Source organism: Rhinolophus sinicus, linkage group LG10, assembly GCF_036562045.2.
Source record: "Rhinolophus sinicus isolate RSC01 linkage group LG10, ASM3656204v1, whole genome shotgun sequence".
Taxonomy (NCBI): Eukaryota; Metazoa; Chordata; class Mammalia; order Chiroptera; family Rhinolophidae; genus Rhinolophus; species Rhinolophus sinicus.
In genome coordinates this window covers 17379258-17650724 of record NC_133759.1, presented here as the reverse complement: position 1 = coordinate 17650724, position 271467 = coordinate 17379258, and the positions used below count along the sequence as shown (strand labels likewise).

Here is a 271467-nt window from a genome sequence, read left to right as displayed (position 1 = left end):
CTGTGACTATTTTGTAACTACCAATTTATACTTCCTAATCCCTTCTCCTTTCTCACCCATCCTCCAAGCCCCCTCCCATCTGTCGACCAGTTTGTTCTCTGTATCTATGAGTCTAGTTCTGTTTTGTTTGCTCATTTATTCTGGTGTTTAGATTCCACATGTGATATTATATGGTATTTGTCTTTCTCAGTGACTTATTTCATTTAGCATAATATTCTCTAGGTCCATCCATGTTGTTGTAAAAGGTAATATTTCATTCTTTTTTATGGCAGAGTAATACTCCATTGTATACATGTACCACAATTTCTTTATCCAGTCGTCTACTGATGATCATTTTGGTTGTTTCCATATCTTAGCTATTGTGAATAGCACTGCAATAAACATAGGAGTGCATATATTTTTTTGAATTAGTGTTTTGGATTTCTTTGGATAAATACCCAGGAGTGGAATTGCTGGGTCATAAGGTAGTTCTATTTTTAATTTTTTGAGGAGCCTCCATACTGTTTTCCGTAGTGACTGCACTAATTTGCAATCCCACCAACAATGTATGAGGGTTCCCTCTTCTCCACATCCTCGCCAACACGTGTTGTTTGTTGATTGATGATAGCCATTCTGACAGGAGTCAGGTGGTATCTCATTGTGGTTATTTGCATTTCTTTGGTGATTAGTGACGTTAAGCATCTTTTCATATGTCTATTGGCCATCTGTATGTCCTCTTTGGAGAAATGTCTCTTCATGTTCTCTGCCTATTGGATTGTTTAATTGGATTGTTTATTTCTTTAGTGTTGAGTTGTATGAGGTTTTTTTTTTATAAATTTTGGACATCAACCGATTATCAGATGTATCACTGGCAAATAATTTAGTTGTAATTCTAATGTGTTCATGGAAGGAAGCAGGAGTGTTTCTCTACTTCACCATCTTGGATCTCCCTGTCTTCATCTATTTACACATTGCACAAGGTGATAATCTCGTCTGCTTACCTGAGCTCCTGAGCACTCAAAGGCTTTTGCACCTGCTCTGGTAGTTCATTTTGTTCAGGTCAGTGTAGGCAGACAAACTTGGACACTCTGTCCCAGGTAGTCTATGGCCACCTCCTCTGCCTACTGTCTACTTATGATAACAAAGTGGCAGAAAGGACAATCTAGCTCATCCCTAAGTGGAGATGACAGATCTCAACTGGTTAGGTGTGAACATATCTGACCCCAGGAAATACATGAAGGTCAAGGGGAGGGAACTCTCTTTTTCCATTAAAAATATGGACAAACAGTCCCAGATGTCCTTCCACTACTCTTCTAATTCTCATGATATTGAACATATCACTACCACCTAACCCAGCTGCAAGGCCCCAAGGGCCAGGGGTGGATTTAGATAAATTTGGAGGGCCTTGAGGCTCATTTCCTCCCTCACTTTAGTAACTTATTGGAGAGATGACTCAAAAGTTTGAGTTAGCACGATGGAAAATTCTAGATTACAGTCCCGGCGCTCTTGAGGGTTCTCTATACTAATAAGGCCACTTCTCTACAGACAGCTTCCAATCTTCTATAGTAGCAAAATTGCTCAGTTGTCCCCTCCACCTTCCCTACATGCATGTGGATCACTATGAGGCAGGGTCCCTGTCTGCATGTAGACTATTTACGTCCAGCGTAAATTATAGGATAATGAAAGCTTAAGGAACTGGGCACACTCAACTTCTCATCTGCTTGTCCCCCCACCCCCTGTAAGTCTTATATCAACACCAAGAGGTACAATGTCATACTAAATTGGACAGCTTTCCTATCAGTAGAAAACTTCTGGATTCCATTGGGTGACTTGAGTAAAATAATCAGAGAACGCCCATCAATGGCAGGAGGTACCACCTTCATTATGAAGGCATGTGCTCAAGGAAGTAGATACTTGGATGGGATGTTACAAAGAGTGCATTAATGGCCCCAATTCTTCACTCCTCCCTTTATCATGCCCTTTGCCCAGTAACTTTGTAGTACCTTCTCACTGACTCTGGGTTTGAAAACGCTCGCAAATATGATAAAACAGACCTGAAACACACTTATACTTTGGGGCTTGTCCCTCTTTACCACTGCCATGAGAACACGCACAGGCTAGCCTGCTGGCAGGATATGACAGACTGTGGAGGAGCTGACCCAAAAGCACGCGCTTCCAGCCAACAGGCTTGCTGGTAAGCCCTGCCAAGAGCAGAAATGCCACACAACCTAAGTCATGATCCATAGACTCATGAGCTAAACAGTTTTGTGTTAAGCCATTGAGTTTTGGGGTTACTTAGTATGCATCATCTGTGGTGATACATACATGGGGCTCTGAGGGTGGTTTAAAACCTCAGGGTCTCCATCTATATGACCCACTCCATACAGGCTGGTTTTATTAAGTTCTGGTTTCTCCCTTGTGGCCCATGAAGGTTTTAGGTTAAACCTGACTTGAGAGGATTCCAAGGGCAGGAGCAGTGGGCTGATATTAGTTTGTCAAGTGCCAACAGCAGGTCCCAATTGGCTTCTGGTGGAAAATCTTTCTGTAGGTGTTAAATGCTCTGAATACAGATGAGAGAAGGAGCATAACCGATAGCTGGGTAAGGTACCCAGAAGTTAGGCCAAGTGCACAGGTGACTGAGTCAGAACCTGAGGATCAAATAAAAAGGGCTGGTCCATGGGAAATCTATAGTTCACGCTCCCAAGTGATAAAATGGAAACAACATGAGGAAGACTCAGTAAGTCCAACAAATAGGAGAATTAGCACCAAAAGAACTTAAAATCTTAATAGAATAATCTGAAAGAAAATGTAGGAAGTTAAGAACTCAATGGACCTGTTAAACAGCACATTAGAGTTAAAATTCAATGAGTAGATTAAATACAGCTTAAGGAAAAAATGAGTGTTTGAGGCTAACATCCAGAATGTAGCAGAGAAAGATAAAGAAGTAGAAAATATTAGAGAGAGGTTTTAATGTTAGATGCATGGTCTCACATACATCTAACGGGAACTAGATCCAGAGGGAGAATAAGGAAAGCCACTTTCAAAGTGAAAAGCAAAGGAGAATTTTCCAGAAATGAAGAACAGCAATCCTCAGACTAAAGAAGCATACCACATCCCCAGTACATTCAGACCCAGGGAAAGACCTGGGACTGAAAATTTGCCTCCATAAGTAGAGGGCAGGGAAAGACCGAAGAGAGAAGTTGGCCATATCAGTCTTGTAATTAATGGATGTATTAAGGGAAACTTACATACAAGGTATGTCTTGGGCAGCTGCAGGACAAAACGGATCCCGGTGCCACTCGGCAGACACCAACTATATTGGGTAAAGATGAGGAATAGTCATGGGTACTAGTGTGTGAATGCTACCAGGTATGGGAAATTACTTTGCATGCTTGACCTGGTCAGGACCACAACCTGTTCCAGAAATCAGCACGTAGCAGCAGCAGGCAAGGGAGGGGTGCTCATTTATGTCAGAATGAACATCAATTATCATCAGATAGTGTCTAAGGGGGGGGGGGGCATTGCAGAAAGCAACTTCCGTTCTGGCCCAGGTCCAGCTTGCAGGACAGACAGCGGTCACATCATGGGACAGTACTCCACAGCAATTTAAAAAAAAAAAAATCCACCTAGACATTTTCCAGTAAAACTCAATGCCAAACACAAAGATAAAATCTTAAAAGAACCAAAGATTATGTACTATGAATATAGGCCGACAGCAGATTTTCTGCAATGTTAGATGCCAGATGACAATAGAATAACATCTTTGAATTGATAAAAATAACTGTCAATCTAGAACTCTACATCTAGCTTAGCTGTGTGTACAGGTAAGGGCAATATAAACACATTTTTAGACTCTTGCTGAAAGAACAACTAACATTTGAGTCAGAAGAAAACACAATCCAAAAATAAGTAGAATGCAAGGAAGCAATGGTGAGCAAAAAATAAAATATACTGGCAAATCTAATAAAAGCAATGATGGCATAAAACAATAGCTTACTTGGGGGAGGTGTTAAAACAAGATAAACTACTAGACAATAACACAGTAGATGGGTAGGAGTACTGATTAACTTTATTGGTTTTTATAAAGTCAAATATGCATGGCTAAAAATGTAAAGTATCACTGTAGAACTTTAGCTAATAAAAGTGGCAGGAATTACAGAACTGTAAATTCGCCATTTTGCAACCTCTGATAAAATAAGAGATTTAGACAAATACAATGCATGGAAGCTTGTAATTAAAAAGATGATGGGAAACTTTACAGTGGGAGGGATTAGGCAGTCAGCACCTGAGCCCACTGATGAAGTGTCCATTCAGTGTGGTACTTCCCGAGTGTATGCTCTGCCTGATGATATGCAGAGCACCACCTACAGGAAAACATTGAAAACAGAAAAAGACTAAGCTGAATTTAAGCAAGCCTTGGGCACTATCTTTCAGTTTAGAGGAAATAACAGGAATAGAGAAACAAGTTAACACGAGGACGCAACAGATAAATTCAGTACGTGAGATGTCCTACAGGAATCCATACACACACTATTAGAGGTAGTAACAAAAGATGCCAGCAACAGTGCTGAACACGAGAGCAACGAGAACCAATCACACTCCTATTCCACTATTCTAATCAGAATATGTGATTTTTAAAAAGGATCCCATTCTGGATAGTTATACAAATAAAAGTATCTGGGATAAATCTGACAAAAGATGTGTAAGAGTGTAAGACTTATAAAGAAAGCCATAAAACTTTACTGAAAAGCAATAAAAGACCTAAATTAGTGGGGATCCTATTTCATGACTGCGAAGTTCAAATCATAAGTCATTTCCCCCAAAATTAATCTGTAAATTCAATGCAACTCAAAAGAAAAAAATCAATAAGGGTATTTTATGGAACTCGCCAACCCCGTCTTAAAAATTTATAGTCAAAAGTAAAACGCCTGTTCCTTCCTCCCAGTTTTACTGTAAACCTAAAACTGCTCTAAAAAGTCTTTAAAGTAACACAATAATAATAATGGTAACAATATGCCCCGAATAGAACAGATTGATTGTGAACCTAGCCTACGATATTAAGATTTTATCAAAATTGTGGTATTAGCAAAGGTATAGAAAAATACCCAAGAAAGCCAGCCCCAGACCACACATATATATAAACCTGTAAATGACAGAGGCAACATTGTCTATCAGAGGAGCAAAGGAGCACTTGCTGAAACAATAAATCAAGAGGTATGAGGTACTCACAAAAATCAGGGCAGAATCAAGTACTAAATATAAAATGCAAATCTTTACACATTTAGAAAGCAGGGAAGATCTCTGACCTTGAGGTCACCACAGAAGCCAAACTGAAATATAAATGGTAGATTGCTAGAAGATATTTCCAAGGCATATTACCAACAAAGGATAATACCCATAATATGTTGAGAACTCTCAAATGAGGGAAAAAAAATCTCAGTATGAAAAAAGGTAAAGGATATAAAGAAACATCTCACAGATGTACGGAAGCCTAAAGAATCAACCAAAAAGTGAAAAGATGACCAGGCCCAGCGGTAACATGGGGAATGTAAAACAAAATGAAAGACCACTTCAGTCCCAGATTGACAAAACTGTTAAGTTGAACTAATATTAAGACAGGAGTGGGGAAACAAGCACTCTCTTACACTGCTGAGAATAGGAACTCGTTCTGCCGCTCTGGAGACCCATTTGAAAATAACTAGCCATGCTGAAATTGCACATACCCTCTGACCCAATCATTTTATTTCTAAGTACACACTCAACAAATAAACTCTCGCACATGTGCATGAGATTTTCAAGTATGCTTTTTCACTGTAACATTCGTTGAAATGGCCAAAAAAAAAATCATATTAAAGCTTTTCCATCAGCAGGGGCATGAGAAGTCCATTGTGGTGTATTCAGACTATGGAACACCAAATAGCACTTAAAGGGAATGAACTAGAATAACACGTACAAGGAACATTTCAAAATACTGACTGAAAAAGCGATGAAAGGATACATATAGCACAGACACCATGCAATTGTTTAGATACACCTGTATATGTAACAGGGACAATAAAAACAGACAGGAAAGATACCTACCAAATTCAAAATAGTGTTTACCTCTAGAAAAGGAAAGCAAATAAGATTAGAGGTGGGAGTACTTTAAAAGTTTAACTTCATTTTCTTTTTTAAACAAGGATCCTTAAAGCAAATATGTTAAAATGTTATGATCTACTAAAGCTGGGTGGGGTCTACAACAGGTGTTGTCATCCTCTGTATTTCCAGCGCTTGACATGTTATAAAAATTAAAAGTAACCAAATGCAAAGATATCAAGGCAAGAACAATACTTCCCACCTTTATTAAACCGATTTTCTATGATATACAGTACTTATAGAATTTAGTCTAAAAAATAAAACTGTTAGTTTTTCTATTTTTAATTGTTTTGGAGTAGTCAGGCCTACAGAAGAAAAAAAAATCTGGAACTGGGAATTTTATTTCTCCTAGCTGGGGTACAATCTTTAACACGCTATGACAGACCCTTTTAATCCTCAACCCAATGGCCCTTTTTCTTGCTAACAAAATCAGTGTTGTTCAGGTATCAGAAGACTGTCTGCTTCAAAGGGTATTCACAACCTAAGGGGAGGAATCTGAATTAGTTTCAGCCAATTACAGTACTTCCATTCTCTATGTCAATAAGTGATTTAGAAATAGGCATTTAATGTCTTCTCGTAAGCAAGGAGGTGAAGTCCACCAAGGGACTTCTGTAAAAAAGGACCACTTTAGAGACATAGAAGAATAAACAAATCTCCTCTCTAGCCTATGGATGTTGTTGTGTAAGCAGAAGATGCCTGGAGATGCCGCCACCACTTTGCTACACAGGAAGGGTCAAGCCTGAGGGCCAACACTCAGAGCAGAAGACGGGCGGGCAGAAAAAGATGGAAAAGAACTGGGTCTCTGAGGATACCACGAAGCCACTGAATTTACCAATCACTGAATTGCTCTACCAAGACTTCTTGTGCAATGAATTTTCCTTAATGTTTAAGACCCACTTAATTAGGTTTTCTGCTCCTTGCAGTCAACTGCATATTGATACAATGCTCTTTATCACAACAAAACACAAAACTCTGAAGAATGTACAAATTCCAGTGAGTTCTTGATGACTATAAAGACCTTGTTATTCTCATACAGGCTGGAGGCAGGAATTTTGCAAACTACACAAATAGTCATAGCTTTACCAGAACCACCCTAGGTTTGCTTCACACTTTCCCAATTATTGAACAGTCCTAAGGAGAATGTGCCTATTTTGTTATTAGCATTGTTAGCCTCATTAAGAAAGGTGATGGACAGTCTAAATGTGCTTCTTTGAAAGTATGTAAAGGCGTTTAGTCCATAAACATTCCTTTATAACTCTTCATCCATGGCTCCCTAAAATTGTTTGAATGTGTATTCCAACTTTCCAACAAGAGGGGCAGCCCATGGGTAGGAACTGAATTTATTTATTTGCTACCCATGCCCCACACCTGGGCAGAACCAGAGTCCAGCATTCCAAATAGGTATTCACCGTGGTTGTAAATCCAATTCCTGGAACTCTGGAGAAAGCTTTCCTCTAAATATCATGCTTCTGTAATAATTAAACAACTACACAGGTATGAGTAATAAGAGATTTATTTAAAAAGATGACTACAAAATTTGACATTGAGAGAGATAAAAAAAGACCCACAGGATTTAAATTTATAAATACAAAAGTGATTGGCTATAAACAATGTAAAAATACATTTCCCAGTCTCCAAACAGACTATAATTTAAGTATAGTAATTGTAAAATTTCTGTATTATAAGTGCATTTCTCTTATTGTTAAGAACCACCTAAACAGTTCATTTGTATAAAATATAACATTAAACTTTCCACAGATGTTAAAATTATTTTAAATTTGAGTTTATTGAGTTTGCCTCTTTCTGTATGTAACAGTGGTTTTGGTCCCAAGTTCTCCTTGAACTTTTTATTTACCACAATGGTCGTTTTACTCCTAATTCCTTCTACAATAGAAGAGGGAGGCTAATCAGTCATGGGTCCCCTGAAAAAACAATGTAAGAAAGGTTCCAGAATGACCAAAAATGCCAGGGAATATATTATCTTTCTGAAAAGGAAAGGATTAAGAGGCCAGCTAAGAGGCCCACTTCTACACCAATGAAGCAAATGGAAGTGAAACCTCACAACCACGAGAGCTTACGATAAGTGCAAACACGCTGTGCGTGGGAGGCCAGCTGAGGACGTGGCCATCAAACTCAACTACACCCAATGCATGGGTGGGGACCGAGTTACCCTAGGCGGTTTGCTGCGAATCCCAGCGAAGTCTAGATGATATTCAAAATGGCAATGGTACAGTTTGATGTGAAATTCCAGAACGTGCCTACCATAACTTGGTTACCTTTGAACCAGTCTTTATTCTTGAACTCAAGACCCAGGCTATTCCCTCCATCTTAGATGGTACGCCCAGTAAAAACAGCATCCATGATCAGTTTCATTATCTCCCAAACAGGCAGTGGTAGCATCACCACTAGCATCCAAACTCTGATACAAAAAGATGGGGTCACTAAACTACCTCACTGGAAACATGATTCCACTCTTTCAGATAGAAAACCTAGCATGCCTAGCCCAGGAGACCTCCACCGAAGTCCTGAAGGACCTGACACATGGGCTCATTGCTGAACACCAGAATCTTGAGTCAAAAATCTAGGGGGAGGACAAGAAATTATCAGAACTGGTTATGAAGTGTCTCTTGAGAATGGTTTGACTACTCCCTTACACCATCAACAGTATTAATCTGGGCAAGATTCTCTAGATATTCACTTTCTTAAGAAGGTCTCCTCCAAAGGAAAACTAGAGCAGTGCCTCTGGAAACAAAAACCCTAAAGATTCTGCTAACACTCTATGCAAGAAAAAAGGCCCAAGATTCTGGACCATCGAAAGACAACCGCCAACAAGAAAGAGAGGCAGAGGTCCCAACTTTGCCAGATAATGACGTAGCGAGTGTGTGGACCATTCTGATAAGGAGATAGAAAAGGGAGTATCTCAAATACATGGAAAATCAAAGGCTGGGGTTTTGAAAAGATGACTGACTCCAAAGAAAACACTTGAAAAGGACCTGCAGAGCTGTATTAATTTCAGTAGAAAAGACCATATGCCAATAGGAGAATGGACCATGTCCTAACTCACAGTATGAACTCAGGCATTTGTTAAGTGGTTGAAGCCTGCTTTTATAATTTCACTATATTGCACAAAAAGGGTATCTTTCTTATCTTTGGTCCTTAGGCGTGTATCAGTTTCTTCCACTTTTCTGTTATCTAAAAGTCTTTTTATTTTTTTTTACTCGATCAACAATCAAAGTGCAGCATAAAAATGGGGTTGATGATTGTTGCTGCTTTTATATACATAAAATAGCAAAATCTCCCATACATTTTCTGTTAGGTTATAAAAGAATTAATAATAGTTATCCCAAATTGTTACAATATAATTTTAAGGCTTAGTGAGATATAGTGAAACCTGGGTATTATTATATTTTATGGAAAAAACCTAGACGAACATTTTAAATATTGACTTTAAAAATTTAAATACACATTAAATTTTATCTGATCATCAAAAAATCTCATCGTTAAGCAAATTACAGTAAAAATGAAACAATTTCTAAATGGATAAACTTATTAATCATGCAGTGTATAAAGCACAGTTTGAAAGCTAAGTCTAGTAATAGTGACAGACAAATTTATCATTGTTTGAGCTGTGATTTAAAGAAACAATTGCCCTCACCTCAAAAAACAAAAATTAAATTAAAAAAAAGAAAAGAAACCACTTCATTTGACACAAGTTTTAACCGTTATAAAAAAAAATTAAAAAACAAAAACCCTCCAACTTAATCTGTGGTGACTGACACACAGTCCTGCCCCTCCCCTTGCTCTTCAAAAGAAGTGGTTTAACAGTTACACACATTGTACAAGAGCTTCTTCCAGGGCTCAGGTACCACGTAGTCACTAACTTATGTAACACCTGCTCCCTAGAGTCTTTAAGCATTAAGTGGTTCAAGGGCCCCTGTCCCAACGGCAGTCTCAGGTTTTGTCAGCTGCGACTCCTGTCGTTTTTCATAGAGCATAATGAAAAAGTCACCCAGGAACATAAAACTTGCTAGAAATCCGAACACCTGAGGAGGAAAAAGGGGGAAAAGTTATATGAGGAATTCTGGAATAGAATTTCACATTTTCTACTTGGCTTTGAGAGTGTTTCATACAAACAAGACGATTCATCAGTTTTATCTTATACACATTATTCTTAACTTCAGTGGTAAAATAATTTTTCTATCAAAAAATGGAAGGAAGTTACAAAAAAAAAAGTTCCAGAATAATGGTTATTAGTCTCACAAAATACAAATATCCTGTCTTACATGTACATGTGTATGTTTGAGGTGCCAATCCATGAAACTAAGGTTAATAGATGAAAAATGAAAATCCTACAAAATGATACAATACACAGGATTATTAGCAATGGTTAGAATGATCTACAGATGAGATAACAGACCTATGTGAGTAGGCAGCGGAGCCTCGGTAAAACTGGAAAAAGTTATTACTATCAAAACAGAAATTCTATGTTAAAGATACTTTTAGGTCAAATTACCTAAACAAATATTTTCCAGTTAATTGTCACACTCTAATGACACAGCAACATGACGTCACCACCTACTTCCTCTTCCTTAAATCACTTCCTCATTGTACTCTTCTAACATCAAATATTCTGAGAGTTTTGTTAAAAAACAGAAGACCATGGTTCAAATTTAACTTCCTCACTAGCAAAACCCTTAAAGAAATGGGACCAAAGAAGCATTCTGTAAAAAGTAAAAATTGATGTACCGGTAGATAATGGTTAAACTCCCTTCCAACGCTAACACTGCATCTCCATAATTTTTAAGCCTTTGTTGTAGTCTGCTATAATCTCTTGACCCTTCACACTCAACCCCTCCACCCTAAAGAATGTGCATTCTGCTTCATTTCACTGTAAAGCAAACTGAGCTCCAAATTCATTAATTTACCTTGTTGTCCCCAACACATTCAACCTAAATTTGTTAATCCTACCCCCAAAACCCAACTCTCTTCTCCCCTGACGGCATCTTCCCCCTTATTGGTCTGGCAAACTGATTCAATACTTTAAAGGTAGACCAGACGTCACCTTGTCTGTGAAGCCATTTCTGATCACCTCAGAGAGTTCCAGTCCATGTAGGTAGGGCCCTCTGTGCCAAATAATCCAGATGGATGATCTTCCAGATCTTTGGCTCACATATTTCACAAAATTTTCTTGAAAATGGACTCCCTTACTCATTTGATTCTACAGAATTTTTCATAATTTAAAGAGTTGCAAAAGGTAATTTCCAGCATATTATAAATGAGTTTTTAAACTATTAATACCAGTCACTCTTAAATATAGCCAATGAAATCTAAATACTAACATAACGTTATGTTAATAACATAACAATCTAACATATCATCTAATTAAAATACATAAATAAGCTCTTTTTTAACACTTGGGATTTTCATGCCATGCTTTTTTTCCCCCTGTACTCAACTGTTCTCAACTTCCATTTCACTTCCTCCGCAGCATTTTATAGTAATATATATATGTACACTTGAAAATATTTTCCTGATCACCCTATCATACTCCTCTGCGACAAAAATATGTATATAAACTGAAATTAACCATAGACTCTATTAAAACTTTGGTTTTCTCTTCTTTCAATTGGTTTGGTTCATGTATCCATGGATAAAGATTGCTAGAATGAGTCATGGTTCAGCATTAATTTTATTTCTGTTTTGTTTTTACACATATTAAGTGCTAAGAAACTGTGATAGGTAGATAGATTATAGCTATGCAACTCAAACTTCTTTTAAGTTGTTCTATCATAAAAAGTAGTTTTAATGATCTATGAGCTCACAACTCAATTAATTACAACTTAATTTTGTCATGAACAAAGGATCAACTGGAAACCCGCTGACCTGCAAGAGGATTTGCTCCCCTGTTGTTAGTCACACCTTCACAACACTGCTACCAACTCAGGTCTATGAGCCTTCATTTACAATTCTGAAACCCCAAAAAGCTCCAAAAATTCAAAGTTTTCATAATTTATTTGGCTCAAAATCGACACAAAGTAGAAACATCCCTTTTACTGTGAATATTCATATGCTTCATAAATATTAATATGCGGGATAACAAAACGCTACCCAGCCCCTTTGAAAGTACGGTGTAATAAAGTATATATATAGTATGACCTTTCTAAAATCCAAAATAGTTAGAATTCTAAAAAAATCTGCCCCCTGCCCAGGATTTCAGATAAAAACATTTACTTATCCTTCTCTTTTATTAGGCTCAATTTTGGGATCATTTCTCCTGTTATTCTCTACATCTAGAACAGCATATGTAAGATAATAAAATCAATTCTACCACTTTCACTAGCAATAACACGTTCATATGTAGAGTAAGTGGGTTTTTGTTAACAAAACTCAAATTCTAAAGACAGGTCCTAGATTTTTAAAGCTACCATATTTAAAGCTATCATTATTTGCTTTTAGGTCTTCTACTCAAAATTATGCTAAAAAATAAGTTAAAAGACAAACTATTCTCCCATATTGTATAACTTGTTAAGTCCTTTCCAGATTTCATATTTCTAATGAAGGAAAAATAAGCAAAGATAAAAATACAAAGCACTTACAATTGCAGCCACTTCAGCTGAAGTCTTGTCATGTGTAGAAACGAAAATGATGGACGCCAACAAAAACACACATGCTATCGCCACAGTAATATAAAAGTCCTATACACGTGTATATAAAACACATAAGGAATACAGACAGTATGGTTAGGTTGATGGAAACAAATGTTTTAGTTTTTAAAAAACTTCAGTGACTTAAACTTTTTTTTCCTTCACACAAACCAAATTTACATACTTTGACTTCTAACTTTTCAATAACCCTGGCATTCGATAAATACCCTATAAAGGAACCCTATCCACCCTTTGCACAGGGCATTACAGAGAGTACATCACAAAATAATCTTTTCATAAAAACAATTCCCCAAAAGGTGGTGTGTGTGTGTGTGTGTGTGTGTGTGTGTGTGTTTCTCTCTAGAACATATTACAATTATCAAGCTAAAGCATTTATTAAATCCTATCTTACTTTCAGCAAAAAAAAAGCATTTTTCTTCCCTTTCCAAGCATTCTGTTAGGATGGCTTCTCTGAGAGTACTTTGGTGCTTTGAAAGCACTTTGGAAAAGAGAGACTCAAAAGAACCACCCAATCATTATGTTGTTTTATACACCTGAAAAAAAAGAACTACAAAAAAATAGTAACCATAAAAAAAAAATAAAGAATATAAAATAAAGGAAAAAAAGAGAACCACCTATCATTAACTAAATAAAATTATGCCAACAGTATGTTTTTTCAGACATTTAAACTTTCTGGAGTAACATATTACTTCCAAATGTTCCAAGTGGGTAACCCACAATGAGCTTGTATGACAAGCTAGCTACTACCTTAAAAGCTTCCATATCTCATCATAATGCAGCTTACAAAGCTGAAGCTCTTCATGGGTTCCCAAGTGCTCTCTAAGGCATTACCTCATAATGCTCTCTCTCATATGCCAACTGAAAACAGGGCTTGCCATGCTTGATTCAGAGGAGAAAATTGTAAGCGCGAGCCACTCCAAAGTGTTTTAGGTCTGGTGCTGTCTGAACTTGCTGAAATGCAGTCTCTACTAAACCTAATATCGATAAAACTATCCAACACATAATTCCTATACCACTGTTAATCATTCACTTAACATTTATAAATAATTTAAGAGGTTTTCTAAAAGAGGTGTTTTTCTGCCATACTTTGTTTTTTCTATTCCTTTGAATATTATTTCAAATCTGCTACATATATATACATATATACATATATACACATACACATACACACACACACACACACACACACACACACATATACGTATATATGTATATATGTAAAAAACTATTTACTAATATTTGGAGTACCTTTAAGGAGGTGTTTAAACAAGGCAATCACTTTGAGACAGAATAATGTAGGGTTCTAGAGCCAAATGACCTGAGTTCAAATCCCAGTTATACTACTTCTTAGCTCTATAGCTGAATTAGTTACTTAACATCTGTGCACCTTTGTCTCTTCATCTGCAAAATGGGGGTAATAAGAGTACCTTCTTCATAAGGTGATTCTAAAGATTAGTGTCAACTCATGGAATAAGTGCTTAGATCAGTGCCAGGCACTTAGTAAATCTCCCATAAATAGTGGCTATTGTTATTCTTGATAGAATCTCACCCACAACAGCAAAAAACAGAAAAGATTCTTTCTTGTAAAAGATTATCATTCCACCCTAGACGCTATCACACCACACACACTCAAAACATTTTCTCTAGAACAGAGAAACCACTTTTACATAAAAGTATATTTAAAATTTAAGTACATTAATATGCACACAGTGAAAGTGAGTTTTAAACCATTAAACATGAAATCCTTACGATGTTAGGTGAAAAGCACAATATACACCGGGGGTGCCAAAAAACAGACAGTCCTGCCTGTCGTGTGGTGACGCGAGCATTCATTTGATTAACACCATCTTTTCAGCAAACATCATACTGCATGTCGCTACCATAATTCAATTCAACTTCGAAAAGTAATACATAACATCTCTGAAAATGTGTATATTTTTTGGTACCTCCGTGTGTGTGTGTGTGTGTGTGTGTGTGTGTGTATCTGCTTTATATATATATATATATATATATATATATATATATATATGTATATATATATATATATATATATATATATATATATATATATATATATATATATATATATATATATCTGATTACAACTATTTAAAATTTTAATTACCTAGTAACAGAAATAAAAAACGCTAAAGAAATATAGTAAAATATTTACAAAAGCTGTTTTAAGATACAATGACTTATTTCTTTTGTTCTTAGTATTTTTAAATCAGTATTTACTCAAAACTAACTTTTCAAATGCTCTAGTTTGATGTAATAAATGTTTTACATTTTGTTTAACCATTACACTAAACTGGAAAATATTATAATATTGTTTGTCAAAAAGATCAATGTTCTTAAACACTGATGTAGCACTAAAGCAAAAACCAAACATTTCTTGAAACATTCTTATGGCTACTGATACTGTTTTGCTATTGAGAGATAGGAAACAAACAAATGATTTTAATCTTTAATGTTTCAAATACAATTTTACACATTCAAACTACAAATCAATTAACTCAGACACTAGTGAATGTTTTCTTTGTCCAAATCTTACCATGTACTTATCTGTAAAAAAGAAGACTTTTCAAAGATTATAAATATAATGAACAAAAATTCTAAGGTATTCTCTCTGCATCCTCTTTTTAGAAGTATTTCATAAAATGAATGAGTCCTATTGTTGCCGTTGTTACATAGCGATGCCTGTGGTGATGCTATTTGCCATGACAGCATCCAGAGTTGCTTGGGCACTGGTGCTCGTAAGAGTCTGGTTAGGCCACGCGATAGAACGCAGAGTGTGAGGGCTTCCCTGGGGTCAGATCTCAGTTTCTTTTTACCCTATCTGCGTAACTTTGGACAAGTTATTTAACTACCCTGAACCTAAGAGTCCTCAACAGAAAAATGGAGCATAAAGGTGTGAGGCTTCTAATCACAGCACATCAAGGAGCTGACACACAGTGAGCACTGACAGCAGCTATTGTCAGTACGGTGACAAAATGGTCACACTCTGGCCAGAGCCAGAACTGCATGTATGAGCTCATCACAGACTTGATGGAGCTGATTCAGACTCTACCTGGTTTTCAAAGTTATTTCTTAATTGTTATCAACTTTTTAAAAAGAACATTTAAACCTAAAATAATTATTTTGAAAGAAGGTAATAGATTCCTACGGCACAAAACGTAAGAGGCACAAGGATGTGGATAGAAAACAGTAAACAAATATCTTAGGTGTATAATCAATATATGAGGCAATGCTGGCTTCTCATTAATTAAAAATCCTAATCTTACTGCTTTATATTTATCCTATTGTCTCTTGTTCTTAATAGTTAAGAGCTTATCCTCCTTAAATACAGTACCTATGTGAGTAAGCTCATCTGTCATCTCACAAATCTATGCTGTACTCAAATAAAAACACAGGGTCAGCAGACTAAGCCTTTAGAAAGTTACGCATCGCTAATAAATGCCCTCTCAATTCACTTACAGACAACTTTTTTCATAATAAAATCAAAACAAAATAGGAAGAATTACATGCTGTTTACATTACGCTCCAGAAATACAGCATGTTAGTTCATTACTCCATCTGTAGTGTCTAGAAGACGCCTAGCATAGAACAGGTACACAGTGAATAACTGTAGGACCAATGAGTGACATTCTGAAATGTGAGAAATCAAAAGTAACAAAAATCCTAGGTTTTAAAAAAATATCTAATGTGCATCAGATTAAACCACCAGTAACTATAAACTATGGGTAGTGTTTGTCACTTTCATTCTAATTTCACTTTCCCCTTATCCTCCCATTTGGCAGGGAAAACTGAGTTGCTTACAGGCAGAATCTTCTCATGTTACTGAATCTGGAAAGTGTTACTACTTTGAGTAATAAAACTCTACAAGATTCCTAAATAGTGAGGTTCTTAACACAGGGATTATGTTTTTTCCATGCTTACCGATAACTTGACTTTCACGGCATCAACTCTGTCATAAACTGGAGTGAAGTACACGACCAGCATCAGGAGGCTCAGAAGAAAGGCACTGCAACTTACAAACTCAAAGAAGTAAAGTCCTCCACACAAAGTGCACTGTGATACAACTTCTTCACAGACAAAGGCCAGCAGAGACAGCAACTACAAAAGAAACAAAACATTTTACTAAGTGTTTTTCAGTGAAACCTACAGTATTCCGAAAACATCATCTGTTCACTCAAATATTTATAAAGTGGAGACTACGGCCAACAAGATGATTGAATGGCTGGTCTACACAGAACTTACAGTCTGGTTGCCTGGAAGGGAATATAGGTACACAATTAACTACCATGTTCTATAGAATAGGGGAAATACAGGGTGTTGTTACAAAGGAACACAGAAGAGGCATTCAACTTGGGGGTCAGGAAAGGCTCCCTAAAAGAAAGCTGAGACCCAAAGGACAGAAGAGTCAGTTTGGGGGGTTAAACTCAGTGAAAGACGTTCCAGGCAGAGAAGTGGTGCATACAAAGACGTAGAGGTGAGAGCATGGCACCCTCCTACCCCAATGCACACACATACATCCCAAACCCACAACTGAACGGTGAAAGCAAGTGGTTGAGTCACTGTGGCTAAAGGGTCCAGTTTGAGGGCAGGGGGTGGCAGTACAAAAATGATTAGAGACTAGAGAGGTAAGCAGAGGCCAGATGTAACTGTCCTCTTTAAGTGGTTTAAGGAATCTGGATTTTAAGGGTTTTAAAGCAAAGGGTGACATGATCAGGTTTGTGCTTTTGGTAGTTCTCACTAGCTATAATATGGAGAAGGGGCTGGAGGAAGGGCAAAACTTGGGACAGACATCCAGTTGGGAAGCTGATATAGGAAATCAGGGAAAAGAGAGTGCCCAGGTGACAGTCACAGAGAAGGAGAAAGGCTAATCAGGGAAAGATGAAGTAGGTGCCCTTATGAGACAGGATGAATACAAATAGAGTGGGAAACAGGATAATACATATACACTTAAACATTTTAACTTAACACAGAAAAGCACGTTTATTCAGTCATTTGAAGTGGGTCATTTCTTTGAGTATGAGCCTACCGGTTGGAATTCCACATCGTGTTTTCTGCATTAATCACTTTTATCATGTATGACTACCACTTCCAGAATTATGTTATCTGAAGTGGAGCAAGATCTTGGACACAGAGTACAGAACCTTTCTAGAGTTGGACTAATTTTACTAGCCTTTCACAGTTGCCTTGCTCTTACTTACAGCACATAGTAACTTATTTCTTTATCTTTCCAAAGCATCCAATTTAGTTTTCATAGAAACAGTTCCTTTTCAGACTCAATTTGAGTCTGCGTAATATTTAACTAAATGTTCCACCATAAAAAGTATAATTAGTATAAACCATTATGGGAATAACACAAGTTAACTGATGGTAGAGGGAAGAGTGATAAGTGCCCCAGAGGGGCCTCCTTGGCCGTGGCTGCAGGTGACAGGCGGGCATGGGTCGGACAGAATGCTTGTTTGCACGGTATGGAGAATGATTAACTCCGGTTGATTCAGCAGTTCAATTACATGCAAATGGGTTTTAACAGTGCCCCCACTGTTGTATATGTGGTGTTAACATAGTGGTGCTTCACTACAGAAAGAAGAGGTTTTGTTGTGTGTTTGTTTGTTTTTTCTTTTTAAGAGGCAAGCGTGTCAGGGAGAGACTAAATTCAGTTTTACATATGCTGTGTGTGAGGGGTCTGGAGTTAGGTGGAGATGTCTAAGAGGCAAATGGGTTTATGGGTCGGGAGCTCAGGGGAGAGGTCTATGGTGCAGATAAAGCTGTGGGAGTCAGCCAAAAAGATCACCCAGGATGAGGAAAGTTGGCCTTGTGCAGAACTCTGACGGACCCCAAGATTTAAGGGATATGCAGAAGAGGAAACACCAGCAAAGGACAATTAAGAGCAGCAGTCCAAGGTGAAGGAGACCAAGAAAACAGTACTTCTATGAAGAGCAAGTAATCAAGAGTGCAGAATGCTAATTAGGTTCTTAGGGGTCAGGTAAGAAGGGCACTGAAATACTTACTTTAGACTGAGCTGCAAGGTTGCTGGTGATATCAGCAAGACAAATTCAGTGTAGTCAGGTAGGGAAGCTTAGATTACAGTACAGCATATCGGGAAGTGAGAGGAAAAAGAGGCAGTGGAATAGAGACAGCATAGGTCAGAGGTGTGGTGTCAAAAGAGGGGCCAGATAGAGTAGTAATGGATGAGGTCAAACGGAAGGGAATTTCAAGACGGGAAAGAACTGCGCACGTGTGTTTAAATGCTTAGGCAGAAACCAGTAAGATGAGTGGGTCTAAAGAAAGGAAGAAAAGAGGTTCCCTGAAGGTAGGATTCAGAGCTCAGGTTTGGGGCTAACTCTTCTCTAGAAGTAGGAGGGAAGAGAGTGAAGAGAGTTTCACTTGGGCAGTTTGTGTGGGTTTTGTGGAAGCAGAGGGAGTTTCCTTCTGAGAGTTAAAACCACCAAAATAACTGATGACCCAAGTCAAAGCCTGCTGAGAAATGCCTTCTCACCCAAGTCAGTAGAAACAACCAGATATATTAAGGGCAGCAAGATTACTACAAAATCAACAGATACATTTCATACTATTAAGTTAGTGCAAAAGTAATTGGGGTTTAAAAGGCTAAAAATTGCAAAAACTGCAATTTTTGCACCGACCTAATATATAATAAAAATTTTATTCTACAAAACATTTTCATACAAAAGAGGTCAATGGTACAGCCTCTCTAGAAAAGAGCTTAGCAGTTTCTTAAAAAACTGGGCATGTAACTGCCACACAACCCAGCAATTGCATTCCTGCAATGTTCATAGCTATGGATTGCTCCTTAGTAATAAAAAGGGACAAACCTGATACATGCAACAACCTAGATGAATCTCCAGAGTATTATGCAATGAAAAAAATCCAATTTGAAAAGCTTATATACTGCATGTTTCCATTTACATAGCATTCCTCAAATAAAAATTAGAGATGGAGAACAAATTAATGGTGATGATAAAATTATGACACACGTGATAAAACTGCATAGAAATAAACACACACATGCGCACATGCATGCACAGGACCTCCCTGTACATTTTTTTTTTTGCAAGTTCCTGTGAATCTATAATTATTTCAAAATAAAAGTTTTTTTTAAAAAAGGTGAAATCTAAATTGGCATCTAAGCCTAAGGAATTTTGACCCCCAAAATTCATATATCCCCACTAACGAAAAGAATCTATATAAAGATGAAAACGGATCCTACTGGTATGATTTCCTATTAGTGAAGCATCAAATATTCCAGTATATACCAAACTTCCTTCAGACAGCCGCTAGGTGAGGCATTCCCAATCATGAAACCACAGGATATAAAGTGACACACCAAGACAAATGCCGGAAGGTCACTGTGTAAGGGAATTTCCTTAGTCTCCTATAATTATAATTACAGGATAAGTTTTTACATGACTAGAGTATAATAAAATATTAAATGTCTCATATTCCATTTGCCTTTTTCTTGCCTCTTTGTTAAATCTTGTCCAAGTTTTACGAGTTTCTCTATGAGAAGTGTGCAAAATATACCTCAGTATACAAGTCAATTAACTGTGAGAAGGTATCAGCCTAAAACTCCAATTGGGGTTTGAGGATAGTTGATCCTGAACCATTCTTGTTATAATAATTAGATTACCCTGAACACTCATCTGTGTAGGCTATATGAACCAAAACAAAAATCTTATCTGTAGTATTAATACAGACTGCTTATCTATTCTCACTAAGAAAGGGGCAGGATCCAGTTGAGCCAGAAGCAATCAATGTCAAGTAAGTACAAATCCTGCTCCAAACTTGTTTAATAGGAATCACTCTTACTAACCTTAAAAGGCAGGTTCTGCATGAGCATCCTAAGAGACTGAGGGGGTACAATATCAAGTTTGGACATTTACCAGTTCCTACTCTCAGATAAAGGCAAGAAATCTGCACTACAAGCTATATGCAGAACAAAATTTTCTCCTGACTCCCTATTTCTAATGCTACTAAGCTTCCTTTATAATCTCCCACAGCACTCTACAGTCTGTAGTGCAAAATGAAGTGATCATTTCACAATATATACAAACACTGAATCATTATGTTGTATACCTGAAACTAATATAGTGTTATATGTCAATTATACTTCAATTAAAAAATGAAGTGTATTTGAGTATCATGTATGCAGCGCTATCATATGCATAGGAACATGTAATGTTAGAGCAACAAAATCAATGTACGAGAAACAACAAGAACACAATATATTTTGTACTTCATAGTTGAGCGTTCATTATATCTAAGTTCAGGAACTCGCAGGAAAATGTTCAGATCCACCTGGACTAAAAATAGCTGGAGAAGGATGAGTGGAAAAGCAAGACTCCAATCAGAGCCAAGAGACACCCAGGATCTGGACAGGCAGAGGGCATTCCGGGAGAGCGACAAGAAAAGAACAGGTTCATGAAAGCAGTAATTCCCACAGTAAGCCCAAAAGGGATAAGACAAGCGACCTAACTGGATGGGGAGTGACGAGAAAGATGGTTAAGGTGCTGGGTGTGGTTATGTGATGCTCATGAAAGGGAGTAGGGACTTCTCAACAAAGACAAGAGGAAGTGCCCGCCTGGTGTAGTTGGTTAGAAGACAGAGGAGCAGAGGACTGGGTGGGGCCTGAAGGAATGGAATACCACAGTTCAGGAGTAGGAGGAAGACAGCAGCTAGCCACAGGGAGGGAAAGCCGTGCCAGTGACGGGAAGGGAAAACTCCTTTGAAAAGCAAGTAAACCTCCTTCAAACTGTTAAACAGTGAGCTGGGGAGTGTGAGGGCTATAGTGGGGCTTATTTTAATCGTGTGTGTGTGTGTGTGTGTGTTTTGGTAAGCAGACAATTGTAGTCATAAGTAAGGATTAAGTAAACAAATCTGTCAGGCTGAAAGGCAGGCTAGGCTTCCCTTGCCTTAGGCAAACATTTACTCTCCAAAAAGGTTCAATGATAAAGTTTGCGGACAGGGATCTTCCTCAAGGTAAAACTGGAGCATTTCAGTTTAGTACCTATCAATTTTCACATTTAAATAATGAAAAGAGCACCAATATAAGATAAACTGCTTCTACAGGATTTGCTTCTTAGCACTTACAGAATAACATTATTTATAATTTAATAAGTTTAAATCACTAGTGAATTCTAAATCAAACTGCTTGCTGGAAGAGTCACTATAATCACAGTACCCTGTGCCATCAGGATATTTAGCTGGTACCATAAACACAATGTCAGCTTGTTGCAGAGAGAATATTACACATATTTAGATCATTGCACCAGCTTACTAGCAAGGAATTAGATTGCTAAATGCATAGGAACATATAACGACAGCAAACATGTAATTCTCCCCTTAAAACAAAAACAGACTCCCTCAAAAGTAGCAATAACAACCCTCACAACATAAAATACATGGGCATAAGGACCAATCTAAGGATAGAATAAACTGGTAATAAACTGACTGCATAAATTTAGGACTGCAGTGACTCCTTACACTGAATTCCTAGATGAACCTTTATTTCCTCTTCAGCTCTGGAAGGGTAGATAGAAGTGAAGGTGCTTATGTTTTGGACAAACCTTTGACAAAATTAAGGTTGAACCTGAATGGTAAACGCAGCTATACAACTCCAAGAGGCTGTAACTCAGTTACCTACATTTAACTGGAGCTAGTAAATGCTCTTCAATCTCTCACCTCCCCTTCTGTGTTTGCAGGCTCCCCTCTTTATTCCTTTGGTGTTCAGCTCTGTACCAGCACACCCCATAGAGCCTCAGAGATTTGTAAATATCTTAAGAGTGGAAAGAACCTCAGAGGAAATCCAATTCAACATCTTAGGATTCTAATCTAAGAATTTCCTAAGTACACAATGTCTGGTTTTTAAGTTTAGAGTAAGGTTCTTTTCTCTTTTGGGGTCTTTGAGAATCTGATAAGATGTATGGGTCCAAAATAACCTACCCAAAGACAGAAATGCACATTTTGAATAAAACGTCATAGGGCTTGCAGGTCCCCTGTTCAAGTACCTCCTGTTCTAATTATGAGTTTTTCCAATACAGTTGTTTCCTTACTGGAGCTCTGAGATTCGATTAAATTTTTTTTTTTTAAAGATTTTTTAGTGGGGAAGGGGAACAGGACTTTATTGGGGAACAGTGTGTACACTTCCAGGTCTTTTTTTTCCAAGTCGAGTTGTTGTCCTTTCAATCTTTGTGCAGGGTGCCGTTCAGCTTCAAGTTGTTGTCCTTTCAGTCTTAGTTGTAGAGGGTGCAGCTCAGCTCCAGGTCCAGTTGCCGTTGCCGCTGCTAGTTGCAGGGGGCGCAGCCCACCATCCTTTGCGGGAGTTGAACCAGCAACCTTGTAGTTGAGAGCCCATGCTCCAACCAACTGAGCCATCCAGGAGGCAACTCAGCTCAATGTGCTGTGTTCAGCTCAATGTGCTGTGTTCAAGTTGCAGGGGACGGAGCCCACCATCCCTTGCAGTACTCAAGGAGTTGAACCGGCAACCTTGTGGTTGAGAGCCCACTGGCCCATGTGGGAATTGAACCGGCAGCCTTTGGAGTTAGGAGCATGGAGCTCTAACCGCCTGAGCCACTGGGCCGGCCCCAGTTTAATTTTTTAAAATAAGTCATCTAAAGTAAGACAACCTAAAGGCAGAATTTGAGTGAGTCAAAGAAGACTTGCCTGTTGCCCCAGGCTGCATGCCAGTTTTAATTTATTTCATATATAAGTTCGTTGGGACTTTCTGGGTAACTCCTATAATATACTGTTGTGAAAGTTAAGACATTATTAAAACAGACAAAGCAGGAACAAAAAGACAACCACCAAAATGAAAGGCAATAATGAAAAATGTTTTTCAAAACTATATTGAAGAAAGCATTCCTATAACATCACAAGTTCCTCATAAACAAATAAACAGATTTCAAGAAGAGACATTAGTTTTTATTCTTTCCCTCTTTATCCTCATGGATGATGGAGAACAAGCCTAACAACCTGGCAAGGCAAATTCATCTGCCCCTCTTCTCTGAGTCCAAGTAAAGTCTACCACCAAATTTCTGGTTGTATTCAATTCTGAAGAGAAGGAACTATATAGTTTACTAAGCTATAAATAAGGTAATGAGACATTTTACTTTAGCTCTGCCATTTCTGATTAGGAAGGAAAGATAAAAGCAACTGAAAATAGGAGATGTAATGGGCAACAGCAGAGAAACTGCTGAAATCTAAGCCTTGTGAGAGCTGACAAGAGGAAGGGCAGAAGGAACAATGGCAAGAGGGAGTCCCTGATGTTTGATAAGAGCCTACAGACTGCCAGTGTGGAACTACCTAAAAGGAGGCTGGAGAGACAGCCAGACCCTCTTGGGTTCCACCGGCTACATTGCCACTTGCCTCCAAGTGATTTCCCAGTTATTCCCAGATGTGCATTTGGTGGCTTAAAAGTAGTGCCAGTTTCCTGACTGCTGTTTTTCTATTCAATAAAAGTAGGTCATCTGAGTTCTAAGAATATTAGTTCCGGTTATCTAAGTTCTAAGAAATTAAGTTCTTCCCTAAGGAAACCAACTGGCTATTTTTACTGGGGATGGTTTAAAAAAAAAAAAAAAAAAAAAAACCAACCCATAAACATTCCAAGCAGTCTCATTTTTCATCTTGCAGCATCTGTTGCTCATTGCTGGTTTAAAACAGAATATAGGAGCTTAATATGTGTGTGTGAATTGAGTTAAAATTTAAATCTCAAAGATGTTTTGATATTTTCACTAATGGGTTAAGGTACCTTCACTGCCCAAAAAGTAAACTGAAACTCAACGAAATTGAAAATACCATGCCCTAGTTTTGCTGCCTGCACACAAACACACAGCGCTGTCCTTTTGACTTCGTTACTTCCCACACACATGCCCATTCAGAAATAGTTCTTTTCCAATCAACATATAACTTTTGGGAGGCAATGTACTGGACAACACATCTTAACGCCGCAAAAGGTATCGGAAGACTCAGTCCACCAAATTAAACTGTCCCCATGGGCTCGCACCAGGAAAGCCGCAAGCACCAGAAAAAGATAAACAAAAAGCACTTCGTCGTCTAAATACAGGCACTCGGGAGATAACAACGCAGAGTACGTGACAGCCTTGAGAAGAGACGCAAAGGGCTACAGAAGAGTGAATGAAATAAGTCTAGGTGTCTCCCTTAGGTCTCCTCCGACGCATTTCCTGGACCTGCCTAACATGCTCGGTGGCCCTAGGTCGCCTTCGGGGACTCAGCCAGGCAGGGACTTGGGGATGAGTGGCCGCCCGGCGGCAGAGGTGGGAGGCGGAGGGTAACGCCCCCCGCCCCAGGCGGAGAGGGAAGGAACCGGGGGTGTGGAAACCACCGCTTCCTGAACAACCAGGTTGAGGAGAGGCGGCGCGGCAGCCTCCCAAATCCACGGGCTGATGGCCCAGGAGCCAGACTCCCATCCCTGGCCCGGACTCACCAACTGCAAGATTTTGAGCGTTCGCCGGGGCCACTTGAGCCGGCCCAGGAAGCAGCAGGCTGCGAGGCGGCTCCGGGGGTCCCTGGCAGTGCCTGGGTGTACCTCCGTGGTGGGCCTGTAGACCGCTCCGTTCTCCATCGCCCAGGACCCAGGAACACAGCGATCAGAGAGCTGGCGATGGGGATTTCACCGACCGCACAAGTCCACACGGGTGGGGCTGGCACTTCCTGGGCCTCTGCCCCGACTTCCGGCCAACTCCGCCCTGCCCCGCCTCCGCTATAGCCCCGCCTCTTCCTTTGCCCCGCCCCCTGCCTCCCATAGGACAGTCTCACCTCATCTCACGCCATATGAAGATTTGGGGAGAGACTTTCACGCAAAGGAACAGAAAGTACAAATGTGCTAAGGACCAGAGGAGCTTGGCTGATTCTGAAACCAAAGGCTGGTGTGGCTTGGGCTAAGCAAGGGACAAGGAAAGGACGTGAAACTGGACATGCGGGCAGAGGCCAGATAACGTAGGGGACTTGCAGAGCAGGGGAAGAAACTGGATGGCATTTTAAGTGCAGAGGGTTGTCTGGAAGAACTTTGAGACTTGCTACCTTCTGCATCTCTCTTAATTCCTTTCAGGTTTACTTGTCAGCATCATTTAGTTGACTGGCCCCTTGTTCAGCTGCTAGTCACATAATGTTAATTTTGTGTGAACTTAAGGAAACTCATCAAGGAATGTAATTATATTTTAGCAACTGAAGTTGATTGAGTTACATGTCAGGCACACACATTTTCTCCACAATATAATGTAGGTACTATCATTACTTTCATTCCACAGATGAAAAAAACGAGGCCAAGAGGCTGAGGATCATATCCCAGTTCAAAGAGCCAGGGTCAGCTAGAATGCAGACCTAGGCAGTCTGACTTGAAATCTTGCTACTAACCACTAAACAAGCAAACCTCAGCCTCTAACCCATCTCTCCATTAGGGACTCAAAACCCATGGAAGAGGGGAGGGGTTACTGCTGCCATCTGCTTCTGCCTTTATCTCTTCTCCAAACCTCCCTTTCTTCTTCATAACAAAACAAAGCTCCCATTCAAATGAATAGAGACAAGTAGATACTACTTTGCGGGAGCTGTCTACAGCCAGCCCACACTATCCTTCTTTGATTAATTGCATTCTAAATAAATGTCCTGCCAAGGCCAAGCAGCCACCCATCCTGTCCAATAAAATGAGGCCACTGTGTTTTCAGCAGGGCTACAAAGATTCACTGTCCTGTTATTCTTCAAATCACCACCCAGATTAGACACTACTGCTGTCTGAAATTTACTTTGAAATTCATCCAAAAAAATAAGATGGGTTGATGAATAGAGAGATGGATAAAAGAATAGACTTGTGATAAAGCAACTGTAGTAACCTGTTTAAGGTATAGTGTATGGGTGTCCACTGTATAATTATTTCATCTTTTCTGTGTGAACTTTTCAAAATAAAAAAATAAATAAATGAATAAAATAAAAAAAACTTTTCAAAATAAAAATCGAGGGAAAGTTATAAAGAGAAAGGACACTTTGAGACAGGAGAGAAGATGGACAAACTCTCTTAACCGGCTTGATTTGTTTAAGGTACAGTTGGGCAGTTCTGTTTGAATTTAGAAATGGATAAGAATTTAGTCTATGATTCACAAACTTCAGGGTGCATAAGAACCATCTGGGAATTTAATTAAAAAATGAAAATTCTTAGAAATCCAACCCCAAAGGGTCTGAATTTGGGAATATACTTTTGTAACAAGCTCTCCAGGTGATATTTGTGAGAAATTCATCCATATGGAGGAACATTTTTATAATGTGATGGGAATAAAACCATTAGGTGGGAGACAGCAGAGGTGCCATCCCTTCCTTTGCCCTGATTGATTTGGGAATACCCAGGATTTAGACACTAATATTCCTCCCAGTTCAAAGTGTGTCACTTATGTTTTCTTAATAAAAAAACAAATAAAGATTTTAGGGCTACATGAACAAACACTTATATCAGGGAGCACTTTTGATGGATGTGTCCATACAGTAAAGTGTCATCTTCATAAATGAATAAACAACACTACATAGTTAAATGCTGGGACTTGCCACACTGAAATGAGAAATCTTATTTATGAAGAAAAAATATACCAAATAGAAGAAAGGCAGATCTATTTAACTTTTGAAGAATATTCATTTTTCTCCTTTCATATTAAATAATTTTTTAAATGAGGGAAAAAATATTCACAGAAAGATAGTTTAGGAAAATATACTTTGATTAGATTTTATATATTCAAAAAATAATTTTGGTGCTACTTTTTCCATTCAGATTTTAATTTTTCAGCTCCTACTCAACAAATTTCACCGGCTGTCTTATCAATATTAGCACAGTTAGGCAATAATGTAGATACAAAGTTGGATCCTAGAGGCAGTCCTACAATGAGACCACAGAAACATCCATAAAGGACCTTGTCACAAAATAGAAAGTGACATGTGCCATAAAACAGATATAAATTAAATGTGTTGGGAATTCACAGCACAGAGAAATGACTTTTGGCTAAAAGGATCAACATGGGGGAGCTTCAGTCTGGGGGTTAACGAATACTTAGGTTTGGACATGCAGAAATAAGACAGAGGGCGAGGAGCAGAGGAGCAATATGGGCAAAGGAGCAATATGAAGAAAAGCAACAAGAGTGCATATAGGCACAGATTATGGAGAGCAAGAAGGACAAACAGGGAATATAAATTTGGGGTCAAATTTTGAGGGGCCTGAGAAATCAGGCTAAGGAACTGGCGCTTTCCTTTGTTGTTGAACAATGAAGAACCAAAGGGCTTTTTGGGAAGTGAAATGGCTGGAGATCTTCCTTAGGGATATTTTTCCAGGAGACTTGGGTAGACAGGATTGATCACAAAGAGCCAGGCAGGGGCTGTTGTAAAACTTCAGGAAAGAGGGAATAGGGGCCTCAACTCTGGCATTAGTCATAGAAATAGAAGGGATGGCTCCAAGAGAAGCTGTGGGAGGTAAAACCAGTAAAATTTGCAGACTGATTTGTTTGAAGGGAGGAATTGGAACAGGTTCAAGGTTTCAAGCCCATGTAACCAGGAGATGGAAGGAGAATGACAGAGATGGAATATAGGAGGGATTAACTTCTGTCAGTGTCGAAGTATAAATTTCAGTAAGTTAAAAAGATGAGTCTCATACAAGTATATAGTGAGCATGCTTCAAAGATGTGTTTCACTTGGTAGTAACCAGAAAAATGCAAAACTGGTTCGGAGGAGGATGTGATGAAACCATGGTGCATGCGTGTGTGCGATTGTGTATGTGTGTGTGTGGGGGGGTCATAACAAAAGGAAAAAACTCAAAAGGTATATGATTGCTAGGTTAGATCCAAAACTGGCTACCGTTCTACAAGTCAATAACATGGTTACTTTCGTGATTAACTCTAGCAGAGAAAAATAATTTTCATCTTTATCGGACTAAACTAATTTGCAACTTATCAGTCTTCTATAACTGACACCTAACTTATAGACTCTGGGCCCAACTCAATAATAAATAGTAAGTCACTAAACCATCAAAGCCCCTTAGGAAGGTTTGGCAGATGATGCTCTAGTCCAGAGGCTGGCAAACTTTTTCTATAAAGGACCAGGGAGTAAATATTTTAGGCTATGAGGGCCATACTGTCCTTGTCACGACTACTCAGCTCCCTTTTGTTGTTGTAGAGTGAAAGCAGCCATGAATGATGCATAAATAAATGCCATGATGCAGCCATGGCCCAACACCACTTTATAAACAGGCACTGGGCTGGATTTGGCCCGCAGGCCCCCGTTGGCGGATCCCTGCTCCAGTTCAGTAGTTCTGACTTGAGTGATCATCAGAATCACGTGGAGGGCTGGTGAAACCACAAACATCTGGGCCTCACCCCTCAAGTTTCTGCCTCAGTAGATCTTGGGTAGAGCCTCAGAACTTGCATTTCTAAGACGTTCCCAAGGGATGGTGGTGGTGCTGCTGGTCCAGGACGGCACGTTGAGAACCACGGATCTGGTATGACACGTGGCACTGTGAGGGCATCAGTCATCCTTTCACCTTCCTTCCAGGCTTTGGATCACTAGCGTTAACAAAGGGAGTATGAAGAGCTCAGCTGAGGACACCCTGAGGGTGCAGTGCCAGCGGGCTTCAAGTGGAGTCCTGGGTAAACATTTCAAATACTGATCTGGAGAATGGGAGATGAAGCGTGGGGGAGATATGCACAGAATTGACAGACCCGTACAAATGTGAAAGGGATGAACTTACAGAAAGAAGAGGATTTTGACTAGAACTTTGGAGGTATTGGGAAAGAAGGTGAAGAGGGGCCAGGGAAATAAAGGAGTGTTTAGAGAGCTGGAAGAGAACATAGGAGTGTGGTGGAGGGCAAAGAAAAAGTCTACAGTTTTCCTGGTCAGCTTTTCCAAACAGCTCAGAATGGACAGGGGTGCCAGAGAAACAAAGAGAAGTTTAGATCAGAGATTTTCCAGGGATTATAGTAGTTTATCAAAGCTCCTCTCCCAACAAGACTAGACTTGAGGATAAGCAAATAAAATCATCAGTCTCCACATTTCATTTATACCAGCAGAGGGCCACAACGGCAAAGGAATGTGAATAATGCCTTTTGTTCTAGAGTTTCTGCACTCGGTGTGGGGAGTCAATCAAGTCCTAGTCCTGGGGGAGGCAGCGGGGAGACCGTGGATCATTTAGCCTCTTTGCTCCCATTATCACTTAGTAGTTGTCCTTTAGTTGAGAACACTGATTACTTGGGTGAGAGATGCCGTGAAAAAGGCGGAAGCTTCTGATTACCTGCAGAACAAAGGTGGGGCCCAATTTGGGATTTAGGTTACATGGAATCCTGTCATCACGGGACAGCCCTAAACACAAAGCCTTGCTTCGTACTGAGTGTCATTAAACATTATAGAAAACAGTCTTGGATTTTTGTCCTCCTTGTTGATGAAATATTATTTTTTTGAAAATGTGAAACATTAACAAAGTTTCCAGAAGTGAAAACATACAAAGAGGTGCACTTAGAGAAATGTAGCTGAGTCTCCATCGCATTTCCACCCAACCTCCCTCTGCAGGTTAACAGATTTCATTTCTGGTTATCTTTCCTGTGTTCCTTTCGTGGAAAGAGACGGATACTATCCTGGAAGTAGCTTCGTATCAGTCCATAGAAATCAGGTTTTTTCTTTTTTTTTACTTAATTGCATAGTACACTGTGTGGCTGTAACCAGTTTATTCAACCAATCGCCTATGTACAGGCATTTAGGTTTTCCAATATTTTGCAATTACAAATAATGTCACAGTGAATAAGTGTGTGATATGATTTTTGTGTCGTCAGAGATGTATCTTCAGCATAAGTTCTGAGGCATGTGATTACTGAGTTTGCATGGATAGTTCTGTTAAACACTGCAAATTTCTCTTGATGCAGGTTGTCCCATTTTGCACAGCAGTTAATGAATGCACCCATTTTTCCATCACCACTCCAACAACGTGTGTTGTCAAACTTTTGAAATTCTTTTATTTGGATAGAGAGAAATAATATTTCAGTGTAGTTTTAATTTATACTTCCCCTGTGAGGAAAGTTGAACATAGTTTCACATGTTCAAGGGCATTTTTGTATTATTTTTGACTTGTCTGCGCGGGTCTTCTGCCTATTTATATTCTAGGCAGTTCCCCCACCTCTAGTGTTAAGAGTTCTTCATATATTAAGAATATTAGCCCTTTATCTGTGATATTATAGTCTCAACTTTTTGCCTTTGCTTATGGTGCTTTTTGGCATCCTATTGTTTCATTATTTATTATGTTATTTCTATGTCGTTGAATTTTTTTATTGCATGTGGATTGAATTAAAATTAGAAAGCCTTTCCCCACTCAAATATAAAGAAATTTACCCACATTTTCTTTCTTACCCTACCTTGTAGGGTTTAATATTTTGCATTTAGGTTTGATACGTTTGCAGTTTAGTCTTGTGACTGATGTCAGGTATGGAGCCAATATTATCTTTACAAATAGCTAGCTGTTGCTCTAGTACGAGTGTGTGTGTGTATGTGTGTGTGTGTGTAAACTTTTTTTGGTGGAAACAAGCACACAAGGCTGTAGTCTTTTCAGAAGTGGTCTAATTACATTAATCATTTAGAGTAGATAGCTAAATATGTTTGCTTGAATAATCCACTCATGGGACTAGTATTTAAGACAATTATGTAAGTCAAAATTCCTTACCTGGTGGCTATTAAAACTTCCCATTTTTGTAACACTTTACAGGTTAGAAAGCACCCCCACATCCTCGATCTCATTTATCCTTACTTATGATACAACTCTACCCGAGCAGGTTGTCCTCGCCACTATACAGATGCTGAAATTAAGGCCACAGAACAATAAACGACTCTTCCACAGTCATGGGATTAGCAAGTGGAGTAGCCTAGCTCTTCTGGCTCTTTCCACTGTCTTCCACAGTATCTTGGCACTACAAATCTTGCACATTAAGATTCTCATGGCTTTACAAAGCCCAGGTAAGGGAGTAGGACGTGGCTAAAATGCACGACATTTTGCAAGGCAGGGCTGGACTGCGATTCTCTGTCACTTGTGCTCCTAATATTGAGCACCTACTGCAGCTTATACTAGGCGTTGGAAGCAGAGCAAACGATGAGGTCATCGCCTACCCTTTACATGTTATCTCCCATCTGAGCGCAACTTGGAGACACCAGAATCCACACACACAAAACGCAGAACAATACGAGACTAATTCAGTTAACTGTGGCAAAGTTGTAACATTAGACAGAAACCAAACAGAAAATGCTGGGAGGAGTCACATTCTACAGTACGTACATCAACCACAATTTCTGAATCAAAAGCCTTGTTTTAAATTTGCCAATATGAGGCAAAATCAAATGACTAATTTGGCTATTGGATTATCACAGTTCTCAAAGTGCCATCAGAGGACCACTAGGGATTCTCGAAACCTTTGTAGAGGTTCTGTGAGGTAAGAACTATTCTCATGTGACTACTAAAAGGTCATTTGCCTTTTTCACTGGGTGGACATTTGTTTGCACTGCCGGTAGAGTAAAATTGCTGGCACTTCAGCACAAAGCAAGGCAGTGGGACCCAACTGAATCTGTAGTCATTGTATTTTTCACCACTACTTAAGAATTCCCTTGATGAAGAAGTAAAAATTATTAAGTTGCAATCATTTAGTACCCGTCCTCTTAAAACTCTATGTGAGGAAATGGGAAGTATACATACACTTCTGCTGCACGCTGACGTAGTATAATGGTGTCAAGAAAAAGCATTTGTGCTATTGAGTTACAAGCTGAAATACCCCCCTTTTCTTCACCATGTTTGCTTGCAAGAACTACTTATAGACCAATTGGTTTTTCAGACTTACTTGGCAGATATTTTTTCCAAAATGAATGATGTGAGCCTGTCAGTACAAGGAAAGCAACTGATAGTATTTGTTGCATTGGTAATATTTGAACTTGCCAGGAAAAAAAGAATTTGGAAAACTATCAGCAGGATTCCCCTGCCATTCTTGTTTACAATCCTATTTGCACATGGGGAACAACTATTTGGTAAGGATATTAGTAAGTGTTACATGAAAGAGGAGCACCCCGTATTCTGCCATTTTACAGTTTAAAAAAAAAAGGTATTTCTCTAAAAAAACAAACAAACATCTCCAAATAAGAAAATGGTAATGGATATTACCATTGGAGCCATTGTTAAGTTCCACAAAAGGACTTATAAACTGATATGATAGTTTTAAAGAAACAAAATTTACAAGCATTACAGCAGTCTCACACAAACTCTTCACAAAGAAAATAAAGAGGGACTACTTCCCAACTTGTTTTGTGAGGTCTACATAATCTTGATAACAACTACTGGGGAAAAAAAAAAGAGAAACGAAAAGTACAGGCCAATCTTTCTCGGGAGCATAATGCAAAGTCCTAAGAAAATGTTAGCAAACCAAATTCAGCAATATAATAAAACTAATACATCAAGATCAAGTTAGATTTATTTCAGGAATACAAAGTTGGCTTAATATTTTTAAAAGGTAATGTAACTGATACCATTAACAGAAAATAGAAAGAATATTATCTCAGTAGATGAAGGAAAAGCATTTTCTAAAATTCAACACCCATTCATGATAAAACTCGTGATGCAAAGTAGTAAAGAGAACTTTCTCTGAGAGAGTATCTACAAAAAAGCATGCAGTAAATATACTCAATAGTAAAACACTGAAATCTTTCCCTCTGAGATGAGGAACAAGATGCTTTCTCATTGGTTCTGTAGTATTCTATACTGGTGTACAGGTGTCATAAAGCAAGACATTAAAAAGTAAGAAATAAAACTCGTATCATTTGTAGATGACAATAGTTGTATGTCGAAAAAATAAACTACAGGTGAAATATTACATTAATAAATTGATTTGAGTAAGGTTGTAGGGTAAGATCAATATGAAAAAATGTATTTCATTTTCAGTTTTTGTAACAGCACAATTCACAAGAGCAGTTGAAAAACTGAAAACCACCCAAACATTCTGTGGTAGGCTGAGGAATGGTCCCCCAAAGATGCCCATGTCCTAATCCTTGGAACCTGTGAATGGTACTTCACATGGCAAAGGGACTTTGTAGATGTGATTAGGAGTTGAGAGGGGGAGATTAGACTTCCAGTTTCCACTCCAGCAAGAAAGGAGTTTGGAAGTCAGCCTTCCACCCTAATAAGCAACAAGCTAAACAAGCTTAAAAAATTCTAAACCTCTTCTTTGATCTGCCATAGAAGTTCACAGGGCCAACGGCTGTTCCAAAATTTGGAGACAGGCAGGTGGGCAGAGAAAAGCACAACTTAACTGAAGCAGAAACCTCCCAGACAGTGCTGGGTAGAAAACACTGAACTGTAACTGACCAAAGTCTGTTAGTTAAAAAAAGAAAAGAAAAAGTCTTAGGAGGATCCCCATACTTTTGTTTTACCTCCAGGAGCTCTACCAACTTCTCAAAGGGAAAATCAGAGAAAAATCCCCTCGTGTTTCTGGCAGAGGGTAGAATAACCATTTTGAAACATGCAAATATGCCAGAGTATTGTTCTTAACAAGGTCTGCCCTCAAGAGAAACTATTTTACCAAAGCCAGACCTACTAGGGTTTTATCAGAGCCTAAGCAGCCAGGTGGAAAGGAAATACCCAACTTCAGCCCCCTCCAGCCATCTTGTCCTACCTAAGGGGCGGGAGGGAGGGTGGGTGACTGAGAACTTAACTTCACAGCCCAGGGCCACAGGCTCACTGGGACCTAATCATAGGCCTAGAGAATGCTTCCCTCCCTGCACATTACTAAAAGCCTATTCACTGGAGCTCCTTTTACTCCCTATATCATATCCAGCTATCAACAGAAAATTACAAAGCATAGTGAAAGGGCAAAAACACAGCAGAGCAAGCATAGGAATCGGATTCAGAAATGGCAGAGAAGTTGGAATTACCAGACCATGAATTTAAAATAACTGATTAATATGCTAATGGCTCTAACAGAAAAAGTAGGCAACATGTAACAACAGCAGGATAATGTAAGCAGAGATGGAAATTCTAAGAAAGAATAAAAAAAATACTAAAGATTAAAAAAAATGTAATTGTAACAGAAATGAATGCTTTCCATGGGCTCATTATCTGACTGGACATAGCTGAGGAAAGAATCTCTGAGCTGGAGGGATATAGCATTAGAAACTTCCTAAACTAAAGAGAAAAAAGACTGGGGAAAAAAAGGAACAGAATGTCCAAAACTGTGGGACAAAAGATGTAACATATACATAAGGGAAATACCAGAAGAGAAAAAATATTTGAAGCAATAATGACTGAGAATTTCCCCCAAATTAATGTCAAACACTAAACACAAATCCAGGAGTCCTAAAAACACTAAGAAGGATAAATCTCCAAAAAACTATACCTAGGCATATCATATTCAAACTTCATAAAATTAAAGATAAAATCTTGAAAGCCAAAGAGGAGGAGAAAAAACAACTATGGAGGATCAAAGATAAGATTTATATCCAATTTCTCTTCAGAAACCATGCAAGACAAGAGTGAAGGGAGTGTATCTGCGTTCCTCAGGTTAGCCCAATTTAATCACATGGGTCTTGATACGTGGGGGTCAGTAGGGTTAGAGTGAGAAGCAATGTGATGGAAGCTGAGTTGCAGATACAATGCTGTTTGTTCGCTTTAAAGATGGAGAAGGGACCACAAACAAAGGAATGCAGGCAGCCTCCAGAAGCTGGAAAGGAAGGAAACATGGTCCTTGGAGCCTCCAAAAGAAACCAGCCCTGGTGACACCGTAAGCCCAGTAAGACTGATTTTGGACTTCAGATCTAAATATGTATTGTTTAAGTCACTATATTTTGGTAATTTGATACAGCAACAAGAGGAAACTAATATACACCCCTCAATAACACAATGGAACATAATGGTGCAAGGAGAATGGGTAACTATTGCTACATGCAACAAAATGGATGAACCACAGAACTAATATTGAAAGAAGCCCGGCACAGAAAGAATATAAACACTAAGATTCCATTTATATAAAGATTAAAAATAAAACTTATCTATGTCTTTGGGAATTATTAGGACAGTAGTTACTTGGTGGTTAGGGGTACGGACGAGGAGGCAACGGGAAGCATCTGGGGTGCTAATAACGTCTTTCTTGATCTTGGTGCTGGTTATATGTGGTCACTTTGTGGTACTTCGAACCATACACTTGTAACTTGTACACTTCTGTGTACTGCAACCTTCAATAAAAAGTGCTTTAAAAATAATATTCCTTGCAAAAATTGAGGAAAAGAATAGATTTAAGTAAGGTTTAAACATGGTGTATATACATAAGGTTTTAGATTAGTTAAAACTGAATCTCATATAAAATGAACAATTAGTTATTTCATGTAACAACCCAATTAATTGCAAGGATTTTCCAGTACATTTCCAGTGTCACACAGAAAAAACTGAGTTTAAACATGAAAACAGAGCAGACATATCAAAGTACTGCATGTTGCTGTCTGCAATTTTCTTTCTTTCATTACTTTCACTTATTTCATCAAGTACTAGTTTAGAAAAATTGGTCTTTACACCATGATTGTAGAACACTTTCTGGACTAACGATTTTACCAATGGCATTTTTCATCTCATATTTTATCAACAAAATGTTTTTTACAAACTAATTTTTCCATGCCCAAGAACATCCTAAGTTTTCCCCACATTGAAACAAATTATTTATAAATGCTAAAAAATATTTATATTTTTAAATGTATTTTTAAAAATGTATTTTTTAGCATTTATATTCAACTATTAGGAGCCAAATACTATTATAAAACTAAACAGATTTTAAGGTTCTAATGAAAGGATTATGTGAGATAGTAGGTGTATTATCCTCATTTTGTTGAAAAACAGTATCTTTGCAATACGTATTTTAAAGTAGTAACAAAGACCAATTTAACGTATAGTAACCACACTTTTCCAGTTATCTAAAATGACTCAACTGGTCAAATGTACATGTGTTCTGTAGTTGAACTTCAGTAAGATGAAACTGTTCTCATGCATGTTCTAAAACAAGCATTGAAAACTGAGTATTGAAAAGGTGGAACTCCTAACAGGTATTCTCACCTGTAAAGAGAGTAGCTACATATCAGTGCATTTGCCAAGCTTTTAAAAACAGCTTCTGCCCATTAAATAATGTTAAAAGACTCTATTTTTATCTACTAGGAATACTGACATAGGATTCTTCAGTTCCAGACACGTGGGGAAGATGTGCTGATCAATGTAAACTCCCAATTTAAGGAAACTTACAGGACAGTGAATCTCATATACTCACTGTCTCTTAGATCAGAATGTTCAATAATCCTATTAAGCTGAACACTTCAAAATCCTCACAAATCTTATCTGATAAATACAAATTTAAATATAAGAGAATGCGACAAGTTATTTGAACCTGAATGCAGAGAATAAATACTTTATTAACTGATTACAGTTGAAAGTCACAAACAAAAAAGGCGTATATTAAGGCAGAGCCATATATATATATACATATATATATATATGACATACATATATATGACATATATATATATATATAGACAAATCCAAAGACTGTTACCTCTTTACATTTTAAGAACCTCTGCATTTTTCTTTTACACATTTAGGCAGTGTGCTTTCATTTCTTCTCACAGAACAAATCTTGGTCAATATTTTGAAATCATATTTTGATGACAACTTACAGAATCATGGATTGAGACAATGACTAGTGTATCAAATGCTATCCAATAGTTTTCTCAGCATATTCCATGTGTGGTGGTATATTTATGATGGTGTGAAAAATCTGACAATCATTTTCTCTTTTCCAGGAAAACTAACACATAATTTTAAAAAATGATTTTGATAGCCTTAACTAAAATAAGCTTGGACTCCCAAATCAGTCAAATGCCCAAAGCATATTATTTTCTGCCATTCCCTAAACCCTCTGATGTGTTTTAAATAGCCTTTGGAGTATGATCAGATGGCTGTATTTCAGATCTATAACTTTTGAGTGTTTTGAAATCCAAAATTACTTCCTTATGCGAAGTGGCGATGCAAACAGCAGTGCTACATAGCGAAGAATAATTTCCTTCTGTATCACTCCCTTTTATAAAAATGGGCAACCACAAAAAAAAAAAAAAAAAAGACAGATTTAGTCCATCAGGAAAAGCACTCCAGCTCCCTAATTCCACTTCTGAAGGAAAAGGCAGAGGCAAGTTTACATTATCCCATAACTGAATAAATGGCTTTATTTGGTATCTTCACGAAGCTTCTCCTTCCGTAGGAGACGTAGGTGTTGTAGGAGAAACTGTAACTGGTTTTCGTGTAATTCTGTCCAGTTCCGCATGAACATCTGATAGGACAGGCTTCTGGCCTACTTTGAAGGAAAAGAAACAAGATTTAGATATAAGTCAATGTATCTTTTACACCAATGTCTTTTCATTTAAAAATTGCCAATGGTTTCAATAACTTTATCTAGCATACTAATGTAAAAAAATAATATAAACGGAACTACTTTAAAATGGAGTAGAAGCTGCCATCTCAGAGGATGCTTCAAACCTTTGGAATGTTAAAACAGAGCAAAATAACTTTGGACTGGGCCTAAAACAGCATTGTATCCCAAACAACTGTTTGCAAAGACAACAAGAAATCAGATTATTATGACTACAGGACTGAAAATTAAAAACACTCTTTAGAATTAGTATCACTATGTTAGGTTTTCTGCACCTATAGAAATGCCTTCCTTCTATTGATGTAATTGTTCCCCTTCCCTTTCTCATAAATATTCCTTGCCTTTACCTCCTAACATTGTTTGGGTTTCTGCCTGAATCAGTGCTTCATGAATAGCTCTTCATCTGGATCTCAAATAAATGCTTGTTGCCTCTCACTTTGGCCTTTTACTTTTAGTTTACCACTAATTTATATAAACATCCTAATTTAAAAATAAATCCCCTCATTTTAAATTGTAGGGTCCGTTACTAAATGATAATAAAATTAGCACCTATCATTTAATCTCATAAAAATATTTTCAAAAAAGGCATAGGACAGTAAGAACAGTAAAATAGAAAATAGCAACAAAATTTTGGAATCGGGAAAGAAAATGAATGCATGAGTGCTAACTAAATTGGCAGTCCTGATAAACTTAATCTTTTACACTGTCCATGGAAAAGCCAACAAGTAATTAATTCAATTTATACCCAGAAATCTGTAAAAGGTTCAAAAAAATGGTAGCTTTGGGTATTTGTTACAAGGGTGGCAAGAAGGTGGGAATAAAAAAACAGAATGAGTTAAGTCTTTTTAAAGAACAAAAGAAAAATAAACTAAACTTCACGAAAATCCAAAACTTTTGCGCTACAAAGGACAGTATCAAGAAAGTGAAAGAACAACCAACACAATGGAGTAAAACATTTGCAAATCCTTCATCTGATAAGGATCTAATAAACAGGTATTTAAAGGGCACTTAAAACTCAACAGTAAAAAGACAAATAACCCAATTTTAAAATGGGCAAAGGATTTGAATAGACATTTCTCCTAAGAAGTCATACAAATGGTCAATAAGCATATGAAAAGATTCTTGGTATCATTAGCCACCAGTGACATACAAATCAAAACCACCAAGAGATATGACTTCACAGACACTAGGATGGCTCTAATCATCAAGATGACAATAACAAAGGTTAGAGAGGATGTGAAGAAATTGGGACCTTCGTATCTTGCTGTTAGGAATGTAAAATGGTAGTGTTTTGGAAAACACTTTGGCAGTTCTTCAAAAACTTAAACATTGTGTTACCACATGACCCAGTAATTTCGCTCTTAGATATATACCCAAAAGACATAAAAATTCATGTCCACACAAAAACAAGTCAGTATTATTCATAATAGCCAAAATGCGGCAACAATTTAAATGTACAACTGATGAATAGATAAATAAAATGTGGCATATTCATACAATGGAAATTTATCCAGCAATAAAAAGAAATATTGAAATACTGAAACATGGCTGAACCTCAAAAACATTATGTTAGAGAAGGTATATACTATATGATTCTATTTATATGAAATCTCCAGATAGGCAAATGCACGGAGACAGAAAGCAGATTAGTGGCTGCCTAGGACTAGAGAGTACAGGGGAAGGGAAGGAGTAACTGCTAGTATCTAATAGGCTGGCGGTTTCTTCTGGTGGAGATGAGAATAGTCTAAACTTAGATTATGGTGATGGTTTGCATAACTGTAAATATATTAAAACTATTGAGTTGTACACTTTAAATGAGTGAACTCCATGGTATGTGAATTATATCTCAATAAAGCTGTTAAAAAAAAAAAGCCCCAGGTAACTATACCTGACTTTTTGGCAGATGGTGGTAAACCACTGCTTCCACCTCCAGCCCCCGCTCCAGGGCTACTACCACCAACACCAGGGCCTCCTGGAGAACCAGTCTTTTTACTCAGCAAACTATTGAAGAAATTTGCCAGGACACCTTCACTTGTAGCTCCAGCTATAAAACAAAAAACAAAAACTTTCAATCAAAACATTCAATTTGTGTACAAATTATCATAGTAACCACATACAGAAAATGAATAATAGACTTCAAATTTAAAAGCTATATACTCCAAATTCAAGTTTAGTTTGATCTTTTGAGGCTGGGTAACTTCTCTAATCTACTCATATATAAAACAAAATATGAGTAACATTTAAAACTGTAAGATAATTATTTAAAAATTAGAATGTTATTTTAAAAAGGCCAAATGTATTTTAAACAAACATGTTAAATGCCAGTATAAATATATCTCTTTTGAAAGAGGTTCTTCAAAAATAAAACTTAAGAAATATCTGCCTCAAGTATTACAAAAAGTTACCTAATCCTGTATGAATACCTTGGAACAGTAGAAGTTCCAAGAGATAAATGAGGAAAGGACAGCAATAAACAAGCCACAGAAGTGAAATACAAATAGGAAGGAAATACTGGGGGGAAAGCTCTTATTAGTTAGCATTTTAAAAATGCAGATTAGGTTGTGGCAAAATTACAACACTCGATATTGATGACATGTAAATTGAACAATCTAACTTGAAAAACATTATTAAAAGGCATAAAAATGTAATAACTCTGACCTACTTATCCCACTCATGGCAAATATCCCTATAGAAATAATTACTATGCATATTGTTTTTCTTCATGTTGATTGCAGGTAACCTATTATTGTAAAAATATGAATTTCTTCAAAGACCTACCATAGGAGAATGAGTAAATATAACACTAAGCTTTCATAAAGCTTACAAAGAGATGACATTTTAAGACTATACTAAAAAATGGTTCTCAGTCTGATTAACTATGAGATTATATCTACAGAGACAAACATTAGAAGCTATTGCACAAAAATGAAAATAGTTGTGGTAAAAGGCAATTCTACATAGATTTCTTTCTATTATATATGTATAGTGTTGTTTTCTCCAAGAAAAAGAGAAATGTACCTTTCATGTTTGGATCAATTTTTTTTGACCCAGCAGGGATGGGTGACACACTGGCAACATTGGATGACACAGATCTGTTTGGTGTTCGAGGGGAACCTCCTGGGACTCTTGGTGAGGCATCCTATGTAAGAATAGGAAAGCCATAATTATTAAAACCAAAAACTTTCAACTTCACAAGGTTATTATAAAAACAAATTACTTTGCAACTGTTCCCCATCTGTTATACTGGTTCTTTTACACTGCAAACCATTGACAAAAACATTTAGCAGTCATGTCCTCATAATTAGAAAATATTATACCAGAGACCCACCACATTTGAAAATACTAATTTTCCCTTGATGGAAAAAGGAGAACATATTGAATGCAAAATGGTGCTAACACTAGTACCTACCTCATAAGGGCTGTTGTGAGGATTTATTAAATAACACATATAAATGGTTCAGTATAGTAACTAATATACAACAAACACTGCAAAATCGATCTTTACAATTTAAGTCATCTATGTAAAAGGGAGTAAAGTTCATCTTTTAAAATCTCAGGAATTCTAGAATTCTTAATTCAAGTTCATATCGAAGTACACCCATATGAGACATGTATATGATTAAGGAAAAAAGAACTAACGCAATATGCACTGCATTTTAATAATTTTGTCAAAATCTGTAATACTGACCACAGGCCTTCCAGCTGCAGTTGGTGGTTGCTTTGCTAAAAGGGACTGAAAAACACAAAAGAATTTTAGATTAGATATTCATAGCATGTACTGGTATATTTTTAAAGAAAATATATGCAAGAACAGTTTAACCAGACTAAGTCTGCTTCTGATGTAATTTCGTACCTGTAGTTTCATAAGAAATACTTGGTCATCTTCTGCCACAATTTCCTTTTCATGCACAAACTGAAATGAGCAGTAAGAAATACATAAATAAGCAAGTCTAGAAATAATAGAAGCAGGGGACATTTACAACTCATTTTTCCTAATCATTCAGCAGATAGAAGAGCCATTACATTTTTATTTCAGGGAAACAAGACCAAGTGGCTTTTCACCCACGCCAGTGTATTTTCCACCCAGGAGCCAGAGTGATTCCTTTAAAAGGTTAGGTCAGATTACATCACTCCTCTGCTCAAACTCCCTCTCAAAGCACTTTCTATCCCACTCAGAATGAAATCCAAAGTCCCGATGCAGCACAAGTGAGGCCTCACAAGATCTTAACTCTGCCTTTCATCTCCTACCACCCACTCCGGCCCCCCTCGTGGCTCTTGTTCAGCCTCTGGGGGGGGGGGGGGCGGGCATGCATGTATCTGCCTCAGGGCACGTGCACCTTCAGTTCCCACCGCCGCCCACACTCGGGCTTCTGCACAGAGACATTCCTACAGCCAACAACCAACAGCCAACAGCACACCTGCCCGCCTCGCACGCGCACTCACTCTCCCCGACTTTATTTCCATAGCACTTCTGACCACTAGAGAGATGGCGTATGTACGGATTTACTATAGCATTCCCCTCCTGGTTAGCACCTGGTGCCTCAACAATGGTTCCAAAAATACTTGTGGAATAAATAAAAGTCAACTAAAACAAAGCACAATTTGTTGGTAAAATAAGAGCCTGGGGAATACTGTCGCATTTTTTTTTTTGATGTGTGCATTTCTTTTAAGAGACATACCAAATACCACACCAATTGCTATTTCATTTTACATTACTTTTCTTATTTCTAGTTACCCATAAACAGAAGACAGATGCTCAATAATGTAAATGCTTGGATTCTAAAGCAAGAATCTTATATGAAAAATCAAAATTACTTTTTCTTGAAACATGTCCAAATTAAAAGTCAGTGAGAAGTACAATGTACAAAAACTCATTTTTATACAACTTCTCAGAAACATCTATAATATCTAACTATAGAACATCATATACTGCTTAACATGAAATAAAGATATATGAAAGAACAGTACCTTCTGGGACCCGATTTAATAGTCATAAGAATGACGTGTAACAGTCGAGACTAAAATTGAATATAAGAAACTGGAAGCTCCTAGATAGCTGTGGGCTAGCATGGCTAACTAATGACTATTAAAGAAGATCCAAGACCTGTCTCAGTAGCTAGAGACTAATAAAATTATTCTAGCCATGCTTCCTTGGCTTTTGGCTGAGCTCTAGGTTGGAAAGTTCTATCTATTTAAACTATTCAAGATCCATACACACTCACTCACACCAATTCATGATTCCATTAGAATGTGGAATCTGCACTAATATTTTCTGATATAAATACTATCTGATATAAATATGCCAAAGGCTTAGTCATGATTCAGTAACTGAATTAGGTAATATATATTTTGAGAAAACAGATCTTTAATTTGAATGGTACATTACAAACACCCAAATTATACTTGGAAACCCCTCTGAAATGAAAGGACCCCTTCACCTTTCTATCTTACAATCTTAAAATTATGGGCCTTCCCTTCAGTTTAAAAGCCTAAATATTAAGACTATATACTAAAACTGTTACCTTTCGGACAGGTGGCTTAGTTATAATGTCTTCAAAATTATCTTCTGCTTTTAATGTTTGAAAATTTTCATGTAATATTCCTATTTTCTTATCATTATCCCACCCTGCTGGACTGGAAAGAAACACACATGAGAAATTCTCAAGCATTTATATAGTGATTCTGTCATTCAAGCCATGATAACCTTAAAGGAAACATTTTTATGAAGTTAAATTTGACCAATTACAGAAAACTAATCAGCTTTTTTATTATAATGCTCAAATTATAGTTTACTAATTTCTACTTAAAATGTCTAGATTATATACTGGGTGCTTTATGTATCATAACCAATTAAAGAGTAATAAACACCCAATAGCTATAGATACACACCCTATGTTTAGCTATACTAGCAAGACCTTTCGAAAAGGCTCAGGTCAGCAGTAAATCAACAAGGTGATGATAAATAGATCACGACAGGTTATAAATAAAACAATCTAGAACAGACTCCCACCTCCTCATGGAAGGGTCTATTGGTCTTACCTCAAAACTGAAAATTATTTACCATCAAGTTGTAGCAACAATACATGATAAAATAGATTTAAGTGTATACTTACATAAATACTGCATCTTTTTCCACAACAACAGCAGGAATCTTATATGGAAATCCATATAGTTTCTGAACGATGTATTTATATACTAAATCTATATTTTTGTTTTCTTTTACTGAAGTGTAAATAAGTGCTGCACCATCTGAATAATACTGTTAAAGAAATTTTTGGACAAATTCCACAAATAGGTACCACAAAATTCTGTATTCTCAGCTTAACATTTACATCTCCATACATATTAGTTTATAAAATAATTTCTAAAGGTATTTTATGTGGTAGTTAAAAATTTCAAGGCATAAAATACATACAGGCTAAAATGCAAATGAAACATCTTGTAATAAGCTACAAGACAATAAAACCAAAAGTCTTATTAAGCCAAGAAAGGAAAGGTCAATTCAGTAATACTGACACTTCTATATTTAAAGCACATGAAGAGGCAATTTGTTTTTGTTTTTAAGCTTCCTAAACTTCATGAAGGAGGGGTATTATTTATCAACAACTATTTTGTTTGCCTTTTCAACAAAAAAGTTTTGCACTAATGTCTCTGATGGTTTTCACTATGTATTTCCAGGAATTAGGAATTTGGGGACAAAGATCAGGAGGCCCACAAAAGAGAAGATGAACCAATAGGTCTTATCAGGAAGCTTCTCAGAAGGATCCAAGGCAAAAGTAGATTTCATGACCAAAACTTGAGATAACATAACCTCACGTGATTTATTAATTAAAGCAGATCCTAACTTTACCTTTTATCTAAACAACATAATGGTGGATCAAAAGCCTATGGAAAAAGGGGCAATGGGACTACTGACAAATAATGGGATCAGAGTAGCTATCAGAAATTCTATGACCATTGCTAAGGACCACGCTCTAGAACTGGCCAGTGTATCCTGAGATGGTGACTTAGGCCAAAAGAAAATGCTGGGAATGGTCTAACTTCTGAACTGGGATATTCTTATTTTCTAGGACATGAACTGAGACTTATAAACCTGAAAGTGGTGTTGCTAAATAATACTTACGTTACCATAAAACTTAAAAGAAACAAACATCATAATCTTAAGTAAAAGCTTAATTGTGTAACTTTTCATTAATGATCTTTCTCATAATGAAAATCAATTTTTGATAAATTAGAATTCTACAGCTGAAAAATTTGCATTACAATTAAAAAATTTTTAATTTAAAAATAAAAATGAGTTTGAACTGTTGCCCTCACTGACACACAGACTTCACTACCTTGAAGTAAGTGACTTCTCACATTTTCTATTCTCCTAAAATCAACTGGCTTTACTAAAGGTGTATAATTACTTTAGTGGACAGTCTCCTTACTGATTACATTTCTATATGTACATTTTCAAGTACACCATTAAATAAGTGTGTAAAAACACTGCTCTCAAATTTTCTAATCTTCAAAGATAGAAAAGCTTTGTATACCTATTTCGATTACTCCCACTCTGTTTTCTTCTTAAAGACTCTAAGCATACAAAGCCCTTTAGTTCAACTTAACTCACCCATGATGTGACATGAGAAAGGGTTATGGACAGGACAAAGTAATGAAGGAAAAGGGGGAAAGGGAAACTACCAGTATCAAGTAATCTTACTCATTTTTCAGCTAAGCTTTCTATAAGTGGTCCTTAAATCAAATGTCCATTGATGAAAATTAAAAACTACAGATACTATAAACATGTACACATTACTTCTTATTCCCATCTACTCCTAAGATCATTTCTTCTCTCGTCAGGCTCAAAAGCTCTGGTTGGGGAATGCAGAGTGTCTGATCCAAGAGGGGTGGCTGAGAACGGCTCTCAGTGCACGCCGGCTGTGAAGTGTTCGGTAGGAAATTCTCTTACAGCACTCACTCACCACCATCACTTGATCCTTCTGTTACTAGTTGTAACTGTTACTCATTGGCTCCTCTAATCCCTGCAACCTGGACTAGACAGGATTGCTTCTGACAGGTTTTCTAACCTTGTGATCATCAAAATCACTCAGAAAGTTTTTGAAAAGTACAGGTTCTCCAGCCTCCCCTTGGAATGTTCCAATTCAGTCAGTCTTAGATGGGCACGCCCAGATTTTGAAGCCATTCCACTAGACTATATGTGGAAACAACATACTAAACACATTAAAACACACAAATATACATATTGATCTTGCCCTACCACCCTCCCAATAAATAACGCATTTTGGGGGGGTGGAAAGATCTGGTTTCACTTATTCAGACTCTAAAATAGAATGTCGACAGTAAAATGGCCAGTTAGATTATTAATTATACTGAGTATTGAGTTATTCTGTATATAATTTAGAACTGGGCTTTTTTTTTTTTTTAAAGATAACAATACAAACTGGTTTAATAACAATTTCACCTTAGCATTTTAGGATACAAACATTATATTGGTGATATATATACCACTTTTTAATCAGAATGCCAACTCATTAGAATTTTCCACATAAGACTGATAAATTATTTTTCTTAAGCATAGTACTTTAAACACAGGAAACCAAAGTTATATACTTCAATATTTGCTTTTATATCTCAAAACACCCCGATATAAATGGTTTAGGAACTAAAATGGAATTTCCAGCCAGAGGCAGGAGGAAAAAAGTTTACTGAATTTCTAAAGTTCGTGAACTTAATTCCTTTTCTTAAAAAAAGAAAAAATACAAGCAGGTAAGGTTCACTGTACCAATGTACCAATCCATGTATTAAAAGGATACACTGTAAACAAAACTTCCGGATATGGGACTGAATAAAATCAAAATGTTCATCTCTGTAGTCATGTTCTTTCTCCAATACACTAATGGCATCACACTGTTAAAATAATTTTTAAAAAACCAATACAACATTAAATAATCAAAATTAAATATGATTTAAACAGTTCGGTTTGGGGTGGGGGAATATCACAAAACTGCCACTCGGATACGGTCACTAAACAGTAGGACCTAGAAGATCCCTCACTCCTATTTGTCTAGAGACATTTAGTTGGAGTCTCAAGACTAACGAATAATTTTATTTCTTTAAAAAGCATTGACTTCTGTTATACTGAATGTGGTGAGAAGACCAAAGAGAAAGTGTTAGCACATAAAGGAAAGAAGGATAACAGGACAAGCTTATAATACTTGCTAACTCAACCACTTATGCCCTAGAACAAAGTTTTTAAGAGCTAAAATCTATTCTAATTCTATAAAACACTATATATCCAGGGAGTCTGCACCTTTCATTATTTTCTCTATGTTCCTCTGTTTATTTGATAACTCTTAGTTGACATTCATTTCTTTTCTGGTGCTTTTATTCACTCTCACTACAATTTCACCAATAGCAAAAAAGGGGAATTACAAGCTATTTTTGAAATGTCACTTGTACAATCAATAAAACAAATTTTGAATTCTGCTCGCTACAGAAAAAAAAAAGCATGTTCAAGCATCAGGATATCCAAATAACTCCACTAAAACACTTCTGATTTGAAGTATAAAATCTAAAAGTATACATTTAATAATGTTCATTATCCCAAATATTAGTTTGGGGTCAAATCTAATATATAATTTTTGTTATGCATAAAAATTCATAGAACAGTCTCCTTGTATAATAATGATGTAGCATGCTGCCAATAAACAGCTCTTTGCCAAAAAAACAAACCAAATCACACACAAAAGGATTCTAGTATGACAGTTTAAGAACGGTTTTAAAGAAAAGGTATAAGTAACAATTAACTAAACTGGAATCATCATTTGAAAAGCAGATAACAGACTTGACTTGATTGTTTTAAAGCTACCCCCATTCCTTCATTGATAATTTTTGTAGTGTTTAAAGTAAAACTTACGCTAGATTAAAAATTTTTTTTTATCATTTTGTCATCCCAAAGAATTAATTCCATACCCTCCTTCAATTATATGTACACATTTTGCATGTTATAAAAAATACCAGTAATTTTAGATTTCCAAAGAGTTTATATATTGTCATTTTCTTAGCTATTCCATGACTTACAAACAGTAAACACATACTACTTAGGACTACATAGGGAGAAGATGAACTTGAACTATAAATTGTTTTTAAAGGAAATTTGATTTTATTATAAAGTATATACAGTGACAGAACTAGATTAGTAGAATTTTGATTTTAGCAATCCCATCGGGACCTCTTTAATAAATTAAGAGCCCCAGATAACTGCGTATCAACTTTACATGAGAGCTGGTAGGGGTTTAAAAGTCTATTTTATTGTAAGTACATAATCTGCTGATATTAGGATATTAGTATATCAAAATTTAATGTGGAAAAATACTTTATTTGGTAAAAATTAATAATTCAATCATCACCTTACCTGTGATTATTTCTACTAGACTGTGCAATGAAGGCTAACTGGAATTAGGAAGATGAAATTCAATCACAAATATCTGAAATAATATTTTCTTCCAATGAAGTTATTATTAAGATCATGAAACCAACATGTGGATATCATTCAATATTTCAAATTATTTCTATTTGTTAAGAAAAACTGTCTAGAAAAAATAATGTGTCGATTCCAAGAGGGGGCTGGGAAACAAAACAGTTGTTCATACTTGGTTAATATCAGTAACAGAATCTCTAGGAAGCAAACTAACCTTTGTGCAAACTACTAGTACTGGAATGCCCAAGTTATGTGTAAGTGTATCTGCGCCCAGAGGCAAAACCACGCTGTCGTCTTTGTCTTCCTGTGACATGGTACTTCTTCTCTGAGGAGAAGCTGGGAAATCTTCTCCTGGCTCTACGTATTCTTGGAAGTCTCTAATCACTGAAAATCAAAGTAAATTAATACATAGTTTAAAACTTGCTTTATTTCAGTAGGTAGCTTTTCCTGCCATAATCTATGTATATATTTTACTAGCGTTTATTCTTCATCTTGTGTAAGAGAAAAAACAAAAAGGGTTTAAGCAATCTATTTCAAAGACAGCATGGAAACATCGGACCCACATTAATCAGGAGGCAGAATACAACACTGAATGGCTCCAAAGAGTGGGGTTCAATACAGGCCTGGTTTAGTTCGTGCAACTTACTTTGGACAAGTCACAATCTAGCTTTGTCTCACTCCCTTCTCTAATTCACAAAGGGTACTGAAAAAAGATAAAAGAAAAATATGTGTAGTGGGGAGAATTCCACAATTTAAAAGACTGTCCTAGATGAGTTTCTAATACTAACTTCCTTTTCCTAAACCCTTTTATTGGGGTCTTCTCCATTTCACCTATGTGTAATCTTAGGCCACATTCACTCTGTAACCCTAATGAGAATTAATGAGATATTACCAATGCTGATAAAATTTTAGAACTCATTTGCAAGATTGTCAAAACCTTCACTTAAAAAAAGAGGAAGTGAATGTATCAAGAGCCTAATGTATACTTTGACTCAGGAATTACTCTTCGAGGAATTCTCAAGGAAATAATCAGTGATGCACACAGGGATTTCCATTTAAGACTGTTTTTCATGTTTAAAAGCAAAACAAATATGCACAGATTAAAAACAGTACACGAGGCAACATTATACAGAGACTTAAAGGAGGAAGAGTGTCTTAAACTTCCTGGGGTCAAGGAAGAGGGAATCCTGAACACATGAGCGCAGTTCCTCCAAGAACACGGGCACATATATACCCTTAGCAGCTCTGGTACGGGGCTACTACCCTTCAAATTCAAGTCAGAGGCTGAAATCTAACAGTGATTCTCAAGTTGTAGCATGTACCAGAGTTTCTGATTCAGTAGCCTGGGGTGGGGGTGGGGGGTGCAGGCTGAGAATGTGTACTTCTGACAAGCTCGGGGCTGTCTTGATACGATGCTGCTAGCCCTGGGACCACACATCAGAACCACCTCTATTGTATAAATTTGGGGTGGGGGGGAACCCAAAGGTCATGGCCAACAGGGAAAGATAGGTATAGGTTAAAGCAGTTAGACATCTTTTTCAATGATTTAGGACATACATCTTCTTGTTTTTGCTGATTCTGTGCACATAAATTCCTGTAAGCTGTCAATTTCCTCATCAAAGTTATCGTCAACTAACAATAACAAAGAAAAGCAGCATCCCAGCTCCGTATTTTCTTCAGCAAAGTGCAACACTGGCACTCTCAGTGAAATTAAGAACTGTGACAACTGGCTTACAACTGTTAGAAATGACCCGTATCATTTTCATAATTTCCATGAAAACTTCCAATTTACATGGGCATGTACAAAATATATTACGTACTTTGTAAATCATAAAATCGGCTTAACATCTTTGTATTTATGTTGTTAACATCTTTTTGGACGTATTTCATTTTGACAAGGTTGATAAACTTGTTCCGCTTATCAAGAAATGAAACTGCTGAAAATGAGCAGCTGAAGAAAGGTTCAATTTTTTATTTTGTCTTGAAAAAGTACTTTCCGAAATGAACACATATTTCCTTTTGGCAAAGGAGAAAAGGCACCTTTACTAAAGAGTCTGCCATTATGCATATGTTTCCAATTTAAAACTATATTAAAACCTAGCACATCATTTAAACTGAATTTCAAAAATAGCACTCACAGTATGTTTCCTTCCTTAAACCTATTCAAAGTAAAAAATTCCTAACAATTATGACAGCTAGAAAATTTGTATTTGAAATCTGTATTATTATTTCTAGATTACTCACACTTTTGTTCCATTTCTTTCATTTCTTCAGGAGGAATTTTCAATTTGTCAATATGTTCTCTAACAACACTTGCCCATTTCTGTAAAGAATCCAAAGCAGTCCAAGGCTTTGACATATCAACAACCAGCGTAACTAGAGTGTCCTTCAGAGAAAGGGCATCCAGTGAAAACTTAAGGAGGCCTTTGTGATACAGATCTCCATCTAAGATCCATACATTACATCTTGTTTGATCTACAACAGACAAAGGAAAGTTACCAAGACAAAAGCACTAAGTTATCTCATCATTCAGCTAACAATACTACTTGGTAGTTTAGGGCATCTCCACGGGAGATGTCTCCTTTTACAGGGTTCAATTTGGGTAACAGCTACCAATTAAGAGCCTAACGAATATTCAGGAAAATGATTTAACTGCCAACATAGAACACCAGCATCCTCTACTTCGTTTTTTTCAATCCCACATCACAGACTGAATAACATGTTGCTATTCTTACCATCAGCAGATAGATCCATGAATACTCAAGATATTATACATAGAAATGAGAAGGCAAGTGATCTATAGAAGGAAAAAATGGCTGAACAGATGAAAAAAGCTGGGGATATGACATTTTTATGTCAAAAAAATGAAAAGACTATGAAAGGGAGTCATCAATCATAGGATATTATTATTTCACTATCTGAGAGAAAGTGAATGAAAAATTAAGATTCTTCAAGGATAGCAAGAAAGCTAACATCTGCACACCTCAGTACCATAAAATGTTTAAAAATATTACTAGAGGAATCCCTATCCCAAACCAATAAAAGTATGCCTAAAAATAAGTTTTTACTGATTGGCATGATGAAGTAGGACTCTTAGTAAAAAATGACACACTAAGAAAAGTCAAAGACGAATATGAGCAGCAGTGCACCTCAGAAAGACTTCAGGAAACTAACGTTACAAATAAATGGCATGTACCATCCCTGTCTTCATCGTGAACATTTAAGTACAAATATTCCAGTCCTCTTCCTTTCTTGTACTCCTCTATTCCCTGAAGTTTTCTTATTAAGGTTGTTTTCCCAGCTCCATCTTCACCTGTAAAAAAGAACAAATCTTTTTAATTTAATATGTAATACACACACAAATATAAATAAGGATGCGTTCTCGTGCCAAGTGAAAAACCTAACTGAACTAGCTTCAACCAGAAGGTTCATTTGATAGAAGATAACCAGGTAACTATAGAGTTGAAGATGCAGACTTCACCTCCAGGATTCTCTCTCCTGGTGTTTCTGTTCCTCTTATTAAGTCTCTTGTTCTTTCCTATTACAAATGGCTTCCTCTGTGGGTATTTTTCAGGAAGCTCAACTCTTATGTCATCACAGTTTAATCTACAAGGAACAAAAGACTCTCTCTTGGCTTTCAGTCTGAAATTGGCCCAGCGTGGGCCACGTGCCTACACAAGGGCCACTCATGAGGATAGACGATACATCAAAATTAACCAGGACAGGGAACTGTGACTGTAGCCTCACCCGAACCATGAAGCCGTAAGGAATATGTAGCAAAGAAGAGGGGTGGTGGTTGTGGGTAGTAAGCTGGGCAAGAACAAGGGCAGAGGAGACAGAACAGACAAAAATAAAATGCAGACATTAAAAATATTAATAGCAAAAAATCAGGTGATTTAAACGTGGCACAAGTTTAAGAGTTCTAAAACTAGGCTAGCTATTCAATATTTTGGTGAGGATTTTTTTATATTGTGAATTTAAATACTACATGTTACTGTTTCATAAACTTATTTAGTTATTAACAATATCATGGTAATAGTAGTTTCTTGGATCTAAAGACTTATTCCTGGAGATTCATGAATTCTCTGAGAATTTAAAAAATTGTTTCATTTTCATGTAAAGCTTTAAAAAAAAAAAAGGTCTGTCTTAGAGCTTCTGAATGACCATGTTTATATGTAAATGCTGCCATAAAACTGCAGTACCCACCTCTGCATTGGTGTTTATAATCCTACTGGTGCCAATCTGAGGCCAAGTGATGCAGACAAAACAAGCATGCCAAACAAAAAAAAGTGTCACAGAGCAGTCAGTTCTATATTCAACTGTACTGGCCAGACTGGTTCTTTTTATGAAACACTTTCCAACACTTCATAGCAATAAGTGTAGCCTTAAATAAGCAATAAAGAGCTTGTCATTAAATGAGTACTTATTTTTCAATATTATTTTTGCAGTGTACTATTAAAATGGCCCATCAAAGTAACAGATTGGGTTGAAAACAGTAATACTGATGATAATGACAGTGATTTCCATAATGACCCATCATGCTTAAAATAGAAATAATACAGTTAACCAGTGAAAAATAAACACATTAAGTACTTATAGCTACTGTTAAACCCAACACTGGCATTTAATTTCAGTAAAACATCATGTGTTATATTGATTGCTAATAGGAATTTTATCAGTTCTATAGTTTTTATCGCATTTAATTTATAATTTGTTTTGGTTTTGTAATTGTTCAATAACTATAAACAAAAAACAGTTTAAAGAATGTATATCTAGTCATCTCAATAGGCATGAACATTAGACATAAAAATAATTTAAATCACCATGTAAGAAGATGCATGAAAACCTTCTTTTAAAGAGTCTGAATAGGCCGAGCAGAAGACTTTTAGGGCAGTGAAACCATTCTGTATGACACAGTAATGCTAGATACCTGTTGTTACACATTTGTGAAAACTGAGGTAAGTACAACACCAAGAATGAGCCCTCACTTAAACTATGGACTTGAGGTGATAACGTGTTAGTATCAGTTCATTAATTATAACTGTAATAAATGTGCCATGGGGTGGGATGTCGATAGTGGGGGATGTGGTGCCTATGTGGGCACATGGGATATTTGGAAACTCGACTTCCCACTCAATTTTGCTGTGAATCTAAACCTGCTCTAAAAAATAGTTTATTAACGTAAAAAAAAAAAGATATCTGAGCCTGTTGCTGTCCTGTAGGAGCTCATAAATTGGAGAAGGAAAATAAACGGGAGCCGATTTCAAGATATTGTAATTAGGACTACACTAGAAATAGGCAACCACCTAGGAAGTCACCCTTAATTGCAAGCTTTGCTTGGATTCAGAAAGGGCTTTGTAGAGAAGGAAATACTTTAGCTAAATACTGTAATGTTAATGACCCATGGACAGTTAGTTAGTCATTCCAGGAAGTAAGGGAAGCACAGATAGAGGCCTGGAGGCAAAGAAGTGTCCTTCTAGAAAGGACAAATAATTTGAATGCATGAAATTTAGAAAGTGAGGGGGAAAGGAGCCAGAAGGTAAGAACAAATAAGGGACGCACGATTATGAAAGGCATCTTACGCCAGGCTGAGATGGTTAGACCTTATCCTCAAGATAATGGGGAGCCACTGGAAGTGTTTAGAAAGTGTTTAGAAAGACTGATATTTTAGAAAGATTGCTATGGCAAAAGGGTGGAAGACTCCCATATAAAATCACAACCTCCCAACATTCCTATTCCTTGTTTTATTTTTTTCCATTGAACTTACTAACATAATGTATTTTACTTAGACACTCCCTGCCCCTAAAAGCCCCGGTGCAGAGGTGTCCAAACTTTTTTCAACGTTTTTTACCAAGGGCCATATTCGGTAAAATACACCAACAGCCGGGCCACTCACTCGAGGTGAAGTACGTATTGCCTCACCTGGTTTATTTAAGTAAACTAAATATATTTTTGGAATTTGCTGCGGGCAATTAAAAATGGATTGCAGGCTGAAGTTGGCCCGCGGGCCGCAGTTTGGACACCCCTGCCCCAGAGCAACAGGCATTTTTGTGTTTTACTTCCTGTTGCATCCCCAGTGCATAGAGAATGCCTATTAACTCTGCTCCTTTCATAATAAAGTGTATACTCCTAAGAGCAACCACTAATAAATCTTGCCTCAAACGACACAAAAAAAAAAAGTGCCAAAATATTAATATGAGATTCACAAATGCCTGAATGAAGGATACAAATTTTGACCCCTTACCAACTTTGGGAATATTTTAAAACTTTGTGTATTAATGGCTTTGAAATGCAAAAGCCTAAGAAGTGAGGACAGAAAAAGGATGAAATTTCAAATCCGTTAACATGCTTCTAAAACCAGAGGCCAACCGAGTCCGGGGCTTGTGGGTGCCTGCGCCGCTCAGCCAACAGACCGACACAGGAGTTGAGTCATAGACTAAGCGTTTATTATCACAGCAGTCTGGTCTGAGAAGGCAGTGCTTAACACCTCCAAAAACTGCCTTCACATTCTCAGATTTGCTTGGGGTACTTAAGGGAAAATCTGGGAGTTCCTCCAAAGGCTACGTGAGGGTTAGAGGGTCTGCATGGAGCCTTCTTTCTGGCAATGTGATTCTCTGGTGGAGTCAGCAAGCCAGGAACAATGATGGGAGTAGCCTGGAAAGAATGCTAGACCATAGAGACTGTGATCAATAAGCCTAAATTTCAGGGTAATTTTCTAAAACAGGGTGGGACAGGGGACATTCCAAGCTCAAGCTGAGCTCAGGCTGCAGGGGGATTATCTATTACTAATCTTTAGGTCAAGGAAAGACGAGGCCTCTACTATGGGGGTCCCAACTGGGCCCTGCTTCACATCCATAAACAAAAATTAAAGGACTGTAACTTGCCTCCCTTTAAAACAACACTTCATTATTTTTGTATTATGATTCACAAAAGAAAAAGGGTTTTCTGCTTTCAGGGGTCACTGATACTTTCAGAAGAAAAATGATTTAATGCATTCTTCTCTGTGGGCTGCCTCTGAATGGCAGGTGGTTATGTTCCTATCCTCCTGATTCTACCTCTAAGGACTGAGAAAGAAGTTTGTTTCACTCTGATATATTGGCAATTTCTTTCCTGGAATTTTAGATGAAAACAGTGTGCCCCTTAACATTCAGTACCTTGGGATCCACTGTAAGATAAACATTACAACACTAAATTTGAAAAAGAGCATAGTGTCAAATATAATTTGGTAAAATATGGTAGATTTTTTTCCCACCCTGTGATTTCAAAATTTCTCACTTACTGTAACAAGTCAGAAGTGTTCACAATGAGAATAAAGAATTTCATAAACACATACAGATTAAAGAACTCTAACGAACTCTTCTGCTTACAGAGGAGGAAACCGAGGCCAGGCCACAATCACAAAGGTGTGGGAGCATGGCAATAATGCAAACCTCCCAAGAGCATACAAACCAACCTTCTCAAGAGGGCAACTCTCCTTTTTCTCAGAAGAAAATGGGATGAGGGAATAAAATAGAAGAATATCTCATTCTTCAGAATATTCTAATACCTAACAGTCCTTGGCATAGAAAAGATTCTCAAGATGTTTAAAGAAACACTTTGCTTACTGAAACAAAATCTGGGAACAAAATTTCTATCAACTACTCTTTGCCCCTCTTCAACTTTGATATTTGGAATTGAACATTCCTATTTTACACATATTAAGCATGTTTCTTCTTTTCATAAGTCTTAAGCCTCAATTACAATGACCACTTTCTGCAGCTGTCACTTTTGCTACACCTAAATGAACTCTGACATGATTTGTAATAGTGGCAAATGGGGACATCTGAAAATAGGTCTATTTTATAAAAGGCCTAAAAGGGTCAATGAAGTCATATTCTGTAAACAAAATCTCATCTGTTACCTACTATCTCCCAGAATCCTCTCTGAGGTTTTCACAGAGATAAGAGTCTTGCTCCAGGGTGATGCACATCCTCCAATGAGATTATTTGTTAGGCTGGTTTTTTTCTCTTTTAAGTCTTTAGGCATTTAACCCGTGGCCTCCTCACACCACTCAAAAGTGAACATGCACTAGGTTCTTACAACACTCCAGTCCACTCCCCCAGCAGCCGAGTGATCTTCCTGAAACAATCTCATCAGGTCCCCCCCACCACAAGACCCTTCAGGGGATTCTAGTTAATGATATGTACGCTGAAGTATTTATAGAGGGAAGTACCTATACTGATATATGCGATTTTCTTTGAAGTGTATTAACACGTTGCTTCCAGCGGGGTTTAAATCCCTCGTGAAGATTCTCGTGATCCGTACACAACGTGTTAAAAAGAAAGGATCCCATAGTGGGACACATGTGATCAAGCAAATATATTTAAATGTTAATGGTAGAGTCTAGGTTTGGGTATAAGTATTAACTGTAAAATTCCTTCAACTTTTCTGTATGTTTGGAATTTTCATTAGATGTCAGAAAAACCCTTCAGGGTCTTCCTGCTGCTCTTGCAGTAAAGGGCAAAGTGTAAAGTCCAGTGTTCCCGACAAAGGCCCCTTTACCTTTCCTGCCCATCTCCCCATGTCCCACCAACCCCATGCTACACTCCAGCCACTCACTTCTTCCAGTGCAGCAGAGGGGCCTGGCTCCCTCCCACCTCTAAATCTTCATACATGCTGTCATGTTTTTCTGGAATATTCTTCCCTTCCCCTCACACCTGGGAAAACCCTCGCTTATCCTTTCAGTCTCAATTTAATTTCTTCTAGGAAACTTGGACTCCACAAGTCTGGCTAAGCGCCCTTCTTTGTACTCTCAACAACACACCACACAGAGACACTTCGGTGTTGTGTGTCAGCTTATTTATGTGTTTCCTTCAGCACATTGTAAGTGTATAAAGTCTGTCCCCTTCATTCAACTAACATCCTTTGGGCAAGTTCTCTTAACAGTCAGCAGGATAGAAGGCCCTTGTTTTTAAGGTGCTCCCAGTAAGAGATGATCCTATTCTTAGTAGATACTGTCCCTGCTTGCTCACCAGAAACAGAAACCACGTTCTTAGTCTTTTCGGGCTGCTACAACAAAAAACACATACCACAGGCTGGGTGGCTTTTAAACAATAGATATTTATTTCTCACAGTTCTGGAGTCTGGGAAGCCCAAGATCAAGGCGCTGGCAGATTTGGTGTCTAGAGAAGGCTCCCTTCCTGGTTCACAGCCATCTTATCACGGTGTGCTCACATGGCAGAAGGGGTGAGAGAGCTAGCTCTGTGGTGTCTCTTGTATAAGGGTCCTAAACCCATTCATGAGGGCTCAACCGTCATGACCTAATCACCTACCAAAGACCCACCTCCTAATGCCATCAGATTGAGGATTAGGATTGTAACATGAGTTTGGGGGGTACACATTCACTCTACAGCACCCACCCGATACACAGAAGGTCATTTATCAAAATTCGTATCTTTAATCACAACCCCCGTTTCTATTTTCATAACTATACCTCATCTGTAATTACTTGTCTTGGGCCTTTACTACAGTCTATTAAAATAATTCATCACTTATATTTATAAAACTGAAGTGGCTATCTCTCATCAATAACAGATTAATAGTGTAAGTTCATAATACATACCTCCTTCACTAAACTTAGGAAAACTTTCTAGTCATTGAACTGAACTGAACTGACGGTACTCAGCTGCCTTGCCACAGCCAAGCTGAACGATGCCTGAAGATATTAAAAAGTCCATCATGAATGAACCCTCTCTCTTTAATCTATTATGTAATTTGAAGGATTTAAAAAATGTTAAAATTCAGGATGGCAGTATTTGGCATTGACATTTAAAAATCATCTTGGCCAAACAATGCAAAAAGCAGAAGTCAGTAAATTCCAAGTTATATTTGGAAAACAACACACAAAGCCTATAGTTTGAGGAATAAAATAAAACAATAAAAATACTACATATGTGTTTCATTCTATGTAATTAATATACCTTTAAAGTGGCAAGTAGGGAAACGGAGCCTGTGTGGCTTCGAACAATGATGAAGGAATTCATCTATCTATTGTCTATAAACTGTAAGAAAGCTTTATCTTCATTCAGTTCCTTGGCCTTCAGCTGGCAGTGAAACAGACACACCAGCTTTACGTGTGCCAGCCAAGTAGTTAATGATCTGTAAACAAACACTTATACAAGTAGAAATTTCCTGTTTAAACAGACTAAGATGAAAGTCCTTCTGTAATGTAAAGAACCCTGTAGTGGTGGTGGTAAAATTATTCTCCATATTTTATCTAAATTTGCACTTTTATATTAAATTTTCCTAAAGATGGCATATCTTAAAATAAATTAAAATATTTCCTCACATCAAATTCTATTATAGCAAAGCTATTTTCATATCCTCATCCAGGTGCTGGGAAACTTTTTCTGTAAAGGACTAGGTGGTAAATATTTTTGGCTTTGCAGGTCACATTAAGGTCTGTCACATATTCATCTTTGATTTTTCCCCAACTCTTAGAAAATATAAACAAACAAACCCCATTCTTAGCTTGCTGGCTATACAGAAACAGTCTCTAGGCTAAACCCTGTCCCAGTGGATGGACCAAAGGAAGGAAGATTTGTTGATCAAATTACAGTGAAATTTTCCACAGCACATAAGCCTGTATTCCAAATTATTTGTCTGAACCCTGTCCAAGTAAGTCACTCTCTGTGAGCCTAGTGTAAGATCCAAGCACTAAAAAGAACTCGTTTTACCATAAAGCAGTAACAGCCATCAATTCTCACCTCTTCTCAGCTCAAATTTGAAAACCAAATTGTAAGAAAATCTCCTTAAATACACTGTCACCAAAACAGTGTAGGAATAAAGGTGCTCACCATACTGTTTTACCTCCCCAACAGATCTCTAATCCAACGTAATGTCCATAAACTTTACAATGACAATTTGATTAACAGATTAAAAATGAAAGATTTAGAAGGTATAATTTCTAACTGCAACATGATCACCATTATTTGTGTGAACCTGGACAAGTCAATTATTTCTGTTTGCTCCCTGGCTTCTAAAATAGAGGAAGTAAAACCAGACAATCTCTATGGTGATGGATCTAAAGCTCTATGACTATTATCATTCGTTACTTTTTTTTTTAACTTTTATTTATTTAAGTGTGTTCTTCCAGGACCCATCAGCTCCAAGTCAAGTAATTGTTTCAATCTAGTTGTGGAGGGCGCAGCTCACAGTGGCCCATGTGGGGATCGAACCGGCAGCCTTGTTGTTAAGAGCACCGCGCCCTAACCAACTGAGCTAACCGGCAGCCCCCATTCATTACTTCTTGATCAGTGACACACTAGAAATAAAATTCCTTTATAAGAAATCAACAGTGTTTTAAAAAGATGACATAAAAACATGAATCATGTGAAAATGAGCAGCTAAAGCAAAACACTTAACTACACATAATACATTCATGACAGCTATCTTGAACATTTCCAATGTATGCCACTGTTTGAAGTGTTTTACAAACATTACCTCATACAATCCTCACGATAATCCTACAAGGTAAACATTATAATCTGAAAGATTAAGCAATTTGTGAAAGGGTCATGATTTGAATCCAGAAATGCTCTTAAACACCACTGACTGCCAGTTCCTGGAGCAGCTTTCAGTCTTCACCAGCTTAAGATAAATAGAAAAGATGTAAGGTAAAATTAAGCAGTACTCTGCCTCCCTTTTCTCCCAGTTTCCTCTCCTGTTGTCATGGAAGACAAGTACTGTGCTTTCCTTGCTTTGCCCAAGTTAGTGTGCCCGATAACTGCATTCTACTCAGAGCTTTGATTTCCCATTTCCACACCTCTGTTGGGTACATTATGGTTGACAGCATCATAACTGGAATGGAGAGAATTCTAGCCTGCCATATTACTTCTTTACCCAAGTGAGATAACAACATTATGAAGCTGACATTTTTTATTTGCCCGTGCATGATGCAAAATATGTAAATCATCCTATTTTATCTGAAAGATCTGGTGACAAGAGCCATTTGGGGTCTTCACTGGAACTACTTTTCGGCTCAGACCTGCAATGGCCTCCCACAGGTTATCTGGATGACCCAGGCAGGGTGGGGGCTTTTGGTCTGCTCCCCATCTCACAGAGAACATCTCCTCCCTTGCCTCAGCCGACCGACCAGGCAGGGAGAGGCTGTTATCCAGAGGCCGCATCTGCACCCATTGGTTGTACATAAACATTTAGGCACAGCTGTTCAGAACTACATCCCTCCTATGTGTGAAGGAGTGCCCGTATAGCGGAAAGTTACACAAACACAATTTTGAATCCTGGCTCAGCTGTGTAACCTGGGGCTCAAAATTCTCTTCTGTAAAACCGTGAACATGCTACATAATAAAGCACCTACCAGAACACCCAAGTAACAGGCATAATACGTATGTTCCTATCTCCCACTGGTTGGCCAAAGCCCTACCTTTGAATATCATCAATCAGTAATCCACATTACATGAAAAAATAAGAACTTATCCTTTATCATTTCCCTCACTCTTGCAGACTGACTAGACATGAACTGAAATGTTTAATTCAATAAACATTTATGAAGGGCAATAAATGCTAATCCCAATGGTTATTAACAGTTCCTATGCTCCAGAAGGTCAAAGTCACACTAAAGCAATAGTTCTCAATCAATAAATATGATGTATTAAACTGCCTTTAAATTAAGATGCCAAATTTTAACCTACCTACCAGACAGGCAAAGATTAAAATGAATAATCATTAGTACTAGCAATGGTGCTAGCAAACAAGTACTCTCACATACTGATGGTAGGAATGTAAGACGGTACAACTTCCCTAAAAGAATGTTTGGTAATATATAGAAAGGCTTAAAAGATACTATACTTTTGACCCAGCAATTCAACTTCTGGGAATTTATCCCAAACATAACACTGAGCAAGTGGAAAATGAGGTATAACAAAAATAATCTATTTACCAATCAATATTATGGTATAGCCACATATATTATTCAGTCAATGAAACGGAGAAAACCATACTTATTGCCATGAAAAAAAACACCCTCTGATACAGACAGTAAAAAATAAGTATCTGACTTCAAAATAATATATAAGGTATTAGTTTATTTTAAAAAATATACACATAGAAAAAATGAACACTGATTATCTCTAAGTGGAGGGATCATGCTTATTTTCATTTTCTCTGTCAATTTTTTTTTTCTCTCTCTGGCAAGAAACATGTAATACTTCTATAATTTAAAATAGTGATTTCCAATTTCGAGATGAAAGTGTTTTAGACATAATTTCTTTTAGTTCTTTTAATCCTATGAAATATGAAAGAATCTCAATTAACAGGTCAGGAGGCTGTAATGTGCCAACAATCCCCCAGCTCCAAATGGTAGAAAGGTGCCTCTAGGTAAAGACTCCAGCAAACCTAAGCTGCCTTGGTCCTTTTCACCAGGTTTTAACTACTGCAACATGTTCCCTTGGTCCACAGCCCACACTGTTCTCCTCCCCACACTACTTAGCAAAATTTTACTCACATACCACCTTTTCCACAATATCTTATGTGATCTTTTAACCAATTATTTCATACTGATATATTCGATTTTTACTACAGGAGTTTATAAGCTCCCAGCAGGCAGGGACCGAATCTTAGTCCTGTTTTCCCCAGATGACTCGGCAAGGCATTTTAAGCACAGCACATTCTAATAAATGTTTAATGAACAAATGAATAAAGAGGTCTTTCTAACAGCCACTGGCCTGACTTTACAAATAATGTCCAAAAGGTTAGCTCATGGTCACTCACTTATTAATAACAGAGTCCCATGCTAAACTTGGGTCCTTTCTTTTTCCTAACTCAAGGTTCTCCTCAGTTTTGCATTTTCAAAGTGCTTTTGCTGACATTTTCTCTCACGTTGATGTCACACCAGCTGAATTACCAGTCTACCAGCCTGTATCTGTGTTTTTTCCAGCTCTGCTTCTGTTTTTGACAGTAGCACTGGGGGAAATACATGAATTCCTCTTAACACTTGTTGAACCTATGTTCAGACTATACCTCTAGCGGGAATAACAATGATACTTTAAGTAAAAGCCGGTCATCATTCATCCAACATTTACTGAACACATATTATGTGCCAAACATCATATACCATTAACCAAAAACCTCTTATTAACTAGTCTCTATGCTTATTAATAAAATTGATGCCCATAATAACCTAAATCAGGGGTCCACAAACATTAGCCCACAGGCCAAATCTAGTCTGCTTTTGTAAATAAAGCTTTCATAATAAAGTTTCATTAACACTGCCACACCCATTCATTTACATTTTGTGTATTGTCTATGGCTGTTTTGGAGCTACAAGGGCAGAGCTGAGTAGTTACAACAGAGACCAGGTGGTTCACAAAGCCTAAATTATTTAGTATCTGGCCCTTTACATAAAAGGCCAATGACCCTGACCATTATAAAATACCAATATGCCATTGGACTCTCAAAACATTTTATATTTGGTATATTTTTAGTAGTAGTAATATGTAAAATCCAACAAATAATTTTGTTAATCCTTTGAAAATTACCAATCCAGCATCATATATGTAGTAACACACTAATCCTGGCATCACATTCCCACAACCAATCATGCCATAAAACTGTATTAACATATTTTTCCTGATAAAAATCTGTTTCCAACAAGTCATGGAATCTTGATGGTCTTTAATCCGTTTCTCACAAGATTAATAGTTTCAAACTGAACAATCTCATTATTTTCAGTGTCAGCTCTCACATAGAAAACCATCCATTTCCTTGACTAGTCACTTCTCTGAACAGATTTCTAGTTCCACTGTGTACATCTTGAGGTTTCCGACTTGCATATTCATTTTTACATTCAAGCATAATAGTAGCTAGTTTTGTTCCTGAATAAGAAAGAAGACTGTTTCAAACATACTTTCTGATGATGCTCAGCATTATGTGGGATTTTTTTGTTGTTGTTTTTTTTTTGGCTGCATAGCATCCTGGACTAGTGCCTTCAGAGAGAAATAGAGACTCTAGATTTCTTCCCTGGGTGGAATCAAACAGCTCACATCTACAAGGAAATACTTTATTAATTTAAACCCAATTACAATATGTCTTCAAAACATTTCTTTAAAAATATTTAATATCTCAGAAGCTTTAGAATTAAAAAAAATACATAGATTGTCACATAGGACTTTAGCAACCACTAAATCCTAATATCTTAATTTGCAGATGAGAAAGATGAGGCTTACATGACTCACCAAAGTGCCAACCAGTTTTCATTAATTCACGCTGGTCTCAAATCAGAAAGTCATAACAATGTCCTATCTATAAACCAGGCACTATACTGGGGGCCAAGTCTATTTAAGTATCTTAGTAGACAATGAATTCAATTAATCTAAATCAGAGATTTTTTGTAATGAAACAGATACATTAGGAGAATCAGATAACATTCTTTAATAACCGCTAAATACCTTCTTACTTTTCCTACAAAGAAAGCTCTCTTTTCCTCTAGGGAGACAGTCCAGTGGATAGGTTAAGAATGATGACTCTGGGGCCAGGCTACACAATTTAGAATTCTTATGTTGCTTCTTTTGGGCTGTGTAACCCTTTGGAAATTTACTTAACAGCTCTGTGTGCATTTCCTGATGTTTAAGAGGATAAAAAGAGTACGTAAACAATTTTACATGACCAGTACAAGTAAGTGTTCTATAAATATTATTATTTTCCTTAGGGAGTTTTCTTATCAAAACATGGGAAAGAAACCGAGATATGGAGAAAGTGTCCTTAAAAGCACCCATTAAAATATAATTGCAATTATTGTAGTAAAATTGATTAAATATAAATAGTAAAGAAGAAAAAATAGTTCCTAAAAGGACAATTTATGAGTTAAATCCTATTTAAAATACATGCACACCTACAAACACACACGTTTTGCCTTTAAAATTAAAAATAAGCTTTAGTAAAGCTCATGCCCAAAATCTTTCAAGAAAGAGAACAGTTAAACACTAATGTCCTAGTGTTTTTGGGTTTCGCTAGAGGTCAGGCCTAGTAGTTAAATGAGTGCTTAAACTCAAGTGCCATGGTCACAGTGGTGTCCCTCGATAAGCTACATCCTAGAATTCCAACAAATATTTGGATTTTACTTTAAAATAATTATTAGTACTTTCAGTCAAAGATGGCCTTTTAAAAAAATTGTGCAGTAGGAAGAGAGTACATAGAACTCTCTCCCTTGCAGGAACTTCTATCAAGTTGAAAAGCCATGCCAAAGTCACAGAACATAGGATCTTTATAGCAGTGTAACCTTCGAAACTCACTTAAAAGGTCTCTGAAATTCATTACCTCATCCAACAGTTGGTGCTAACATCTATCTCCCAGATTTGGGGAGGGGGAAACAGAAGTAAACTAAGATTTATATGAAAAGGCTTTGAGAATGGCTGACCGACTGCTGGTCCTAACCTTTTTCTTCCACAAGCAATGGGAAAAGAGGCCACGTAGCAAGCTAAGGTTAAACTGCAATCTGTGTCTACGGTACATTAAGCTTTGCTCATCACTCCTATTCTAGGTTATTTCTGGAAATATAAAACCTTGTTCAAGTCTCGTATTTGTTTTTTTTAAATATGGAACTCCAGAGATCACCATAATTCATGAAAGGCATATTAAGGTAAGCATCCTCCTGCCTCACAGCTTCAAACTCCTAACAAAGAAAACCACAATCACTATTTATATATTTATTCCCTCAATCAGCATAAACTGAATGCTGCCACATGATGGTTAAATGTCTTTAAGAAATCTATAGAGCTTTTTTAGAAAATTAATCCTATTTATGTAATCAGTATAAAAATCTGTTATTGCTTCTTAGAAAGCTGAAAAGGACTTTGATGAAAATCCCCAATAGTACTCACATAAAAATTTTTAATTTCAAGCTCATATAACTTGACACTAGATGGAGCTTTATGAATTATAAAGCTCATAAAAAAAGGAAATTTAATCGATTCTAAGTATGGAGGGATGGAAGACTCTGGGGCTTCTAAGTACTCTCAGTCACATGAACTGACCCAGTGTCAAAAGCAGATTTTAAAAAAAGCATGGTGCAACGTCAGTGCAAATTAGAATCAGCAAGAAATGGACAAAACTGTCGCTTTTGTTTCACTACACACCGAACCATCTAAGTAGCATAATAACTAATGATAGGAATAATTGGGAGGAACTTATAAAATGAAAACAAAATTCAGGAATCTTATCTTTACAATGGCAATGTTTGAAAAGAAGCTTTATTTAACTTAAAGTAATTAAAATATTCACTTCAATGAGATCATATTGTCTTAGGTTCATTTTAGTTTAGTAATTAACACTCATTTGTTTAAATTAGTAAATTTCAAACATTTTCTGGAATTGTTTTGCTTTTGGATCCTAATCTATCTTTGCCCTGTAAGTATCAGTTATGTAGGCACTAATTCACTTTTGAAAAAGAAAGTTCTGATCAAATGTTTTCTCATCTAGTTAAGACAAATCCATCATAAAAATTCACTGTGCTATCACTTTATAAACATTATGTAATTCAGTCCTCCCCATAAACCTAAAAGGTAGGCATTATACTTCTATAACATCCATCTTAAAGATGAAGAAACTATAGGTGTCAAGGAACTTGCTTCAGATCACTGGGTTAGTATGTGATAGGGCCATGGCTGAACCCAGGTTAATTTGCAGTAGGTATTTTCAATCACATTAAAAAAAAAAAAGGTAAAAACCAATTTTTCAACTAGCTCCATGTGATTTTAACGAACATCAAGAATTATATTCTAGATTGGCAGCAGTCCATGAAAAATAAGTAATTTGTTTCTATCTAAACATGCCTATTAAAAGCAGACCCTGTCAAGTAAATGACTTATTTCCTTTCCTGTATTTACATGTACATAACAAAAAGTCGAGACACCAATACCAAAGTTTTAAAATTAAACCATCATCTTATAAGCCAAACTGCAATATCTCATATTTAAAGAATATGGAAGAAATGTCTCCTGTAAATGACTCAGGGGCTAAACCAAGCCTGCAAAAATACGAACCTGTGAATTGTTCTCCCTTACTGTCCTCTATCCTCACTCCGTTTCAGTAAAGAAACAATATGCATAACTTCCAGAGAGCAGAGGGGATATAGAACAATCAGGAGAATTGAGATGTTAGACTATTTCTCCTTGTTATATCCATTTGGCCTAAGGGACTGCACTAGAAAGGTGTTCTGTTGCCCTTTACAAATTTCAGAATTATAAGTGATAGTTAAAAAGGCAGCTGCTACACAAGCCCATTATACGCGAAAAAGCTCAATCAAATATAAGAACATTTACCACGACTATCAGGTCTAACTTCTAGCTTCTATGTCAATTATACAAAGAGTCGGCTATTAAATATTAATGGCATACCATTTGCACTGGTGCTCTCGCAAAGAGCCTCCTGCTACCAATTTTTGCTATGAAAGAAAAACCCTCCTTATTTTCTAGGTAAACCTCAAGCCACTAGAATCACTCCGATGGGCTATCGCATTCTGTCCTTGCCAGAGGAGATTATCAGGGCCTCCCTACATCCAGGGGAGGAAAAAGGGCTCTGGGGAGGACGCGTCCCTGCAGGTCCGGGGGCAGCAAGGGGTCCCAGTTCCCCTTCTCCCCCAGCTGTCAGAGACTATGCGGGCGGCGGGGCGGGGTCAGGCCCGGCAGTCCGCACAAAGCGGGCGGGCGAGCCGGCGGGCGGACCCGGACCCCGGCCGGGGTGGGGCCGGGCAGGGCGGAGCGAGGCGGGGGCCACTTACCCAGCAGCAGTACGTTCTTCCCCGCCGGGAGCTTGGAGCGCGAGCGGGTGGAGACCTCGCTGAGGATGCAGGACCTAACGGGGAGCAAAGCGCACGCTGAGGCCGGGGCCAGAGGCCGGAGCCGCCGCGCGGGAGGGATGGACACGGCCTCCGCGCAACTGGGCGGGGGCTGCCGAGAACGCAGTGCACTGGGGCAGACGCCGAGCTCCGGCGGGCACGGGATCCCGAGGCGTCCGCAGGGCCGGGAGCGCCAGCGGGGACCCAGGGAGGGGTGGGGTCATTACCAAAGGTTCTGCCCGTCCTCGTCGTCGCCTGCTGCAGCACCGCCGTTGCCCGACGTTAGTTCGTTGGCCAAGGGGCCCCCTGCGTAAGTCGAAGCTAATCCCGGCGGAGAAGAGCCGAAGGAGCTGACTCGCCCCACAGCCGCCATTTTGGTCGGGAATCACACCACTCCCGGCAAAGCTGAATGAGCTAGGCGGCAGCGGTGGCGTTGGCGGCGGTGGGGACCCGGATATGGAGCGTTCGGCGCACGGGAGCGGGGCGGGGTTTGCGGGGGCGTAGCCCTGGGCGCTGCAGGGACTGACGGAGCCGGAGAGGACAGACTGCGCGTGCGCTGCAGGCTGCCCGGCGCGGAGGGGATGCGCGTGCGCGGGTTCCTGGGTAGGTCGATCTGCTGCAACCCCAGTTGGGTTGAGCTCAGCGTGTTGAAGCGCTTCCCACCACGCCACCCGCAACCCTGGCCTGCAGCAGGGCGAGCAGGGTGTGTCAGGTGAACAGTTCTCCCTCCTGCTTTCAGTCGGGTCCACAAGCACTGTAGCTGGCGTGGAATTCTTGCACTGTCATTGCCGTCCCACCGTTCAGGCTAAGCGCGGTCTCCCGCCTACACTGGCGTTTCACTGGCGCCTAGATGGAAATAGGGAGCTCCGCTGCAAAATAGGCCGTGTACAGCCTGGGTCTGGAGTGTTACTGTGGTCCCCGATTTCTGGGCTTCCTTTTTTTCATTATCAGGTGGCGACATGTTTCTCAAACTTTTGTCCCACATCAGGTGCATGTTCCCCGAGCCCCTAAGCAGCTGCGTGACGGGGCTTGCTTTAATGTTTTGTTTGAGATGCTTTGTGTGAGATTTGAGAAGACCCTCCAGGTGAATCATCTGTCCATCCAGTCAGCAGATGTTTTTATTCAACAATGGCAGGCACAGTTGGTACTGAGAATAAACAGGTGGAAAATAACCTGAAATAACCCGACAATAACTCCCTTTCTATCAGAACCGTACTGGTTATATTTTGAATGTCTGAGACCCATGTCCAGAAAGACTTGACGGGTTTTAAGGCTCTATCCTATTATACCTTGAAAAGCAGTTGCTTAAAATAGTCTGGCCTTTGTACGTTATACTAGCTATCATCTTGTATTTGAAGGTCACTTGCTTATATATGACCTCATCAATGTCGTTAGGCTAGTAAAAAAATCCACAGCTAAAGACTGTATTTGCTATACATTAACAATGCAGTTAGAAGCCTAAAAGGCTTTGGAGGCTGGCAAATCTGAGTTTAGAATTAGTTCTATCAGTTTACTGGCTATGTAACCTAAGACAATTTCCTTAACCTCTGAGTCTCAGTTAACTTATCTGTAAAATGGGGATAAAAGGACCCAGCATTATGAAGATTAAATGGGACGACTGATGTAAAATGGCTTAGAACAGTGACTGACAAATCTTTAGTGCTTGATGTGTTTATTATGTGTCTATATGTTTTTTCCTTTACCTTTCAAACCATTAATAACTGACCACCCCCGGAAATTGATGGGCCTATTGAACTCATGCAGCTAAAACTCTTCATTTGTTTGTTTGTTTGTATGATTAGCAAAGGAAACCAGAACCCTGTCTTGGGATCCCAGGCTTTCTATGGTGACAAGCAGGACAGGGACTCCCAAGAGAATCTGGCACTTTAAATCACTGCTGTAAAGGAGACCTGTAGACTGCACTTGTACCTTTGAGTTGATTCACTCTCTATACTTTATTTCCTCAGTCATCTTTTTACCTCAGAGCGTTTTTGCCTCCATTTTGTTTATATACAGAGTTGTCAGTTCTGTGTCATATATACTTAGTCTTGGAAGTATTCGTTTTATAATAGTGTCAAGCCTCTAATACTGCATTACTTCTAGATGCCCAACTATCCACTTATATTGCGGTCAAAGTTGTATTCCACGTGGTTTTATAATATCCCTGTCCAGCATTATTCCACTAAGATAGCTGACAAGAGGGGTCATTTATGAGTGCCTACGATGTGCCAGGCACTCTACATGGTATGAGTTACAATCTTTATATTTTGTAAGGGATCAGAAATTAAGTAATTTGTCCCAGGTCACAGCGGTCAGAGGTAGGTAAACTTAGATTTTTAACTTTCCACTGTGTCAGATGGCCTAGGTCAAATCATGTTAGAATAAATGTCCTGGCAACTTTCAGTACTGTTATGGTGAATACCTTCTATGGAAATCTCCGTGTAACAAAAATAGAGAACGTACGTATTATAAGGAAATCTATAAAAGGAAAACTCATCAGTCCCTTGGAATTTTTGTTACATAAATGCTATTTACAATTGAGCTATTTCCTACATTATGATTACTTTTCTTACTTGCCCAACTTTTTGTTACAACTAAAATGAACAACTTTCTTGGTTTTTATTTGTTTAGATTTCTATGTCCTTAACTCGAATTCAGTATCAAATTTTTATCCCAGTTGTGTAAAACTCCTCTTTCGGTATTCTAACAATTTTAAGATATTCTAACAACTTGAAGACATCGTGAAGAACTTTCTAGCCTGCGCCAATTTGAATTGGTTGTTCTGTATACCAAATACCCAGGTGTCATCCTGGGATCTCCTTTCACTATTGTTCTGGAGATTCCCTTTGCTGCATTCCTGTGTCGTTTTCTTTCTTATTTCTTATTTTAGTGGAGAACATCCTCCGGTAGTTTAATAAGAAAAGGTGTATGGATACATTTTTGGAGACCTGTGTATCCAGTCAAGGTCAAGCCAGGAAAAAAATGGCATTCTTAAGGGAATGCTAGATGAAAACGTAATGAAGCAACTATTTACAATGGTGTGAACAATATTAAGCAACAGCCAGAAGATTTAAGCCTGAAAGGGAAATAAGGAGTGTTTACTAGAATCCAGAGAGAGCTTCAACTATAGGAAAGGGTTGCCCAACAAGATCTGTGGCTTTCAGTGAAAGAACACAGGACTGACCTCTCTTTTTCTGCCCCTTGGTATCTTCCCAGTGTCTTACATTGGCCAAACCCAACCAAAAGCCAGAGGGCAAGAGAACTCTAGTGAAGGAGGCCATGCAGGTCTACCTCCCTGAGCTCAAAGGATAGAGAAGTGGGGAGAGTGGATCTGGAGGGGCAAACAGAAGATATCCAACACACCTTGTACCTTTGAAAATGCATTTAGTCTATATTCATGTAGTGATAGTGTGGCTGGGTATAGAATTCTTAGGTTTCAAATTATCTTCCCTTAGATTTTTAAAGGCCCTAGAATCTGCTAGATTCTAGTGTTGCCATTGAGAAATCCAAAGCCATTCTGATTCCTAATCCTTTGTTGTTTGTTCTTTTTTTTCCTTTTCCTCCTTGTAGGCCTTAGAACTAACACAGATTTCCACTAACACAATTACTCCCATTCCAGCATCTAAACTTTCATACCAGTTATCCTGCCAATTATCATAGAAGAATAATCCATAGTCTTATACTAAAGCAATCTTTCCATTTATGCACAAGATTGCATCTCCTCAATTCGAGGACATTGCTCCAACAATTCTTCCCCCTCTTTCTCTATATAATCATTTATTGATCTCCACTGGATCATTTCCATTAGCATAAAACATGCCATTTATTAATTCTCCTATCTTAAAAAAAAGTTTCTCTTTACCCTACTGCTTCACCAGCTACTGTTATATTTGTTTCCTCCCTTTAACAGCAAAACTCTTTAAAATAGCTGTTATTATGGCTATCTTCAATTCCTTTTTCCCCTTACCCTTATAACCCACTTCAATCAGACTTTTATCCCTATGACTCCACAGAAACTGCTTTTATCCTTGTTGTCAATGACGTGCTTGTTGCTAAAGCCAATGGCAAATTCTCAATGCTTGTCTTTCTTGACCTATTAGCAGCACATGATACAGTTGATCACTTCTTCTGGAGAGCCTTTTTTACGTGGCTTCCCTGTCACCATGTTGTCTTTTTTTCTGCCTCACTAGCTGCTGCTCCTCAGTCTCCTTTACCATTTCCTCATTTTCCTGACCAATTAAAGTTAGAGGACTCCATGGTTCCGTCTTTGTTCCTCTTCTCTATCTACACTTACTCCCTTGGTGATTTCATCCAGTGCCATTGAATTCCATCTGTAGGATAAAAACTCCCAAATGTATCTCTCCAGCCCAGAGCTCCATCTGGAACTCCAGATTAATACATCCAACTGCTTATTCCACATCTCCACTTGGATATCTAAATAGCACATCTCAAACTCAACATGCTCCAAACTGAACTTCTGACCTTTCCCTGTAAAAGCTCCTCTACCCACGGCCTTTCCCACGAGGAAGCAACTCTTTGTTGCCTGAGTCTTTCTTGACTTCTCTGTTTCTCTCTCACCCCACATTGAATCCATTTGGAATCCTGTAGTCTCTGCCTTCAAAATATATCCACAATCCAATTTCTTATTCATCCACTGATACCACCTTGGTCTGAGCTGTCATCTCTTGCCTAAAAAAGGCTCTTCAACATGGCAGCTAGAGGAATCTTTTAAAAATTTAAGCCAGATTATGTCACTCCTCTATCCAAAACCTACAGTGGCTCTCCATTTTAATCAGATTAAAAGCCAAAGTTTTTACAATGACTGTATAGGATCTGATCCCATTGCCTCTTTGAATTTTTCTTCTCCACTCCCTCCCTAGTTTCTCACATCCAGCCACATTGCCCCACTGCTGTTCCTTAAACATACTGTGTATCCCTTTGTGTTAGCTCTTCCCTGTGCCTTGAAGGAGGTAATGAGCTGCCCAAGCCAATATCTTTTCCCAAATAGCCACTTTGCTAACTCCCTCTCCTTCTGCAATGTCTGCTTAGTTCTCAGCTTCTCGATAAGGTCTGCCCTGGCCACCGAACTTAACACTGCAGCTTGAACCTTCATCCCTGGAATTCCACATTCTTCTTACTTGACTTGCCTTTTGGTTTCCATAAATGTATTACCTTCTAACATAGTATAAAATTTACTTATTATTACTGTCTAATGTAATATAGAATTTACTTATTTATTAGAACTTAAGCTCTGTGAGGGCTTCACTAATGTACCCCAAGCACTTTGTGCCTGGGACACAGCAGACACTCACTAATGTTTTGTTAAAAAGTGTGAATGAATAAACAGATTTACTCCTTGTCACTGGGTTCTAAATTTCAGAATGATGTTTATGATGATGATGTGTTTGTTTTAAGAGGTAAAGTGGGTACAAAAAATGTCTTCACTCCAACACCTGAAATTAGGAGCTCTTGTTTAGGCTATTGTAACCATTTTTAAAATATAAATCCTTCTAAAATATATTACATATTCTCTTGCTACTTTAACAGGTTATATGAATACAGATTTACCTTTAATTGGAGGCCCTGGGCTTCCTTAGGGTCATCAGCTATAGTACCCTGCTGTTCTATGGGGAAGTGCTTAGACCCTCCTGGGATGCCCCCGGGTGTCCCCCAGAGTCTCTTTCAGTTTTGTTTCTGTTTCAGCTGAGCCTCAAGGCCTGGAAGTGAGAAATGAGATATTAGCCAGAAGAGAGACAGCTCCTCCTCTCTCCAGCTTTCTGTCTCTCAGGAACTACACATCTCTTTTCTCTTTCGGTCAACCATCATCCCCTGCTTACTCAGCTTCCTGACGGCCACAGTGGGTACTTATTTATTTGAAGAAAGTGATCATTGGGCAGGTGCAAAAATGCTGCAGAAAACTGGTGTGGGAGGGGAAACTTCTGCAGGGCTGAGGTGGGAGATACAGACCGCTTCCTCTTTCTTTTGGGGGTACCTCCCTCTGTGTTTGAGAACTGGGACAAGGCAGCCACCCCTTGAGCTGATTCCTATTGTACCGCCTTCCCCAGGCTGCCTCTGACAGATTTTAAAATAAGACTTACTTCACCCACTGTGTGAAATGCTGGCAATCACAGTTGATATAAATGCCCGCTGAAAAGCCAAAACCAAAGAAACAGGCAATAAGTAAGGAGATGAGAGGACCTTTAAAGTTTGACTCCTGTAAGCAACTCAGGTAATAAAATAGTGTAGGGAAGAACTTCAGAAATTAAATAGTTCTCTCCCCTACACAATACATGACTTTTTTTTGTTTTGGTTTGGGTTTTTTTTGGTAACATCTTTGACATTTGAGACAAAAATTCTTATGTTAGAATTGGCAGAGTCCTTCCTTATAATTTCTCCCAGTAGGAGATCAAGGGATCCAATTAGAGGGAAAATAGACTCCCAGTGTTACATATGCATATTTTTGCTTTCCTTTTAGTCCTGTTTATCTTATTCTAAGTACCTCCTTAGAATGAATGGAATGATGGGTATCTAACTGATTTCTAGTCACCAGTCCCTCTAATTATAGACCTAACTTCTCTCCTACTCCTCACCTAAGATTTTTATCAGATGAGCCCTTACAGAACTTCATAATCTTAGACAAGAAAAAAGAAAAAAAGATGGGGAAATACCTGACAGAAGAAGAAAGCAATAGACCTTCTTGGTGGGTGTTTTTTGTTTGTTTGTTTGTTTGTTTGTTTTTCTAAATAGAAAACACTAGAAAGAGAATCTTCTCTATTTGGAAGTCTAAAATGAAATCCACCCCTCCTCCTTCTTAAAAAAATCAATGCCTGTGTATGCATGTGTGTTTTCGTGTGCTAGCATACTTTAGGATTTAATTTTACTAAGAAAATTATTTGCTTAAAAATGTATCATTGAAAAATAATCCCCTGTGAATATTTTTAAAGTCCTAGCTAAAGTAATAATTAGACTTGTCTTTTCATTTTAGACTGAGCTGCTCACCACACTATAAATAATTCATTTCTGAAAATAGGTGATGAATGTAAGGGTAGCAACCTATAAGTCAATTCACATTCACAATAGCTTGAATAGACAACGAATGAAATGCACAGGGAAAACAAGAGACTATCTTTTAGGCTAGAAGGATATTTATTCTTCATCTAAGTGTTTTGATTATCTACTTACACATTTTTAAATACAGAATAGATAGAATTTTTAGAATGGTTAGTGTCATCATTATTTTAATCTGTTCTTTACTACTGAAAAGAAGAAAAAGATTCAAATAGTGTTAACTGGATATTTATTGCATATATTTTGGAGGATGTCATTTCCTTGTAATCAAATACTCTGAAGTTCAAGTCCATTACCTTTTTTAAAAATAGTGATATTAATGCAGCTTCTTAGATTTCCAGTTACACTCTGCCACCTACTCACTTCCTAAAGGAGATGATATCTAATAACTGACTTTATAGATTGAAATCTGACAACACTCGGTCATAAAAGTCATTAACTTTTTCTGCTTTTGGGGCTTTGTGTAAGGCAAAATGGAAAAAATATGAAATTCTCTGGTATTTTTAGAAATGTGCTGCTCTTTGTAGCTGCAGGATACTTCATATTTATAACAATTCAGTCTACTTTAGTCTAGAGTTAATTATGGTTTCATATTGCTTTTACTAGAAGTAAGTTGAGAATTATAACTATTATATTGCTATAATATACCAACAAAAACATTAGGTATGTTTCTTTTTTACCCCCAGATAGGAAAGAGGACAAAAGAGTTGCCCAGCGGGAAATTTCTTATAAGCAAAATGATTCAGTTATTTTACACCATGTAAAATAAAAGAGTTGTTTGTTTGAAGGGGTTTAAGGAGATTCTAATCATCCTAGACGTTTTACTACTAGGAAACTTAAAGTCATAGTTGCCTAGTAATGTAAAAATGAAACTGAGAAGCAGAATGTCCTTTCCGATCCTTCCTCAGAAAATCTCGGGATTGTTTTGAGGAGTCAAGCTCATCTTATATTTCAGTTCACCCTTTTGTAAATGAGGAATAGCTAGAAAACCTACTACAATTTTCACCCTAATATATTTTTATTTGGATACACTGGCTCTAGTCTAAGTATATTGGCTATATGATTTCATGGCTTAAAATTTTGTTTTAAATAGCAATATTATATTGAGTCTGACATTTGAGACTCTGTCCACACTATCAAACCTAAATATTGGATTAAACAATGTTAGTGATAAATTGAGTGATACAGACAACTAACTTGCATCATTTAGATGAAATAAAATGGATTCAATGTTTGGAGTGAGGTACATCGGGTAATGGGTCCAAAATCAGACCAATCTGAGTTCAAATCTAGACTCTGCCACGTACTTTGTGACCTTGACATTAAATTCTGGAGCCTGAATTTCTTCAACTCTAATAATTAGATTTAGGAGTATACAAAATCTGACATCAGTAAGGACTCAATGAATGTTGTTAGCAAAATGTTTATCGTTATTTGAGATAAATTTATAAGGTGTTTCGTAGAGTAGTATTTCTCAGTGTTTAAATGGTTTAAATGTACACATGAATTCCAGGGGAACCTTGTTAAAATGCTGATTCTAATTTAGTAGGACTGGGGGTGGGGCCTGAGAGCTTGCATCTCTGAAAGCTTCCAGGTGGGTTTTCATACTGCTGGACCACAAACCAAGATTATACAGTACAAAGAACACAGGTTTTTGGATTTATCCACCTATGAACTAAAAAAATCCTGGTTCCAAACTTGTTAGCAACATGACCTTGACAGGGTCAAGCTACCTCACCTCTAAGATGAAGAATAATAAAATGTATTTCTAATTGAATCAATTTTTGTGAAACAAAAAATAGTGTATTCAAACAGTAGCTGACATATTATAGGTGCTTCACAAATCTAAGTTCAGTTTTTCTAAAAGAAATGATTTACTGGTTCATCCAGTATGGAGACTGTAACAGTTTCCCTTCCTGAAAAAGACAAAAATTCCAATTTTCTTTGAAAACTTCTTAGAATTCTATCATTATGAAATCAATTTCAACATTGATTTAAAAGTTTATCATTGCATGGCAAGCAAATCAATTCATACCAGATGTTGTGGGAATAGATTGGGAAATGCCCAAGGCAAGTTGTGGGGCCTAAGTCAGAGGGGGTAGAATTTCAGCAAGTGTAAATAACTGAGAAGAGAAACTAGCTCATAAAGCATTTTATTTTACTAGTATTATTTTTGCCTATTTTAGTATGGGAAATTTCAAACAGACATCATAGTCGAGAGAAGGTATAACGACCCGCACATACCCATCACTCCACTTCAGCAGTTAACAGCACATGGCCAATCTTATTTTAGTTTGATTCCCATCCTCTCCCTCCATCTCTGAATCATTTTAAAGCAAATCCAAGACATGGTATTATCCATAAGTATTGCAATACGTATCTTTAAAAAAATAAGGACTGTTTTTCTTAAAAAAACATAACTACAATACCATCATACTAATCATTTCAAAGAAAAATGCAACTACTGGATTTATAGTATATATTTAAATTACCATCAATTTTTACTACAAGTAACGAGATATATATGTAAAGCCCAATACTTAAAAACAAAGTAAATACACTTGTGTGAAACATTGCTGTTGTCCAAGAGGGCAGAACAATCATTGTCCTACCTACAGGACTGACATGCTCAGCATCCCTGCTCCAGCTGGTTCCTAACTGGTCTGCCAAGTCAGGGTGTCGATTTCCTCTCCACATTGTCCTCTGTATTCTGAGCCTTCCCTGCTTGATTCTCTCCAGATGACAGAAGGAGACTGCTTTTTAACTTTTGCCAGGAGAGAGCAACTCCTGGCAAATTGATCTGAGTTCTAAGCTCTCACAAAGAGCTTAGAGTTCTAGAATCTCAGAAAACCTTCGAGCTGGAAGGGATTTCAGAGTTCAGCCACTAGAAATGAAAACTGAGGGGTAGGAGTGTTAAGTGACTTGCCCGGTCTCATGATTACCTAAAAACCTCTCACAGTAAGGGTAAACTATTGCACATCTAATCTGACCTTTCTATCATCATAAAATTCCAAGCAAGGAATTTTATGTCTTATTTTACTACATTTTGTTAGTTTCTCTAACTTCCTGCTAAGGGATAAAAAAATTTTTTTTTTGTCTTGGATATATCAAAATAGACAGGTTTAGAGCAAAAAAGTTATTAAAAAATATGAAAAGCTTTTCAATGTTATTGAAATCCTTTTTGAACCCATATAAAAATCTCCATTTTGATTACTAATTATAAAATATTTCAAATATATAAATACAAAAATGTAATAATACCAATACTTATTGATACATTAATATACATTAACAATATAATATAAACATTATATAAAAGTAATGTATTATCACCATAGAAAGTCTTTCCCTTTGAGAATTTTTTAAAGAAAGCCCACTCTGCATCCTTTTCTAATCCTTTTTCCCTTAGAGGTAGTCTTTATCTTAAAAACAGGTGAATTTCATTCTATGCAAATATATATTCATACATTCAATTGTTTTGTATGTTTATATAAATTGTACATTATGTGTACATTTTCAAATTGCTATTTTTACTCAATATTATATTTTAAGATTGAGACATATAGCATTATAAATGGATCTTGGATCATTCATATTAATTGCTATGTAGAATTCTATTGTATGAAAAAACCACAGTTTATTTCATCTACTCTTCTTCAGAGGAACAGTTAGATTTTTCTATTGGATATCATCTGTTAGACATCACTAGGTATCCTGTAGTTTTTGCAAATAAGCTAAATGGAAACTTTGTAAATATATATTGATTCATTTATTATTTATTATTATTCCTTAATATAATAATAAGGTTATGTAACTGTTGGTGTACTGGCATGCGATTAATGTTTGTATATCAATCCTATATCCACCAATATTGCTGAACTATTTTATTAATTTCAACAACTTACCTATAAGTAGATTTTCTTGTGAGGGAATGGTAATCAGGTTATCTTCACTCACCATTTTCCTTAATATTTCTTACTATAACAACATAGAGAAATTTGAATTTATCAGAGTTCTAGGAGGACAGGTGGCTGAAAGCTAGAGAAACAAATGGCTTGATAGGACTGTTCCTCTTGAAAGCAGCAGCCAGAGCTGGGGGGTTACCCACCAAAACCTCTGTGTATAGAAAGTAAGGATTTTTGAAAGAGATGTGACCTGAAGAACTGTTTGGGGCGTTATGAGATGGCAGATGGCTACATAATCGGTGATGTGATCCCCTCCTCTGTGTCTTAACGTGTGTTTAGTAAACATGGAAAATAGTCACATGCATGGTCTCATTAATATTTTGGCAGGAACCACTAGGGAGGTGGAGCTTTGTATCAGGACACGATGCAGGGACAATACAACTGAAGCTGCCATGTAACCACTGGGACCAGGATCCAAACAGCATGAGGAAGCAGAGTCTGCAGTCCCGGTGAGGCACTGGAGCTGCCCAGCCTCAGGAAGGAGAAGGTAAGCCAGGTATTTTAAATCTGTAAGGGTAAGAGAGCCCCTAAGTGATATTTGGGTTTTCATTGACAGCCATCTGAATAGCTTGTTCCCCACGTGGAGAACACACTGTCAAGACAGGATTGACTTACTTTCTTCCCAAAATTTCTCTTTTCAAGTTTTGAGTTAGCTAATTCTTTGGCTTTCCTTGAAATTAGAGTGTTTGTGATCTGAGGGGCATAAAAAAATATATCACCTTCAAATGATCTCCTCAGTGGCTTGTCATAAGGGCAAAATTCCATCGTTAGCTTCATTTCCTCAGGGCCCTCTCTACAGATAACAAATTATGGCCTTATGTTACCTGAGGAAATAATCAACTAATATGGGATAACAAATTAATGTTAATATAGATTAGTTTATCCATGAAACCCATTGCTATCAAAAAGAACGCAATAGGGGAAGAGCTTGGACTCTAGGTTCAAACTACCTGGCTTGAATTCTCACTCTACCTACTAACTCTGTGGGATTTGGGACCACCACTTAACTTCTGTGTGCCTCAATTTCTTCATCTACAAGATGGAGGTATGAATAATAGTACCTACCCCATAGGGTGGCTTTGAAGGTTAAATGAGTTAACCTTTGTCAGGCACTTGGAACAATGCCCGCCACATAGAAAGTGCTATTTATTATCAGCCATAATTATTATCATTAAAGGGAAAGCAACACACTGAAGAAATGGCCCCAAGGACCGCTCATTTTGAGGGAATAATGGGATGAGGAAAATCTACCCATAAGTATATGAATGAAATCAAACAATTAGGGCAACGGAGGGAAGGGACATTTAGAGTAAGAACATGGGCTTTAAAGAAGAGGTGCCAAATAGAAATATTTTATCTTTTGAAGTTTTACGTAGAACAGTGTCTAGATGCTTGGTGCTGGTGCTTGGGGAATTAGAAAAGTTCTTCATCATACATGCTTCCACAGTGGTCAGCTTTTGCTACAAGAATGCTGCATAAAAAGGTACTCCAAAACTCAGTGGCATATAACAGTAAGCATATATTAATTGCTGTGAGTTTGTAGGTCACCTGAAATTGGTTCCAGACTGTGGGTCTGTTCCATAGGCCTCATTCTGTGGTCTAGGCTGAGGACTAGTGGCTACCTGGGCCAAGTTCTTCTCCTGGTGGAAATCAGAAGCTTCCAGAGGCCTGAGTATAGAACTGACATGCTGCCAGCTCTGCCCATATCCCATTGGCTAAAACAAGCCACATGGCCAAGCACAACATCCTGGGATGGGGAAGTACTATTTTCCCACAGAGGTAGACCAGGGAAGGGGGTTAATATATACTGGACATAAATCTTGCTTTTCACACTTTCTGTCCAAGATTTTATAATTTTGATTATGTCTCTTCTCAGCCTTTATACTGAATAATTCCAATCTCTTTCTTCTCTCCTGATAAAGAAGCCACTCCCATCCTGCTCTGCTTTCCCCTCCTCTCTGTTCACTTTGTTAGTTGTGACCCATTTTGTTGGCTTTCTTGATTATATGTACATATTGAACTGTTGGATTTCAGAGTAAACTTGGAAATAGATTCCAATAGCCTTTTCTGGAATTCAGATGAATAAACTAAGTGGAAGGAAACTAGCATTTTTGGAATCAACTACCTGCTAGTCACCAAGCTAGATATTCTTCATATCATGGTAGGTATTCTTTATACACTGTCCCTTTCAATCTTCACAGATCAAATGGCTCTAGGGACTAGGCAAGCAAATGAATAAAGTGAGTGGGCTATAATTTTATTACTTCAGATATAACAACATTTCACAGCAGAACTGTTTATTTTATTCACAATCAGAATGAACCACTGTTGAAATGTAAGCCCCATTTTTCAGTTAATAAGTTTTTCAGCAGGCATTTTTGTTCTGTACCCATCATAATTCTTCCTATGGGCCACTTTAGAATAGCATGTTACATTCTCTTCTTTTTACACAGACACATTGTGCACATAAAACATTTAGAAATATTCTCTTCCACAAAGAACACTGCTCTCATCATTTTCTTTAAATACATACCCCTCGTGATCTATATTTAATGTTCTCATTTTTGTTAGAGATATGCATGCAGAGATCATTCACTTTCCTCTTGATTATAAAAAAAACTACTACATGAGAGTGACACCATGTGGTAACTGACATTTAGCTGTATTGACAGGGTGTACTAGAGGAAATGGTGCGGACTGTGATAAAATAGAGTTAATCCAAGATGGGGAACCAAATGGGAAAGCTCTAGACAAACTTTGCCATTTAGGAATTTAAGCCCAGCATTGCTAGATCTTCCTTTCCTTAAGACAAGTAAGAAATCCAGATTTTCATGTAAAATTTCCCAATTTTTAATGTCACCAACTATATTAGTCTGGATAGACTAGGCTATGCTGTAGTAACAAATAAATCCCAAAATATCATTGGTTTAGCACATCGTACAAAGTCATATGCAGGTCAGCAGGGTTCTCCTCCATGTGGGGACTCAGGGAACCAGGATCCTTTTATTTTGTGATACTGTCACCACACATAGGGTTTCCACAGTCACCAATGCAGGGTAAAAATTCATCAAGCTGTATATTTAAGATTAATATACATTATACACTTTAATATATGCCTATTAATCTCAATAAAAAGGTCAAGAATATGCTTGTCAAAAATAAAATTCAAATGTTTCTACACTAATTCTAATTTTTATTTTTAGTAAGATACAGCTAACATAATATCTTTTATTCCCTTGCATAAATAATATCCACCAACAAAGTGATGGAAAATAAAGTTTTAGCATCCACACACCACACATTTGTGCAGGTTGGGGGTATTAAAATTGCCACCAGCGTAAATGTGGCTCCTCATTCTGTTCATCTGGAGAGACCAAGGCAGTAAGGAATCTGGAAGTTTTTCAGAGGCTGAGGTGGAGATGGGAGGACACCTGACCATCACAATGAAACTTTTATTTCCAAGTGACCTGGGTGAATATCATCCAAGTGATCCACCTCATTTGAGCATGAAAATGTAAGGAATTTTGCCTTTTCCCAACTAATAGAAAAATCTACATTGATTCAAATGAATGCATTTGATTAAAAAATGAAAGAACAAAAATATTAAATAGGGCAACCAATTGTGTCTGATGTTCTGTACATGGAGCATAATATCTGGAGTGACAGAGATATGAATCTACTGACCTCTAAGTCATTCTTGGTCCTTGCCTCTCGGTAGAGAGCTCGAGCCAATGTGTGCATCTCTTCCCAGCTGCATGTTCAGTGACATCGTATAGGTAGCTTGAAATTGGCGATGGTGGGAGTATTGCCAAAAATCGGTGTGTTGTATTTAGAAAGCCAGCTTAGCAGCGTATCACTGTCTACCTGCCTCTCATGGTGGGGACATCTTGCCATACTGAATATGCTTCTAGTGTATAAAAGTATGCATTTTTTTCATACAACATGAAGCCTAATTTCAAGTCAACTACTTGATCTTGTGTTCAGTTGAAGAAACAGCTGGCTGTTCCTACACTGCAAGGGAAGCTGGCTTAGAAAACTGGTTTTGTGTCTATAGCTCCGTAGAGTAACATGTATGTCTAAAGCTACCTAGTCATTGATTTCAGGCTTTTTCCAAAGGTTAATTCAAGATAGTTCAATGGTAACTATGATTTAAGACCATAGCTGCTGTGCAAGCTGCGGCTTCTCACTGCACTAATTGCTGTACTAATATGCAGGTCCCAGAACAGCCAATGATTCATTTTGATGTTAATCAGTGGAAGTCTAGGCCAGATTTAACTAGCAACCAGCATTGCATCTTGATTCACTAATCCAAGAATATTTCTTTGCTTTGGTCAAAGCATTGTTGTGATAATATGATCTGCTCAGAATTTACTGAGAATCTTGGTGATATTTTAGGAGGAATAATTGCTTTCCTGGAGGTAAGGGTTTTGGGGTGCAGTCTAGAACTTGTATCTAACTAACTCTAAAATCTTGGATAAATTGTTTCACTTCTCTGGGTTTTAAAGTCTTCATCTGAGGGATGAGAGGGAGTAATAGTGGATAATCTCATGTCCCTTCCAACTCTGGAAGGAATATTTATTGAGCCCATATTAAATGGGAAATGGTTAAGAAATGCCTTTCCCCTGTCAGTATACAATGCCCTCCACTCTGCACTTTCTCCTCAGCTAGGTGCATCCCATGTTCTCACTAGTTTTCTGCAATTATGCAGTCTCCTGTACTGTAATGGTAGGCTTGTTCAGAAGCTCAAAATCTTCTTAGAAAGGGGTGGGCTGCAGATAGTTACAGCTAATGGAGAATCTGCTTCATTTTAAACAAGCATTGAGAAGGTCTGGTGCTTCCTGTGGAGGTGCTGGCCTGGTTTGGTACTCTAGTGACATCTGCATAATCTTCACTCAAAAAACTCTGTGTGACTTGAATTATAATCAACTGTGGCATCAGTGGCTTCTTCCACAAAGCTGGGGTTTCTTGACTGCATATTAATAGATAATTCAAAAGCCTGTGTGTTTTCCAAACACTTGTCAGTGGTCAACTCTAGGTCAGTGGTTGACACTGGTAGGTCATTGGTTAACTCTAGATCAGCGGTGGACACTAGTAAGTCGGTGGTAGACTCTAGATCAGTGATCAAGTCTAGATCAGTGATCAGTTCCAGGGTAAGTTTGGGAAAATCACAGACAGGAAGAACACGGCAGAGAGGCTCCAGGCTTTCCTGAGCCTGGTGCCAGTGGAAAGAGGAGGCTGCAGGAAGGTAAGCAGGAAGATAGACAGGCCCTGACTCTAATCCAGACTTCTACTCCTCTCTTCATCTTTTCCACCCTGCACCCCTTTCTTTCCCTCCCTGTATACATCCTCAAATGTCCTGTTACGTTACCTTGAAAGCCCATCGCAGAACAATGATTTACTTTGCCAAGTCGAAGAGAGAACCAAGTCATTGCATAATCTCCTCCAGCATTCAGAGTTCCTGAGCAGCTGCTCTGGAGGTGGATGAAAATAACCCACTTCAGTTTCTATAGCCCTTCAGGGATGAGAATGTTATTTTTAGGGCACAATAATTTAAAAGCTCATGCCTGCCTAGGGGGAAATGCCTTCATAGCTTTAGGGAAATTAAGTGTGTTCTCTCTTTTGTTTTGCTGCCAGTGTCCAAAATGAGTTCTTTCTTTGTAGTAACAGGAAACAATTCACTCCTTACTGATATGAAGGGTTTTTAACTGGTGTTAAACATATCCAACTTAGAGAGTTTCAAACCCAACCAAAAAGTCCTAACCACTGGACTTTTAGGGCATCTTCATGCTTTTTGGCCTGGGCAGATGAACTTAATATCCCTAATACCACCTAGGTTTAGGGGGGATAAAGGTGATGCTTTTGTTCTAAATGGCCCTAGAACATTGTCAGATACACAAGGAGCGAGGTTCTATTAGTTTGGATTCCCCCCAAAACAGACCTAAGGCAAGGATTTTGGTGCAAGTAGTTTATTCAGGACCACAGTGAGGGAATGGCTAGGGGAGAAGGAAGGGTGGAGAGCCAGGAAAGCAGATGTTAATTAGCAGTTGGGCCTTAATCCTGCTGAGGACTCTGCTGTAACATGCCTCAAAACTGTCCCACTGAGGGACGAGAGGGTTGAGGTATTCATATACCAGTTCCCATCCCTCAGTGATTGAAGGTTGCTCCTGGGACATTAACTATCTGACACTTCTGGCCTGACCTCGAGGGGCCTGAACAACCCTAGATCAGAGAAAGTCCTCAAACAGAGAGACATAGGAAGGTTCCAGGCAGGCAAAAGACATATGGGTGGGGCCTGACAGCAGCTGCTACAAGAGTCAAACTCAGATTCAGAAACAAGCCATGTGTTCCTCATGTAAAATATAGAGGATGTGTTTTGGAAAGGCTATTTTTGCCTTGCAAGATCTGTTTGCCTGTAAGTAAGGTAGCAAAAAAAATCCAGCTGTAGCCATGGCTTTGGAGCAAAAGCAAATTGGAATTGAAGCCTTCACCATCCGCAATTCCCATCCCCCTTCTCCAACTATACTCAGAGTAAATGAGGTCACCCTCTCCCTGTAGAGTCAGCACAAGTCTGGGCAGAAGATGACGCCACTGACACTCAGCAGAAAACGGAGGCAGCAGTACTTGGCAAGAAACAGGAAAGAACAGGGCTCAGACTGCATCATCTCCATGTAGCTCATGCAGGACAATGCTGATTACCGGTGATGGCCATGACAGATAAATCCAATGAGGATAAGATGTCCAGCCTAGTGCCTGGTACCCACATTAGAGCTCTCGCAGATAAGGACAGAGGCCCAACTATGTACTGTACCAATCCTTCTCTTGAAGAGAGAGAACACTTTCGTTTTCTTTTTTTGTTTATAAAGATAATGCATACTTCTAGTAACTGTAGAAAGCTTAGAAAATACACAAATAAAAGGTAGAGAAGGAAAAATCAACTATAGTTCCATTTTCTGATCTTTTGTAAATATATAAACAAAATAGACAAATTTACAAGTATATATTAGAAATAAAATTCAGATCTTTTATAATACAGAGGGTGCTAAAAAAATGTATTCACATTTTAAGAAAGGAAAAAACTATTAAAATTGTAATAGTAATCGCTTCTCGGCTTTTTGGCTAAGATCAAGTGTAAAATTGTAATAGTATATACCAATAACAAAAGACGAATACAGTCATGTGTACATATTTTTTTGGTACCCCCGGTATTCTGTAGGTCATTGACAGTTCTCCAAAATGTCCCTGTCGTCTGAATCGTGTTCCATCACCTGGATGTACCATAAACCATTTGGCCATTCTTCTATGAATTTGTGGTGAACACTTTTGTGCGTACCAGTTGACATCTGAGAATTTTGTCAAGATGTACTCTCAGGTGTGGGATGACAGAAGCCAAACGTCTGGGGACAGTCAAGGGGCTGCCTCCTACCAGCGCTCCCTGGTAGAAATCTGTGACACACAGAGGGAACTCTCCTTGGCTGTGAAGTTGCAGCCAGGCCTGCCAACATAAAGGATCAGAGTCCTTAGGCTTGCTGGAACCCGAGATGATTTCCTCCCACACCCTCTTGGTTGTTTTTCAGATAAGCAAACTGAGTCTCAAAGAGGTTAAGTCACTTGCAATTTTTGGCAGCTATTTACCACTCCTCTTGGCACACACATAAACAAGCCCTTGACAAGCCTCTCTAAGAGCAGCACAGACGGGCCAGACTTGGTCAGGCCATCAGACTCCAGACTTAGATTGTTTTTAGAAATTAAATTACATCATGACACAGAAGATGGAATGACCAGATGATGGTTCCCCAGCCAGAAGGGAGGCGAGAGATAAAATACCTCCCTTCCTACATGTGGAAGAGTCACAGGTTTGGTGGAGTGCCTAGGAGCAAAAAGAAACCAGAAGGAACATAGCCCATTGGGTCAGACTGAGTCAATGAAGACCACACTGGGAAAGGCAAAATGCTTTTGTGACGGCAGCTAGTTCTTTCCTTGTTTGTTGAATGGAGACTTGGACTCCAGGTATGATGGGTATTGGACATTGTCACTTCCACGATGAGGCCCCTCCCCAAGGACTGTTTGAGGCTCCCTTGAACTGAAGAGATTTGTGAGTAAGTGACCTTTAACCCAATGAGTATCCTCCTCCTACAATCTCTGCTAATCTTTTTAGGTGTTAATATTTAGCATTACTTTGTACTACCCAGGTGCCAGTAAATGCAACTGGCCAGACTAATCAGCAAAACCTTTTTAAATACCGTTTCCCCAAAAATAAGACCTAACCAGAAAATAAGCCCTACCATAATTTTTCAGGGTGACATCTGCACATAAGCACAAATGCATCTTTTGGAGCAAAAATTAATATAAGACCCAGTCTTATTTTTGGGAAACATGGTACTTCCCTTGCTTCTTCCCCCTGCTGGTTTGGTGGAAATTTCAGTTCTGGCAAGGAGTCAGAAGTGGCACCCTCTTTTCAGTAAAAGGAACCTTTTAAAGTTAAATATTTGACACAGGGCACAGAAACAGTTTCTCAGAGTTGCACTCTGCCACAGGATAATTTGCACTTTATTAAAGGCCTATAATAGATGTACCAGTGAGGAAGGTGGTCAGTCTTCTCACACTTCAGAGGACAGATTCTAGCTCAGTAGGTCTGGGGTGGGGCCTGGGTGTCTGCGTGTTTAAGATGCTTCCAGGAGATGCTGCTGATTTGGAGACCACACTTAGCAAGGAAATGCTAAGTAGCAAGGAAGGTGGGGACAGGCTGCAGACATCTCTCTTCCTGCAGCTCTAAGGGGCAGCAAACGACTCTCAGTTGTTCTAGGCTTTTCCTTGCAGCCGAGAGTCAGCTTTGGCGTCAGTTGGAGCCGTGTCCTAATCTTTGCTCTCCACCCACTGGGTGGTCTTGGGCATGTCATTTAACCTCTCTGAGGCTGTTTCCTTTGTAAAAAAGTGAGTGGGGATAATACCTGCCTCACTGAATTGACCAGGAGATGTCGTGACACAGCGTGTGTAATGGCCCAGCAGAGTGCCTGACACATTTAGGTCCTCAGTCAATGGTGCCATGTCTTGCTATTGCAAGGATAGAATCGACAGACCTAAAGAAGCGCCTGCTGTCTTCTGCTTTTCCATATTCAAAGTGAGGACGTGGCTTTGTTTTCACAGATCAAAAGTTAATAAACGCCGTGTTAGTGGGTGTGCACCCTGTGTTCAGACAGTTTCTCTGCTTTCGTGGGTACATTTGAGGCACCCTAGGGCAACATGAGGTAATGCTTTGGCATCGTGGAGAGGCCTTTTGCTCATTCGCTGTCACACCCTCGGATGTTAAGGTGTCTTTCATAGGCCATTTTTCTATTATTTAATTCATGTGACGCCTTTCTCACAGATCCTTCTTAAATGATAGAAAATGAAAACATTTCCGTTTTTATGGGTTCACATCCATTTTCCTTCTCATACACACACAGAAGTATTTTCTTTGTGTCCACGTGCCCCATTGCTAAGCCTCTGGCTTTCCCAGACTTCCTAATATAGTGGCAATACCTGCAAATCCTTTAAAGGGCTTATTCTGTTTGCTGGACCTTTCACCATTACTTCAAAATAATTATAGGCTGCTCTGCTGACAAGCAGGAGATAGAACCCCCCAACCTTTTTTCTCTGGGTTTCTGCCTGTTTTAACGGCTACATTTTATACTCACATGTTGCCTAACTGATGACTCAACAGAAGCCACCACCAGCAAAACGAGTTGTTTTGTGCCTGAGAACACCCTTCTGCTGGCCTGGTTTTCTATGGTGATGGCAACAGCCTGATTTCTGGAGGTGAAATGTCTGGCTTTCTCTCTCAAGATGCTTGGAAAGGATTGTAGCAACAGCGTGTATAGTTTAATTCATTAACTTAATATCCCCAAATTGATTTCTCCTTACTTATAGGACTGTTTCATTTAAACAGTGTAAAAAAAGACTATATCTTGAGTGCAGTTTTCTCTTCATTTAGGCAAAATTCTTAAATTGCAATTGTCACAATTTCTAATTTAGATCAAAATTGGGCAGTGGGAGGTGTAGAGGACAGTTGTTCAGAAAGAAAGCAAATAAATGGAGTAAGGCTGAATAATGATTTGGGGAAATCAGAGATGGCGCCCAAATGGTTCACTTCACTAGCTGTGAATATGTGGTCACCAACCTGATAGGTGTTTTAGAGACCTCCTAAATTCAAGTTGAATTAAGGTTTTTACCTTAAAGCTATTTAACACTAATTAGTATATTAAATATTTTATATTTAGGAAACATGGACTAATTAGTTGGGAGGAAGCTTTGATGAAGAAAAAGTATAAACAAAAGCAAGAGGTGTTTAAATTTGTTTTTCTTCCAGAGATCACACATACCGTGTTTCCCCAAAAATAAGACCTAGCTGGACAATCAGCTCTAATGCGTCTTTTGGAGCAAAAATTAATATAATATAATATAATATAATATAATATAATATAATATAATATAATATAATATAATATAATATAATATAATATCGGGTCTTATATAATATAAGACCGGGTCTTATGTTAAGTTTTGCTCCAAAAGACGCGTTAGAGCTGACTGTCCGGCTAGGTCTCATTTTCAGGAAAACACGGTACTCAGTTGATATTGAAGAAATTCAGCACAACAGGAAAAGAAAGGGAAGATATAATTTTATTGGATTCTTGGAGTCCCTTTCTCTCATTTGAGTGTTCCCAGGTGGTCCTCCACCTTCTAATTTTTTATGACTCCCCAGTATTAACTTGTTAGAGAGTTTACATGTTCATTGTTAATGCATAATTGTTTGATTTGTTTTCTTTAAGCTGTAAGTGTTTACAATGTATTAGATGAGTATCTGACTGGGATGTGATGGAAGAAGTTTCTGAGTTGATTGAGAGAGAGGTTCCCTCCAACTTTAAGATTCAACAAAACCCTTGGTCCTACAACAGTCTTGGACTTTTTATCCCATAGCTCTTTGCATTCCAGTTCAGAGTGCAGCCCTGAGTATGCTGGGGTGTTCTCAGTTCCTTTCATTTTGCTGTCTCAAACCAAAGCTACTGGTGTTAGGCCAGAGGGCTGCTTTGACATTAGTAATTCCTTTTCATGAAAGGAAGTGGCCAAATTTCTACCCTATGACTGAGTGCAAATTCTAAGTCCTTCCCTATTGTTCCCTGGAATTGTGATTTAATATGGCTGGCAATACCAGAACTCAGTGAAACACATACTTCTACTTGTAAGATTAAGTAAATTATGCAGTTTCACTATCTTCCTGACCCATCCGTCATTTGCTAGTACCTAAGTGTATTGCTTTTCAAAGGACTCAATAGAGAAAAATGTTAGAATAGGTGTTACTAACTCTCTCTTTACTTTAACTTTTGTTATTTTAGTGCATGTTTATGATAAAGTAATTAGAAAATATAGTAAAGTGAAAAATAACATTAGCACTTAAGGTGGAAGGTTATTTTAGTTGTACTAGGAGGATTGTGAGTGTCATGGGAAGTGGGCTGGCAGCATCCTTCAATATTTTTCTAACTGGGATTCTACCTTTTCAAAGTATCTTGCCCCCAGAGAAGTTTCTGTTTCACTAAGAACGTTTCCTATGAAAATTATACCTGTTGTAGGCTCCTCTTAGGCAATTCCAGAAAATAAATTACTACAAATTAATAAATTTCTGAAATTCAACTTCTTATGGTTTCAAAAGTATCTAATTCTGGTTCTGAAACCAAATCACTCCAGGAAAATAACCCCTCTTCCCCCCACCCACGCCCAAATTCTATGACACATTTTAAGATTAAAATAAAAATATGTGTACATGGTAAAAAAGGTAAAACAGTTCAAAAAGGTATAAAATGAAACACAAAAGGCTTTATCTCCCTCTTCACCTCTAGTCCTTCTCCCCAAAGAGAGTTGAGTTTCTACTCTAAATTTCCAAAGTATAGGGAGCAAAATCACACAAGGTCCCTGACCTCAAGGAGCCTACCCCCTCGTGGAGGAGCCAATTATTTATGCAATGATCAGACAAACAATGGTAACATTGCAATTGTGGAAGTGCCTACCAAGGAAAGCTACAAGGTGTGATGAGATCCTGTAGCAGGAGGTGGGGAGGCTGGAAAGGTTTCCAGAATGAAGTGACACTTGGGCTGAAAGCCAAAGGAGAGCTAGGAATGGACTAGGTCAAGAGGCACAGGTGGGAGTGGAGAGTATTTCAGGAAGGAAAACAGCATGCACAAAGGCCCTGTGGTAGAAGAAGGGCCCCTAAAAGAGACCTAAAGGCAGAATGAGGAGAGCAAGGGGAGTCTGGGGAGGGCTAAGGCCAAGAGGTAGATAGGGGCCAGACCATGAAAAGCCTTACAAACTACGTCAGGTAGTTGTGTGTCTCACCTAAGAGCAGTAGTGTGACGGATTGGTGCTCAGTAGCCATTATACCTTTCAGTGTACCTTTCTGAGCTGCTGAAGCTGGAAAGCTAAACACTGCATCTCCCAGATATCCTGGCAACCACAGCAATAGATGTAATCTAGGTTCAGCCAATCAGATTCACTCATGTGAGATTTGAAAGGTAGAGAAAGGCGAGGCTGCCCTTCATCCATTTCTGCAGTTTCTGGTATTAACCATGGTCATGAGCATGGTCTAGGAGAAGCTCTGGTGTCCAGAGGTTCAATGTCCCAAGAGGGTGTGGAGCTTTTTTGTTTTTTGTCTTTGTCATTGCAATTCTAGTGTGTGCAGCATTACTCTTGAGTCAGCAAGTGAAGCAATAGTGACGTCCTCATCCCTGCATTGTATCTAAGGTAGGGTGTTATGGGTCCCACAGTGCCAGCAGCAGCTCCCTGCTTCCCCACTTTGTGGTGGACATGACAACGTTCTTGGTGGGCCAGTTTTATCATGTTCTGAGAGTCATTCCAGGGGGCTCAGCCTAGCACACACTCCCCATAGCCCTTCCTAGAGTATGTAAGCACCTGCAGCCCTATATTATAGCCCTTTTTGCTTGAAAGAACCTTAAGTCAGTTTTCTGCAAGTGAGCCCTTGCAGATAAAAATGCAAAGATAGTACATTTTTGAGGCAGAAGGGTGCTAAGATCAGCTGACTGCAGTACAGAAGATGAGTTGGAGGGCGTCAGAGTGGATGTGGGTAGGCCACTGAGGAAGCTGTTGGTCAAGCACAGGATTGAAGGCCAGCAGTAGGGACACACGTTTCCATGGATGTGTCTGAGAAGGGTCAAGGCTGAGGACTGCTTTGAGAAGATCCAGCTATGGGTCTGCCCACCAAAGTTCAGAGATCATTTTAGCGTCCAGTAGGACAGGTGACAGGAGGGCCAGTCAGTGAGACTAATCCTAGTGAGAAGCTCCAGACTTCATGGCGGGTGGAAGGAAGAGAGAAGAAGGCAATCTATTTTTAAAAAAAATAACTTTATTGAGGTATAATTTACATATAATAAATTTCACCCACTTTGAGTATACAATTCAGTGATTTTTAATAAATTGATTGAGTTGTGCAACCATCACGACAATCCAGGTTTGGACCATTTCTATGACCCCAATGAGAGCCCTCTTATTTTTTCATTTTAACTTTTATTTTGAAATGATTTCACTTACAGAAAAATTGAAATAATAGAGAACTGCTATACTCTTTTTATCTATGTTCTCCCAACTATTAACAAAATATACATTGATTATTATTACTATTATTACTAGAAATAGTTGTAGTTTTGATAAACCGTTTGAGTGTAAATTGCCGACCTCATGCAGCTTTACCCCTAAATACTTCAGTGTGTAGTTCTCAAGAACAAGAACATTCTCTTAAATAACCACAATATAATAACCAAATTCTAGAAGTATAACACTGAAGTAATATTGTCTATTATATAACACATATTCAGATTTTTCAAATTGCTCCATCATGCCCTTTATAGTGATCTCCCCTCCCCACATTCATGATCCAATTCATGACCACACACTCCTTTAATCTGCAACAATTCCTCAGTTTTTCTTTGAAAATCTTTCACAACCATAACACTTTCAAAAAACACAAACTAATTTTTTTGTCATCAAAATGAAGTCAATCTTAATTTAATCAGTCTATTGCCTTAATTTCCCCATTTTCAAACCTGCTTATGTACCCAAATCATATATACTGGGTGTGCCAAAAAATGTATACAAGTAGACACTTTGGTTAACGTTGCTCAAGCAGTAGTTCGCTGTAATCAGAAGTGCCTGGACACAGGTAATAACCACTTTGAGTACCTCTTGCAATTGCAGAAGTCAAATGTGACTTGTATTCATCTTTTTTTATTGGTATATATTGAGTATTACAATTTTAATACAGTTTTCGTTTCTTAAAATGTGTATACATCATACCGTGTTTCCCCAAAAATAAAACTTAACCGGAAAATAAGCCCTAGCATGATTTTCCAGGATGATATCCCCTGAACAAAAGCCCTAATGCATCTTTTGGAGCAAACCTTAATATAAGACCTGGTGTTATTTTCAGGGAAACATGATATATACCTGATCCCATAGAAGAGCTCTGGAATGTAAGTTATGCTGCAGTTTTTTCCCATCCAGAGGCAAGGGAGCTGGGCTCTCAGGTCCTAGCACTTCTTAGTCACTGTTTAAAAGCTTCAGTGGGCAAGGATATAAATAAGTCCTCCAGCACATCTGGCTTTTTGTGCCGGTGGCTGAGCAGCTGTGGAAAAGCTACAGGTTCTGGCTACTGGAGGTGAAACCCCCCAGAAAGTGTGTGTGTGTGTGGGGGGGGAGATGGAACACTGACATCGTCTGCACCAGAGGATCTGGGGCCGTGGTTCAGAAATATTTCAACATTTTAATAACCAATACAGCCAAACCAGTGTGTGCCAGCCCTAAATATAATGCAGCGAAGAGTATGGCAACCAGAGAGGAGACTGTCTGAACAGTATTCCATTTCCTTCAACCAACTAGCTGGATGTCAGTAGAAAGCCACAGTTATCTAAGTAAGGCATTAGTTTCCATAACTATAAAAGATTAGAGCTAGATGATTTCACCTCCAATCTTCTATGGTTTCTCCCCTAATAGCTTAAAACTTCTTTATCGTGTCTAGATTGTGCCTAGATTTTCAGATTCAAAGGTAAATAATACATGTATTGGACAATTGGCTTTTTCCTTTGTTTCAAGACTCTAACCTCACCCTCCTATTTGTTGATCTCTATTTGGGGGAATGCCCCACATGTGTGGTGTTGATGGAAAGTAGTGGCAGCTTCCTAAAGAGATCTTCCCTGATCACCCAACGCAGACAGGAGGCCTGAACATTCTGAATCAATGAGGTGTTCTTTCCTAGAGTTTGGAATTTGGAGTGAGTGACATCTGGAGGTGGAGATGGTTTGGAGGTCATCCCCTGCAGGTACCATGTTTCCCTGAAAATAAGACCTAGCCAGACAATCAGCTCTAATGCATCTTTTGGAGCAAACATTAATATAAGACCCGGTCTTATTTTACTATAATATAAGACCGGGTCTTATATAATATAATATAATAATATAATATAATATAATATAATATAATATAATATAATACCAGGTCTTATATTAATTTTGGCTTCAAAAGACACATTAGAGCTGATTGTCTGGCTAGGTCTTATTTTCGGGGAAACGGCAGCAGTAGCTGATACACTCTTCTGGAGTATGGCTGCCAGTGGGGTTCCTGATGCCCAGCCCCCGGAGGCTCTTGGGCTGTCCCTTTACCACGCCTGGCCATACAGGCTTGATCCCCTGACATCCCTCTCCTACAGTACCCTTCTGTTTAGTTTCTACTGTTGTTTGCAGCCAAGAACACTGACTAATAAAATACAACATGTCCACACTATAAATAATATGTTTAACAACTTCAGAAAGCCTTAGGTAGTGGGCCACTCGTAATGGCACAGACAGTAAATCCTACTATTTTTACTCCAGTATCAGTAGTCAACAGTAGTCAACAACAAGAGTCTTTTTCCATCTCTAGAGGTTAAATGCCTTGAAGGCTGGGACCGTGGACTCTTCCAGGGGAGTAGACTCGTGTCTAGCAGAGACCCTTGCACAAATGAGGCTTTTTGCTAATGAGCAAATGAATAAAAAGTAACATGTGATGGTACAGACAAAAGGAAAATGGAGAATTAGCATGCAATTTTTTCTAAAACTCTACTGTGAAATTTGATACACAAGTACCTGAACCAACAACTGTGTTACCGCAAGGATTTTTTTTCAAATATTGATGAAAAAACTCTTTTATGTACCCTGTTTCTTTGCCCAGCTTTTAATCCAATAATAACTTGTCTGCTTATGTGCAGTGACCTTGCTTCCAGGCATAAGGGTGAATTTCTCATGTCTATTATTTTAGGTGATGTTTATGTGCAATTTTTTTCTTTAGCTCCTTGTGGATAAAATGTCTTAACAACCGTAAGATCATATTCTAAAACAGCTAAAAATCAGTACATTCACGGGTCTTTCATCCATCCCCACTTTCAGCAAGATCCAGCAAAAATATCCCAAACAGATGAAAACCTACTTGCTTTGAAGACACACAACAAAGAAACTGAAAGAGAAAGAAAAAACAGCAAAACGTGTGCCAAGTAAGAGAAAGGTAGGTTTCTGCTTATATATTTTTTAAATCATAAAAGATTAATTCGTTATTATCCCATGATCTCTTGAGTCAGAAACTCAGGCATCTGATTATTCTATAAAATCAAATTGATGGCATTCTTGGGGAGATAGTTGCCTGGTAACTCAGACTAAATTGTTGTCTTTAGATTCCTCTGGAATCGTGTGCCTATTTTGGTTTTTCTGTTGAGCTCATTTATTTCACTACAATAAAAAAATTGAACAATTTTGGGGTAAAAATTCCACTGATAAGAAAGACTTTTCATCCAGAAGATATTTTTATTGAGATGTATATAATTTTGAGGCTGAAAAACACTGTCTTTCTAAGAAGAGAAACTAACCAGCATCTCATATAAGATTGAAGTATAAATTACCCAGTTAAGAGATGCTTTGTAAACTCCTACCTCTTCCCTGAAGAGAAAAGTGGTGCCGGTAGGTTCTTACCCCCCAAGCTCAGAAGCCCTGAATTCTCCTGAATTAGTGATCCAGTCACAGATTTTTTTTTTTTTACTCTGCACTAGACAAACAAAAGTAAGATAATGGTACTATTTATGATTCTTTAGGTTATAAGTAAAAGAACCTGAGTGAGAGACCTTACACAAAAGGGAAATTACAGGAGCACTGACAAAAGGCTAACCAAATAGCTTGGAATTGGGTAGGAACCAAGGTGTTGGAGGCTAAGAGGCAGGGGCCACAGAAAGGTCGAGAAGGAGAAACAGACTAGCAGGAGCCTGTGATGTGATAAATGAACTGCAATGAGCCATTCTCTCTCTGTATTATTCGCTCAACATTCCTAATCCCTGGAGAGAGTATCAAATTGGCTGAGTTTAGGTCACACGCCTGGGTCTGTTGTACCAAGGCAGTGAGAGGAAGGGTCTACTGGAAGGAGCCTCCACAAACCCCTTTCAGCTTCCATGATGGAAGGGCAGGTACCTAGATTTACAGTCATATCAAGACTGTCCACAACAGAGTGGCGGGGAGGTTATTTCCAAAGAGAAACTCTGGTGCTATTAGGAAGGGAGAAGGAATGCTAGGAAGCCAAAAAATGTCTAATGTTCACCATTGTCTGAAATTGGGTTCCCAGAAGCAGAGACTGAGGCAAGCATTCTTAAGAGTGAGACACACTGAAGTTGTGCATTCAGGAGAAACGTCTAAGAAGGTGAGGGAAGCAGGATAGAGGAGGGGAAGAGGCTAAACAAAGATGAGGTTTCAGTTCAAGTCTTATTTCAGCCTGATCCCATAGGGAGTTCTGGAATGTGACTGATACCACAGAGCTGTTCCCTTTTGAAGCAAGGGAGCTCAGGTTTTGCATCCTTCTGTCAGGCAGTCACTGGCTGCATTATGCCCTGAGGGGAAATATAGCCTCCCAGATATTTCCCAGTAAGGTGGCTCCATTGACCAAGGATAATTCTCCAGAGAAAGGTACAAGTTGGAGCCATGAACAGCAACACTTGCAATAGCTGGGGATGAAGGCACCAGTATAATACAGAGGATCAGGGCAGAGCACCAACAGTGGCTACACCAGCACAAAAATACAGGCAACGTACTTGGATTTGACTACTAAGCCCAGGGCTTCCCATCTGGAGACACGTATAAGAATCCTGGGCCCACCGTTAATTCTACAACAGATCCAATGAAAGGCATTGATTATTTATTGTGTGACTATGTCACTGGAAAAATAATGTAATTAACAGAAAGATACCAACAGACAAGCTAAGAAGAGGTAAAATTTTCTTTAAAAGAAAAAGATGTGGAAACATGGATATATTTGAAGGACAGAGGCTAAAAAGAGAGGGGATTACAGGAAGGAGATAACTGGGGGGAAAAGAAACTAATGGACAATGCATTTGAAGAAATGTATCAAAAAAGATTAAAGAAGCCTTATAGACCTAAAGGGGAATTTATGGATAAAATAATTAGTGATTTATACATAGAAAACTAAGCAAACAAAAAAAAGAGGCTATTGTTAACACCAAGAAAAACAAAAGGTTGTAAAAGAAAGGAAACACAACTATGATCAACATTTACAACATGAGTAAATTAAACAGCATTACAAATTAAACAGTAAAAAAACAGCATTACTCATTGCATTATAATTAAAAACATTAATATGAGTAAACATTCTACATTTTCAGTGATCTAAATATAATATGAACAAATGAAATTTGTAACAGCTATCTATTTCTATCAATTTATCTATATTTATATCATCTATATCTATATATCTATCTATAGAGAGAGACAGAGACAGGGAGAGACAGAGAGAGAGGTATTAAGGGAAGTGGCCATTAAATAGAAGTTGATTCTCATCTTTCATCAAGGGGAGGTATGCTGGGTATTTGCTTGTTTGCTCTCTAATTCACTCCCTGCCTCTCCCCTCTTGGACTCCGGGCTACTTCTGTAAACTACCCAGACCTTGATGACTGGTTTCTGGCTGAGTTCAGCTCATGGAAATGCCAGGAAATTGGAGGGTGGGAGTGAAGGAGATGCCAGGATATGTCTTCTTTTAACTCTGTCTGCCTTGGGCAACATCTCTGGTGGTGGCTATTTCTCTATGGCTTCAGCTTCCTCTGAACATTCTCTTCCCTCTCCTGCCAAGCTATCCTACCTGGGTTGTTGCTTCCTCTGATGGCCTCTGTGAGCACTGCCTTCTCCCACTGACCTGCTGGCTCTGGAGGTGATAGTGGTTTCCTACAGTTGCCAAACTTAGGGTTGCCTCCCCGTCCCCTGGTTATCCTTCCAGATCTTCTGATCCAAGGTTTCTCAACCTCAACACGATTGACATTTCAGGCTGGATGATGCTTTGTTGTGGGGGTTGTCCTGTGTATTATAAGATGATTAGCAATATTCATGGACAGACTCTACCCACTAGATACTAGTAGCCTCCACTCAGTTGTGATAGCAAAATGTCTCCAGACATTGTCAGAGCATTGGGAAACGTTCCCTGAGGAGCGAAATCACCCCCAATTGAGAACTACAGTTCCAACACCTTTACAGCTATATTACATTTTCTCTATTAAGTAATCTGATGAGGGTTTTATTTCTCTGACTTGAAACTGATTCAGACAGCTATAAATGATGTCTAAATTTGACAAATCAAATAGTAACATAATAAGCATATTATTTAGAAATATGCAACCAATAAAAGAATAAACAAATAAAAGTATTGAATGCAGTTGTTTCTAGAGAATAGGATCATAGGTCAAGGAGGGATGATTTTGAAATTTTTACTATTATTTTGCTATATAAATATGTGTATATATGTATATATATATATACATATATACACATATTTATATAGCAAAATATATATATATGGCTGATAAAAACAATATATAGCTGATAAAAACAAAATACTAGGAAAAGAGAACATGAAAGATTTGGCCATTCTATTACCAGGTAGAAAGTTCCAGAGAGAGGCTCAAAATTCTTATTCTCAGAAGAAATTAAAGAAATGCTCATTCTGATCATTTGTTTCTAATCTCATCTAAACCATATTCCCTTATAATTTACCCAGAGGCAAGTGTGGCAGTCATCTAGCTTGAATCATATGTTTATTTCTTTTTCAAGATTATTCCAGGCTGCCTCCTCCCTAATGATTCTGGGTGGAGAACTGGCTTGCCTGGTTGTAATTATGTAGTAGTCAGAGAAGATAGGAATAAAACATTATAATAAAGATTATATGAACACTGAAATAACGTTAGAGTACCTGGATCTGCATGGGTTCTCTCCCTTCATAAAAGAAGGGGTGGAGGGAGTTCAGGTCTTGCTTTGCTGGTATGTGTCAATGCTCCTTGTTTTACTAGCATGTCTTTCTCCAATTTCCATCCACCCCTATCTCCCACATATTATAATCTCTAGCTCCAACCCATCTTTGCCTCCCCCATCCATTGCAATTTAAACAACGTCTTGGGACTGAATCCTTGATTTACTTGACTGACTAATTGTGATTATGTTCCAATTGTTTTGGAAATGCATCCATCTGACATATGACCAAATAATAGAAGCCAGTTTTCAACTCTCCAAAACATAAAAAGATGAAAATGTATGAACATATGAATAAATATATATACAAATATATATTTTTGTATCTATATGTTTATATATTAAATACATATATGTATGTTTCAGTATACATTAGTATCACCATATATATTTCCATGTAAATAGCTTTTTTCTGACTAAAAAAGTAATGAAAAATCAGACAATACAAAAATATTTTTTAAAGGTAAAAACCGTTAATACTTTTACAATCCAATGATGACTACTCTATGAGTCAGTATTAATTTCAGCTATAATTACCAGGGGATAAAATATTTTTAAATAGTAAATAAGGAAGATGTTTCTCTAATATAAGATGTCCAGAGACAGACTGTTTATAGCTTGTATGGTGGCTCCAAAGTCATCACAACCCATCTATTTCTAGCTCTCCACTCCGCCATATTTAGGGTGTGGCCCTCATTCTCATGGTCCAAAGTAGCTGCCAGAGCTCCAGCGCTTACATTCACATTCCAGGTAGCAGATTGAGGAAGGAAACAAAAAGGGAAGAAAGGGCACATACCAGATATTTTTTAAGGTATTTTCCCCACACCTGTCACGCAATACTTTTTATAACTCATTGGCCAAAACCGACTCACACAGCTACACATAGCTTCCAGGGAATGTGGGGAATATAGAACTTTTAGCTAGGTAAGGGAGCGACATCAGTGGAAATGACAGAATAAGGACCTCTGAAAATCCACTCCTCTGTAAAAGTAAGTAATGAGAACACATGCAAAAATTATCAAAATCTTTTTCAGAATGCTGGCTATAAATCGAAGTCTTACAATAATCCGAGAAGCATTTATTCAAGAAAAGTGGCTGAATCCTGGTAAGAACAGTGAGCTTTGTGGCATGTTAATTTACCCTATTCACATCTCCCTCTCCCCACATGGAATAAAAGGGAAAACATTACTACAGACCTAATATAAATAAAAAGAATTGGAAATACTATGAACAGTTGTATGCCAACAAATTATATAACCTAAAAGAAATGGACAAATTCCTAGAAAGACACAAACTAATGTAACTGGCTCCAGAAGCAATGGACCATCTGAATAGAACTATAAGTAATGAGATTGAATTAGTAATCTGGGCACCAAGGAACCAAGTTAAAGATCAGGGTTCTTATTACTAAGGAAGAAGAGAAAGATTACAGGGGGCTCCTGTCAGTCTCTGCCACTGCCACTATTAACACTTGGGTGCCTTTCTCAGAATAGCACACATATGTAACTTATCACGTGGACCATTTGGTAGTCTAAGCAGTTAGGTTTATTGGAAATCAAAAACATAAGAACGTTTCAAAGAAAATCTAAGTCATTCACCAAGTTTACTACCTTGACAAATTGGTGATTTGTCCATAAAGAGACAATTTTGTGTGTGTGTTGTTGTTTTTTTTACTTTGTTTCCACCAAGGTCATGTGAAGGTTCTCTCTGAGAGAGCTCATCTAATCCCATAGCTCCATTTACCAAATCGGTGCTGATTTCTCTAGGATTTCATCTCCAGCCCAAATCTTTCTCTTAAGCTCTAGAGTCTTACACCTATTGGCCTTCTGAACATCTGCAGTTGGATAGTCTGCAGGTTTTTCCAATCCAACATGTCTAAAACTGAATTGAACGTGGTCTTCTGATTAAATTATTAAATCCCTTTCTAGGGTACTCGTACGACTAAAGCTACTGACTCTGTGCATGTGCTGTAGGTGGAAGCTAACATACAATTGTTAGGTCAAACCATATGAAATTGCCAGATGTGTAGGGCAAACACTTGAATATCTGCAGTTTTTCATGGTTCAACCTAATTCATCACACCCTAGGTCAAAGCATTTTAAAGTAATTTATAGACATCCTGACAGATTGTCTTAGGTAATATAGAATGCCATTATACTTAAGTAAAAAGTCATTATATTTATAAAAGATGTCATGTTTATGAAGTCACTTTACTTAGAAAGCTTCGTTCAGGGGTTCAGTTTGTCACTACACTTATATAATCAGAGAGATTTTACTGGTAATGTAGCCCCCAGTCAGTGATCACCCCACCAGGAGTTCTTCTTCTTCTAGTTTCCCCTGATTCTGCCCACAGTGATTCTAATCTCTCACAGAGAACTGGAAAGAACTGAAAATGGCATGAGGAGAAAAGACAATCAAGTTGATGAAATCAGTGAGTTTAGTTTTTGACACAATTCAGGTCAATAGGTTTTAGTCAGATATTGGCTATAATCTCTCAGGATAAAATATGCAAAATGTGATTTGTAATACATATTTCCCTTGTTAAAAATAACATTGAGGTGACATTTACATTATATGAAATTATTTTAAAGTGAAAATACAGTGGCATTTAGTACATTCATAATATTGTACAATCACTACCTCTATCAGGTTCCAAAAAATTTCCTTCGTTCTAAAGAAAACCCTTTGTTTATAAGCAGTTTCTCCTTGCTCTCCTCAGCTCCTGAAAACCACCAGCCTTCCTTCTGTCTCTGTGAATTTGTCTATTTTAGATATTTCCTATAAATAGAATCAAACAATATGTGACCTTTTGTGTCTGGCTTTTTTCACTTAGTAAAAGGTTTTTGAGGCCATTCATATTGTAGCATGTATAAGTACTTCATATTATGTTATGGCTGAATAAAATTTCATTGTATGTATATACCATAATTTATCTCTTGATCTGTTGGTGGACATTTGGGCTGTTTCCATTTTTTGGCTATAATGAACAGTGCTACAATGAAAGCGTATATGTATTTGTTTGAGTGCCTATTTTCAATTCTTTTTGGTATACAGCTGGAAGTGAAATTGTAAGGTCTATGTTTAACTTTTTGAGGAGCTGACAGTTTTCCACTATGACTGAACCATTTTGCATTCCCCCACCGTGTATGAGGGTTCCAATTTCTCTATATCCTTGTCAACAACTTGTTATTTTCTGATTCTGTTTTTGGGGTTTGTTTTTTGTTTTTTTAGATTTTATTGGGGAAGGGGAACAGGACTTTATTGGGGAACAGTGTGTACTTCCAGTCAAGTTGTTGTCCTTTCAGTCTTAGTTGTGAAGGGCGCAGCTCAGCTCCAGGTCCAGTTGCCGTTGCTAGTTGCAGGGGGCACAGCCCACCATCCCTTGTGGGACTCGAGGAATCGAACTGGCAACCTTGTGGTTGAGAGCCCACTGGCCCATGTGGGAATCGAACCGGCAGCCTTCGGAGTTAGGCGCATGGAGCTCTAACCACCTGAGCCACCAGGCCGGCCCCGGGTTGTTTTTTTTAATATAGCCATCCTAGTAGGTGTAAAGTGATACCTCATTGTGGTTTTGATTTGCATTTTCCTAATGACTAATGATGCTGAGCATCATTTCATGTGCTTGTTGCCATATGTACATCTTCTTTGAAGAAATGTCTATCCAAGTCCTTTGCCCATTTTAAAATTGAGTTGTTTGTCTTTTTATTGTTGAATTGCAAGGGTTTTTTATTATATGTATATTCTGGATACTAGCTCTTTATCAAGTAATTTCTCCCATTGTCTAGGTCGTCTTTTGATTTTTCTGATAATGTCCTTTGATACACAGAAATGTTTTTTATTTTTTTATTTTTTATTTTTTTTAAACTTTTATTTATTTTAAGTGTGTTTTTTCCAGGACCCATCAGCTCCAAGTCAAGTAGTTGTTTCAATCCAGTTGTGGAGGGCACAGCTCACAGTGGCCCATGTGGGAATCGAACCAGCAACCTTGTTAAGAGCACCGTGCTCTAACCAACTGAGCTAATTGGCCACCCAGAAGTGGTTTTATTTTGCTGAAGTCCAATTTATCTAATTTGTTGTTATTTGTGCTTTTGGTGTTATATTTAAGAATCCATTGCCAAATCCAAGGTCATAAATATTAATCCCATGTTTTCTCTTAAGGGTTTTATGATTTTAGCTCTTACATTTAGGTTTTGGATCCATTGTGAGTTAATTTTTGTATGTGGTGTGAGATAGGGATCCAGATTCATTTTTTTGCATATGGATATTCAGTGTCTCAGCTCAGTTTGTTGAAGAGAATATTCTTTGCCCCACTGAATGGTCTTTACACCTTTGTTGAAAATCAGTTGGCCATAAATATGTAGGTTTATTTACAGACTCTCTATGCCATTGATTTATTATCTATCCTTATGTCAATATCACACTATTTTTGATTACTGTAACTTTGTAGTAAGTTTTGAAATCAGGAATTTGAATTCTCCAACTTTGTTCTTTTTCAGAATTGTTTTAGTTATTCAGGGCAGGTAATTTCCCTTTTGCTCCAAAGCCAATTTCTGCTTTCATCCAAGTGTGTGACTGTTTCTGGACCATTATGGGTGCCTCTAGCCATTGCAGTATTATTCGGAATAATGCCAGACCTCCAAACAAGATCTTATTCCTCTAAATAGAAGGAGACATATCTGGGTCTTTGTGAAACCACATTTATTTTATGAGGGGGAAAAATTAAGTCAAATGAGATTTATGTTTCAGTTTTTTGGTTGGTATCACATAGGTGAAAACAATTCATGTATGAGCTAAAATAATTGTCTAAATAGAAGACACAGAAGTCCATTTTCTCTAGTCTAGAAACCATGCTAAGTCTAACATGGTGGATACAAAGTCAAGATTTGAACAATATCCGTGCTGTGCAAGGGTTGTAAAGGCATACGCATCTGAACAAAAATCTTATGGGTATACTTTTTGTTACTTTTGCCTCTCCCTTTCTATAGCCCATCTTGCCTTTTCTTCCTAACTGCTTTCCTGATCCTATTCTCACACCTCCCTCTCTGAACATCTTTCCATCCTCCTTCTCGTTCCTGGCCTCCTCTTGCCCTGCCTTGTCCTCCTTGCCCTTCAAAACTCCCATCCCCTCACTGACCTCTGTTTTAGGAAAACAAGTTCATTAAATTCATCCTCAGAAAGTGGTGTCACCAACTCACTCACTCTTACCACCAAAATACTCTTAGCCCAGAGTGTTTATTTGTTAGCCCAACAAGTAGCCAGCAGGTGAAGTCATTACAGGCTGTCTAGGAAAGAAAGCGATTTGAGTCCCTCTGGGTTTGCTGTAAAATTGCTCCAAGGAGCTATGGTGCATATATTTTGAGACGACCTAGGGCTCTGTTTCAGTTTGCTCATTTTCTTTAGGGCAGAACCTGGTCCATCACGTCTGACAGGGGATGTTTTAGAGGAGGATCTAGGTTGGTTCCTTCTGGTCCCACCTTAGTCAAGTGCTGAGGCTTTCCTTTTACCTCCTCAGTGGATCCCTCTGGACACCCAAGTTTTCACTTTCTGCATAAGCTATTGTGCCAGGTGTTGTCCACACGGGGTCGTTTTCTCTGAATGATCAGCGTGTTTGTGTTATCTGCTGCCCATGATTGGCTCCTCACCGACTCCCATAAGAGGACTCTGACATTGATGTAGATTCCCCTGTCTTGTGGCTCCCCAGGGGTGAGGAGGGCTGCCTGCAGTTGGGGATTCAATTGTTGCAATTTCCTACCCAAAGCACTGGTGGTTCTCAACCAGCTGCCTGGGCTGGTTTAGACCACTACTCCTTTTCATTTCTCAGCGACAGTAACTCTTACCCACGCTTATTAGGTTCCGTTTCTATGTTTTTAAATCAGTCCCTGTATATTTCTAGTAGGTATATTAAATCGTGGCCCAGTAAACACAATTCGCCTCGATTTTAAAACAGTTAAGAAAATTACCTGACCTCACCTACCAAACATCACTTAACTATAATAAGAAAGAAAAGCCTGCAGCTTTTTCTTCCCCAGAGAAGGGAAAAAAAACAAAACCCATGATTGTAATACATATTATAATAGCACAGCAGCAGCATTTAGGATTTTAAAAATTATATTCAAGTTTTTTCATGTCTGACTTATTTCACTTAGGATAATGTCCTCAAGGTCCATCCATGTAGTAGCATGTAGTAGCATTCCCTTTCATTTTAAGGCTGAATAATATTTCGTGGTATGTATATATTGTATTTTGTTGATGGACATTTGGGTCGTTTCACCTTTTGGCTATTGTGAATAATGCTGCTATGAACATGGGTGTACAAATATTTGTTTAAGTCCCTGTTTTCAATTCTTTTGGATATATCTAGAAGTGAAATTATTTGTTCATGTGCCAATTCTATGCTTAACTTTTTTTTTTTTTGAGGAACCACCATACTGTTTTCCACAACAACTGTGCCATTTTACATTCTCACCAGCAATGTACAAGAGTTCCAATTTCTCCACATCTTCTCCCTTGTTATTTTTGATCTTTTGATAACCATTATAATGGGTGTGAAGTGGTGTGTCGCTGTAGTTTTGATTTGCCTTTTGCTAATGATTAGTGATACTGAGCATCTTGTTGGCCATTTGTGTATCTACTTTACAGAAATGTCTATTCGAGTCCTTTGACCATTTTTAAATCAGTTCGTTTGTTTTTATGTTGTTGAGTTGTAGGGTTTCTTTATATATTCTAGACACTAATCCCTTACAGATATGATTTTCAAATATTTTCTCCCATTCCATGTGTTGCCTTTTAACTCTGACAGTGTCCTTTGATGCATGAAAGTTTACATTTTAATGAACCAATTTATCTACTTTTTTTTTCCTTTTGCTGCCTGTGCTTTTGGTATCATATCCAAGAAGTCACTGCCAATTCCATTGTCATGAAGCCTTTCCACTATGTTTTCTTCTAAGAGTTTTATAGTTTTAGCTCTTACATTTAGGTTTTTGATCCATTTTTAGTAAGTTTTGTATGTGGTGTAATGTAAGGATCTGATTCCATTCTTTTGCATGTGGATATGTAGTTTTCTTCTTCTACCTTTTTAACTTTTTATATTTAATTCTGGCTTATTTGAAAATGACTTCAAAGTTTAATATTAAGGGTTTAAACTGATTTTGTTTTCAAGTGGCTAATCCATTTTCCAAAGCAACAGCTCCCCTTTCCCCAATTATTTTGTAACATCTTTATTGAAATACATTTCATATACCATACAATTCACACACTGAAAGTATACAGTTCAGTGGTTTTTAGTATAGTCACAGAGTTACGCAACCATTACCACAATTTTAGAACATTTTCATTACCCCCAAAAGAAACCCTGTATCCTTTAGCAATTACCCCCAGCCCAGGTTTCCCCAATCACCCTCGCCTCAGGCAACCACTAATCTTTCTGTCTCTGTAGATTTGCCAGTTCTGGACATGTCATACAATAAGAATCATACAACATGTGGGTTTTTGGTAACTGGCTTCTTTCACTTAGCATAATGTTTTTAAAGTTCATCCATGTTGTAGCATGTGTCAATGCTTCATTCCTTTTTATAGCCAAACAATACTCCATTGTATAGATATACCGCATTTTATTTAGCCATTCAGCAGTTGATGGATATTTGGGCTGTTTCCACTTTGAGGTTATTATGAAAAATGCTGCTATGAACATTTATGTTTAAGTTTTTATGTGGACATATGTTTTCAGTTCTTTCAAGTATATACTCGAGAGTGGAACTGCTGGGTCAAATGGTAATTCTATGTTTAATCTTTTAAAGAACTGCTAGACTGTTTTCTAAAGAGGCGGTCCATTTTACATTCCCAGTAACAGTGTTAGGATTTCTGCACACCCTTGCCAACACTCATTATTATCCTTTTTATTATAGACCTTCTACTGCGTGTGAAGTGGTAGCTCATCATGGTTTTGATTTCCCTGGTGGCCAATGATGTTGAGCATCTTTTCTGTGGTTCCTGGTCATTTGTACATCTTCTTTTACCCAATTATTTTTTATGTCTCCTTTATCATACCTATCTGTTCCATTCCATTTGGCTGTCTACTCTTTCATCAGTCCACACATTTCTTCTTTTATTTTGTATGTTTTAACATCTGATAGGACTACTCTTTGAACTCCACCCCCCTTCGTTTCCTCTACTTTTTCTGAATTGTCTCGAATGTTCTCTCTTATTAACTTATTGGGAAGAACTTTAGCAATTGACACATAATCATGTTAACAAGATAAAGACGACTTTGTTTACATCGGTGTCCTGATGCACTTCCTGTGTGTTCTAAACCTCCAGTGGTGATTTTTTCTAGAAATGGTGTGTATGTAGTTTATGATTTTAATGAAATATTGTAGTGGCTTTCCCTTTAGAATAGCAGTTGACACACATGAAAGTGTTAACTTGAGTCAGCTGATGCTAGGAGATAATGCTTGATTTACGGTAAGAGGTTTCATCTAAATATTTCTCCTACTTGTCCCTTAGCGTGGGTAATTGCTTACTAAACTATTTTCTTTGCATACATTCCAATTTTCCAGTATCTGATTAATCTTGACAAATGGGATTCTCCATGGAAACAGTGGAGCAAGATGCTACACCTTCCAAAAAACATAAAAATAATGCTCTCTTATTTGTTGCCTAGCAGCAGTACTCCTTTTTATTCACAGAAATTTATTTTTGCTGATTAGTGTGACTTTGGCAGGGGAAGAATAATACTGTTCTCTCAACATTCAAAAATTGATAGGTCAGTTTAATCTTATTTTTTAAGACCCAAGTGAGGTTTTCATAACCCTAAAGAGCACAAAAAACATATACACAAGAGCGTAACGCATATTAAATATAAAGGCAGAGTGAGTACTATCAGAAAGGAAGCTTCACTAAGGATCTTTGATGACAAAGGGTTTTTGATTAAGGGACACGCTAGATGAAGCTGCTGCAGCTCTCAGGTGGTGTGGATTCACATGGCATTTATAAGGCTCAACAGGAGGTCTCAGTCCACATTTCATTTTATCTTCCATTCTGGTTGGTCCCTGTGGTAGACAGTATTTTTTGTTCATGATTCTTCCGTCCCCACCCTTGACATGGTTTACTATGGATGGAGTACACTTCCCTACCTCATTCACTTTGGGCTGGGTCTATAGCATGTGGGTAGATATAACGTATGCCATGTCTTACCACAGGGTTTATATGAATTTCTGAAATTTGGCTTGACCTCCTGCCTTTCTGCCATTTGCCATGAAGAGAGAATGCCCCAGGTAGCCATTTCCCACCTAACCTGGCTCCAGGAAGGAGAAACAAGTGGAGCAGACCAAATTATAAGGCCAAGACAAGCCTGGCCAAGCCACATGCAGGACACAGACCAATGAGAGAAAAATAAATGTCTGTTGTTATAAATCACTGACCTGTGGGGGTTGCTTGCTATGTAATATTATTGCAGAAAAACCTGAGTAATATAATCATTGAGAAACTAACTGTTTTTGTGAATGCTTACCGTGAGCAATGATACAGACTTTGGATTGTGCACTCTGGGTTCCAATTAGCTGGTCTCCATCTTTCCAGCCATCAGTCAGATAGAGCAAAGTCTATTTGAGAAACCTACTAGCTTATCTTGAAGATGCTAAGTGTGTTCTTGAAGTTGAGTTTTTTGGGGTGTTTTTTTAAGTCTGTATTTATAAAGTAGGGACAGATATTCTAGGAATACTATTACTGGAAAAATCAGTTTATAGAACAGCTTGTAAGTTCTCAGGAAAATTTCAAAAGTGCACACTGGCAGCCCCAGAATTTCTGTACAGGTCGGCTGAATAACAATCTGGAAGGGAGCTGGGGTGAGCAAAATGCTTGACATTGCATTTGCATAAGCACTTTAATATAATTGAGAAAATTCCCAATTGGCCATATTAAAGAACCGGTTGGAGGAAAGCTGATTAAGATTATGTGGGAATCCTAAAGCCCCAGACTCCTAGGTATTCCTTGGCTCAGACTAATGTGTCTAGGGATTATATTAGTATATCTATAAATACACAGAGAGGATGGGAAGGATAGACACCAAAATGTTCATGGAAATGGTAAATGACAGTAGCTTAGTAGCTGTGTCTGCATGGGACTGATAACCAATTACCATCTTTGGAGGAAGTCCTAACCTTTCCTTGTATACCCTCCCTATATGTGTAACAGCTTCTCTGTTTTTACACTCAGTAGTCCATATTGAAGAATCTTTACCCTCTTCTTTGTATTTTCCATATTGTCTGAATCTTTTGCACTGAACCTGTATCATAGTTCCCACTCCCCCAAAGGAAGTTCTTTTCCACGAAGTAAAGAAAAAGAATCCTACTGACCTCTCCTTCTTCCTGCATCTCATTGTAGTCATCTGCATGGTACTCCTCAAATCCCCGCATTTCAAAGAATTGCCGTACACATCATCCCCAGAATCCATAAATGTGTTCCTGGCCCACTCTGGAATAGCTTAGTAGAATTACCATTACAAGCACATTTTACTCGTCCACAATATTAAAAAAGAACCTGCATTCTATACCTTACAGGAAAAGAATTCTGTTTATGTTCCATTGTATGCAGGAGCATATTTTGCTGGTTTGAAAGAGTATAATGCATACAGTTTTCTAGCAATTTTCTTTGTTTCTTTTTACAGCATGGTCTTTGCTGTACTCTTGCTGATGGCTGCTAGATTTTAATTTGTTTCCCTACTTGATAACATTAGTGATTCTGATTTCAGTTTTTCATTTGTTTTGCTTTTGTTTTTTTCCTCATGTAACATTGGTGAAGGATCAAGGAATATGACACAAAGGTGGAATAAACATTAATTTTGTGCAATAAATAAATAACAATTGAAAAGTTGTACTGCCCCTTTGAATTCATAGTAACCTTCCAAGTCAACAAAATAAGTATCATTGATACCAACACATTTTCGTTACTTGATTCCTGGTAGACTTATGAACAATGCTGATGGCTGCTTTGGAAAAGTGGTCTTAGTGTAGAAATTAAATAAGAGAAAACCTCAAGTCATGACCATGACTTATAAAAAAAAATCTATTTGTCAAAGTGTAACATGCATAGGAGGGAATATAAGTGTACAGTGCAATGAATTTTCAGAAACTAAACTCACCCAAGTAACCAGCACCCAGATCAAGAAACAAGATTTCTAGCACCCCAGAAAGCCTCTTATATTTCCTTCCAGTCACTTATCCTTCTGAGTATAACCACTCTCCTGACTTCTAATTGAATAGTTTTGCCAGTTTTTATATTTTATTTAAATAGAATCATACACTATATGCTGTTTAGTTTTTTATTTTGCTCAGCGTTATGTTTGTGAGATTCATGCATTCTGTTGTCAGTAGTTGTAAATTGTTAATTTTCATTGCTTTATGGTATCACACTGCGTAAATATATCATGATTTATTTATCTGTTTGACTGTTGATGAGTAGTTGAGTAGTTTTCAGTTCTCCACTATTACAGATAGTGATTTTATGAATACTGTAGCTCATGTATATTATGGATTGAATTATGTCCTCCAAAAAGATATCTGAAGTACTAACCCCTGGTACCTGTGAATGTGAGCCTATTATGGAAATAAAGTCTTTGCAGATGTAATCTGCAAAGATGACGTCCTACTTGATCAGGGTGGGCTTTAAGCCACATGGCTGGTGTCCTTATAAGGAGAGGAGAGACACAGAGACAGGGCACACAGGGAGAAGATGGCCATGTGAAGATAAAGGCAGAGATTGGAGCAATGCATCTACCAGCCAAGGAAAGCTAAGGATTGCTGGCCATCACTAGAAGCCAGGAGAAAGTCATGGAACAGATTCTCCCTCATGGCCCTCAGAAGATACCAACCCTGCCTACACTTTGATTTTGGACTGCTAGCCTCCAGAACTGTGAGAAAAGAAAATTCTGTTCTTCTGTTCTACCACTTAGTTTGTGGTACTTTTTTACAAACCCCTAGGAAACTAATACAATGTCTTTTGGAGAATTTACGTTAAACAGTTACCAGTGAGTGATTTTACACTTACACCAGTGTGTGTGAGAGTTCCAGTTGCTCCACATCTTCACCAGCACTTGGTATTATCAATCTTTTCTATTTTAGCCCTTCTAATGAATGTGTAATAGTACCACATTGTGGTTTTAATTTCCCTAATGACTCATGATTTTAAGCATCTTTTCAAATGTGTGTATTTACCAACCATATATCTTTTTTAGTGAAGTGTCTGTTCAAATCTTTTGCCCATTTTTTGTGGGATAGATTGTTTCTTTATTTCTTTTTTCTTTTTTTTTCCTAAAAATGCTATCTCTGTGGTAGTAGCTTCCAAGCTAGTCCCCAATGATACTATCTGGTATTTATGTCTCTGTGTAATTCCCTCCCTTTGAGTGTGGGCTCTATTCTAATGAATAGTAGATGGCAGAAGTGCTACTGAGATGAGGTTATAAAAAAACTGTGGCTTCTGTCTTGTTTGGGTACTCCTTAGCTCTTTCTTGTGTGTGCTCTCTCTTGCTTGGTAGCTGTGTCTCTCAGTGCTTAGGCCCAATACAAAGTTCTGGCTATCTTTCTGGGAAGCCTACTTGGGGAGAGAGGTCCTGGAAGAGAAGGGGCCATGTGAAGAAGAACTGAGGCAGCTCTGGGGATGAGTCATCTTGTAAGCATCACTTCTGAAGCCAACCAATGTTGGGTCCTCCTCCAGTTGAGTCTTGAGGTGACCCAGCCAATAGGTTGGTTGCATCCTGTGAGAAATTCTGAGTGAGAATCTCCTAGATAAGCTGCTCCCTGATTTCTAATTCACAGAAACTGTGAGATAATAAATGTTTGTTGTTTTCAGTTGCAGCATTTTGGCATAACTTGTTTACAGTAAAATTAACTAATATACTCTCCAATTTCACTCCCCAGAGGTAATCAATATTAACAACCAGATGCGTATCATTCTACCCTTTTGCCTATTTATATGCCACAATGAAATATATGTCTGTGTGTACATACACACACAATTTTTTTCTCTTAAAAGTAGATTCACATAGTCCATATTTTTGAGTAAGTTATAGTCATGTGAAATACCATGGTCATCTCTCCATGTCAATACATATATATCTAACTCGTTGTTTCTGAATTGCTATATAATGTTCTATTCATTTTGGTGAACATTTAGGTTGATTCCAATTTTTACATATTTGTCTCCTGTGTTACTTCTGTTTGTTCTTTCTTCCTGAATAGGATGTTTCTTATTATTGAGTTTGGAGAGTTCTTTATATATCCTGGATACAAGTCCTTTATCAGATAAGTGTTTTGCAAATATTTTCTCCCCAGCCTATTACTTGTGTTGTCTTTCTCTTAACAGTAGCTTTCAAAGAGAAAAAAGATTTAAATTTTGATGAATTCTAATTTATCAGGTTTTTGTTGTGGATTATGCTTTTGGTTTTATAGCTAAGAAATCTTTGCCTAACCCAAGGTCAAAAGATTTTTCTCCTATGTCTTTCCTGTGATCTCTTCAACTGTCAATTTCTCAAATCTTTTCCAATTATCTCAGAATGAAATCACATTTTTCAACTGCATAATGTTCTTCTGCCTTAGCCTGAGAGAAAACAAAGGAATCCAACCAAACATATAAATTCCACTGCTTAGTACAAGTAAGAACATATTATGTTGACTAGAATTATCATTATAATTTGAGTCTCAGCAGGATATGAAATTAGGTCTTCTAAATAGAAGCTAAATTACGGCATCATGGTTGTAATAATCATTTCAGTTGCAAATGACAAAAACCCAAGCAAAAATAAAGGTGGAGAGAGATTTCTGGCTTTAGAAACATCTGGAGCTCAAACAACAGCATGTCTCCTTCTCTCTCCACCACTCAATTCTACTTTCTTCTGGCTTATATATACTCTCAAGAGGGCTCTGCCAACTCACGACAAACATGGCACCTTCTGGCACCACAGAGCAATGGGGGAAAAGTAGTTGTTTAGTAAAAGATCTTGGAAAAACTGGCTCACATTTTGGAGAAAAAGAAAACTGGATCACTACCTAATACCACATACAAAGATGAGCTCCAGATGGATTAAAGACCTAAATATGAAAATTATATAAACTTAAAATGAGAAAATGTGGGCGACTGTCTATGTAGAGAAGAACTTCAATGAAACTCAAAAGCACAAAACCATAGGAGAAAATTTGACAAAACCAATTACCTGTTTATGTTCAATGAAGAACACTATGGAAAAAGTTAGTGGACAAATAAAATAGGACATCATTGTAATGTTAAAATTGATAGGTGACTAAGATCTAAAATGTACAAAAGATTCTTGCAAATGAACAAGAAAAAGAGGAAGCCCAACAGGAAAATGAGCAATTTAAGAGACAACACCAAACAAGCTAACAGGTGTGCATATGTGATGGGATGCTCCAACGCAATAGTGATTAGAGAAATACAAAATAAAACAGCATTGAGATTTCACTCTACACCTTTTAAACTGGCAAAATTAGAAAGATAGATAATGCCAAGTGTTGGCTGGGACTGGGGGTGTAGGATTGTGCAGGCCGTGCTGGCAGGAGTGGTGCAGACATCCTGGAGAGCAATCGCTCATTCCTTAGAGACATTAAGAATATACATACCCTATGCCACAGCATATATCCCTGTGTATCTGTCCCAAAGGCATTTTCATACTGGCCCACGTGGGAACAAGCATAAGAGTGTTTATCATAGTGTAGTTTGCATTGACAGGTAATTGGACACAATCTGAGTGTTCACACTGTGTGAGTGGATAGGCAAAATATGGTGGAGCAGCCTGCAGCTGCCCCAGGGGAAGAAAGCAAGAGAGACCCAGGGCAGCTAAGGCAAGGTGGTGTCAGATTACTCTTGCTCACAGCAGCTACTGGAAGAAAAAAATGGGTCAAGAGGAGGAAGAGCTGAACAGCCGCTGCCCAGAGGGGACAGATTTAGTAACTTCAGGTGAGCTTGTTTTCATCTGTGAGAATGTACTCAGAGCTGTGGATTTTTAAAGCTTCTATTTTTAAAAGAAGCACCAGGAGCTTTTTTCCCCCAGCTCATACAAGCCTTCACAGAGAGAGCAATGATGTTATATCTGTACAGAGGCTCCAGCTTAGACCAGCTCCGCAAAGCAGGCAGTGAGTCCCAGGATACCAAACCCCTGTAGTGAGTTCTTGTCTCCATAAACCAAAACACAAGTACCTGGTGACCATCTAGGATGATCTCATTCTTTAGGGATATTGGGTTCTACCCTCCCCTCCATGTATTTCTGGATATATTCAGAGGCAGCCTGTTGATGAAAAGCATGAACTTGCCTGAGTTTGAATCGACTCCATTCCTTACCAGCTGGGACCTCTCTGTACCTGAGATGTCTCACATGTGAAACAGAGATCATAACCCAACCTATATCATAAGCTTTTGACGAAGAGCCACGGGTTCATGCTGTGAAGTATTTAACCAGTGCCTAGCACTAAGTAAGGGCTATAAAAACGTATATATTGGCCATTATCATGGGATTTCTCCTTGGTGTAGATTAACCCAGATCTATTCTATATCTACCAACATCCCCTGATGTTTGGTAAGAATCCGGTTCCATTGTGCATATGCAATCAAGTTCAGCTGCCTTCCTTGGATGGGAGGAAAATCTAGTGTGCATTTAGCTCTTGAGGATGTAACAAAACCAGAACGATCACCTTTTTAAAATTCTCCACAGGGCGACAAAATAATAAATACCATATTAATATTACTCATTTTTTAAAAATGGGGAAATGGAATCACCTAAGAGTGGTATAAATAATGAAACTCACACCGCTGGTTCCTGGGAGGTAAGATTTAAACCCGGGCATTTTGCTGCTACAGCCACTCCTTCAACCATCTTCTAGAGCTGGGGTTCCACTGCCTGCGCCCCTGTCCCTCCCGGGGCTCTGCTCCCTGAAGCAAAGCTGGAGGGGGACTGTGTTCTCAGGCCTTTGCTTTGAAATTGGCCACACCTGGATCTACAAAGGCCCTCAAGCCCAAAAAGGATGAATTTAGTAGGCAGTGGTATTAAGATTTTAGGCTCGAGCACCCAGGCTGGCAGCTTCTTGTACTTTCTCCTAAAAACACTGTCACTGCAACAGCCCCAGCCCAATTAAGACTGCTCAATAATAGTGATGATAATGACAAACATTACAGAGTACGTGCTAGGTGCCAACCCCCTACCAAGTGCTTCACACGTATCATCTCATTTAATCTGCTAAACAATTAGTTGGATATTATCTTCCCATTTTTCAGATGAGGAAAGAGGAAGTTAAATAGCCAGGAAGTGGTGCTGCTGAGCCCCAGTCAGTGGAGCCCCAATCGCTTGCCCCTGTAGCATTTTATTTCCAGAATATCTCCTGAGCCTCTAGTTTCACCGTAAGTCTGCACCGCCCATCAGCAGGACTACAATAAAAGGAAATCAAATGATGGGCGTAATGAAGGCATTGAAAACACTGTTTTATGTTTCCAGAGCTGTGCTTGTTCCAATCTGCGCCCGAATGGGAAGGAAGAAATAGTGTTAACCTCTTCATTAGTCTATCCTCCCCAACCAGACTGATTCAACCCCATAAACAATAGATATAATTACACTGAGCAATTGTGTGTTTACATCTATGTCTAGACACAGAGCCTACATTTGAAAACAAAAGAGAATTTACCCTGCTATTTTCTCATTCTTTGTGTCAAACTTTTTCTCAGCCTGAATATCTCTCTTGTGACCAGATGTATAGTCAGAGTATCAGGACTTTTCTAAAAAACCTTTTTGTAGGGGAATCAGTATTAATTTAGGAGTAAGACAATACTATGTTTAAACAGTCTGTAGTCTGATTAGAAACAAGGCATTTTAAACCACAGAGGATTTAGAAAATCATGAAAGGACCCTAAAGCCAGTGAGTGAAAGTTTAATGAGGAATATGTTATTTACATAGTACCAGAGTCTCTCCCCACAAATTACGTATTAATTGTAAAGGGGAAGATAGTAAGTTGACAGTGACAAGACTGGCAGACACCACTTTATCAAATGATCCAGGTGAACACCACCAATATTGGGACAAACTGACATCAGGAAAACTGACAGCAGGTGCCTCCTGAAATGATGCATTGAGAAAAATACAACATCATTTCAACCAACACCCCAAGTGTTTCATCTGAATCTAATCATGAAGAAACTTCAAATAACTCAAATTGAGGAACATTTTGCAGAATAACTGACCTGTATTCTCCAGAGGGGTCAATGCCATGAACACAAAGACGGACTAAAGAACTGTTTCCAGATGGAAGAAAAGTACAATTGAATAGTTTTCAGTATGTTTGCAGAGTTGTGCAACCATCACCACACTCAGATTCCAGGATATTTCATTACCCACCACTAGCAGTCAGTTCCCGTTCCCTTCCCTCCCAGCCCCTGGCAGCCACTGGTCTACTTTCTGTGCCTGTAGATTTGCCTATTCTGGACATTTCATATGAACGGAATCATACAATACATGGTCTTTTCTGACTGACTGCTTTCACTTCGTATGTTTTCAAGGCTCATCCATGTTGTCATGAGTACCAGTACTTCCTTCCTTTTTGTGGCTGAGTGGTATTACACTGTATGGATAGATTACATTTGTTTATCCATTCATCAGTTGAAGCACATTTAGGTTGCTTCCATTTGGGGGCTATTATGAATAATGCTGCTATGAACATTTATGAATAAGAATTTGGGGAACATATGTTTTCAATTCTCTTGTGTATATACTGGGGGTGCCAAAAAATGTATACATATGACTTGTATTCATCTTTTCTTATCAGTATATATTTATTATTACAATTTTAATACAGTTTTATTCCTTTCTTAAAATGTGTCTACATTTTTTTGGCACCCTATATATCTCGGAGTGGAACTGCTGGGTCATCTGGTAAACTCTATGTTTAAGTTTTTCAGGAACTGCAAAAAGCTTTTGAAAGTGGCTACACCACTTTACATTTCCACTGGCAATGTATGTTTTAATTTCTCTACATCCTCACCAACATTTGCTATTGTCCATCCTTTTTTTTATTATAGCTATCCTAGTGAGTATGAAGTGGTATCTCATTATGGTTTTGATTTGCATTTCTCTAATGACTAATGATGTTATCTTTTCATGTGCTTATTGACCATTTGGATATCTTTGGAAATTTTTCTGTTCAGATCCTTTGTCCATTTTTAATTTGGGTTGTCTTTTGTTGCTGAGTTGTAAGATTTCTTTATATATTCTGGATACTAGACCTTGACCAGATATATGATTGCAAATATTTTCTCCCATTCTGTGAGTGGTCTTTTCATTTTCTTGATACTATCTGTGGATGCACAAATATTCTTAGTTTTGATGAAGTCCAATTTATCTGTTTTTTTCTTTGTTTGGTATGCTTTAAGTGTCACATCTAAGAAATCATTACTTAATTCAAGGTGACAAAGATGTACACCTATGTTTTCTTCTAAGTTTGATAGTTTTAGCTTCTTTGGATTTTGAAGGCAAAACTATATCATGTTTGTGTGTGTTGCTCCAACCCACTTGCAATAAAGAAACCAGTTTTGAGTGGGATCCCAGAGCAATCAAATACTATGCAGCATAATATTGTAATAGCTATGTATGGTGTCAGATAGGCACTAGACTTATTAAGGTGATCACTTCATAAGTTACCTAAATGTCTGATCACCATGTTGTATACCTGAAACTTACATAATATTGCATGTCAATGGTAATTGAAAAAAATGTTTTAATTTAAAAAAAATGCTATGCAGCAAACCCAGGCTGTGATACATGCCACCCTGCCTCTTGGGCCTTTTGACACAGCATAGCATTTGAGTTTTCTTTGGTAAATAAAAGTACCAAAGACTCTGGTGAGCCCCAATAGGAAAATCATAGCATAGTAGATATGGTTTGGGAGCAAAGCCATAGCCTCTTCTTGTACTAACAATTCTCCTTTCAAGAAAGTTTCTGGCTTGCCACTAAGCCCCGATGGAGACTGAATGCTCTGGGAAGTCAAGTGGCACTATGAACTGGGTGCTCTCTGATCTGCCAACCCTTAGGGTCAGGCATGTGCAGCAGCAAACCATCATCCAATGTAGTGGTATGTATGAGGTCAGATTGGAGCAGGTCTGAAAGGCGTAAGCAAGGTGCGTGAGCAGGTGGCTCAGACTCGTTTAGCACCTACTTTTCCTTTGACCCCCGTCTGCATTGCTGTCCATCCATCAACCCACACCCATGGAGAGGTTCTTATGACCAGCTTTGGAGGAAGAAGTTCGTACCTGGATTACAGATAGGTCTGCACAATATGTTGACTAATGGCTGGACAGTGGAAATATAGTATATTTCCCTAATGATAGTACATTTCCCTTGTTACAGGAAGTTCTGTTGGCTAGTGCTGGCTAGATTTTGCTGATTGCATTCCTTGTGGTATATTTAACACGTTCCTCTGCCCTCTATATGTCCTGTAATTGGATCTAAAGGTTCAATCTGCTTTGGGTTTGTCTTTTTGGCAAGACTACCTTATGAGTCATATTGTGTTCTCCAATTAGTAGGCACATAATGATTGGTTATCTCTCTTATGATCAGCTGTTGATGATCAATGAATACTCTAGAAAAAATATGAAAAGGCGTGTGCATAAAACTGCTCATAGTGGCACAAAGGATTAGAAACCACAACATGTTTATGAGAGAACACATGAGACATCCACACAATGGGGTACTGTGCAGCTATGAAAAGGAAGGTTTCTCTAAGGGCTATGAAATGATATCTTACATATTGTTACACACAAAAAAGAAAAATGGAGAAAAGTGTGTAGAGTATGCAATATTACATCTATGTGGAAAGAGGGCCTCAAATACACATGGACAAATTATACATATGTGTGACATAATTTAAAAAATAAATATGTGGTCTCTGCCCTCAGTTCCTGACACAGAGCTCCTAAAACCCTTGTAATTTCTTGAGTGATGGAAAAGTCTTTTGTTCTAAGAAGCAACTCTTGGAAGGCTCCTGGATAGCTTCAGGCTGGGGGGCTGGTCCCCAGAAAGAATTAGCCATGATTAGAAGCTTGGAACTTTGAGTTCCACCAACTCCCATGCTCTGGGAGGGGAGAGGGGCTGGAGATTGAGTTAATAATCAATTATGCCTACTGGATGAAGTCTCCATAAAAATCTCTTTAGATTTGGGTTTGGAGAGCTTCCAGGTTGGTGAATGAATGAATCCACATGCCAGAAGGGTGGTGCATCCCAGACTCCATGGAGACCAGAACCCCTGTACTCAGGACCTTCCAGCTCTCGCTCTGTGTACATCTTCATCTGGCTGTTCACTTACATCTTTTATAATATACTTTATAATAACCCAGTAAACATATTATCATAACCTCTTTCCTTGAATTTTGTGAACCCTCCCGGCAAAGTATCAAACCTGGAGGCGGAAGGGCAGGTGGTGGAAACTCCTGACTTCATAGCCACGCTGGCCAGAGTGTGGATCACCCGGGGACCCGTTACTTGTGACTGATGTCTGGAGTGTCTAACTCTGAGTCGTTAGTGTCAGAACTAAATTAAATTATTGGACACCCCGTTGGTGTCTGGAGAGTTGGAAAATTTGTTGGTGTGCGGAAAAGTGACTCACACATTTGGTGTCAGAGGTATTGTGAGGAGAGAAGTGATATGTCATCAGTCTATAGTCTAGAAAAACCCTAGGCTCCCTGCTTTCTCACTCCTAGAACTGCTGAGAAAGAGCACCTCTCTGCTGGGGATGCCTTGCTGATAGTATGACAATTTAAAAGTTAATGGTGTCCACTTTGCTACTATGGGGGAAGGGACTGCCTGGGAAGGAAGCCCGTCGGAAGAAGACAGAGGTAAAGGATGAGAAGAGATCTTCACCTATATTTTTTGAGCCACTAAATCTGGTCAGCTCCACGTCTGCATCTTTTAATCATGAAAACCAACACAGTTCCTCTTTGCTTAAAATGCTCCAAAATCCTAAGCTAATTTGCTTTGCAGCCATGGGAATGCTGCATAATAAGGTATTGGGCAAGTCTTGGGCACTACTTCAAATCCTTTTCCAGAGGTGTTCTGGAGCTGGCCCCTACCGGCTCATAAGGGCCCACTGTGTACATCTCTTCCCAACTCTGTCTTCCGTGACATCATGTCGGTAGCTTGAAGTTGGCCAGCGTGGCAGTATTATTCACCATGGATATTAGCAAACGTTGCAAATCAGGATGTCTTCCCTGTCTTTGAAAGCTGGTTGCTAAGCATTTATTCACGCACTGTCTTAGACTCCCTTTCTGTTTAAGCCTTGCTGTAGTGACCACCTACACTCACCCAGGTACCTCACCGAGCTTTTCATTTCCTGCCCTGGCCTCTCTAAACCAGTTCAGCACCTATGTGTGGGGGAAGCTAAGGCCCCAAGGAGCAACCTTTGATTAATAGTGAACAGGACCTGGTGGATAAATGTTCTTCTCTTTGATCCCCAAGTTGGACACTGTGTTTGTTTGTTTGTTTGTTTGTTTTTGAGAGTTTTTGTAAGAGTTTATTTGAGCCAAACTGACAACATGTGCAGGGAAACAAGATCTCAAATGCTCCCCCAAGCTGGAGAGTTTGGATATGAATTTCATAAGGCTTCTCAGAGGATTGATCAACCAGACACCCTTAGGGATAGTCAACTTGATAAAGCATCTTTGATTGGCTTTTCCTCCATCTCTGTTTTCACTCATGTCTTCTGGGATCACTTTCCCAAATAAATGACTTGCGCATAAGCTTTAATGGTAAACTCTCATTTCCGGGGACCCAGGCTAAGATACTCAGCCTATATAAATATTTTTTTTCTCCAGGTTATAGCATTAGCTCATCAAAGACACACAGTTGTGGAAAAGGGTATCAATAGAGCCATTTCATAATGGAGCTGGAGCCACCATCCCAAAGGAAATTGCCTTGCACATCTTACTTCTCAAACTTCAAACCTTTGGAATGTTTGAACTAGGCAAAGAACCTCTGGACTGGGCCAAACCCACATTATATTCTAAACAACTGCTTGTAAAGCTAACAGGAAAGCAGACATCCTGAGTATGAGGACTGAAAATATAGGACATTCTTTAGAATTACCATGTTTCCCCAAAAATAAGAAAAGCAGACATCCTGAGTATGAGGACTGAAAATTAATAGGAGATCCAATATATTATATTATTATATTATATTATATTATATTATATTATATTATATTATATTATACCGGGTCTTATAGTAAAATTAAAACCGGGTGTTATATTAATCTTTGCTCCAAAAGATGCATTAGAGCTGATTATCCAGCTAGGTCTTATTTTGGGGGAAACACGATAGCGCCACTATCTGTAGCTAAAGAACATCTTAGCTCATTTGCACCTGTAGAAATCCCTTCCTTGGCTTATTGGCACTAATAGAAATTCCTTTCTTCTATTCACGTAATTATTTCCCTTCCCTTTCTCATAAATACCTCTTGCCTTTACCTCATAATCAGAACACTGCTTGGGTTTCTGCCTGAATCAGTGCTTCCTGGATAGCTATCCTTTGATCTCAAATAAATGCCCTTTGCTTCCCACTTTGGTTTTTCCTTGTTAAAGTTATCACAGTAAAGAAAAGGAATAAGATTCATTCCAGATTTGTGAAGATCTCCTACAGAATTCCTTCTTTCATATGTACATTTTTCTCTCCAGGCTGCCCACTCCAAATCTCACTCCACCATCATTTCTTGCAATGTGGTCTTAGAGGAGACCACCCCAGTATACTAAGCCATAGCTAATTATGTCAACAGAGAACCCCAAGTGGACACAGATAGCACATGACAAAATTGGAAGATCACAGGGAGAGAGGGAATTCAGTTGCATTTCCACATATCAAAATGTATTTGCATGTTTCTGGACAAGAATCATTTTCATTGCTATCAGTTATCTACAGTTTATAGACTGAAAAAAGAGCTCGAAGACCGTGAAAGGCAGACACGCCACAGAATTAGATAACCCAGAAGGGTATGTTTAGATAACATCTGCCTATTTTTCCATCGGAGATACCCAGTAACCATTTTTGCTTCATTTCCGTGTCTTTCATATTTTTCCCTACATTGTCTAGTTGAACCTTTTTATTTCACAGATAAAGAGAAGGAGGCCTAGATGAAAATAGCAGTCATTATAATGTATTTGCCACAAAGAAAGGCAATCATGTGTGAAGCTCAAGACACTTGCTTTTCCAGGACAGGGCTGGACCTTTGCTTCCGATCTTTACTACTCACGGCCTCCTTTCATCACTATGTTCCTTTATTTCCGCATGGACTGTGACTTCTCCCACTGACCTGTTGCTTTTCATTTCCTAACAGCATCAATTGGCCAGCCTCCTTCTTACCCTGGGTCCAGGTGACAGTCTAGTTTGCCTGGTGACGTCCCATAGCTAACCTCAGTCACTGCCATTTTATTTGCCAAACTATGAATAAAGGTAGAACTTTATGTTGTTTCTGCACTGTGTGTACAAATTACCAAATACAGGTTAACCTGAGGTTTGTGATCAGAAAGCAAGAATTGTTTTGCATTCCACACATCTAAAGTAGGTTGGTTTAACATTAAATATCTTTTCACACCTTGCTGGTTTCTCACTTTCTGCTTTTTCTCAAAAGAGTTAAACAGCATGCAAAACAGTGGGGGATTCCCACATTAGTTAGCAGGGCTGCTATGTCTCACTCACTAACCCGTCAATCCTCCCTCCACTTTCCCTACTTGAGCATTCTCTGCATCTTATAATCTGCCAGGGGCAGCAGTCCTTCACAGAGTGGCCAGTGTGCAGTACAAACAGAGGCTTTGACACGCACCGCAGGCTGAAAATGCTTTGAATCAAGAATGGCAAGGACGTGAAATAAAGCAAATGCCATGACAGGAAATCAGATAGCAAGCCTCGTCAGTTTGCACTGGGACAAGATACAGGGAGAGTGGCATTGGATTTCCCAGCATTTGCTGCAGTCAGGCAAGGTCCAGCGGCATGCGGGGTTTATGAAATATGGCTACAATCACCACAGGAAGTTAAACGATATCTTGATTTATTTCCATTTGCATGACTTGCTATAAATAGTGTGGCCTTGGCCTCCTTGTACCATCTAAAGAAAAGGATTTATGGTCCTATTGTTCTTTCTTCCTTCTGTCTTATTGGTAAGCGAAAGGGCAAGGTGGAAGGCATACTCCCAGTTGGCTCCCAGTTGGCAAAGTTCTGAGATTAGACCAGCTGGACTGAGGAGGAGACACATGAGACTGGCATTTTCCTGGTGAGATAAGACATGCTCAAACAAAGGAAGCTGTCTTAGCATGCCTACCCTAAAATACAGTATAATTTGTGATAGGGTGCCACCTAGTGGTCAGTGGTAAATTTATGTTTTCAAGTTCAGGTTATAATAATACAGGTGAAGTCACAACGATCTAAACTGGTACTCTCCAATATATCTGTAATGCGAACCACATATGTGAGAAGTGCGTGGAGAACTGGGGACCATGAAGGGCATTTCCAAGGCCAATTCTGAGGCTTAGTATGACAAGGTCTTGGGGCAGGTGGTAGCAGTGGCTATGGAAATGGGCAAAAGCCATCAGAGGCATTTCCCGAGTGTGGATAATGAAAGATGATTCTAGGCTTTGACCCTATAGCTAGGCTATTCATCTGGTCCAAGGCTCTGTTGGATCATCCAGAGACTCTGGAGCACTGAGCCTTGTTCTAGGACCCCAACTCTGACTTCAGGCTGGATTTTCCTGAGGTCGGGGAGGGTGTTGAATGAAGACTATTCATGCTGAGGGTACTGAATGGTGCCCCATAGGACTGCTGTATATTGTTTCACCCAGGTTTTATGAGGGTCACTGGCCCAGCACAAATGCTGCTCTAGGCTGACATATACACATGGAAGGCTGGGCCTACGAGGGACAATTCAGCTTCCTGAAGGCCCAAGGTGACCCAGGCTGACCCAAATGTTTCCATCTGCAACTCACCACCACCACCAACACACACACATCTGTGGGGAGGTTTTTTGTTTTTAGGTTCTGAAGCTAGCACTTCACTTTATCCCAAAGAATGTTGCAGATTGATGAGCTGTTTTCTGACTGCTTATTTCCTTCGGGATCCCCTAGGTATGTAAAATCTATTTGCTTTACCCAATGGGGTAACTGGGCGTGGCTCTCTCAGTTGGAGCCAACTGTTGACATTCACAGGGGACCAGTAGAGGGTGAGACAATGAGGTTCCCGGAGATTCCTACGTACCTCGGGCAGAACCGCCTCCTCTTCTTTATGCTAGATTCAGAGAACGTCTTAACTAGAATGGATAGTGCAGGGACATTTAAACAGTTGCTTAACCTCTTAATTTATAATGGCCCAGCAGTCCTAAACACAAAAAGAACTTGAAACAATTCACAATTTGCTTTACAGGTACAGACCTGCCTAATAAATTGGAGTTCCCAAAGGAGGCTGAACCAGAGTGAGAAACAGCAGGTCCTGAAAAGAAAAATGACTGTAAGAGTGAAACCCTATTTAATTTACATAAAGAGTATCTGCCTTTGGTTTTTCTTCCATCAGCACCTTCTATTGATGTATGTCTGCACACCTGTCATGCAATGGAAGAGAAGTTACATGGATAATGATGTTGGCTGTAACACTGTTTATAATAGCAAAAAATTGGAAACTATCTCAATGATCATTGTGGAGGATTGGTAATATACACCAAAACACGTCCATACCATGAACTCCTAGGTAATTATTAAGAAAAAGGTAGAGAAAACAACAAAAGGACAAAAATACTTGAAAAATTATAGTTTTCAAAACATTGGGCATTAGGTGATAAAGGACAGTGATCCTAAGGGGACTTTTTAATATGGCCTCTCCGCCTCATGGACCTCGCCTTGTCCCTTGTTCTCTCTGCTCAAGCCACACTGAATGTGTGTTCACCCCTCACACTCACCATGATCCCTCTCACCACAGGTCCTTTGCACCTGCTCTTCCCTTTACTTGTTAACTTCTACCCATCCTTCAGATCTCAGCTTCCTCAGGCTTTCCCTAAGGAAAGTGCATATCCTCCAAATATGTACTCTCAGAACAGCTTTTTTCTGATCCTTCTACATCTCATTTGTCATAATATATATTCAAATATATACATACACATACGTATGACTCTTTTGACAATGTCTGTAGCCTCATTGGTCTATAAGTAGACAGGGTCTATGTTCCTTTTCATTCCCTTTTGAATCAACACCCAGCAGAATACGTTTCATAACTATTTGTTAAATGTGTAAATCAGTGAATGCAATTCTTATTTGGGATGATTTTCAAAATATGTAACAACTAATACGGCCTGGGCTCTCTCATTTAGCACTAGAGTCAGCTGTAAACAACCAGTACGTTGATGTTCATACATGTGAACATCAACTACATATTAGCCCTGCTATTACAATACCGAAGGTTCTAATATAAACTTAATGCTTTCATTCTGATCTATTACAGGATTTACATGGGACTTAAATAATACATTTAAATGACATATGCAAAAAATCAAATCATATCTATTTGCTTAGTCTGATTTAGACACCGAATCAGTTAGGATTCATTTCAGCTGCATGTGATAGAAAATCCACATTAACAATGAACAAGCCGGGGCCGGCCCAGTGGCTCAGGCGGTTAGAGCTCCATGCTCCTAACTCCAAAGGCTGCCAGTTCGATTCCCACATGGGCCAGTGGGCTCTCAACCACAAGGTTGCCAGTTCGATTCCTTAAGTCCCGCAAGGGATGGTTGGCTGTGCCCCCTGCAACTAGAAAACGGCAACTGGACCTGGAGCTGAGCTGCGCCCTCCACAACTAAGACTGAAAAGACAACAACTTGAAGCTGAACAGCACACTCCACAACTAAGATTGAAAGGACAACAACTTGACTTGGAAAAAAAGTCCTGGAAGTACACACTGTTCCCCAATAAAGTCCTGTTCCCCTTCCCCAGTAAAATCTTAAAAAAAAAAAAATACAATGAACAAGCCTTGCATGTGACAAGGTTTTACTGTCACACAAACACACAAGTGCAGGCTGGAAGTGGTATGGAGAATCTAAGGTGTCATCAGGAACCCAGGCTCTTTAAGCTTTCCAGTCCTCCATCCCTCTTACTCCTGTCTTCATGGTCTTGAGGGCGTTGGAGTTCCAGCCATCACATTTACATTCCAGGCAGTAGAATGGAGGATTGGGTGAAAAGAGAGATGAGGAAGTATGATTTATACCCTGGGGGAAGAAAGAGGCAGCAGTTACTACACGTGAGCAGCCAGATGTCAGGTTTAACAAACAAGGCATTCAAAGCAGCCATTTGTTTTGTGTCTCAGCCTGTAGACAGTGATGCTCTTGGCTAGAAATGTCTGGGAGCACTCACCGCTTTCCTCAGTTTTGAGGCTGGCCCAGCCCAGTGGTGGTTATGCTGTCAACAGGTCTCTCAGCAGCAACCATCAGGGAATTTTGAAATAAACAAGGTTTATAACTCAGTCCTGGAGAGTACACAGCACACCTAGGGCCACACACAGGTCGCAGTAGAGACAGAGAGCGTGGACTAGGGGTTCTGCCTTTATGGGGGTTGGGGATAGGGTGCCTAGAGTTTTGTGGGTTCATTCTTTATTGGTGAATTTAAAACATAAGAATGGAATTAAAGTGTGAAGAGAAAAACAGGGTCACTCCAATACTAGCAAACTGAATTCAGCAACATATAAAAATTATGCACCATGACCAAATGAGATTTACCCTAGGAATGCAAGGTGGGTTTAACATCTGAAAGGCAATTCTTGTAATATTATAGTATATCATATCAATAAAATGAAGAAACAAGAACCACATAATCATCTCAACAGACACAGAAAAGCATTTGGCAAAATCCAACACCTTGTCATGAAAAATACACTCAACAAACTAGAAATAGAAGGGAATTCCTTACCCTAATAAAGCACCTACAAAAAACCCCAAAACTAACAAAATATTTAAATGTAAAAGACTGGATGCTTTCCCCCTAAGATTTTTATTAGTTTCAGGTGCACAAAACAATGTAATAGAGATTTCACCCCTTCCCCAATCTATTGCCCCACTGAAGGATGTCCACTCTTGCTATTTCTATTCAAAAATGTACTAAAAGTCCTAGCAGGGAAATTAGGCAAGAAAAAAAAAGGCATCCAGACTGGAAAGGAAGAAGTAAAACTCTCTCTATTTGCAGATGCTATCATCTAGTATATAGAAAGTCCTAAGGAATTAACTGAAAAACTGTAAGAACTAATACACAGGTTCATCAAGGTTCAGGATACACGATCAGTATACAAAAATCACTTACGTTGCTATCTAGTTATAATGAACAATCTGAAATGACATCTGCTGACACATGCTACAACATGGATGAATCTTGAAAATATGCTAAGTGGAAAAAGCCAGTCACAAAAGGTACACAGTGTATAGTAATTCTCTTTATATGAGATATACAGAATATGCAAATTCTCAAATGGTCAATTTGAAACAGAAAGCAGATTATTGATTGCCAGGGGCTGGCAGTTAGGAAGAATGGTAAATGACTAGTAATGGATACAGGGTTTCTTTTGAGTGTGATGCAAATATTCTGGAATTAGTGGTGATGGTTGCACAACTTTGTGAATCTACTAAAACCCCCCAAATTATACTCTTCAAATAGGTGAATTGTATGGTATGTGTGAATTATATGTCAATATAGCTATTTTTTTTAAAAGGATGAGCAAGGATGAGCAAAGAAGCTGGTGAGCATGAGAATATGTCTAAAACACATATACAACAACAACAGCTAAATTAGGGGGTGAAAAGCATCATAGAATTAATATAATGGACAATTATTGGGGTTGTGTGCTCACACACATGGAATAATTTTAATTTCAAAAAGATGAAGAACTGCAGTTGATGAAAACATATTGAATATATAAAAAGTCATAAGTTCAGAATAATTTTTTGAAAAGGAAATAGTTCTGGAGATTGCTGGAACATCAAACTTATTCCTCTGAAACCTGATAATTATAGGGAAAGGACTAAACATTCATCCTGCCTTTCTGTAAACTAAATTTCAGTGTAACCAAATATCCCTGTGGATAAGGAAAAGTTTTTCAGTACAGAAGAATTCTAGCTAGGGCTGGGAGTAGGGTAAATTGAGTGGGTGCCTAGAGAATGAAGTTTAAGAAGGCACGCACATAGCCCTGATTCTAGTTAACAAATGCATGAATGTCCAAATGAAAAAATTATTTCAACCATTAGTGAAAAATAACTGGTTCAGACAGTGGCCATTATTAATGCTTCTAAAACCACTAGCAGAAAGGCTGATAGGAAATGGGTAAAAATCAGGCTGTCACTATCTGAATCCAAGGATCAATCTTAATGTCACAAAAAGTGAGACAACCAACCTTCTGTGCCTTCTGATGGGGTTGCAGAACGTACACCTAGGAAGAAAGCACCACCTAGGAAGAATTCTCAGGAAAAATTTTTTTGACTCATAACATAATCAAGCCTTTAGAAGTAACCTGTAGTCCACAGGACATATTGAGGATGCAGTCACAAGGAAGCAATATGCCAGGGATCTTATACTGGATTCTAATTTCATCAGTAAGTCAAGGTAGGGAATAATAAAAGGGGAGGGAACTGTTCTAGATTAAGAGAAACACAAGTAAAATGATCTTGCTTGATCCTGATTCTAAACAGAAATTACCCCCAAAAAAACATTTACCCTATAGAGGTAATTTCAGTATGGTTTGGTGATTGAATGATATTAAGGAAATATTTTGAATTTTGTTAGATGTGATAATGGTATTGTGGTTCTGCAAGAAAATACTTGGATATTGCTTTTTGAGTTGCATGTCGAAGTGTTTAGATGTGAATGATATGCTCTCTGGGATTTGCTTTAAAACACTCCAGCAACAAAACATAATAAGGAGGACGGGTTAGATGAAACATGTGTATGGTTAAATGAAGCTAGGGAATGAACTCATGGGATTTGTTATACTTCCTACTTTTGAGTATGTTTGGAAGGTTTTGCAATAATATTTTCCCCAAAAGATATGGGTACACCTTTATTCCAGAGAAACTCTTTTAACTGTGCACAGGTTTAAGAGTGAGCTCAGCAGCTGTGTTTGTAAAATGAAAATTGGAATTGACTTCAATATTTGTCAATAAAAGAAGAGATAAATAGAGGTAATGTGATGAGGTTGTCTGTCAACAGCCTTTCCCAGTTCCTCCTGTTTAATAAAATTCTGATTATATTTATCCCTCACGGGAATGTTTTGTGGATGCATCATGATAGAGCCAAAGCATGCATTGGAATCTCCTTTTGCCAGTAATTGCCTAGCGGTGGGCAGGCAACCAATTTCACGGAGGAGATCTTAGGGGACATTTTGGTGAGAGGCTTCTAGGAAAGATTCACCATACTTCTTTGATTCTAAGACACAATATTTCTGTCATCTCTAAAATTGGCAGGCTTCTCACAACTGATAGCATCTCACAATCACTGTCTGACAGTTGGCTGTTGTGTGTTGTGTTTGTCATTCCCTGTGTATGCACGAACTTGATCTGAAAACCTACCATTTGTGACATCTTCTGGTAAGATCTAGAAAGTGCCAGAATTAAAACCTGCAGAATGGGCCTTCTTGACACAACACTATGTGAGGAGATGCTGTAGTGCCAGTGGTCGTGAAGTCTCAAATGATATAGGCATTAATTATCTCACTGATGAGAAATCTGCAGGTAAGCTCTTCCATTGCTGAATCAGTGACTCAACAATGCCAGGATGCAGTTTGACATTCCTGGGATTCTTTCTGTCTTCTGCAATGGGCCCAAGATAATTGCCACAGCTCTGAGCATCATGCTCTCGCCTCCCCATTTTCAGAGCAGGAAGGGGGAGAAGAGGGCAAAGATGATGGCTGTGTGACAATGTGGACAGGCCTTGAGAGTATTATGTTAAGTGAAATACTCATATGTCAGACAGAGAAAGACAAACACTGTATGATCTCTTCTATGTGGAATCTTAGGGGAAGAAAAGAGCTTATAGATACAGGGAACATATTGGTGGTTGCCAGAAGCAGGGGCGGGGGTGAGGAGCACAATGGGAGCAGGTCAAAAAGTACAAACTTCCAGTTATAAAATAAGTAAGACATGGGGATGTAATACAGAGCATGGTGACTAGTAATACTCTACTGCATATTTGAAAGTTGCTGACAAAGTAAATAAAAAAAGTTCTCATCACAAGAAAAAAATTATTTGCAACTACGTATGGTGATAGACATTGTGGTGATCATTTTGCAATAAAGACAAGTATTGAATCATTATGTTGTACACCTGAAACTGATATGTTGTATGTCAATTGTACCTCAATAAAAAAAAATTAGACAAATTAAAAGAAAAAAAGAATAGCCTAAGAAGACATGACGCATTCAATATAATGTGGTATCCCATTCCCGGAACAGAAAAGGAACATTGTTCAGAGAATGGAGAAGTCCCCCCGTAATAGTAAAAGTACGGATCAAGCTGGTTTCTTGGATGTGACGGATGTACCATAGTAATTTAATAACTAAGATGTTCACAACAGGGCAGACTAGGTGGGGAGTATACAGGAATTATGCATCATCTTTGCAACTCTGTAAATCTTAAACTCTTCTAAAATAAAACGTTTTGTTTTTAAGCGGGAACCCCAACAGTGCTTTCTCACAGAGTTGTGAGAAATCAATGAGAGATTAAAGCCAAGTGCAAGGTTCAATGCTTAGCACATAAACGTCAGGTGTGGTTACTGTGATTTTACGTAAAATGAGAGACAATTGCTTGGACGCTTAAGTATTTTAGTCCGGATTAGCAGAAGGCAATGGCACGCAGGCCCCGCCCACCCTACCCAGCACATACCCAGAGGCGCAAGCGCGCGCGCACGCGCACATGCGGCAGTGGGTGGGGTCGGGAGGACGCCAGCGTGGGGCGGAGCCAGCCACAGTTCCCACGCCGGCCGCGGCCCCCGGAAGTAGTGTGTACCGTGACTCGGCGGGGCGGAGACTGTAGAAGGCGGGATGCAGGGGCGAAACCTTGGTGGAGACGGTGCTGCAGTTGCTAGACGACGTGAACCAGCCTTCGTCACTTCCTCAGCCCTCGGTCTGCCCACTGCGCTGGCCGGAACCTAGGGGCCTGGAGCAGGGGTGGGCAGAGTCGTCCTCAGAGGTCCAGGATAGCAGCCAGCCCGGCAGCTGGAGTCGAGGCCACGCCACCTGCGGGGGAGACCTCAAGCCGAGGCGGGAAGATGGCTGCAGACAAGCCTTCAGGTAAGGCGCCCGCGCTCCTCTCGCTGGGACGGCGGGACCCGCGGGTGTGGGCCAGCGCTGCGCGCGGAGGCGGCGGGGCCCGGAGTGAGGACTAGGGGTTGAGGACTCGAGGGCGACTTTAGTTTGGCCGTGCATTTCTCTCCCCTCTCCGGTCTCAAGGCCGTCGGTAGGGTCCGATAGTTTTTTTACCCAAGTGCAGCTTGAAGCCGCTACTGACCGCCTTTGCCCAGTTTTCCAGAATATCGCTGGCTGGAAAAGCTTGCATTTATGTGGCCGATTCACAGACTTTTTCGAGTTCCCAATGGGGACGGCAAAGCAAGGAAAGTTCACCCTGGAGCAAGCACACAGCTGCTCAGGCTAAGACTCACCTGGGCTGTTTTGGCCTCATCAACCTGCCCCTGGTCAGGTACATGCTATGTAATGAGCTTTGTGTAAACCACTTATTTAAATAGACATGAAATCATAGTGTGTTGCTCTGGTCTGTGCTTTCTAACATCTTGCGTTTAGAACCTGTTTTCCCTAGTTTCTCATGACTGGCTAATTTAGTCTCATTGATTTTGTTTATGGATTACTGCCCTATTCCTAGAATCTTTTTCATTAAGAAATATAAAATTATTTCCAGCCTACCTCTGGGACGGTGTGTTGTATGTTTCCTAAAAAAAATTAATGTTCTCTGTGGCATCCACAGAGTTGGAAGTGGTCAGCACTTAGACTTTACAGTGAAATTACTGGGGGGAAAAAAAGAAGAAGGGAAAAAAAACTCAGTGTGCTGTAGGTTGTCGTAGGTCCGGATCTTAGTAACTGACAGATAAACTTGATTTGATATTTTAGTGAGTCCATCCTAATACAAGTACAGATGAATACAATTGCTAGAGGACCTCTTCAGTAATCAGCTGAAAAGAAAAAAACAACAGAAAAAAGGTTTAGAAAGTTGAGGCTAATGGCGTGTGTTATAGAAGTTTAGATAGGCCGTCAGGGAAAGCCTCTGGTGAAATGAGGAGTAAACCATAGGGAATGGGTGGGTCGGGAAAACGTTTCAGGGAATAAGCATGACCTGCCCAAGGCTGGACCAGGGGCACCCACATCTTCATTCTTAATTTAGGACAGTGTCTCTCTTCACCAGGTTTGCCACCCATACCTACTTGCCTATACCATTGCACTTGCCAGGAATGACCTTTTTAGGCCTACAGCCCATCTAATTTTCAAGTCCTGCCTCAGTCATAAAGCACTGTTCTACTTGTTCATTCATTCATTCGCAAAGATCGAGTGCCACGTGTTGCCTTAGATGTTGAAGAAATGAATATGACGTACTCCCTGCCTTTGAGGACCTACTGTTCAGTCTGCCAGGGACACACCTCTAATGACACTCCCATTCAGTACAAGCTATGTAATAATATATATAGCAGAAGAATAAAGTCCACAGTGACTTGCGGGCTGTTTCTTTGGTTGGTTTAAGTTTATAGGCCGTATTGTAGGAAACTTCCTATCTTGATAATAAGGTTGAATCTGTGTTAAGTGGGTGAGTGTTTAGTGTGGCTCTTGAATCTCTCGGCTCCTCTCCATCCGCATTTCACTTGTACTAGGTCTGGCCTGTATCTCTCATTGTGATCAGTTTCACAGGAAGCAGCCTCTTGAGTGATGCTTGTCTCTTCCTAGCCAATCCATTCTTCTCACTGCTGCCTTTTCGTTTTCTTTCTAAAACTAATTGGATCATACCATTACCCGGCCTATAAACTTTCTAAGACCTTACCATCTTTTGTGCATCAAAACCTCACTCCTTCATGTCATTTGTGAGGCTCTTCACAGTCTGTTTCCAGCTGAAGTTTTTATATCAACACATCTAGCTCTTCACACCACAAATGACTCTCGTGGAAAGCATGGTGTTCTTTTGAGCTTCTGGGTAGTAATGCCCTTTTTCCTCTTCTCTGGTGAACACTCTCCTCATTCAAAATCTAGTTTATATGCTCCTTCATCTCTGAGCTCCTGAGCCCAGGGCCCTTTTCATAGAGGATCTTATGTGCTTGTTTTTCATTAGGTAAAAAAAAGAAGCCCATGAAAGAGTTTAGGACGGTAAGTGACCTACCTGATCACGCTGGCAATGGTAGAGGGTGAGTTTAAGTGAAACAAGACTGGAAACCCAGACACTAGCTAAGACCAGCTAATGTTGTCATATTTATATATTCAGTAAATATTCACCAGTGGCCTGCTCTGCCAGGCACTACAAAGTCTCTGTTGTAAAGGAGCTTATAATGTGGTATGAAGGACAGGTATACATGTACACAAAATAAGAAATAATTATGATTTCAAGTTGTGATGAATACTGTGAAGAAAAGAAAAATGAGTAAGAGGATGGAGGATAACAGAGCAAGGACTCTATTTTGAATAGATTGGTTAGAGAAGGAAGAGCTGTCTTAGAGGGGACATTTGAACAGAGACCCTAAAGATAAAGAGCCAGCCATGTGGGGGAAGAATGTTCCAGATAGGAGGAGCAACAAATGGGGAATGTTTGAAAACAGCGAGAAAACCCCTTGAGGAAAAGGGATTTTTGTGTTAGTTATGCTCTCTCTCCAGCGCCTAGAACAATGGCTGGCTTATAGGAGGCACTCACTACGTGTTTATAGCATAAGTGAGCAAAGGAAGCATGGCGAGAGATGAAGTCAGAGATGTGGCAGGGACAGTTTATGTCAGGCCTTGTAGGCCATGGAAGAAGTTCAAATTCATTCTAACTAATGAGAAGCCATTGGGAGGTTTCAGCAAGGGCATGATGTGATCCGATTTAGATTTTAACTGAGCCAGGTGACAATTGATAAGTTAGGAGATGGAGTTTGAAATCAGGCAGTCTAGGTTCATTCTAGCTTGGTATTTGTGAGACCTTGGGCACATTTTAGGAAACTTTAAAGTCTCGGCTTGCTGATGTGTAGAAAGAGAATGATAATATCTACCTCACAGGATTGGTAAAGGGTTAGATGAGATCATCTCAGGCCCTGGTTTTTAAAAATGATGACTAATATTACTGTAGGGTAGTTAGTGGTAGGATGGAGAGGAAAGGCAGACGTGAGAAAAGTTTAGGGAGTAAATAGAATCTGTCATTGATTGGATGCAGTAGGTGCGCAGAACCTTTCCTTGGAAAAGGTTCTTAGTTGAGCCTCAGTTTCTTCATTTGCAATTTGGGGTCCTAATAGTTTTCTAATTCCCAATAGCCTTCTAATTGATTTACTTCACAGGGTTGTAGCCTGTGGGGATCAGCTGAGGTAGGTAGGGGGTGTGTTTCAGCCCTCATCTGGGAAGCAGAGCCCAGTTAAGGTGCTAACTTTTTACTTGGAAGGAGCAAGCCCAGGGTAGCGAAGGGAGAGAGAGAAGGAAGTAGGCGGAGGGAGTGCAGTACATTCCATCCCTGGCTACTGCTTCCCCTTGAGCTAGGAAGACACACAGCGGGTCACTTACATGTGGGATTTTTCTAGAAGGTTTTCAAAGAGAAACTACACTTTAGAGTAGTCCATATAAGAGAGACAGAAGGGATGATTTGTCCAGCTTCCTCCTGTTTTCTGTTTCCAGGTGGTCAAGACTCCAGGTGGGAACTAAGTTACTTGTGCATCTAGGTTGTATGGCTTCTCAGTGACTGTCAGCCAGCGGTTTTCACATCCTGAATTGTATTTCTACCAAGTCGTAAAGCGAGGGGTGTCCCAGGGTGGATGGGGTGCCGACCAGAGACAAAAATTGAAGGGGCAGTGGAAGGTTCACAAGGTTTGTGTCCCTATATACTAATAACATATAAAAGTGGTATGAGGCCAATATCATTTTTGACTAAGGAAATACCAGCAATGTTTTAGAATGATTTATTTGACTTTACTTTTGGTAGTTATTTGAAAGGAGAAAGTGGCTGGAGTTAGAAAACAAAATCTTATATTTGAATTTGTCTGAGAATTTGCACTATGAAGATGGCAGTAATAGGCTTAAGAGGAAAAGGATGCTGTGCATGAGGGAAAGACAGGACCAGCTGAATAAGACATTCAGGCGAAGAGTACTTAAAAAGGGCTTTGAAACTTTGAGCCAGACTGACTGTAAAAATGGTAGGAGGAACAAACAAATGGAAAAACTTGAAGCCAAGGCTATTTTTTATTTTATTTAAAGCACTAAAAAACTTTTTTTTTTATTAAGCATGTATGGTAAAAAGTATGAAGTCCTCTATGTCCCCACTTTCCATGTAACCCATACTGAGTTTGTGTGTTCTTCCAGACTTTTTCTATGCCTACCCAAGCTCACATTGACTTAAGTATATATATATATATACACACACACATACACACACACACACACACATATATATATATATATATATATATATGCAGATGAGGAAATAAACTATACAGTACTGTCCTACCATTTTTTTCAATGTCCAAGAAGGAATCTGTGCATTTTTTTGTTAGTGTCAATTTTGTTTTTTAAAAAACATCCTTGATAGAATCAAACAACTTCATAATTAGATATTATCTTTTCCAGGTCCTTGAAAAATGTTGTAAAGATTCAGTAGTATAGGTTGGTGTTTCCTGTTTTTTAAATTGAGGTATGATTGACATTGTATTAGTTTCAGATGTACAACATAATATTTGATATTTGTATAATATATATTGCAAAATGATCACCACAGTAAGTCTAGTTTAGTTACACCATCAATCACCATACATATACATAGTTACAAAAATCTGTGCTCATTTGATATTTTTTCAATTTTTTACCACCAATGATTTCAAACATCCAAAGAATTGAAGCAATAAAATGAATATCCATATAACCACCACCTAGTTCAACAATTGTTACATTTTGCTGTTTATTACCTCTATCTCTAGCTACAGAACCATTTCTAAATAAGGTGTAGACATCATGACACTTCATCTTTAAATATTTCATCATATATTTCTTAAAAATAAGGACAGTCACCTGCATAACCATAATACCATTATCATACTTCAGAAAATTAATATTTGAATATATTAGATTTCCCCAGTTGAACCAAAAAATGATACTTAAAGCTTTAAAGAAACCGTGCCTTTCAAATTAAGATCCAATTAAGGTTCATCTATTTTATTTTGGTATGGTTCTTAATTCTTTTTTTTTCCCCTTCCTTTTTTTAAATGAACGACAGTGGTTTTTTTTGAAGAGACTTAAGTCACTTGCCTTGTAGAACATCCCACGTTCTGGATTTGTCTATTTCTTCCTGGTATCCTTGACTTGTTTATCTCCTGTATTTTTTTGTAAACTGAAAGTTATTTCTACAGGCTTTGTTAGATTTAGGTTTAAAATATTTGCAAGATACTTTGTAGGTAATTCTGTATACTTTTTATAAAGTACATATTGTCAGTTCATTATTAGTGATGCTAAATTTGATCACTTAAGACTGTGACAGGAACTTCTTTTTCCATTTGCAATTAGAAGTAATTATGTGATATAGATAAATATCAAATTGTTATGTTATATCCCTGAAACTAATATAATGTTATATGTCAATTATATCTCAGTTTTTTTATAAAACAAGTAATCTATGGTTTAATAATTTGGTTATTATGTAAACATTTACTATTAATGATCTTTAACTTAATCATTTATAACATTGAGTGTTGCAAAAATGTGTTTTTCCTCATTCTGTTACTGTGTCTACATTTATTAGCTGGTATTCTGTAAAGAATAGCTCTCTCGTGTCTACTGGGGTGAATTGTATTTCCTCCCAGAAAGGCATGTTAAATGCTGAAAATTTAATTCATCCTTTCCATTTTACCTACCAGTTTTCAGGTTAAGGAGTTGATGTAGTGATATTTGATATTTTAAGTGTTTTTAATGTTAAAAATTTAGATTAATATTTTGGTCTTATGATTCCAATTTAAAATGTGTAATTTATAATAGAAGTTGACACCTTAATATATTTATATTATCGGGCACTGACATTACAGAGTACCTGAGTTACTATTTTCATAAGTTTAATTTTTTTAGATTTATAAGTTTTCAGAAAAATTTGTCTTTTTAAGTCAAACAATTATACTTCATATTGAATGTATTAAAATTATTTGAAGTAGTTAAAATTTCTGTTTGAAAGTGTTTCACTTTGTAAATGAGATCAAACATTCATCACAGCCCTTTAAAATGAAAACTCCAAATAGAATAAGATGTCTAAATTGAATGGAAAAGTTGGAGGAAAATCTAGGGTTTTTGAGTTTGTAACGTTAATCAAGTGTTTGAAAACCAAAGTTAATCTTTTTACTGTACATAAAATCTACCCTCAGATGTGAAAATAAAAGTACTCATTGGTAGCGATCTGCTTGGCCTGTCTTCCCCAAAGCATGCGGATATTCTTGATGCTTGATATGTTGGTCCTTTATTTCTGCCCTGCTCTACAGGGCGGTCAAGTCTGTAGCACTGCTGGTCACATGTTATTTCTCTGAGTTGTGTAGAAATCAGCCATTATATGTAGCGTTTTGATAAGTCAGGTATACTTGTTCAAGTGATAGAAAACCACAAGTGAGGTGTGTTAGCCTTAGCTCTGTGGTGACTGGTGAACCTGAAGTATTTTTCTTTGAAATAGCGTCCTTATTTAAAGTTTTCCTTCACGAAGGCGTCAACACGATTTTGTGAGTGTAGCAGTAAATTTCCTTAGGCCTTAGCAGTCCTTTTTTTCGTTGGAAAAAAATTTCTTGAACATCATTGGAGTTGTATTTTGAAAAGGGCAGCTTATATGGAAGCCCCCCTCCTCCAATCAGGTTTGAATTATTAATATTCTATAATGGAATGTGTCTGTGCTTTCAGTTAACTGACTTTTTTCAGTTTGGGGAAAGCAGTATGTTTCTTCTCTCCTTCGTTCAAACCTAAAGGCAATTGTTTGGTTAGACATGAAGACTGTTGCCTTAAAGAGCATTAAGGTTTGTGCGCCAAAGAGCTCTGTACGCCTAGAAAGTCAGCCATGTCCAATCGGCCAGGGTAGAAGGAAAGGCAAGCTTATGGATGAACGGTCATACACTCTTTCCATTGGCAATGGAGAATACTTTTGGACAAATAAAGACACATTGTGGAATTACGTGCAGACTCTCTCTGGTAAGAAGTAAGCAGTTACGAAAAAAATGAATGTTTTAAAAACATTTTAAAAACGGATTATAGAAAGAATACCCATTCCTTGAAGAAACTTGAAAAGTGGAAAAAGATAAGGAAAATAAAAATAGTAATCCCATTGAAGTTTGGGGTTTTTTTGGTTTTATCTTGATGTAAAAGAGTGTAGGTACAATAAGGGTTGGTTACTATGTAAAGGCTATTATTATTGGACTCAGTTCTCTGAAATGTCTGTAGAAATGGGATTTTCAGAGTGTCCTGTCAACCTTAGAGCCTAGCTTCTATATTTATTTTTTATCTTAAAGCCAGTTTCCCTCCTTTTCTGCAATTTTAGGAGACTTTTACAGTTCGTAGAGGATAGTATAGCAGTGACCATTTGAGCCAGTCTGCTTTGGGTGGAAAGTAGATACAAGCTTAAACTCTTCAACGCTAAATTGTTGCGTTTCCCTCTGCCCTATATTTATGCTTCACTCTTTGACAGTTGGGCCCAGAAGTCCCATTAAAGAATGTCAGGGTGTATTTTAGAAGATGCGATGGGGATAGCTTGATGGCAAACGAAGAATTTTTGTCATTTGGTTTAAATCTATCTTTCTTTTAAGGGAAGATAGATTTTTAAAATACTTCATGTTTCCTAAAAAAAAGTTGAAGTACTTATGTTTATTATTTAAATGTTATGATGCATATACATGGAGCTGAGAGTTCTGCTTCACTCTAAACTCATACTTTGCATTCAGGGGTCCTGAAATCCTCTGTCCCATTTTTACACATTTTAGAGTAATTGGTCGCTAGCTGCTGTTATTGTGCAGCTGAAAGTTCTGCAAAACAGATGTACTATAGTCAAGGTCATTGTTATTTTATTGGCTTTCTAAAGAAAAAGCTGTTTGAATACTGTCCTTTTAAACTGGTAACCTTTCTCCATTAAACTACGTATTAGTTCTTCCTCCTCCCTACCAGGACTCAGTTCTTATTTATATGTATGCTAACGTGGGAATGAAATACTAATTTATCTGCTAACTTCTAAGTATCAGAAGTAGCCCTTCTAATAAACCCAAGTACCAAAATACTTTTTTGTGGGGCCGATCTAAGTCTTAGATCAGTTCACGTAAACACAAGTTACGTTCTTAGTGTGAGTGGTGATACGCAGGAGTGTATGATCTAGGGGTTTCACAGTGATCTAAGGAGCTGTCCCATGATCAGTTACCCTAAATCTAATTTCGTTAATTTGTATGTTCAAAGTGCAGAAATAAGTATATTGAAAAAATGATAACAACTGCAAGAATCCTCCGTTGTTTTGGCAAAAGGAAATGGGGAAGGGAGCTAATATTTAGCATCTCCAAGCAAATAGTTAGGTCGCCAAGGGCAGACCAGACTGAAGATGTGGCTGATTCTAAGACTTGCGCTGTTTTCACTATGGCATGTTGCCTTCTTCAGAGAGGGCGGACTTGGGCGTCTTTGCTTACTGCTGACACGTGCCAGGCCAGGGCTTCTCTGCTGAGGACTGGTTCCTTGAAGGCTCCTGGAATGTAGATTTCTAGGCAGTTACCAAAATGCCTACGTCGTTAAGTATATATACAGTTAAAGGAATTCTCACACACCCAGAGCACCCCCTTATGCATCTTACTAGGCTCCTGAAGGTAACCATTCATCGGACTTCTAAAACCTTCTATTAGTTTTAGGTAGGCATTTAAAAATAAAACTTCAAAAAAGTAATGTATGCTCAGTATAAAAATGTAAACATTAAGAGGAATATGAAGGAAAGTAAAATCTCTCCCTCCGTCCTACTCCCTAGAGATTACCACTAAGAATTTGATGCCTGTCCTTCCAAACTTTATTCTGTATGTATTCAGAAATACATATCTATGTATCTATTTTTTAAAACATGGAGTTCAGTTGTGTAAAGCTGTTTGCAATCTGTTTCTTTTTTATGACAAGATATAGATATTTTTTTCATATCTAAGCTTGTTTACTCAACTAAAACAATTCAGTGTATCATTGTATTCCTATACTATGATTCAGTTAACAGTTTTCTTAACTGAAGGACATTTAAGTTACTTCTAGACATTCACCATTACAAATAGTGCTTCAGTGAGCATCTCTGTGTACTTGTACACGTGTATTTGTAGGATGAATGCCTAGAAGTGGAATTGGTTGGTCAGAGGCTCTGTATGTAGCCAGTTACTTCCTAGGAGGTTGTACCAGTTTACACATACCCAACAGGTGTCATAATGGAGTAGTTTTAGACTCGTTCAGCTCAGATGTTTACATTTTTATTGGGGTCTGTTTTTAAATTTAAAAAAAAAAGAATCTAGTTCTTAAGCTAGTAAATTGTGGGGCAGGAATCATTAATCTTAGAATGTATATGGACACTTACTCATGTTAAGGAGGCTTTTGTGTTAATCTGGGCTTTTGGATTTCTAAGTTTATGAACACATTCTTTGCTTGGAAATTATCTCTGAGTTCTTATCAATATCGTTTTCTCATTGGTAAATGTTACTATGTTCCAACTGGGTTATAAACTTCTAGAAGGCATTGTACATGTACATATAATCTTGTGTCTCCAGGCCCTGCTTTTGGTATATTGCTGGGTGCACAGATCTAATAGTTTTAAAAGAGTACAACATTCTCAACCTCAACTGTGGAACTTGTATATTTGCAGATCAGGGAGCAGAGAAACAGGAAGGGACAGGTCAGTCCTCTGGGATCACTGATCAAGAGAAGGAATTGTCCACCAATGCTTTCCAGGCTTTCACGGTAAGAGATGGGGCCTCTTAATTAATCTGTTCCATTTTTAGGATCTGTCAAGTATGAATCATTTCACAGTGCATTTTTAAATTTATAATTCAAGAGTGCAATTCAGAGAATAGGTTTAGTTTTAAAATAAAAACATTTTAGAGTTTAAATACGGTGAAAGGAATGGGAGTGATTTGAGCCATTCCCAAGTTTTTATGTTTTCATAAATATATTTTAACTCTCGGTGTTGTTTTTAAGTCATTCAAATTCAGATTTGTAAGTATGAGAGTCAATATTTTCATTTCACTACTCTCTTCAGTTCTTTTTCTTGACTGCTTTAAAATAGAACGCCCAGAGTTTGTCAAAACTTTAACTTTTCTGATATTAAACGATACGGAAAAAACCTTATTTGATTATCAGGTTACATACACGTAAGCAAAGAACTTGATACTTGGGTATTCGGAGTATATTTACTAGAAATTAAAATTTGGAGTAATTAGTCACATTACCTGTCTTTGCTAGCCTTGGCTATTATACCCTTCTAGCCATATTTACCAATATATACTGATGTACATATATGATTACAACATACATAGATAAAGTTTATATTTATGTATATGTCTTATAGTTATGATGCCCATGTATCTGTTAGAGTTTGATTCTTAGGAGATAAATATCCACAATTTCTTTTTCTAGTTTTATTAAGATATGATTGACATATTACAGTTTCTTAATTGATATAAATATTGCTTCATCTAGTGACTTTAGTGTCTTTGGGGGAATTATATTTGTCTTTTTTTTTGAGGAATGTTGGGGAACAGTGTTTTTCCAGGGCCCAACAACTCCAAGTCAAGTCGTTGTCCTTCAATGTAGTTGTGGAGGGCGCAGCTCAGCTCCAAGTCCAGTTGCCGTTTTCAATCTTTAGTTGCAGGGGGCACCGCCCACCATCCCATGCGGGAATTGAACCGGCAACCTTGTTGTTGAGAGCTCGTGCTCTGACCAACTGAGCCATCCGGCCGCCCTATATTTGTCTTTTTTAAGAGTTTTAAAATAAAGACAGGTGAGAAGAAAAAATTTGAGATCTTGCTTTCCCAGCAACTGTCATTAGTTTTGGTTCAAATAAACTCATAAAAAAATGTTTTAAATAAGTAAAGATGAGTGAAGTGTATGTGGATTGTATAGTTCTTAAAGCTGGTGTGTAGTTTTATGTATGTGTGTTTTTATTTTTATTTTAGGCTGGAAATTATGATGCCTGTCTACAACACCTTGCTTGCCTACAAGATATAAACAAAGATGATTATAAAATAATTTTGAATACAGCAGTAGCTGAGTTTTTTAAAAGTAACCAAACAACAACAGATAGTTTGAGACAAACACTCAACCAGCTGAAGAATCAGGTAATACACAAATGAATTTAGCAATAATTGTGGTGCTCTCTATAAATTGTTAGGCAAAAATAGTTAAGGAAAATTAACGTGACTTCTTGTCTAATAGCATAATTTCTAATATATCTGAAACATCTGTTGGTATTTTATTTATATAAAAATTTTTCCAGGAAATGAAAGTTATATTGTATGATTTTATTTTCTATTGGGTTTTTAACTTGAACAGAATAGATTAATATACCAAACTTGAATAAGCTTTGGAGTTTTAAGAAAGAATTAAAGTACAAATATATGAAGAAGCGTAGCTCCTGACATTGATTTATAACTGCAAAGACCTGGTTATTAATAATGTCAGATAGCTTTAGCGTCTCGGATCAGGAGATGAGTAATTAAATAGAAGGTATTCTGACTTATATTTGGTTTAGGACTTGCCTTTTTCATTGGTCTGATCATAATGGCAACATTTCTCGAATCACAGGGCAGACCATTGATACTCAAGAGGGCTAATGACGACGACAAAGACGATGATGATGATAGGCTCAGCTGGCAGACATTTAGAGCTTACTATGTGACACGGCCCTGCTAAGAACCTTGTATATAACATCTCACTTACTCTTCCCAGGAACACCATGAAGTACCTACTATCATTTTTCTCATTTTACAGATGGGAAAGCAGAGGTACAGATAGTTTGTATAATTTTTCCAAAGACAAAGATTTTGCATCATCAGAGCTATGTGAACCCAGTTCTGTTTGACTAGGCCTTGTGCTTTTAATTACGGTTTTGTGCTGTAGAATGTCTTGAGACCTTTTTGAGCCCCTTTCCGGTATTCATGAGTACCACTCTACTGTAAATAACATATCTAAACTATGGTGTAGTTAGAAATAACTGACCCCGTCAGGCTCTTCATAAGTCTTTGCAGGAATAAAGTAACTTTTCAACCCTATTAAAATTCTTCAATGAAAATGAGAATAATAGCCAACATTTATTCAATGCTTACTTGATTACAAATTCCACATTAAGTGATTTTTGTGCCTTACCTCATGTAAGCCTCACATTCAACCATTGAGATAAGTACTTGTTATCTCAGTTTTGAAACGGGGGTTTAGGGAACCTAATAGTTTTAATTTATACAGCCAAGAATGGGGGGGGGGGAGGACTTGAAACAGACCTTCTGACTCTTGAGCCTGTTTTTGTAACTACTTCAGTCTTAGTAAACTTATACGTCGTCGTATTTCATCATTACACTAGTATTATTAGCCATGACTTTATCTGGAGCTCCAGAATCAAAGGAAAGATGATGATGTACCTCGTATACATGCCCTGTGACCTCCTAGAGAGTTTTTTCCAGGGACCATTCATTTGATTTTTGAGCACAAATTCATTCTTAAAACTCTCTTCTTTTTTTTTTAAGAATAAGAAGCTCCTACAAACTTAAGCCAAGAAAACTGCCTTTTGAAATCCTTTCACCAGCCTTTATTCTTAATAAGGTTGGTTTACTAACGCTCACCCCCAGTGCCTTCCAGCTCTCGAGTTTCCTAGAAGTGTTTGTGCTTGCGTCTACTGGCTTTCTCTAAATCATGCTTCCATTCAGTCACATGCCCTGGGCATAGTGACACATCTTTTCAACCTATTCCACTTTCATTGATGTTTTATCTCATTTACTGAGTCGGTTTTATTCTGGCTGGAGGAATTACTAGATTGTTTTGGTGACTCATAGAAAATGTGGTAAAGTTACTCATGTCATAAGTTCAACCATTGCTGAATCCAAAACTCCTTAATTTATCCAAAACCCTTCTTGCTGGCGAAGAATTAACCCTTCTTTAGCTCATTTTTCTCTTTATTACATAACTACTAAAAAGTCATTCTTTGAAAATTGAGTTTTCTCTACTTAAAGAGACTATTTTTAATCACTTGAAGATAGTGACTTGGTAAGTGAAGGAACCCCCAAACTCATTGAGATGCACATGCTGTTGGTTAGCGAGGACCAATTGTTAACATTGAACCCCACTGTCAAGCTCTCCACATGGATGATTGAAATCTTCAGAAGTCAGAATACAAATCACTATGTTTCGGGAACCTTCCGGTTCCTTGCCATTAGCCAAACCAAGGTTGTTAAGTCAATCCCTGTGTATCAAGGTTCTGCTTAATTTAGGGAAATGTCAGTCTTAGAATTAATTACTTAACATTGCTCAGCAATATATTGCTATCTTCATAATGGCAAAGAAAGATTAGTTTTAATACAGGTAGAATTCCAGCTTCATGTGTTACATGGAACCACAGAATGGTTGCCAAACTTGATTAAAATTTGAATGCCAATTGCTGCCACTCACTCATTAGCCTGAAAGCGCACAGTGGGGTAATTTTTTTCTTTTGGTATCATATGTGCATGTTAGAGTTCTAGTAAAGCCATTAAAAGCCAGTTTTCATCACTGCGTGTGACGTGTATTTTTGGTGTTTATTCAAAAAACCCTATTCTTTTTATTATGGGAACAAAACCTGAACATAACAGGAAAATCAGAAAATATGCTTCCTACCCATATGGCTTTGGGCAAGATAATTAGCTATTCATGGTGGTTTCCTTATTTATAAAATAAGAATGATAATATTATCTATGTTCTCAAGGTGAGGATTAAATGTGGTGTTTTCTGTGAAAAAGCTTAATGTACCAGGCCTGGCACATAGTTAAGTAGTTAGCTATTGTCTGGTAATGTTTAAATTGTACTTTAGTTTTTACAAAATGCAATAAGATTTATGTGTACATACTGCATAACATTCTCACAGGGAAGGTCATTTTGAGTTTTGACGACTCCCCATGTAGCCTCTTGCAGCTTATAAGGCTACAAAGTGGGAATCCAACTCAGAAACCATGTTGACAGTTAAACATTGAAGATATCTTCACAGTGGCAAGGGAGCAAATCACCTTGCTAGATACTTAATAAAGTCCCATTAAATTGTTTTACTAAACAGAACTTTATTATAAATAGAATAATTTTTAGTGTGTGAGAGTAATTAAAATCTAGAGGTCCTGTTGAAAATGTGTGAAAATTCTTAGTAAGAAATGTTGGCCAATGGAGGGGGGGGAAGGCGGAACAAAGGAAGGGAAAGAAATATTGGCCAGTGTTCCAGTTTATTGATACAGATTTCTTTCACTTTTGCTTTTTATTTTCTTAGTGCTGTTAGAGCATGATCCCTCTTTATTGTTTTATAGGTCCACTCAGCTGTTGAAGAAATGGATGGATTAGATGATGTTGAAAACAGCATGTTGTATTACAATCAGGCAGTCATTCTTTATCATCTCCGGCAGTATACAGAAGCCATATCAGTTGGCGAAAAGCTTTATCAGTTTATAGAACCTTTTGGTATGTTATCTGTCAAGTCAAAAATTTCCCTATCTTCTCATATTTACAGAGGCCTTTGGTGTTTTACCTAGATAACCTAAATCGGAGAATTACATGTCAGTAAGAAAGAAAAAGAACTGTGTCAGATTTTCTTAATGGTTAGAAAGATAAAAATTATATCACTTTTAGATGAATCCAGGTTTTCTCTTAGCACACCCCACCCCAATTTTTGGTAACTGTTAGAAATGCCATTACTAATGAGAAAGACTTGCTGATTTTTTTCTTGTTGCTGTTTAAATACCTGATCCTTTCTTTCTTAAGTAATATATTAATAAAGGAGTGTTTTGAAATGTTAGGGGACAGCGTAGTATTTTGTCTACTGCCTAACTGAAATAGAGTAGATAGTACAGCAGTGTGTTAGCTTTTTTGTTATCTTAACTAGCTTACAATTATCATCTACTAGTGTAGGAAGAAAGGTAAGGGCAAAAGGAAAAAATGGGAGCAAATAAAGCAGCAAAGCTGGACCCAAGAAATGGTTGTTAGAAAGGGCTATTGGTTTCCACCCAGCAGGCAGATTTCAGTTGTGAGTCACATTTTTGTCTTTTTATCCATGGTTATTTTAAATTCAAAACACTAATGCAGGTTCCTGATTTATAAACACCTGATTGCTGATGTGGTAGAGTGTTATGGCTCCTCTGTGATGCTTTGGGAAGAGTTACAGGGTCCCCTTTTGCTAACAGCTGGTTGGACAGTTGCTCACTGCGGCTCCAGGGAGGCATTTTAAGGTGCTTCTCTTCTCTTCCCAACCATGAAGGCATGGTGGCTGGGCAGACTGGGCAGACTGGGCGGGAGAGACGGCTGTGGTGAAGGACTATGTAACGAGTGGCCGGTTCCTTTCTTCTGAAAAGCTAGAAGTCAGAATTATACTTCTAGGATGGCACCAGATGTGTTTTCCTGTAAAGCTGGTTTTTAGAATTTCCGGAACAGTTCGTGAAATCCTGTTAATCCGTACTATGGTATAACAGCATCTAGCAGCCAACTAGTATTCAAACACATTTTTCTTCTTTGAAATTATTATTGTTAGTGTTTGTCTAACTTTACTACTTGAGTTCTTTATATAACATGTATTTATTAAGTATATAGTTAGTATGGGCCAGACACTGTTCGGGAATCTGCAGATAATGCTGTGAATAAAATAGAAAAGGTCTTTACCCTTATTAAGTTTACATTCTACTAGGAGAGAGTGACACAATAAATATATTGTGAGGTAGTTAAGTGCGCTGAAGAAAATCTAAAATTGAGTAGGAGGACAAAGCCTTGCTGGGGGTGTTATTTTTAGATAAGGTGATCAAGGAATGCGCGAGATAAGACAGTATTTGAAAAGAGATGGATGGAAAGATGAGGTGAGGCTTGCCACTCTTTAGAGGAAAAGCCTTCCAGCCAGAGGTAATAGTATGTGCAGAGGACCTGAGGTGATACTGAGTTTGGTGTGTTAAAGGAATAGCAGGAGGGCCATTGTGACTGGCGCTGGCTGGGGAGAATGGTACGGAAGGCACTGAGAAGTAGCCAGGGGCCGAACAAGGAAAGCATTGTAACCTGGGTAGGGACTTTCAGTGGGTGGGAAGCCCGTGGAGATATGACCTTTGCTCATTTAACTGCATTGATTTTAGTTTTAAATAGACTCCACTCTGGCTACTGTGTAAGAGCAAGAATGGAACCAGGAGGACTTGTGAGGAGGCTCTTACGGGCTTTTGAAAGTTTCTGTTCTTGATTATAGCAGCCTTCTTTTAGACCTTATTTTTCCTTTTATCCTCTCTTTTGAAAAGAAAAGAATTAGTGTTATGTCACACCAGATTACCCTTCCTCTCTTGGTTGGCTCTTCTTCCTTTGAAGTCCTCATCTTTATAGTTTCCTCTTGGCTATTGCAATTTTCTGATATACTCCAATCCACACCTTCTTCTGTCTCTGTAATCAATTTGTTTCTTTTTCCCATTTCTGTGCCTAGAAAGGAAATCTATTTCCTAGAGTCATAGACCTTTTTAGAGTTAAAAGGAACCTGAAGAGATCACCTGGTCCAACCCCCTGCCTTCAGGCAGGTAAAGTATTCTCATTCTACAGGTCAGCCAGCTGAGGTCTAAAAATTAGTTCGATGATGTTCGGAGAAGGCCACACACATCTAGTAAGTAGCTGAACAGTTACTGGATTTGAGGTTTCCTTCCAACTAAAGTGATACTCCTCATTTCTTGTGCCGGCGTTTGGTAGTTATTTTGCCGCAGGAAGTTCGGTCACTAGAATCCCTGAAATGAAACTGAGAAAGATGCCTGATAGAATGGCATTGTTGACTTTGCAAGTTGCTTCCTTTCATTGCTGTAGGTGATAAACATTCATTTTAGTCAAGACTTAGCTTTGCTCTTTAGAGTTTAGGCGGGTGGGGAGATGGTCTGAGCTGTTTGCTTCACTTTAAATTGTGACTTTTCCTGTTTTCTTTTTTCCCCCAGAAGAAAAATTCGCCCAAGCGGTGTGTTTTTTGCTTGTAGACTTGTATATATTAACCTACCAAGCTGAGAAAGCTTTGCATCTTCTTGCAGTCCTAGAAAAAATGATTTCACAGGGTAACAATAACAAAAATGGAAAGAATGAGGTGAGTGTTGTGCGGTGATCAGATTAAAATTTAAATAATGATTAACATTTGTAATTACTAAATATTTTAACGGATTTCTTGAAATATAATTCACTATACAACATGGTGACTATAGTAATAATAATACTGTATTGCATATTTGAAAGTTGGCTTAGAGAGTAGATCTTCAAAGTCTTCATCATACACAAAAGATTTTGTAATCTCAATTTTTTTTCTTCCCCATCTTCCGCGTCCCCCTTCCCCCCCCACTCTGGTTCAACCCGTTGTTTCTTAGTCTAGCTGTCCAGGACAGGCTCCCTGGCCCATGCTGGTATTATGAGCCTTTTGCTGCCCCCTGCTGAGGCAGTATCCAGTAACACCCCCACAACCTCCCCCCCACTCCCCCTCCACCCCCGTCAGCAGCTAACGGGCAGCTCTCACTGGCTGCCATCCACTCATGCTGGCCATCGGCCGCTCATGGCAGCACACGGCAGCTCACGCTGGCTGCTGGCCACTCATGGCAGCACACAGTAGCCCACGGCAGCACACAGCAGCTCACGCGACCTCCGGCTTGTCACAGCAGCCCAGCTCCAGGGAGAGCCGTTGTTCACAATCTTAGCTGTAGAGGGTGCAGCTCACTGGCCCATGTGGGAATCGAACCGGTGACCTCAGCGTTAGGAGCACGGCACTCCAACCACCAGGGCCACCAGGCCGGCCCTATAACCTCAATTTTTAAGAAATTGTTTTAATAAATAAAAATCAAAAGAATTATGCCTACTCTCAGGAGGTTCCACAAGCTAGGTAGAGAAAAACAGATGGATTAAAGTTTTGATTAAGGACAAGAAAGAAAGAAGAGAGGGAGGAAGGGAAGAAGGAAGGAAGGAAGATGGGAAAGAGCGGTTTTTAATTCAGATACACAAAATTTACTGTTGTACCATTTACCTAGTGTACAGTTCAGTGGTTTTTAGTATGCTCACTGAGTTGTACAACCATCACCATGATCTATATTCCAGAACATTTTTATCACCCCACAAAATCCTATATTCCTTAGTAGTCATTCTCTTTTCTGCCTTCCTTCAGCCTCTGACAACCACTAATCTACTTTTTATCTCTGTGGATTTGCCTACTGTGGACATTTCATATGTTATGGAATCATACATTATGTGGCCTTTTGTGATTAGCCTCTTTCACTTAGCATAATATTTTCGGAGTTTACTATGTTGTAGCATATGTACTTCATTCCTTTTTATGGCTGAATAATATTCCATTATACAGATGTGCCACATTTTTTTATTCATTCATCAGTAGATGGGCATTGGGGTTGTTTTGTAGTTTGGGCTTTTATAAATAATGCTGCTATGAATATTTATGTACAAATTTTTGTGGGGGCATATATTTTCAATTCTCTTGGGTATATATTTAAGAGTAGAATTGCTGGATCATATGGTAACTACATTTAACTTTAGGAGAAGCTACTAGATTATTTTCCAAAGTACCTGCACTGTTTTGCTTTTCTACCAGCAACTTGACGAGGGTTCCAGTGTCTCCACATTCTTGCCAACCCTTGTTGTTAATATTTTTTATTGTAACCATCCTGATGGGTGTGAAGTGAGATCTCGTAATAGTTTTGATTTTCCTAATGACTGAAGAGGTTTGTTAGCATCTTTTCATATGTGAGGTACCAGTTTTACAGAATGTAAAGATTAGAATTAAGACAATAAAATTTCGTAATCTGGATAAACAGGGTGGCTTTCACTAGGGAAAATTTTATCCTTAAAGTTCTTTAAAAAGAGCGCATGTTTATGACGCCTGAGCTTCACCATGCTCTGATAAGAGACCTGGTGCACACTGAGAATAGATTTTAGTTACGTTTTCATTTTGCTTGCGCTTCTGGTTCTCGTGGGATGGTCCTTCTTTCTTCCTGTTCCTGCCCTTTTGTTAAAAAAGGAGTATTTGTGGAAAATAGATGCTCAATACCTTTCTATCTGTGTAAGTTCTTGAGATTTAAAAATAAACATCTAGCATTGCTTTTTTCAATTTAACAAGTATGTATATATAAGAGTTCAATTAAATAATCTTAGCATTATTTGTAAACAGTGTAGTAAAATATTTCATTTTTATATTCAGTACTTGTAGTACTTGGTGAAATACAATTCAGTCAATAGGTGAGGTGCTTGTGTGCTCTACTAGGTACTAAGGTGACCAAAAATGTAAACATTGCAGTTCTTGCTTTCCAAGGAGCTCAGGTCTGTGGAAGAAGGAGTAAGCAAATCTGTTCAGGGACTAGGAGGAAGGAGGTTAGGGATTGTCAGAGAAGTTTGGATGTTTGCTTTTGGCCTTCAAAGATGTAATAGTTCAACAAATCAGAAAAGAAAGGATGGAGCAGGGTAACCGTCCTGGCAGAGGAAACAGCACAGAAGGCGTGTGGGTGGTGTGCTGCAGGAATTCTGGTCATCGGAACTGAGCGATGCAGTGGACACCGGCAGGAGAGGAAATTGGCGACCCAATCTTTGATTAAGATGATAATGAAATATCAATGGCATATTGTGAAGGGTTTTGAACACTTTGCTTGGAATTTAGAGTATGATGTTGGCAGTGTTTATACCAGAGAAAGTTTTTAAGAAGAGAATGGCATGACCTCTTCCGGATTTTAGAAAAAGAATGTGAGTTTTGTCCAAGTAATAATATCCATGCTTTTTATATCTAGTCTATCATTATGCTCAACGGCAAGCTTCTCGTCAGTAGTTTCCTGTCACCCACTCCACATTATTAAACCAGAGTCTCTGGGAGGGGGACCTGTGATTCTGAATTTCGAAAATGCTCTCTAGGAGATTCAGATTAGCTCACTTGGAGACCAGTGATTTAAATTATGGTCACAAAGACTTAATTTTGGTTAACTTTGTTTCACCACACTACAGACTGGTAATAACACCAACAAAGACGGATCTAATCATAAAGCTGAGAGTGGAGCTCTAATAGAAGCTGCGAAATCAAAGATACATCAGGTAGTGTAAATTTTAAGGTTATACATCACATGTGTTTACTTATAGTTTGAATGCTGAAGAATGTGACAGATCATTGAAAGCAGTAAACCATTTAAGGCACGTATATTTATTTGGCTTGAAGTGTTGTAGTTTAAAGTACATTTAATCATAAATATATCTTGATTAAGATGATAATGCAATATCACTTATTTACTGTATAGAAGATTGAGAGAAATGGCCTGGGGTTGTATTTGGGTAATAAAATCAGTTTGTTGGATTTTAAAATTCATTGTTATCAGGTTGGTGCAGTTTTCGCAATTATTTTTAATGCTTTAAACCGCAATTACTTTTACACCAACCTAATAATTTGCTACATGCAAATAAGAATTGATTGAATTTTTGCTTGGAACTTAAGTATAAATTTTATCGTACCATGTTTTTAGTTTTTTAGAGTGTATTCCATCCAAGAGTACAGTAAAAGTAGACTGAAGTAATTTTAAACTTGTTTTTGCAAATAACCGATATAACTATGTTGTAAATAGATTGGGTTTAATTTCCTTAACTAAAAAGTAAAACTACTTCAGTATGTGTAAATCCACCATAGTTCTTACATACTAGCATTTTTTTCCTCCAACAGTATAAAGTAAGAGCTTATATCCAAATGAAGTCTCTGAAAGCATGCAAAAGGGAGATCAAGTCAGTCATGAACACAGCTGGAAATGTAAGTTTCTTAACTTTTTTTTTCCAATTCATGGCTTTAATGTCCTAAAACTTTATTTGGACAATACGTATTTGAATTGTAAATAATTTCTCTTAGTCTGCTATAGTGTACATATACTACCAGGCATAAACCTTGATAGTTGTGAAGTCATGTTCACATTGTGTCCTACAATTTAATGTAATATGTTTCTCACTTAAAATTATAGCAAGCATTTCCCCTTGGCATGTAGACTTCAAAACCACCATTTTAAATAGCTACTTAGTATTCTGTGAGTAGTTTATCACAATTCTCTTAAAACATTCACTGTTACTAGATACTTTAGGATTTTTTTTGGATTATACTCAAAACATTTATTAAAGATTAACAATCAAGTGTAGCCCAAACCTGCCCTTCCAAATGATCTTTGGCTTGACAATACCTTCAGTTTGTTTCATGCTAGAGTATTTGAGGTATAATTACTACTTCCTTCCACTGCCTTCACCCAACCCTCCACTGAGAGATAATTTTTAAGATGGTAGTGGGAAGAGAGAATTGTGAACAGTCTTGATGCTTTTAGGAAAACTGTTAATTAAAAGTGTGGAATCATGAGGAGATATGGTTTGTAGTAGGAACAATTCAGGAAAATTGACCTTACTAATCTCAGGCAGGTTCCAGTTCAGCCACTGGGTCAGTATTCAATGATTTTTTAGAACAATTGCAGCCTGGACCTGAGGAGGAAACTTGAGGCTAAGAGGGAAAGAAAGGCTTAATTAGCCAGACAGCCATCATCAAACTTCTTTGAGATTAAAAAAAAAACAAAAAAACATGGTCACTGCTTTAGAGCATCCCATAGTCAAGGGAAGAGACAAAAAGGAAAATAAATCATTGTAATGAAAAGTAATAATCGTACCTGAATCAGAAAGTACTGCCACCTGGAGTAAGCTTTGAAAAGCCCTTATTTCCTCAGTGACCAGGAAGCAGAGTAAAGTAGAAACAAGGATGTAGAAGGAAAGCCTGTAACTAAGCTAAAAATAAATGAGACAAGGATTCTAGATGTCCTCTTGGATGATGTTTAGTCCCCAGATCTCTGCATGATCTGCCACCGTGAAGATTCTTAGGACAAACGAAAGGTGGTCTGCAATCCAAAAGATGATCTTTGTAACAACAAGCTTAGCTCTCAAAAATAAGACACTCTTAAAAAATTTTGCGTTCATAGAATGACTTTTTTTTCTGACTTGGAAAAGTATTTGATTAATTGTATTTCTTTGTGTTCTAATGAAGGTGCATTTGTATCCTAAAAATAAGAATCTCTCTAATACCCATTAAAATGAATGCCCTAGTTTGTGTTGTTAATACAGTTTCCAGTTAGTAGTAACAGATATAGTTGATAAAACGCTTCTAACATACATGTTGAATGTGTTTTTTGAGGTAGACCCTTAATTTAATTTATAAGGTGCAGTCTGACAGGTTCCATTGTTTTAGGTTGTGAGAGCAATGAAAAATTCAGAGACTAATTTTTGTGACCATGACTTAACTGTTTCCTTTGTGCTCTTGAACTCAGACCAGCACGGCAGTATGATTATGATCTCATTAGACATCTAGGAACAAATTAAAAGTAACTTATATTTTCTTTACAGTCTGCACCCTCTCTGTTTCTTAAAAGCAATTTTGAGTACTTAAGAGGCAATTATCGAAAAGCTGTGAAGCTACTTAATAGTTCAAACATTGCTGAACATCCAGGATTCATGAAAACAGGTAAAAGAAAATTGTGACATTTTAGTGTTTTCTTCCTGGCTCTTCTACCCTTTGTGGTTTGGTTTTATACGCATACTGCTCTTCAAAACGATCTTTGCTAATTTTTTAAATGAAAATGTTTTATTCTGCTGCAGAAAATTCCTGGAATTTTACTACTTGTTTCCACTTTAAAAGAAGCTATACTTCTTTTACTTTTCTTTGACCTCACTTGCTCTTACTTTCATTTTGTTTTTTAATATCAGCTTAGAAATTATGTCTGTGGCATAAGGTCCTTGGACTTTTGCTTTATAAAATGAGCCCTTTTAAGGAAATGAGATGGTAATGTTTTTACTTTTCCCTTTTCTCCCATAAAAGCAGTGGAAAAATATGATGGTTTTTTTAGACCATTAACTATAACAAAAATATTTCTGTGAAGGTAGGAAGAAAATTACTGTCAGCTATTCTTGCCTCTATTTAGAACATTTTAGCGAATTGCTTGTATTACTGGTAAAATTTGTGGCTGTCAATTAAGTTCAGATCATTGTGGGAAGGAAGGAGGAAAATCAATTTATTCAAGAAATGAGGTTAAACTATTGAAAATGTACCAAGTTTAAAATGCAAATAATGAATACATTTTTAATTTGTTTTAATTCTATTCCATATACATGCACAGAACCCACATGCAAGCATACTCAAACCTTTCCCATTTCTTCCTTCAGTTCAGTGGCGTGGTAGAGGAGGGAGAAAGGCAGTTTGTCCCATTATAATTCTCTTGGGTATCCATTTGTTCTGAGTACCCATTTCTAATTCTACTAAATTTTAATTTTTGATTTTGTTATTGTCATGGCTTCCCTTCAGAGGCCCACAAACACCCAAACACTGAAACGATCTCTCTGAACAGCTTTGAGAAAATTTTAGGATTGCCTTGACACAGATTTCAGAATTGATATTGGCAATCTCTAAATTTGGTGTCAGGAGCAGGACATGTAGTTGACTATTCAACAGTTATGATAATCTAATGGGAAAGATTTTTGTATAATAGTTGTGTATTTTATATATTGACTTTTTCATATTTACTAATTTTAAAATTTTGAATTTCCTTCCCATATATAAAGTTTAGTTTGGTTGCTGATAAAATATTAGAGAAGATGTAGGATAGCATTTTTTTTAAATCGTTCACTATTCAGAAGCAACCTCCTTTAAATATTTTAGTGTGTTTCCTGTTATCTTTTTTCCTAAGCATAGTTTTTATCTTCTTAAAATATTATCATTGCTTAATTTTAAAATATATCAAAAGCCAACCTTTAGTTTTCAGTATTAAGAGTTGAATGTCCTAATTATAAATTTTGTCAATCTAGTCATACATTTTATATCATTGAGGGAAAGATGATGGACTAGCAGTAAATTGTTTTAGAATATTTGAGAAATCATTTAGAAAAAGGAAACTAAAGCTTAGATTGCTTTCATTACACCAAAATAAAATCCAAGGAGATGAAGGATTAAAATGTAAAAAAAAAAAAAAAAAAAAATCATAAAAGCAACAAAAGAAAACTTAGATGAATATTTTAATTTTGTGGTGGGGAAGCCTTGATTAAACATTATCCAAATCCAAGAACCATAGCACTTAGAAAAGATTACTAAATTTGACCACATGAAAATATAAAATTTTTTATGATTAAAAACATAAATATACACACATACATTTACAAAGTCACAAGACAGATGACAAACTGGCAGTGGGGGAAATATTTGAAACAGATGTTACAGAAGGTTTCTATGACAGGTAACCAATGGAAAAACATCTGTAACCAAATTTTTAAATGTGTAAAAAACAAAGGGACAGTGTACAGGATAAGAACTACAAATGCCCAACAAACACGATAGATGCTTTGCCATCGTGATGTTTAAAGTGTGAACTAAAAGAACAGGTGAGACTTACAGTTTAACAGGCAAAACCTGGATTTTATATATCCTGCTCTCATATTCTTCATTTAATATAGTTTCACTATTTCCATATATACTTAACTTCATTCTTTCCAGTTTCTACATAGTATTTTGTTATGTGGATGCAATACATGTATATTTACTCATATTTTTGGTTTTGCGTTTTTTATCTTGCCTACGGTTATTAAAAATTAAAAAAATACCAAGAAGGCTAATCGAGTCATTGTGCAGGGTTGGTTTATCACCTTTAATAAAAGATTTTAAAAGGAAAGAGAGTTTACAAAATTTTTAGGTGTTTCGTAAATTTCAAATGCCTTGTAAACTGTTCTATAGGGACTAAGTGGAATTGCTCGTAGAATTAACTCATGCCACATAAGCCTAATTCTTGTATGATGTACACCAACAATAAAATTTGTGGACAAATGTGTTTTTCTCAGGTGAATGCTTGCGCTGCATGTTCTGGAATAATCTTGGTTGTATCCATTTTGCCATGAGCAAGCACAATTTGGGAATTTTCTACTTTAAAAAGGCTCTGCAGGAGAATGACAATGTCTGTGCACAGCTCAGTGCAGGTAGCACTGATCCAGGTATGCCCTTGGCTAGGGGACAGTTTGGAGTTTACTACTTGAGGCAAAGTGTGATTTAAAGGAGCAAGCGTCTGGTCAAAATGCATGCCATGCGTACCTATGTACAGTTAACTCTGATGCTCCCCAACAGGTTTGACCCGGGGGGGGTTTTAGTAGATAGAGTAATTATAAAATAAATTTAAATCACTTTTTCATGGATTTGAAAATCAGGAATCCCATATAGTAATGTTAAAAACCAAAATATTGTGCTAAGATTTCTTGACTGTGCCAAACTAGTTTTATGATAGCTTCTTTTTTTTTTTTTTTCCACTAAGTATTTTAATAATTCAGGAGAACTCCCTTTGCCCCTACAATTTGTTTTTGTTGTTTTTATAGCTTCTTTTCGGGGTTTCACATGTGGTGCTGTTGACAGCACCTGACAATCTTGAAGCAAATTCCTGAAATTTGTTCCTTTAGTTTTCATATTATGTAGATCCTTGATCCGAAATGCTTAAAATCAAGCAATCATTTAGGTTTTTAAAATAAATAAATAAACTATTTAATTGACTAAAATGTATCCAAAATCACAAGTAGTCTTATTTTATTATGGATTGTGAAACTTTGAATAAGTGAGTGAGTAAGTAGTAGTTGTCATAGGTATAGGACATTAATTTTTATCTCCATAGTCAAGTTCCCTAACACCCTAACAATAATTAAATAGTTCTGGTTAAGAAAAAGCACATGATGATAAATTGATTAACCAAACTGAAAGTAAAAAGAGTGGAATCTTTTTACAGGCTCTAAAAATGTGGAAAGGCGGGGTAAGGTTCTGAGGAGTGACAGTGGGTCCTATCTCTTCCCTTTGCCTTCCTGCAACATTGTTGCCTGAGGAGCTTCTCATTTGTTGGCAAATGAGAAGAGACATCTCTGGCCCCTCTAGCACAGGCAACTGCAGTGACTGGAGGATATTTGTGGGGTTGGGCTGGCAACCATCATTGGTGAGAGCTATTAAACTTCTCATTGGAGTCATTGGTATTAAACAAGGTAGTGTTTAAGTACTTAGTGGAATAAATGTTTTCAGTGTAACTTATTTTTAAATCTAATGATTTATTCTCATCTAATGTTATCATTAGGCAAAAAATTTTCAGGAAGGCCCATGTGTACATTATTAACCAACAAGCGGTACGAGCTGCTGTATAACTGTGGAATTCAGCTTCTTCACATTGGAAGGCCTCTTGCTGCCTTCGAGTGCCTGATTGAGGCGGTTCAGGTTTATCATGCAAATCCCCGCCTCTGGCTGCGTCTGGCTGAGTGCTGCATTGCTGCCAATAAGGGGGTGAGTGCTGCCTGGGTATCTTTTTGAATCCACCCTCCTCTCCCACCCCCACTGTTACATGGAAAGCAAAAAAAAAAAAAAATACTTGGAAGCGTACAAGACCTCATCCCCTTTTTAACTCTCAGGGAATTTATAATCTTTGTTTCTTTAACAGTTGGATAAAAAGTTCAGGTTTATAAAGTCGTTTGTTAATATTCTGGTTCTTGATAAGCATGGCACCATGTATCAGAAGTCACATTAAAGAATTGAAGCCAATAAGAAGGTCATATCTGTTGGGACAGGGGTCTGCTGGGGCCATGCCATCTATCTAGTGAGCATGGAAACAACTGCATTTCCTTCAGTGCCTGGGGCTTTCCTTTTGAGTCAGTAGATGGTTTAGAGTTCATGATTACCAGGCCGTTTGCCTGACACGCGCTTGTCCACAGGGCCGTTCACATCAGTGTCCGTGCCTAGATTATCTCCAAATGGCAGTGGGTGGAAGCCTTTTATATCTAAAGTGAGGGAGGGGTGGTCAGTGGGAGGTAGGGGAAAGACAAGTTGTATCAGAATTACCAGATGTCCGGTATCACCCCGTTTCCTACCCACCCCCTACCCTTGCTGTGCTCTTCAGGTGTGTGGAGATTGGGAAGGTATAGCATGAAATTTTGCCTGGCATTACCAGCCACAGGTGATACAAGATGCCTACAAGGAGCTCTGCTCCTGCTGCTAAACAGCACTAACTGAGACACAACTGCAAGAACTAAAGGGTGTAAAGAAGTATGTTTGCCTGGCGGTTTGAGTACAACACTGCCTAAAGAGATGAGTGTTGTTTTTGAAAGGTTTTAATGATTTATTCCATTGTGCGTTTCCTTTTACAGGACAACGTTCCTATTTAATAATTGTTAAATTAACCAACAAACAACTCTAGGCAGAAACTATACTTTTGTAAAATAAAAGGATCTCTAGGACTTGCTATTCTCTTTAATCCATTCATGAGTGTAAGTGTTGGAGGCCTTGATTTTGTACAGTTATTAGAATCCAGGGAATTACATTTTCCTGGGAGTAGAGACATACAGTAAGGTTTAGTATTTTCTTTTTACATTACTAATTTTTAGAAATAGTACTTTGAGGATTGTCTTTGTTCTGTGGATATTGTTACAAGGACATACTCCGCCCATTTTCTTCCTACAAAGTTCTAAATTTGTAATTTTTGAAATATGTGTAAAGATGACTTAGTGCCGTGCCTTGGTGGGTACTGGAACACTCACAGTCTGTGCTGCGAGCGGAAATTTGCCTTAAGTACTCATCGTCTGTCTTTGTGTATTCTCTTCCTTCTAAAAATGATCTGAGGTGACCTAAAGGACAGTGAAAACAACCCCAAAGCACTCTTGAAATAAAATCAGAGCAAAATCCCAATCGGAAAAATAATAAACTCCAAATAAAATTCTATAAAACTTATTTAGTCACCACAGAAGGGATGCTGAACAAAGCAGTTTGTAACCTGAGAAATAACTTTGTTTTTGAATTAAGAGAAGCAACTTGATTGTTAAATTGGTGATGCTAAGGAGATCATTTTGTCCTGTTTACCTGGTACATGTTGCTTCAGACATCTTTTGGCAGAAGCAGGACTTATGCATACCAGGGTACTGTCTAATGTGTGAGAAAATATCTATAATATTTCTACATTATAGAAAACATAGGCTTAATTGTAGGGGGAGTATTTAACCAATTTAAGAGAAGGCTATTAAAAAAACACAAAGGGGAGGCTGGATGGCTCACTTAGTTAGAGCTTGCGCTCTTAATAAGAAGGTTGCCCATTCAATTCGTGCATGGGATGGTGGGCGGCACCCCCTGCAACTAAGATTGAAAACGGCGACTGGACTTGGAGCTGATGGGCCCTGGAGAAACACTGTTCTCCAACATCCCCAATAAAAAAATAAATAAATACATTTTTACAAAAACACATAAAATGTACCATTTATTTTTTTGAGTTCTAAAAGTCAGATTTGTTAGTGCTATTACTGCCAAGGCACTATAACATAATAACTTTTAATTATATATGATTCTTTTACATTAAGACTGATCTGGCACACTATCTGGCTATTGGTGTATTATTAAATGCATGGTTTATTATCGTGGATTTTTAATTCCATTGCATCAATGTTTTCATCTGTTGCATCGCCAGAGCTAGCCATCTTGTCAGCTTGCATAGCCTTAAGGGTCAGCGAAGAGAGTATGGATGAATCCTTATAAACTTATCACCACCACTAGGAAAAGAAGTTGGAATGGAAGTCCTTCCAATAATGATTCAGAATATCTACTTTTTCTTATTTTTCATTAATAATGCATGGCTGCCTCCTTGACACAAAATTGGTTCCCAGCAGAACGGTTTTACTGTATTTTTAAGCATTAAGTTATATATATATATTTAAAAATGAATATACAGTGAATCCTTGTTTTATTAAGTCATACATAGAAACACAACCATAATAAAGTTACGTTAGTGAGCACTAAGTTGCAGTGCAATAAACGCTGTTTAAGAAGGACTTTTTGCAGGGCTCTTAATGCACTGGCTCCAGTTTGTTCCTATGTAGGAGAATCTGGATGACTTTGTAAAATAACTAGTTGAGATTCCACCTGCAGGTAAATCAGAGGCAGATAGTTGGAGGGGGAAGATAAATGGCCCCATCAAGTTCCTATAACAAGATAATGTATCTTAGTGAAATACCCTAAAACTAACTCTCTGCGTGTACACACACACACATAGCTTTTACTCTTTTTAGTTTAATGTTTACAAAGTTTGGGGATTTTAATTTCCTAGAAGGCAAAATTGTGCCCATGTAAATCTTAACATATGTAGCTTGTTAGAGTTTATATGTTGTTGACAATTTAATAAATACTTTCAATTAAAAAGGAAAAGATCTGTGTTTTCAGAAGTGGAGCTGCTTCCCTTTTTCACTGTGTTTTTATGGCTCTTTTATTTTCTTTACTCTGGTGTCAAAATGCCTGTAATATGCAGCATGGTGCCTGGGGTGTAGAATGTTCTAAAAAATAGTTCTGAATAAATGCTTGAGTCAATCTTAAATTCTTAAATTACCTTTTTCATTAGAATTACCACATATTCATAAAATACAGCACATGTCAGACTTTCAGCCCTATGTACTCTTTAATGCTGAATATATTTCCTTTATCATGTATTTCCTTTATTATCCACATTGATGGAGCTTAAGAACTCTCTCAGAGTAACTGGAAAGGTATTGGTGCATTTTCCTTACCCCATTTTATAATTCCATTAACTTAATTGGAAATTATTTGTATTTTATAGACTTCTGAGCAAGAAACTAAAGGTCTTCCAAGTAAAAAAGGAATTGTGCAGTCTATTGTCGGTCAAGGCTATCATCGTAAAATAGTTCTGGCATCACAGTCCATACAGAACACTGTATATAAGTAAGTATTCCTCAAAGAGAACGTACATACACTTAACCCTTTCACATAATGTTGTTATGTATAAAAATATGCTTAAGACTTATTTCATAGGAGGAGCTACTTTGTAACTAGGTTTTATTGTTATTTTAGCATAGGTCCATAGTGATTGTTATCCGACATGTGATTTTGGTTTATTACATCCATGGGTGCTGAAATTGTTGGCCTAAGAAACCTTGGTCCAGTCAGTGCCATTATTCAGAATGTCCAGAAGAGGGCATCTTGATGTTTTCTGATTATAGTTTATCATTGTTACTTTTCATTTAGGTATTTTCTCATAGTCCCTAAAGCGAATTCTCAGTATTAGCAGAAAAAAGGACTACCGTGTTTCCCCGAAAATAAGACCTAGCTGGACAATCTTACTATAAGACCAGGTCTTATAATAATTTTTGCTCCGAAAGACGCATTAGAGCTGATGGTCCAGCTCGGTTGTATTTTAGGGGAAATGCGGTAGTACATAAAGCATCCAAAGCTAAGTAAAGCTGTTACATGTAAGAACCTTCAGTTGGACAATTTTTAAATATGAACATTTTTATCCTGTATAAGGATTCCAATTTGGAGTTGTCATTATTTCTGAAGTAGTAGGCTTTGTAAAAAATTTACTGCTCTTTCTTCCTTTCTAAAAAATAAAAATTGTTCACTACCATCTATAGTTTTTCCAAAATTTCTAAATAGTATCTGGCACACAATATTTTGGTCCTAATTTATTTCAACTATAATGCAGATTTTTTTTTTAAGACCAGATAAAGCATCACTTTTCTACAATTTCAAAATTGTTACTAATTTTCATATTTTTGTTGTTTTTCTAATAAAGCTGACTCCATTTGATATATCAAACCAATAAAAAGTTATATAAAATCTCAACAAAAGTATAAGACTAGATAATGCTGCTTTTTCAAAACAAAAAATAAAGGCATTTTTTAAAGTAAAAAATCGACCAAAGCAAGCCTCAAATATGAAAATCTGCTTTCTTCCCTTGTTTCCAATTCTTATTATACCTGTCCTGGCACTCATTACATTTTTTGTTGTTTATAAGTCCTCTGTTACATTAACATTGATATTACAGATAACCTTCCCCGTCCTTGGTCCCATTGCTACGTACATGTGTATAATGTATATACGTGCAATCGATACTTTTTACACCTTATGCATAATATTTGGGATTTGGGTTTTTAGCATTCTCTTATAAGTGCTTATATTAAAATGTCTGCCTAGCACACAGAGCACAGTTTTCATTTACACTTGTACTTGTGTAAGTGTACACAAGTACACTTGAACAAGTGTAAGTGTTCATTTACACTTGTACTTTATTTGTGATGATAGAAAAATATTATTCATTTTCATGTTATTAGCTAATTTGGTTTTGTTCTTTTAAGTGACGGACAGTCTTCAGCCATCCCAGTAGCCAGTATGGAGTTTGCAGCCATTTGTCTGAGAAATGCCTTGTTGCTGTTACCTGAAGAACAACAAGATCCAAAGCAGGAAAATGGGTCTAAGAACAGTACGCAGCTAGGTGGGAATACTGAGAGCAGTGAGAGCAGTGAAACTTGCAGGTATGAGAGCAGTGAAACTTCCCATGGGACCTCAGTGGGAAGGACTTTGTTAGCAGGCCTCCTTGTCCTTTGGGGGAATCTCTGAAATCTTCAGCCTGAATGGCCAAAATTCTCTATTTTGAATAATCAGAAAGGAAAGTATGAATGTTTAAGTATTTGTGAAAGAGAAAAATAGGTGAAGGCTAAGCCAGAAGAGAACCTTGAAACAAGGAAAGGGGAAAGTAACAGCTTTTCATTAACAGGAGGAATAGTTGCAGGAAATCTTTTGTTGCTATCAGAGACAGCATAATTTTACTTTTACTAAAGTAAATACTTGAATCCCAAAGCTTCTCATTTGTTATTATCCTTTGCCTTTTCTCCTATACTATAAACCACTAACCTCTAGAATATCTGTAGTCTTCTAGTATAAAATATTATACAAATCTATAGAAATTGAGAGATCTTATCTAGTAATAAATGAAACAAACACTATTTTATATATAGGAAGTTCTTTTTACACATGGCCCCTTTAAACTCAAGTCTCCCATCTCAGCATTTTTTCTTGATTATAATAGAAATATGTGTTTAATATAGAAAATTTGAAACAAAATTGTGGAACTTTTTCTTCTTTACCAAGGGGTTATGTGTTACTGTAATTGATAAAAGGCAATCAGAAGAATGAGAAATGTGTAAAAATCTTGGAGTGGTTTTCTCTCTAGTAAAGATAGTGTTTTCATTTAGAGGTTTTTAAAAGCAGTGTTGGTACTGGGGGAAAGAATATATATAACTTTAACATGTTAGTGATACCAAGTTATGAGTATCTTTCATTGTTTTGGCTCTTTTGCTCCTTTGTCAGAAAAAATTGCATGGGTATGGGAATAGGGAAACAAAATTCTACATTTAAGTGTTTACTGTTGCTCTTCATAATTAAGAGTCTGTCTTTATTTAGCAGTAAAAGCCATGATGGAGATAAATTCATTCCAGCTCCACCTTCTTCTCCACTAAGAAAACAGGAATTAGAAAACTTAAAGTGAGTATCTAAACAAAATGATTTGCATTGCATCTGTTGAAATAAGCACATTGTTTTTAATCTATCTTCTGTTAATATTATAAATTACATTAATGTCAAATGTGAAGCCAACTTTTCAATCTTGTGACAAACACCACTAGTCAGAATGTATTTTTTACAAATTAATTGGATTCGATTTGTTAATATTTTGTTAGGAATATTTGCTTCTAAGTTCACAAGGAAGGTTGGTCCACACTTTCCTTATGTCTTTGGTAAGGTTTTGGTTTCAAGGTTATGTTGAACATATAAATGGGTTGGGAAGTGCTTCTTCCTCTGTTTTCTGAAAGAGTTTGTATAAGATAAATAGTACTTCTTCCTCAAATGTTTGATAGATTCACCAGTGAAACCATCTGGCCTAGGGATTTTCTTTGTGGGAAATTTCTTTTTTAATGAATTCAAATTCCTCAATAAATGTGTGCTATTCAGATTTTTTATTTCATTTCTGTCAGTTTGAGTAAGTTATATTTTTATCTATGCACATTATATGCCCCATTATTGTTACTTTGAACGGTCTTGTGTATGTTAAAGAAATTAAAAGGAACACAGTAGTCTTTTATGTTTACCACATAATTACCATTTCCTGATGATTTTAGTTTCCATAAGGTATCGTTTCCCTTCAGTTTAAAGAGCTCCCTTCAGCATTTCTTATAGTACAGGTCTTGTTTTGCTAGGTTTTTGGGGTTTTTTTGTTTTTTAATCTAGAATTGTCTTTATTTCATCTTCATTTTTGGAGGATAGTTTTACTGAATACAGATTCTAGGTTGGTAGTGGGGTTTTTTCTTCCCCTTTCAGTCTGCTGTTTCAAGATGTCACTGCATTATCTTCTGGCAGCCATTGTTTCTGATTAGAATATGTAGGTGACATTTTTCCCTCTTCAAGATAAATTGTCTCTCTTTGTTTTTCAGCAGTTAGAGTATGATGAGTCTAAGTCTGATTTTGTTTTTAATCTTTCATGGTGTAGGTTGACCTTTTAAGTCTATAAATTTATCTTTCAACAAATTGGATATTTTTGGCCATTATTCATACAGTTTTTGTAACTATGCTTAATAGTTCCAAAAGTAACTATTAAGTATCATTAAAGTAACTATTTAAGTATCATTAAAAAAAGCATTACTTTTAAGAATTATTTCAATACTAGAACTGCAAATTAAAATGAAAAGAACAAGCCATTATTTCTTACGTTTTTAAGCCTATTAAGTTGCAAAAGAGTGACAAGAGTACAGTTAAAATGTTTATATATTTTGCTGGTAACATTACAAACTGATGCATTACTTTTGGAAAACATTTCATTTATTCACAAACATTAGTGCTAGTCCTGTGGGAGGTGCAAGGGAATCAGAGGTAAAAGGAAAAGCACTGCTCTCAAAAGCAGATGGCAAAAGCTTAGGAGAAAATGATATTAGTTAGTAGGTTAGTTAGTAGGTGGTGAGATTTAGAATGTCTTTTCTTCTTGTGGTGATTTTTGACCCTTATAAGTAGAAAATGACCTCACTTTAAAATTTCGCGTTTCTCTCGGTCTGCTCAAGGTACTCATTCTGATGCCATAGTTTATTGATCACCTGTATTTCTTTTTCTGTGAACCTCTGTTTGTAGAATCTAATATTTTCATATTGGGTTTTTCACCCTTTTCATTTTTATCAGAGTTCTTATATACCGTGTTTCCCCGAAAATAAGACCTAGCCCGATAATCAGCTCTAATGCGTCTTTTGGAGCAAAAATTAATGTAAGACCCAATATATTATATTATATTATAGTATACCCGGTATTATATTATATTATATTATATTATATTATATTATATTATATTATATTATATTATATTATATTATATTATATTATATTACACCTGGTATTATATTAATTTTATATATTATATTATACTATACTATACCCGGGTCTTACATATTAATTTTTGCTCCAAATGACACGTTAGAGCTAATTGTCTGGCTAGGTCTTATTTTCGGGGAAACATGGTATTAAGAAAATTGGCCCTTATCATTTCCTTTACTTTTTTTTCCACTTCATTAAGTGTTTAGAAGAAAGTCCTTCTTGCCTCTAAGATTTTAAAAATAATTTGTCCATGTTTTCATCTAACACTTTCACTGTCACACTGTAACAACCACCAATCTAAATCGAATTTAGTTTATATAAGCAAATAAGTTATGGATCTATCTTTATATTGTATAATTTTTCATCATATAGTCCATCGATTAATTTTTGATTAACTTTCGAAAAAGCATGGGACAACTATAAAATGCTAAGATTTTATGTCTAAGCAGTTTAAAATTACATTTTTATAAAACAGCATGTATACTTCTGTTTGCATTAAAAAAAAATCTGGAGGGATCTATATCAAAACCTTTATAGTAGTTATCCCTGAATGGTGGGATAGCTAATACTTATTTTTTTATTGGATATCTGATTTTTCTGGTTTTTTAAAAATGAAGATATTTTATTAATATTAGTGATACCCCTCCTTACATACCGAATGTCTTTGGAGGAAAGACTGGCCAGCAGATGTGCCGTTTTCGGATCATGTATTGTCAGATCTGTGTGTTCATGGCAGGGCACTGCTGTCAGTGAGCTCAGGGCTCCAAGCATCCTGCTCAACAAAGCAGCAACTTTTTATTCGTTTTATTTTATTCTGTCAAAGTATACCATAAATTCCCACTTTGCAGTAATACCATCTGTATCTTGGGTGGGTGGGTGTGCATCCATCCATATCCCCACAGTATACTATTGTCAGGAAGAAAGTAGTAATCTTATTATGTAGAGGAAAATCGTAAATCTCAAATTTAGTTAGAAATGAGGAGTTGATCATTTAAGATTTTGAAAGTAGGGTTTTGGTTTCTCAAATGACACAGGTAATTTTTTTTTTTTCAGTTATTCTCAGTTATATTAAAATTTCTTGAATTCTTATTTCTTATATGAGTGAGTCATAAGATAGCAAGAAAATAAAAGTAATGACAAATTACCAGTGAAACAATGGCAAAAACAAAATATACAGAAGAATATTGCTGTTGAGTGAAATAAAACTTAGTTTTTACAAAGCAATCAAATTTCACCCATATAACTAAAATACTAAATTTTTGTCCTGACTGGAAACATATAAAAACAAAGCAGATTAAGTAAAGTTAAACTGTATTTGGTATAAAGTGAGCTGATGAGGAAGAGGTGGATTGTAAAGCTCAGCCAGGATAATATTTGGGAAAATGCTTGCTTTAACTTGCCAAAAAATATACCATTCCCCCAGTGTGCCTAATGTTTTCTAGAGATGTCTCTGTTTATGGAGCCAGCAACACTTCATATTTATTTAAGGGTTCATATATTTTCATAGGTAATTTTATATGGTAAAAATCCAAGTACAGGCATGTGCCACATAACATTTTAGTCAACCACAGACTGCATATATACAGTGGTCCCATAAGGTTATAATAGAGCTGAAAAATTCCTATCACCTAATGACATCGTAGCACAATGCATTTTTCAAATGTCTGTGGTGCTGCTGGTATAAACAAATCTGCACTGCCAATAGTATAAAAATACAGCACATACAATTATGTATACTACGTAACACTTGATAAAAAACTACTATGTTACTGGTTTATGTATTTATTGTATTCTGTTGTTTTAGAGTACTCTTTCTACTTCTTTAAAAAGAAACCTTGCTGTAAAACTTTATGCCAGCAACAGCCTCCTCCATCTTGTGTTTACCGTGTCTCTTGATGGCATCATTTTCTCTTGTGCTTGATTTATTCTCACTCAAGTTGTTTTGTACAGTAACATGCTGTACAGGCTTGTAGCCTAGGAGATCAGGCTGTATCATACAGCCTAGGTGTGTAGTAAGTTGTACCACCTAGGTGTGTGTAAGCGTACTCTGTGATGGTCACACAACGAAATCGCCTGACAATGCGTTTCTCAGAACATATCCCTGTGTTAAGCTGCGCGTGACTGTAGCACAAAAAGTTACATGGTGTAAAGTAAATCTTGTCGCATCCCAGTTCTGTTTCCTCTCCCCTGACGTACAACCACTGACCATTTTTTGTCACCGGGGGTACCAAAAAAATGTATACACATGACTTGTATTCATCTTTTGTTACCGGTATATATTGAGTATCACAATTTTATTTTTTAAAGATTTTATTGGGGAAGGGGAACAGGACTTTATTGAGGAACAGTGTGCATTTCTAGGCCTTTTTTCCAAGTCAAGTTGTTGTCCTTTCAATCTTAGTTGTGGAGGGTGGCGTTCAGCTTCAAGCTGTTGTCCTTTCAGTCTTAGTTGTGGAGGGCGCAGCTCAGCTCCAGATCCAGTTGCCGTTTTCTAGTTGCAGGGGGCACAGCCCACCACCCCTTGCGGGAGTCGAACCGGCAACCTTGTGGTTGAGAGGATGCACTCCAACTGAGCCACCTGGGAGCTCAGCGGCAGCTCAGCTCAAGATGCCGTGTTCAATCTTAGTTGCAGGGGGCGCTTCCCACCATCCCTTGTGGGACTCGAGGAATTGAACTGGCAACCTTGTGGTTGAGAGCCCAATGGCCCATGTGGTAATCAAACCAGCAGCCTTTGGAGTTAGGAGCAGGGAGCTCCAACCGCCTGAGCCACCGGACCGGCCTGAGTATTACAATTTTAATAACAGTTTTTTCCTTTCTTAAAATGTGTATACCTTTTTATTTTGGCACCCTCTGTATGTTCTTCTGGTGAGATTGCCTGTGGCTATTCCAGCATATGTATTTATGGTGGGGTTTCTATTACACTAGCAATCGCATAGTGTCCACACTGTTCTGTACCTTACTTTCCCATTGGATAACACTGTATATCTTTAGAGATTGCTTGATATCGATACAAATCTCTGATTCATTCTTTCTAATGGGTGCACAGAATCCCATTATATGAATATCGCATAATTTATGTAACATTCCTTTATATTTAGCTGTTTATAATGTTTCAGTCTTTGCTGTTACAAATCATGCTGCAGCGGACATCATTTTACACAATTTTTAAGGGGAATCCTTAATGAATGAAAGTATTTGAAACCATTTTTAAACTTGATTTAATTTTTACAGATGTATTTGAATGAGTACTAATCTTAGGATTGCTTAATTTATGCATGCAATTTAAGAAGTATATTATCCCATAATCGTTGAACAGCTGCAGAGTTGTGTCAATTAACTTGATATTCTGAAAAATGGCATTAAAGAGAAGGGTATGTGCAGCGTGGCATAACTTCTCAAAGAGTTTTATACTTTCCATGGCATAACTCTTTGCTTTCCACATGTCCTAGTAGGCAGATTGGTGAGTTTCAGAGAAAATAAAATTATTTCCCCATTTTTGTGGAAAGGGGCAAAGGATCTCCATAGGGAATTCCATTATCATAAAGTGAGGCGAAGATGGGTTCGCTGGTATATATTAACCTTTTTTTCTTATGGAGCAGATGGGAGAAAGGAAATGGAACAAGATGGAAGGAGCCTTAGGGTAGGTTTATAAAAAGAAGTGCTATGCAAGACAGTAGCAACGGTGATGTGGAGACAAATGGTGCAGGGGGAAGGAGTCGTAAAAGAGCTGTGTCGTAATTTTTAAAGCTATAAAAGCTCACAATGCTGTTGGGTGTGTTAAAGGGCAGCTCTGTGGCAGGGGCCAGCTGTCCCCTATAGAAGGAAGGCGCTGAGCACATTGGTTCTTTGAAGATTGGGGACTTCATAGCAATTGCGTCTGTTTCTGTCCTGAATTCTTTTATGTGATTGGAAATATGTGTGGTTAGTACATAGTTTCCTTTTTATGGACTATTATATTTGACCCCGTGTGCTCTATAATACCCAAGACACCGATGCAAAACCTCATTTCCTATTTCCAGCATAACTAATATGCAGTAAATTATCATGACTGTTCTGATGGCCGCTTCTCACGGTATGGGTTCACAGCCTCTTGAGTATTTTCAGTTTTTTTCATGTGTACATAAATGAAGGTGGCGCCAAAAAAATATTCATTCTAACCAGGTTACAAGTACGTTTCCAGAAGGCATATGACACCTGAAGCAATTGGGAAATTCTGTATTAAAATCAAGGTAGGTTTCAGAAAAATATTCTCCTAATTAAAACAGAAATTTGTCCCCAAATCAGGAAAATGTCTCAGAAATTAAATAGTTTAAGTCTGAGGCTCAGATCAACTTGGAGGTACTGATATAATGAATCATGAAAGGTGTATGTGTGTGTGTTTTATATAATGACACTGTTAGAATATTGCTTCAGTTGCTGAACCACTCAGAGCTCTGCAAAGCCATCAGTTTCATTCACATGCGAGTATTCTGCAGCCTTGAATTAAATAAGTGCTCTGATTTTGAGTTTTTAAAATAAAGGTGGTTTTATTTCTAGGTATTCACACAAGAGAAATGAGAACTTGTCCACATAAGAATTTCATAACAGCTTTACTCATGAGAGAAAAACCTAGATACAGCCCAGGTATCCATTAATAGGAGAATGGATAACTAAATTGTGGTCACTCTATATGTCAGGGTCCTAGTTAATTATAAAAAGGAACCCAAGTCAACATGTTTTGCATCTCATTTTGTGTTTCTTTCACTTAGTGTAAGGTACATACAGTATAATTCCTTTATACCATTTGTGTGACAAGCAAAACTATACAAAAATAATTTATATCGATAGAAATCAGAACAGTGGTTGAGGAATTAACGAAGGAATCATTCTAAGGTGACAGAAATGTTCTGTATCTTAAGTTGGTGGTTACATGTATATATTCAAACTCATCAAATTGTACACTTAAAATGATGTCTTTTAATGTACATAAATTATACCTCACTTAAAATTTTTAAGGTATTTTGAAATTTTACAAAATTAGTACAATTCTAAATATATCCTTTTTAGAAATATAATTTAACCACTAATGACTGAAAAATGGTCAGTTTCCTTTACATATTACTTCTGAGGTGGCATGGCATTGAAAATGAGTTTCTTAAACCGCCTTCCCCCCAAAAAAGAAAATTCCTCTGCTTGTATTGAACATGTATTTCTCAGATTCTAAGGCTGCAGTCAGTTTTCAGTACCAGATGTATTCATCACACATGGCTGCTGAACATATTACATGTGGCCGGTATAAGGTGTGCTGTTTAAGTGTGTGATACTGGATTTCAAAACTTCTTCCCCCCAAATTTTAAAATACTTCAGTCATTTTTATATTGATTATATGTTAAAATATTTTGACATATTGGATTAATGTAAATATATAAATTAATTTTGCCTGTTTCTTTTGACATTTTTTGATTGTACCTACTAGACGATTTAAAATTACACTTAATGGCTGCAGTTGTATTTCTGTTGGAGAGTGCTGCTCTGAGGTTTTAGAGCTATGTTTTAAGTGTTTGTATTTGTTGATACACTTTGTCTACAAATGTGTGATATTGATACTATGCCAGTTTCCTCACATGCCACAAATTTTAGCTGAATTGCTCTTCATAAAAATATTTGTCTTTAAAAGGCCTGATGTCCAAATGAATCTTAGAATGTAAACGCTTGTACAGGATTGATATTTTGGCCATATGTTTTGATTTAATTATTAATGTTGCATGCATTTGGAGATAATGATTTTCTTATACCGTGATTGATTTTAAGGGTGTACTGTTAAGGTTTTATTTTTTTAAAACAGTCAAACATTTATTGACTGTCTACTGATACCTTCTATTTTTAAAACAGTTTTATGGAGCTATAAAGTGTACAACTAGTGGTTTTTGGTATATTCACAGATAGGTGCCACCACCACTACAGTCAACTTTAGAACATTTTCATCACCTCAGAAAGAAACCCTGTACCTTTTGACTGTCACTCCTTTGCCCCCCGGCCTCGGTCCTAATTAATCTACTTTCTCTATAGATTTTCCTGTTTTAGACTTTTATGTGAATAGAATCATGTAATATGTGGGCTTTTAAGACTGGCTTCTTTTATTTAGAATAATGTTTTCAACGTTCATCCAAGTTGTAGCATGTATCATATTTTATTTTTATTGCTAAATAATATTTCACTGTGTGTGTGTGTGTATATACATATATACATACATACATACATACATACATACATATATATATATATACACACACACACACACTACATTTTGTTTATTTCATTCATTGATGGACGTTTGGATTGTTTCCATCTTCAGGCTATTATGAACAATACTGTTACAAACATTCATATACAAGTTTTTCTGTGCGCATGTTTTTATTTTTCTTGGGTGTATACCTAGAAGTAGAATTGCTGGGTCATATGGTAATTCTGTTTAATCATTTAAGGAATTGTCAGACTTTTTCAAAGTGGCTGTACCATTTTACTCCCACCAGCAGTGTATGAGGCTTCCAGTTTCTTCAAATCCTCACCAGCACTGGTTATTGGCCATCTTTGTTATTATAGTGGTTATGAAATGGTTATCTCGTTGTAGCTTTGATTTGCATTTCCTTGAAGACTGATGATGTAACGAATCTTTTCAACTATGTATTAGGCATTTGTGTATTTAGCTTCCTTGGAGAAATGTTTATTCAAGTCCTTTGCCTATTTTTTAATTGGGTTATTTATACTTTTGTTATTGAGTTGTAAGAGTTCTTTATATATTCTAGATAGAAGACCCTTATCAGGTATATGATTTGCAAATATTTTCTCTCATTCTCTGGACTGTCTTTAGACTTCTTTATTTATTTATTTATTTTTAACTTTTATTTATTTTAAGTGTGTTTTTCCAGGACCCATCAGCTCCAAGTCAAGTAGTTGTTTCAATCTAGTTGTGGAGGGCGCAGCTCACAGTGGCCCATGTTGGGATCAAACGAGCAACCTTGTTGTTAAGAGCATCAAGCTCTAACCAGCTGAGCTATCTGGCCGCCCCATCTTGAAACTTTTTTGAAGGTGTTTTTGAATCACAGAAGTTTTTCATTTTGATGTAGTTCAGTTTATGTATTTTTTCTTTATTTGTGCTTTTCATGTTATATGTAAGAATCCTTTACCAAATCCAGGGTAAAGAGGGTTTACTCCGATGTTTTCTTCTAAGACTTTTATACTTTTAATGCTTACATTTAGGTCTTTGATCTATTTTGAGTTAATTTTTAGATATGGTATGAGGTAAGGGCTCAACTTAATTCTTTTGTGTACTGTTACCTTATTAGTAATAAAGAAATACGTTCATAGGATTAATGCGAGACTACATACTAACTTTCATGGTTGCATTGTACTTAATAACTGTCATGGATATGTCCTGAGTCTTCCATGTTACTTATTCTGCAGGACATCTTCGTTATTCATTCTAAGGTTGTGATAGGAGCTGAACTTTTAATTTCTAAAACTAAAATGGAGGATGCTCTAGAATCTGGAAAAGAGTGTAGCAGACCTGATAAAGGGTAGGAAATAATGTTGAGGCCAACATGGAAAATGTCTGTATGAGAAATCAAAATCAAAATGTACAAATAATGAAATTTCAATTTGTCTTTTTTTTTAATAAGAGGCTTAAAATGGATCAAAGGAAATGTTCAGACCAAATTTAATTAAGCCCAGTTAAGTTATTACGCAAATATAAATTGTGGAACCTTAATTATTTAGTTCATTTAGACTCTGACGTGACACTCAGTGAATTATTTCCCATTCAGTTAAAAGGGGCCTTCCATGGCCCAAGGTTTATAAAGTAAGATGAATCTAACCAATGGTTGATATCATTATAGACAGTTTTAGTGTACTTAAGGAGTCATACATCTTTTGGTACTGTGTTTCCCCGAATATAAGACCTAGCTGGACAGTCAGCTCTAATGTGTCTTTTGGAGCAAAAATTAATATAAGACCTGGCCTTACTTTACTATTTTACTTATAGTTAAAAAGGAAAAGACCTGGTCTTATCTAATAATAAGAACGGGTCTTATATTAATATTTGCTCCAAAAGACGCATTAGAGCTGATTATCCAGCTAGGTCTTATTTTCGAAGAAACATGGTATCAGTCTAGTGGTTTTGTTGTAGCTTGTGAGACATACCTAAAACAGGGTTATGGCTAATAATCTTTTGAATATACTATTGCACTTGCTAGAGACCTAGTCCCATTTCAGTCTTACAACTGAATGTAGTTCTACTAAAACCTGTCCGTCTAAAATAAACTCTCCCACAGAAGGAACCTGCTTGTATGACATGTTATCAGCAGTTTGTTTTCACACTGGCGTGATTCACATCTGCGTCTCAGGATTTCATTTAGATGAACTGGTGATCAGATTGATCACAGGCCAGGGTTAGAATAATTCTTCAGTGGTCTGCCACTCTGTGGAAACCCCACGAGGCCTCTGCTGACATTGAACAAATCATTTAAGCCCTCTGGGCCTTACTTTTCTCTTCTGTCAAATAAGTAAATTGGATTGGGTGATGTTAAGGTCCTGTCCATGTATGAAATGCCACGTCTGTGACTTTATGCATTTTATTTGCTGCCTGGGGTAGGACTGGGTTCTCTGAGATGCTCGATTTACTTAAAGAGGAAAACTTTTTCACCTTCTTTGTGCTGGGCTTGTTTGTGTTGGGTTTGGGTGTGTTTGTCAGAGTCTTTTTGCACAGAACTGTTATTAGACAACAAAACATTTTCAGAAGATACAAAGTGAAAAACTTACTAATTTAACTTTACATTTTCTTAAGAGTTGAAAGTTGACAACTTTAACGTTTTCTAGATGGTTATAGATAAATGAAAACAGCTTGAGGGTTTTTTTGTTTTGTTTTAATCCAGTATCATATTCAGTTTGTTGGAAGAAATTTCCTTATTGGATTTTTGCAGCCAGTTTTTCAAATAATGTTTGCTGTGAGATTGCTTTGTAAATTTATTTTCTTTTGACAACTGGTGACTTTCTAAATTTACCCGTTTTAACCTCTTTTAGTAAGGGTTAAATTATTTCAATTCTTGGTTTTGATTTATTTAATTAACAGAATATATGGCTTGACACATTGTAATGCCCAATCTTGTATAGCTTGTTGCTGTAGTTTGGTGCTTTAAGGAAAGTTGTTTGTGGTCTTTTGTGTTTTTCTTTTTTCCTTTCTTCTTCATCTTTTTCATTTGCAAGGGTTGGTGTTGTGTGTCCCCAGAGCCAGCTCCTCCAGCATGTGGAGGAGGGAGTGTGCGTTGTGTCAGATCTTCCACGGCGGGGTGGGGGGATAGAAGGTAATGTGGCTCTTCCCTTGAGGTATAGTTCTTCCAGTCTGCTGAACTGTCAGATCCACTGCGTGATTGGTAAGGCAGATTGGACAGTGACTCGAGGAAGTAGTGGGACAGCTGGGGTGGGGTGGAGGGTCAGTATTTTAAATAGCAACTATCAACAGTAGAGTGATTTTTCCAGGGGCTTAGTAGATAAAGCCATGCATCTTTCTAGTGTTCAGTCTATGAGAATTACCATGTTTCCCCGAAAGTAAGACCTGGCCGGACAATCAGCTCTAATGCATCTTTTGGAGCAAAAATTAATATAAGACCCGGTCTTATTTTACTATAACATAAGACCGGGTCTTACATGATATGATATGATATAATATAATGTAATACTGGGTCTTATGTTAATTTTTGCTCCAAAAGACGCATTAGAGCTGATTGTCCGGCTAGGTCTTATTTTGGGGGAAATACTGTATGCAGAGTGCAGGATAGTTTTCAGGAAAAAAAATGAGGATAAGTGAGAGGGTGATGAGAGGTGAGTTGGGGTAAATTGTAAGGCACTAAGGGAAGAGGAACATTAAGTGTTAGTCTGAGTTTCCTGCAGTGAAACTTGCTTAATCCCAATGTTTCTTGATCAGAATGCCAGCCTTAAAGTTTTGCGTTCACATGTTTAAGTATTTTTTGTATAGGAGGAGTGCTTTATTAGCATCTTTTACCCTGCTGTGATTGGATATGGTGTCTTATGGAGAAAGAGACAGAAGTTGAGGAAAACAGATTTTTGCCTTGTACTTAATTATACTTTGGACTTCCCGGGACACAGAATCGTGGTGCAGCTCTTACATGACTGATTTCTGGACCCAAAGTGGGCTTGACAGTGGACTAGAGCAGTAATAGCCCCCCTACTGTTGGGAGAGGCCAGGGCAGGCTTTTCCCAGCCTGCCTGAGGTAAGCCTTGTCCTGGACTCGAGAACGTATAGTACTCAAGGTGACACCCATCCTGTGAGCCAGGAAGGAGTCCACTTGGTCAGCTAGGTGGCCTGCCAACAGGACATGTGGGGGCTGCTGCCCGGAGAAGTCAGTTGAAAACCTAGAAAACTGGTCTTCAGCCAATACCTATTAAGCACCTATTGCAGATGGTAAGAAATTGCTCTGGTCTTTGTGTAGGAAACAAAAGATGTGAGCTTCCTCTTTTAAGGAGCTTATGTATTTCCTCCATCTTTGGCAAAGTCATAAATGAAAATGGATATTAAACTTTGTGGTTGTCATTCATTATAGGCCCTGATATGGTCTTCTTGGGCTTCTGGAAACCTGATATTGGGCTTTAAAAGTCTTTTTGTTGTAAGCAGTACATACCAGGCTGATCAGTAAATGTACATTGCCATTTTAAAATAAGCCAAAACAGGAAATTAAATTACCCTAATCTCACTACCTGGAAGTAACCACTGAAGTGCTTCTGAAAATGGGAGCTAACTAGCCAGTGCCTCCCTCCTTTGGGCCTGTGAGTCTCCTGTCAGGGCCAGAACCCTCCCCAGGCCATGGCCACAGGTCGGTCTTGCTGGTAAAGGCAGCTCTTGGAAATACAGGGGTATTGGCAGTGGGCCTGTCAGGAAGATCCCTTTGGAAATGACACTGCCTGCCTGCTCTTAGCATTGCTCTTCTATGAATAGGGGTGAGATCTGAAATGATGTGCTCAGCGACAGAATTTAAACTTCTGATGTTTGCTCCCTTGTTAAAAAGACAGGTGAGAGCACATGTGTATGCACAGTTATGTACGTATTGGGAAAATCATATCAGAATCTTTCTACCTTATCTTTAGGCTGATCTCGTGAATTCACCGAGCAGCAGTGTCACAGAATAGGAAGAGCAGTGATTGGGAGTCTGCAGTGTTGAATGTTAGCCTGACTAATCACACACTGTAAGCTAGAGAAGAGTACATTTGATTACTTTGAATCTCAGTTTCTACATTAATAAAACAAGGAACCGCATGCGGCAGTGTTTTCAGTCTTACCGTTGTAGCCTAAGGCCATAAAATCTCTCGTTCCTTTTGTTTTCTTTGGGGTCAGTCTACTTTTCTGTGTTGTTAGAAGCTGAGGGGCTACTTTTCGTTTCGTGGATAATTTCCTAAGGTTCCAGCAACCAGGAGTGAGCCAGTGAAGAGGAAACAGCAGAGTACCTCTAAACTGGCCCCGCTCTGCTTTTACTAGAAGGGCCATTTCTAGTCAGAGGATTTCAGTGTTAGAAACCTCTGTGATGATATGATGGGTCACATTCTTCCTTAGACTGAAATTACAGCCCAAATGCACTTAATGATATACATATGTATTGTAATTTGTAAACATAACTCAAAACCCTGTATCTAAGTCAGGTCATTTGTGGCCGGCCATTCAGACCTCATTTCTATTTGACAAGGGTTTATTTTAAGATTGCTTTGTGGAGCAGTTGTTTAACATTCAAGTGATCTATTAGTGTCAAGTCTTTCCCTAGACCTGTTTTTTAAATGAGCTGCCCGTTAAGCAGAAAACCAAATAGAAATTTAAGTTTCCAACCCAACTTAGCAAAATCAGTGTAATTTAAATTTTTTACCTTCCCCTGTATTTTATTCAGCCTGGTTTTTTCCTTGAATGTTCATTTAAGATAATAGTACCTATGTGACTGAAATTCTTTTAGTTACTCTTGATATTGTTGCTTAGCAAGAACTACAGACTTCTTAATAGGCTCGGAGAAGAACACTACGGTAGCTAAATTAAATGGATTTTTCGTAAGTTAATTGTGTTTCTTCGCAAAATCACAAAGATGTGTAGAAAGAATAACGTATGCTTCTATAGCTTTATTTCTAGGATGTTAAAAAAAAAAATGTCCTACAGGAGTAAGTTCTCACTAGGCTATTAACCTCATTATTTTTTGAAAGGCTAAATATATATTATAACTCCATTTAGTTGAGATGGGCGTCAATTGGATGGAAGCTAAAGATGACTCAGATCAATAGCTACACTGGGCTTCAGACGGTAGTTTTATACACATCATCCTAATTCTTAGCCATTGGTATTGTGGCTCCTCTCTTTTTTCCTGGTGTCCAGATTGTCACCGTTACAATTAGGGCGTTCTTTCCTATTTAACAAATGCAACCATTGTCAATTTTGTAATTCAGGTTTTCAGCCCTTTCTTTTTTGTGTTCCAGATGCTCTATACTGGCCTGTAGTGCTTACGTGGCCCTGGCTCTGGGTGATAACCTTATGGCTTTGAATCATGCAGATAAACTTCTTCAGCAGCCCAAGCTGTCAGGATCCCTTAAGTAAGTGCGACTCGCCCTGTGTGTCCCTGGTTTGTTTTGTGTGGCGGTTTTCAGTTTGGGTACATGTTGCTTCTCTTTACTCCCCCAGTGGAATATATGTTATCTAGGGAAAGCAACGGATTGAAAAATGTCTTAATTTGGTAATTTCATGTTTGGCAGTGACATTTTCGCACTTGTTGCGCCTCAGGATGAATGGAGATGGCATTTGCTGCACTCAGCATTAGGAGGCAGACACTTGGAACTCTGTGGGGTCCGCTGCTAGGTTTCACTAGAACACGTCACTGGAACATGTTGTCCCATGTTAGCCACAGCATAAGAGGGGTCCTCAGAAGACCCACATTAGAAAAGGAGTTTGGTCATCATGATAAATCTGCTTTGAGGAATGCAATTTAAATCGACAAAAAAGGAATTTTTAGATATTTTTTCAAACTGCTGTACCATTTCCTAAGTACATGAGTTGTTTATTTTTGTTTTGTTTTTTTTGTTTTGTTTTGTTTTTTGATTCTAAGATTTTATTGGGGAACAGTGTATACTTCCAGGCCTTTTTTCCAAGTCAAGTTGTTGTCCTTTCAATCTTAGTTGTGGAGGGTGGTGTTCAGCTTCAAGTTGTTGTCCTTTCAGTCTTAGTTGTGGAGGGCGCAGCTCAGCTCCAGGTCCAGTTGCCGTTGCTAGTTGCAGGGGGCACAGCCCACCATCCCTTGCGGCACAGTCCACCATCCCTTGCGGGACTCGAACCGGCAACCTTGTGATTGAGAGGACGCGCTCCAACCAACTGAGCCATCCAGGAGGCAGCTCAGCTCAAGGTGCCGTGTTCAATCTTAGTTGCAGGGGGCGCTGCCCACCATCCCTTGCGGGACTCGAGGAATTGAACTGGCAACCTTGTGGTTGAGATCCCACTGGCCCATGTGGGAATCGAACCGGCAGCCTTCGGAGTTAGGAGCACGGAGCTCTAACCGCCTCAGCCACCGGGCCAGCCCCCTCAGTACCCCATGAGTTTTATCCAAACTCTCCAGATGCCTCTTCAATATTAATGTTATTGTCATTCCAAAATTTTCAAAAGCACATCATCTTATCTTTTATGGAATCGAATAATTTGCAGCATGCTTTGAATCTTTTTATCATGCTGATGCTAAAAATTTTATCCAAAGCCACAGGTACCCTGCATAATATGAAACAGGTTTGTGTGTTTTTTTCTTTGTGTGTTTTTTTTTTGGGTTTTTTTTTTGTCCATCCTGTGGGCATATCTTTATACTCATAATCTCCAAAATAAAACTATTTACTCTTTTGCCTTTTAGTGGTCTTTGTTTATAATACACAGTGCTTAGAATAGTGAGCTCATACTCTGAGGAATGATTCTGTAAATGTTTAATTATTTTTGTCTTTTAAAAGAAAAGTATTACTTTATATAAGCATCTAAAATTAACATTAGTTAAGGCTGTTTCAGGCCAGCGTTCCCAAACATACCTTGTGCATCCAGTAACATAAGAGACTGTCACAATTCAAATATTAGGGAGCTCCTCTTTGAGAAAAACTTGTCCAATATTCAGGCCTTGGGGGTGGGGACCCTGAGTTCCACTTCAGGGCGGTTGGGTTGCTTCTCAGGTGCCTTCCAGCCTCACCACTGTCCTGCCCCCTGAAACACCATTCGGGAGCTGCGGCCGCTGCCACTACTGGCCTTGCAGTGTTCAGATTGTGGTGTGCATGACCATTATGAGAGCAGTGTTTTGTTTTTTTAACAAAAGTGAAACATAAATTCTTACTGCCTTTTTTAATCCTTTGGTTGACATCATGATTACTATTCTTAAATAATCCCATGCAGATTCTTTACCTGGCATTTGTTGGATGGTTTTTAACTTCATCCCTCCAAATGTCAAAAGAAACAAAATTCCCAGGTTAGGGGTGATTTCTGAGCCTCCTTCTGAGGGATCGGTCAAGCCATGTCTGGTAATTTCCTTTTTAATTCTCTTAACGAACCTATCCTATGCATTGGTTTCCTAATCTGCCTTCCCACTGAGGTTAAGCAGGTCTTTGGGCATTTGGAAGCCTAGCTGCCTTAGCAGCTTTATCCCACTGCTTGCTGCCTTCTATACACTAGTCAAGGATACCTGGGCTTTGGGTGTCATGAAAACATTCTCATTTGTTTAAAAAAAATTTTGTTTTTATAAATTCACAGAAAACAATTTGAAGTAGTTCTTTTAATTCAGGTGTTTGTGTTTTGTGATCATTGGTTTGTGGATACTGCTTTAATGAAATCTTTAAAATATTTCAAAATAGACTTTAAGTTACTGATTTTTTTTTGTTTTTAATGTCATTTCTGGTAGAGTGTTTGATAGGGGAGCAAAGTAAGAGGTCATTGCAGCCCCTGCTAGTTAGAACAAAGGAAGAAATTGCTTAATAAAGAACTTTGGAATGGTTAATATGCATAAATCCCAGAAAATGTTTAAATTGAAACAAGCCTAAGATTTGAGGACCCAAGATCCATGTGGACACTCAGTTGTGTCAGGCTAGCCAAATGTGAGTCCTGAGCTGGCCCTTTCAAAGGAGGAGTTAGATATTGGCTTGTGTAGATGAGGCCTAGCTTTGAGCCCAAGAAGGCAAGGTCACAGGGGAGCAGTGGGTGTGCTGTGCCCAAGACACTATCTGGTACGAAGAGGCATCTATGGAGGAGTGAGAATATTGATTGGATGTAGGAAAGTGGGACCAAATTGTGGAGAGCTTTAAATCTATGGAAGTTTTGTTCGCATGCAGAAAAAGTCATTAAGATTTTGAGCTAGGGCGTAATATGTCTAAGTCTGTTTTAATTTTGAAAAATCAATCAGGTGATCATGAGGAAAAGGGCTTAGAGACTGGAAGAAGCAGGCTATTGGAAGCCAAAAGGATGCATGTCTGCCCGGGGCCCGTGGGCATGAAATCGCTGAGGACTCTAATTCTGAGGCCCTGCTTGGTGGGCATCCTTCCTTGAACCGGCCTCTTACCTTAGACCCTCATTACCTTCTTTTGTTAGTGTTATTTTCTGTAGAAATAGAATAGCATCAATGACCACTTTTGAACTGCTTTCTTCATTGATATGTGTAATTTGTTCCGACTTACCTACTAATATAAAAATGACCATTGCATATTTTAAGGTAGTTTTAAAGAGATAAAATTTAAGTGACCCTTAATTGATCCATTTATAAACTTAGATTTCAATTCAAGGACTTAAAATATATGAAACATACCCCAAATCTTTCTTATACATCAGGTATTTTTGTGATGACAGACTTTTTAGTTTGGAATCTCTTTCATTTTAGGTTTTTGGGCCATTTGTACGCTGCAGAAGCCCTCATCTCTTTGGACAGAATATCTGATGCCATTACTCACTTGAATCCGGAGAACGTCACTGATGTCTCCTTAGGGGTCTCGTCAAACGAGCAGGACCAAGGTCAATGAGGACACATTTGATCGGAACTGGTCACCATTTCCACTGCCTTCCTATTGTATCGCAGGATGTGTGGAAATTTAAGGGCACAGTTGTGAAGGGAAGGAAGTTTTAGGTTGGCTGTCTGCATTTTTGGCTGTACTTACATTGTAGTAACTGTTTGCTGAGTAGACCTAGAAGTTGATTACCACATGCTCTAAATTCTCGTGTATGAAAGGCTGATTGATAGTGTTAGAACAATTCATTTTGATTCTCATACTATATTTTTCTCTTTGGAGGGATTCCACAATCCAGAGGAAAAGCAAAATACTTCATTCAAAAGTTAGCTTTAAATCATGGCTAAGTTTTTTTTGAAGGACTGAGACTGGTATTCACTTTATTCAAGGTTATTTCTCAGGCATAAGATGGTAGGTGGTGGTAGCATTCTGATGTCTTTTAATAGAACCTTCACTACAAGAAAAGTAAATACTGTGACAGTTGCCTTGATACTAGATTTCCATTTCATAAAGAAAATTAGGATTTTAGAATATATACTCTGTTGTCCTGTCTCAGATTTGTTTTCATGTCTTTTGTAGGATCAGACAAAGGAGAAAATGAAGCAATGGAATCCTGTAAGTGAGAAGTTTTGTAAATACTTAAGTAGCCTGGCCAGCGTCCCAAAGATTTAGAGTTGAGCCTTCTGTGTCCTTCGTTTGTCAGCCTGAGGAGCAGTGCTGCGCTTTATCGAGGAGGCCGTGGATTGGGTTGCTCCTCTTGCCGTTGGCCCAGCCTCTTCACCAGTGTCTCTGCTCTTTCTCCCCAGCTGGGAAGCGGGCTCCCCAGTGCTACCCCAGTTCCGTCAACTCTGCCAGGACTGTGATGCTATTCAACCTTGGCAGCGCGTACTGCCTAAGGAGCGAGTATGACAAAGCCCGAAAGTGTCTGCACCAGGTGAGGCTGGAAAGGGCGGTGTCAGACCCTCTTAACAAGCAGCCAGCAAAGCGTGTGGAGTTTGGGTTTTGTTGTTTTGTTTGAGACTCCTGGTCAGTTGGTTAAACATTGCAATATTACGTTTCCAAGTTTAAAAATATCCTTGCGAGGTAAACCACTGATCAGTATTGCAAATGAACCTAAGCATTTAATGGAGAGTTTTTTTCTGATGATTTTAACAATTAAAATTTCAAAAGATTGGAAACCATCTAAATAAGGGACTACTTAAATAAATAATGGTGCATCCATATAACTGAACACAATGCAGCTGTCCACAACATATTAAGTGAAAAGAACAAGATGTATAACAGTTTCTGTATAATCCTGTATATACGTAAAGGATCACTGAACTGCTAACATTGGTTTCAGGGGTGGCAGGGTAAGTACTCTGCAGCTAGAACACTAAAATGGGAGACTTTTCACTAGATACTCCTATACTTTTTTATTTTGAGTTGTGTGAATCTGTATCTATTTGGAAAGTTAAATTACAAATACACCTTTTAGAAAGATGGAGTTCAGAAAGCCAGTACCAAATAAACGCCACATACTGACAATGTATAACTAACAAAATAGACCTCAGAATTCAACCCCTGAAAGGCTGCATCATTAGCAGGTCTCAAGGAAAATTCTGATGGGCCTTCTTTAGGTCACGTGGCCATCCCTGGACCAGTCAGGGCAGGAATTCTAACCTGCAGTGGGTCACACTTCCCGCTATGGGTAGCCCCAGAGGGATTTCACAGAATTGTAAAGGGGTGACTCCTCCAAAGGATATTAATCCATAGTTATCAGTAGAGCGCTTCCCTCTGTGCTCAGCTGTGGGAATAAGTAAGTGGGTATGACAGACCCTTGTCCCCACGGGCCTCACAGTTAGGCGACACCTTCCTAAAAGGGGAATCGCAAGGTTAGAGGTGGTACAGAGTTTAAGGGCTTCTAATACAGAAAGTTTGTACCAGATGGCACGTCCACCAGCAGTACATGAGAGAGACCACAGCCCCATGTGCTTGTCCGAGTAACTGAAATTAAGCCTATTCTCAGGAGGTAGCGTAGCTTCTGGAAATCTCCCTCCTAGGAAGGCCACCGTGTGTCTCGCAGTGATGAAGCTTACCCTGTGGAAAATAACCAGGAGTGATGTTTACTCAACTTAGTGGCATCTGGTCAGCATTTCTGATCCAAATCAGAAAAGTTAAGTGATGGACTATCAAGGGAAAAACATATGATATTATCTAGGAGTTGAGTTAGCTGGGTAAGAGTTTAAATGTTTTGCTGTTCTCAGTGGCAAGGCGAGGGTGTTTAACAGTTCTTCTGAAAGTGCTCATGGACTCCAATGACTGTAGCAAACAAGGCTTTTGCTCTAAAGTTACGTGGACGGCCTAGCTCAGGACCTGGTACAGCAGGTGGCCGTGGCGGCTGCCACTCCGGGAGAGACAGATGGGGTCAGGCCTGGTTCGGAGCTGAAGGGGGTTTTGTTTTGGTCCCCTGGTTTTTAGGTTAATCCAATGGCTGGACCTTTGTTAATTGGGAGGCCTACCCTGCCTGGGAGGGCAGAATAATGATGTACAGGCTTGGAAGGGGCTCCCAAGTAGATGTTTGAGAGCTTGTCTGCCCACCGCTAACCATTCTGAACAGCCAGTAAGCAAAATACCATTAAGTCTCATAATAGAAAAAGCTGCAGACTGTGGTCAATGCAAAGAACAATAAGTGACGTGTTAACTAGCCACTTGGAGGGGAAAATGGAGATTTTAATATTCACAAAATGCTGTAAAGGTGATCTTGCCTGTATAAAGTTAGGCCCAGAAGTATAAAATCGCGTTTTCTGAACTGAGTTGTTATACCTCACAGATGTAGTGAGAGGAATAAAAAGCTCCCTGCTTCATTCATGAGGAGCTTAGGAGTATGTGCTCTAGACAAGAATCCCCCTCTAGTCTGTCGGATTTCTTCTAATGCTGCCAGGAACTGACCTTGGGCAAGTGTTTGGTCCCCCAGACCTCTCCTGCATTCACACCTCGGCCTGCAATGCCCTTTCTCCCCATTTTCTTCCTATCAGCTATCGGGCCCTGCAAGGACCAAGCAGGCTTCCTTTGCCCCAAAACTCTCTGCAGAAGGAAACTCTTTTTTTCTCTCTCCATGTTCACAGTACTCGCCCTTTCCTCTCTCCCTAGCACTTAGGTCAGTTTGTGTGGATAATTGTTAGTTGTTTGCATGCTTGTTTATTATCAGGGTAAGTCTCCATCTTACCCCGCACCCACCTCTGATCAGTCAGTATTTGTAGAAGGACATTTTCTGGTTAGAAAGCAGTCCGGAAGCATGAGCACCTCCAACTGGAAGCGGGGTGGGGGGAGAGACATGATTTAAAAGTAAGGTGAGGAAATAAACCTGTAACCTCAGCACCTTTGACCAGATCAGTCCAGGTTTCCTTTTCTCGGGACTAAGTCAGAGAGAAACTGCTGACTGGTGATTGGCTCTCAGACCTAGGAAAGGACAGCATGTTGCCTAAACAAATTATTTTATTTTATTTGACTGAATTGTACTGTTTCAGTCTTTAGAATGGAGACATTTACTATGCTTAGTGGTGCTGTTTTCTTATATCGCCAACCTTTTAAGTTTCAATTCTTATTACCCACATTGGGAACTTGCAGGTTACAGTACTGAGTTGTTACTTAGGAAGATGAACAGGTTACAGATTTTAATACAAGTGCAGCGGTATCTATGGAGGAAAGCCCCCGGCAGATGTGGATGGATGATTGGAGTGTAGAATCAGCAGTGTCTGACCACCCATCTCATAAACGGAATACAGCCAGGAGACAGGAAGAACCCCAGGCCGGTGAAAACCAAGAGGGAAGAAAGCTTTCCTCGATGAAGAACTCATTGTGGATTAGGCAAAGGAAAATAAATATTTAGCTAAAAATCACGTGTCTAGTTTCGTTGGTAGGGCTCAAGGCAAATTATAGTGGTCCGTCGCTAGAGGTCATGTGGGGAGGAACTGGACTAAGCTGGCTAACTTGGCATTAGTAGGCTGACATACTCTGTAGTTTTCTGTTTGTTTTGTGGCATTACTTGGAGTTTGTAAGCTGTTGGGTTTCATGGGTGTCTTTTTTGTTTTGAGCAAAGGCGGCTTCAATGATTCATCCTAAAGAGGTGCCGCCTGAAGCCATCTTACTAGCAGTCTACCTCGAACTGCAGAACGGTAAGTAAGTCTTCTAGAGCCCAAGAGTTTTGGTGTCAGCTTTTTGTCTTCAAAATTGAAACTTTGCCTTCCTTGAAGATATTACCCATCAAGTTCTAAATAAAAGTGTGGCTGGGAAGTTTTTGGTATCTTACCAATTCCTACTTCTTGCAAGTTAAGCATATTTCCTTTTATCTGTGAAAATGTAGAATAGCATAACTTCTGACAATTACAATTAATCCCTACTAATTAACCTTTTGCTTAGGCAGCCAGATGACTACTTGAGAACATGAGTCAGAATGCCAGTTGCTCTGAGTTGTACACCGGAGTGTTTTGAACACAGATGTCATTAATGAGTTTTACAGTAAGCCAGTTCTTGCTGAGAAACATTTGTCCAAACCTGAATCCAGCATATACCTCTGGGGCATATACAGCCTCCAGGATGTGGCTTACTGGAAGAAAGGCTATGGGCCTACATAAGGGATAGCATGAAGTAGAAAAGAGATGTGATTAAATGGGAGAAATTAGAAGAGACAGAAATAGTAAGAGTTGAAAGTCATACCTTCTTGTGGCTTGTGGGAATCCTTACAAGGCTCCCCCTTGGAGCTAAAGAAGGGGCGATAAGTGCCTGGCACCCAGCAGGCCTTGGTTTCCTGAAAGGCGTGATTAGGTTTAGTGCACAGTTCTAGATCCCTTTCGTGCATTCTCCCTGTAGACAGGTTCTCAGCCTGGGCTCTACCTTAAGATCACTGCGGAGCTTTTAAAAGTCCCGTTGCCCATGTCACACCCTAGATGGAGGCGTTCTGTGATTCCAGAGTGTAGGGAAGGCTGTGATGACAGCCCTTCTAGATCGTCTTTGAGCTCCCTCGCAGGATTCTGATGGCTTGCTTTGTATGTGATGGTGTTGCTGTAAGCTTTTTTTTAATGGGAGGTGTTTTTATAGGTAATACCCAGCTGGCCTTACAGATCATCAAAAGGAATCAGCTGCTCCCTACAGTGAAAACACTCTCTGAAATGAGAAAGAAGCCAGTGTTTCAGCCTGTCCACCCGATCCAGCCCATCCAAATGCCGGCTTTCACTGTACAGAGAAAGTGATATTTTGCTCTTGGAAAACTGTTATCTGAGACCCAGGGGAGTATTTATGGACCTTTTTTAGTTGTATCACAGCAAAATGAATAAAAGACAGATGACGAAAAGGGTGCTAGTTTTGAAGACACAATTTAAAATGATTCTAACTCCTGATTTTTTTGCCAGAAGCTTACTTAAAATTAGGGATTCACAAACTCATTTTCATCTGTTTTTCTTTAATCTTTCCTAGACTATTAATTTTGAGCCATTATGTATCTGTGTCATAGGCAATTAAAACATGGTCTTATCAGAACAGTCTTATATATTTTGTCTTTCTTGCTATTTTGGCATCTGAGATTTAGTGTTGAAGTTTTAAAACAGAACATCAGCAGTAGATGTGTAGCCCAGAAGCTGACCCGGAGGCAGAGCGGAGAAATTGATGTGTTTTATGCCTAGTTGTGACTAAAAGGACCAGAAAAATGTGTAATAAAACCCATAGGGCTAGTAAAATTGGTTTAAGATGAGATGATTGATCTGGTAGGAATCAGTTTGCTTAAAAATTACACATGAAGACAAACAGTGTTTCGGGCACTGGTTGTGGGGCACCCGCCCAGGCCCTTATGCAGAAGGACGGATTCTGGAGTCTGTTAGTGGGAGCTCAAGGTTTATTGCTAACTTCTTTGCAAACGCAAACAAAAAAGTAAAAGCTCCTTTCTAAGAGACAGGTATGTGTTGCGAGATTGACGTGACCAAAATTTGTCCATAGGGTCGATAACGCTAACTTTTAAGTAGGAAAAACAAAATTAATACAGACTTGCTTTGGAAAAATTGGGTGACCTCCTAGTTAAGATCACATTGGGCAGATTGATGAAATCTTGCCATGTAGGTGCATATCTTGCTGTCTGCGTCTCAATTTCAGATAGGGAAGTGTAACCCACTAGCCGTATCTCTGTTTCACAACTAAGAGAGAGGAGTGTTTGGATAAGCAGATGATCTATTTAAAACTTCATCTGAATTATTCTGGCTGAAGTAAAACAAGGATATATACCAGAACCAAGTATATATGATGAGCTCGACATTTCCCACAAGTGCCTTGGAGATGGGGGGAGTTTCTTCCTGCACTTCAGCGTGGCGTGGATGTGTGCACGGGGGCTCCATTGCTCATTTGTCACATTGCAGTCATTGTAGACACTGCGTAGATTCTTGTCAGGTAGATACGGAAAACAAGTGTTCTAGCTTCCTTGGGCCTCTCAAAGCCTTTTCCAGCTGAGACAAGAGGAGGACCCTTAAGCTGCACTGGTGTTGGTCCACGTCTGCAGCCTCGCTTTCCCGAGCCGCAGTCAAGCAGCAGCTCTATGAGACCCGCTCACCTGCAGGATGGTAGCAGAGTTGCTTAGCCTGGCCATTTTCTGGAGAGTGAATCCACAGACCTCATCAGTTGCTAGGGTCCCACAGTGCTGGGAAAGGCCTATAATTATACCCGAGGACAGTACATGTTTGGAGAAATCTCAGATTAGAACTTTCCTTGCTCACTGGTTGGTTTATGGAAAGCAGGAATAGCTATGAAGCAGGTTAGGCCCCATGTTACTGTGTTAATTAAATAAGAATACGTTTGGCGGCAAGTAGCAAAGAAAGGATCTGTGGTTTAAAGGAAGACTTATTTTCCACTTGAGAAGGGGATACATGGGCAGCTACCTGCTGGCCTTGGGTCTAGTTCTCAGTGACGCCATCAGGGACTCGGCGCTGTTTCCACACCACTCTCCTTAGCATGTAGGCTTTTGGCCCCATGGTCACAGGGTGTTCCAGCATAGCATCTACATTGAAGGCGAGAAAAAGAGGGCCCAGGCAGCCTGTCTTGGTAGGAGACTATCAGGAGCAAAGCTTTCCCAGAAAACCCCAACAGACCTCAGTTTACATCTGTGTCAGATTAAGTCACGTAGCTATCCATAGTTGCAGGGAAGGCTGGGAAAGACAACAGGTCGCTAACAGTGCCAGCTGCAGTTGCTGGGATAGCCCAGTTAAATGCTTTTCCAACCTGAGGACTATAGCTGATACCTTGTCAAATTACCATCCCAGCAGCCCAGCTTCACCTTCCACAGCCCACCCTTGGGAGATCCCAGCCCATTAAATATAAGCTTTTCCCCTCCGGGACTCTGTTCCTACTGGTCGTCTCAGCCAGGAAGGCTTCTTCCCACCTATTTTTCCCACCCCCATTTGTTAACATCGCCCACTAAGGTAAATCCTACCATGTTTCCCTGAAAATAAGACCTAGCCATACCATCAGCTCTAATGTGTCTTTTGAAGCAAAAATTAATATAAATCAAAAATACATATAAATCATATTTTATGAATTATATTAAATTATATAAATTATATAAGATGCGGTCTTACAGTAAAATAAGACGGATCTTATATTAATTTTTGCTCCAAAAGACGCATTAGAGCTGATTGTCCGGCTAGGTCTTATTTTCGGGGAAACGGTAACTATGCTAAAAGATTTTAAATGCCACTTCTCTGAAGTTTTACCTAGCCATCCCCAATTTTTCCTTCTGTGTCTGTCTCCTTATACGTCCCTTTTCTTCTATGGTATGTGGTTTTTCTGTAGTTCGACAGGTGTGTGTGCTATGGACACCAGCCTCAAAAGAGGGTGTCTTCTTTGATGGGGGTGTGAATTCTGAGAAGAGCCCCATTAGCTTCTGTTGGAGCTCCACTACCCATTTCGTTGCAACGTCTGCAAAATGGGGCAAAATTCACCTCAGGGATCCCTACACAGCCCCATTGAGAATGTGACTGCAGATGTCCCCAAAACCACAAGGCATGAAGCCTCGGAAGAGCCAGGGTAGTCTTCCATTTTGCCCCCCGGCTCTTACCCTCTAGAAGGGCCGCCCACAGAGCTCTGCCCTAGCCACGTCCTTGGCTGGCCTCTCGGCCCAGCAACCTTCAGTGTCCTCTCCTGATCGCCTTCCACCTGCCTGCACATGGGCCTTTCTCACCCTCCAACACCGGTCATCACATGCCCTGACTGATCCCACCACTTACGGTCCCGTATCTAACTAGTTAGGTGGGAGCTCTGCCCCTTACTCAACCCAAATGACTGAGCAAATGACTTGATCTCTCGAGGTTTTTTGACTGGTCCCTTTTCTCGGGCGTAGTGTGAGGATTCAAATGAGATGAATGCAAAGTGCACTGGGTAGACATTTAATGCAGGTGTGTTCACCTGCCCCTACTGTTACCTAAAGGACCTGCTCAGCCCAGTCACCCTGTACGCTCTTTGTTCCCTCTCTTAGTCTCCCATCTGTTCCCCTTGTTGGAAGCCACCTGGAGAAAAGTGATGGCGTTGTGGACCCTGGAGCCAGACTGGGACTGGCTTCAAATCTTGGTTCTCTCACTGGGACAAGTTCGATCTGGAACAAGTTGTTTTGCTCCTTTGTGCCCCAGTTTCTTCATCTGTAAGATGATAACTCAGGGTTGTAATGAAGTGTAGGGGCCTGGTCATTGTTGCTATTGCTGGCTGTGCCTGGAACTCCACATGTTCAAAAGGGAGTTCCATAATTTTCACTGTACTATAAAAGGTACCAAAGCAGAGACTTGCCTGAACCACTGGCATTGTGGAGGTAGCACTGTGAGTGGGTGGCAGGGAGCAGGGGGGCTCCTAGAGGTAAATTACTTTTGGTCTGTCCAGGGTCTGGTGCATAGTTCAGTAAATACTGGCATTTTATGTTCTTATCCCATTCCTACCTACCTTGCCTCAACCCTTTCCTGTGATGACAAGGGGCCCATGTCTCCCTGCCTTAGGTCCCTTCTCCCACCCGTTCGTCGCCACGCCTCTGACTGCCTGTGACTGGCTACAGCACAGCTCTAACTCCTGCCCCTGAGTTCCTTCAGGAACATCAAGGTCTCTTCATGGTAACTGCTTACCTCTCCCTACTTAGCTTCTAGTTATCCCTCCCTGACACCCAAACTGCCATCTCCCAAAAGGCGTCACCATTTCCCACCCCTACCGCTTTGCTTCAGTCTCCTCCACTCCCTTGAACTTTCTTCCAGTTTCAGTGTGTCCACATCCTGGCCACCTCACACTGCCTTTCCGTGTCCCTAACCTGCAAGTAGATTCCTCTTATGCCCCAACTCTTCTTTCATTCCACGCATGCTTACCGAGTGAGGGCATGTTCTGGGCTGGTGAGCCGTTTTGTTGAGCCCCATAGTAATCTGGCAAATCTGGGAGCACAAGTGTATGTTCCATTCTTTTTCAGCTGTTTTTGTCCCTTTGCTGGATTGCGAGTATTTTGAAGACAGGGCTGTGCATTACAGTGTGTGGATTGTTCTAGATGAACAACAAAATCTGCCGCACAGAATTTTTGATGAGGTTCTCTTCCTAGGCCGGGCAGTTCCACAGGAACTACTGCTTTCAAGGTAGGGATGGCCTATTAACATCATCCCAGGGTTCTCATGGCCTCGGCATCCTTCACCCTCTGAGCCTTATCAAGTAAGAGTTAAATAGTGGTCCAGCTCGGGTGGGTTACTGGTCATACTCAGCAGGTTCAGCCTAAAGGAACCAGACCCAAAGGTAACACAAAGCAAGCAATTGACATAGTCGGCTTCCTTTTCTCCCTTGGAAGAACAGGGCAGAAATGCAGGCGCTGGGGTTGCAGTGGGGGTGCCACGGGAGGAGGCAGCAAAGTTCATTAGCCCCCTTATTTGGGGCAAAGGGGATCCGTGTGGTGACAAACAATTGTCCTGGAGGATTTAGGAGGATTTGGCCAAGTGTCCCTGTGGGCCCCAAGCCTCGTCCTAATCCGGTCCACATTTCAGACTACTTAGGATCGCATTAAATGTCAAAGCCGGCGTTTAGGGAAATATCTACATTTCGTATGCATCGCCGGGGTCAAAAGAAAAGCTGAAACGAACCTTCGAGCATTTGGCGCGAGAAGCGCTCTGTGTGGTCCGGAGCGTGAATGGGGAGAGGGGGGCTGCGCTCTCGCGGCCTCCGGGCCCAGGAATGCGGGCTTTTCACATGTAGAAAATGCTAATGCTTTGTTCCAACTTCGGCCTCCGAGAGGCTTGGAGGCACCCGGCCGGATTGTCACAGCTGCATTTGCATGTGAGCGGCCCCTTGTCTCCATCCCCACCCCCATCTCTCCCCTCCCCCCAGCACTGCTTTACTGGAGACCTCTGGGACTGATGGAAGGACCGTCTGCAAATGCCCTCAGCCATCATTTATTTAATCCCCGCTAAGGCTATACATTTAACATATTGGGGAACTGTATCAATATCTTTAACGTGAGGCACCAGGCGAGTCAACTTTTATTTTTAACTCCAGTTTCAAGATGTTATTTAACGCTTTCAATTATTTTATATAAAACAACTTATTCCACCAAGAAAGATCAAGGAGTTGGATGTCCAGTTTCACATTTATGTTCTTGTGGCAAGAACCCTGCGTTTGATGTGACACTGCAGGGCCTCCAAACTAACCATTACGTGGTTCATCCTCGGAGTGAGCAGCCGAGAGATCGCCAAGTGGCGGGGGTGAAGGGGAAGACGCTCAGCCCAAAGGGTTAAGAGGCGGCCGGAGCGCAGACGCGCGTTAAAGTGGCTGTCCTGGTAGCCCGGGCAGCGGTAGGCGGACTTTATCCGCGGGCGCTGTGCGTGGGCCTTGGGACCCCGAGCGCCACCTACTGGCGGCACGGTCGGCTGGCTCGGTGAAGGAGCCCCGGAAGAGTGGGGGTAAGATCCAGCCCCGGAGCGCCCCTTCTCCCCAGCTGGGCTCCACATTGACTGTCTTGGAAAACCACCCGTTTCCGAGGGATGCAGCGCGTTGGAGACCCAGCATTTCCTACAGCTGAGATTTACCTCTGGCCGACACCCGGGGGCCCAAAAATGCAGGCAGAAAAACTCAACCTGCCCAACTGACTGCTCAGATTCCTTCAATGATTACGGTGTTTGATTCTTTTCATTTTATTTATTTTCTTATATTTGTTTAGTTCGTTTTATTTATTTTACTTTCTTTTAGTTATTTTCTTTTATTTAGTTTTCATTTCGTTTATTCCACTTCGTTATTTTACTTGGTTTATTTCATATTCATTTCCTAATTTTATTTCATAATTAATTCCCTTTGTTTTCATTTTCTTTATTACATTGTTTAAATTTCAATTTCATTTTATTCATTTTATCTTTAATTTGTTTTATTTATTTTATCTTATTTTACTTTACTTGTGGGTGAAAGGAAAAATTGTCTACCTTTTTCATAGTGTTCTGAGGCTTATGTATTTTCCTGCCTGTGCATTTTGAGAAATAGTGAAAACAAATACTATCTCAGCTAATTATTAGGATGTTTGTCTCATTCCCCAACTAAACTGGAAGCACCTGAATGAAAGTCAGGGACAAGGTTTGAGGTTATAATTGGGCCAGGGAAATGTGTTAAGTCACCACAAGTCATTAATTAATATTTCTTAAGTTGACAAAATGTAAAACACTCATTGCATGTCCCAACAATCCAATTTTTAAACTCCATCAAGGTGCACGCTGTGGGCAAGGCACATTGCCACATATACAGGGCAGAAGACAAGGTGAGAGAACATAGTCCAACGTAAAGAGCTCCGAGCCAAACAGGACCCAAGAGACAAGGACCCAAGAATTCAAACAGGGCTTCAATTGAGGAAGTGCCATTTCAGGTGGACAGACAGGAGCTAGAGGCTGCTGCAAGTGACTGGATGACAGGGGACATGTTCCAGATCAAGAAAACTAGGAAAGAAGGTCTCTGTCACACTGCAGAGAATCTTAGGTGCTCGAGGGAAAGTGGTCTGTAATTTGATAGGCAAGGGGTCATTTGTAAGGGAAGTCTCGGTTCTCAGACTATGGTTATGTGGGGTCCATGGAGGGCCTTAGCATGTACACTATGTACACGCTAGAAAGACCATGTACGCACTATGACGTGTTCTGGGTTATTTGGGGGAAGCGGAGAATGAGTCACTATTTCCTAGATTTCCTAGAAAGCACTATGAATTGTGTTTCTGAATTTTCACCTTATCTTCTCCAACCTTTCATTTTGAAAAATATTAAACTATATGTGTGTGTGTGTGTGTGTGTGTGTGTATTTTTTTAACTTACGTATTTTTTTAAGAGAGTGTGCAGCTCACAGTGGCCCATCAGGGATCGAACTGACAACCTTGGTGCTACCAGCATCATGGCTCTAACCAACTGAGCTAATGGGCCATCCATAAATATGTATATATATGTTGTTGTTGTTTTAAAGAACTTTTGAGAATAAGATGTGGACCCGATTCTTCACCACTGAACACTTTAGCCTGTATCTCTAAGAACAGGACCATTCTCTATATAACCGTAACAATAACTCCCAAGAAAGTTAACATTAATACAATAATTGTATTTAATTATACACGGTCTGTATTTAAATTTCCTCAGTTGCCCCCCAAAATGCTCTTTATTGCGGTTTTTCCTCTTGGTCCAGCATTGACCTTTAATTCAGAACATTTCCCCATCTCTTTTGGTCTTGACTTTGATAGTTTTGAGGGCTCTAGGCCAGTGGTCTTGGATAAATTTCCTTCACCCAGATTTATCTGATTTCTTGATACTGTATATGCATTTTTATGGCGAGATGGCCCATTTCATTTGTCACACACACACACACACACACACACACACACACACGCCAAGCTCAAGGACCTCTCCTCAGAAGCCAGAACTGTGGTTTCTTGAAAAGTTTTCTGCTTGTGCTTTCCTGTCTATTTAGATTCCAGCACCTCTGTCCTTACACCATGATCAAAACGACCCAATAAGGAAAGCACCAAGACATCCAAGTTTCTCTTTCTAAAAATGGCACCTTTTCCAAATTGAGAAAGTCAACTTTCTATTTCCATTTCTTTATTGTGGCTTTCATTCATTCACACTGAACGCTGGAAAGGGAGGAAATCTGAGAGACGGGAAGTGGTTGCAGACCCAGCAACAGTGCAAAGGCCAGTTGGAAAGACCCAGTTGGGGTCAGGAGATGGACCACAGTGGTGAGAAGCGGTTAGCTATGGCTGTCCATGCTTGAGGCGCATCTGGTGAAATGCAGGGTGGACAGCAGTCCTGAGTTGGGGATTCATCCATCTGCACAGGGAGGGAGGACAAGGGAAGATCTCTGGGGACATGTAGCTCACACAGAGATTGGAGAGGGGCAGGGATAGGAGGGGGTATAAAGATTGAGCCCGAGAAAGCTGCAATGGTTGGTTGCCTTTCATAGGTCATCCTGGTTTTCCTTTGCTGAGAAGGAAAGGGGGACTTTTTCATTATGATCCAAAATAGAGATGAGATCAGGGTCTGCGCGGCTGGATTTTCCATCCTTCAAAATCCCACTCTGCTTGAAAAAGGCCTTAATTAGGTCTAGCAACCCCTAAGTCAACCTGCATAACCAGTGTTCCTTTTTTTAGAGGGTGATCCTACTGAATTAAAATTCAATTAATCCAACTTTAAGGGCAAGAAAAACTATTTGTGAAAAATCATTAAACAGCATATAAAACCCTTTGAGGAGCAGTGAATACTGGGAGAAGTACAGCCTGGCTTTTGTTCAGGTACTTTGAGCCCAACGAGTTAACTTTTTTAAGGAATTTTAACAAGATAGTGGTCAAAGTGGAATTTGTTCATGTAGTTTATTTAAGGTTTTACAAGGCCCTGCTAAGAGCCCCTCCCCTGAGTCTGGAGAGAAGAGTTTGGTAACAACGTGGTGAGAGGTATAATCTTAGGGGCATTTTGAAATCTCTGAGGAAACAAAACAACTGGCCTGGACTCTTCAAAAACGTCAGGGTCCTGAAAGACAAAGCAGGACAGGGAAACAGTCCGGGATTAAAGGGGACTACAGAGACGTGACCCCTGAAGGCAGCACGTCATCCTGGACTGGGTCCTGGGAAGGGACAAACAAATGTGCCCAGAAAGGACATTATTGGGACAACTGGTGAAATGTGAATGCAGTCTGGGGATTAGATAATAGTATTGTATCAACGCTCAATTTCCTGATTGAGATAACTGTACTTTGGTTATTTGTATAAGAGTATGTTTGTAATCTTAGGAAACGCACAAAGCAGTGATTAGGAAGAGAGGGGCATCGTATCCACTCTCAAACGGTTCCGAAAAACAATTTTATATATAACACATATACATAACACATATATGCATATATAATACATACTATGTACATGTAACATATACACATATGGAGAGAGAGGGAGTGATAATGCAAGTGGGGAAAATGTTAACATTTCGGAACTGGCTGAAGGAAATATGGGAGTTCCTTGTATCACTAATTTTTTTCTGCATTTAAAATTATTTCAAAATACAAAGTAAACAAAAATAAAAATAAGTAAAACTAAATATAGAAACTTAAGAAGAGACAAAGGCTTTTAAAAAAATGAAAAGGCGTGAGATGTAGGGAAATAAAATGTTCATGTCTGATGACAACATTTATTATTGGTTTCCTCCTGCCAGATAATGCCCTGAGATAGGTGCCAACAGGCTGCACAAGAATTAGGAATCCTCCTAAGAGAGACTGAGTAGATCTAAGGCACTTGCTCGCAATCATTGAAAACCTGCGGGCATCCATGCAGCCAGCATTCAATAATGAGTTACTGAGGGCCCTTGGTGCCCAGACCAGAGTTTGTGACTTAGCCCTTGCCTCCCAGGAGCTGGCAGTTTTATAAGGGAGACAGATGTGTAAAATTACTGCAGTGCAGTTTGACGGAACTGTGATGGCAGCATGAATGTGGAACTGTACGTCTGAGTCTGGGGAGGAAACAAACCAGAAATGACTGACTTCCCAGATGGGACACTTGAAGTAGGTTTTGAAGACTGAGTAGAAGTTTTCCAGTAAAAGAGACTTGTGAGCAATGGTAGAGGGACAGTCTGCTAAAGCACAGAGGTAGGAGACAGTATGTTTCATCAAGTGCACATTGAGCAAAGGCTGGAGGCTGGACAGATGAGTCATTGCTGGAAGGCTTAGCGGAGGCCAGGGTTTCTGAGCTGAGATGTGAAGAGGGAGATTGCCACGGATGCATGAAAACTATATATTACACACAGATGTAGGGAATGTCTGGTACAAAAGCACAGAGGTCAGGAATGAGCAAATCCCAAGGTGAGGGCTGGTAAACACCCTGGAGCCCAGGAGTCTGCACAAGGTGGGGTTGTGCAAGGTGTTTGCTTCTCACCTGAGCCTGCAGGCTTTCATGTAAGTCCTCAGCCTATAGTCCATTGGTCAGGGTCAACTTAGAAAAACAGAAATGACTTTACATATTTATACAGAGGGAATTTAACGGAGAGGTTTAATTGGACAGGTGATGGAACCCAGAGGTCAGCTAGAGCAGGAAACTTACGACAACTCCTTGGCTGGAGCGTCAAAGGAGGAGATGATATTACCAGAATGCAGGGTTTGAAGTCACCTGCTGGAAGCTGAAACCACAACAGGCATGCAGCTGGAGCCATGGAAGAGATGTATGGAAACTGGAGTTGCTACCCAAGCCAGAGAGAGAAGGGAAGAAATACTGTGGCTTTTCCCTTCTCAATTCTCCAATCAACTGCCAGCCTCCTATTGGCCAAACCCAGCTGGAAGCCACCTGAGTCAGGAACACTGCAAGGATCAGCCCCTCTGTGATACAGAACAGAGCAGGGGAGGGCAAGGAACCAATCTGACGCTCACAGGCCCAGGAGCAGCCCCGTCAGGACTTCTCCAAGAATTCTTTGCTGCCCTGTATGTCAATTGCTCAGTCCTTTTGGTACCAGTATCAGCATAAACTCATTCAATGCCCCAGCATTCTGCAGCTCAGGAAATAATACCACCATTTATCCAACTGCTCAGGCCAAAACTTTGGAGTCACCCCCACTCCCACCTCTTGACTTTCCCTTTTTCTCAACCAATCCATCAGCAAATTTTACTGGCTCCTTCCTTCCCTTCCTTCCTTCCTTCCTTGCTTCCTTCTTTTTTACTTTCAAAATATAAGGCAGCCAAAGCAATCTTGAGAAATAAGAACAAAACTGGAGATATCAAGCTCCTTGATTACAAAGCTCTATTACAAAGCTATAATAATTAAAACAGCATGGTATTGGAATAAAACAGAAACATAGATCAATGGAACAGAATAGAGAGCATAGATATAACCCCACCCATATATGGTCAATTAATTTAGGACAAAGGAGTCAAGAATGGGAAAAAGAGAGTCTCTTCAATAAATGGTGCTGGGAAAATTGGACAGCCACATGCAAAAGAATGAAACATCTCTAACCTACACCATGAACAAAAATTAAGTCAAAATGGATGAGATTTAAACATGAGACTTGAAACCATAAAACTACCAGAAGAAAACCTAGGCAGTAAGCTTCTCAACATAGGTCTTAGCGATGATTTTTTAAAATCTGACACCAAAAGCAAATGTAACAAAAGCAAAAATAAACAAGTGACACTACATCAAACTAAAAAGCTTCCGCACAGCCAAGGAAACCATCAAAATGAAAAGGCAACCTACTGAATGGGAGAAAATATTTGCAAATCATACACCTGATAAGGGGTTAATATCCAAAATATATAAAGAATTCATACAATTCAACAGCCAAAAAAATATCTGATTAAAAACTGGGCAGAAGATCTGAATAGACATTTTTCCAAAGAAGACATACAGATGTCTTCAAGGAAGGCATCTTGAAGGCATCTTACATGCAGATGGCCACCAGGTATGTAAAAAGATGTTCTACATCCTTAATCATCAGGACAATGCAAATCAAAACCACAATGAGCTATCATTTCCCCGTTGTTAGAATCCCTGTTATCAAAAAGACAGGAAATAACAAATGTTGGCAAGAATGTAGAGAAAAGGGAAGCCTTGTGCCCTATTGGTGGGAAAGTAAATTGGTATAACCACTATGGAAAACAGTATGGAGGGTCCTCAAAAAGTTAAAAATAGAACTACCATAGGATGCAGCAATCCCACTCCTGGGTATTTATCCAAAGAAAACGAAAACACTTCATTGAAAAGATATCTGCACCCCCATATGCATTGCAGCATTATTAACAATAGCCAAGCTACGGAAACATCCACAGATGGATGAATGGATAAAGGAGAGGTGGTACAGATATACAATGGAATACTATTCAGCCATAATAATGAAATAGTGCTATTTGTGACATGGATGGACCTCAAGGGCATTATGCCAAGTGAAATAAGTATGAGAGAGAAAGACAAATACTGTATGATCTCTCTTATACATGAAATCCAAAAAAAAACCAAGTTCATAGATACAGAAAACAGATTGGTAGTTAGTTGTAAGAGGCAAGGTGGAGGTGAGGAGAAATAGCTGAACTGGTTTTGTTTAAAAAATTGAATACAAATTTTTGAAAAAACAAAAATATAGTGTATTTCATCAATTTGAAGAGGCATATTCTTTTCATACCTTAATGTTTCTGCAATTGGAATGGATGGTACAGGGTGGTAAACAGGTAGTGTTTTGTTAGTGGTGGGTAATGATGGTACATGCCCCCGTGATCCATTGCTGCTTAACAAACCACTCAAAAACTTAGTTGCATAAAACCACCACCATTTTACTATGCTCACAGATTATGTGAGTCTGGAATGCAACAAGGCACAGCAGGGGTGGCTTGTGTCAGCTTCACAATGCCTGAAATCTCAGTGGGAAGGCTTACGTGTCTGGGGTGACTCCAAGGGTTTGAGGCTAGAATCACCTGGCTATGATTTCACTCACATGTCTGGCTCCTTGATTTGGATGACATGAATAGTTGGGGCCCACAGGATACCTTCCTTCCTTCCTTCCTTCCTTCCGCCCTTCCTTCCTTCCTTCCTTCCTTCCTTCCTTCCTTCCTTCCTCCATCCATCTATCTAATCTATCTATCATCTTTATATATTCTCAGGACTTCTCCATGTAGACTCTCCACATGGCCTCTCTATTATGGCAGCTCAGGGTTCCCAGGGCAAATGTCCCAGTGAGCAAGGCAGAAGTTGCATGGTCTTTCAGGACTTAGCCTCTGAGGTCGCCTAGCATCTCTTCCATTGTACTCTATTGCTTGAAGCAGTCATAAACCTGCCCAGATTCTAGGGGAAGACATATAGACCACCAACCTCTCCATAAGAGGAGTGGTTCTGTTTTAGAATAGCCACAGTGTGTCTTACAATCAGTGGGGTCTTAGGGTCCATAAAATACAGTGTTTTGAACTCGACCACCCCTCATGACCTCGACAGCTACCACCCTGGTCCAAGTCATAATCAGCATCTATCTGCCACTATGATTCCACTCTTTCCGCTCTAGCTACCCTCGACCATCTAGTCTCTACACAGTAGCCAAAGACATCCTCCTAAAACATAAATCAGATCATGTGACTCTCTTACTCTTAACCCTCTATTGGCTTCTCAACACCCAGAATAAAATCCAAAGTTCTAACTTTGATTCTGAGGCCCTATAAAATCAGGCCCCGGACTTCATTTCTGACCTGATTTCCTGCCACTTTTCTCCTTGTTCATGGCGTTCTACTGTTACTGGCAACACTGCTGGTTCTCAAACAAGGCTGTCATAATCCCATCCTGGGGTCTTTCCATTTGCAATTCCCTCTGCCTATTGCTCTTCTCCCCTAGGTACCTAACATGGCCAGTTCCCTCTCCTCATTCTTGTCTCTGCCGAGATGTCGCCTCCTCAGAGAGGCCTTCCTTGACCTCTCCATCTAAAACAGCACCCTACCCCATCCTTCTCCGTCCCTGACCCAGCTTTGCTTTATAGCAGTGATCATGAGAAGCCAATACACTCCACATTCATCTATGTGTGCATTGTCTATAGCCCCCTTCAAGGGAGGGGGACTCTGGTTCACTGCTACATTCCCAAAACCTGGCATGTAGTAAGTAGGTGCTCAACAAATATTCCCTGAGTGAATTCACCTACTGCTTCATTCCCTCACTGGATTACCTGGGATAAATCACTCCTCTGGTCAGTTGGCCAGTAAGCTGGACGCTGGTGGTTCCGCATGGCCTCACTCCCATGTTCATTAGTCGGGCATTGTCAGTGGGGTGAAGGGGTTACTTGGGCCTCATGTATCCCATCCTCCAGCAGGTTGGCCTAGGTGGTTACAGGGCTTCAAGAGCAGCAACAGGTAAGCACCAAATGCTCAAATACTTTCAGGTTCCTGCCTATGTCACCTTTGCTACTGTCCCATTAGCCAAAGCAAATCACGTGGTCATCCCAGAATCATTGTGAAAGCGCACTAATGACATGGACACAGGGAAGCGTGAACAACCTGGGGACCACTACTACGACAATCTATCCCCACTGGGGAAAGTGTTAAATTTCAGGATAGAGTTAACAGCTAAAGTGCAATGGGGGTGGGATGTGGCAAGGAGGAGAGACGGCTTCTGGCCCAGGGTTATGGAGAAGCACTGGCCTTTGAGTCAGCCTTTTAAGAACAGGTGGATTGAAATGGATGGAGTTGGAGGGGAAGCACCTTTCAGATGACCTAGGATCCAAGTACTTAGAGGGAAAAAGTATTATTAGAAACAATAATTATGACAGCTTATTAGTAACAATAATTATAACAATAATATAGATCACTATCATTTTCTGAGCTTTACCATGCACCAGACTCTGAGCTAAATGCTTTAAAAGCATTATCTCATTTAATCCTCAAAATCATCCCGAAAGCTAGGATCTATTTTTATCCCAATTTCATAGAAAACGAGAACGAGGCCTAGAGAAAGATTTTTTTAAATACAACACCAAAAATACAATCCATAAAAGAATAAATTGATAAACTGAACTTCATCAAAATTCATTCAAAAGAAAGAGAATGAAAACACAAGCTACAGATTGGTATAAAAATCTTTGCAAAGCATATATCTAATAAAGGATTTATATCCAAAATATATGTTTTGAAACTCTCAAATAATAAGAAAACACTCGATAATAAGAAAACAAACAACCAATTAAAAAAAAAAAAAAAGGCAAAAGCTCTGAATAGACACTTTACCAAAGAAGAACTATGGTTTGCAGATAAACACATGAAAATATTGTCAACATTATTAGACATTAGGGACAAGCAAATTAAAATCACAATGAGATATTACCATATACCTATGAGAATGGCTAAAATTAAATAAAAAACAAAACTGATCTTACAAATTTTTGGTGTGGATGTGGCAAAACTGAACTCTCATACACTGCTGGTGGAAATGTAAAAATGGTACATTTAAAATCATTAAATATAAATAACTATTAAAACCATTTTGCAGTTCCTTGAAAAAGTAAAATACACCTATTATATGATTCAGCCATTCCACTCATAGGTATTTTTCCAAGAGAAAAGATGTACTTGCCCATACAAAGACTTGTATCTGAATGTTCATAGCACCCTTATTTGAAATAGCCAAAACTGGAAGACAACACAAATGACCATCAACAAATGAATGAGCCAACAAATTGTAGTTCATCGCACAATGGAATACTACTCAGCAATAAAAAGAAATGCATTACTGATACACACAACATGGATTAATCTCACAGTAATTATGCTGAATGAAAGAAGCCAGATCCTCCCCCAAAAGTACAAATTGTACAAAAGAATACATATTATGTGGCTCCATGTATAGAAAATATAACCTGATTTACAGTGACAGAAAGCAGATCAGTGGGTTCCCGGAGTGGGGTTGAATGGAGGGATTATTAAGGGACCCAAGAAAACTTTTGGGGTGGATACATTCATTCTCTTGGTTGTGGTCATGGTTTTACGGGGGTATCCATATATCAAAACTTACCAAATTGTATATTTTAAAGGTGTGTAGTTTATTTATTGTCAATTATTTATGTTATTTATGTGTTAATTATACCTCAAAAAAGCTGTTTTTTGTTTTTGTTTTAAGAACGAATAACTTTAGAGTCATTAATCTGGCAGAGAATATAGGGTAGGCTAGACTGGGAGTGTCCCAATTATTTGTTGCTATGTAACAAAAGACCCCAAAATGTCTGGCTTCGAACAACCACCATCTTATTATATTTCACATTTTTGTGGATCAAGAATTCTGGCTGGCTCAGCTGAGTGATGCCCCATGGCACCAATCTGGTTAGGATGGTCTGGAGGTTCCAAGATGGCTTCACTCACATGCCTGGCACCTTGGCCCAGATGGCTTGGACGCTGGGTTCCATGGGCCCCATTCCCTATCCGTGTAGACCTAGAGACTCTCCCTGTGATCTCTGCAGGAGGGACGTCAGACTTCTTACGTGGTGGTTTGGTCTATAAGAGACCAAGGTGGAAGCAGCTAGTTTTCTTAAAGGCTGAACCCAGAAATGGCATAGCATCACTTCTGTCATACTCTGTTGGTCAAAGTAGCCACCCAGTAGCCCAAACTCTAGGGTAGGGGCAACAGACCCCCATCTCTCAGTGAAAGGCCTGGTAGTGGGGGAGAGGCTGAGTTGGAACAAGCAGGGCCAGGAAGAAAGCATAATGGGTCCCAAGCAATTGAGTTTGGGAATGTATGGCTAGTGGGCTGGGTTGTGTGGAAGAGTAATGGAAAGGGAGATTTGGATCCGAGAAGTCCTTGGTCATCAGCTTAAGCAGTTTGAATTAACTTTTGCAGGTAAGAAGGACCCCTTGAAGTCCGGAGCAGGTGGAATGAAGAGGATCAGGGTCAGGCTAAAACAGGGATAACTTAAATGGCACAGTCTTTCAGCTGCAGAATCAGAGAGCATTTGGAATAAGATTATTTATCTTTTGATTTTCCGCTTTTAAGAAAAACTTTCATAGTTTTTTTACCCCTATTATGAAAGACACATGTCATTTTAGGAAATCTTGTCTGAGGGCTTAGCTAAAACATGGCAGGCCACAGGCAGCCACTGTGAGGTCTTGAGGTGAGAGTGACGGGAAGGGAGACTGCAATTCTTTATCATGGAGGGGAAGGAGGATGTAAATGATTGCATGAGATGCCAAGGTCCAGTGAAGGGTAATGATTAGATTAGGCCATGACAAACTTAAGTGGGTGGGCAGTTTGCAAACCAGTCTGCTGAATAAAGATCATAAAAAGAGGAAGTTAATATTTAAATGTGTGCTTGAGCACTTACATGTGATTGGTACTATACTAAGCACGGTACTCTTAGTAGCTCTTTTAACCGTGATGGACTAGGTACTTGTACCAGTCCCATTAGATGCATGAGAAATCTGAGGCACAGAGAAGTTAACTTGCCCAAGGTCACACAGTTAAGAGTGATGGAGCTGGGATGTAAGCCTGGCTGAACTCTGAACTCACTTTGAACAACCAAAGCTAGATATTGACTTTTACCTTTCATATGTGCAATTCAAGCTTCCCTACTGTTGCCTAGAAAGATCGAGGTGACCAGAGCTTACACTGTGTCATCTGACTTCTTGCTATTCTGAAGTCTGGGAGGTGGAAAGCACCCGACACACTCCTGTTAATGATTCCAAGGCCAGAGTTAAGGGTAGAGTCAAGAGTTTGCCTGCGGTGTGGAACTCTATCCACGCTCAACTGGCAGGATGCAAGCAGTGATTCAACGGCTGTCTGTTAGGCTGGTACTCACCCATCCTCATTGTTCAAAATAGTAATTGTGATGTAACATTTGTTTAATGTTTTTAAAAAATACTCTGGTGAGTTACGTTTTAAAAAATTATATGAATACACCCCGAGGACGGTGGTGAAAAGTGCCATTTTGACATCAAAACAAGTGGGTGCATCAAATAATTAAAACATCAGGTGAAAAAAGCAGATGCAAAGTTGCTCTGATAGAAATGAGGTCTAACCTCCAACTCCAGGTCTGAGAGAGCAGCAGGGTCTAGTGTCATCTTTGAAAACAAAATATGGTTATAGATGAATTCAAGAAAGACTGCTAATTTACTGCCTACATAATTTCAGGGCTGGTTTCTTTTTAAAAATGATTATTAAAATACAAAATAATATATTTTCAGGATTTGGGGAGGTGTATGTACTCCCTTTCTAATGTTAATTTGCACAGGGAAAACTGGAAGGCTGTGTGCTCCTCCCTTGCTAAGAAAGGGTGTTTATTAGCTAGGATGGCAATGAAAATTTTAATACTAGTTTATAGCAGGGGACTGTCTTTTACCTTTCATCTGGATATGTGGCTCTTGTTCCTCTCATGGATAAGCCTTATTATAGTCTAATCTTAATTTGTTCTTTATCACTATACAATAGTTTAAAAACTCGTAACTGTATTTCTATACAATTAGGGTTAAATTAATTGCTTTCAAGATTTCCCTCTTTCCTATCTATGGTAAATAAAGTCAATGGAAATTACGAATGTGCTAATTTAACAATTTACACTGCAGCCCTTTTTCCTGGCAATGTTCTGTCAATTCAAGAAAGAAAAGGAAGCTATTGTATGAAGAGAAATCAAAACCTCCTCCCCCCCATTCTTTCTCTTTCTTTTTGGCTTATTCTGAACAATTGTCCCCAGGAAACTAACCCACCAACTGCTGTCAAGTTTGATTCCTCTTTCTGGAGTTACAGCCTTCCTGCTCTGCTATGATGTCTCAGCTGACTTCTCATCTCCTCTCTGTATCCACTTGCCAGATATTTTAGAGTTACAGGATCAGGAGGACTGTTGAATTTCCCTCCTCCTCCATCATCCCCTTTTTTAAATAAACCTTTTTAGAGGCTGGTGGGTGGGGCCAACCAAGAGAGAGACAGCAGGTCTAGCCCATCCTTTTTCTGACCCTCTGGGGCCATTTTCCTTCTGGCAATTCTCTTCCCCCATCTGTTTTCCTTTTTTTCTTTTTTTAAAGGGAGGGGGGGAATTAAAAACAATCAAAGAATGGAGAAGAAACAAACCCTCAAAATACATACACCATCTCTGGAGCAAGGCCAGTGTGGTAGAAAATTCTATGAGTGTGTAGTCAGTCATGTGTGAGCCTATGCATGTTTACGTGGAAGAAACTAAGAAACTTGCATGGTAGCATGAGAAGCTCCTCTCTAAAGTATGTTTCTTTTTCATCGGCAAAGAAGGAGCTCTGTTTTGTTTTTGCAGTTTTATTGAGATATAATTGACATATGTTTTGGTTTTATTTGATAATAATTTTTGCACTCCTTACACGATTCAATGTTCACTGAGCCTGGATTGACTCCAGGTGCTGAGGAGCGCACTCCTGAAGGCACCTGAGGACTTGGGTCTTCCTAGCGGGGCTGCCAGGCCCTTCCTCCACCTGGAAGCTCTTCCCATCTCAGGACAGCACTTGGGCCCCACAATGGATTTGTCCCTTTAGGGACGTGTTTCTGCAGCCTGGGACTTTCAGCACATTTGTCCAGCTGGGTTGATTTAAGGGCTCCTTCCAGGCTGATATTTCCCTGGAAAACTCCCTGAATTCGGGTGAGCAAATCCAGAGGAGCTGGGGATGTTTATATAGTGGGGTTTTTTTTTCCCCCATCTTTATAATCCAGGCATGGTTATGCAGGTTGGACACCAAGTTGTTTTTAAAATTTTTATTGAAACATAATTTACACACAGCGACATCTGCAGATCTTAAATGTCAGAGTTACTTACAAGTTTTGACAAATATACACACCAATATAGTTCAGTATCGGTACCCCAGAATTCCTTCATCCCTCCTCCCAGTCAATACACCCTCACCCCCACGGGTAATTTTCCTATCCCCATAGCAGTTTTGCCTGTTCTAGAATTTCCTGTACATGGAATCACATAGTATGGACTCTTGTTTGGCTTCGTTTTCCTAACGTGTTTTTGAGATTCATCCAGGTTGTTGTTGCCTGTACAAGTAGGACCCAAGATGTCACTAACAACTTGATAGTGTTAAGATGCGGACAATTGTTCCACTCGTTGGCCTCCAGACCAGATACCCTCTAATCCTGGTATGTGGCCCTCTCTGCTGTTCCAAGTCAGTCTCTTCCCAGCGCCTACCAAGTCCCTCTCCCAGAACCGCCCAGGCAGCCTGGGGCACCACCCAGATGGCCGCGGGGCCGTCACCGGGTAGCCTCCCCTGAACAGCTGCCCTCTGCCCCCCACCCCTCATTAAAACTCAAAAGGAAACCCTCAAGAGATCAGAATTCAGATTCGTTGATTCCACATATCCAACAGCACACAACTGCTTAAGGTTTTGGTGTTGATCACAGATATGGAGTCCTTAAGAAAACGTAATAATAATAATAAAAAAAAGGTGGTGAAAAAACCCAGATCTCACGGGCAGTGGATATCAGTCTCTGTAGAACCACGATTCAGAATGAAATCTTTCCCTTTCTTTTCTTTTTTTAAATAAACGGAAGAGTCGCTCTCCGCTCCCAGCTCAGAAGGTTTCAAAGGTCGTCACACTGAAGCCCGGGGGCGTTCATCTCCCCAGCGGCCAGGAGCAGGGAGGAGGTTGGAGGGAGGAGGGAGGGAGTACACAAAAGCGAGCCGTGCCGAGAGGGCTAATGTTTCCTGTTTGCCTGGAACCCCCTCCCATGTGTCCCCTCCCCCAGCCCCCTCCCAGCACTCGGGCGGAAGTGAGTTTGCTCCTTTGGAGATTAAAAGGATTCCGAATTCCGATCAGTCCCAATAACCAGCGTACTGAGAGGAGGAGGAGAAGGAGGAAGAGGCGGCAAAGCAGAGAAAGAGGGGGCTCGCGCGCGCGTGCACGCACGCAGCCCGAATTGGGGGAGTTGTTCAAAGCCCCAGGAGGCCAGGGCGTACGGCGCGAGCACAGCCCGGTAGGCGCAGCGCGGCCGGGACCACCCTAGTCTTGCAGGGCGCCTCGTTTCAGAAAGATGACGCGGGCGCGGGCCGGCGGCGTTGGCCACGCGGCTCCCGAGCTCACCGCGCTGGGTCGTTGCCGGTTCCACTGATTCCAGCGCGCCCCGGAGGAGGCTCCGTCTCCACGGCTCGGGATCGGAGGGGGGACCAAGGCGAGGGCGAAATGGCCCGATGACAAAGGAAATGTGATCCCCCTTCGCTGCCAAGGTTTCAGAGAGGACGGACGTGAGGAGGAGGAGGGGCGCGGGGCGCGCGCGGAGCTCGGATAGCATTGCACGACGGCTCGCGCGGAGCGGGCAGCGGGTACATCTAATATCTTCCTGCCGATGAATAATTCAGGACGGCCTGCGGGGACCTGCGGCCCCGCGCTGCAGCGCCGCTAAACCGGAGGAGAAGGAGCGCGCGGGAGGCGCCCAGGCCCGGCGAGGCGGGGTCACGAGGGCCCTGGGCCGCGTGGGACGCGCGTGCGTGTTAAGCGCCGGCTGCCGCGGCGGGGCCAGGCGGGCGCGCGGGAGACTCGAGGCGCGTGGGACGCGCGTGCGTACTACACGCGTGCGGCAGCGGCCGGGCTCCCACGAGCTGCAGCTGCCGCGGGGCCGACTGCCCTGCAGGGGAGCCCGCGCCCGGCCGTGCGCAAGCCCGAGCGCAGCACGCCGGGCCACCCAGGAGTCCCTGGCCGCCGCGTCATGCGGTGGGGCGGCCGACGTCGCGCGGGGGGACACGGCCTTGGCGTCGCGCCGCTCCCGCCTTTACTAGTTTGGGGAGCCTTTCTCTCCCAAGAAGAGACTAACTAAATTCGTTTAAAGAAAACCAACGCACCAAATACTCCTCGAACCAAATTCTGCTTCTCCCGCCGGGTCTGGGATTGCACAGCGGACTCTACTTGAGAGGACTTCCATCCGCGAGCAAGAAGCTAAGCTCCAGCTGCTCCAGGGAGTCCTCTGACCTCCCTGCCCCCGCTCGCCCCTCGCAAGTCGGGACTTGTTCCGGCGCTCCCGCTTGGGAAAGCACGCAGCCCCCACGTCCTCCGGGAAGAATCTGTGTCGCCTCTGGATAGTGGCATTTAATGCCCGCAGCGTCGGGGGTGGCAGCGCGCGGGCCGGACGCGGCGAGGCCAAGCGGGTCACGCTGCACTGGTGCCTGCTCCTGGATTGCAGGCCTAATAGATGCATTTTTTTGAGTGAGTCGGCGGCTCCCCCACCCACCTCGTCCGCGCTCTCCTCTCCTCCTCTTCCTCTCTGGTCTCCTCCCTCCTCTGGGCCTGGTTGCAAATGGCTTCGTTCCCTGAGAGCGACTTCCAGATCTGCCTGCTCTGCAAGGAGATGTGCGGCTCGCCGGCGCCACTCTCCTCCAACTCGTCTGCGTCGTCGTCGTCCTCGCAGACGTCCACGTCGTCGGGGGGCGGCGGCGGGGGCCCCGGGGCCGTGGCGCGCCGCCTGCACGTTCTGCCCTGCCTGCACGCCTTCTGCCGCCCGTGCCTCGAGGCGCACCGGCTGCCGGCGGCCGGCGGCGGCGCGCCGGGTGAGCCACTCAAACTGCGCTGTCCTGTGTGCGACCAGAAAGTAGTGCTAGCCGAGGCGGCGGGCATGGACGCGCTTCCCTCGTCCGCCTTCCTGCTTAGCAACCTGCTCGACGCCGTAGTGGCCACGGCGGACGAGCCGTCGCCCAAGAACGGGCGTGCCGGCGCCCAAGCGAGCGCGGCGGGCCACAGCAACCACCGGCACCACGCTCACCACGCGCACCCGCGCGCGCCCGCCTCGGCGCCGCCGCTCCCGCAGGCGCCTCCGCCGCCCGCGCCTTCTCGCTCTGCGCCCGGCGGACCGGCTGCCTCCCCATCGGCGCTGCTGCTGCGCCGGCCTCACGGCTGCAGCTCCTGTGACGAGGGCAACGCCGCCTCGTCGCGCTGCCTCGACTGCCAGGAGCACCTGTGCGACAATTGCGTCCGCGCGCACCAGCGCGTGCGCCTCACCAAGGACCACTACATTGAGCGCGGCCCGCCGGGTCCCGCCGCCGCCGCCGCCGCAGCAGCAGCACAGCAGCTCGGACTCGGGCCGCCGTTCCCCGGCCCGCCCTTCTCCATCCTCTCTGTTTTCCCTGAGCGCCTCGGCTTCTGCCAGCACCACGACGACGAGGTGAGTGCGTGGCTTCTTCCGAGCGGGCTGCACCCGGGCGGGGATGGGGCGGCGCGTGTGTGTTCCCACCCGGGAATCTCCCGGGCACTTGCGAAGGGCCTCGGGACCGGTCCCAAAGTAATGGGAGGTGTGGGAGTCTTTTCCTTTAGGAATATCTTGTTTTGGGTACGTGGCGGTTGTTGCCAACAAGTAGATGATGACCTGAGGAAGTGTGTGTGTAACATCGGGCTTCTGTGTGCGTGCTGTGAGGGGCTCCCGAAGGGTGCCAAAACGTGGAGTCCCCCCTTTTCCTCATCTAATTTTCTGTGTGGCAAAACATGGCAAGCGTTGTCTCCAGTTAGGCGTGAGGTCGAAGAGTTAGATGTGTGTAGACCTGTTCACCTTGTGCGAGGTTCCGTTCCCCTCCCATCCCCCACCCCTTGTTCCGGAGGTTTGAGGACACCTCTTCGTTGTGGGCTTTGATTTCTTCATTTGTTTGACAAAGCGTGCGTGCGATTTTAAAGTTTTAAGTAAGACGCGAGACGAAAGTGTGTTTGTGTAGACGTGGTCTCCTCAGGACACACCAGAGGCCTCGCAACGTGCTGATGGGGCTCTCCTTTCGCTTATTATTTTTGTTTGTACATTTCGTAGGTTGTTGCTTTTAAGTAAGGCTTGAGCTCGCAAGAGATGGCTGTGTGGGTGGGTGGGGAGTGCGTGTGCCTGTGTAGACGTGGTTCCCACGTGCGTGGTTTGGAAGGAGGACTGCGTTTTTTGTTGGGACACTGGTAATCGTTGTCTCCGTGGGTCAGAGGGCATCTGTGGATCTCTGAGGGCCAAGGGGACCTCGGTCTTAAGCCCTTTTCTTCTCCGCAGTTCTGTTAATCGCACTGTGTAAAACGCGTTTTTGCCCCTGTACCTCCCTTACTTGGAATTCGGCATCATGGGCCCGCAGCTGCCCCTAGAGAAGCGGAATTGGGGGACCGTAGGGACTCCCATTTTTCTTGGAGAAAAAACGGACTCTGCTGCACGCAGCTTGAACCCGAGGGTGCGCAAAGTCCGAGGGCTGCATTGCAGCCATTGATCTTGATTGTGCTGTTTTGGCTACTGAATAAACCTTTTTGATTATTTTTCACACCGCGTGACACCTTTCACTCACCCGAACCCATTAGGGGAAAGGGCCGAAAATTTCAAGCGGTAGGCTCTGCAGAGAGGGTCGGTAACTGGTAACTCAGGCGATCTACCTGGAGACCGTGAGGTTTGGCGTGTGTGATCGCTGTAGACTTAGCGTTGGATGTAGAGCACGAGACAGCAGAGGCTTTAAAAATCCTTGTGGGAGTTACTGCCTGCGAGTTGGAGTGGGCGTGCTGGTACCGAGCACGGCAGAAGCTTGCACAGCGCAGCCTTTTCCATTCCTAACCTGTTATTTGGGTAAGAAGGCGGAGCTATTGCCTGATGGCCTGAAGCCGGCTTTCCTATTGGAAAAAAAGTTGAAATTCTAATCTACTTGTGAGCGCCTCACTTTAAGTTTCCTTCTCGGTATGAAGCTAGGGGGCAGTTATTCTTTTCCTTGGTTTTTAAGCTTTGAATGGACTCATCTTGACATTTTTTTTCCACACTCCTGGGGTCTTTCATCACTTTTAGAAAAATGAGCTAAATACCAATCCGAATCCCAGGGATGGAAAGATGGAGCCAATTCACTTGCCGATTAGGGTCAAATGGGGGGTGGAGGGGGTAGTGGGGGGAAGTGAAGGGGAGAGAGCTCCTTGAATCTGCCAGTTTTCCTCCTGGGAGGGGTGGGGTGTTGATTGAACCCTCCCTCCCAGCAGTTGAGTTTAAATGTCAGGTTTTATTTATATTTCCAGTTAAAGATCCACACACTGTTTATTTGGGCTAAAACAGTAGATGCTCACTGTTGCCAGACTTGTAAAAGGTTTATACACTTTTTAAATTATAAAAGCATTCAAATTGGGTGGGAGAGTGTAATATGTTAAGTGAACCTCCCCTCACCCTGGGAGGTACCTAGATGCCCTGAAAATTCACTTTTTAACATGTGCAAAGTTCGGCAAAAACATAAAGATATTACCTTGTTAAACTAAATGCCCTTTAAAAACATGAAATTTGTTCAGTTTTGAGCAAAATTCTACTTCCCCGTTTTAGTTTTTCATTTAAGGAAAACTTGGAAATTAATTTTTAGACCTCTTTTTCCTGGATTTAGAATTAGAATGCTAGATATTTTGAGTCTAAAAGCTATGACTAGAGAACTAACGTGTGACACCAGGTCCACATAGATGTGTCCCACCCATGGCCTAAATTATTCTTTCCTGTCAAGGAAGTGATCGGTAACAGTTTAAAAAATACTGTTAGGTTGAAAACCATGCTTTTGATTGGAAAAAGAACATGAGGGCACTTTTGGAGGATGATGGTTTTTCTATTTGATTGTGACAGGACTGAATACCCAAATCCAGGTATTTGGCTATATGTACAACCTACCTCCACTTTTTAAAATGTGCTACTTTACTGAGTTGCCTCCAGTGACAACATGCCCCGTTAAATAATTCAGGGCACTCTTGCCTATGGTTGACTAATGCCACCTGACCTTGGGAAGGAGGTCTGACGCCTGGCTTTTCCCCTTTAATTTTAGGGAGGGTGCCTCTTAAGCATCTCCCTCCCGCTGCCCCTCTCTGGATTGGCAAGCTCACCTGGTGTTTTGAGCTCTCGGTTTAAATATAAGAACTTTAAAATCTAAAAGGAGAAGAAATGAGGGTGTCCAACGAAAGGATAAGAATTGCTTGCTGCCACTCTCATACTTGGCTCATAAAAAAAGAGTTTGGGTTTTTCTCTAGTTGTGTGTGTCGATCGTCAGTCCGAAAGGCCTGCAGGCGCCGCGTGCCGGCGGCCATCCAGGCCGGAATACGGGGCCAGCACCCAGGACGGGGGATCGCTAGTAGGGGTCCCCGGAATAGTGCGCCAAAGCAGCCCAGCTGTGGGCCCGCGCCGCCGCCCGGCTAGCCCGGAACCCACAGCCGCTGTCGGCCGTGGGAACGCGGCCGGATAGGTGGCCACTCTTCTCACCCCACGGACACCCGAAAAGGGTGTGCACGCGTTTAGGGGTAAAGGGGTAGAGAGTTAAGGGGTACTTGAGCACGCTGACCCGGCTACTCTCGAGTTGCCCTTTAGTGTTGTATTATTGGCACATTGGTTGTGAGCCCTTCTGCCTTGGAGGCGACACTGGAGCAGAAATCTCAGGGCCTCCATGGTGTGTTTGTTAAAGGGCTGGGAGTCAGGATTCTGTAAATGGCGGGAAGCCGAGTGGGGTCTGAGCCTGGTCTGTCCCCAGGAAAGGCTCTCTCTCACTCTAGTGGTAGGGGACCCGCCAGGGTGACACAGTTGCCATCTTCAGCCAAGGGAAACTGTAGCCTGTCCCAGGCAGGATGGTAATATTTCCAGTTAGGCAGGCCAGGGTGGGACTTTCCTGTCTCCTGGATGGAAAAGGGGGTGCAGGTGTTGGTTCGATTTATATTTGGTCCCTGCCTTGGGCTTCAAAAACAAACAAACAACGTCCTGGAAAGAAATTCTAGAATTCCAACCAGAGATGACCCTGAGCCATTCTAGACTTTGGGAACTATCTTTCCCCAAAAAAACCACTCTCCAAAAATCAGCCTTAAACCTCTTTGCTGCCTAAAATAATTGATTGTGGAATAAATTTTTATGTCTTATTTTGAATAAGTCATTGAATGGGGATTGTACCAGTGTTGGCATCCATGTATATGTATATATATATATAACATATATATATAGTCTTTTGTACACTCATAGTATCTAAACTTTTTCAGGCATGTATACATACATGTTTGATTTTAAATATGTATGGTGCTGTGGAAATTACAAAACTTATACCGAAAGACTTTTTTTTTCTTTTGCAAGGACAAGAGAAAAAAAGTGCATTCTAGTATTTCTGTACCCATTTTCTACCTGCCCTATAGGACTTAGGTGGATATATGTCTGCTTAACACATGCATTTCACTCACCTATTCACCAGGAAACCACTTTCATAACTTGCAAAATAATTGGAGTCCAGTTCAGCAGGTAGATGTTTGTAGGTTGAAGTCTGTGGAATTAAGAAAAATGCTTGATGAAAATATATGGGAGATAAATGTTCATTATTAATTTCTTAATTCCTTCTCCTTGAATGTAATCTGGGGGTTTTCAAAAAGTCACATTTGAGCTGAGGAATGTGCCTGGTCTTCTGTTAAAGTGCATAGGGATGGATTTTATCAGCATGGATCCTGGGGAAGTGGACCTTGGCTGGTTTGGCAAGCTTTTGCTGGGGAGGTTGGCTCGCCGTCATAACCCGCGGCGGTAAAGTGTGTCAGTAATATTTGAGCCTACCTACAGTGCCATCAACACTGTTTGGGGAGCCTTTTGTGACTTGATCTTCTTGAAAAGTAAACTACTCTGGTTTTGAGGTTGCATAGACTGAACTGGCTCTATAGGATTTTTGTTTCCAATGCTAGAAATAAATATTTTGGAAATAATGAAGATACTTTAGGAAGAAAACAGGCACTTTCTCCCAGACTTCAGTCCTTCATTTGGTATTACTGTGTTTTATGATTAAGATGTTTTCAAGTTAAGGAGTTGTACATAGAGTAAAGGAATCTTCAAAGTGTTTGATGATTGGTACTCAGTTTTTTTCCCTTCCCTTTTTAGCTACTTATAAATTTTAGGATGCTAAAAGCAATATTAAAATATTGTTTCTTAAAGCATTCCTTAAAAAGGAAGCAACTTTTAATATGTAAAATTTTGAGTATAGCTGTTAGCTTTTTGTTTTTATTATTAAAACTTTGCATATAGAAAGGGAGTTAGCTTTGGGGGAAGCTGTATGACGGGAAATGGTTTAAGTGCTTTTGTTGAAGATAGTGGGCAGGAGAAAAAGGTTTATAAGTTTTCCTGGTTCAAGAGCAATTTTAACTTACTTGATAATTTGATAATTCTATAGCTCTGAAATTTCACCTCCAAATTTTATTTCCTCTGGTGCTAACTTAAAAGTCACATGGTTTGCTTAATCTCGCCATATCTCCATCCAGTTCCTCACACAGAGTAAGGTTTATTTTAGGTGTATTTATTCTTAGTGAATAAAGGACCATTTTGGTGTCATTCTTCTTCACACTTGAGCAAAAGGTTGAGACATTCCACCATGCAGGCAATTTAAAAGTGGTGTTCCCTCCCCACCCCTCCATAACACTTACAAAGAGTTAAAGGAAAGTCTTGGCTTACCATGGCTGCTTTTGCCATCTCTTATTTTGGAAGAGAGCAAGAGAGAGATAATAAAGAATTACAGTTGCCTAAAGGGAGTAAGCTGCCACCCTTTGCACTCCACTCTGTTCCCCCTTCTCTTGACCTTTCAAGCTTTGTAAGTTGCAAGAGGAAGCTTGATCCATCTTTCCTCTTCAGTTGATGTGACCTCATGCTGTTCAATACTAAATTATTCTTCTCCCTTTGAGGTTTTGTTTATACCTACAAACTGAGTTGACTGAAACCATATTGACTGTTTTGATTGACAAGACTGCGACTTGTTAACAGAAAAATTGCGGGGAGTGGGGGCTGAGCACTGGCAATTTACATCTAAAAATATTGACTTAAGCCTTATTCCAGTGTAATAATTCTTTCCTTCTTCGGATGCCATCTCTAGCTTCCTTCGTGTTTTAGATCGTTTGCTTACAATTACCTCAGAAGGTAGGGTGGAATGAAATGGGGGAGGGAAGACCTGCAACTCCTGGGTCTCTGTCTCCCACTCAAACTCAGCCGAGATTTTTGGGAAATCCATATTTAATCTGTCTTAGTGTAGATTTTCTACTAACCGCAGATAGCCCTTACCTGGGCGTTAGTTCCCACCAAGTGACGTGTTTTTTGTTTCTTCTTGTAGTGAATATGTGTAATGATCCCAGTTTAATGGTCAGTAGGCACAATGCCCTGAGGAAGTGGTAATCTTTAGAGGTAAAGTTACTGCTTTCACTAATATATTAGCAAAATGAAGTTGTAAATTTGGGAAGGGGAAGCTTGGTCATGAATAAGGGGATAATTCTCAATTGTGAGTGTGTACCTGGACCGTCTCCCGCAGGCTGGCACATTCTGTCAACATGAATGGAATGCAAATGAGTAGTGTACAGGACGTGAAAAGAATTAAGTGGGTCAGGGTTAGTTACGTAGACTGAGGGCATCCTCTTAATTGCTTCGACACCCTGTGAATTTTGCGGGCCCCCTGAGTTGTCTTTGGAGCCTGAGAGGTAAGGAACCCCTGGGAATGAGAGAGGAACCTGTCACGTGTTCCTAAACACATGTCAACAACTGTATCCTTTAGTTGTTACTTCTGGAAAGCTTGGCCACATTTGCAGTTAAAAATGTTTTTCTGGAAATGCTGTTGGGTTCTGACTCATTGGGATAATTATAAAAAGGCTTATTGTGTTAAAAAATGTGCACACTTAGGTTTTGCTGCCGAATATGAATATATGACTACTTTAGCACAGGTTTTAAAAATGAGCGTTGTGAGTTGGTGGCATCAGCAGTCATAATTACGTCGTTTAGACCACATCTGTAAATTACGGTCCGCCCGCCTCTTTGAGATCAATGTCAGAGGGAGATATTTCTCTCCTACGATCATTTATATATAGGCTTGTAAACTGAAAATTCACACGGAAAATGTATGGTTAAGTGTTGAGATAGAAAAGTGGATATGGTAAAGAAAGTTTTAGTAGTAGCCGGAAAAAGATTTTTGTGATGTTCGTTATTAAAGGTGTCTATAGAGTTCTTGCTCTGCCTCAGTTTTCTCGTCTGTGAAATGGCAGTTACACTTCTCAATGTTGTAAGGATTAGAGATAGTACATAGATTGTGACAGTACAGTGTCCCACAATAGGAGGCAGTGGTAAACGTTTGTAATATTAGAGTATTGAAACAGACCTTCCTTCCCCTCCCTTTCCCCCCCCAAAAGGGGTGTTGGGGAAGGAAAACTAAGTTTTTGGGTTTTTTTTTTAAAGAAAACTAATTTTCAAAGTTAGAATTTGTGGCAGTTTACCATTATGTGAACGGAAAGATATGTAGTGACTCAGGTGATGCGAGGTGGACTGGAGAAAAATGCATAAAACTTGTTTCACTTGAGAAAAACTGGGACTTCATCTTTAACTTTTGGTCTAGACCATTTTACGGTTATAGGGCTCCCCAAGCCTAGGAGAGAAGATGGGTGTAAATGTATCGATACCTTCAGCCTTACTTTTTTTAAAGATGGAAGTCCAGTTTACATTTGATATGATGTATTTGAGAACCAGTAATCTTTGAAGCCATGATATTTATTTCTTTTGGGAGGACGGGGATCTGTGGCATTTCAAAGAAACGGATCAACTTGCTCAAGGGAACAGTCTGATTTCAGGGACTGAAATATTGTATAAGCTTTAATTTCATGGTATTGTCAGGTGTGTGTGTGTGTGTGTGTGTGTGTGTGTGTGTTGGAGGAATCTAAAGAGGAAACATAAATACAGGAAAGGCCTTAAATCACCATACAAAAGAACTGCTGCTTTACAAGCTGGTGATGGTGAAATGACTTGTTGATCAGAAACTCTAGTCCACTTCTCTTTTTCACATTGCTCTTTCTTCACAATATTTAGCTTTTTGAAACTAGTCCTTAAATATCTGACATTTGATATTAAGTTTATTGCTTAAATCATTAGCTTCTTGTGTTTTATTTTCTTATTTTTGATCTTTTTCTAAGTTGTTAAGGAGCAAAGTCATAAATGGGCCATGGTCTCTTGGCAGAAATTAGTGTGACAGTCATTACTGTGTCATTCCAAAATTAACTTTAAGTGTTGTCAGAACATAATTTAGCAAGGAAGAGACCTTGAATTTTAATTATTCTCTTTTAAATTACAGCTAAGTCTCATAGGAGAGCTCTACAATGTCAGGAGAGAGAAGGATGCTTCCCCTGCCAATCAACTTATAACATAGGCACACATTCTATTCTGGATCTCAGGCAGTGGAGGCCACTTCCTGCCCCCTCCCCCCACTGCTTTCCCTTTAGAGCAAGTCCTTTGGCATTAGTGGGTAGGGGCTCTTACACTAGATTTGGCTTCGGTTGATGTTAGTGGATTTAAGGACTAGTTCCAGAAAGATTTTGCTCGATTGTCAATTCTCAGCAGTGATTGATGCAGGTTGGGTTTGAACCCTGCCTGAGAAGACGCTCATTGGTGCTGTCTTTTTTATTCCTTTGCCAGGAATAAAGGAGACTTAGTTTTCAAGCAAAAAAAAAATGAATGCCCTTGTAAATATTAGGCTCTGCTGTCCTTTCTCTCATATTATGTGTATGGACAGAGGAATTTGGGGGATGAAAGGAGGAACAGTACATTGGAAAATGCATGTAGCTTCTCGGAATAAGGACAAGAGCATGAGCTTTAGAGCACAAAGACCTGGGTTTAAGGCCCAGGGTTGCCCTGAAGTAGCTGTGACCTTGGACACGTCATTTAACCTCTTGATCTCTCTGACTTTTTAGATGGGAGTGATAGGAATGGTTATTATGTTCTTAGAGACTTATCTGTGGGGAGAGCTGTAATTTACAGTGTTGAAGGAATCAGAAAAATCCATGTTTTAATAGTAGAGGTGTCCATTAACTGTAAATATCTTGAAAAAAAATTTGGCTTCAACTTTTCCTGCAAGTTGCTGCCAAACGGGTAAAATTTCTTTTTCATGAAATTAAATATGCTGGTTATCTTTCTTAACTATTTCCTGGTGGCTGGCCAAGTGATATTTGATGCCATGAAATAATTTGGGCCATTCCTCATTGCTGACAGGACTTGATGTGTTAAGATTTGTCATCAAAATATTTGAGTGTCTGTTTGCTGCTAAGAATTGTGCTCGCGCTAAAGATGTGTAAAGGTAGTCTGCGACCCTTTCCCTACCCGACAGTCTTGTGGTTTGTCGGTTTGCAGAGACAGAACTGAAAGGGAGAAGGTGAATGCAGAGGGGGATTCTCACTCCTCACTGTGTGGCTGCTTTTTATGTGTGGTTTTGTTTAAATTACTAGATGAAAGCTAAATGTTAAAGCTCAGGACCTCTGAAGGGACAGAGGTTCCGAAGGAGAGAGAGATGAGTTTGGGTTGAAAGAAGAGTTTCTTGGAGAATGTTGGAATTTAGGTAGATGCCAGCTGGTCGGCAGAGGTGTCAGAACCTGCAGTGGACTGACTCGAGAGGACAGTGTGTAATCCAAACCTTTTCCTCATCCTTTTTACGTGCCTGAGGAAGATGTTAGGGTCCCCTCCTTTTACCCCTCCTAGGGGGATGGGTTATTGATAATGTAACAGGAACAACTGGTGTTATCAGTCAGGAGCCAGAGCCACATTCGTTACTTTCACAGGTAATTTAATGTACAGAATTGTCAACTAACGAGGAAGTTAGAAGGCAAGAGAACACTAGGGTATCTGTGCAGTAGCAAGTGTGGGAAGCAGCTGCTATCCTAAGATGGGGACGGGGATCAAAAGGGGACACGGAGTTATTAATACTTAGGAGGGTTCCTGTGGGTCTCCCCCATGGGGGTGGGGAGATGGGATGATGGAGCAGGTTCCTCCATTGTTAAAGAACTGCAAACTGGGGTCAGGTACTGCCCCAGGAGTGACCAGTGCTGTTGGGTAAAGAAGTCTGTTAATGGTGTGACCCAGGAAGCAGACTAGAGCAGACTCTTTTCTCCCCATAGCATCCCCTGTTGGCAGAGTCTAACTGTGACCCAGCTGGCAAGGCAGACATGGGGTTTGCTCAGACAGGTCCCCCACCCCCAAATCCCAAAGGGAGAGGGGGACAGAAAGAGGATGGATTTGAGACTGAGAGACTAGAATAATTCAGGAAGCAGCAAAGCTGGGAAGATGGCCTCCCATTAGGGTCATTGCTTCTGGCACCACCATCTGACTTAGTTCCATTGAAACTTTTTTTATTTTATTTTTTAAATTTATTGGGGTGACAATTGTTAGTAAAATTACATAGATTTCAGGTGTACAATTCTGTATTACATCATCTATAAATCCCATTGTGTGTTCACCACCCAGAGTCAGTTCTCCTTCCATCACCATATATTTGCTCCCCTTTACCCTCATCTCCCACCACCCACCCCCCTCCATTGAAACTTCATGAAAATATGGAGGAGACCTCCGACTAATGGGAACCAGAAGTGCTGCTCCGTCAGTGTGGTTAGATTCTACCAACCCAGCTTGCTGCCATCCTCTGCCCGCCGGCCCTCCCGGCTTCCAGCTCGCACCATCTGAGTTGTGTGCTTACCAAGAAACTGCTGTTCTTGTTCCCAAACCTGTTTATGTCCATTGTACCTGCTCACGTCATTATACTCTTTGAGTCAAGATTACAGGAGTGCAGGAGATTGTAATTTCAATGAAAACAGACTGGAATTTCTATGAAAACTGATTAGGTATATAAAGTAGGAGCAGGGAATACAGCAGCAGGAAAAACAGCCCCCAGCCCCGTCCCTCGGAGTTTACACAACCAGTTTGGGGTTGGGTGACTTCCCTGCCTTCCCTAATAGCCTTGACTTGGTTCTGACTCCTGAGTGGGGGCCGCTGTTGGTCCACAGAGGGGGCATCTATGGAAGACCACAGTATCTCCCTGTTGTGAACCAGACTTTGCCAGCCCATTATGGTGATGATTTTGGGAGCGAGCTGGAGAGGCTCAATACAGGCTGCCAGAAGGAGCTTCTCCCTTTCCCTGCTTCCCCTTCCTCCTCAGCCTTTCTGAGATGGTCAGTAACCCCTCCCCCCACCTCCCTTTGTGCATTTCAGTTTATGTTGCAGTTTGTGCTCCATACCCTGAGAGGGAAGCCTCACTTCTTCTAGTCTGGTGATTTTCTAGTTTTATTTTATTCCCCAGTTATTATTTACTGAGCTATAGGTTACATATCATAAAACACACCTTTCTCAGTTAATCCCACACATTTTAACCAGAGTATACAATGTGTAATCACTTGCGTAGTCTAAAACACAGAACACGTTCAGCGCTCCCCTATCGCCTCCCTCCCCCCCAGGCAACCACTGGTCTGTTGCTGTGATTTTGTCTTTTCCAGAATGTCACACAACAGAATCATAGTGTTGAAGCCTTTGAGTCGGGTTTTTTTTTCCAGTTAGCTAATGCATTCTAGAGCCATCCCTGCTGTAGTACCCATAGCGCCTCCCTTTTTATCACTGAGTAGTTTTTCATTCTGAATGTACCAAAGTTAATACCTTCTCCAGTTAAGGGGCACTTGTGTTTCTTGTTTTTGGTGATTATGAATATTTTAATGCCTAGAATGTGTTCAGTGCTGTGTTGAGTGGTGGTGGTTCCTATCTCGTGTTGGGGGGGTCCCCGTTTTGATCCAGTACATACTTGTGTGACTTTGAGCCTGTCACTGCTACAGGGTCTGGTAACATTGGGATTAGTCAGCCTAACACTGGCTTTTTGGCTTGAAAATCAAATGAAGTATTTCCTGATGAAAAATTGCCACATGCCCTATATATAAATATAAGTGAAGACATTTAGAAATTTAAGACCAAAGGAACTGCTGTGGGGATGGTGCTGCCTGGTAGCTACCCACCCACCAGTCCCACCCTTTATTTTTAATCGTCCTGTGAAATTCTTTTTTTTCAATCTCCTTTGGTTTTTGTTAGCTTTATCAGAGCTTTCAGGGATTTAGAGGAATGTTCTAAGAGGAAGTTTTGATTTTGCCAATTTAAGTAGATTCAGCAATGGACCAACCCAGTTATCTTGAGCTTTGAGGGAATCTTGGACCCCCCCCCCCATGTAGTACAGATGAAAGAAGGTATAAGAGTGAAGGTTAAAGAAGGGGATTTTCTTTTTTTGTTTATGGTAATAACTGGAAACCCATTGTGAAGGGGTAGCAACAGCCTTTGTCAGCAAGAGGGAATGGTTAATTCTGGACAACCTGTGGGACTTGCCACAACAGCTACCAATTTTATAATCTTTTTACTCATCCTTAAGTCTATCGTGCAATAAATAGATTTGCCTTGATACCTAAGAACTGAACTTACTTCATCTGCATCATCTCACCATTACTGTTGGTTATTTGCTAACTAAATTTATGTTAATTGTTACTTATGCAAATGTTAATGACATGCAAATAGTGCAAAGAAACGTACTAAATGCATTTGGGCATCTCAGACTGAAAGTTCTACTTCTAGCGCTGCTAGTTTTCAAGTTTGAAAACATTTACCTCTCCTGAGAGGAAGGATGTGTTCACAGCATTCGTATTAGAGTGTTGGTTGTCAAGGGTCTACTGCACAACCTGGCAAAAAGTTTGACAGCATTTAGCGACCCTCTACCGGGTTTATCAGTGCCTATTTGTTCTAGCCCCCATAGAACTTATTTTCAATGTTGTTTGTTTGTTTGCTTGGTAGGATGCAAAACCAATGCTCCACCCCAAAAAAGCACATAAAGCAACAAATAAATGGGAATAAAATTTAAAAGCCATGTACAAGATCAAATTATGCAGATGAGATGTTTGGCCCTGGCTTGGGTGTAGGAGAAATTGGGTTTCAGGCTCCCTTGGGACCCCATGTTGGCTTATAACCGTTTCCTCCAGTGTAACATGACGGAAGGGGGGGGGAGTCCAGAATGTCCAAAGCGTAACATTCTGTGGTTTCAGCGGATTTAAGAAACAAAGTCTGAAGACGAACTGGAGGTCCTTGTCTTGCCTGGCAGGGCTTTCTCATTTCAGTTCCTTGACCTGCAGTCAGCACTTAGAAATGTCACTGTGGGGATTCTCACTCCCTCTTGATGCTAAAGGCACACAGGTTTGCCCACAGCGACCTGAAGAGAGGAACCAAATGAATGAGTCCTTAATAAAGACTGTAGATTTGTAAACACTTGACGGGTTAAAAAAGGCTAGAGATGGGTGGCTAACAATTTTGTTTTAAATTTGTGTTCTTTTAACAACACTTGAGGTTTTTTTAAACAGATTTTGTTTGACTTCGTAGTACCTGTCATTCGGGGTTATAATTTTTCTGAATTACTTATAAGCTTGTGACTGTTTATTTGACCTTTCCTTCTTCACCATCCTCAGCTTGTAGTTGCTGGAAGAATGGAAAATTGAGATTTCTCTTGGGCTACCGCGTATTCCCAGGAAGTAACTCGGACCAATTAACTCTAATCCTGACTTAATTATACAAGTAATACATAAATATATCTTTTTACCCATAAAAATTTTAAAAAGTGTACCCTTAGTCCTGCTTCTCTCCAAAGCGTATAATCTGGGTTTGCATTGTCTTTTAAATCTTAACAACCCTAAATACACGCATATAGAAATGTAGTCTTAAAAACATGTGTAGACGTTTTCCTGTACTAACTTGCCGTTCGTTACTGCTCTGAACTTGGTGTTCATGGCATGGAATTTATTTAGCTGTTCCCTTATTTGTATTTTCTATGCTTTTGGCCATTACCATTAAAGTGTGAACATCTACGTGTCCCTTCTTCTGGAGGGAAGATCCCCCTCCACCCCCAGCCAGAGAATCTCTAGGAAGCTAGAGAGACGCATTTGAAATGTTAATTTGCTTCTGAGAGCTTGCCTCCTACCAGCTCCATTTCCTCCCACCCCACCCATTCTTGTTGCCATCAACATAATGAGAAAAATCGTTCGTCCTGTTGTTTTATTTTGCATTTCCGTGATTACAGCTAGGTGGGTGTCTTTTCATATGTTTATTGGCCATTTGGGTTTCCTCCCTAGATTGCCTTGGTTCCTAGGCCTTACCTCTCCTGGGTTTTAAAAAAATCAATTTCTAGGCGGTTCGGATAAATACTGAATACTCCGCTGCCTGTTGCAAAGGATTTCTCTGAGTCCATGGCTTGCCTCAATTTAGTTTAATTCAGTAGACGTTTTAAATCTTTAAGTGTGGTTGACGATGGTGTTTTACTTTCTCTACGTTTTGTGCCTTTAAATCCCACTTTAGGAAATATTCCTGGTGTATTATTACATGGAATGGGATCTAATTTTATTTAGAACAAGTGATGAGCCTCATGTCCTGACAGTTAGTGAATGGTCTCATTTCCCCCTTTTCTCTGAATCTCACATTTCTGGGAAACCGTTCTGAATATAGCTGTTGGCTGGGGGTGAGGAGTGAGTATATTAAGGCCTGACTATGTGAGTGCCAACCGGCTTGCTCTTTCATATACGGGGTGCCAAAAAATTTACACACGTTTGAAGAGATGTTGTCTACGGATTACTTTTTGAATTTGAGTTGAATTACGGTAGCAATCTTAGTATGACATTCGCTCAAAAGGTTGTTAATTGCAGAAGTCAAACGTGACTTGTGGTCATCTTTTGTTATCGCTATAATTAACAATTTTAATACAGCCTTTTCCTTTCTTAAAATGTGTACATATTTTTCCGGTACCGTCTGTAATTTGGTTGAGTGTTTATGTTTTGTGGCCATATACCAGTAGTCTCTATAAAAAAAATATCTTCGATGTTCCCTAGCTGTTAAGGAAACAGAATCGCTGCAGATGTTACTCACAACGTGTCAGTGGCAATGCTCTAAGCCTGTTACACACCGGCCGGTCCTTCAGCACGTGTTGCTGTGTTGCCTGCTGTATACCAACGACTGGGCAGGACCATACAGACCTACTCGCATGTATCCCCTCAATTTTTACTTTAATTGGATTTTTAAATTTCAAGAGACTAGTCATTGTACAACAGGCAAATGCTAAGTATAAGTAGCTAAAGAAATAGAACTTACTCATTCCATTCCCTAGATATAAACTGTTAACAGTTTAGATGGTATCATTGGTCATATTTCCTATGCTTGGGCGACATTCCCTTGATGATTGTCATTTACTTGTGCACACACTGATAATAAAGTTGTTTTGAAATATATGTGGATACTGTAGCTACGGCTCTATTTTGCTTTTTTTTTTTTTTTAAATGTAGTGAATCTGGCACATGCTTGGGTGATAACACACAGCTCTTACTCATCCTCTTTATTGCACTGAGGTGTAGTTTCGGCACAATCGGATGCACACATTTTGATGAGTTCTAATATTTATACACACCTGTGCTACCGCCACCACAGCCAGGACAAGAACATCTCAGAAAGTTCGCTTGCTGTAGTACCTCTGTGTGCTAAATCCGGAGAATTGGGCCTGCCACTCTGGTCATGGGTTTTGGGAGGATTTATGGAAAGGAGAGTGAGCCATAGGTGTGTTGGATGTGAACAAGTCTGTAATGATGGAAAGTCGCAATGTCCCATGTCCTGGGTCATTGCTGGTTTATTACAGCAAGGATAGCTGTAAAGCTCCTTCACGTCTTTACCTCTGAGACATATTTTAGCCTCTGCAAAGGCCTAGATTCTATCTCTTTTTTCCTCTTTTAAATATTTGCTGTCTCAGGGCCACAATGCAAATGGCCAGGGCACATTGTTTTCTAGTGAGCAGATGCCTGCTGGGAGGCAAATTCCTTAAGGATTGCTTGGAAAATCTGGAAGTGAATTCCATTCAATCAACATACTTCTCATTGAGCGTCTGCCATGTGCCTGGTTCTCTCCGGGTGTTTTGAGGACACAAAGGACGAGGACAGAGGTTGCCTTCTGGGGACCTTTACATCACATAAAGGGAAATAGAATTAGCGGGGACTTTTGGAGAGTTGGGTACCACGGTGAATAATGTACATGTAAAAGTACTAAATTATGGCTGATGAGCTTCATACGCTTATTATTTTTTTAATTCAAGGGCTCCAAAGGCAGTCTGCAGTGGAGAAGTGAAGTCCTAGCAACAGGGCCAGCCAGCTTCCTGTCCTTCCAGAGGGGGTGGGTACAGTGGAGCCGAAGCTTGTCAGCCCTGCCCTTGGAGTCTAGGCCCTTGGTGGTGAATACTTCGGAGAAAAAGCCATAGCTTTCCAGGCCTGCCAGGTCACTTAGCGTTGACAGACAGCTTGGTGGCTTCCATTCCTGAAGACTCTTCCTTTCAGAAACATTTTGTTTTTGAGCTTCTTAGAACTTTTAAGTCAAGAGGGGAAGTTTCAGTTTGGGGGTGGGTGCAGTCTGTCATCATGGACCAGCTATTGTGTATGCTTTTCACTGAGTGACATGTGAACCCCGAGCCCGAGAACATTACAGTAGGGTTTAGGCAGTTTCCTGTGTGCAGAATTATTGAGTTCTCGGTTCAGAAAGTTGATTATTGAAGTGTGTTGTGGGGAAGGGTCCCCGTACACTTTCCTCCACGTGGAACTCTCCCACACATGCATGGTCTCTGGCCCCCAGTGAGAACTGGGTCTACTGAAGGAAATAGGTTGCTGAGCGGGAGCTGGGGCTGATGGGGTCAGGGCGGATACTGTGAGAACCAGTTGCAAGGCATGAGAGCAGATCTTTTGTGTGTGTGTGTGTGTGTGGGGGGCGCGGGCAGTGGGCCTTGCCCAGGTAGAGGGGAGAGGATCACCAGTGGTGGTTCAGGAAGAAAGACCTGGGAGCCTCTGAGGAGTCTGAAACACTGGGAAGCACTTTGCTGAGGACTTCATTGGTGATTAGAACTTTATCTGCAAAGCAAATGTTCAACCAATGTTTACGGAGTTAATTCAAACAGGGAGCTGTTGGGCCCCATTTAAAACCTGCAATTGGGGACGGTGCAAAGGGGACGTTTCATGGGAACAGTCATCCTTGGAACCGCTTAGGCCCTCCAAGCAAAAGACAACCTTTCAGTTGTGTAAGTCTCTCCTAAAACGTCTTCACTGTGAAAGCCCAAGTCCCTCACCTCTCTTTCCAGCTGTGTGAACATCCTACCCCCTGAACGGTCAACAATGGGTGCCCGGCCTGTGGGGGTGGGGGGAAAGATGGCTTTCGTCAGTTCCTGTTCCCCACCTTCTCTCCCCTTCCAGAGGTCCTTTTTGCTGAGGACCCCTGATTAGAACCTCCCCTGAATCACCACCTGTGGTGATGCAGAAGCTACAGTTTAAAAGACAAGCCAACAAAACCCACCATCTATGTTTAGAGGGACGGACAGTAAGAAGTTTGCATTGGTTACATACAGAAAAAGCCAGTACACAGCATGAATACAAAGACCCTCACGATGTAGTTAATGATTAAATTCAGAGGTTTGGGTCTGTTTCCTTTAGAGATTTTTCTCTCTTGAACTTTACTCCATCGCATTTAGAGACTCAGTCCCCAAATTGCATCTCACGTTTATAAGGTCCAATTTTAATATCTGTGCCGCAGTTGTTTCGTGGAGGGAGTGGGCTCCTCAGGCCCCTCGCCCGGGGCACTTTTTGCTGCCCCGTTTTGTTTGGATACTACCCCACCCCCCAGGCTCAGGGCAGCAGGAATTCCTCCCCGGGCTCTTTGTTCCTCCCGAAGGGCGGGAATGGCTGCCTCCTGGAATGTTGATCGCCTAGGCTTGAGTGGCGAGCACCATTGAAGAGTCCTGTGTCTGTTCCTGGGGAGTTCTCAGGGCTCAGATGGGGATGTGGACGGGGGTGCACCTCCCCATGACTCCCCCTGTGTCAGGCACCATGGGCTGGATTAAGTGAGCCAGCTTTTGTTCTAACAACAATCAAACTGAGGGTCCCCTTCCACCATTAAAAATGGTTAATAAGAAGTTTAGTGTTTATTCCTATTCCTGGGCTTACTATGTTCTCTTAAAGCTCCCGGGGTCCCTTCCAAGAGATTTGTGGGGCCTCACCTAAATGGGACCCCCAGAACTCACCAAGAAGGCCAGTATCGCCACCGTTAGCTGGCACTCCCTGCCCCACCCCCCATGCTCTTGTTCGTAAGTTGTAAATACTTTTTTAGTGTTAGTGTGCTCCCATGTAGTATTTGGGTCATTTATACTGAAAATTGTGTCTGAAATTTTAACTGGGCAGTGCTATTTTTTTTATATGGTAATTCTAGTTCTGGCACTTCTTTTTACAGCTTTTGGGAGGGGCTGAAACTCCCAAACTGAAAGGCTTCTGCTTGCAGGATTCCCCCTCCCCATCCCCACCCATGAGTCAGTATTTGGGTCATAGAGACCCTTTCTGTGGGGTTCGACAGCAGTATTTCACAGGACACCCTACCTGGAACCAGGACCCATCTGACTTCCCATCCCTCCAGGTCTTGGGAAAGAAGGGAGGGGTCCTGGCTAAGAATGTGATAGAAGGCTCACCTTAGAAACCAAATGCCAGCCAGGAGAGGGAGAAAGAAAGCCCCTGACCGTCCTCCCGGTCCTTTGCTGCCAAACACTCTGGGGTCTTAGTGTCTTCATAGGCCCAGTGTGTTTTTGGGGTGGTGTATCTAATGAGACACTCTCCCACCTTGTGATGGCTTTATGGGGTTTGGGCAGTAGCATAGGGAGCGTGGTTCCTGGGGTTTCTAGAAGAGAATTTTTAGGGTGCAGTTCTTGGGAACTTGCTGCATGTACTATAAGGGCACCCCTTTGGTTCTGGGCACCTGTATGTACTTGCTTTTCTCCAGCACAAGAAAGAAGATTGTCCCTGTAGAATTTTGAGGATTTCCACAGCACAGCTTATACCTGCGTGTTTCCGGCTGTGTCTTTGGGGCTGCCCAGGAGTGGCGTTTACAGATTCCACAACTCTCTGGATTTGTTGCCAGGAAAACCATTGGTCTTCTCGGAGCGGTGTTTTGACAGTGACAGTTGTTGCTCATTTTGCTTTGACTGCCAGGAAGCTCAGAGCCAAACTCATGGCCCTGATCCAGAAAGTCTCATTGCTGTGCTTCTCCTTTGTGGACCCAAGCTTGTTTCTGCATGTTACTTGGGTTTCTCTGGAAGTTGTTCATCTTTGATTTGGGTAAGAAAGAGTTGACAAAATCAATCTCTGTATAAAAAAAAAAATTGAGTGAACGATGAGCGGGTTGTAAACTACCCAGGATGAGGACAGTTTTTGATCCAATAAATCTGGCGGATGAGTATGTAAAAGAATCAAGCCATTGTACCAGCGTCATACTTGTCAAACAAACACATAATCCCCATGTATGCTCTGTCCCTCCCTGGACAGAGTCCAGACCCATGCCCCTCGAGGGGCGGTGAGACTTGCTAGAATGTGCCTCACAGAGTGGCCGGGGCAGCAGACTACAAAGTCCTCATCTGTAAAAATCAAAGCAATTTGAGAAACCCCAGGGTTAGTCATGTCCCCTGGTGGAGGTGGAGGATCTTCTGACCCAGGTCTCCCCACCCCCTCCCTGGAACCCTCTGTTCTGCAATTTGGTAGAGCTTGAAACCCCTTCTTGAGGGGTGGGAGGAAGTGGTTAATCCCCACTTCCTTCCCTGGGAGTTTTATGGGCCTCTGGGAGCCTGCCTTACTCTGGCCTGACGGGTCATAAATGACCCTCTCCCAGTGCAGGGGCTAGGCCCCCGTGAGGCTTTGCCCAGACCTGGCAGTTAGGTGCTTAATCAATGCTTTTTGGATGGAGATGTCCTTGGTCTTGTGTAATTGGGAGGTGGGGTGGGAAGCTTTGTAGGGTTACCTGGGTTGGTGGCTCAGTTCCTTCCCTTCAGCCTGACATTGTGACTGGGTGAGGTTGGACTGAATTTATATTGCAGGGGAATCCCGGGGGGGCGGGCCCCACCCTCCTGGGGAGCTTCCTACTGCTCTCTGTCTCTTCAGATCTGGCCTGCATGATAGCACGGGGAGAAATATGAAGGTAACCATAATTGAGGGTTGAGTGACGATTGCATTTCAGAGGAAACTCTCTGCCCACCCAGTTTCCTTTGTTTCATTCACCAGTTTTTAATACGTGGCAGTAACTCCTCAGTAAGCTTAATTTTTGCTGAAAAAAGCATTTGGGGTTGCCCAGCTCTTGGGACAGGCTTACAGAGTGGCCTTTCAGTAAGGGATACCGAGATCTGTCTAAATGGAATGGATGGCTGGGGTGCACAGCACATTTAATCTTGATTAGCGGCTAAGAGGTCTGGGAAGGAAATCTTCCTCTCCTGCTAGCAGCTCCCTCCTTTCCCCCTGCCAACTAATCCCCCTGCCTCCCGTTCTGCAGGGTTTTAATTAACTGTGTTTAATCTTCCCCGGGAAGCGGGCTGCCTGCCTGCCTGCTTATCCCGTTACCTGCTGGGTTTTCTGTTCCAGCCCAGCCAAGGACAAGTAACATTCTGGGAAGGGCCATTAGAACCTCCCTGAAATCTCCCTCTTCTGCTTTCTGGGAAGGTGCAGAGCTGACCCAGAAGGCAACCAGGGTGTGGGGAAGGGTTAATCGGGGCCCTACCCGTGAAACACCCTGGCCCTCCTTTGTGGAGGAGCTCCATAAATCCTCCTGGATTTAGTGTTATGCAAATAACTCCAGATAATGCACTTTCTTTTTTGGATTTCAAGGTGCCTGGAGGTGAAATAAAGGAAAAAAAAAAACCCGAGTGTCCTAAACTATTAGAGCAGAAGTATTTTATGCAAAAAAATCATTTTTTTAGTGACTGCCCACTATGAGCATGCTTACGTTTTCTTCGTTCTTTATTTGAAGTTTAAATCAGCCCTTCCCTGTTTAAAAATGATGAGGGAGTTGATAACCCTGGGGCTCCTCTACCCCATCGAGATTCTGATTCTTTAAAACTGGGGTGGGGCTCAAATTTGCATTGTAAACCACACACCTAATGCAGGTGGCCTCTTTGAGAAATAGATTTAAATGATGCCCCGGGATAGGGGATTTAAGGTCACAGCAGAGTGCTGAGCTCCGTTTTGTTTTTTATATTGGCATTTAACCCCCCCCAATTGTCAATCATAAATTATCTGTTTCATTTATCCCATTTAAGTAATTGCACCTGAGTTGTTACACCTGTTTATCGTCAGCTGCCCTGATTTAAGCAGCCCCTGATTTAAGCAGCCCCTGATAATGACTTATTATTTGGTGTTTCTTCAACTTCAAGCCAAAATCTCATCGACTTGTAGCCCACCCCCTTCTCTGAGCCCCCTTTGGAAAGGGGGTCAAGGGGGACATTGTGTTTCTAAGAAATTACTCTGTAGTCCCAGGGTTCCCCAGTATTAATGACATCGGAATGAACATCCAATTTAGACAGGTTAATGAAGGCAGTAAGTGTTTTTGGCCTGCACTGGAGTGAAATCCCCGCAGGCATTGCATGCAGAGCCCTGCTCACTTACACACACGCAGCTGGAACTGGGTTAGCTGTTCTGGGGCTGGACTCGGGTGCCAAATTCTCTGTGTCCACGTAGCTGCCAGGGGCGAGGCTGCATCCCTTGCCAGGTCTTCAGCTGCTGGTCTCGCTGCCAAGTTGTCATGTCCTCTGTTTAAACAGAGCCCTACGGCGGCCACCTGGAGGCCTTCCAGGTACCTGTCTGTAGGGCACGGAGCCCGTGGGGCTGCTGGGAGGTAGCAGGAGGATTGCGGGGCCTCTCGGGAGAGGAACGGGCGGCGGTCTCGGCTTCTTCCTCCTGGGTTGGGGGAATGATCGTGGCACTCCAGAGGAAACCCAGACCTTCCTCGCCCACACCCAGCTTTCACTTGGGCTTAACGAGCAATCCTTGTAGAGCCACAGTTTTATTTGGAAAATTTATCCGTTAATATTGCACGCTACATCCAGTATTTTTATTTTGTTTTATTTTTGTCATCTCCATGTTTCCTTAAAGACTGAGAGGCAGTAAATAAGCTTCTTTTTCTTACCCCTTAAAATCCTCTGACTAGTTACCCTGCTTCCCAGAAAATAAGACCTCGCTGCACAATCCGCTCTGGTGCGTCTTTTGGAGCAAAATTAATATAAGAACCGGTATTATATTGTATTATATTATTACATTATAATATATTATATGTCTTGCATTGTATAGTAAAATAAGACCGGGTCTTAAATTAATTTTTGCTCCAAAGGACTCATTAGAGCTGATTGTCCAGCAAGGTCTTATTTTTTGGGGAAACCGGTATTTCATACAAACTCCAGTGACAAAGGCCACCTTCAACTAATCTATGTCCCCTCCTCCCCAGCAGCCTTTGAGAAGTGAATGGGTGAATGTTCAAATGGGACACATCTTCCCCAAGTGTCCCTTTTCATTTGAAGATTGTATTAAAACAGCTGCTGCGATGCTATGGAGAGTACAATCATTTTAAGACAAAGCTGAAATGTTGAGCGTGGGGGCTTTGTCCCTCAGATCCAGCCCAGCCTGCCATTCACTGTCCAGGGTGACAGTGGGAGATACATGGCTCATGCTGTGCTCCTGACACAGCACTAGCCCCATGAAAACCCCATGAAGATACAGGGATCCCACCCCCGGGCAGCAGCCTTGCCTGCCTCCCCCCGACCTTTTTTTCCTTCATTCCCTTTTAAGTCGGGCCTGTAAAGCAGGTAGCTCTTGTATAAATCAATATTTGTGCCTTTCACACCCTCTGGCAGGCTTGTAGGGAGTTGTTCAGGGTTACTCACAGAGGCAAACCTTTCTTCAAGGTCGTGGGCTTTATAAACCAGTCATGTGTGTTGTGGATTAATCCTATGAGCTTGCTCAGCCCTGTGGGAATAAAGTGCCTTGGGGTATTTCATGAGGTTTGGGGGTCACACTGCATACCAGCCATGTGACCTGGGCAATACTTCCGTTTCTACCATGTGTAAAATGACCATGGGACTGGCTCATTAGGTTGTGCTTTTTAAACGTGATGATATGTATAGGGAAGCCTTTAGCCCAGCGCCTGACTCACTACGTCCATCCCTTGGGCTCCATCCGTGTGGCAAGTATTGTGAGCACAGCAACGTGGCCCGCTTAAATGTGGCCCCTTCCTCCAGTGACAAATCAATGTGATGACAACCACAGAGGTTTCCCCCCTCCCTCATTGGCCTCTGCGTCTTGGCTCAGGCTGCTCTCTGTATGGGGCTCTGTTCTTTTCTTTTTAGTTGGGCTGGGACACGTTTTCAGCGGGACAGTTGACTGTAGAACAACACAGGGGTTGGGGGCACTGACCCCTGTGCAGTCAAATCCACCCCTAATGTGACCCCCTCTGCTGTTGACCGGAAGCCTTACCGGTAGGTAGCAGTCGATTAACACGTATTTTGTATGTTACATGTATTATATACTGGATTACAATAAAGCTAGAGAAAAGAAAATGTTCCTAAGAAAATCAGGAAAATTACAGTACTGTACATATTTGTTGGAAAAAACACACACCGTGAATAAATGGACCTGCGCAGCTGAAGCCTTGTTGCACACGGGTCAGCGGTGCTGTGTTTCGCTGTACTTGATACTAGTGTCAGAGAGCAAAGCACCTCTTACTGCAATGTGACCTTGTGCAAGTTCACGTGAGTTCATCTCGGCCTGCCTTGGTTTCCTTACTTGCTAAATAGGGAGAAGGGTAGGTGCATTCCTGTATGCACAGACCTGAGCTGTCTGCGTTTTGACAGGTGCACACCCCGGGCGAGGGCGCATTTCTCTCTGCCCTCTTGGTTCTGCAGGACAGAAGAATCCTGCCCAGGGAGTTCCACGGGGCCGATCTGGCCCAAACTCTTTTATCTTTTATCAGGTGGGAGCCTGAGTCATCGGACCTGGCCTTGTTGGAAGGGTCCCTCCAAAGAAACAAGGAGATGGTGTTTGCTAATTCTTTGCTGCCTCTTCATCATCTCATGTTTCTAAGTCTTGCTTCTTTTCCTGCTGCTTTTGGGAAATGAGGGTCAAACATACACTTCACTTCATCTGTGAGCAGGCGCCTGAGGTTACTTTCCTCTTGCCGGAGAGTTTTTGAACGCCTGTGTCCTCTTTCATTTTTGCCCCTCAGCCAGCCACTCGTTGTGGCACACTGGATGGATCCTGGGTGCGGTGGCCAGGCCGAGGTGGACCCAGTGGGATTCAAGGTTGCAGGAAACCCCAGAAAGACAGGCTGCAAACCTGTGGCTGCATCATGCAGCAATGAATAAATAGGTCACTGCCCCTGCCCCTGCCGGTTACACCAAGGTGCCTAACATGGGAGCCATATACACAAACCCAACCCCCCATCAGTGAGCTTCCTGCAGCCACAGTGTGTAGGGTTGGGAAAGGGTTACGATGCTACTTAAATTTTTTCAAGGACTCCTGTTTTATGAAATGGGACCTTAGGTATTCTGGCCCTGGGAGGTCGGGGTGGGCGGGCAGGTGGGGGGAGCGCTTAAGTATAGAGCTGGGGGAATGGGCATGATTACTATAATTTAAACTTAAAAGCCATGCATTGGAAAATAGGCCTCAGTTTGGATGGACAAGGTCAGAAGGAACCAGATCTTGTACGGTTGCCACGAAGTCTTGGTTAAACGGTTACATGTCTTTCCATGGGGAAGGCAGAGCCAAGTCCTCTTCCCTGCCTTAGATTGTAAACTTGGCGATATGATTCCTGCCAAGATTGTAAACAGCGTGGTTAGAGGCTGGAGGCTGGTTAGGGTCTGGAAGGCCCAAATTCTGATCCTTACTCTTTCGTTAACCCTGCCCTTTTTAACGGAATAAACCCACCTCCTTCCCCTCCTCTTTTGTCTGGTGGAAGTGGCAGAGTTGAGTGAGTACGTTGACTATAGATTATATCTTTTTTTTAAAAAAATAGACAGGGACCTCGTTGAGAATCTTGACATCTGAACACCTTCTCCTGAGAAAGGTGTGCACACTGAACAGTTGCACGCACAAATTCAGGGTCGCTTCCATCTAGCTTGTAAGATTTTGTGGCTCAAAGCGTTCTTGGATGATGTCTTCAGTTCATTCTAAAGCGAGATAGTCATCGGTTACCATGAATTTTAAAGAACGGGAACAAAACCCCACCCCGCTTGGATGGTTTCAGAATTGAGCCCCGTGGCTCTGAGACCTGCAGTGGGGAAGCCTTCCAGTCTCTGTATCCTGGCTTGTTTTGGGGATGGAGTAGGTAATGGAGCAGAAAGGTTTTGAGGCAGTTCTGAGCTTGTTTAAAATGCCAGCCCTGTGGCAAATCTGGATTCTTTACAGAAGAATGTGGTGATTAGAGGGGGAAATTTGCATCAGTAATTAGGAATACAAATTTTTGCATGTGATTCCCTAAAGGCATTAGGGAGGGAGACAAGCTAAGAGGAAAACTGTTTCCCAAAGGATTTTTTTGTGAGGCATTTTTCCCTCACCCCTCTTGTGTTTGACCTATTTGTGTACATTCAGAGTGTTGATGTCATAGCATTTCAAAGGGATATTGTATGTCTTAACTGGTAACTTCTTTTAAGTAGGCCTAAAATAGCCCATCTCCATTAATGATCAGCGTTCCCTCTAGTAATGGAAATCGTCATAGAATGTGTTAGTCATCCAGACGACTGGAGTCATTCTCCCTCCTGTGTAATTCTGGACCCCCTTTGGCAACTACTGGAATGTAATTGGCAAATAAAAATAACCTTTAAGGAAAACTAGCTTGTGTAGATTATAAAGTTCTTTGGATTTTAAAAAATGTGTTTGAAGGTGCAAATCCTAAGAAAGGATTGGGGAGAAAACCTTGCTAACTAGAGAATCTTTTGACCTATTAGGGAGGGTTTTATAAGGAAGCCATTCCCTGCCCCATCCGCCTGTTTCTCTTGTGGGATTAATCATTTCCTTTTGACCCTGTGCTCTGCCCCTAACATGTTGCATTGATCAAATCCCGAAATCTCAAGCCATTCCTCCACCCCCACCGCCCACCCCATTCAAATGAGAAGTTCTGAGGTGCGAGTGGGGGGAGGGGTTTCAATAGTAAAAGTTATATCGAAATACACACAATGAAAAATTTATTGATTTGAAAACAGTCCGATCTACCTTCCTGTTTTTTTGTTTTGTTTTGCTTTGTTTTAGGACTTTTGTGAACAGGCCTTTAAAAAAGCTTCCTTTCCCAAAATGTGACTGGAAATGTTACTGGTTCAACTCCTGAATTTTAAAACTTGATTTGACAATGTTTCTTGGGGTGGGGGAATGGGGGAAAAGAGTTTGTTCTTTTCGATAAGTGTTAGGTTTCAGTTCCCTCCCCATACCCACTGACACTGAAGAAAATTCCGAAGTAGATCCTGAAATTTAAATTTCTGCCTACAATTAGCAGAAAAATTACAATTGGTAATGAGTATTGTTTAGTAATAGAGCTGAATGGAATTAGCAAAAGAGCTGAGTCAACAACAAGCAAATGCAGAATGACTTGTATGCCTTCCTCTTAAGGGAATCCACTCACCTAAATATAAAGTTATTTGCAGTCTCCTAGTTGGTGTTACCGTCACCTTTTATTCCAATTAGTAGTGATACTAGAGCTGGCAGCTTTGAGAGGGATGGGGCAATTCTGGTTTAAATTAATCTATTCTTGTGCGACAATCATAGGAAATTTAATTTGGGGCACCTAATGATTTCAGGGTGGCAAAATGGGGGGTCTGAAGAGCATATCATAGTTGCAAAGAGGGGAAACACAGAAGGGAAAGCTGATTTTACCATCCAGGCATGAGGAGGCACGAGCACAACTATATCTTTTTGGGGAAGGAATTTTCTCGCTACTTCCTGCTTGCAAGAAGCTAGCTATTCAGTGGGAGGGAGAGAGAAACGGCCTGGAACCCTCTTACTGAAGCCTGCCTGAGGGAACCTTAAGAAAGAACAAAGGTTCTGTATAGGACTAGCTGCCATCTTGGACGCAGCTATTTTATGATTGGTGCTAAGCCTTGGACTAAATTGATTACAGATCTGGGGAGGGGATAGCCTTTTGGATTGTGGGGCTGTGAGTGAAATTAGGGACAGGGACAGTGTTGTGGCTTAAATTGGAGCCCCTGGGGGCACATCCTGGAGAAGGACATTGAGAGCTGTGTTCCTGCTCTCTGACCAGAGGGGGAGGGGTGGTGGACAGATAAATAGGTTTTTCCAACTTCTCACCACATGTTCACTGCTGGGTTATGCCTGAGGTGGTTGTATAGAAATTTTTGAGATATTAGTAGGAGCCAAGATGAATGGATGGAATAAATGAAGTGTTAGGGGGTAAGGGGCTCCTTAAGAGCTACCCTGTTTCCCCGAAAATAAGACCTAGCTGGACAATCAACTCTAAATGCATCTTTGGGAGCAAAAATTAATATAAGACCCAGTATTATTATATTATATTATGTTATACCCGGTCTTATATTAATTATATTATACAAGACCCGGTCTTATACTAAAATAATACCAGGTCTTATATTAATTTTTGCTCCCAAAAGATGCATTAGAGTTGATTGTGCAGCTAGGTCTTATTTTCGGGGAAACAGGGTAGAAGGAGGCTGGGGCCCTTAGGTGAGCACGTAGGAGCAGAGGCCCAAAGAAGGATGAGAACATTAGGCCAGAGGTTTCATCATGCTAAGACCATGTTATGTTGCCTTGGGAATGTGCTAGTAAAGCCAGGCATGCTGAACTCACATTTATTCTTGACCTGATGTGTTATTGCTTTTATAACATAAAAGAAAGTGAGCTTCCCTCCTCTACCCTGTTTAGATCATACTGTGAATACTTATTTGTATTCTGTTCTTTTTTTCACACCGCACATCATGTTAATGTCTGGTATTAGTTGTTATTATATTTGGTATTAATATTTAGTACAAACAGGAATTAAATGTGCAGCTTATCTAAGCAAATATTTTAGGAATGTGAAGGGAATAACAAAATACTTGCATTTTCATTAAGTTCTAAGTAACTACATAAACACACCCTAGTGTGGCTGGAAAAGTACGCCATAGTAGGATTCTCTGATACCCACCCACATTCAGGCACTCCTTACTGTAGATTTGGTTGGCAAGGAGTACTTGTACCAATTTTTCTTCCTTTACACAATTAGCAGCATTCTCTGTACATTATTCCTTCCTTATTTTTTTCATAGTGTATTTTGTAGATCATTCCATGGGTCCAGAGCATCTCATTCTTTTTTCATGGTCACCCAGTAGTCAATCTATTTAACAGTTATGTAGCCGGTCCCCTATTGATGGACATTTAGTTTGCTTCCGATCTCAAACCTGGTGCCATAAATCATCTGTCTTTTCAAGGAAGTGCCTCATTCCTAGCTGGGTGGCTTGAACACAGAAAGATATATCCTGTCGCTTGTAAAAAGCTTCTTGTTTACTAGAGACAGGGACGCCCTTTCTTTTTCCTGAGAAGAAATGGAGGTTAAAGCTTTTCCTACGGTCACGTTGGAACCCATTGGTGAGAAATAAGATTAGAGCTGTGACAGACAGATCTGGAGTTTGGTTTTGTCAAAAGTGTGTGGGAGAGACTGGCTTCAGGAGACATTAGGAAAGACGGGATTTACACTTGCCCCTTCCCATTTAATGGCCTTGTTTTCCACTGCATTCCGTGGATTGTTATTTCTGGAGAACCACCTGGTTCATAGATAGGCTCAGACATGGAGAGAGATGCTTCCGTGTATGGTTAGTAGGCTGTTGTGGCTCTGAGAGATCAGCACCAACTCTCTGGGTTTTGGGAATCCGAATTTTCTTCTGGCTCTCCTTCCCTGGCTGCTGCCTGCCCAAGGCTCTGTGATGGAACCCACAAATCAAGTTTTGATGGCATTAGCCATAGCCAGGAAGGAACCTTGGGTATCTCTAGGCTTTCCTTACTCAGGGAGGAAAGGACTATTGAGCATTATCTGGCTGAGGAAAACCTAGCCCTCACTTCCTACTCAGTGAAAAGCTGTTTCATCTTTCTTAATAGATAAAATTAAAAAATGGTGTTTTGATTATGGGTTTTAGGTATTTTGTAGGTAGACTGGACTCCACCCAGAGAGTAGAGTGTCTTCTGTCCTGTTTGTTATTGGAGCTGGAAGGTCAGCTGGGCCGGAAGGTCTCAGGTGGTTTGCTCACCAGGATGGCATGAGCGGTCCTGCTGGGGAGTCCACTGAGTGCTGGGGTTCCTCATAGCAAGGTGCTGGGGTCCAAGAGGGCATGTTCAAGCACATGAAAGCACCAGCTACCCTTCTGGAAGTGTTATCGCATGATTTTTTACTGTATTTGACTGGACAAGGCAAGTTGCAAGAACAGGCCAAATTCAAGGGGAGGGGAACTGGACTACACATTTTGATTAGAGGAATGGCAGAAAGTGTGCAGCCATCTGTAATTGACCACAAGTGACTTCTAGGAAAAGATCATAAACTCACCCAGATACTACCTCTCAGTGATGGGAACTGGATTTCCCTAACATAATCTAATTTTTATTCACAAGTTTAGAACTGCAGACTGTGGAACATGGTTTTCTACCACACGTCCCATCCTGTCTCCTTTCCACTCCACTTTCCGTGGGTTTTTTTTTTTTGTTTTTTTTTTTTGGAAGGGGAGTGTTTTTCATCAGGAGTTAGTGAGATTGCTAAACAAGATCAAACAGGTGGCCGGAACGTCTCAATTCATCATTCTGGAGGTTTGCCGTAGAACTGCTGATAAAGCAATGAGATGCTCATTGTTTCTTTTCTAGCTACAATTTTTATTCTGGTGGGGTACAGGGCTAACCACCCACCTCAATACTTCTGGAGCCTCCACATGCCAGACACTTTTAGGGGCCCGAAATGAAGCAATGAACAAGACAAAATTCCCAGCCTTTGCAGTGCTTAAGTTCTAGTGAGGACACTTGACCATGAAAAATCGAATATATATACACTTTCAGGTAGTGAAAAGTAGTGCTACAAAGAACACTCAGCAGGATAAGGGACTGGACCCAGTACCATACCACCAGTTCAGTGGGCTGGGAAAGTGTCTCCGTGAGGAAGTGATATTGAGACTTGAATGACGCGAAAGGGGTACTTGCAGGTATGGGGTCAGCAGAGGTGGGGGGACGGGTATGGATCTCAGGCACAGGGAAAGGACAGCAAGTGTAGCTTGTGTTAAAGAAACAAGAACTGTAGACGGAGTGGCCCCCAGAAGTGCCAGTGAAGAGCTGTAAGGAGGGGAGTGCTGCCATGACCTATCTGACTTGTAAAAGGTGCTCTCTGCATGGGGAAGAGACTGGAGCGCAGCAGGGGAGACCCTGGGAAATAAGTCCCAAGCCTGCTGGTGGTCTGTAAAGTGGTACATACTCAGAAATGATTTAATACAGGAGTGAAGGATGCTGAACATCCAGGACTGTCCTTCCTAGGACTCGGGTGCTGATTGTCTGCCTGGGAATTAAATAACCCGCAATCCAGATGGGCTAGCACACAGCATAAGGAGAGAAGCCCAAAGGTTGGGGTATCTGGCATCTCCTCCAGGCCCCATCATGACCAGGGCATGTAGTTCTCAACTTTGGTGCTGATGTTGGCAGACAGAGTGAGAAGGTGTCTTGGTTTCCCCTGTAATTATTTTCCTTGCATGGAACTTGAATAATCCCATTCATTCTGGTTTACATTTTTAGACTACACTCAGGCTTCTCTTCCTCCCGGAAGTCTGCTGAGATTAACATCCCAGACCCAGTCCCTTCAGTTTTCTTCCCCCAACACTGAAATTGCTGGCCTTACATAGTCGTCCCTCCCACTGGATTGTAACCTCTTTGAGGACCAGGGCATAGGGGCAAGCATGGTACAATAAGGAAATGTGCAGGTATTGGGAATTTATGTTAAAAATACAGTGGCATCTGTTGGTGGGGGCTACAAGAGGCTGACCTGACTGGCCCTGCGTCCCTGGCCTCGGCAGGCATTGTGGCTGCACAGGAAGTTGGAGACTTGTCCAGGTCAGAGGTTGTCATCCAGTACACTTTTCCCAATCGTATTTATGGCATCTCTCAACATTCTTTTGAGGGGGCAAATAAAACAACAGCCCTGGAGAATGCTGGCCCGAAGGCCATTGGAGTGGCTTTACAGGCTTCTCATCAGTCCCTTGCGTCCAGCCTGCAAATGTGTTCCTGGACTTTGATTTTACTTGCCCTGCCACTTACCAAGCTGCCACTGCTTTCCTTTCTGTTACAACTGCTGGTCAGTATTTCTCCTACGAATTCAGCACCAGCACCTGTGAGAGGAAGTGTATTACCTCTTTTTTATGGGTAGAAACAGAGAACAGTGAGCCAACTTATCTAAAAGAGCTGTAGAAGGAAGGGGCCACAGCAATATTTGAACCCAGGTTTTTTGACTCTTCAACACAAGGTGGCCCCAGGTTGTGCCCTGGACTCCTTCCATGTCTAGATAGATGACTGGAATAATCACTGTCATCGCATCTCTGTCCCCTCGAGGTCACCCAGCTCCCATTTACAGCCCTGCTCAGAAAGAAGCCTTTTCTTGGCTCCCCCATTTCCTCCCCCCAGGCTTCCAGCTAGCATTTCCCCTCTAGTCTCTTCCAGATTCTCCTTCGCTCAAGTTGGTCCTTTTAATTTTTTTTTAAATTGGGGAAGGGGAACAGGACTTTATTGGGGAACAGTGTGTACTTCCAGGACTTTTTTCCAAGTCAAGTTGTTGTCCTTTCAGTCTTAGTTGTGGAGGGTGCAGCTCAGCTCCAGGTCCAGTTGCTGTTGCTAGTTGCAGGGGGCACAGCCCACCATCCCTTGCGGGAGTCAAACCTGCAACCTTGTGGTTGAGAGCCCACTGGCCCGTGTGGGAATCGAACCAGCAGCCTTCGGAGTTAGGAGCATGGAGCTCTAACTGCCTGAGCCAGCGGGCCGGCCAGTCCTTTTAATTTGATGTATAAATCTTCCACCTCAGTTCCCCTTTTATTCCATTCTTTCTAAGAAGACACTTCTGATTTACCTACCCCAACCCCAGGCCTTGGGACCACAGTACATCCTAGGAACGGAGAGCCATTTTCTGGATGGCAATTTTTCCTATCTGCTGCCTTCATGTATGTATTTTGATGAATTCTACAGTTTGCATTACTGATCCTCTCTAGTGGGTTTCTAAATTGTGTGCCATTTTTGATCATGAGAGGGGATGCTATCAGTTATGCCCAGACAACCTGAGCAGACCTCCCAGACTGGCCAACCAAGACTTCTAGGAGAATGTAAGCTTGTTGAGGTTTTTTTTTTTTTTAAATCTCCCAATGCTCTTAGCTCAGAGCCTTAAATCCAGTGTAAATGAAGGAAAACAAAAAACAAACAAAAACCCCAGTAAACAGCACACTTGGTAAGGATACGTGGCCTTGGAGACCCCTCAGAGACTACACGTGAGTGCGGGCTGAATATAAGAGCTGACTCTAAGACAGATGAAGTTGACCACCCAGGAGGGAAATGTGGCGAGAGCCAGGAGGCTCCCCACAGCTGACCCAAACGTGGGTGGGTCCGGGGCCAGCCGAAGACTCCTCGGCCAGCACCTCTAGGGGAAAGCCCTTTAAGTTTTAGGTGCCAGTGGGGTCCATGTGGTAGGAGGCTAAGGCAAAGGCACAGGGGGCCAGAACTTCAAAACACACCGACTTGAGGATCCATTACAGCCAGATACTTAGTCCTTGCCTGTTTTATATCTCATCTTTTTCTGGGTTAGGTGCTCGCCAAAACAAGGGCCACTTTTTCTTTAATCAACACGGCCAGCTGAAGCAAGTCAGGAATTTTGGGACCCAAGCAGAGACCATTGTGAAGGCTATTCTTTTCCTCCTGAAACTTTAGATAACTGATTCCACCTGATTGTCTTGCCAGCTCAGAGCTTGGGGAATTATCTTTTTCCACCTTATCAGGTCTAGCTTTTCCCATCTTTTTGAACTCGAAGAGTTTATCCTTGAGTATCTGCTTGGGGGGTGGTGGGGAAGTTCTGCAGAAGATGGGGCCCCTGATTGCATTGTCTGCTGAGTGGAGGTCAGCAGGCAGACTACCCGGTAAGTTCTGCTGACCTGCACGGCACGCAGGGGGCAGTTTGAAGAGAGGCCTCATGCGCACAAGCTTCATTTGTTGAAATGAAGTGGGGTATCTGAGAGAGCTCCGTATCTTGAGACGTGAAATTATTTCTCATTACCATTATTTTCTCATTAGAGAAGAAAAAAACACTGTATGATGAACGGTCCTGGGAATTCAGGCTTCTAAAGAGGAATTTGATGCCAGTGGTTTTACCTGCAGTGTCCCCTCCCCAAACGTTGATCTTTTTTTGGATTGTATCTTATTACTAGTTGGCATTTTTCTGCCTGAAATCCTGCTAGTCTGGGTGTGGGGGGTTCCCTGACTCCTTGCCAGATCCGGCTGTAATTAGTGCTTCTTTAAGACCGCAGCTGTTAAGAGCTGTGCACACTTGTGGGAAGAGGGGTGGGTGAACTCCCAGGGACTAGGGCTTCATTTCTGCACTTTAGCTCACGGACAGTTTTTGAATCATCTGGTTTGGCTGCTGAATTGATCCTTTGCAGTGGGTTTATTCCTGTTCGTCCCTTGTGATTCCAACACAGGTTGGGCTGTTCTTCCCCAGGTCACATCACTTAAGACTGGAATGTAGCTTTTCTACCACCCAGTTCTTTTCCCTGTTGGACCAGTTTTTACTGGTTTGCCTAGGCTCCTTGTTCCCACCCTTTGTTGAGTTTGGTTTCTGTTTCCCACACCCTTCTTAAAAAAGGCCTTTAAGTGTTAATGGTGCTTACTCTGAGATGTCCTGCTTAGTATTTGTGTGTCTTCTTGCCCTCTTGTTCCCACCCTACCTAGGACCTCTAGGTCGAAAGCAGGAGGTTTCCTTGCTCTCTACAGTTTGCATTTTGAGGGGCTGGAGGAGAAGGGATAAGACCCACCTTGTAAACTGCCCGGATCACAGAACAGCCCCAGGGCTCATATTCCTCTGATGACTCCTAGCCTAACTGTGTGGCCAGTGGTGTCCCTTTGGTATTTGTGGGGTTGTCTGGGGGATTAGGTCTTCTATTGGTGTAGAGGCGTGCGTGCCTCTGCGGTTTAAATTAATGGCCTAACAAACTACTGACTTGAAAAGGGTTTTTTGTTTTTTTAAAAAAAATCCATTTCTTGATAAGACTAAGGCTTTTCCTTTTGCCCCCAGCTGTTGCACTGGAGATTTGCTTTGAGCCCTCCCTGCTCCTGTTCATTTTGCCTTTTACTCAGAGGAAACTGTTGAGCAAGGCTCTGGTGATTCCTGGGGTGTCAAGGAAAGAGGAGGTGTTGCCAGAGTGTGTTTGTTCTATGTAATGCTCTCCTCAATGGGGGCCACTTGGAGGAGTGCTGTGGAGAAATCCTAGACTTGGGGGCTTGGTGACAAATCCCCATGCTTCAGCCACACAGGTAGTCCTTGCCCCCTGCTGAGGACTGGGCACTTACTGGCATTAGGAGAATTCACAGGCCAGCTGCTGTTTTTCTGATTGGTCTCCTCCTCAATTTAAATAAGTCCTGCCTTCGGAACAACTCTGCACTAAAAATTTCTACAGCAATAAATACATGGTTAACCTCTGGATTTGCAGGCTTGGAAAGGTAACCCACTCTTAAAATTGGTAACGGATGTGACAGTGTCACCTTGGGTGACCGAGAAGGCCAGACTCGGACCTTTCTTGCCCAAAGCAGAGGCCACCTGAATCCCAGGCGTCTAGCTGCTCAAGATCATAGAAGTTTGGGAGAGAAAGGAAAAAAAAAAATTTTTGTGTTATGTTGGAGGGAGAAAATATGGCTAGAAAGATTTTAAAACCTTTTGTGTTGCTGATTTTGTTGTCTGTGTCTTTATTTCTGCGTGCCCCAGGTGATAAGTGCCTTCCCTTGCTTTAAATCCACCTGTCCACGTGATCTCAGCGGCACAGGCAATTGAAACCCCTTTTGCTACTTTAGGGAGCGCAAAGGTTTCAGGTGCACAATGTCGCCCACTGTTTAAGAGGTGAGGACTGAATTACATGGCCACCTACAGAGTCGAGCCATTTTCTTGAAGTCAGCCTTCAAGCACCACTGACTTGTTCAGAAGACAACAGATGGAAACTGCCTGGCTTTCCCCACCTCGGAAGCAACAGGAAAACTGTATCTATGTCAAAACCTATCTTTTCGGGTCTGGTTTAAAAATCTATAATTTACGTGGCCAGTGATCTCCGTGTTAGAACAAATCTCTTTTATTTGCTGCTGGAAGCGGCGTGGGCCACTCATTAGTACAGCAGAGGTCAGAGGCATGCAGCTGGGACACGACTGATTTCATAGGCTTTGTACGACCGCCGGCCGCCTGTGGTGCTGTAAATCGGACTCGGGGCTCTAATTTTTTCAAAACCTCCAGGGAGTTGGTCTGCAGCTTGCCTCATGTGAGATAGAACTTGAGATAATATTTATAGTAGAGGGCAAAGGAAAAATAATACCTAATGGGAACATTGTGGGAAGAGTGGTAGCAACTTACTCGGAGTAAATTATGTGGGGCCATTGGAGTAACTCATTTATGGGCTCAACTAGTATTTATTAGGTCCTTAGCTAGTGTGGGGGAGGAACAAACTTTTCTATGCCCTCAAGGTTCTTCTGGCTGGTCTCATCAAACAGACAGGAGGTAGGTAACCACATTTAATACACACATATGTATGGGAGCCCCACATACATGAGAGAGTCAGAGACACCCCGCATGCCAGAGAGGAGCAGAGATGGAAAGGGAACAGGGGTATGTGAGACATCCAGAGCTGGGGATGAGGTCAGGTGCCTTGGGGGCTTCAGAGGGTCCTTGCAGGATGATAAGAGCAGATGCTCAGTAAATAGAAGTTTGTCCTGCCCTATGGACAGGTCAAAAGAGGTTATCTCTGGTAATCGCTTATTATGGGCAAGGCCCCTAATTCAAGTTCTTCTAGGTAGTTAAGGGAGAGGCAGAAGTTTGTCTTGAGCCGGAGGCTAAAGTTGCCCTAGCTCAGCTAAAGTTGCCCTAGCTCAAAACAGGGCTACAGTCTGCGAACTACAGAGGCTTGTTCAGAAGACAACGGATTTGAGGGTGACTCATTTTGAACCCCATACTAGATATAGAGCACCACACCTTGGCAAGCCTCCAAACTTCACCCCAGCAACACTAGGTTATTGCTGGGAGGGTTTCCCCCTCACTTTTAGGTATAATTTATATAAAATACACAGGTTGTGAGTATGCATTTTGAGTTTTGACAATTATATGCACTTTTGTACCCACCCAACGAATCAGTAATTCATTTTCATTGCTGAAAAATAGTCTATCGTGTGGATGTAGTCTCATGTGGGTGTGGCAGTATTGTTTTTATTTCTGAGGTGGAAGAATTTTTAAACACACAAGTTTTATTTAGGTAAACACATTTCTTGGTTGAACAGTACATTTGGTGTAGGCAGTAATGGATGCAAAACACAATTCTGGCATGTCCCAAGTGTCACTCAGTGTCACGTAACTTGGACCCATTCGTTGCAGGAAGCCCCAAGCACAGTGTCCCTTGCCACTGTGGGCCCGTGTTCCAGGCCATGGGCAGCAGTCCCTGCTGGCATGGGTGGGCATGGCTGGCCATGAATGTGCCCCAGGCTGCAGGGGCTGAGCCAAGACAACAAGGCTCCCGCCTGGAAACCAGAATCGAACCAGGAGACAAATGGGTTAAGTGATTCTTCTCTAGAGTGAGGGAGCTGCTGCAGGTTCGGTTCTCCAGAGGCAGACACTGGGAGTTTGGCGGGTGGACTTATTTCTCAGCAGCCGTGACAGGCAGCAGTGGGGGAAGGAAGCAGGATGCAGGCCCAACAAGGCTCTCTCAGTGTCAGCACCACTGCCAGGGGCATATCCTGAGGATCTCTGCAGGGCTGGAATTGGCTGGACATTCCAGGGCACAGCAATGGAACGAACGGAGCCATAGCTACGTTCCCCCCTCACGTGCACCCCTGCATTTGCCATCTGAATGGTCCCACTCTGGTATTTGTGACAGCACGATCGTACTTTTTCAAAGTTAGATGTTTCTTTTTGTGACTTCACAGAGGCTCTGAGAAATGCTAAGGGTAGCTAGCTCACCGTGGGAAGGGCTGTCATCTGCCTGCCATGTTTCCTGCCATCCCCATCCCGACCTCTGCTCTTCTACTTCACCTGGAAGGTTTCCTCTGTCCTGTTAAACTAACTGCAGCTCCCTGATTGGGGCCAGAATCCCAGAAAAACACATGCCCGGGCTATATTGTCACTTCTTGCCTCCTAAAGGCCTTTCTTGAGTCATTTGCTGTATGTACTCTCAGCTTTTGGACGGGGCTGTGGTAAGAAACATGGTGAAACTATATTTCTGTGGCTTTGGCAAAACGGGGAAGGTGTGTTGTGTGTTGTGCTGTCCAGGGTGTGCATGTTCCCTGGGGTTTCATCTTCAAGAGTCAGTGTTAGAGGGGGAGAGGTTTTCTTCCAGAATGAACTCATTTCCATACTTTTTAATCGGACAGTTTCTGTGAGCCAGAAGTTGGGCTATTTCTCATTTTTACCAAATCTGCGGGTAAGCCCAGCCAAATTCAATCATTCAAGTGTGGAAACAGAACTTAACTCACCTAATTATCTGTGCCTTTTTTACTTTGGCGGTTTTAGCTTTGAAAACTTAACGGTTTTCACATGTTAGTAAACCTTAAAAGCTGTGTGCTCCGGGGAAACACCACACCTCCCTAGTGTTACACAGGGAGGGACCTTCGGGGGGGAAGAAACCTGAGGACAGGGACGTGGCAGGGTTGCTAGACTGGAAAGTGGGGACCAGCTCTGGGGCCCTGGGCCTCTGGTCCCACAGGCCGGGGGAGTAGGTGATGGGACGAAAAAGGAGGTGCAGGGTGTAAGGAAACGTGGGTTGGGGTACAGGGGAACCGGGCCTTGCTACGTGGTGGTTGGTGGATATCGGGAAAGTGGGCAGGCAGTGGTCTTTGGGGGGGTGAAGATTTTCTCAGAAAAAATAGGGAAGGGATCCTGAAGTGGCTTTTAAGGTGACACAGACACCTCAAGCGAACAACAGAGGATACTTCATGCTCATCAAGCAGTGTTGCTCCCTTGGCGCCAGCTACCATATTGAAACGAGTTGTTGGAGCTGACAGTGACCCCTCTCGGTGTCCAGCCCTTTGCACATTTGTCCATGGAGCCGAAACCCGTGCCGTCGACATTCAAATTTTCTGATTTTATACAGTTAATAGTGTGCTATGTGCATCTATTAGTAATAACACCATGAAAGAACAAATATTAGCATTTCTTCAGTGGAATGTATGAAAACGCACACTAAATGGCACAGGTGAAAATTATAAACCGTTTTCACGCCAGTTCAGTCTTTGCTGCCAAATAGTTTATGCCAGAACTTTTGGTTTCCAGAGCCTGTTGGAGTTTGAAATTGCAAAAAGGACATTGTGGGTTTGTTTGGGGCCCCAGTGCTTGTTTCACTGGGTATTTGAACGGTCCCCCCAGGCTCATAAGTGTTTTATCTTCGTACCCCGCTTCCTGTCCATTGCCTGAGACCCTGTCCACTGCCCCTCTCCGGAGACAGCCTGAACCGGCAGCCCCATTTTCCCCACGCCCTTGTGTTGGGGACAGTGTCTTCCTGCTTAGCCGCCACGACGGATGCAAAACACAAAGGCTTACTTTCTTGCTGCTCCTCATCTCTGGGCTTTCTCAATCTCCATCCACAGAAGCTAGCCTTCCAGCCACGCACAAGTGGACAGTATTCCCTCCCAGTCCCAACAATGGCCGTCTCGATGCCTGGTGTCCCCCTGCTGGCTTTTTGTGTACATTGGGTCTTCTGGGGGAACAGAAGCATGCCTTTGCCAACCTATGTTCTTCATGTGGATGGAGGTTGAACTGACTTAGTTATTAAATTCTAGAATCCTTACTGTCCACGCTTGCAAGTAGATGTTTCCCCCCCTGACACGTGCTGACGTAGCAATTGACTATATTACCAAGTTGAACAATTTGGGTTGTAAAAGGGACAAGGACAGTCACTACGTTGCTTGTGGTTTTTCAAAAATAGTTTTTGATCAGTAGGTACTAAATAAGTGGTGGTCCAGCCACACGTGACATACCATGCAGTCATTCATAAAACAGGCACCTTGACCCAGAACATTCTCCAAGTTAATATAGTTACGGGAATAAAGTTGAGTATAATGTACTCCTATTTATGTCTTAAAAATATTCACATATGCATACCTAGAGGAGCATATTTTAGGCTGGTTATATAGAAAAGTAGAAACAGTTGAGCGAGAAATTGAGAGATTTAAAACTATTCGCACTTGTGTGTCTCTTTGCATTAAAAATACATGTATGTACCCTATCTAAATTTTTTCAGGACACCCCCCACCCCCTCCTCGCGTCCTCATCTAGGCTCTGCTGTTGTGAACTGGTGGTGATTGTGTTTGAATGGGGGTCCAGATTCCTTTCTTTTCCCTCTTCCCAGGCATCAGTGTTATTTTCCATAAATCAAGTAAAGTTTCGTTTTGATGTTATTGAATAGACTTAGTTTCATGGCTGGACTTTACTCCTTGAACTTGGCTCACCACTTTTAAATAGGAGTCTGTATAGTGGCACACGCTGATAAGGCTTCTGGTTATCACTAGCTATCCTTCACTTCATTTCTATAGTGGGAAACTTAGAAACCCTCTTGGGTGGGTGGAGACCTTCTTCTGGCCAGGCCTGAGTTTCTGGGAGGCCAGATGTCCCCAGTCATTTTAAGGGATGTCAAAAAAATAAATAAATAAAGTTTATAACCGTGAATATATTGTATTTCATTTGGGGCATTTTTGACAATGAGAGGCGCCTCCATCTTTTCAGCTTACATTGCTCACTTACGTGGGCAGTTTTATTTAAAACTCGAAGCTCATTCTTACACATGTGCTGTGCTCTAATAGGACGTGCGTGCGTGCCTGTGTGTGTGTGTGTGTGTGTGTGCGTGTGTGCGTGCGTACATGCATGCATGCGTGCATTCGTTCATTCCTTGTTGGATCTCAGGTAGTATAAAAAGTAGATTCCAGAAGCACACACAGTCTTTTCCCTAACAAAGCACTTTATTTAAAGCGCTGGCTAAGGTAAACCTGCCTACTTGGTATTTTTATTTATTTATTTTTTCTTTAACCTCCCCCTTCCTCTCCTGCTGGGCCCGCATTCCTAGGTCTTTGTCTCTGCCTGGTATTTTAGAAATTTTGGGAGAGGAAGGCAGTGAGTGGGGCGTGCTGGAAGCTGGGGGCAGGGAAGAGGGTGGTCACTTGTGAGGTCAGAGGTCGAGCCTGCTCCATTCAGCTGGGGCAGCCAGATTGTCGCCATGCGGGGGAGGTGGGGGAGGGTGGGGGCGTGTCCCTGTATCTGCCTGGGAAGCCTCGAACAGGCAGCCCCAAGCCCTGGAATTCCTGCCAGTAGAGCACTGCTGCTTACCCCCTGCCCCCTTCCTGGAGCCATAGTTCATGGCCTCTGCCACATTTCTGGCCTTGGACCCTCCGCGCAGCCCTTTGGAAGACGTGGCTCCCAGTTTATTCTTTTAAAATATCTTGTAGCTGGTTCAGAGAGAATTGCACCCATGCACCTCCTTACCTATTGATCGTTTTCACAAGCTCTAAAGTGGTGGGGTTTTGACCTTGGAAATTGCAGGTAGATGAGATGTGGAGCTTCTCAACAGAGTGCAAAACCTTCCCAAAGTTTTACTCCAACTTTTAGCAAGAAAGTTCATAAAACTGACCACATTTTCAATATTTGGACAGTGTGTTCTTTAAGAAACAAAATCAGTGGCTTATTAATGACAAGCACCATGAGGCTATGCTTTTAATTCACCGTAGCCTTTAATTATCAGCCAGCTGGGTGCTCCCCACCCCCTACCCCAGCACCGCCTCTGTGGTCCCAACAGGGCAGCCTTCGTGCAACTGCAGAAACACCTGGCACTGCCAAAGTCAGTGTGATCTAGGGCACGTCATGCTGCATCAGTCCCATGTCAAATGATGCCAGGTGGGATTGCATCTGGGTGCCCCTTTTGCCTATTTTAGTGGACTCAAGGCTTCTCACAGCGGGGCCTGGTGTCAGGCTTTGGGCGCCCTGCTTGCCGCCCTTCTGTGCAGGATTTCTTTTCTAGCCACTTCACCTGCAGAATTCAACACTTCCATTTTGTAAGATGTATGCACGACATCATCCAGGCTCCGATTTTAACAAACCTAAAAATCAACTTCATTCCTTGCAGTTGCACTGTTGGCACCTGGAGCCTGGCTCCCTGCCTCGGCCCAGAATTACTTCAGAGCCTTTTGGTTTCTGATGTCAAGTCCCCAGACATAGGGTTCTTGGGCTTTTAGGGGTGGAAGGGATCTGATGGCGTACCTAGTCAGACTCCGTGTGTTGTACACATGAGACTGAAGCCCAGACAGGTGACTGGATGGGTGGTCCCATGACCAGGTAGTGCCAGACTCTGGGCGAATAGCCAAGGTTCTTTTCTACTCACTGCACTGCCGAGGAGAGCTGCTAACATTTGCATGAACCCACAGACAGAAAGAAAGCAGGGGGACGCCACACAGTCTACACAGCTGTCCCCAGAACAGGTAAATCCTGAGACGAGGTAAAGAGAGGACTGCATGCTGTTTGGCAGGAGGAGGGAGGGCAGACGGTTCAGAAGCTCTGATTTATAAGGAACCTCGTGATGGAAGGTTTTCACACTTCCCATTAGCATAGGAGTGATCCCTTGAATCCCATGACAAATGGAGGCAGCAAAGGGAAGGAATGTGGTTGAGTTGTTGAAACTCAATGGCTTTAGCTTCACTTCTGGGGGGTGGGGGGGACTGTCCAGGAATTTCCCCCGAAGTTACCCAGCTTTGCATCTTTTGGTTAGTATTTAAGATTAGTTTGAGAATTTTAGATTTACCTGATTAGAAAGACTAGCTCATCTCTCAGTGGAGGGCCTGCTTTTAAAGGTTGTTGGTCTTGAAGAAGGCAGATTGCCATCACTTGGTGTCAGTCTACCGAGGCTGCTGGAAAAGGATCACAGTGGGCAAGATTGGTCAAGTTTCGACCCTGACCCCATTTTCCCTTCCTAAGGAGTCCATAAAACGAGCCCTGTCAGACCCATTTCTTAAGAGAAGGAACACACTACTCCTAAACCTTTTTCTTGTTCCTAAACCCAAAAGTTGGCAGAGAAGCAGCCTAACCCACGCTGGACGACACACCTCCCTGTGAACTCTGTTAACCCTGAGTGGAGCAGGCCTATTTACTGGATGAGCCATCTGGGAGATCGTTTCCTAGTGGATGTGCTCCACGCTCAGACTGGTTAGTAGGTAAAACACCCTGGAAAATGGAGAGAAGGAGCATTCTCACTCACTGTTGCCCCAGGGCTATTTTTGTGTTGCATTTTCAGCCTACTGGGAACTTGCTGTCTCTCAGGCTTCCCTACCACCAGCCCTCCCTCCCTGTCCCTGCTTCCCCTCGAGGATGAGCTCCGGGCCTATTCCACGCGGACTCTCGAGTCGCTCGTCTTGGACCTCCAGGGAACCTAGCCAGGTGTTGTGTGCTCTGCCTGAGCTGGCCAGTAGCAGGCCTGTGTTGGACGCAGCTCTTGAAGGCTCAGGTTGGCCTCCCTGCTCTGCTTTTGCTAGCCGTGTGTGGCCTTAAGCCCGTCGTGACCTCTTGTCTTCATTTGGGGATTAAGTGTGGTCTGTATGTGAGGGCACCCCCTTGGACACCACCTTCCTGCCTCCTGTCGGCTGTTGGCTGGCTTTCCCTCACAGCCAGGTGCAGCAGAGGCACATTTAAGCTCTGCTCTTGAAAGCAATCCAGCAAACATTTACGGAGAGCGCTGCTAAGTGCCCTGCTCTGTGGAGGGATACAACGAGACTGGCCCAGTTTCTGTGCCAAGGAGCTGTCTCTCTTGAGAGCTCAGGTGGAGGTTGTGCCAACCCTCCTCTCTCTCCCCCTCCCAGTATGCTGGGCCCCAGGGAAATACAGAACATCGCATAAAGCAGTTCTGTCAGCGCGGGCTGCCTCCCAGGGTCAACTCCTTGGAACAACTTGGCAGGAAGAAGAAAGACAAGAAGCTGGCTGACCTTACCACTAGCTTTTTGCCTTCGTTCCAGAATCTTAAGCCTGGAGCTTGCTTGAGTGCCTGGGAGAACCTTGCTTTGCATGTTGCGCTAATCTCCTCGATGGGGAGGGTGGCAGCAAGCTGTGGTGTGAGGGTGATTGATTCTGGCTCCTAACCTTCCTCCATGTACTCAGAGGCTGGGGTGGCAAGAGAGGACTTTTCTGGGTAATTAATCCAAGATACAGGGAAATCTCGTATGTCTTTGAAGTGACTCAGTTATAGTAGTTCTGAATGAAACTGGACTGGACTGAGGGGGGTGTGTGACTGGTTTTTTTCCCTTTGATTTGGGGCAGAGGGGGTGGGAACGGAAAGCAAGTTGTATTCCCAGTTCACTGCACTGCTCCCTCTCCCTGTAGGGATGTGCTTGCTTGCTGGGAAGGGGGTGGTTGGAAGTCTGGGATCCAAAGCACCCCTGTTGCTGTCCTCCCTGCCCCCGAGCCCACATCTCTCATCAATGCCTGTCTCCTGTCTGGTCCCCAGGTGCTGCATCTGTACTGTGACACTTGCTCAGTGCCCATCTGCCGTGAGTGTACAATGGGCCGGCATGGGGGCCACAGCTTCATCTACCTCCAGGAGGCGCTGCAGGACTCGCGGGCACTCACCATCCAGCTGCTGGCGGACGCCCAGCAGGGCCGCCAGGCAATCCAGGTCAGTCCTTCCCCACCCGTCGTCACCTGGTTGTTTCCCTTGTTTTTCCTGGCACACGAACCTTTCCCATTGCCTTTCAGATGGCATGTATGGATTATTGGGCAGATGCCAGTGTGTGGGGGCCATGGACCAGTGACCCACGTGAGCTCACGTGATCCCCAGGCAGCAGCAATCCCTTGGGGGTGGGGCAGGGAGACCTCCTTGTGGTCTTCTGACAGTGAGAGGGATGTGGCGGGAGTTACGGGCTAGTCAGGGCTTGTTCCAGACGCACACACGGGGTCTCCATGGCGTCATCTGCCTGTTTCCCATCCAGCCCTCTCCCCAAATGCAAGTGGACATTGGTGTTTATCAGGCAGGACTGCAGACAGACTGGGAGCTTAATGCTTTTCAGACAGAGACCTTTGCTGTTCAGATTTATTTACTTACAGGTGAGAAGTAAGTGAGCATGGGAAGTTTTACAACAGGGTTAAGAGTCTCAGACTCGTTCCTGGGGGATAAAGTCACATCCTGGTAATTAAGACCCTTATTTCTGTTGAATCCCCGTCCCATCCCTTTGGGGTAGGAAGGGACACATGTAACTTGAGGGCATGGCAACCTTCTTATACAGAGTCAGGTAGTACCGTGAGCCTGAACTGATTCTGAATCTTACCTGATCCAGGTAACCCGGTTTTAGGCAAACAAAAAAATCATGAGATGTTTGCCTTGTCTTGTAGGATAAGCTTGAAAGTCAAGAAATCTTGCTTATCCTTGAGCAGAAATGGAATGGGAAACCGTTGTTATTTACATTCGAGAGTTTTTGAATAAGTGAATTGTTTTTAAGAATACAATCTTTTTTTGGAAATGGTAATAAAGAGCTCACCGTGTGCTTTATGGAAGGGGGTGGAAGGAAGGTTTAGATTTTAATAAGTTTCCCAGAAGAAGCAGTCAGATTCTGATGCGTGGTGTTGAGGTAATCTTGCCGATGAGTCAGATTATCTGATACTCAATTCGTAAGATTGGAAGTTGGAGAGTGCATTTCTACAATGACTTATTGTGTTGCATTCTTATGCGTGCAGAGTATCTCTTGGTTGCTGTTAAATCTTGTTTGCCAGCACCCCACTAGTGCGTAGTTCTGTTTTATTTCTTTTCTGTTTCAAAGTATCTGTATCCCCGTGGATGAAGTGGTTTGTGATTTTCATTTTTATGCCGCTATAGTTAGGACCTTGTCAAATGCCTACCCTGCTGGCATCTGCGCTGGACAGTCATCTGGGGAGCTTAAAGAACTACTGATACCTGGCTCCTGCTCCCCTAGATTAGGGTATCTTCTGATTAACCCCTTTCTGTCCTTGGAGATCGAGAACACTCGGGTTCCTTGAAACATGATGAGAGAATTGCTGGTGCGCTTTGTGCTCTGCTGGCATCAGTTACTCCGGAGAGAAAAAGGAGTTAATTGTGATTTGCTAGAGGTTTAAGGAGAGATATGTGGTTAAAATGATAAAATCTCAGGGAAGTGGAAATTTGAGCTTTTTATGGAGAAGAGAGAGAAGGGCAGACTATTTGGATGGCCACACCCAACTGTCTAAAGCCAATACAGTCAGTGTTGGCTGAGAGTCTGCTGTGTGATGAGTAGTGAAAAGAACCTACGTAGGAGTGAAATTCAAGTATCCGTTGGTACTACTCTGCCTGATACTAATGTAAATGCTGGATCACGGGGCATTTGGGGAGGAGCCAGGTGACAGGTGAGTTCTTGGGGTGAGTTGGGGTGCTCAGTGTGTTAATCTGTCTGGCCAGACCCAGCCATGCCTGCTGGACACCAACTGCATAGATTGTGAATAGACTCCCTAGAAAGTCCTTGTTTAACCACGTGGGTGTGGGTGTGTCATGCCATTTTCGTGGCTCTTGGTGATAATTCTTTAAAACCTGCATTCAGCTAGTGATCTGAAGATCAGACTCCCGGTTCTGTCCAAAGCAAGTTCTTATCAGAGGCATCGACCATTCCTAGAAGTTATCTGGAGGCCCTCTGTGAAAGTAGAGTGTCGGGGTTCATACCTGTTAAGAAGTCCGTGGGTGTTGGTAGAAAACAGCCCCTCTTTCCCTCTGAGTTAATTCTGTGATGCCAGCACACAGTTTTGGGTACAGGGAGGGGAAGCTGAGGTAAAAATTGAAGACAAGTTAGCTTTGCTCAAAAACCATTTGCCGAAAAGCCAGTTTGTTCCCACTTAAGCCACAGAAACAAGCTTGACATACCAGTTTTGAGAAAGGTTAGTTTTCTTGAGAGTATATATACAACCTTCCCCATCCCCCTTTTTACAGAAAAACACTTATCCTGCTTTAAACTAAAATACAGAATGATTCTGGTCACAGTAAGCAGATCTTCTGACTTCTTTACAGGGACTATTTAAGTAACAAGTTTAATTTGGAAGTCATTGGTCTAAGAATAAACATTTGCTCTTAATAGTGTTAACGTATGAAGCATGACATTCAGGAACTTTCAAAAGCTGCTTATTTGTACTGGCAAATTGGCAGATCCAAGACACAGTAGATATCCTAGAAATAGGCTTTAATTAATTAATTACTCTATCTACCTATCTGCCCCCTGCCCCCCTGCCCCCCCCCCCCCCCCCCCCCCAGCCGTTGTTTCTCAGTCCAGTTGTGTAGGACACAGCTCTCTGGCCCATGCTGGGATTATGAGCCTTGCGCTCCACCCCTGTACTGCAGAGGCTGTCGGTCGTCGGTCGGCTGCTCACAGCAGCTCATGGCAGTCCTCACCGGCTGCTGGCCTCTCATAGCAGCACACGGTAGCTCGCGGCAGCACTCAGCATCCCACTGGCAGCTCACGCCGAACTCCGGCTGCTCATGGCAGCCCAGCTCCAGGGAGAGCTGTTGTTCACAATCTTAGCTGTAGAGGGCGCAGCTCACTGGCCCATGTGGGAATCGAACCGGTGACCCTCAGCGTTAGGAGCAGCACTGCACTCCAATCACCTGAGCCATCAGGCCGGCCCCTCAGACTTTATTTTTTGCTAGTAACTTAAGAGACTTAAGAAGACATATAACCACTTACAAAGGATGATGAAGGAATAGATTTAAATCTATCATAGCAACCACCAAAGTAAAAATGTATTATAGCTAGATTAAAGGGGTTACATGGAGAAGAGGGGGAAGTATTTAAAAAAAAATCACTAAAGGTTATGTTAAATATCCAAAGGCATGAAAGCACTCTTAGGTTAAAAGTGTGATACAGGAACCTTTCTGTATTAAAAGGAAAACAACAAACCAGAAAACATGGCAGGTAATTACTCTGTACTCAGCCCGACCCAGTTATCCAATTAAAATGACTTCAGAATACTATTTTGGATAAATAACTGAGTATGTATACAATGCTTACTCTTTGGGTAGGACAACATAATTTGAAAAAGATCTAGAGCTGCTCTTTGCTGCATCTACTGCGAGGATAAAGACCATTCATCCTCGGGAATCAGACTGTGAACGTTCCAGAAAATGTGGACATCACTCTTAAGGGATACACAGTTATTGTGAAGGGTCCCAGAGAGAGGCACCCTGCGGTGGGACTTCAGTCACATCAGTGTAGAACTCAGACTCCTTGGAAAGCAGAAAGAAGAGGCTCTGGGTTGACAAATGGTGGGGAAATCAGAAGGAACTGGCTACTGTTTGCACAATCTGTAGTCACGCACAGAACGTGATGAAGGGTGTTACACGGGGCTTCCGTTACAAGAGGAAGTCTGTGTGTGCTCACTTCCCCATCAACGTTGTTATCAGGAGAATGGTTCTCTTGTTGAAATCCGAAATTTCTTGGGTGAAAAATACATCCACAGGGTTCGGATGAGGTCGGGTGTTGCTTATTTAATGTCTCAAACCCAGAAAGATGAGTTAATTCTTGAAGGAAATGATATTGAACTTGTATCAAATTCAGCTGCTTTGATTCATCAAGCCACAACAGTTCAAAACCAAGATGTCAGAAAAATTTGGGATGGTATCTATGTTTCTGAAAAAGGAACAGTTCAGCAGGCTGATGAATAAGATCTAAGTTGTCCAGCTACAGAAACACCAAGATGTCGAGTGATTCCTGATATTTTAAAGATGCAATAAAAGTCATGTATTGAAAAAAAGAAAAGAAAAAAAAAAAAGATCCCGAGCTTTAAATTCATTCCTCCTTTGGGAATCTTCTATAAGGCATCGCCCTGCATATTGAAAGTATTGTACCATTATGAATCACCAACAGTAGGAGTAAGGATTTTTTTTAGCTACTTACGTTTATAAAGAGTTTGTGATCACATTAAAAAACACACACAGTGTTAAGGTAAAATGAGCGAACTCTAAAATTGGTTCAAGAAAAATGATGCAAAACCAGAAAACAATGCACAGAAAAAATAGTGGGAGAAGTAGAAATGCACCAGACTGTTAATAGTACTGTTTCCTTTTATGGTGGGACTGAGGCAACATTTTTTTCAGCTTTATTGAGGAAAATTGATAGACAATAAACTGCACATATTTAAAGTGTACAGCGTACATTTAACGTGTATTTCACCCATGAAACGTCACCACAGTCAACAATATGAACATGTCTGTCACCTCAAAGATTACTTGTATCGTTAGGGTAATCCCCTCCGTGCTCCCATGTTCCCAAGCAACCACTCATCTGCTTTCTGGTATAGAGTGATTTCGTTTTTGTTTTAATGAGTTAGGAAATGAATTTAACTATTACTAACAGGCCTTGACTCTGTTCCCAGAAAGAGTCAAGGTTTTATAAATAAATTTAAATAAATTTAAATAAATTTAAATAAATACTTGAGGTTTTAATCTTTCCTATTAAAAAAAGATAACAGGTGAGAGAATCCTTCAGCTCAACCCGGCCGTTCCTAGGTATTAACATTTATCCCTATGTCCCAAAATGGCTGCTGGCTCTCAAGCCATCTCATCTGTGTTCTGGCCAATTGAAAACAAGCAGGCACGCCCCCGCCTTTTATAGAGATTTCCCAGAAGTCTTGCATAACACTTCTTATATGCATTGGCCAAAAACCCGGAGTCATGACCACATCAGTTGCAAGGGAGTTTTATCCAAGCTCAGTACAGCCTTAAATGTGATAGCGCTTCTGTTACTTTTCATTTGATGTTAATAGTCAGTAGTAGTAAGAAAATGTGAAATGCATGTCTTTCTGATTTCCTTTATTGAACGTGAATTGTCTACCCACTTTTTGAGAAAGTAAACTGGCATTCTTCATGTTAAAGCAAAAAGTGATAGGTTTTGTACCATTCAGCACAAAAATTAGGACAATTGACTTAATGACTAAGCATAATTATTTTAAAGTGTACAAATGAAATTGTAAATTAATCTAGAATTGCTGATCTACTTTGGGCCCGTCTTCTATTTTTCTTTGATCACCTTAATAGACTAACTTGCAGACACTTCTGCTCGCTATGATGGAAAGTTATCACAATGAATGCTGAGAATGCCTACTGTTACGTGAACTAATATAAATTATTCTAGAAAGTAGATCAAGGAAACTTTCTATTAAGATACGGAAATGGGAGAATAAAATTTAGTTACTTTGCCCAAGTTCCCAGATCTCATTAACCATAGGGCTGCCCCTTTCATCAGTAAGAATCAACAGACCTGGTTACTGAGCTTCTGCTCTATTCCAGGCACTGAAATAGGTATTTTATACATACATACGAGTTCCTATATGGCCTGGTGTCATTCTTTCCATTTTGCATAGGTAACACTTTGCTTAACCTCAAGTTAAGAGATTAACCTCAAGTTACCTGCCAGAGGGCACACTGGAAATGAATAGAGGAATTGTAGTTGGAATCCAAAACTGATAGACACTTGTCATTTGGGAGGCAGGTGTTCCCCGTTCTCTCTCTTGCCCTCCCCACACCCTTGTACATGTGCACACACAAACATCCCCACCCCAAATGGGAGGGAAAATCATGGTTGAAGAATTTGAATACACCATGACCTAATTAAAAAATTTCCCATGCTGTCTTAATAAGGACTCTTGGTTGCAATTGACTAAAAGGGAATGAATAGTCTCAGGTGACCAGGTGGAAGAATATGGATGGATCAGGCTTCAGGTATCCAGGGACGCAGACCTTGGTGCCGCCAACGCTCTCAATCGCTTAGCCCTGCCCTCTCGCCATGGTAACCTCATTCTTGCTACTGGACCTGTGCTTGTCCATGCAGTAGAGAGAGAAGAGCGGCCTTAAGTGGAGCTGTCTTCAGGCCTGCACTGTTCCAGCAAGCCATCCTCAGAGAAAGAGTGGGTTTCCTTTCCCGCCTCCACTCCCCTTTTGGGGTTGGGGGAGGAGAATGGGACCTCCCCCATAATGTAAATCCCAGGGAAGGGCCCTGGATTGGCCTTTCTTCATTCCTCCTCTGGGGCAGTGGCTGAAGGCACTATGATTGATGGAGAGCTCCCTTTGGACCAAATGATGAATGCGCATGAGTACGCCCCAAAGTAAAGGATCCTAGGCAGCCCAGGCAGGTAGGTTTAAGTCCCTATACATTTTACACCTTTAAGTGAATATCAGCGACATTTTACAGTATATCTGGACTTGGTACAACTTGCGGATTGGGTGTTTTAATTTCCATTTAATAGCTTTTCTTTACAGGGGTGGGACAGTTTCATGACCTTCATTCCCTTTCTTCAACCAGGGGCATTTGTCTTATTAGTTTGCCTTCCATCGTTGGAGATAATATACGCCCAGCAGAGGTGTTTTTGCCTTTTCTCCAGTCACCTGTGGACCACACCTCACACCATTGATCCGTGCCAGAAGGCTTGAGATTTATATGGGTTCCTCTCTAATAAATAAGGAGCCCCTTTCTACATGTAGTTTGTGTATTAACCTCCATAGTGAGGTCATGTGTCTTGGACACCTCATTTTCCTTGAGTCTTGATGTCCTCGTCAACTTACATTTAAGATTAGTTTTTGTGTAAGCTTCCGATGAATCGTTTCCGGATGGGAAGAGTATGTCTATAAAAGGCACATTTGCTGCGTTGACTGAGTGTTTCATCCAGTATTACAAGTATTTGGATGTACAGTTGGCTATGAGCCACAGTTCCCAGATTATGACTCTGAGAGACTCAGCAACTTGTCTATATTCAGCTTGAGAGTCTTAGTTCTAGAAAGAAACAACCATAAGTAAATCACTCAAGCATGGAAGTTGTCTATAGTGTAACCTCACCAGTGTGGTAAGGGCAACCTCTCATTTTTATTGCTTTTTTAGAACTGTCCTTTCACTTTGGCTCTTCCTGAAAATACAACCTTTTGGTCACTTACGTAATTAGAAGATTTTATGAGATGCACGGATTCCCAGGGATTTCCATAATCGGGATCAGGGATATAGTTGCCACATAAGAGAGCCTTGATTTCTTAATTCCTGCATTTCTCTTTAATCACATTTTAGATGCCATTGAGTGTAAGATGCACACTTATGTTATATAGCGTGTTTCCCTGAAAAGACCTAGCCGGACAATCAACTCTAATACGTCTTTTGGAGCAAAAATTAATATAAGACCCAGTATTATATTGTGTTGTGTATTATATTATAATATTTATTATATATAATGACCCAGTCTTATACTAAAATAAGACCAGGTCTTATGTTAATTTTTGCTCCAAAAGACGCATTAGAGCTGATTGTCCAGCTAGGTCTTATTTTTGGGGAGACACAGTACAACTAATAAGGGAAAAAACCCACTGACGATTTTAAGCTAAATCATAGTTTCAAAGATGTTAAAGGTGATAGAAATTACAGTTAGAGTGAACTGCAGTACTTCTCATATCTGGTATAGTGGCTTATGAGTTTATGAGTGATATTTGCGTTCTCTTATCTTCTGGCTATCAGGATACTTGAAGCACCAGTCTTCCGGCCCCCACTCTTCTCCATAGCAGACATCACTAATCGCTTTCTGCACTCTTCCCTCGAAACACAGATAGGGCTTCAGACTCCTCAGTATTAAGTGGCTATCACTCAGCAGTCAGTTTGTATGCTCTGACTGATTTCACCTGCCCAGATTGAAACCCTCACATATGAAATGTTTGATTGGATCTATTAACATCTAGAAGATGATAACATTTCTTTTTTCAAGCCCCATCTTTGCTGGGTATTTTTCTTCTTAACTGCAAAGTGTGTTTTGGTTTCCAAAGTTTACCTAGCCCTTTTCCTCACTGTCATTTCCCCCACCCCAGCTGCCTCTTGTCTCCTTCAAAGGCCCTGCTGTAGATAATGGGAACTCGTTCAGCAGGTCCTGGTCTGCACATCTTGGAATGCAGTGCTTGACTGGATTGTGTACGATTTGGAGAGGAAAGAGCCATTTCGTCTGTGACATAGGGCTTTTATGCCTCTCGGCACTCGGAATGATACTATCCTTGCATGCTTGGGGATGACTGAGATTATATTACAATAAGAGCTTTGCACCCCTTCTATCTGCTTGAAAAAATGGGAGTTCAAAACCCAAGGGCTTGCAGGGACCTGGCAGGACATAAGGGAGCATGCCTGTCTAGGAGACAGTAGGGAGAGGTGAGCAGACACTCACATGTCAGCACCACCCCCAACCCCTATGCAAAGGGGGTGGCCATTGCTCTCTCCAGCCAGGAATCTGTTATTACCATCTCTTATGATTCCTATGGAAAATCAGTTTTAATAATAAGTCAGTAAATAATATGACATTGGTATCAATAGGAAGCAGTTAGCCACCTCAGCTGACCATTGAAGTGTTCAATATTCTGGACATAGGCTTGGTTGCCTTGGTCAAATATTGACTCGGACAGTGGCTCGGTGCTAATTAATAACCACCACATCTCGAAACAGGGTGTGTCTGTTATTAAGTTCTACACTCGCCTCTGACATACACCCACCCCCAACCCATGCCTCGTGATGCCTGCCAAACTTCAAACCACCTCTCTGGAAGTGCGAAGAAGGGACTCGCATTTTCCTTTTAACTTCCTGTTCTTACCAGCTGCAGAAGTTGGTTCCAGTTTCCAGCTTTTGCCTCTCCCAGAACGAGCTGGGCATGGCCCCTCCTCCACACCTCTGGGTTCTTGTAAGCCCCACTTTCTTCTCTTTTCTTTGTTCTCCCAGCTCAGGGGGTGGTGGTTGCTTCCCACAGTTACTATCTACCTCTGATCTTCAATGTGCCCTTTGTTCTAACACTTCTCCAGTTCCTGGTTAACCAAATTCCCCACTTGAAATCGTCTCTGTTGAAATGTCTAGTGTCTCTTCTTCTGAATGAGTCTTGACTGACAACCTGAGACACTCAAAATCTACCAACCCCATTATGATAACCTGCTTATATGCACAGTTGATCGGTCATTTGGATTTTTTTTAATATCTCATGGGTAATGTGGATATATCCGTCTGCTTCATTTTGTTGGCTACTGTATTAGTTTCCTAGGGCTGCTACAACAAATGACCACACACTGGATGACTTGAAACAACAGGAATTTGTTACTGCACAGTTCTCAAGTCCAAACTCGAGTGTCAGCAGGAGCATGCTCCTTTCGTAGGTTCTAGGGAAGACTCTTCCCTTGCCTTTTCCTGGCTTCTGGTGGCTGCTGTGACTTGGGCCTGCATCACTTCCGGCTTCTGCCTCTCTCTTCGCCTGGCCTTCCCTCGGTGTTTTTGTCTCTCTTTAGTGATTGTACGTGGTTACCAGTCATTGGATTTAGAACTCACCGTACTTCATTATGACCTCATCTCAAAGACCTCATTTCCATCTGAGGTCACATTCTGAGGTTTCAGATGCCCCTGAATTTTGGGGGGGACTATTTAACCCTGTACAGTTACCTAGCGCTTACGGCTATGGCCATAGATACAAGCAAATTTAAAGTGTATAGATTGTCCCTGTTACAACCCAGTGGCTAAGTCCCACAGACTGTGTGCTCCTCCCCCACCTTGTTTGATATGCGGTGACACTTGGGACAGGATTGTAAAGGTGGAGCAGAAAGCTTCTATGAAGGTGCCCTTCACTTCCAGCCTCAGGAAGGAGGAAGTGGTGTCTGAGCAGGGTTTTGAGCTGTAGGGTGAATTTGGAAGAGAAGGAATTCCAGGCCGTGGGTAGGCTGTGAACCATCCATATCGACCCATGTGCCCGCCCTGGTCACCTCAGGAGCCTTAGGCCTCGCTGGAACCGGGATAGACAGCAGTGAAACAGTTAACCCCTGCAGAGGGTGGTTTAGGGGTGCGTGCAGTTCCCATGCCATGAACATGTCACCCAGGCTCAGAGGATTCAAGTTGGTAAACAGGGGCCCCAATTTTAAGTTTTTAAGTGACTAAACGAGTCACAACTATTTAAGCCGGAAGTGTATTCATAAACATACGGCTGGTCACCTATTGTTTGATTCCATTTATTGGAAAGAATCCAGACTAGACAGATTTGTAGAGACAGAGTAGTTAGATTATGGTTGCCGTGGGGGCAAGGAAGGTGAGATGGAGAATGACTGCTTAATGGGTACAGAAGTTTTGTGGGGTGACAAGTGTTGTGGAGCTGGTGGTGATGCGTGCACACTGAATGTGGTAAATATCACTAATGGTACATTTTATGTTACGTATTTTACCACAGTTTAAAAAGAGGCAGGAAGTTGTGTGTGTGTGTTTCATTACAATTTAAAAACTAAGGCAGGAAGTGTGAATAGGCCTAGATACACGATGCTGTTTGTGTAGAGCTAAGTGGGGTGAGGGGAAAGGATGGTTGCGCTTTTGTCACAGGTGTTTCTCTGCGCCCTGTTAATAATGAGCTGTGCCAGCTGCTATGTGTGCTCAGTTCTTCCCATGTACTCGGCTGCGTTTCCCTCACATTCACCCGTACCAAGGTTGGAGGCACGTCCAAGGCCTTTCAACTAGTAGGAGGTGGAGCTAGGATTTGAACCTGGTTACACAACTCCTAGGGTGACCATCCAGCTTGGTTTGTGCACGTCTGTCTCCGTTTTAGCCGTCTTCCATATTCTGGAAACCCCTCGTTCCAGGGCACATGGATGATTGGTCACCCATGACTAATTCCTAATTCAGGCTCCAAGCTCTTCGTGCTTCCTCAGGCCCCTCCTGATTTGGGACACTGCTCTAAAACTGTTGCACCATCAGCAGTCAGTTTGGAATCCCTGATTTAATACCTCAGTATCTCAAAGAAATCCTTGTGGCTTTTCAAGACATGTCATGTAATATTAATGAAAACACCAGGCCTTCTGTCTGGATTAATTTTTTATGAACAATAATACGTCTGATTAAACTGGCTGATTTACTAGGGCTGGTGGTACCGGGTAGGGTGTGTGGTGGTGCGTAGATGGTCTCTGGCAAGCTGTCTCTGACCACAGGCAGGGTTTCCTAGGTGGATCTGACAGTATTCTCAGTATGCACTTTGGTGTTGGTTCTGGCTGGAAATGACCTGACAAGCACATGGTGGATTCCTGCTGGCCTGCAGTGCAGCCTGTTGTGTACACCCTCATGTGAAGGACGTGCCAGGCCTGCGGAGTTTCCCCCTGGCAGGGAGTAAGGCCAGAAAGACTGGGAATTTGCTCGTGTGCCCAGGGTAGTACATTTCACATTTGATCCTCGTTCGCAGTTTTCGGCTGTGACCCAGCTACACTGGTTTCACTGTGTCAGAGTATCTCTTAATAGTCCTGACATTCACTGTGTAGGTGCCATTTCTCATACAAAGAAAATCCAGCGTTTGCCAGCAGCTCCTTCAGTTACATGTCAAACAGATGCCATTCTCTCCCGAAGTGTCTGTTTTCTTTCCAAGGATGTGGATCCAAGCGGTCTGGGGGCCCTGGGTGTGTGCTAGCTTTGTAGATCTGAGAAAAGCAGGCTTAAATGTTTCGTCCGAGGAGTGAAGGTCTTTCTTATGCTATGAGATTCTTTTTTTGATTTTCCAGCTGAGCATCGAACAGGCCCAGACTGTGGCAGAGCAGGTGGAGATGAAGGCCAAGGTGGTACAGTCGGAGGTCAAAGCCGTGACGGCAAGGCATAAGAAGGCCCTGGAGGAGCGGGAGTGCGAGCTGTTGTGGAAGGTAATGGGGGGAGCATGCCCACCCCCATTTCTGGGCCTCCTCGGCTGGCCAGCATTTCTTCCGCCGTGAACCACATGTCAGATCCTGGACCCCGGCTCTATATTTAGAACACTTGGTGGTTTTCCAGAATTTGTTGGCAGAAAAATTCAAGGGTCCCTGGAATCTTGTGGGTGCTGTCCGGGCAGTAAAACAACAAGAAGCCTTTTCAGAAGGAGCCGGGTACCAAGACTGGAAGGAGTCCCAAGTTTTATATTGCACACGCTCCAAAGGAGGCAGAAAGGAGGGAGTACAATTGAAACCGTTGTTATGAAAGCCGACTGGTGGGAAACATCCTTATTTTTGGTGTCCTGGCTGGTTGCACTTCCTGACCCCTTGTGGAAAGCGAGTTTTCCACTTGTGAGGGCAGTGAGCCTGTGCCCTGTCTTCCTGTTGGAGCAGGAAAGAGTGCTGAGCATACTGGTGGGCTGTTTAGATAAAAATCAGCTGGAAAGATGACTCTCCCCACCCAAGTCACCGTCCCAGCATTTTCTTCTCTGATCTTCTGTCCTCTCAGGAAAGAGGGGAATATGCCTGTGAGCGGACCAGTGCCACTCACCAGTTCCCATTACAGTTACATTCTCTGCACATACGAGTAAGGCCACATACATAGCTGATGAAAAAGGGTGCACTGAGGTGTGTATATGCTTGTTTTGATCATCCAGACAGTGTAATGGCAGAGGTGGCATCTCAATTTCTGAAAGTGGCCCTCGCTTAATCATTAGGTCCTAAAATTCTGGAAGGATACGTTGGCTTTTGTATTGCATTTTCCATTTTGTTAGTTCATACCTGCTTGCTTTTTACCTCTTCTGACCTCTCAAGAAATGGTTCAATCGCTTTTTGAAAAGAAGAGTTCTTGGGTGGAAAAGTCCAAGATTGAATTCAGCATATATTTTATTTAGGCACCTCGGTGGGCCTGACACAGTTTTCAGACACTCAGATGTCCCCATGGTCTGTCAGTCTCATGCCACCCACGAATGTTAATTATAACCGAAAGGGGCCCACTTCTTGCAACCTGAGAGCTCTGTGGTGAACTCTGCCACAGACTTGCTCTTCTGGATTTGCTGATGAAAAGGCCTTTGTGTGTTTCTGCAGATCTCACCTTCGTTATCCTCCCTCCTATGAGGCTGGCTCGCTGCCTCTCTCTAAAGGCAGTTCTTTTTCAGAAGGGATGGCAAGCGAGGTTTTGCTCTAGGGAAAGCAAATTTGGAAGAAGAGTCATTGTCTTCTTTTGTATGTAATAAACTTCGTTTCTACTGGTCTAAAAACTCTTTCTCGGAGTCCTCCAAAATACACTTGCTCATTCTGGACACAACTCGCTTCCATTTTCTCTCTCTACGTTTTGCTACGGTACCTTGCCCCCAGTCCTGTGGAAATCCCTTCTCTCTTACCATTTACTAATTTTTTTGCTCCCACCCAGCAAAGACCTAACCTGTCTCTGCCTGGGTACCTCTTTGTTGTGTAATATTTTGAGTTACTGAACATTGAGATCCTTGAGTGCCTGGTGACCCAGTTTTCTATATCAAGACACACCCTTCATTCTTGTGGCTTATCCATTTCCAGTGGACTGGGCTTCCTTGTGGGGTCGGCGGCAACCACTTAGCTGAAGGATCAGAACCAAAGCCCCAGAGGTTTGGTCTAGTGCAACACTAAAGGACAAAGCCTCTCTTTGATCTAGCCCCACATGGGCCTCTTTGCTCATACATGTCCTGCCTCCAGAGTGGACAGATGAAAAAGCGTGAATGGGTCAGAAATCACATCATTACTCCCCAAGGGAAAATCCGATTAAAATCCAGGCCTCCCAGCAGTGGACCCTTATTCTGAAATAGGCTTTCTGTAGCTTTCAGATCAGTAGAGAACTCAGAATTCACAGTCCTCTGCAAAACAGCATAAACTAGCTGGGTGACCTGTGTACTCCCTTCACAGGAGGAAATCACTTAAAATTAGAGGGCTTTTGGTTGTTGAATGCAGAAGAATGGAGAGATGCCTGTGTTTCCACCGGTCAAACAAAATCCCACGTTCCCAAATTGGTAGGTTTGAGAACCTCAGAAGGAGGAGTTATTTTGGCAGGTCAGAATTCACATTTACATATTAAAGCGTTTTAGATTTAGAGGACTCCCTTTGGAAGTAGTACAGATCAACAGTTGCCAGAACCGTGGTGTCCAAAATTGGGGTGCGGGACCTTTCAGGCTCTTGTTGGAGGTTTATAAAACCTGTTCTTAGATACAGAGGTGAGGAGAGGAGATGGGTTGGGGTGGGGTTGCAATCTTGAATTAGATCCTCTCCAAATCCCTTTATTCTTTCTACACAGTCTTTCTCTTACTTGGGTGGGGTTGCAGGGGAGAGGAGATAGCGTCAAAGAGATTTCAGGCTCACTGTAGTTGCATTGAAAATTCAGTCTTTTGGGAGTCAAGACAGGCCTTGTTCTGTAGCCCATGGGGCACTCCTGCCAGTTCTCCCTCTAGTCTCCTTTCTGCCACTTTTTCCCACCTTCACAGCCGCCTCTGTTGCCTAAGCTACCATCACCGGTGATTGCTGGTCTCTACTTCCCCACTTGTGTTCTCCAGTGCACGTTCCACACAGCACATACAAGAACATACATTTATTCACCGCACCCCTTACTTAGAACTCTACAGTTGTTTGTTTGTTTATTTGTGTTTCAATTCCAGGCAAGTGCCCACCTCAGGGCCTTTGTGCTTGCTGTTTCCTCTGCTTGGATCACTCTTTTAGCCCTTAGCTTGTCTCGACTTTCAAGTAACTCATAAAAGAAACTGTCTTTGACGACCCTCTATCTAAATCAGCCTTCCCTGGTCACTATCTTGTATATTGTATTTCTACTCTCTAACACGTAGCACCATCTGAAATTATCTTACCTTGTTTCTTTGTTTGCTGTTTAATGTCTGTCATTTTAAAGTACAAGCTCTGTGAGGGCGAGGGACCCTATTTTCTGTTGGTCAAGGTGTGTCTCCCTCCAGTGCCTGGCACAGAGTAGGTGCTCAATAAGCATTTGTTGGGTGGCTGTTTTTGACTTTCATTTTTATTTAATTTCTAACTTAGAGAAAAGCTTCAGATATCAATAATGAAAGTACTCCATGCGTCCTTTTCCAGATTCCAATTATTTACATTTGGCCCCCTTGTCATCATTTTTCTATATGTATATTGTATGTATGTGATTTGAGAGCAAGTTGGAGTGTTGGAGACATGATGTCTTTCTCCCTAAATACTTCAGTGTTTATATCCTCTGAGCAAGGACATTCTCTTAGATAATCACAAGTTAATAAAAAATCAGGAAGTTTAATCTCAATACTAGTTTCTAATCTTTAGTCGGTAGTCAAATTTCACTAATAGTGTTTTAATATTTTAATAGCAATACCCACCCATGCCGCGCCCCCCCCCCCCCAGTCCAGGGTTACTGATTGCATTTAGTTGTCATGTCTCTTCAGTCATCTCCTGTGTCCGGCACAATTCCTTTGTCTTTGGATTCTGCCACGTTTGAAGAGTGCAGACCAGTTTTTGTCTGATCCCTCAGCGTGGGTTTGTCTGAGGCTTCCTCGTGACAAGCCATCAGGTTATATATGGTTTTCTGTGCGTGGTTCTAAGCCTCTGTGCGCTCTCTCCCTTTTCTCACCTTTCCCTCCAGGTAGAGAAGATCCGCCAGGTGAAAGCCAAGTCTCTGTACCTGCAGGTGGAGAAGCTGCGGCAGAACCTCAACAAGCTGGAGAGCACCATCAGTGCCGTCCAGCAGGTCCTGGAGGAGGGGAGGGCACTAGACATCCTGCTGGCCCGAGACCGCATGCTGGCCCAGGTGCAGGAGCTGAAGACCGTCCGCAGCCTCCTGCAGCCCCAAGAAGACGACCGGGTCATGTTCACACCCCCCGACCAGGCCCTGTACCTCGCCATCAAGTCCTTCGGCTTCGTCAGCAGTGGGGCCTTCGCGCCCCTCACCAAGGCCACAGGCGATGGCCTCAAGCGGGCCCTGCAGGGGAAGGTGGCCTCCTTCACTGTCATTGGCTACGACCACGACGGGGAGCCTCGCCTCTCGGGAGGCGACCTGATGTCTGCCGTGGTCCTGGGCCCTGACGGCAACCTGTTTGGGGCAGAGGTGAGTGATCAGCAGAACGGGACTTACGTGGTGAGCTACCGGCCGCAGCTGGAGGGAGAGCACCTGGTGTCCGTCACCATGTGCAACCAGCACATTGAGAACAGTCCCTTCAAGGTGATGGTCAAGTCCGGCCGCAGCTATGTGGGCATTGGGCTCCCTGGCCTGAGCTTCGGCAGCGAGGGTGACGGCGATGGCAAACTCTGCCGCCCTTGGGGCGTGAGTGTGGACAAGGAGGGCTTCATCGTCGTCGCCGACCGCAGCAACAACCGCATCCAGGTGTTCAAGCCCTGTGGCACCTTCCACCACAAGTTCGGCACCCTGGGCTCCCGGCCCGGGCAGTTTGACCGGCCGGCCGGGGTGGCCTGTGACACCTCCCGAAGGATCGTGGTAGCTGACAAGGACAATCATCGCATCCAGATCTTCACCTTTGACGGCCAGTTCCTCCTCAAGTTTGGCGAGAAAGGAACCAAGAATGGGCAGTTCAACTACCCGTGGGATGTGGCGGTGAATTCTGAGGGCAAGATCCTGGTCTCGGACACTCGGAACCACCGGATCCAGCTGTTCGGGCCCGATGGAGTCTTCCTGAATAAGTACGGCTTCGAGGGGGCTCTCTGGAAGCACTTTGACTCCCCTCGGGGTGTGGCCTTCAACCACGAGGGTCACTTGGTGGTCACCGACTTCAACAACCACCGACTCCTCGTCATCCACCCCGATTGCCAGTCGGCGCGCTTCCTGGGCTCAGAGGGCACCGGCAATGGGCAGTTCCTGCGCCCACAGGGTGTGGCCGTGGACCAGGAGGGGCGCATCATCGTGGCGGATTCCAGGAACCACCGGGTACAGATGTTCGAGGCCAACGGCAGCTTCCTGTGCAAGTTCGGCGCTCAGGGCAGTGGCTTTGGGCAGATGGACCGCCCTTCCGGCATCGCTGTGACCCCCGACGGGATGATCGTCGTGGTGGACTTTGGCAACAATCGAATCCTCATCTTCTAATCACGTTTTCTAGGCTTCTGTGTTTGGGGTGTGCATGTGTACCTCTCTCTGTCTTCTCTCTGTCTCTCTCCCCTTTTGAATTTCAAAGAAGAAACAGTCTCAGGGAAATTTCTTTTTTTTTTCTTTTGTTTAAAGAGAACAAGAAAAGTACAACATTGCTTACGTCCTACCTCATCTTTATTTTTTTACAGATGAATGTACTTATCTTTTCTGCAGGGATTGAGCCTGTGAAGTGATAATTTCTATCTACCTCATAAATCTTTACATTTCCTTCTCCAGCAGGCCCTCTGCCCGCCTCCCACCCTCACTCAGTAGAGTTCACGGTTCCCTCTTCCCCTCTGCGGGGCGTGATATGCACAAGCGTCTGCCTCCGACTGGGGGCACTGGATGTGTGTGGTGGGCTGTATTCTGTAGATTGAGCCAAGGAAACACGGAAAACTACTAAGTAAAAAAGCAAAAAAGTGTAAAATGTGGAAAAATAGGATTTAAAATGCTTAATTATAGAGTATTTGTGTTCTTGAGAATACTGTGTTTATGGGGTTAGATTGTGTTGTGTGTTCTTGATCTTTTTGGAAAAATCTTTTTTTTTTTTTTTTTTTTTAAATGCTGCAACAGAGAACTTTCCTATGTTCTCCTTTTATACCTCAGTGTGTTTATCATCCTGTTCAGCATCTTTCCTTACTCCTAGAAGATGTGGCTGTGGCTTGCTAGCCAAGAAAAGCAGACTATTCACATTTTAGGGTATGTAATCTTTGTTTCTTTGGAGGTAGGGTGCGTGTGTGGGAAGCCCTTTTAACACCAGGTTAGTAAAGCTGCAAGTGATACACCACCTCCCAAAGAACCTTTTCTTTGCATACTTTATTTAGTTTCTAAAAATAATAGATGTAGTTCAGGATTTTTGATAAAAAGTATTCTCAAAAGTTAAGTATTCTTAGTTTGCTGTTGGTTATAAAGAGTTACACGGAAAGAAGAAGAAAGGGAACCTCATTCTCAAAAAGAGGGTTTTTGGACATGGCCTGGTGTGTGGACATGAGTGTGGGTGGACGTGCGGGTGCTGAGGTGGTCAGAGAGCGTGACCAAGAAGCAAGTCACCCCCATACTCTTCTGGACTCTGCAGGAGGATGGGGGTCGATCCCCGACCCTAGATTGAATGTTCTTCTGTTAATGCTAGGCGTTTCTTTTCCTAAGAAGAGTAGGCAAAGGAATGAACTTTTATTTTAAAAGCACAATTTTTTTTCCTGCTTTGGAAGTTCAGGGAAATAGAATATTTGCAATTCAAACCA

The 271467-nt window shown here is 40.5% G+C and overlaps 4 protein-coding genes and 1 long non-coding RNA gene across 9 annotated transcripts; 3 read left to right on the top strand and 2 right to left on the bottom strand.

The window, feature by feature from the left end:
- Positions 1 to 7611: 7611 nt before the first annotated feature.
- CMTM6 (CKLF like MARVEL transmembrane domain containing 6) lies at positions 7612 to 25500 on the bottom strand. Its single transcript, XM_019727739.2, has 4 exons — positions 25252 to 25500; positions 16719 to 16895; positions 12711 to 12809; positions 7612 to 10157 (listed from the first exon to the last, which is right to left on the bottom strand). Exons 1-4 carry the CDS (start codon positions 25387 to 25389, stop codon positions 10023 to 10025), a joined length of 549 nt encoding a protein of 182 aa, XP_019583298.1. The 5' UTR covers positions 25390 to 25500; the 3' UTR covers positions 7612 to 10022.
- A 12525-nt stretch (positions 25501 to 38025) lies between these two features.
- DYNC1LI1 (dynein cytoplasmic 1 light intermediate chain 1) lies at positions 38026 to 68067 on the bottom strand. Of its 2 annotated transcripts, none has more exons than XM_019727737.2 (13): positions 67803 to 68067; positions 67519 to 67592; positions 51940 to 52056; positions 50988 to 51218; positions 48958 to 49127; positions 47077 to 47170; positions 44374 to 44509; positions 43783 to 43894; positions 42114 to 42173; positions 41949 to 41993; positions 41279 to 41399; positions 40149 to 40304; positions 38026 to 38185 (listed from the first exon to the last, which is right to left on the bottom strand). In XM_019727737.2, exons 1-13 carry the CDS (start codon positions 67946 to 67948, stop codon positions 38070 to 38072), a joined length of 1578 nt encoding a protein of 525 aa, XP_019583296.1. In that variant the 5' UTR covers positions 67949 to 68067; the 3' UTR covers positions 38026 to 38069. The 2 variants fall into 2 exon arrangements, with proteins under 2 accessions (XP_019583296.1, XP_019583297.1); XM_019727738.2 differs by having other exon boundaries at positions 38026 to 38182; positions 67803 to 68066.
- LOC141567182 (uncharacterized) lies at positions 68059 to 124485 on the top strand. The gene is made up of 5 exons (XR_012489626.1): positions 68059 to 68178; positions 78936 to 79095; positions 95069 to 95183; positions 100000 to 100070; positions 124405 to 124485. It is a non-coding gene; the product is annotated as an uncharacterized LOC141567182 (long non-coding RNA).
- Positions 124486 to 131028: 6543 nt separating this feature from the next.
- On the top strand, positions 131029 to 187156 carry CNOT10 (CCR4-NOT transcription complex subunit 10). 4 transcript variants are annotated; one of them, XM_019727736.2, is made up of 19 exons: positions 131029 to 131289; positions 141038 to 141132; positions 142347 to 142508; positions 145707 to 145857; positions 148335 to 148477; positions 151375 to 151461; positions 152078 to 152161; positions 153778 to 153895; positions 156256 to 156405; positions 157518 to 157720; positions 161025 to 161146; positions 162559 to 162735; positions 163667 to 163744; positions 178112 to 178225; positions 181516 to 181646; positions 182219 to 182254; positions 182446 to 182573; positions 185721 to 185796; positions 186719 to 187156. In XM_019727736.2, exons 1-19 carry the CDS (start codon positions 131268 to 131270, stop codon positions 186868 to 186870), a joined length of 2229 nt encoding a protein of 742 aa, XP_019583295.1. In that variant the 5' UTR covers positions 131029 to 131267; the 3' UTR covers positions 186871 to 187156. The 4 variants fall into 4 exon arrangements, with proteins under 4 accessions (XP_019583295.1, XP_019583294.1, XP_074168815.1 ...); XM_019727735.2 differs by having other exon boundaries at positions 163664 to 163744; XM_074312714.1 differs by lacking the exon at positions 131029 to 131289 and adding an exon at positions 134915 to 135033.
- A 21510-nt stretch (positions 187157 to 208666) lies between these two features.
- On the top strand, positions 208667 to 270718 carry TRIM71 (tripartite motif containing 71). The gene is made up of 4 exons (XM_074312712.1): positions 208667 to 209708; positions 252883 to 253050; positions 264922 to 265056; positions 268733 to 270718. Exons 1-4 carry the CDS (start codon positions 208848 to 208850, stop codon positions 270182 to 270184), a joined length of 2616 nt encoding a protein of 871 aa, XP_074168813.1. The 5' UTR covers positions 208667 to 208847; the 3' UTR covers positions 270185 to 270718.
- Positions 270719 to 271467: the final 749 nt, after the last annotated feature.

Coding starts and splice junctions, on each gene's coding strand:
- CMTM6 (XM_019727739.2), bottom strand. CDS start 25,389: ATGGAGAACGGAGCGGTCTACAGGCCCACCACGGAGGTACACCCAGGC. Junction 16,896..25,251: donor CGCTCAAAATCTTGCAGTTG/GTGAGTCCGGGC, acceptor TTTCTTTTGTAG/TTGCTGTCTCTGCTGGCCTT. Junction 10,158..12,710: donor CAGCTGAAGTGGCTGCAATT/GTAAGTGCTTTG, acceptor TTTCCTCCTCAG/GTGTTCGGATTTCTAGCAAG.
- DYNC1LI1 (XM_019727737.2), bottom strand. CDS start 67,948: ATGGCGGCTGTGGGGCGAGTCAGCTCCTTCGGCTCTTCTCCGCCGGGA. Junction 67,593..67,802: donor GAGGACGGGCAGAACCTTTG/GTAATGACCCCA, acceptor GCTCCCCGTTAG/GTCCTGCATCCTCAGCGAGG. Junction 49,128..50,987: donor GAAAGAAATGGAACAAAAGT/GTGAGTAATCTA, acceptor TTTGATTTTCAG/TGATTAGAGACTTCCAAGAA.
- CNOT10 (XM_074312713.1), top strand. CDS start 134,982: ATGGGGTGCCGACCAGAGACAAAAATTGAAGGGGCAGTGGAAGGTTCA. Junction 141,133..142,346: donor ATGCTTTCCAGGCTTTCACG/GTAAGAGATGGG, acceptor TTTTTATTTTAG/GCTGGAAATTATGATGCCTG. Junction 156,406..157,517: donor TGCAGGTAGCACTGATCCAG/GTATGCCCTTGG, acceptor TGTTATCATTAG/GCAAAAAATTTTCAGGAAGG.
- TRIM71 (XM_074312712.1), top strand. CDS start 208,848: ATGGCTTCGTTCCCTGAGAGCGACTTCCAGATCTGCCTGCTCTGCAAG. Junction 209,709..252,882: donor GCCAGCACCACGACGACGAG/GTGAGTGCGTGG, acceptor TCTGGTCCCCAG/GTGCTGCATCTGTACTGTGA. Junction 253,051..264,921: donor AGGGCCGCCAGGCAATCCAG/GTCAGTCCTTCC, acceptor TTGATTTTCCAG/CTGAGCATCGAACAGGCCCA.